The sequence below is a fragment of the Meles meles genome, chromosome 4 (genome assembly GCF_922984935.1).
Source record: "Meles meles chromosome 4, mMelMel3.1 paternal haplotype, whole genome shotgun sequence".
Lineage (NCBI taxonomy): Eukaryota > Metazoa > Chordata > Mammalia > Carnivora > Mustelidae > Meles > Meles meles.
In genome coordinates this window covers 106,692,937-106,936,729 of record NC_060069.1, presented here as the reverse complement: position 1 = coordinate 106,936,729, position 243,793 = coordinate 106,692,937, and the positions used below count along the sequence as shown (strand labels likewise).

General features: G+C 36.9%; 4 protein-coding genes and 1 pseudogene across 14 annotated transcripts; 3 read left to right on the top strand and 2 right to left on the bottom strand.

Moving 5' to 3' along the window:
• Positions 1-420: 420 nt before the first annotated feature.
• On the bottom strand, positions 421-39,331 carry CIP2A (cellular inhibitor of PP2A). 2 transcript variants are annotated; one of them, XM_046001414.1, is made up of 21 exons: positions 39,178-39,331; positions 34,693-34,840; positions 31,876-31,988; positions 30,951-31,045; positions 30,346-30,442; positions 29,513-29,635; positions 29,217-29,362; positions 25,295-25,370; positions 21,895-22,113; positions 20,699-20,858; positions 19,050-19,191; positions 17,882-17,981; positions 15,829-15,947; positions 12,811-13,003; positions 12,038-12,112; positions 11,832-11,942; positions 9,079-9,275; positions 6,741-6,854; positions 6,410-6,492; positions 5,568-5,707; positions 421-4,548 (listed from the first exon to the last, which is right to left on the bottom strand). In XM_046001414.1, the coding sequence occupies exons 1-21, from the start codon at positions 39,283-39,285 to the stop codon at positions 4,378-4,380; spliced, it is 2,730 nt and encodes a 909-aa protein (XP_045857370.1). In that variant the 5' UTR covers positions 39,286-39,331; the 3' UTR covers positions 421-4,377. The 2 variants fall into 2 exon arrangements, with proteins under 2 accessions (XP_045857370.1, XP_045857369.1); XM_046001413.1 differs by having other exon boundaries at positions 422-4,548; positions 12,808-13,003.
• Positions 39,332-39,461: 130 nt separating this feature from the next.
• DZIP3 (DAZ interacting zinc finger protein 3) lies at positions 39,462-151,009 on the top strand. 10 transcript variants are annotated; one of them, XM_046002448.1, is made up of 35 exons: positions 39,462-40,041; positions 42,740-42,786; positions 43,107-43,129; positions 46,533-46,623; positions 54,721-54,820; positions 63,217-63,289; positions 66,350-66,505; positions 72,241-72,357; positions 75,319-75,399; positions 75,728-75,852; positions 78,632-78,746; positions 83,866-83,985; positions 86,944-87,045; positions 89,245-89,337; positions 90,125-90,177; positions 106,460-106,536; positions 108,203-108,820; positions 110,589-110,621; positions 111,535-111,704; positions 112,485-112,529; positions 116,490-116,515; positions 118,900-119,065; positions 120,473-120,568; positions 120,733-120,860; positions 131,341-131,409; positions 133,900-133,996; positions 135,465-135,568; positions 137,113-137,200; positions 139,097-139,198; positions 142,989-143,114; positions 145,631-145,770; positions 147,051-147,171; positions 147,633-147,776; positions 147,863-147,964; positions 149,679-151,009. In XM_046002448.1, exons 5-35 carry the CDS (start codon positions 54,789-54,791, stop codon positions 149,787-149,789), a joined length of 3,630 nt encoding a protein of 1,209 aa, XP_045858404.1. In that variant the 5' UTR covers positions 39,462-40,041; positions 42,740-42,786; positions 43,107-43,129; positions 46,533-46,623; positions 54,721-54,788; the 3' UTR covers positions 149,790-151,009. The 10 variants fall into 10 exon arrangements, with proteins under 10 accessions (XP_045858404.1, XP_045858405.1, XP_045858406.1 ...); XM_046002449.1 differs by lacking the exon at positions 43,107-43,129; XM_046002450.1 differs by lacking the exons at positions 42,740-42,786; positions 43,107-43,129 and having other exon boundaries at positions 39,462-39,780.
• Positions 151,010-153,979: 2,970 nt separating this feature from the next.
• On the top strand, positions 153,980-173,580 carry LOC123940742 (annotated as a pseudogene).
• Positions 173,581-174,464: 884 nt separating this feature from the next.
• LOC123940741 (peroxynitrite isomerase THAP4-like) lies at positions 174,465-174,913 on the top strand. Its single transcript, XM_046003680.1, has 2 exons — positions 174,465-174,476; positions 174,599-174,913. The coding sequence occupies exons 1-2, from the start codon at positions 174,465-174,467 to the stop codon at positions 174,911-174,913; spliced, it is 327 nt and encodes a 108-aa protein (XP_045859636.1).
• Positions 174,914-200,972: 26,059 nt separating this feature from the next.
• Positions 200,973-202,507, bottom strand: RETNLB (resistin like beta). The gene is made up of 3 exons (XM_046002668.1): positions 202,359-202,507; positions 201,829-201,906; positions 200,973-201,238 (listed from the first exon to the last, which is right to left on the bottom strand). Exons 1-3 carry the CDS (start codon positions 202,480-202,482, stop codon positions 201,111-201,113), a joined length of 330 nt encoding a protein of 109 aa, XP_045858624.1. The 5' UTR covers positions 202,483-202,507; the 3' UTR covers positions 200,973-201,110.
• Between the last annotated feature and the right edge of the window lie 41,286 nt (positions 202,508-243,793).

The following is a 243,793-nucleotide window of genomic DNA, read 5'->3' as shown; positions in this document are numbered from 1 at the left end:
GCCTAATTGAACATGAACAGTGTTGTCTTTTCCTAGGGCTAATCATAAGCCTTTTTATTTGAAGTTTGAGGAAAGCATAAGGTTACTCTAATACCTTTATCTTTTGGCTCTTTGAGATTAATGAGATGAAATATAATTCTTGGAGTAGTGTAGATAATATAATGGAAAGGGAGAATCATATTCACTACTAAATCCCTGCCAAATGCCCAGCTACTTAGTGGAAAATTAGTTTTTAATAACATAATGAAACTGTAACCCAACCTACTCTATTGACGTTGAAAATGTCACTTTCTTATGCAGCACTGGCTAGATCTTACAGAAAAAGCCCTTTGCTGTATATCCTAAGATTATCTTTTTTTTTTTTTTTTTTTTTGAGATACGAAGAGCATATAAACATTAGGTCCTTAGGGAATTAAGATAACTAAAACTATGTATTTAGTTGGGAGGAAAGTTACTTCTCACATCTAATGATGTTTATGATAGGCTATTTGTAGTTCAATGTGAGGAAAAGCTGGTTTCTGATAATTATGGTACCTCTCATTCATGGTAATAATTAAGTTTTTCTAGGGTATTTTTGAAATGTTTAGATGAACACAAACATAAACAAAACCAGCCTTAGTCTTTGCATGACAGAAAGAAAGTCAATTAACTACAAAATGCTGAACAGCGTAAGACTAAGATTTCAAAGTGATTTGCAGATTCAAAGAAATCTATGATTTTTTAAAATTTTTGTTTCATCTCAAAGCATGGATTACAGAAGCATACAATTTCAAGTACTTAAGCACATTCATTATCCATATTATAAAGAATAAACCATCTACCTTTTAAAGGCATAGGTCATATTTTTATTTGCTCATTAATTATCTTGAATGTAAACTCAATGAACTCTGAAACTATACAATCTGTTTCTTAATCCAAAACACTTATTTATCATTATGGGTAGTATGTTCCATTTTCTTCCATCAAAAGTTCATAAAACAAAAGTGGCAACCATCAGAGTAATAACTGATTCAAGCAAGAATTATCAATGGAGGTTGAAACTCGTGGGTGAAAGTTAGAAGAAACAGGGTATTTGCAGTATCTCCCTACAAGTTAACACTATTTTTTTTTCTTTTGAAATAGTAAGTTAAAATGAAGATACTACTTATGTGTATTTTTGTGTATAAATAGGTAAATATATTATGATGTTGAAAGCCAGGGTATTTCCAAATAATTATTTAGAGCAAAAATTATAACATTGTTTTCAGGTTCAATAATATATACAGATATATATGTCAGCTATAACATGAAGGATGAGGAGATCATAAAAGGACCAACACAGTTACAGGGCTTCTACATTTTATACTAAGTAGTATAATATTAACTCTAAGTGGATTTTGAATTGATTGTCAAGATAGATTTAAAAAAAAAAAAGCAAGACCGAACTATATATTATCCACAATTGTAAATTTATATATAACGACACAGGTTAAAAGTAAATGGATAGAAAAATATATACGAGGACAAGAGAAAACATAAAAAGGCTGGAGTGGCTATATTCATATATCAATTTAAAAAGACCTCAGACATCAAGATAAAGTTTACTGAGATAAAGAGACATATTTCTTAATGATAAAAGGGCCAATTAATCAGTAAGATATAACACCCAATAACAAAGCCTTGACTGATTCTGTAAATAAAGTTTTATTAGAACAGAGCGATGCCTATTTACGTACTGTCTAGGGCTGCTTTCTTGCTACCACTGCAAAACTAAGTAGTTGTAAGAGAGACACGATGACTCACAAAGCCTGAAATATTTACTATCTGGCCCTTTATAGAAAATGTTTGCTGACTCCTATAAAGTAATTAAGTCACAAACAGGGCATGTGTTTGGTTCATCAGTAGGTAAATCAGAAGTAAGGCCGTAAACACAATTTGTAACTATTTGAAAAGAGGAAACAGATCAAATTAAAGGTTATGAGTTTTAGGGAATATAACTTGATTAGAAGTACCTTAACATATGTGAAGTTGAAAGTCAAACATTCTCATTTAATTAAGAGTCCTAACTCAAGAGCGTCTTATGTTATATCCTTAACATAACTAGACTTTATAACAAATAAATACAAATAAAAGGATACTAATCTGACAATTTCCCCCCAAAACACAGCATTAAGTTTTAATGATTATTTGTTTTTGCCCTGACATTAAAAAGAGAGTTTAGTATAAACTTCAATCAGCACAATTTTAAGAGAAGTCTGTGTCTAGTCAAGTGGCAAAGTTAATGGCAAAAGGAACTGTGCTAATGCACACTTGAACAAACTCTTCATAACAAGGATTTTTGGAGAACTTGAACAATTCTAATATAGTTATACATTTACTTAGTTCTACTTTCTCCATTAGGAAATGGTCATACACACATAGATACACAGAAATCATTTGTAAAACTCTATGGTGTAGCTCAAACTTAAAGTTTTTATATAAAAAAAGAAAATACACACACACACACACACACACTCTCTCTCTCTCTCTCTGTTATTTTAATCTGAGGTACACAAGCCTAAAAGGGACAATATGAAAGATGCTATAAGAGACAGACTAGGATAAACAGAAAAAAATGAAGAGGATGTTGATTAGTACTCACCTTTAAAGCTAAAGTACATTTTTTTCTCTTTGAGAGATCAAGAATGACACATTAAAACTGTTGTATTTAAAAAAAGGTTGCTAACAAATATATGGAGTCTCTGCCTACATAGATCTTCAAGAATAGGCAAATTGAGTGTTTTATATAAATGCATACTTACAAGAATGGACTAGATCTGCACTGTCCAGCAGGATGGCAGTTAAAATCTAAGTTCTTCAGTTGTAGTAACCATATTTTAAGTGCTCAAAAATCACCTATGGCTAAAGGCTATGATACTGGACAGTGTATCATAGAACATTTCCAACATTACAAGAAGTTCTTCTGGGCAGCAGTGGGCTAGGCTCAGTATCTTCTTAAAAGTGTCTACATTGTACAGATAGTTTGATTTTCCCTACAGGTTTTGGATCATTTCTTTATTTTTCAGAACTTCTTGATTTATTTTACAAAGCCTTTTGTTCTTCAGTCATATCTACTCATTTATATATTTTTTCATATAAAATTGAAAATGACTGCAATTTCAAAAAACCCCTTATAGAACAAGTAGCAATCTAAAACGTGATACTCTGTACAATGCTTTTCAAAAAAATTTGCAGAACTATACAAAATGTATTCAAGTATATAAAACTATGACAGTTTGATACTTAACATAATTAGCAAATTCTGAAAATATGTCTAATTTCTAAACACAAGTTCAGATACACTATAGTTGAAAAACAGAAGTAAATCTAAGTTCACTTAAGTCACATAAAGATACAAATAGGGAAGAAAACACCAAGCAAAATTAATGGTTGGAAACTAGCAATAAAATCAACTAAAATATTAATATAAAAACTCTTCTTAAACACTACTTACACCATTTGATTCAAATGAAAAGTACTGAAAAATTCCCTTGTATTAAAAAAATACATGAACAAGGATATTCAACCTCTGCTTTAAAATTAAATGGCCAAATTAAAAACTATTTAAACAAAAGACAATATATTAAATGCAATTCACATTTGAATTAACAAATAATAAATGTCTGAATATGTAGCAATTGTGGAATCCAAGTTATCCTGGTGCAAATAAAAAAAAATTCTTAATTGATTAGAAATGATATGGGCAGACCAACATGGTACATTTTAAAAAGAATAAAAAACTAAGGCTATCTCAAATAATTCTACAAATTATCACTCTTTAAATGTGACAATGTATTTAACACATCTGATATTTTCTAAATTTTTTCACATTATTTCTCTAACTACTCATTGCATTTTTTCAAATTTAGAACATATACCATATATCTTACTGCATTTTTAAATTGCATTTTAAAATAAAACAATTTTAAAGTTACTGAATTATCTTTTGTGCTATTTAGAGAAAAACTTTTCAGGCAATGTCATGCTTTCCCTTTTTATACTAATAACTATTTTCAATTTCTTAATCTTTAGGATTGTTACATCAAGAAAGTTTGATTTTGAAATTTAATCACAAATGAGAATAAATTAAAAAGCAGAAGGGAGTGGAAAGCAACTAAGGAAAAGGGAAAAACCTTAGAAAAACAATAATGGAGGTCAAGAAGAATATTCTAATATAAGAACCAAAGAAAGCTTTAAGCAATGAAAGCCAGAAACCAAAAGTAAAACTTTTAAGACCAAATAAAAATATTTATCAGATCAGATTCTTTACTAAATTAATAATCAGATAATTTGCTATTGTTCCGGAGTCACAAATTACCTTCCCTACCACACCTCCCCCGGAAGATAAATACGTAACATCTATATACTGAGATTCACAGTTTCTGGACTTATTTTTCCACCACTTAAACTGTGGATCATTGCTATCATATGAGAGTGTTTGTTCAACTCCTCTTGCTGAAGTTTCACCAGTGACTCTTTCTCTTCCAAACGACCTTCTAATTGGGCCTTTTGAACCTCTAAGGAGGAAGCCTAGGAATTGGGGGTAGGGGAAGGAAGGAAACAAGGAAAACAAACTTAGCATGTCTTCCTTTCACAGATATTTTAAGATGTCTTATTTTTCATTTGTAAAACAACCATGCCAAAAGACACATTACAAATATGTATTATATCTTAGTCAATTAAATTTTACGGTAAGTTTAAGATAAATAATTATTAAACAATATAATACAAATTGGAAAGACACATTCAATTTGTCTTTTTAAGTCAATATTAGCAGCTGAAATTTTGCAGAAAACACTCCACATCACAATTTAGAATCACTATTAAGATGACCACATTAAAGGAGAACCAGGAAATCAGTAAACGTGGCATTAGATTTTATGCCTCTTCTGTCACTTGTGCTCTGTAGCGGTTCAAGTGGTCGTTTAATCCTGGCGTGTTCTCATCTTTCTAGTAGCGGCTGGGCCAGAAAGTACTATTCATAGCTAACACACACAAACAACCGTGATAAAGTGGAATGAACAAAGGACTTAGATTCAGAACACTTAATACTTAGCTTTGTGACAGACCCTCAGTAACTCAAAACTCAGTTTCATTTGTAGGTTGAAAACATTTGATACTTATATATTAATATATTTGTTAAAGAGAAGAGGATTAAGAAAAATGTTTCAGAGTTCTTGGCAATTTATAAAGTTTTTAACAAATATGAACTACTATTATTATTCCTTTCCCTAAAAGCTGGGAGAGACAGCCAAACACAGCCACCTGTATGTGACATTCAGATCTGGGAACCCCTTCATGTATTCTTTGCCCACTAAAAAGCAGTAAGTGCTGGTACACAATATATATTTAATAGGTTTTTCATGATTTTAGAAAATCAGGTTTTCACATTGCGAGAGAACCTTTACTAAAAAACTGTCATTTCTGAGACTGTAATATTTTCTAAATAAAATTACTAAAGAACCAGAACTTTAATTTACCCAAATTCACCTTTTCTACAAAATCAGACTTATTCATCTACTACCAATGAGAACTCAACAGATTCTTACCTTAATGCTCAGTTCTTTTCTTATTTGTTCTGTTCTATTTAATTCCTTTCTAAGGATATCAATGGTTTCTTCCTTATCTTCCCTTTCTTTTTGCAAGATTTTAATTTTTTCTTCTTGTACTTTTGTTTTTTGTTGCAAATCTTAAAACAAACAAACAGTCAGTTATAGGGTTAGAGGTTGCATACTGATGTTACCCTGAAAAGGTTATTTAGCCACTATGTAATTAGAGTAAAAGAACGACAACTGGGAAGATGAAGAAATGTCTTGTTGAAAATAAAAGTTCTACAGTTTTGATGAATAGAAAAATACCATGAAACTCTTCCTGTAGGCCAGTATTCTACAGAAAATGCCAAATCTCCATGTCTTTCCCTCTTCCTCTGTCCCTGATATTGTATGTATAGTTATGAGGGGAAAGACAATCCTCATAGATCAAGGGTTAGAAAGATATAAAAAAGCATAAAAAATTATATAGGCAAATGTCTAAGGCAAGTGAGAACAAAAATGTTTTTGTGGATCATTTCAGAGCTACTGCCATTAGAAGCTGGTAACTAAAAGTTACCTAGCACTGCCACCTGCTGTTATGTTCTTTTAAAACTCTTTCTTTTGAAAAGAATCCTTTTCTCTAATTCCCAGATTAAAAAAAATATACATTGCTTTTTCAATTTAATCAATCTAACTAAACTGTTCCGTAAAATGTTATGGCAAGAAAAGGAAGCTATTTAAAATGTGATTTAAGCTTTAAAGAAGGGAGAGAAGTAGAAAATAAATCATGCTTTGATTTTTCTACCAACATAAGATACGTTACAAAATATAGACAACATATTAAATAAGAAGTTACTTACTTGCTAGCTTACATTCTCTGTCTACTAGTTGGTTCTGTACTTCTTTTCTCTGTTCTTCTTTCTCTATTAACTGGGCAATAGTTCTGAAGTTATAAAAACATATAGAAGAACACATCAAGGACGTATTTCATTTCTTTTTCTTTCCAACAAGTATTTTAAGAGCAAATTAATAAGAAGAGTAATTACCTTACATTTTGTCAAATATGTATTTTATATTTAAAATAAGTGGTAATTCTATTAACTTTATCTGTAAAAAACAATGCTCTGTATAAAGAGAATCACTGTTTTTAAAAAATCCAAAATAATTAGAATTAAGAACTAGAGCTTTTACTTTTCATTTTGTTGCTTGAATGACTCATTCAACTTTTTCACTGTCTCAATTTGTTTATTCAGAGAATCACATGTCATCTGCAAATCTTTATTCTTCTTTTCATTGGTTTCATTCCTGAAAAGACAAAATGAGTTGATATTTTTAGGGAGGCAAACATTTAATGGAAAAAAGAAACAGTGTCCTTTATTATCTCATCAAACCAAACTGCATACAACTGAAGAAGAGGAATGTCATGAACAAGCAGGACATAAAGAAAGATTAAAAGACATTAAAGATGTACTTTGGCTGACTTAGGAGGTAATATTTACTATAAAAAGGAAAAGTGCAGGGCATTTACCTCATATTTATGGATATAGAGCTTTTTTTTTTTTTTTTTAGATTTTATTTATTTATTTGACAGATAGAGATCACAAGTAGGGAGAGAGGCAGGCAGAGAGAGAGAGAGAGAGAGAGAGGAGGAAGCAGGCTCCCCGCCAAGCAGAGAGCCCGACGCGGGACTCGATCCCAGGACCCCGAGATCATGACCTGAGCTGAAGGCAGCAGCTTAAACCACTGAGCCACCCAGGTGCCCCTGGATATAGAGCTTTATGGATAATATTGCTCTACATAATTTGCTATATATATTATAGTTATTTTCATAGTTAGATCCAGAAAAATTTTAAAAACTTCTGTAAAAGGATGTAGTTTATTAAAAAATAAAACTTAAATCTGCTATTGTTAGCCTCTTTGGCATAATATATGTTTAATTAAAAATGTCAAGATTAATGATGTAGTTGAGGATACTAAACTTCACTTGCCTCCTCAGAGCTCTGCATCTAACAGTCCTGCTTAGTTTACTAGCAAAGTAAACACAGAAATACTTTCTAAAGTGATACTTTGACGCCCAAGTATTTTAGGCATAAAATGTTCTTTTCACTTCACAAAGTACAAACTGGTAGCACTGGCCAAATTTGCCTAGAAGTGTTTTATCTGTCCCACGTGGTTTTTGTAATTCTGAATCTGAATGCCTTTAGATAGTCCCTACCATTAGCGATGACCTTTCTTCCCCCAGGCAACTTCATTATTTGTCAGTCTGGCCCCAGAAGGCAGGAGTTTTACCTCTTGGCCCCTCACTCACTATGTGGAACATCAATGGGATGTTCCCATGGTTCCTGGAAACCCCGTATTTCTGTGGGACTAATGCTTATTACTTTTTCTCACATCCTGACTTAACACCAATAGTCCACTCTACCAGGGCTGCCTAAAACAGATTTTGGAGAAAGTTACTGCTGGGAGAAAATATCCTGTTTAGGAAATTTTAATGTCACAAATTTTCTAGATGCTATACGTTTTCCACCCTTCATTATTATTGATTGGCAAAAAAGCACATGGATCTTACAGAGTTAAAATTTTCTAGATCTCTATATTAAGAGCGTAGATAGATTTTTTTCAAATCTTAATGTTAAATTATAAATTAAAAAAAGAACAAGTTAACGAGAATGTTTTAATTTTTATTGTTTGGTAGAAAATCTGTAATTGTTCCGGGTCTTCTTTATATCTCAGTTTTAAAATTGACCTAAAAGATTAAAAGGAGGAAAGCATGACAAAGGAGGAAAGCATGATCAATCTCGTATTTTGTTAGTAGGCATGTAAGTTAGTGTAGCCTTTTTGAAAGGAAACTCGTCAATCCATCAAAAACCTGAGAGCACATATCCTTTAATCCAACAATTCGCCTGTTAAGAATTTATTCCACAGATAAAGTCACATATATAAGTAAACCATATTCAGTGACATTAAGGAGAAATAATGAGTACAAACTGAGAGATGTTTTTAACACTAACACCTGAATTCCCATGCTATGAGACTGGAAATTGAGTATGTTCAATTGAATATGAAGTTGTTCATATTCAACACATTTGATGTACAGAAATGGCCAATTCATATGGCTCAACTTAACACAAATTATGACAACTAAGGTCCTTCAACATTTATGGAATGCCTTACTGTGTACTGAGTACTGCTGCAGGCCCTAGGGGTTTGTCAGTGAACAAAGCAGATCAACTTGTTCTTGTGGTGCTAAAACCCCAGATGACTGAGGACTGCATGAATACGTGAAAGAAGCAGTGTCAATTGGAGAGAAACAAAGAAACCTGTATTTTATTTCTGACTTTGATCCTAAGTTTGAGTAAGCAATACTTCATTTACCTGTGATGTAAGTTTCTTGTCAACTACTTAACTATGGAATTATCAGAATATGTGAATGTTTACAAAAGGATTATTTAGCACCACAGAAAAGAAATGCTGTCTGTTCATTCTAGACTCCCAACTTCACACAGAAAATTTTACTTTATTAATTTACCTCTGAACAAGTTCCATGTAGGATTTTGTCAGTATTTCATGTTCTTCAGCCACAGACTCTAATTTCCTATTATGTTGGAAGAGATGCTCAATATCACTCTGGGCTCTTTCTGATTCAACCTGCTGTGCCTTTAGCAACACACCAAGCTCTTCATTTTTTCTCTCAACTTCTCTCAACATACCAGCAAGTGTCCGCGCCTAAAACAAAACCAAACAGAACACAGACTTTCTTACTTCCATGTGTATAATTTGCTCAGTTTCTACAATTTAAAAGATTTACCAAATATCTAATAGGCTAGCATCTATTCAGTTATATAAAGTTTTATTAGTCACCTATACTTATTAATTAACTACTTCTAATAAATCTATCAATGTTAACTTTTTTTTACTTAAGAGATTGTCCTGACTAGAATAATCTCGGTATGACCAGACTCACGGAAATTAGCACAATTACAACAACAAGAAGGTAGGTCTACATTCTGTACTTAATTAAAAGGGTATGTGTGGTCCCTGGGGCTAGCCATCAACACTAAACCATAAAGTTTACACAAATCAGCTTTCTCATTTCAGGTAGATATTAAAACTAAGATCTTAACTGTATCACAGATGTTTAAGCAAACACTTAAAATTAAGCTAGCACAATCAGGGAATATAACCTAAATTAATATGAAAGTATTTGTGACATGAAACATTAAAGAAACAGAACACTAGAATGAGAAGTGAACTCCCCCCAACACCCTTTAGCTTGAAAAATACTCTTATTTTGAAATGCCAGATAAAAACCTAAGCCCTTCTCTTTTTTTGACAGTCTATAAAGCAGTAATACCCCATTATTTAGCGTTATTTTTATAAGAAACCTTTCCAGTAAAACAGATTAAACATTAAATTCTCCAGTAAAATGCAAGACATGTCCAACAGACATAGAATATAAGAATATGCTATAGCAAGGGAGAGGATAAAATGATTTTAATATCACTAATTTTCTTTGTTGAAATTTATGATAAATCAACACATTAAGACAAATGAATCCACATCAAAAGAAGAAAAGGAAAACATATGGTTATATTTATTCATATTTTTCAAATATGAGTACTCTCAGAAAACTCTAAAGGTATTTTATGTGTCACTGACTTTAATACCTCTCAAAAATCAAATGACTTTATTACAGTTCATCATAAATGATATCAAACTGTTGAGACTCCGTTTATATTTGCTAGGAATTTCATATTACTGCAGTAAGCTCTCACTCCTACTGTACACATTGTGTGTGTATGTGCGCACAGCACAATGTCAGACTTTCTGAGCACCTACCATGTGCCAAGTCCTGTGCTTGCTGGGGCCTGGAGATACCGAAACTGTCTTGGACATCAAGGGTGGGGAGCAGGGTTGTATAATTTTCACATGTATGGGAAGGAGAAGACAAGAGACAGCTTCCTAAGAAATGGAAGTATTGGGGCACCTGGGTGGCTCAGTGGTTTAAGCCTCTGCCTTCGGCTCAGGTCATGATCTCAGGGTGCTGGGATCGAGCCCCACATTGGGCTCTCAGCTCAGTGAGGAGCCTGCTTCTCCCTCTCTCTCTGCCTGCCTCTCTGACTACTTGTGACCTCTCTCTCTCTGTCAAATAAATAAATAAAATATTAAAAAAAAAAGAAAGAAATGGAAGTATTTAAACTAAAATATGAAGGATTATTAGGAGTTAGGCAGAGAAAGAGGAAAAGATGTTCTAGACATGGAAGAGCAAATACAAGGACAGGGAAACCTGAGTATGTCAAGTAACTGCAAAGTAATCTGATATAGGTGATTGCAGAGAATGCACAGAAATGCAAGGAGATGCGGAATGAAAGTAGGTTTAGAATCCTGCGTGCCAAACTAAGGAATTTAAAATCATCTGCTGAGTGAAATGGTAAGCCACTGCAGGGTATATACCACAGAAGCAATAAAATCAGATTACAGTCCTCAGAAATCACTGTAGGGGAACAAGAGAGGGTGGAATCAAATACAGAAAGACAGATGACTTGGGATGCACATAAAGGGTGGGTGAGAAGAAGACTCCAGACTGAAGGTAAAAAGACTAACTGGAGGCTCTGCTATGATTCATATAAAAAATGAAAAGAATTTGACCTGTAGCAAACAGTAGCAAGAAGAAACAAGGCAGAAAAAAGTAATATTTAGAAGGTAGAATCAACTGGATTTGGTGAATGACTAACTGTAGGAAGTAAACTGTATGATTTCCAGGATTTTTGTCTGGAACTCTTCAGAACAAGATGGAATATATAAAAAAGAGTAAATTTTTGAATCGGGTGATGCATTCAGGACTGGCCATACTGAATTGGAAGTATTTGCTATATATTTAGAAAGAGCTATACAGGAAGCATTAATGCTTAGTGGAAAGTATCTGGGCTCAGCATATAAAACTGGTGGCATTAACATTCTGGTAATGACTGAATCCTTGGACTATTTAAGGAAGGGCAAAGGACTTAGAACATAACTTAGGAAAACCCAACATTTAAGGGTTGAATGGAGGAAGAGAAGTCCCTAAAGGATATAGGAAAAGAATATCCATTAGCGTAGAAAGAAAATCAGAAGATATTGGGGTGACCGAAATTAAAGGGGGAAGGGTTTAAAGATGGAGGGAGTAGTCAAATGCTGAGAACAGTTTACTTCAAACACTAACAAAAATAAAACTAAAATTTTGTACATGTTCTGCTTCATTTATTTTTCTACATATCAGATAAGTCTTTGTATTGCACACACCTCTGTCTCAGCTTGAGTTCTTTGACAGCGATATTGAGCAATCAGTCTATCAGCCTGTGCAAGGGCTAGAGCTTTTGCTTCCAAAAGATCTTGTAGCCTGCTTTCTTTGGACTGTAAGAAAACAAACCATTAATCTTTATCACTTACCAGAAAAACATCTATTAAAGCTCAACTGTTACGTATAGTTAAAATAAGCTTGTACTCACAGCTAATGTGGACAGTTTCATCTCATATACATCCATTATGTCAGATATTCTCACATCATTAATCTGTTCCTTTACCTAAGTTTTAATACAACAGTCAAAAATCAGAAAATTTTAACTCAATATAATAAAAAAATAAATGCCTAGTGTGAAACCAAATCATTAAAACTTAATGAGTAACAAAGTAAAAAAAATTAATCCTAGGGGCACCTGGGTGGCTCAGTGGGTTAAGCCGCTGCCTTCGGCTCAGGTCATGATCTCAGGGTCCTGGGATCGAGCCCCACATTGGGTTCTCTGCTCAGCAGGGAGCCTGCATCCCCCTCTCTTTCTGCCTGCCTCTCTACTTGTGATCTCTCTCTCTCTCTCTCTCTCTGTCAAATAAATAAATAAAAAAACCTTTAAAAAAAAAATTAATCCTATATTAGGCAGTTCACAAACATTTCGCTAACCTGGCTATTGCAGAAGAGTATCTGGGTGGGACTTGATATGCTTGTGGGATATATTTCTTAAACAGAGGGACAGAGAGGATGAGGGTAGACTAACTGGGGAAGACTGGGGGAAAAATTATTGGTGTTAAAATGTGGGAATTTTATGGCTAATTTTTTTCTTTCTTTCCAAACTTTCTAGAATATTGTTATTTTCATATTAAAAGATAAAGTTTCATTGATCAAAGTGGCATCTTAAGTTATTTAAATAAATGTTATAATCAGGAGTGATACTTAGTTGGTATGTACCAGGCAGAATCCCATTTATAATGGCTATTTACCACTCACCACCATTCCAGCCTGAAGTTTCTCTATTAATTCCTCAATGTTCAATCCTGGAACTCTAGCTTTCAAAAGTGGAGGAGTGAAACATTTTACTGATGTTGGAAGACTGTGATTTAGTGATTGCAAGGGCATTCTCCTGGGCATATGTTCTGTTTCCTGTTGTCTATAGGCATTGTTTGCTGCTATACTTTCTCCAAGTCTGAATAGGAAGAAAGAATGAATGAATGAATGAATGAATGAATGGATGGATGGATGAATTACAAAAAAAATAGTGGAAGGAGAGCCTGGGTGGCTCAATCAGTTGAGGGTTCAACTCTTGATTTCAGCCTAGATCATGATCTCAGGGTCGTGAGATAGAGCCCTGCCACCGGCTTCGCACTAGCTTGAGATTGTCTCTCTCCCTCTCTGTCTGCTCCCCCCACCCCACTTGTACCACACTCTCTCTGTCAATAAATAAAATCTTAAAAAAAAAAAAAATAGAGGAGGGTGGCCAGGTGGCTCAGTGGGTTAAGCTTCTGCCTTCAGCTGAGGTCAGAATCTCAGGGACCTGGGATTGAGCCCCGCATCGGGCTCTCTGCTTGGCAGGGAATCTGCTTCCCCCTCTCTCTCTGCCTACTTGTGCACTCTCTCTGTCAAATAAATAAATAAAATCTTAAAAAAAAAAAAAAGAGGAAAGGGTAGTTAGTATAGAATTAGAGAATATTTAGAATGGATCTTTTTTGGGAATATAAGCCTTCAAATATTTTTGAAATAATCTTGGAGTCTATGATAAAGCCACATTTTGGAAAATACCCTAAATATTGTCAAGTAAATGCTTTTCTACTTACAATCCTTTATAATGACAATCTCATCTCTTTTCTGGAGACATTAGAACTAGTCTATAAGTATGGATTATTTGTTAAACTTAAGTACAATGTTATTGCTGTTGGTAAGAACATCCTTCTTACCATGGGTAACATCACCTGTCCTTCACCTATGTCCTTCATTCTTACCCTTTCTCACTCAGAATCTTCTCACTAACCTGACTCCCATTCTGCCCCTTCCATTTAGCATGTCTTGTTCCTGCCACAGGGTCTCTGAATGAGCTGTTCCTTTACTAGAATATTCTTCCCACCAGATCTGTATAGAGTTGGCTCCATCTTATCATCAGGTCTCAGTACAAATTCACTTTCTCAGAAAGCCCCCTACACCCATACTGACATGCACATAATGAAACTTAATTTTTTTTAACTTGTCTCCCAACTAGAATGTAAACCATATGACAGAGGTCCCAGTCTAATTTACTGCAATATCTAAAATGACTAGAAGAGGGCCTGGCACATACTTGGCCCTCACCAGATGGAAACGTATACCAAAAAAACCTACTTAAGTACACACCCACCCATCCATCCAACATATAAATTTACCTTATTAAACTAAGATGATATAAACAAAGGCATAAAAAGACATAAATAAAATAAATGAATACCTGACATAGTTTCTAAAGAGAAAATTATGTAATTTATGTAAGATAGGGGCAGCCAAGATACAAAGAAATGATAGGAAGATCTCATATACAGGGACAGAGGATGAGACTTCCACTTTCAGTGAAGCTGAAGCATTCCATTCTGAAACACAGGGCCTTTCCTTTATGTCAGATTACCACAACTGGAGCAACCAAGCCACCACAAAATGAAGCAGCTTCACAGATCATTTCCAGATCTTAACTTGAGAAACTCCCTAACTGTCCATTTGTTTAAAAATATTTACAATGAAGAGAATTTTGATTATGTAGTCTCTAGGTCTTGTTCTCCACAGTTCTTAATCTCTTAATTTATGACTAAATTATTAATTCTGAAAAATAAGTTTTGAAGTCAGTTAAAAGAAATAGCAGAGGGACTCCTGGCTCAGTCAGTTAAGCATCTGCTTTTGGTTCAGGTCGTGATCCCAGTGTCCTGGGATGGAGCCCCATGTTTCCCCATGTCAGGGGCTCCTAGCTCAGTAGGGAGCCTGCTTCTTCCTGCCCCTCCCCCCACTTCTGTGCATGCTCTCTCTCACTCTCTCAAATAAATAAAATCTTTAACAACAGAAAAATAGCAAATATTCTCCTAATGATTGAAATCAATGAGAATAGTGGACAATTCTGCCTGGCCACTATTTATTCTACTTTCTGATGAAAGCACAAAAATTTTTTTTTTTTAAATACTCCCACTGCCTGCAAATTAACTTTCACTTCATGTAGTTCTCATAGTTGAACCCTTGTTATCTGCCAAGGTCCTTCATTGGCAAATGACCCAGATTCGGCAATGAAAGTGATGCTTAGGCTTATTTAAACAGGGCACTTGGGTCAGGTCAGCTCAGGTCATGATACTGCAGTCCCAGGATTGAGTCCCACATTCAGCTTCCTGCTCAGCAGGGTGTCTGCTTGTCCCCCGAAACTCTCTCCTCTCATGCTCTCTCATTCTCTCAGATAAATAAATAAAATCTTAAAAAAAAAAAAAAAAAAAGACTTATTTAAACAACTGGGAAGAGAAGCTGTTTTCTTTCCTGTTTTGTTTTTGTTGTTTTTTAGTCCCAAAAGCCATGTTGTTTATTAAGTGCTTAATCTTTTAGGGCAGATTCCCATCTTATCCTCTGGCAAACCCTTAAGCTGAAGTAGTTCTTCCTCACATCTACGTCTTTTTTTTTTTTTTAGTATAGCTGACACGGGGAAAGCTCATTCTATGTAAGAACTAAACTGGTAAGAAATAAGCATAGTCCAGAAGCTATTATGTCAAATAGAGGAAGTGAGAGAGAGAGAGGCATAGTGCCTGGAAAACATTTAACCCACCTGACGCTAGCTTTTCCCTGAGTATACACCCGGTCTTTTCAGTTACTGAAATCAAATTTTTCAGTTACTGAAATCACTTGAAAAATTACCAACTGTTATATAATGAAGTCTCTGATTCACAAATTTTCTAATCTATCTATATTGAGGACTATTAAAGAAACACAGCAGGATATTCCAGGACCACAAGAGATACATTGCAAATGACTATAACTCACACTAAAGCAGGGAAATCTGGCAGTGGAGCAGCTTCCAATAATATTCCCAGTCCAGATTGTACTTGTTCCCTATTATCTGATGTTAAAGCAAAAGCCAAGGGAGTAATCAGGCGTGGATCCTAAGCAAATCAAGAAACCAAAAAACAACAGGCACAAAGAATAAATAATGTCAGGATTTTTAAAGCAAGGTGAGTAAACAGAGCTAAACCATAAAATAATTCCAGGCAAATTCTGAAAGGTTTCTACCTGCTGTTTGAATGTATTCATTAGCCTTTACTTTGTTATAATTATCTATGCAGTCAATATGAACACTAGCTTTAAAAAAATCTGGCAAAAGTTTTGTTGTGCCTATGAAAATCACATCTTACATATTATGATGAATTTAAAATATGATCCACAGGGGCACCTGGGTGGCTCAGTGGGTTAAAGCCTCTGCCTTCGGTTCAGGTTGTGATCCCAGGGTCCTGGGATCCAGCCCCTGCATCGGGCTCTCTGCTCAGCAGGGAGCCTGCTTCCCTTCCTCTCTCTCTGCCTGCCTCTCTGCCTACTTGTGATCTCTGTGTCAGGTAAGTGAATAAAATCTTTAAAAAAAAAAAAAATGATCCACAACTGACTGATGTTTTGAATTATTGTTTTATTTTTCCAGCTACCTTTAAAAGAAAATCTGACTGTAAGAAAAAATAATCATTTCCAGTTAAAGTAAAAAAAAGTAAAATTCAAATTAACTAAAAAAATTCTAATTTTGTTGCTGAAACAATTATACTTAACACATAAGTCCTTCATGTCAGTAAATATTTTACATTAGTACTGTAAGCTCCAAATCATTTATTCTGAAAAACATCTAATTGACACAAAATCAGTTTGACCCAATTTTTAAGTTGTTAACAGAGAAAAAATATTAAAATATGAATCCTTTATAGTTATCTACATTTTACAATGTTGAGGGTCTTGTAAGTACTCAAGTATAATCTTATGCCACAAAACCATGTTAAAAGCTGGGCTTTAGGGGCACCTGTGTGGCTCAGTGGGTTAAAGCCTCTGCTTTCAGCTCAGGTCATGAGCTGATCCTCAGCGTCCAAGGATCGAGTCCAAGGATCGAGCCCCTCATCGGTCTATCTGCTCGGCGGGGAGCCTACTTCCCTTCCTTTCTGTCTGCCTCTCTGCCTACTGTGATCTCTCTCTGCCAAATAAATAAAATCTTAAAAAAAAAAAAAAAGAAAGAAAAGCTGGGCTTTATCTCCATAACTGTCACTGTAACCCTTCATAACTGCTCCCGTGGAGGGGAATTCATTATTTTCATTCTGTAGTTAAGGAAGCTAGAGCTCAGACAAGTGAAATAGCTTGCTCAAGTCTGCACTGACTTGACTGACGGGTGGAGTCAACATCTGAAGCCCATCTCTTCAGCATTATGCTCTCCAAAGTGTACAAGGGGCTCCTGTATAAGGTTTCAGTTTCGGCTTCTACCCTGTCTATACAGACCAGAACCATCTTTGTTTATTATAGTAACTCAATTCACACATGTTTGCTAAGTATCTATTTTAAGTCAGGTTTTGTGGCTATCAAGGTAAACATTAGAGCTCTTATTCAGCTACCATCATCAAAATTTGTGAGTCGGCTATTCTCTGCATACCCTCTCTGGTCTTACTATCACTCACAATCATGTCCTTTTCTTCCAAATGTGTCCCTTATCCCCTTAACACTCTACATCATCAATCCCAACCAAAAACAAAAACCCTAAAACAAATACCACTCCCCCTTAGAAATAAACGAAGAAACCTAAAGTATGGCACAAGAAAGGAAAAAGGCTGAAGAAGCTCTACTATCATGAACATCCTGTACATTATAGTCACAAGCATTTAAGTTCAATTCCTGCAAAACTATGTAAAATTACCATGTACTGGGAATATAATAGCTACTTAAGGCAATTAACTCTCTTCTGATAGCCGATTCTAAGAGAAACACTTTCTAAACCTCAAAATATTAAAACAGAAACTCATACTTAGGAAGCATTTATGTATGAATAAACTTCAATATTTGAAGAGTTTACACTCACCTGAAGGATTTTATAGAAGCTTACTTCCATACCAGGAACCAACTGCTTAAGTCTATTCATCAAATCAAGAGTTTTCAAAACTACATCAGCAGCAAGTTTGCTTAAAAATAAATATTTAAATTAGATAACCAAAAAGTTTCTTAGAACTTTATTTCTGTCCATAATTTTACAGAAATTCTGAAAAAACCAACACTTTTGTTTGTTTTTAAACCTCAGGAAGATATTGTTTCTTTTGAGAAGTAAAAATATAACAGAGACCAGCATCCTTATAACCCCCCAAAAGAACAAATTGGCATTAACAGTCTAAATTCAGACAGTATTTTCTTTTTCGAATTTCAAATACCACTGAGCTTCCACTTTCTGAGCCAAATTACCAGCAGCATCAGCAAAATGACCTACTTAATTTTTAGCTTTTTCACTGGAATATCAATAAAGGGCAATCTTAAGCAATACAGAATACCTTACATTTATCAAATAAATTATACTAAGCCATGTTCTTAGCCTCATACCACAAAAGGAGTATAAAAAAGTAAAAAAAAAAAGTAATCCTTGTTCTTGAGGAGCACAATTATTGACAATTATGTCATTTATGGAAATTGGAACAAATCAATGTCTAGCATTCAGGTCCTCAATAAAGATTTGTTAATAGACTTAATTCATGTGGAAAAGAAGCGACAAAATAATCTATCTCTCTCATCACTATCAGTGAAAATTCACCTTTAAACCATAAGTCTTTACATGCTTAGGAAAAGAACGGTCTTTGTTAGTAGGAAACCTTCAGTAGTAACTGATTTCCTGGTAATTAAAAAAATGACTTGTTTTTTAATGCCTTTTTGTTTAAAACATAAAAATTACTGAGACAATGTCAGAAAGAACCTCCAGAAAAGAACTATGAAAGACACTTCAGGATAATCAAAAATTAAAACACAAAACAAACCTAAACAATGAAAAACAAATCACAGATGTTAAGATTATCCTTTCTTCAAGGCATGTAATCTATGAATTGAATGAATTTTTAAAAAATTATGAAAAAACTTAATTCCCTGCCACACCTTGAGTTAATAGTGCATACCCAAGGATTACCCTCCAAGAGGAGAGAATCACTAGATCTTTTGATTTTTATTATGTTTGGTATTACCATTTTGCCATTTGGATTTTATATACTCACCACAATTCAGAATCTGCTACCTTTGTTCCAAACCCCAGATCAATCTTGCCGTATGTAAATTGTTGTTCTATCAAAGTGGTACATTTGATAGTAGTCAGAGTTTTTGCAACATGCATTTTTAGAGAATCATCTCCACACAGAGGTAAGTTTTGTTAAGGAATACAAACAAAAAATTCTCAAAAAAACCCTTATATTTGCATAGCACTTTACAGTATTTAGAGTGATTCCATACAAATTATCTTGTCACTGCACTTCCATATAATCAGTTACATTAGCTCAATGACAGATTAGGAAACTAGAGCTTAGAGCATTTAAGTGATTGGTAAGTGGCAAGAGATGGGACTGACACCACGTCTGTTACCCTGCTGGATGTTAGTATTTTCTTAGAAGCTTATTACAGTAGTTCAATATTTGCTGAACTAAGGAAAGTTATTTTTTCCTATTTTGTAATATTAAAAGTTAACTTGAGTATCATTTAAAAAGTGTCAAATTTGGCTTAAAATGGTACCAATATTATATATATTACAGATAGATATCAACGATCAAGCAAAATAATCATGTGTCTCTACAGCAGTGGTTTTCAATTTTAGCTGCATGTTAGAATTATGTGGGTAGTTTGATCAATCAATCACAATCTCCCCACTGCCCACATACCATGGCTCTAGATTACTCCAATCAAGTTAGAATTGCTGGAAGTAAGGTTCAGGTGTCAGGATTTTTAAAATGTTCTTCAGGTAATTCTAATACATAATCAGGATTGAGAATCACCTGCTGTAGGGAAGAGGAAAATTAAGGAGCAGTAACTCTGAGAGTAAATAGATGTGGAATTTGCTCTAGAGCAGGACGAAGTTGAGCAAATTCTTACTGCTGAGATATAAGGAAACTTGACCAGGTAAAGATAAAAGATCTGATTGAGATATAAAGGCTCCTTGTTGATAATAATAAAAACGAATTAATGAAATATTTTAAAAAAAATGGGACTTGGGCTTCAAGAGACTTAGAATTAACTGATCTAAAAGAAAAGAGCAAACACAAGAAAAGACCTGAGAAAACCTGAATACAGAAGTTAGGCGGTGACACTAATTGAACTCAAGGTTTTCTTTTTTTGTAATGAATGAAATTGTCTTGATAATATGTGTCTTTTTTTATGACCTAGTATATCATCTTTATTAAAATATTTCTAGAGGCTTTAACTTTCAGTAAAAATTAGAATATAAGCTAAAATACTAACAACTCTACCAATGTTTGTTTATTCTCTGATATATTGAACCAGTGATGGCCCCACAAATCATCCAGAGAAAGCAATTAGCATTAGAAAGTAATAAAGCAGTTACTTTAGAATGTATCTCTTAATCTCAAATTGCAGTAAAAATGTCCAAATCAAGTTTAAAAAGTTTAAAAATTTAAAAATTATGAAATATTCTTTAGTTTAAAAGTTTTACTAGAAAAATAAGGGAAAAAATTCTGGACAACTTCTTCATAGCTCCTCATTGAGAATTAGTTCTATACTTTAAACTCCAATTCAATAATCCTGAATTGATATACAAGTATGAGAAGTGACACATTTACAAACAAAGACAAAATTGCAGTAAAAGTAATGCTAGAAAAAAATGAATGGCTAGTTCCCATGTTTTAACAGTAAAGGATATTTAACAAAACTTCAGTGGCCTTGACCATCCTTTCACATTTTTTTTTTAATAAGGCTTCATCTAGATTTTGTTCTGTGAACTGAAGTTGATCAAGGATTGTAGGCAGCAGAAGGGTCACAAAACGGTCAGCTGAGGAACAGTTAGCAGTATCTACAACGTCCTGGAGAATTAACCACCACCAGTGATGAAAAATAAAGATGGAATACAGAACGCAGAGTCATCACCAAGCAGCAACGTTCTCATCAAATCTCTTATAAATTACTTCAATATTTAATTGACCTGTGTCTCCTATTTAAAATCTACCCTTTTATCCCATTTAGATGGCTATGGTGACCTTTTTCTTAAGTGAAACAATAAGGCTTTAAGCTACTTAACTGCAAACAAGACTTTCCCAGGGATTGTGCCCATGATTTGAAAACAAAAATCTTGAATTTGCTAAGTGCAATTACAATAATTAAATAACTATCACTGGTCTTAATACTTTACAATCATGAATAATTTCCATCAGAATCTTGAAGACTTTTTTAAATGCTAAAACTGATTAACAGTTAAGACCAACATAAAACAGAGTAATTTGTGCATCATCTTTGACGAATATATTTAATCATTCATACACATTTTTGTTTGTGCATAGGATCCAGTCATGAGAGAAATACTCTAAGAAGATAGTGTGGTAGGCAGAATGAGTACAAAAACAGGTACAATAGTACAGAATGCTAAGTGAGCTAGACAGTATAATAAATCAGAATGTAATGGCCTCTAGGGAAAGAATTTTTGTCTATATCCCAAGTGCCTAGCAGTGTCTGACATGTTCCACTGCATCTTAGTGACTGAATCCAATGTTCCTATATTAGTCCACTCAATAGGCTAATAAAGACAGCAGACAGTATCTAGATGGAGGAACAGAATGTGACTACTCCAAGAAGTGTAGGCAGACAACAAGCTGTAAAATCTCAGCAAATACTTTTACTTATTACACTGAAAGGAGTATATATAAGCTATTCAGTGCAAAAAAAGAAAACACAACATTCCTGACTTTGCCCAAAAAAAGGAAATTCAGTGGCTGAAAGAAAGGGAGTTAGTTAAATGTTTTCCTAAAGTGTATAAACAATTAGTTTATTGTGGATGTTTTTGAAAGTAAACTGTTCACTGAGAATCATTAAATGGTAAAGTCAATTTGTCTATTATTATATTACCTCAAATATTTCCTTGAACAAATCCAAGGCTAAAATAGAACAGTTTTCCGACCCATCCAAAGGTTGGCTTGACCACCGAAGTAGAGCCACTGTAGGTTCTAAACATTTAGAACGGCTTCCCAGAATGGTGTTGCCAGATGGAGACTGTTCAAATATCATCTGAGTGAGGACGTGGCGCAGCTGAGTCACTGAACAGAAGGCAAGAAGTAATTCTAAAACCTGTGCAATATAAAGTCTTCGTTAAATGTCAATTTCATTGGCCTTTAATGTACAAAACAACCAAGTGATCAAGCTGAAAAATGACACATTTTTAAAGAAGATACTTTAAAACAAAAATTAAAGACAGCTTCCAATTTTTCTTTAAGTAATATTTTTCAAAATGTGGGATTAGGTACCACAAGGTTACAAAGAAATTTGTTAATGGTAGTTACTCCTAGGAAGCAGAGCTGTGAGAGCCAAAGAAAGGAGGACAACTTCAACTAATATCATATGTTTTCTATAGTTCTTAGTTGTTTTGTTTTTGTTTTTCAAAGCACAGATACATTTTGTTTTTATACTGAAAAAAAAAATAGAAATACTTGCAATCATGCTGAGATTTGAGAATTCCTATAAAGCATACTTTAAGATAATACTGAAAAGTGGTATTCCTAAGCTTTAAAACTTAAGTATGGCTATTTCTACATTGTGTGCACGCTTTTGACATTGTAACTTTTAGCTCCTCTATTCTACACCTCAGTTCTTTACATCATAAATTGGGCCTTTATAACATCACACAACATCCCACACCAACCTATTTATTAGCTAAGTTAAATTCTACCTAATTTCATATACTACCAACCTATCATTTAAAATAAATCACTGGCATCTCTTTGCCTATCCACATATTTTCTACCTTTACTTGTATTTTTATAAATGACATATAATTGGGATTTGTGTTTTGACCAACTTGACAGCATCTGATTTTAATAGAATTCAGCCCATTAACATTTACTATGTAACAATGATAATCCTTGATTTATTCATTTTCAAATATAAATTATAGTACTTGTTTTTGAATAGGTAATACATTTACTTGGTTCCATGGCCAAACAAAACAGCCTGATCTCTAGCTACACTCCCTGAAGGCAAGCAATGTCATCAGTTTCTCTTTCCCTTACCAGAGACATAGTACACCCATGTAAGAAAATACCTTCTCATATACACTTCTTAAGTATAATGTACAGAAGTAATAAATCACTAGTACAAAGGTGGATGGTTTTACCAAAGTGAACATATCTGTGTAAGTAGCAACCAGATCAAGAGAATTCTACTAAAACTCCTGAAGTCCCTTGTGTCCCTCCCAGACAATGCCTCAGTCACTACTCTTCATCAGATTTCTGACACTGTAGATTAATTTTATCTTAGCTATTCTTGCATCTTTGCATTTCTACACTTTTTTTTTTTTAAAGATTTTATTTATTTATTTGATACAGAGAGAGATCACAAGTAGGCAGAGAGGCAGGTAGAGGGGGGCGGGAGCAGGCTCCCTGCTGAGCAGAGAGCCCGATGTGGGGCTCGATCCCAGGACCCTGGGATCATGACCTGAGCCGAAGGCAGAGGCTTAACCCACTGAGCCACCCAGGCACCCCTATTTCTACACTTTCTAATGAGCTTGCCAGTTTATATAAAACAAGTCACATGGAACTTTATATATAAACAGAATCTTACAGTGCATACCCTTCCTTCTGACTTCTTGAGCTCAGCAGTAGGTTACTGACATTCATCCATATTATTGCACACAGTTGCACTTTAGTCATCCTAATTGCTGTGTAGTACTCTAATATACAGATGCACCACAATTTATCTGCCCATTCCACTATTAATAGCATTTGGATTGTTTCTAATTCCTGCCTTATAGGAGTAGTACAGTACACACGGCCTTTGGTGAATGTATGTATTTATTTGGGTGAGTGAAATTGCTGGCTCATGCTCTATGCATGTGTCCAAAATTTCTAGATAATACCTATTTTCATAAGTGGTTGGGCCAATTTTCAGCCCATGAATACTACAACCTTATGGGATTTTTATATTCTCATCTATATTCGATGCTATTCATATTTTTAATTTTAACCACCTGGTGGGCACATAGTAGCATCACATTATCATTTAAATTTGCATTTCCCTGTAGATTAATAAAGTTGAACAGCAATTTCATATTTATTGACCATTTCTTTTTGTTGTTCAGATTATCTGTTGAGTTCAGTGTTTCTTTGAATTATAAATGCACGTTTTTAAATATATATAAAATAATAAATACATATATTTTAGATCAGAGTACTTTGTTGTATACATGTATCAGAGATCTCTTTTCCCATGCTGTGGGTTGCCTTCCGCTGTGTTACTGGCAGTCTTTATCAACTTTTTCCTTACAGCTTGTGCTTTTGCTTCCTATTTAAAAAGATCTTTGCCTTTCTCAAGGCTGTAAAGATATTCTGCTAGGCATTTCTTATCTAAGTTCACTGTTTACCTTTCAGATGTAAATCTACAGTCTTTCTGGAACTGATTTTCACATTTGATGTGAGGTAGGAAAAAAAATTCAGTTTTTTCCCATATTGATATTTAGTTGACCCAGTATCATTTACTGAAATGACCATACTTTCAGAAATGCACTGTTATCATTCAGGAGACCATATGTTATGGTTTGGTTTTAAACTGTACTCTGTTTAGGGGGCTAGCTGTCTATCCTTATGACAGTACTGCACTGTTTTAATTATTGCAGCTTTACAGTAAGTCTTGGTATTCTGGTAGTATTTAGAATTCCTCCAACATTGTTCATTTTTTTCAGGATAGCACTAGTTATTTTTAGACTTTCCCAATGTCCACATATACCAAAATCAAAACAAATACAAACACACAAAACACTAAAACCTGGTATGAATTTGAAACTCTTCTAATCTATGAACTTGGTATATCTGTATTATTTAGGTCTTTTATATCTCTCAATGTTTTATAATTTCATAGTAGAGAACTTGTATGTGTTTTGTTGGATTTATTCCTAAGCATCTGACATTTTAAAAAATCTGAAAATAATATCATTTTTAAAATTGCATTTTCTATTTAACATTTTCTACATGTCTTTTGATGAGCTTATGCACATGTTTGTCTTGGCTACGTGGTTTGGGAGTGGAATTGCTGTGTCACGGTACACATATATTCATTAGGCACTGTGAAACAATTTTTAGTACCATGAATGAAGACTTGAGAAGGGCTCTAGAGTATTGGTAATGCTATATTTTCTGATCTAGATAATGGTTGTATGACTGTGTTCAATTTGTAAAAATTCAGACAGCTGCAAACTTAAGATTTTTTCTGCACATTGCAGTTTTCAAAAGCTTAAAACAAAAGTCATATTTTTACATACCTTTGAAGAAGAATCAGGATCCTTTCCATTAAGAAGACCTAGTACTTGATTAAGACATGAAGAAAAATGCTCATACCTAAGTTTAAAATAAAAATATACATCAAATGATAATTATAAAATTGATACATCAAAAGGATTTATATACAAAATAAATATAAAACTTAAGTATATTTTCTTTCATCTATTTATTTTGAGCTTCTAATATAGAACAGTCGTTGAAAAATTTATATTTAAAACTTAAAACATTCCACCACTATGATAAACATAAATTGGCTGTTATTTATTGAACAGTGAAAGAACAATGATTCATGTGGCAATAAATAAATCATTGAAACTTTCAGTACTTTGATCTTTTAAAAAGATTTTATTTATTTATTTATTTGAGAGAGAGGGAGAGAGAGAATGAGAGAAAGACAGCCCGAGAAGGGCGAGGGTCAGAGGAAGAAGCAGACTCCCTGCGGAGCAGGGAGCCCGATGTGGGACTCAATCCCAGGACTCCAGGGTCATGAGCTGAGCAGAAGGCAGTTGCTTAACCAACTGAGCCACCCAGGCGCCCTGATTGCTTTTTTTTTTTAAAAGCTACTTTCAGTTTGTAAAAATTCAAGAATTGTTCTAATAAATTAGGCAGCTATTTATTTATAAAGCACTTAAAACAGCTAGACATTATATCAGGTTCTGCAGATACAGAGGTAAGGAGCAGGGCCTTGTGTTACAGAACTCTAAGAGCTACTAGAGGTACCACCCACATTATTGTCTATGTGACTAGTGCATCCTGTGTTTGGGAGAACGATGCTCTGTGAGAGAGCTAATAGGCTATGAATGAAGGCGGAAACATAGAATATTATATAATGTAAAATATAACACTATCATAGAGAAATATATAGAATGCTAAGAGGATGAATACTGAATCCAGACTCAGTGTGACAGGCCTGATCAGATGAGGTTTCCCACACTTGAATCTTAAAAAATAAACGGGAATTAGACATATAAAGCAAAAATTATTCCAGCTCTCCAGCAGAAGTACTTCAGAGGAAATAGCACATGAATACACAAAAGGCATTTCTAGCAAGTTGGAGATTCTATTTACTGTCTGAAGTGATGAGGGAAAAGTAGATAAGAAAATGTAAAGAAACAAGGCTGAGCGGTTCCCAGAGATCAGATTTTAGAGGGCTATACTGAGAATTTTGTTTACCTTGCATGCAATGGAAAGATCATAGATTGTAGAAGGGACATATGGTTGGGGGAAATGTTGAAAGTCAAATATAAGTGAAGGGAGTCAATGGGATAGGAGACATTGAAGAGACAAAAGATACTGTTAAAAAAGTAGGACAGAATGAGATTTAATGTATAGAATAAAGGGATGTGTTTTTTAAAGATGTATTTATTTATTTACTTATTTATTTATTTGACAGAGAGATAGAGACTACAAGTAGGCAGAGCAGCAGGCAGAGGGAAAAGGAGAAGCAGGTTCAATGCTGAGCAGGAAGCCCAATGCCGGGCTCGATCCCAGGACCCTGAGATCACAACTTGAGCTGAAGATAGCTGCTTCACTGACTGCGCCACCTAGGCGCCCCAAGGTATGTCTTTATAAGCAAAACAAGATGACACTAACAAGAGCAAAAATTTGAAAGAATTTCAATCAGATGGGATTCAGTTTGTTTTTTTTTCCCCATGAAACAAAGATAAGGTCATCTTCTGAGTGAAAAGTGGCAAGAGCCAAGTATTAAATATTTGAAAAGGCCACTGTAGGAAATGTGAGAAAAAGCTGGGAATAAATATGAGATGCGCTATCCAGATAAAGTTAGAGACAGTGAATACGTAGAATACGTAGAATATGAATTCATGAAGTGTGATTTTCTCAGGTTTTGATTAGGGACCTAGACATTACATTAGACTTTGGAACAGATTTAGGAATATTTTGCTAAATAGTACAGCAAATAAAAAGAAGATAACACTATTTAACATTTCCTTTCTAGAGGTGATTCTGGAGTTCCAAGCTAGATAAAAAAAGAAAACAGATAATGGAAATGAGATTTACAGAAGGGATTAAGCATCCCTTACTAATGCTAAATCAGATTATATTTTGGTCCTCCTGCAGAGGTATACCCTGTTTACTTAGAAGTTGTTAAATAAGCACTATTTGGTGGCCAGACAGGTGTTACATAGAGTATACTGGGAGGACTCTTAGAACAGATAAAGGGAGGACAAGTAAAGGAAGGGCACTTTGGAAGAACATTTTCTTATCCACCAATGTTGTAGGATCCCTTTTCCTTTAGTGCCCATAGTTCTTGGTCCCCGCTGCTTCAGAGAATGAAGAGGTAGACTAGATGAAGAGTTGTGGACAGCAAAGCAAAGTGTACTGAGTGACAGTGCAAAGCTCTGGAAGAGGGAGGGGACCCAAGAGGTTGCCACCAGATTTTTTAAGTCTAATGGTTTTTATGGGCTTGTTGGCAGGCTATTTTAATCTGATTAATCCTCTATGAGCCTGTCACCCAATCAGGACTTTTGTCATCTACCTATCACGGTGGAAACCATGGAGAGCCTTCTTTCAGGATGGTGTAAAATCCTTTCCTCTTAGGGCTGGGCCCCTTGTCCCTGCCTGCCTTTTTTCTAACTATCCATTACTAATGTGAATGCTTCTCGGTTCTGTAAAACAATTAACCATATGGGTAGTTGTCAACCTTGTCCTAGTGGTTAGCTTTTGCTTTTTTTTTTTTTAAGATTTTATTTTATTTATTTACTTGACAGAGAGACACAGAGAGAGAGGGAACACAAGTACGGGAGAGGGAGAAGCAGGTTCCCTACTGAGCAGGGAGTCCAATGTGGGGCTTGATCCCAGAATGCTGGGATTGTGACCTGAGCTGAAGGCAGAGGCTTAACAACTGAGCCAACCAGGCGCCCCTAGCTTTTGCTTTTTTAATGTTTAGATTCTATGTTCTTTAAAATCTAGGACTATGTCTTTGTACAGTTCCTGGATTCCATGTTCCTCAAAGATTAGGGGCTATGTGTTCAAATTCCTGTCTCTGCTAACACTCCCACCTCCCCCAATACTTGACCACAGCAGGGGCTCCATAATTATCTTCTCATTTGTGAATGATTAATTGAACTCTTTGAAGCAATTTCTACAATTTCCTAACCCATGACTACAAAGCAGCGGAAGCATTGGGAAAATTTAACTTAAGATATAAAAGGGCAACGGGTTTCTGGGGGGCTCAGTCAGTTAAGTGTCCAAGTCTTGACTTCGGCTCAGCTCCTGATCTCAGAGTTGTGATATCTAGCCCTGACTTGGGCTCTGCACTGGGTGTGCAGACTGCTTAGTATTCTCTCTCTCCACTCCCTCTGCCCTTTCCCTAGCCCTAAAAAATAAGAGCTATTAAATGGGCATGAGCTCTCCGGAAAACAGGTGATAACTGATCTCAAAAGATAAATGATCACATGAAATGCCACTGAGATAGAATGGGCATATAAACATATGTTCTCATTTTACCTTATGACAGAAGAGAGGCACGTGATGAAGAAAATGCTATTCATTTTTATGCAAAAAAGACAAATATACTGACATGAATGTCCCTATAATAACAATGTCTTTCCAAAAACTGTAATGTTCAAGATTTAAATCTGATGCTGGAAAAGATTAATTAAGATGTATACTCTTTAGAGAGTGATACAACATTATTTATCTAAGACAAAGACTGAAACACACCCCTCCCCCATGTTCTTATACTCATACATTTCAGGCCAGAAAAGCAAAAAGAATGGGAATAAAGCACATCAAAACATTTCAATTGAGTCCCTTGTTCATTAGTTGAATCCCAGTTTACTAAATCTGAAAAGGCAGTTTTATTCATCACAAACATATCTTGGTTCACTGAAAAGAAAAACAAAACAAAGCAAGTCTTAAAATTTGTTCAGAGAGCCATACCTGGTAAGATAATCAGCAATTTTAGGATTCTTAAGGAGATCCATCAATAGATCAACTGAATACTTCCTAGTTAATGTGCCATCACCGTTTATGAGTATATTAAATATTAGCTGAAAAGTCTGATGAATGTTTCGAGCATGGAACAGCTTAAAAGCAAATTAAGGAAAGTATATCATATAAAAAAATTTAAGTTGACACCATTCTAAAGCTTAACAAAGTTTCAGTAACTTTAAAAATACCAGAGAATATAAATTTCAAAACTATTTTCAAAAATAATAAAAATAAATCATATTTACCTTTTCCCCAACCTCTTCATTTAATGTCAAACTGGATAATATTGAAAGTGCAAACACAACCACAGTTAAACTACTATGGGCCAGGAAACTTATAAGAGTTCGATAAAAAGATTTCACATTACTCTGAGAAAGAAAAAAATTTTTAAATAAATTAGAATAAAAAATAATTAGTTTTATATTTTGGTGTAGAAAGTGTATCTTGCACAGAGTAGGTAAACTTTTAATTAAACATCCTTATCAATTTAAGATATTACTCAAACACTTCTATGGCTCAAGACAACTTCCACCTCCAAAGTACCTCCAATACATAAACAAATGAGATACTGTTTAATTTGAAATAAACAGGTAATATTGGATATTGCACAGCAGGGGAATTGTTCACAAAGTAACTTAGAGAATCAATGAACTTTCTTGATTTGACATATTTCTAACAGTGGTTCGGCTAACCTAACTCGTGTGCCTTCACTCATTACAAGTGCTGGTAGTTGTAGTCATTTATTCATGGATCTTTATGGTGGAGTTGCCATTGATGTGTATCCTTTCTATTAGTACAAAATACTTTAGCATATCTTGAATTATTCAGCGTAAGAAATAATGGGATGCTGTAGAGAAGGAAAACTTCTAGTACTCAACATTTTTATTAATACTTACCATCTTAAATACAACATGTGCAAAGGTTGGAACACATCAAGTTAATTGTGTGTCAATCTATTCCTTAAGTTTGATGAGTCAGATGGATGAGACATGAGAATTCTTGTTAATTTTTTTTTAAAGAAAAATATGGACATAATTTTCTTTAAGCATAGAACCCACTACGAATATGCAAAACTTACCAAAGTCTTTATGTATGTTTGAACAGAAAGATTGTGTCGACAAAGATTTGCCAGTAATCCTAGACAAGGCATTGTTAACTCATCTTCAGAAGACTGACTGTTGTTTTAAGGAAGATAATAAAAGATAAAAGCATTAAGTTCATTCTAAATTACTCTATTTTATAGTAATTTCGACTCCTTTCTTTTGCAAAAATGATTAACATGTGAAGACAGTCAAGCTTTGAATATTGACCATTCATTTCATATTCTGAAACTAAGTGATCTTATTCGATTATAGCACAGAAATATGGAAATAATTGTCAGGATGACCATGTTCTATCTCATTCATATATTCTCCTATCAAGATTAAACATAAGCATAAAATTTTCAGTTGCAACAGTTTTTTTTCTGTTCAAATCAATTCATTTCATAAATTATTGTCATGAAAATTAAAGCTGGTTAATACCATTTGATCCCTGAAATCATCTAAAAGGAGTAAAGAAGAATTGGAGTTCCACTCAATTAAAAAAGTTGGAAAATATTATCTAAGAAAAACCAAATTATTATAGTTTTACTTTAAAAATAAATCAACAGATTATTTGGTTACTGCTTGGTTGCATACTCACATATGGTCTATCAGGAAGGTAATTAATTCATCTATATTGGCACCAGAATGGAAAATTTTGATGTTGTATGTTAATCTCTGCAGAAGCTGAATGCACTAAGAATAAGAAAATACTAGTGAATATAAATATAAAAACATACTGTATGCTTGTAAGCATGGACTTCTGAGAACATTCTGAGCATGTCACCATTTTAGGAAGCAGTTTAGAGCAAGAATTTTTCTATTTCTCAAAATGGTTCTGTTTTTTAAACATAAAGTAATGAGACTACTAAGAATTTTAGGGCTCATCTCCTGATTCCACACATTTCTATATAATCTATCTCAAACAGAGCATCTTGTCATCAACCTGGTTCACTTAACCATATTAAACATATACACACGCTAAAACATATACATATATATATATTTTTCATATTTTGCCATCTTTAAAACTGCATGTCAGATTAATCGGTGATGTTTTCCTTTCTTGCAACTCATGGCATTTTAGGTTCAACAAAATATCTGTATGAGACCTTTGAGTCTATACAAAAGGAGACTAAATCTATAGCTTTAATTTTTTGTAGAATGTTTCCTCAACAGACTGGGACTAGATGCCAACTCAATTTGCAATTTTAATACGAATACCTTATATCTCAAAATGTTGACATCTGTGTTTTTAAGTCTGTCAAAGTGATTAGATTTGCTTTTCTTCAAAACTAATTCTAGATGTAGATAAACATCCCTTCTCTAGAAACTTTTAAATAGTAGTATATGTGTGATTAACCAGCTCTTAAATTTATTAATGGTAAGAACTGTCCTATTCATGCAGGATTATGTCAGTATATACATCATAGATTAGCAATTTACAATACATACTGTCAATTTTGATCTGCAAATAAAGAAAGAAAAACAAGTATAAGTGAAGAGTACTGTGTAGGTGTGTGTACCTGCAAAAACACCGAATCACTATGGCAAGTGCTGCTCCGACAAACCACTCCTGCCAGTACACTATTCAGGTTATATGTATTCTGAAGACAGTCTCTGGTTTCATTGTCTACAGCTGTAAATTAAGATAAAATGGCACCGAATATCATTTTTCTATATGATCTTTATGGATAAAAGATAAATAATTTCAAGTTTATTTCATATTAAATTTACTGTGCATAAGAATACCAAGTATGATATGGCTATTTTATTTATAATTACCTTCCAATTCAGAAGTTTAATCACAGAAATAGTATGAGCTGGAAAAGGAAAGGGAATATGAGCTTTTCCATTTTTGTCAGTAAACAAATGATTTTTCTATGTGGATTAAGTTATTTAAAGGAAAAACTTGCTTTACATATTTGGAAAAGTTTCGCAATTTAAAGATAATCATCTCAATTTTTTCGTAATTTAAAACTGCTCTAGAGAATAAGTCTATTGGGCGCCTGAGTGGCTCAGTCCTTAAGTGTCTGACTTCGGCTCAGGTCATGATCCCAGGGTCCTGGGATTGAGCCCCACATCAGGCTCCCTGCTCAGCGGGAAACTTGCTTCTCCATCTCTCACTCCCGTGGCTTATGTTCCCTTTCTCCCTGTCTCTAGTAAATAAAATCGTTTTAAAAAAAAAAGAGTAAGTCTATTAACTAAAAAATAAAACTTTCTAGTATCGGCCATCAAACTGAAAAATGACCTGAAAAGTCTGAGAATTAATTCAACACAAATACACTAATATTTGAGCAAAAATACATAAAAATATATGATTCTGATAGCAAAAACTTGAAAAAGAGCATACATGAGTACCCACCATTAGGAGAGTACTTAAATAAATTATAGTACTCTACAATATGGTACAAGGCAGCTATTAAAAAGACACCAGTATGGAAAGATAGCTAACATATGTTGAGTGGAAAAGAAAAATCTGATGCTTTGCAACACCATTTCTTTAAAAACAACCAAAATTATCTGTCAATTGGTCACCTGGGTGGCTCAGTTGCTTAAGTGTCTGTCTTGGGCTTACGTCTAGTCTGGGGGTCCTGGGATCAAGCCTAGGATTTGGGCTCCTTGCTTGGTGGAGAGCCTGCTTCTCCCTCTCTTTCTGCACTCCCCCTCCCACCATGCACTCTCTCTCTCTCAAATAAATAAAATCTTTAAAAAAGTATGCTAGTTTATTTGAGCTAAAATAATTTGTTATAGCATTGAAAAAGATCTAGAAAGACACCTATCAAACCATTAAGAAACATAATCTACCAAAGTGGAAATGATAAGAAGAGTTGGTGGTGATGAGTAAAGACATTCTATTTTAGGCCAAAATTAGCAAGACAGGAAACAATGTGTGTTGGAGAGGTTGTGGAGAAAGGGAAACCCTCTTACACTGTTGGTGGGAATGCAAGTTGGTGCAGCCACTCTGGAGAACAGTGTGGAGATTCCTCAAAAAATTAAAAATAGAGCTTCCCTATGACCCTGCAATTGCACTGCTGGGTATTTACCCCAAAGATACAGATGTAGCGAAAAGAAGAGCCATCTGTACCCCAATGTTTATAGCAGCAATGGCCACGGTCGCCAAACTGTGGAAAGAACCAAGATGCCCTTCAACGGACGAATGGATAAGGAAGATGTGGTACATATACACGATGGAGTATTACGCCTCCATCAGAAAGGATGAATACCCAACTTTTGTAGCAACATGGACGGGACTGGAAGAGATTATGCTGAGTGAAATAAGTCAAGCAGAGAGAGTCAAGTATCATACGGTCTCACTTATTTGTGGAGCATAACAAAGAACATGGAGGACATGGGGAGATGGAGATGTGGAAAATTGGAAGGGGAGATGAACCATGAGAGACTGGGTTGGGAGGTTGGGGAACCAGGTGGAGGGTAATAGAGAGGGCACCTATTGCATGGAGCACTGGGTGTGGTGCAAAAACAATGAGTACTGTTACACTGAAAATAAATAAATAAATTAAAAAAAAAAAGACATTCTATTTTACTCTGTATCTGTGCTAAATTGTTAGACACTAAGCCAGAGACTATTTAAATTTAGATCAATTAGATCAATTAAAAATTAAAGATTTAGTTCTTTAGTCTACTACTTACAGTACAAATGCTCAATAGTTCTATGTGGCTAATGACTACTATAATGGAAAATACACATATAGAACATTTCCATCATCACAGAACGTTCCACTGGACATGATGATCTACATTAATATTCCTGGATCACTGGGATTTTTTTATAACAAGCGTTTATTAATTTTATCATACACAGAATTATCTCCCCTCTATTCCCAAGCACACATCAAGGAAAAAGGTACCCATGAAATGAAAATTTAAAAACTAAAGATAGAAAAAAGTAGAAAAAGCAACACTTGCATTTTTACCCTTAGCTCTGAGTTTGGTGTAGTCTATCAAAAAAGGACTTTTTTTTTTTTTTTTATCACTAGCTATGACTTTTCTGACTGATATATTTAATACAGGCATTAGGTGCATGTACTTTCTTTTAATTCAAAAGTAGGCCAGCATTTCCCAAGACACATTCTTTTCTGTAGACCCCTGAACCTTTGTTATGCTTTAGATTCTTTGTTCCAATAATTTCAAGAAAGGATGTGAACAATATTCTTTTTATAAGGGATCCACAATGCAAAAAGTTCTGAAAGATCAGGCAATGAAAAAATCTTTTGAATGCGAATCATTCTCCAAAAGATACTATAACTCAACACACCCTTTACAAATATATTAAACTCAACATCTTCTAAAAAATGTGAAAGAGAAAGGAAATATGTTACCTAGTTGAGATAGCAAGTTGATGATACTTAAGACCAGCGGTGCACTTATGCTTGGGTCTTCAAGTAGCTCCACAAGGCAACTCAAGCATTCACTTGGTAATATCTGATTTGGTGTAAACAATCGTGTGAGTTTCTGCCCAGAAATTACCTACAAAACAGTAATTAAAATGTGTTAGTTAAGAATTGGCAATTCCCATCCCTTCTCTAAGCAAATAAGAACTGTTTTCCAAGGTGCCCCTGCCATGTTTTTTCCAATTTAGAAAAGTCAAATGCCATTCCTTCTGCCGGGAAGATTACCTATACCTTTTCTCCCTAGCTAATGTAATCATTCAGATCCAAGTTTTAATTTGTTTCCTCCTGACCCTCTTTCACCAACTAGGTTAGGTTTGCCTATTACACTATCCTATAGCATATTATACTTATTTTATGAGCTGACAAACTTTGACAACATAGCAATATTTATCCTCTTTAGTACACTGAACACCCTATGAAGGCATAGGGTATAAATCAACACTTTATTGCAATATATTTATCGAGTAATTATTGAGTAAATAAGTTTCAGTATGTGCACTCCACCTATTTTGAGGGAGGCAATGCAAAGTAAAAAGTAGCTAAATCCAAAGGTTTAGCTTTGGGACCAACTATGTGGTTACTCTTTTTGCTCCCTCTAAAGACAGTAGCTGAGGGGCGCCTGGGTGGCTCAGTGGGTTAAAGCCTCTGCTTTCGGCTCAGGTCATGATCCCAGGGTCCTGGGATCAAGCCCCACATGGGGCTCTCTGCTCAGCAGGGAGCCTGCTTCCTCCTCTCTCTCTCTGCCTGCTTCTCTGCCTACTTGTGTTCGCTGTCTGTCAAATAAATAAATAAATAAAAATCTTTAAAGACAGTAGCTGAGCCCAGAAGTTAGAGATTACAAAAACAGAAGTTTTTTTAAAAAAAAAGTTTTTAAGTAGCCAGGTCATGCATACACAAATTTTATTTTTGGTTATTTCACTTTTACTCCTTTCTTATAACTCTATAAACCACCCTTCCCTTTCGCACGTGAAAAGGTAAAGCTGAGATTGAAAACCAAAAACAGTAGTCAGAGAGCCAGGTACTTTCTTTTCTTTTCTTTTTTAAGATTTTTTTTTATTATATACTTTAGAGAGAAAGAGAGAGCAAGAAGTGGGAGGGGAAGAGGAAGACGGAAGACGGAGAAAAGCAGACTTCCAGCTGAGTGGGGAGCTCGATTGGGGGGCTTGATTCTAGGACCCTGAGATCATGACCTGAGCAGAAATCAAGAGTCAGATGCTTAACTGACTGAGCCACACAGGCACCTTGACAGCCAGGTATTTTCAAAAGGCTTTTTGAATTTTATTAAAAACCTAACTTTTCTATAAAACAAAGTATCTTTTCTATAAGGATGGAAAAACAATTAGTTACCTTAGAACTAGATAAAATCTGATTCAAACACTTTTATTTTTTAAAAAATAAGGTCTAAACAGGCTGTTTTAATATCCCTCTAAACTTTTCTTTCCGTATCTCTCTTTTATTCCCTCCCCCAGATATCAGTTTTTCTTCTAAAGCTTTGCTGATGTCTGGGGTGCCTGAGTGGCACAGTGAGTTGAGTGTCTGACTCTTGGTTTCAGCTCATGTCATGATCTCAGGGTCCTGGGATCCATCCCTGTTTCAGGCTCCGAGCTCAGTTTAGAGTCTGCTTGAGACTCTCTCTCTCCCCTTCTTGGCTGCCCACTCATTTCATGTTCACTCTCCCTCTCTTTCTCTAAAATAAATAAATCTTAAAAAAAAAAAAAGAAAAGAAAAGAAAAAGAGTTTCAAAGTATCTGTTCCCAAGGAGCATGTATTTTAACATTAAAATCTAAAAAGAAAAAACAGGTCCAATGGTGAAATTACACATTGACAGTAGATATTTGAGGAGTAAGGAATAATCTGATTGCCCTTTTGCCTACTTATGAAGTTACACCTCCAAAATTAAGACATTTTTTTGCTTTAAATACAATTTCCCTCAGGAAGAGACCTGTATTTCAACAGTGTAAGTACTCTGCCATGTAATATTTACTTATTACAAGGTAAAATATAAAAATCGCTTTAAAAATTTTCTTCTTTACTTAGATGTTTCCATGCAAATAGAATTTATTTTAGCAATAAGTAATATTTTAGCACTTACTTTGGTCTAAGAATTGTTCTATATATGTTCTTTTCATCTTCACAATACCTATATGCTAGGTGCTGTTTTGCTGATGAGTAAACTGAGGCATACACCAAGACAGCAGCGTAACTGAAAGTAATTGTTCCTGAATCTGTGCTCATATCATTATGTAACATTAGTGCTATAAAAAAACCATTAAGAATGAGACCAGCTCAGCTCTGCCAATCATAAAAAAATTCAAAACTCAGGTTCTGCATGGGGCTATAAAGAAAAAATATTGCAGAAGTGCAGCATAATAGCAAAATCAATCTTCTCCTTTTACATGGTAACCATTTCTTTGTATGCTCAGATATTGCTCTCATGAAGTATGCACAAAGATATTTACCATTAACATCACCCACCAAAATGGTTAAAATTTAAAAATCTGAAAACACCAAGAATCTATGAGGATGAGTGACAGCAAATTTCATGTATTGGTGATAGGAAGGTAAAAAAGGTGTAGCCTGTGGAAAACTGCTTGGCAGTTTCTACTAAAACTGAACATCAACCTACCCTAATCAATCCCACTCCTAGGTACATAAATGAGAGCCTATATCCAAAAAAAGTGAGAAAATGTTTACAACAGATTTATTCAAAATTCCACCCAGACCTAGAAACCCAAATGCCCATCAACGGGAGAATGTCTATAAGCCTATAAACTATGGCACATTTATACAGTGGAATCCTACACAGAAATAAAAAAGAATAAATACTACCACATGTGCAAAATGAATAAATTTCACAGATTTATAGAATCGAAGAAACCAGACACCGAAGTACATATCTTATGAATCCACTTATCTGAATGTTATGAGAAGGGACAATTGAAAAAACCTTGTAGGGGACTGGAAATATTCTGATACTGTGAAACAGGTGGCAGCTACTTGTACTGTACATGTATGTTAAAAACTCAAACTCTTCACTTAAGATTAATGCACATTATGCACTGTATGTACATTTCCTCTCTAAATGGCAGAAAAGTTTTCAGTAAATCCCTTAAAAGTTCTGGAGTGCAGTATCAAGAAGTCAGTCTCTATGCCTCAAATTTCTCTGAGTCTCCTTCAGTTTACTATAACATGGCTCTCAGATTGAAGGCATACCCATTTTTTTCTCAAAGAGAAGGAATGTTTCAGATTATTATTCAAAATGCTGTACTACTACTTAAATAAAACTGCTCATTCTGTGGCTTCTGGAGCCCCCTAGGACATTGTTCTATTCTAACTGAGAAGCAAATTCTTAGCATTTAATTACTAGGTTTGCAGGGATTTGTGAAATAATGAATGAAAAAAGAAAATGTACTCAGAAAGGGTGGGCACCAAAGTCATGAGGAGGAGCATCAGTGAAGCCAGAGAAAATGAAGGCATATTTAATGCTATAATTGTCTTCTCTCTGTAGTACGTATTTTGCTAATCTTTGGTAATTTAGCTCTATATCCTATATCATATATCATTAATACAACAAATAGAATATATTTTAAAATTATCTTCAATTTTACGTTAACAGAAGCTGTGAGAGAATTAAAATAAGCTTCGATTGAGCTAAATTGTTTATTAAACTGAGGTCATTGTTTGTTGGAATTCCATGAATATGTGATAAATGACAGATTAAAAGCCTAAAAACAAACAGGAACACAGAAAGCTGTGAATAAGTGACCTAGACACAAATCAGTGGAAATAAGAGAAAGTAAAAGCTATTTAGCAATTTAGGCTTGAAAAACTGTGAGCAATATATTTCAGTAAAAAAAAAGGATTGTGGTTACTGGTGAGATTGCTTCTTAACTCAAAAAAGTTAAATTTTTTTTCAAATTTTAGTTCAACATGAGTTATAAGAAAAGCAGTAAGCAACTGGCTCATATTGTAAACTGAGGAACAAAGAATAAAACAAGTTTAATCGTCACTTCCCATCACCTCCGCCACCGAGAATTTCTGTGTATTCTATTCTGTAAGGGCTCTGTTGCGATGGAACGAAGGAAAACATACAGCTCGGAACTTTCTCCTCTACCAATCCAAACACAGCTTAAATTCCCCTTTTGTCACACCTTCCCTTCTTCCTAGGACTTTGAGTAGTCACTCTTCACTCTAGCTGCAGTCAGCTGAACGTGGAGGGACATGGGGCGGAGCAAGAAGATGGGTAGGAATTCAAGGCTGACCCTCGCCTTCCTTACTAATTCAAAATTACACCTGAAGGAGCGAGGAGCAGTCCTTCCTTTCCTGGGCAGGGGCCCCTACACTCCAGCCACACCGTGAACTAAGAACTTCTACAGGGAAGCCCGTCTAGTCCCTCACCCCAGAGCCCCTCACCTCCAAGTGCCGCAAAAGTTGGGTGGCATTCGCCTCCGACTTAACGGCTTTATACTGACTGATGGTCAGGAGCAAGGACTTCAAGCAGGCAGTGGAGTCCATTGGCATCCTCCACAACCCCTCCTGGGAGCCGCCACCAGTCAGCCCAGGCCTCCAGCTCTCGCCGCGCTTTTTTTGATTTTTCAGCTCCACCCCCCTCACTCCCGATGCTTCCGGTTCCGGTAGAGCTCCGGAAGTCCCTTCCTCCCTGGGGAAAGGCTTTCAGTGAAGAAAGGGGAGAAGTGGGGAGGAGGGTCGAGGAAATCTTTGGGTTCACCAAGGGGGTTGGGAGCTGTCCTTCCAGAACCCCCTTCTCACTACCCACCGTGTCTTCGCTTAGCTATAAAGCCGCGAGGTTTCAGCTTCAAGATCGCGCGGAGACGATAAATCTCGCGAGAACTCTGCGGCTCAACTTGCGAAGGGGCGGTTAGGCGCCTGGGGGTCCTTGTTTGTCAGAGTTCTCGGTTTGTGTTTGCTTCTTCGGCCTTCAAGCTGCATGGCCGGTGTTTTTTTGTGCGTGAACCGCTACTTGAGAAATGGTCGCTTCCCCCTAGTCTAGACACGGTGAGGAGCTCTGAGGAGAATCTTGGGCTCTAGATTTTGAGGCGGCCTGGGAGGGTCCTCTTTTTAAAATCTCTCCTGTGTCCACCCTTTCCACCCAGGAATTTTTGTTTTTCAGAGTAAGCCTGTGACTGTCGGGATTCTGTGGCAAGGTAGTCATGCCCTTAATTAAGGTAGTCATCAAACTTACTCCAGAAAGCTAGGTCCTGGTGACTTCTGGGGCAGGTATTGCTGCGGAGGGTATTCTCATTAGCGTCAGTTTTTGTAAGTGAAGGTATCTATTTTTATCTGGCATGATCAAATGTTTTCTGAATCTCGGTGTCTATGAATATGGCACTGTCGCTTGCGGTTTTTTGATAAGATAATTATTGTGCATGTGTGTAAAATGAACTGAGTAGCTGGTTCTGGAGGTTTTTGTTTTGTTTTGCTTTATATATGCTAATGGTGAATTTAGCTTTAAAAACGAGTTTGGAGAAATTTGTAAGAGTAGAGTTCATGTCCTTTTAATTAAATCATTCGCCATTAATTATGTTTTGTCAATGAAAAAATACTTTTTTACATCACTACATTTCTAAAGGGAGGATTTCTTTTTATATTAAAAAATTTTAGTTAAATCTGAAAGCTTACAATAATCTAGCCAGCTGAGACATACGTGTAGAAGTAACTGGGTAATTAATATATTTATGCTTTCGTTCATTCTGTAAACAATTATTGATTGTAAAACGGGTTAGAAGTCATGAGAGAACAAAGATGATGAAATATCCCCTGCTGGGAAGCAACTAATTAGAGAAACATACTAAATAGGTAGTACATATGGAATTCATATAAGTTAGAGGCACCATGCAGTTATTTAAAGAGTGAAGGCAGACTGTGCTTACAAACTAGTTCCACCTTTTACTATGTGACCATAAGGCAGATTCTCACTGCTTCAGTTTCTTCATTAGATAAAATTGGGCTAACATTAGTACCTGTTTAATAAAGTCAATAAGTAATTCAGCAGATCGTTGAGAGCCTGCAGTTGTAGTAGGTACTTGTCTAGGCACTAGAGATTTAGTGAATAAAAAATTCTATGTTATGGAAGTTACATTCTGGTAGGGGAAAAAACCAGTAAGTTTTTAAGGAGAATGAGATGGAGAAAGAAAAATTAGCAGAATTCCTTTTGAGAGTAATGATGATTGGGAAGAAGAGAATTGGGAGGTCGGAATAAAGAAAGCAGTATTTGAGGAAGTGCTTCAAAGAATTGGAGAAAGCCATACTGTCTAGGGGGAAAGGTCCTGAAGTGGGACCATGAAGTTTTTCAGGAAAAGCAAGGATTGCCGCTATGACGAGTAGAGAGCAAAGGTGAGAGTAGCAGTAAAAATGAAGTCAGGTCAGGTGGTGTAAACCATGGTGAAATGAGTTAATCAACTTAAAGAAATTTAGAGTAGTTGCCTGGCATGATTACGTTTTCAGCAGGTTTTATTTACATCTTGGTTCACTGGCAAATGCAGTGATAGCAGTTCGGTTAGTGTTAGACTTTTCACTAATAATAGCAAATGCGACATCTTCATACTCATTCTGAGCCAAGGGAGAAGTTCAAAGCTGCTAGTCGTAAATGCCGTCTTTCCTTAAAATCCTGCATTTTAACTTAAGCAGTTATATAAATTTTGTTTTCTCCTCTGTAAAATATTCATTTTAATATAAAATAATGTCTTTCTCAAAAAATCTTTAAAAATTGATGTTGGAAGTTTAGAAGGATGTACAGTGATAGCTGTGAGAAGCCCTCCATGTATTTAGGCAGAAATACATTTCCTAATGTGAGAAACACAGAGCCTTATTTTAGGCACCAAAAAAGGGGGAAGGAGGAAGAGGAGATAAAGCTTGGTCCAGATGGCTAAAGGCCTTATTGTTCTTGATCCTGAATTCAGTGGTGATTCTTAGTTTTTTGTTTGTTTGGTTTTTATTTCTAGTTTTTAAATGGGGCCTGATCTAGTTAGGTTTGTGCTTTAGGTTGATTACTCTTGCAGCTGGGTGTGCTATGATTTTGAGATGGATAAGGTTAGAAGTAAGGAGAATGTTTAATTTGCTGCAGTGTTTCCAAAGGATTACCAGGGTAATTGAAGTGGAAATAACAAAGAGGTAACAAATTTGAAAAATATATATGAGGTGAAATTGGCAGGACTTAGTGACTCTTACTTCAGATGTGAAGGGTGGGATTGCAAGTTTCTAGTGTGGGTGATTGAGAAGATACGGATATTGCTGAGGTAGTTAATAGTATTCATGTTGTGGTTTATGTTCAGTGAAATTTTATATAATTTATCATATAGTCTTGTATTAAGTTTCTTCCAGGGCATTATATAATTTTTGTTAATGTGACTGGGCTCTCTTTTTCTCCTTTAAAATTTTAATTTATTACTACCTTTAAAAAAAAAGCTGATTTTTGATACATCTTTTATCCAGACCCTGACTAAAATCTCTTATTAATTTTAATAGAGTTTTGCTTATTTTCTTAGACTTTCTAGCTACATATCATCTGCAAATAATAATTTCATCTCTTCCAGTATTTGCTGTCTTTATTTCGTTAATGTACACCAAAAAATGGAATAATTATGGTGATATTGAACATCTTAGTCCTTATTAATTGAGCGGGAATGACCAGTATTTTAACACTTAGTATAATTTGTGCTATTGGCTTGTAGTAAATAGACTTTCAAATGTTTAGGAGATTGCCTTTTATACCTGTTTTATTTAAAGATTTTCCAAAATGTCTACTTAAAAAGAATTGTCAAATATTTATTTATAGATCTCATTTTCCACTTTAACATGATAATGCAATGTATTGTGTTGCTGTTTTGTTCTTGGGATAAGCTAACACTTATTGAGCATTTATTATATGCCAAGTGGTATTCTAAGAATTTTATACTTATTAATTTTCATAACAACTTCATGCATTAGGTACTATTACGATCTCCATTTTTTACAGATGAAAAAGCTAAAGACAGGTGAAATAATTTGCCCGAGGTCATACAGGTAATAGTAAGAAACCTTGTATTTGCTCTGTTGCAAATATGTTATTTAGGATTTTATATTTGAAATTTTTTAATTAATTTTTTAATTCTTTTGGAATTTGTTACTTTTGAAAAATGAATCAGAAGCTTTTCTATTTTCTATGCTATAGAATGAGTATCACATTGGAATCATCTGATCCTTGTAGACTGTATACAACTGGCCTATAAAAATCAAGCTTGATACCTTATTTAATGTTAGATCTTTAGAAAATTTGGATTTAGGCTTAGAGTATTTACATACTATATGTATATTTATAAAGAACATTTATTTCATGCCCACAGATTTTAAGACGACAGTAGCTAAGGTGAGCATCTGTATTTCATTTAAAAAGAAAAGTTAAATTAGTTTAACCAATCGGATACAATTTTTTAAAAATACTAATATTCCTTCATATTCAAAGAGCTAGCTAGATTCTGTTAGACAAACCTGAATAAGTGCTGTTGGGAGAAATAGGTTAGTTTTAGGAACACATGGTATTTTTTAGGGCAAATATCAATCAATATCTTAAAGTTTGGCCTAAAATTCCTTTTCTCCATAAATTTTTATTGCTGTCTTTTATATTTGCATAGATATTTTCCTTAATTTGTAGTTCTAGAAACACATTAAAGGAATTTAAAAAATAACTTGGTTAGGATCTTACAACTCAATATTAGGGCTGTCTAGCTCCTTTATTTCTTTTGGAAAAACTTAACATGTCTTCAGTACTGAAGAGTAAAATGGAAATTTTTATTGTATCATGACCAGGGCTTAAGTTCTGTTAGATAAATCAGATTGAATGAAGATACAAATTTTTGACAGAAGTGCAGAGTCTATAGAATACTAAATGTTGTAATATGAGAATTATACCAGAGGTGTGAACACAGGGCTGATTGTTGGTTCACCCACATACATTTAATGGGTGCTTGAGTGGTAAGTACATTTCTGTGTGCTGGGGTTATGACAGTGAATCAAATAGACAAAACTTTCTACCCAACTAGACCTTTTATTTTAATGTGAGATATAGACAACAAATAAGAACTATTAAGTAAAATATATGAAAATAGTAAGTGCTGTGGAGGGAAAAAAAGAGGGATCGGAGGTATCAATCAGGATAGAGTGTTGGAATTTTAGATCATATAGCATACTGTTCAGTATTTGCTGCATAGCAAATCAGCTCAGACTTAGTGGTGAAAACCATAAGCATTTATTTCTGTGGGTTTGACTACAGTTGTCTGATCTAGACCTCACTTGGCTGAGAGGCTGCTTCAGCCATTTTGTAGGTAGAGGGTACTATTTAGAGCTCAGTTTCAGTTATGTTGCAGTGTCTACTAGACATCTGGGAGATGCTGAATGGGCTGTTGAATATGTTATTTAATGTTAACAGAGAGGATAAGACTGAAGATAAAAATTTAAAGCCTTGAACCTAAATTATCAAGGGTGAGTATGGATGAAAAACACTGAACCACAGGATACATAAATATTTAGAGGAACCAACAAAGAACATGGAGAAGTAATTGCCGGAAGATAGAGGTCATGTCTTTATTGTCGTTATCTGCAGTGATCAGTCTTAAAGTCATATATGGGCTACTTTTGACCTCTAAAGGAGAACTCTAGATTGGCAGAGTCCTTCAGAGGACTTGCAGTGTGCAGAAGGATGGATAGTTTCATTCTCTAAGTCGGTAATGAGTGCTTAAAATTTGCCAGATGCTGTTGTAGGCAGTGGGGATAAAACAGAAGGATTCAAAAAAAAGAAGAAGAAAAAGAAAATTCCTGATTTTGGGGGGCTTCTATTCAGTGGGACATGAGGCCAGATGTAAAGTAGGGGATTGTAGGAATAAACAGCAGGTAGAACAAAAGTTCCATTGGCCCAGTTCTCAAGATTCAAGGCAAAGAAATCTAGTGGTAGAAAATTGGCAGAGGTCTAGGCATGAAGTTATTTAGATCCCTTGTCTTACTGTGATTAAAACAATTCAAATATTAATATTAAATCAATTTTGCCCTTTATGCCGAGCCAGAAAACAAAGTCTATAGAATTTCAGCTCTCATTTTTCAGAAATGTTTCGTTCAACACAAAGGTGAAGACTTATTAAATAAGCCCAAATTATTCTCTTTTCATTTATTCTGTTTCTTTTCCCAACCAACTATTAAAATTCAGCTGAATCTCTAAATGATTTGCCAAACCATAAAATTAACTTTTTCACTTTTCAAACAATCCCTGATTTTTTTTTTTTCTGTACATTTTATAGAATTCAGTTTTAGTCTGAATACATGGTTTGGATAATTTGGGTTAGTATTTTTTTGCCCCATTTTTACATCTTTCATATTCTAGTAGCAGAAGGTTGCCTTTTTTTTTTAACACAAGTATTATCGATTGTTTCTGAATCCAGTTTTGTAAAGATAATTGATATAATTTTATTTTAAAATAAGGTACAGTAACCATTTTTAATTATAACTAGTATTTATTGAAGACCTACTTTGAACAGAGGAAAATCCTTTACATATACCATTTTTAAATTTCTAGTCTTTCAGAAAGTAGATACTATTAAGTTCATGGAAGAGGTAGATAACTGTTTCTTGAAGTAAAATGTGAAGTCGTTCTCCACTTTCCAAAGTGAAATATGCACGCCTTGGGGTATGTGAAGCTGTCAGAGTATGGGAGCAAATATTAAAATATTTTACTTTTTAAAATCTCATTCTTTGTTTTATATTATAGTAATACCTGCATATAATTCATAAATGAGCTGCTATTCATATATTTTCAGTGTATTCCTAGATTTATTGCTTTAGATACATGTGATCAAAAAAATATAGAGACTTTTCCAAATTATTAACCTTAACAGAGCGTTTAGACATTCAATAATTATTATTCCTTTCAGTGCCACATGTAGTACCTGGCATTTTTCCGAATTGTTTTGTTGAACAAATGGATTCTCTTAGCAAAAACTGATGAGAGTAGTGTTTTATGAAATATTATTATGTTTTATCTTTGCAGCATCATTTACTAACCAGCAAGACCATGTAAATAGTTTTGAGTATTAGTCTTTATGCACATTATTTAGTTCAGCTCATAATTGAACACCACGCTTATATAAAGTTACATACTGCACTTAATGTGACATAGTGGAAAGAACATGGAATTTGTAGTTGGTGAATTTAGGCCTGAGTTTCTGCTCTTATTAATTTATTAGCAATATGAACTCTCTAACCCTCAGTTTCTTTCTTTTAAGAATGGATTACAGTAATGTTTATATTTCAGAGTTGTGTATTCACACAAATGTGAGTACATAGGTACTCAGCTTAGGGCTAGACACATCGAAGCTGATGAAAATTAATCTTATTTTTGATGAAATAAAAGCTTATATACCCAATTAATTTTATTACATAAAACTCCTCATAACCAAAAGTTTGATCTACCTTCTCAACTAAATCTTTCTTACAAACATATTTCTTTCTAAGATAATGGGAGCCCATCAGTGTTCTTACATTGGTAGAGCAGTTTGGATTTGGGTATTGTAGGCTTTGTCATTGGTGGTGAGAGTCAAGTGCATATTGTGTCCTCTACTTCCTTCTTGATTATCATCTCTACCTGTGTCATTTCTCAACATTATGTCTTGTTTCCTTTTCTTTTTTTCATTATTGTCTAACAGCAGTAATGACAATATTACTGAAAATATTCCACTTTGAAAATTTGCTTACTGGTAACATGTACTTCTTTGAATGGTTTCTAGCTACATTTCGGAACAGCGTGGTTTTGCCAATGCTACCTATAAATAAACTGAAACTGATGGGTATTTAATACCTGGATTTTTTTTTTTCCAGGTAAGTCTTAACCTGTGCATATTCATTGTACCATTCTAAATATTGAAAACAAATTAAGAGATACTCTATAGGTTTGTTATAGAAGTAACTGACTGGATAGATCTGAAGAGAATTAAAAACCCACTTCTGAAAAGCTAATTTTGGCAATGATATGTCCTATTTTGGCAGATTTATAAGGGGTACTGTGTATACATTGCAGGGTTCTTGCTTTCTGACAAGCAGCCAGACAGGGTTAATAATGATTTTTGCAAAATGACAAGAGCTGAGATAGTGAATGTCCTGATCTTTTGGGGCAGGAATAATCTTCAGTTTCTCCTAACTTTTACAAAGATTTTCCAGCCATCATCCATCATTCCTGAAGTTTGCCTAAGAAAACCATTTTTCCTTTGGGGTAAAATAATGTTTGGCTACCTGTGTCTAGGTACATTGTTGAACAGATGTAAAAATGGAAGAAATTAATGGAAAATTAGAAAACCAAATAATCCATATATTTTGTTCACTCTAAACACAGTTAGTTACAAAATAATCGTATAATTTGATTCTAACTTGAATGAATGGTCCTAGCCATTCTAGTCTACTTAGAGCTCACATTTGATAAATTAAGACTTTCGGAGTGTTAAAGCCACAGAGTACTTACTTTACGACTTTAAAAGCCACAGGAGGGGTGCCTGAGTGGCTCAGTGGGTTGGGACTCTGCCTTCGGCTCAGGGGCTCAGGTCATGATCTTGGGGTCCTGGGATCCAGCCCTGCATCAGGCTCTCTGCTCAGCGGGGAGCCTGCCCCTCCATCCCCCGCCTGCTGCTCTACATACTTGTGATCTCTCTCTCTCTCTCTCTGTCAAATGAATGAATAAAATCTTAAAAAAAAAAAGCCACAGGAATGGCTGTTGCTACTTGCCTAGCAGACATAATCAGATCAATAATAGATAAAATGTTGGTTTTAAGGCACTCCCATTCCAAATGTCTTGGTTTACTGCTAAAAAGTGTCCTTTTCATATTTTTTAAAAGCCTTGAAAAATTACTGCCCATACAGATAAAAACTTCTCACATCTCAGCTTCAAGGAATTTAGAATTCTTTTGATAAAATTTAGCAGAAGTGCTGACGCCTGGGTGGCTCAGTGGGTTAAGCTGCTGCCCTCGGCTCAGGTCATGATCCTAGGGTTCTGGGATCGAGTTCCGCATCCGGCTCCTTGCTTGGCAGGGAGCCTGCTTCTCTCTCCACCTCTGCCTGCCTCTGCTTGCTTGTGTGCTCTCTCTCTCTCTTTCTGACAAATAAATAAGTAAAATCTTTAAAAAAAAAATCTAGCAGAAGTGTTAAGAAGCATTATCAGAGTCTATTTTGCTAATAGACCCATGAACTTCTATTAAGTGTACTTAATTCAGTGCTGATAGAGTAAATCTAGCTTTTGAAAATGGCTATAAAAATTTTACCAAGTTGCATGTTCAAGGTTGTTTATTACAGCATTGTTAGTAATAACAAAAGGAAAAAAGGTGAAATTAAGAGGAATGTTTATCAATAGTTGTCTGGTAAAATGGCATATCATGCAGTTTAAGGAATATTGGAGATAGATATGTGTCCTGATGTGAAAAATGCAAGGTGCCAAGTGTGCATAGTAGCTGCCATTTGTGCCATGTGGGATATATTTGATAAATGTGGTTTTTTGTCCCAATTCTTAAGCTCATTATTATCATTCCTCTCCATAATAGCAATTCTCCATTGAAGTAGAGAATTGGAAGAAAAGTGAACTGATTGTGCTATAGATTTAAACAAGATTTGATGATGGTGATAATGATAGTAACATTTATATAGTGCTTCCTGTGTCCTAGGTACTGTTATATTACATGTTTTAAACATTTAATCTTGATAGCCTGTGAAGCTGGGACCACCTTTATCCCTGTTTTTCAGATGAGGAAACTGAAGCACAGATATTGATTAGTTTCAAACAAAGTTGCACAGCCAAGGTGTGTCAGAGCAGTTCTATATATCCTTGCAGACTGACTCCAGTGTTTCTGTACCCTTAACTACCAGTGCTATGCAATCTCTCAACTTTTGACCTTGATGAAATCTAAATAAGATATTTTATGTCATTTCTTTCTTGTAGCCAAAGATTTGCTTGTATTCGTACATGCTGCATAAATCCCAGATAGTCTTACTATTCTTCCTCAGAACAATCTGTTATGTATTTACTTAATCTTTTCACTTTTAATCGGTTAGGTGGTTTTCAGCTGGGGCGTTTTGTCCCCAGGACACATTTTGGCAGAGTTTGGAGACGTTTTTTGCCTTTCACAATGGAGCCGAGAGGTAGGATAGGTTTGCTACTGGCATCTATTAGGTAGAAGGCAGAGGTACTCCTACTAAATATCCTAAAAATGCATAGTACATCTTCCCATAACAAATAACCATTGAACCTAAAATGTAAATAGTGCCAAGATTGAGGAACCTTGATTTAGTGGGCATAAGAAAAGCTCTCATAACTGAATTTCTTTTCTGAAAAATGCCAAGTATATTATTTTGTTTTCAAGTTAATGGCATTGAGAAAAGTGAGTTTTATTTTTACTGTTTTTGCACGCTTGATACTCCCTTTTTCTACCTGGCATTGTGTGATCTGTAAGGGCCAGAACTGACAAGGGTAGCAAATTCATCAGATATCTCCTCACACATTGAAACATGAATTTGTTTGGCCCCTAACTTGATCACTTGATTGGGTGACTTAAGATGAGCACTTAAGTGGATTTAAAAAACAATGTGTTCATACACTGTTTGGGGAGATGACAAGAGGGCTACCAGGTAAACGTTTGAACAAATGATTAAACAATTGTAAGCAAAAGCTGTGTCCTCTCTGATGTGAATAAGCACTTTAAAAATGGGGAAATCCTTTGCCATTAAAAAAAAAAAGTTTGCTCTAATTTCAGGAGATAAGAGGGAAAGTGGGAGCTAGGAGCTCAGAGGGAACAATAAGAAAGGCATCTTACTGTTGTAAAGATACAGATGGTAATACCTTATTTTTCAACCAGTAGAATAATCCATGGATAAAATCATTTTGCTTGGTGGATAAAGGTGTGCTATAAACTGGGGTGCCTGGGTGACTCAGTTGAGTGTCTGTCTGCCTTGGGCTCAGGTCATGATCCCAGGCTTCTAGAATCAAGCCCCACAATGGGCTCCCTACTCAGTGGGGAGTCTTTTTCTACCACTGTTACTCTCTCTCTCTGTCAAATAAATAAATAATATCTTTATAAAAATTTAATACCCCACGGGAAACCAGATCCATCCTTTCTCCTATGTTAACTCTTATTTTAAAGGTTTCCTTTAGCCTTTTCTAGAGTGATGATTACTCTGGATTATTTTAGAAGCACAATGTTATCCTTTCAGGCTGGCTACTTCCTTTTCGTTGCTAGGCACTGACACCTTCCTTCCCCACAGAGGCTGTAAAGTGCTGCCGCTGCCCCTGCTGCTCTTTGCAGTGGGCTGTGCCACACATGATCTGCTTAGCTCTTGGGAAGTGATGGGATTGATGATACTCTCCTGAAAAACCTTTCATCACAGAGATTCAGCTCAGGTTGTATTTCTAAGCCGATTGAAAAAGCCATTAGCTTTTCTTAACTCTTAATTCGGGATCCAAATATCTTCTGATTTTTTAATATGCCCTTTTCTTTTTCAAGCTGAACACTGAATAGCTTAGCAGAGGCCTTCTCTACCTTATTGCCTGAGAATTTTCCTCCCTTTTCAGGCTCCCTTTGACCTGTGTAAAGAACTGGCTGAAGGAGAGCTTATCAGAGTGAGAGGTATCTTTGTCTGGGCTTTTAAATTCTGGAAATGGGAGAATTACTTTGTTTAGAAAAAGCATGTGTGTTTAGAAAAAATTCTGTGTGTGAGATACTGCCTGACTTACTTTTTATTAAAACAAGCTGGGAGGTTATAGAAAACATAAAAGAAAAACAGTGTAATCACAATCCTAGAATTCTCAAAGCTATATACTTTTCTATACAGCTTTATTGACGAGATGAAGTAGAGCTGATTTAATGTGAAAGAATAACGTCGCTCTGCTTCATTATTAGGGTTAGATTGTATCATTCACTGGTATTGAACAGGGAATGCAAATTTAAATAGTTATATGATTCTGCTTATTGAGTTTTTGAAAATAAGAGAAACTATAAAATAATTTACCTGGAGGACTGGATTCTGCATGGGTGAGTTATCCTGATAGCAAGACATAACTTTGTTAGGGATGGAGGAGAAGCTAAGAGGTGTTTAAATGAAGAAATTTATTTTTTTTAAACTTTTTTAAAGTGTTGACATACAATGTTACATTAGTTTCCGGTGTACAACATAGTGATTCATCGTTTCTACAGGTTATGCTATGCTCACTACAAAGTGTAGCTACCATCTGTCACTATACATTATTATAGTATTATTGACTGTGTTCCTATATTGTGCCTTTTATTCCCATGACTTACTCATTTCATAACTGGAAGCCTGTATCTCCTACTCCTCTTCACTCATTTTGCCTATGCCCCAACCTTTTCCTCTGGCAACCATTACTTCTCTGTATTTATAGGTCTGACACTGCTTTATGTTTGTTTATTCATTTGTTTTGTTTTTAGGTATTTGTCTTGCTCAGTCTGCCTTATTTCATTTTGCAGAATACTTCTAGATCCACATATGTTGTTAACAAATGGCAGGATCTCATCCTTTTTTATTATGAAGTAATATTTCATTGTATTATGTGTATGTATGTATACTATATCTTCCTCATCCATTCATCTATTGACAGACACTTGAGTTGCTTCCATATCTTGGCTATTGTAAATAATGCTTCAATAAATAGGGGTGCTTACATATTTTCAAATTAGTGTTTTCATTTTCTTTGGGTACTTAATAGAATTTTTGGATTATATGGTATTTCTGCTTTTAATATTTTGAGGAACCTCCATACTTTTTTCCACAGGGGCTGTACCAATTTCTGTTTCCACCAACAGTGTATGAGGGTTCTTTTTTTTCCACAACCTTGTCAACACTTGTTAGTAGATGAGGAAATTTAGATAGAAGTCTGTGTGTGTGTGTGTGTGTGTGTAAATGTTTGTGATTTGTTTGTTTATTTATTAACATATAATGTATTATTTGCTTCAGGGGTATAGGTCTGTGAATCATCAGTCTTATACAATTCACAGCACTCACCATAGTACATATCCACCCCAATGTCCATAATCCAGCCACACTATCCCTCCCCACCCCAGCAACCCTCAGTTTGTTTCCTGAGATTAATTAAGAGTCTCTTATGGCTTGCCTCCCTCCCTGGTCCCATCTCATTTATTTTTTTCCCTTCTTGCCCCCCAGGGCCACCCACCCTGCCTCTCAAATTCTTCATATCAGAGAGATCATATGATAATTGTCTTTCTCTGATTGACTTATTTTGCTTGTTTGTGTTTTTTTTTTTTAAAGATTTTATTTTATTTATTTGACAGAGAGAGATCACAATTAGATAGAGAGGCAGGCAGAGAGAGAGAGAGAGAGGGAGGCAGGCTCCCTGCTGAGCAGAGAGCCCGATGCGGGACTCGATCCCAGGACCCCGAGATCATGACCTGAGCCGAAGGCAGCGGCATAACCCACTGAGCCACCCAGGCGCCCCGCTTGTTTGTGTTTTGATTAAGAAGTATCCATTGAATTGTTGGAGAGTTACCCTTGTCTCTCAAGACTTATCTGTGTAATTTAGAGCTGGTGTAACTCAAACATAGAATATAGGTACAGGCACTTACTTCTTTTAGCCAGGCACCGAGTTGCCAGTTCACTAATGACAGGATACTCAAACCTCAAGGCTTATGAGGGGTCAGGTCCTGCTGATACTTCTTTTCTATGTGTTGTCTTTTTCTGGCATTTAGGGAGTCAGTATCGGGTAAAATAGTGTTTCTTTGAGTAAGCAATCTGAATTCTTAATAAGTGATTTGGGAATGATCTTGTGGAACATGTTTTCTTGATTTAGGAATTACCTATGCTGAATTGCATTTTTAATAATGGGCCTCCGAAAACTCTACGATCTAACTTATGGCTATGCTATTAGAGAAACTGGCTATCCAGTTATTAGGATAAATAAGTGGTTTAGAGGCAAGAAATGAGAAATTTTTTCTAGTCTTGGGCTTGGCAGCAAGGCACTCTAGGTTTGGTTTCTTTGTGGGGTTGCAATCACTTTCTTTTCTTGTTCTTCATCATTTCTTTCTCTGTCCCAAAGTACTGAACAGTAGTTTCACATGTTTGCTCTAATCCTTCCTGATGTTCAGACAAAGGGATTAGAAAGGGAAATCAGCCTAGCAGGAAACAATGGAGTCTGGAGGCTTGAACTATCAAAAAATACAGAACAAATGTGATTTATTTTATTTTATTATTTTTTTGAGATATAAATATTTATAAGCTTATGTGTAGAAACAAATGAGTTTTAACCTTAACTCTTGAAATTACACTGTAATATATACCTTTTAAGTAACATCTTCTTTCATTATATGTTTGTAAACTTATGTGTTGAAGCATATGAGAATAGTGTGTTCAACTTATTGAAACTACACTTCTTCTTAACCTTCTTAAAAAAAAAATCCTTCATTAAGATACAAGAATATACGAAGTTATATATAGAAGCATATGGGAGAAGCCAATACTACACTGTGTATATACCTTCTTTCCAGTAACATCTTACATTAAGATATGTTTCTTTTTTGTTGTTTTTATTTTAATTCCAGTTAGTTAGCATACAGTGTTACATCCCTGTCAGGTGTACAGTACAGTGACTCAACAATTCGATATATCGCGTGGTGCTCATCACCACAAGTGCACTTCTTAATCTCCATCACTTATTTAACCCATCCTCCACCCCTCTCCCCCTTCTGGTAACCATCAGTTATCTATATTTAAGAGTCTGTTCCTTGGTTTGTCTCTTTTTTCCTTCACTCATTTGTTTCTTAAATTCCACATATAGTATTTGCTTTTCCCTGGTCATTTTTCTTAGCTTTACATTCTGTAGCTCCATCCATGTCATTGCAAATGGCAAGATTCATTCTCTTTTATGGCTGAATAATACTCCACTGCATACATATATACCACATCTTCTTTGTCCATTCACCTATGGATGCACATTCAGGCTGCTTCCATAATTTGGCTCTTGTATATTGTGCAACTATAAACGTCAGGGAGTAAATGTGACTAATTTTAGAAGAATTGTTTTTGGGATAGTTAGGTAGAGACCTATATAAATAGATATTCTAATGGAAACTCTCTTCTTTTTGTTCTCATTTGTGTTGCTGCAGGCTTTTTTTCTTTTTGAGGAAACATCCACAGCATTCATTGATATTTGAACCAGAAAGTATACATTCTACCTTTCCTATTTTATGAAGATACAGAATCATATCTATTGGGGGAAAGTGACTAAAATGTTAACCTTTAGACTAAAAAAAAGCAAAACAATTAGTGTTATTGAAGATTATGTTAAATAGGAACTCATACACTCTGGAAAATAAATCAGTATGAACCTTTTGGGAAGCTGTTTAGCAATATGCACTGAGACTTAAAATATTGTGTCTTTTGATTGAGAAATTCTACTTCTAAGAATTTCATGTAGAAATTATAGAAATTCTGCTTCTGAGAATTGCTTGTAAGCAAATAATCATAAATACAGAATAGGCTTATGGATGGTGAAGTTTATCATAAAATTAATTATAATGGAAAAATAGGAAACAGACTAAATGTCCATCTATAAAGTAATGATCTAGGAAACCTCAGTCAACCAGTTGTTGTGTTGATACACTGTTGTGTTGATGCGGTGAGAATACATAGTAGGGGTATAAAATAACAAAATGCTTTTGATACAGTGTTCAGTGGTGAAAACTATAGAACATTGTTTATTCATGTGATTACAAATTTGTAAAATATACTTAGGCTTGGACAGAGCATATTGAAGTGTAGACAGTGACTTACCTTTGGGTGGTGAAACCATGTAATTTTCATTTTCTTTTATACCCCTTTCAAAATTTTCTTCAATTATCATATATATTTTTATAGTGGGGAAAAAGAATGTAATCCTTCTACCTTCCCACTAAAAATATACCTTTCTTACAGCTTTAAGCATCAGTAGTAAAAGTCTGCAAGCATTGGAATAAGACTTTTGCAAAACAACATTGTGGAGCATGGATTCTCTATCAGAAGAGTTTTTTATAAGGTAAGTGATAGGGTGACAAAACCAACCACATTTGTTGCATTTTGAAGACACAATATTTGTTCTTTCCACATAACTTTGGGAAGCTAGTGTGATTGAGATACCCTTATGCTTGGAGATAATTTACCGACTTCGATTGGGGGGGATATAGACTATGTGAAATCTAATTACAGAAAATTTCTCTTAAGGGCCACACTCTGGCTAAAGAGTTAAGAATTGAGAAATGTACTACAGCTTGCTACATGTGGACATTCTCACCAAATAGATTAATGTGATCTATTAATTTATTTTATGAGGATTTACTGTAATGCCTGTAAAGTACCTCCTTGGTACTTAGAGAATAAAGACTAACAAAATTTTGGGTACTTAGAATTAAAATGTAGTAGGAAAATATATAAAAAGTTATCTTTTTAGGCAAAGTGCATGCATGATGCCATGGTTATATGTAGAAAGGAGCAATAATGATTGACTAGGGTTGAGTAGGTTTCCACCAGATGGCACTTGAACTGAACATTAAAGGATAGGAAGCATTTTGATGTATGTAGAAATGGAAGGAAACAACAAGAAAAAGTACTTAAGATAAATGATTGGGAGGATTTCAACTGTCTTCTAAGGAGTTTAGCTTTATTTGTGCAGAACCAATGACATTTTAAAAGAAAAAGGAAATCTTACACTGTATTTTGGAAAGAATATTTCTTGGTGATGAGAAGGAAGAGACAACAAAATACAATACCAGTAATAGCTCAGGAGGAAGCTGATGAAGCCTTGCGGTGGTAGGAGTAGAAAACAGAAGGAATTTGTAGAACTAAAATCAGCAGAATTCCATGACTGCTTAAAATATGAAAAAAAGGGGGCGCCTGGGTGGCTCAGTGGATTAAGCCGCTGCCTTCGGCTCGGGTCATGATCTCAGGGTCCTGGGATCGAGCCCCGCATCGGGCTCTCTGCTCCGCAGGGAGCCTGCTTCCTCCTCTCTCTCTGTCTGCCTCTCTGCCTACTTGTGATCTCTCTCTCTGTCAAATAGATAAATAAAATCTTTAAAAAAAAAATATGAAAAAAGGGGCAAAAGAGAAAGATGACTCAAAGGTTTCTAAGGACCAGAAGAAGTTATGTACCATTAACTAATATGGGGCTCAAAAATGGAGACAGGTTTAATGTGTGCATGAGAAAGAGGACAGATGATGAATCAGTTTTGGACATGAGGAAATTGAGGTGTTGGTAAAATATCTTAAGTTGTAAGTTGTTCAGTAGATGGTTAGAAATTTGTAGTAGTGTCAAAAAGCAAGGCTGAAAGTATACATTCAGGGGTCATTAGAATGGATGCTATTCGGAGGAGGGGCAAGATGGTGGAGAAGTAGGAGACCCTGTTTCAACCTGTCCCCTAAAGTGAGCTAATTATCTACCAGAACACTCTGAACCCCCATGAGATCAGCCTGAGATGCAGACTTACACACTTTTGGATTTCTGGGCGGGGGGCGGGGGGTGCAGAAGACACCAGGAGAGAGGTAAAAGCAAAGTGGGAGCAATCGGACTGATATCAGAGGATAAACAGAAGGGGGAAGGAGCACCGGAAGTGACCCTTTGGAAAGTGATGCCCCAATATGAAAGTGCCCTATGACTGGGGACCATCATTAACTTGGAGTCTTATTAAAAGCACTCAAAAAGAGCAGAAGATCTTAAGGGGCAACTGATGGAATTGGGCAGTCATGGGCACAGGCCTAAGCGCATGGTCCCAGGACGGACACTGCCAGTGACCACCCGTGCCAGACAGAGTGTAGAGGCAGAGCCTCTAGTTCCTGGTCCTGGAGCCCCCAGTTGCAAGGCTTGCACCACTGCTCGGGCTTCGGGCTGGGGCGCCCTCCCACCCCCTCATGAGGGAGTCTGGTGGGCATTTTCTAGAACCACAGCCTTTTGCACTTCACGCTCACTGTGCGACCGTGGTTGGAACCCAGATCCCCACCCACACCTGAGTGTTCTCTGCCTGCACTAGCCGGGTGATCTCTAGGCCCCGCTGAGAGTCTGGAAACTCCCAGGAACTCAGCGAAATCTCCGGTCGGGAGCTCTCTGCGGGCAGCAACCTGTGAAACCCTGAGGTCTGAACCCCAGACAGCAGTCCTGGCAAAGGCAGCCACTGGAAGCGGGTCCCTGGACCAGTATCGCTTGCGGTTTTACGAGCACGGGGGTGCAGAGAAAAGTGGGTACTTCTGGCACCCCCTGAGATGGTGGCTGGGGACATGCACTGCCTGCGGGAAGTTGCATGGTTCAGTGGAGTTTACAGAGGGGGAAGTCTGTGTGTTCTGGACCACCCAGAGGGGAGGAGACTGAGGCTTCTCTCTGAGACAGAGGTCTGTGTACAGTTTGCTTTCCATGAAACCTCCGAAAAAACCCCAAAAGCTGCCAAAGAAAAAAAGTGTCTCCAGAGAGCAAAATCCTGAAAAACCAGGTTCCACAGAGCCCAGCCCCTTGATAAGGGGCAGGAGGATTCAACTCAAGCAAGCCTGACTGAAAAACAATGTGGCAGCCCCCCCCCCCCAAAAGCCAGCCAAAATAATGAGAGGATGACCACTACAGGGTCCCCATAAAACTGTAAAACTCCAATATTAGGGTAAAACAATACATTAAGCTCCCGGTGTTGCCCTAAAACCTGGTTCTATTTCATAGATACACTTTTATTTTTAATTTGTTCTCACTATTCTTGTTCTTCTTAATTTTTTTAAAACAACTTACCACTACAACTAGAGGTTTAATACAATGTATTCCATAATAACCTTTTCTTTTTTAAAGATTTTATTTATTTGACAGACAGAGATCTCAAGTAGGCAGAGAAGCAGGTAGAAAGAGAGGAAGGGAAGCAGGCTCCCTGCAGAGCAGGGAGCCCGATGTGGGCCTCGATCCCAGGACCCTGGGATCATGACCTGAGCCGAAAGCAGAGGCTTTAACCCACTGAGCCACCCAGGCACCCCCCATAATAACCTTTTAACTTGAACTTTTTTCATACATATACCTGTATTTTCCTTTTTCTTTTCTATTTTTTAAATATGCATATAGATAAAAGCTTCAAGGTAATCCTCTTTCCCTAATCAATACTACTATAAACCAGTTTTAATTTTCCTTTGTCTCTGGAAAGTTAAGTCCTTTAACAAAGATACCAAGATACATCCACGAAGAATCAAAATAACCTTCCTCACCCACATTGAAGATTTATAACCACCCTCCTATCTTTCTTCTGTCAGTGTTTGTGTGTATTTATTTTTGTTCTAGTATTGTATAAATCCTGTCCTTGGGGTTCATTTTGGCTCTTTTGCCCATCCATTTTTGTTTCTACACCTTATAAATCTTACCTTTGGGGGGGGGGCTTTTCTTTCTTCCTTTTTTTTTTTTTTTGTCTCTCTCTTTCTTTTTTCTTTCCTTTTGGTGGTGATAGAATTGCTCAGAAGCCTTCCAGGGTACACCTTGCCTAGATCACAGCTGATATATTTAGCTACACATCCCCTCAACCTCCTCTCACCAAAAGGACTAGGAGAAGGACCACCCAACAAAAATTCAGAGGAAAAATTCAGAGACTGTGCCCTCTCCATCAGAGCTATTGGATATGGACATAAACAGTATTTCAGAAAGGGAATTCAGGGTAACAATTAACCAGGCAATGGCTAGGTTGGAGAAAACCATTAGTGACAACATGGAATCAATTAGGGCAGAAGTGAAAGCTGACGGGAAGAAGTTAAAAATGGTATCATGAGATCCAATCTAATCTAAATACTCTAACAGCTAGGGTAACCAATGCAGAAGATAGAATTAGTGATCTAGAGGACAAACTGATAGAGAAAAAGGATCAGGATTAGGCCTGAAACAAACAGCTTAGAAGCCATGAAAACAGAATTAGGGAAATAAATGATGCCGTGAAACATTCCAATGTCATAATTACTGGGATCCCTGAGGGGAAGAGAAAGAAAGAAAAGACTAGAAGATATAGTTGATTAAATTCTCCGGGAAAATTTTCCCAATCTGGGGAATGGAACCAGTGTTCATGCCCTAGAGGTAGAAAACACCCCAAGATCAATGAATCTAGAAAGACCTCGAGGCACTTGATTGTAAACTAAAGAATCATAATTTTAGACAAGAGCTTTTGAGAGCAGCTAGGGGGAAGAGAACCTTATGTACAGAGGAAGGTCCATCAGAATGTTATTAGACCTGTCCACAGAAACCTGGCAAGCCAGAAGGGGCTGCAAGACATATTCAGGACACTAAATGACAAGAGCATGCAGCCAAGAATACTTTATCCAGCAAGGTCGACATTCAGAATGGGTGGAGAGATAAAGAGCTTCCAAGACTGGCAAGGTTTAAAAGAGTATGTGACCACCAAGCTGGCACTACAAGAAATATTAAGGGGGGGGGTCTATAAAAAAGGAAAGAACCCAAGAGTGTCAAAGAACAGTAATTTATAGAGACAATCTATAGAAACAAGGACTTCATAGGCAATATGTTGTCACTAAAAACATATCTTTCGACAATCATTCTCAATGTGAACGGCCTAAATGCTTCCATAAAATGACACAGGGTTGCAGATTGGATAAAACGACAGGACCCGTCCATATGTTGTCTACAAGAGACCCATTTGGAACCTAACGATACATCCAGACTGAAAGTGAAGGGATGGAGAAGCATCCTTCATGCTAATGGGCCTCAAAGAAAGCTGAGTAGTGATTCTCATATCAGATAAATTAGATTTTAAACTAAAGACTCTAGTCAAGATAAAGAAGGATACTACATCATTCTTAAAGGGTCTATCTGCCATGAAGATCTAACAATTATAAATATTTATACCCCCAGTACAGGAGCAGCCAACTACATAAGACAACTGTTAATCAAGATAAAGAGTCATATTGATACGAATACATTAATAGTAGAGGATCTTAACACATCACTCCCATTAACAGACAGATCATCCAGGCAGCAAACCAATAAATACACAAGAGCACTGAATGACACATTGGACCAGTTGGACCTCATAGATATATACAGAACATTCCACCCTAAAACAACAGACTACCCATTCTTCTCAAGTTTACATGGAAGTTTCTCCAGAATAGACCACATACGGTCACAAATCAGGGCTCAACTGATACCAAAAGATTGAGATTAGTCCCTACATATTTTCAGACCACAATGATTTGAAACTGGAACTCTACTGCAAGAAAAAGGTTGGAAAGAATTCAAACACTTGGAAGCTAAAGACTACCCTGCTTAAGAATGTTTGGATCAACCAGGAAATTAAAGACAAACAATTCATGGAAACCAATGAGAATGAAGTCCAAAACCTATGGGATATGGCAAAGGTGGTCCTAAGAGGGAAATACATAGCCATCAAAGCCTCCCTCAAAAAAATTGAAAAATCCAGAATACACCAGATCTCTTTACACCATAAAGAACTGGAGAATCATCAACAAGTTAAGCCAACCCCACACACAAGAAGGGAAATAATCATGATTAGAGGAGAGATCAATGAGATAGAAACTAGAGATACAGTAGAACACATCAATGAAACTAGAAGCTGGTTTTCTGAAAGAATAAGATCGATAAACCATTGACCTAACTAATACAAAAGAAAAGAGAGAGGACACAAGTTAATAAAATTATTAACGAAAGGGGAGAGATCATGACTAACACCAAGAAAATAGAAGCAATCATCAGAAATTATTATCAACAGTTAATATGCCAATAAGTTAAGCAGCCTAGATGAAATGGATACATTCCTGGAAACCTATAAACTTCCAAAACTGAATCAGGAAGAAATTGACAACCTGAATATCTAGTAACTAGATTGAAGCAGTGATCAAAAACCTCCCCCAAAACAAGAGCCCAGGACCTGATGGATTCCCTGAGAATTCTGCCAAACATTCAAAGAAGAAATAATACCTATTCTCCTGAACCTGTTTCAAAAAATAGAAACAGAAGGAAAACTTCCAGATTCTTTTTATGAAGCTGGCATTACCCTGATCCCCAAACCAGGCAAAGACCCCACCAAAAAGGAGAATTTCAGACCAGTATCCCTGATGAATTTCAATGCCAAGATTCTCAACAAGATCCTAGCTAATAGGCTCCAACAGTACATTGAAAAGATCATCCACCGTGACCAGGTAGGATTTATCCATGGGGTGCAAGGGTGGTTCAACATTCACAAATCAATCAATGTGATAGAATAAATTAATAACAGAAGAGAGAAGAACCACATGGTCCTCTCAATTGATGCAGAAAAGGCATTGACAAAATCCAGCATCTGTTCCTGATTAAAACGCTTCAAAGTATAGGGATAGAGGGAACATTCCTCAACTTCATAAAATCTATGAAAAACCCACAGCAGATATCATCCTCGATGGGGAAAAGCTGATAGTCTTCTCTTTGAGATCAGGAATACGACAAGGATGTCCACTCTCACCATTGTTCAACATAGTACTAGAAGTCCTATATATATTATGTATATTTCAGGATATATTGTTATAGCAAAACTTCCACTCCTGGTAGCAGAACAAAGCATATAGGTGGTAAAAGCAACAAAAGAGCAAAAGAAAAATAATAGTCTTGTGTCTAGTTCTATCTTTGCTGCTTTCTAGGTGTATAACTTAAAAACTTGATATATAACCTCTGTGGACATCAATTTAATCATTTTAATATATAAAATGACTGCCATAGATGACTGCTTGTATATCTTCCTATACTAGTATACCAGGAGCATGGTTTGATACCATTAATGTACATAGTTTGTTTTAAATATTATTAAAATAATGAATGAATATGACAAATGAGGAAGAGGTGTAACCAGTAGTAGAAACAGAAGTGGAGGGCTAGGAGGAGAACCAGCAGCAGTGAAGATGGCAGAGGTTTTCAAGGATGGTTGGAAGGTATTATGGGCAATGTTAAATGATGCAGAAGGATAGGTAGAATGAAGAACAAAGACAAAGCTGTTGAAATAAATGGTAGGATTTCATTAGTAACCTTCAGTAGAGCAATTTTAATGTTGGGGAGGGAATGAGGATTAATTAAGTGTACATATCAAAAATTGTTAGAGAAACTATGGTGAATATAGCAGCCCTCGTTCCACACTAAAGAAGTGCTAAAGTAGGGTTTGGACACCTGGATGGTTCAGAAGTTTCACAGGTGATTTTAATGTGCATCTGGGACTGAGAACTGTTGGGTCAAGGAGTGAATGATCATGAAATAGAGTTAGCCAGAAAGGTATACATGTGACAATTTTTTATACTCAATTTTTTACACAACCTGGAGAGGCTTCAGCATATTGCTGTAGTATTTTTCATTCCTTGACAACACAAGACTGTTCCTTGTGTTACTTTTTGGAGTGGAGCTTTGAAGTGGATGAGAAGACAATTAAGAGGCTTTTTTTGTGGTGTGTGTGTGGTTTTGTTTGTTTGTTTGTTTGTTTGTTTTTGCCATGACACTTTAAAGAGCACCGAGAACCATCTTGTGAAATAATGTTTTTGTGTATAAATCCTCTTCTGTTCAAACTTTCACTATGTGAAATACTGTACTATTTATCGGTCCCACTTTCCCCTGACAAAATCAGTGGGCACGTGGTGGATGGTAAATGATTATCTAAGAAATAAATACATATATGTGAAGTAAGATAGGAGGATTTTTATAAAGCACAACGTGAGTAGTTCCATTGCTGTTTCTCACTCAGTTTTTTCTCTGCTAGTGTATAGAATTAAGATCATATAAATTCTATGTGGTCTTATGTTATGGTTCTTATATTATGGGCCCTATATCATGGTTCTGTATGTAGACAAAAGCAATTTTAAAAATAGTTTTTTCAGTTCTGTATATAACACTGCATATGTTCACATTTTGAACCAATGTTAGAAGCAAAATTTAACAATTTACAAATTAACTATTTTACAAAAATAGTTAATTTTTAAATATGATATTCTCTCTCAATTTTAAAAAATCATTTTGGAAAAATAGATAACTATAAGGCCAGAAACCTGGAACAACAACAACAAAAAAAGCATCTGCATAAGATAGATCCCTTCCAAACCTTTATTATCTTCACAAACCTCAGCCTTTTTAAGACCCATTTTTCTTTATATTGAAACAGTGCTATAAAGTTAATTTTTCCCATGATTTTGGTATATTCTGTGTCCAAGAAAATTTTTTATACCTGCTTTCATTTCTGCTTAGCGCTATCCAGTAAAGGCAGAGCATACTTTTTTTTCCTTTAACTTGCATCCCTAAAGAAAAGACAGCTACCACTATTATCAGTCTTGCTATATATTGTTTACACTTTCGAACTTTCAAATTCACTTGTTAGATTCTTTCCTACTACAATTTAATTGTGTTCTTTATAAAGAGGTACTCTGAATACACATTTCTTTCTTTTTCATTTAAAGTAGGGCTCCAACTGTGGAGGAGCAGACTAAGGAGGAAATCAAGAATAAGGTAGAAAAATCTACTGACCAACTGGTAAGGGTTAATTTTCATTAATTACAAATGAATTAATAAGTAATTATGACAGTGTAATTTTAAATCTAGTCAGTTTACTTATCTCTTCAGAATTTAGGAGTGACTCTACTTTCTTTCCTTCATAAGTAAAATTATGGTCATAATTAAATCTCTCTGATAACTGATACTTCTGTCTCAATGTTATTTTAAGCGCCAATTCTCACTGTAAGTTATAACTTGTAGGTGATTGAATTGACTTGTCCAGAAACATAAAACGATCAATTTTAAGAAATCCTTTACTTGTCCTTTAAAGCAAAATCCAAACAAAATGAAAACTACGCACATGCAAAGAAAATTATTTATTAAGAAATTTTCAGAGTTGTTTTGAAACAACTTTTGTTCTCTTTACTGTTTTTATCATCTTTACTGTTAGAAATTCCAGTTCAAAATGAAGGAGAATCAAGTATACATTACTGTAAGGTTTATATTGCCAGTGACAATATATTTTATGGTAGCTTAAAAAATATGTATATGTATATATATGTAACATATATATCACATGTACTTATAGTTAATGAAGGGTGGATGAAGAGCTATTTGGGTTTTTTTTAGTTCAGTTTTAACTTAAACATAGTTTTATGTGATTATTGATATCCATTGTTAATAAATTTTGTAAAGGTTATCTAGTAACAGAAAATATATAAACATAAAGTAATCATATTATTTAACTGCATGAGGTTATCACTGTAAAAAATGTTGCAGAGAAAAATACAATGTATACAGATGTACATAGGGATGTACACTTGAGCCAGCAGGGATTAGATCTAGAAAGTGAATTTCTAAATACAGAATTGGAAATAACAAACGTTAAAGGAGGTGAAAACTTTGACCTGAGTTTGGTTTAGAGGCTAAATTAATTTTGTGAAATGGATTGAGCATCAAATAATTTAATAACTGGCTTAAAAATTGTATTTATATAATTTATGACCACTAGCATAAAAAATTATATTTACAATAAGAAAAATATTTAATAAGCATGAATATTTTGTCCTATTAAAAAGCATATGTCCTATTAAAATTTTTATTCATGCCATAATCTTGCTTGTGTATCAATTTGGTAATTAATATTAGATGATTTTGTGGTGACTTTTGACTGCAGAACTGACCTTTAGTTTGAAATGTATGCCTTACTGACAGTGGTCATTCTTTTGAAGGGTTTGTCTAGTTACATCATGGAAGCTTTTTGTTTTTATAAACTTTTTGGAAAATTTCAAACCTACAGAAAAGTTGCAAGAATAATGCAATGAATACTTACTTACATACCCTTCACTGAGGTTTAGTGAACTATTAACACTTTCCTACATTTTTGGATATAATTTTCATATAATGAAATAAAGTGTAAGGTTATTTGGTGGATATTGATGGGGTTGGAGGAATCTTAATTTAAGACTCAAACCCATGGAACACTGGTGTGGTGCATAAACAATGAATTTTTGAACACTGGAAAAAAAAAAAAAAGATTAAAAAAAGAAAAAGACTCAATCCCAGAAGGGGAGAGTAGGCAGGTAGTCCTACCATACTGAGTCCTGGTTACTTTCCTGGGTAATTGCAGTCTGAAAGACCTGACTGATGGTCAGAGAATTAACTCCTTCCCACCCCAAGGCATTTTCAGTGACTTAAGCTTTACATGGCCTCCATAATAAGAAGCTGTCTTTTCTGATTTTCAGAGGTCAGCATCAACATACTCATATTCCCAAAGTTTAAACATGGTATAGGAACTGTGGTATCTTGTTAAGGTTTGAAGGAAGTCCATCATCCATGTGTTCCAGGTGCTGCTTCATTTCTGTTGCCCACCTGTTCCTCACAACTAATGTTAATATACAGTCCAGCAGGACTTGACTATATATAGCTATTGGTTAGACATTAATGATGGCTTATTAAGTTCGTAAGAATGAGTTCCTATAGACCCAAGATTAGTATGACTTAGCTCTGACTGAATTAAGTCATTCTGTTTTACTACTTTGTTTATAATTTAAACTATTACAATTCTATTTTCAATATACTGTGTGTTTAGTCACTAAAGCATCAGTCACATATGTAAAAAGTACTCTTAGATCTAGCTTTCATATTACTCTGTAGAATAATCTATGTAATACTTTAAACTTAGCATTTTTATGCCTTTAAGTGGATCAATTCAATGCAATCTGTGTATTTCTGTAGGGCAGCCATTTTTTGAGGCCTAATTCACATTTAAGCCACAAATTGTAGATATTTTCCATTCCACTACCCTGTTAAAAGTGGTATAATTATTCCTATTTTAGAATATTTATAACTTCCAAATGAATTTATGTATTTATTTCTGTATATTAAGGCTTCTGTATATTAAAGCTTCCTGAATTTTGGTCTTAAATTTCCTGCTATATTTTTAAGTCCTTGAAAGCAGAGGGAATGTCTTATTCTTTTTTTTTTTTTTAAAGATTTTATTTATTTATTTGGCAGAGAGAGATCACAAGTTGGCAGAGAGGCAGGCAGAGAGAGAGAGAGAGAGAGAGGGAAGCAGGTGGAAGGCAGACACCTGAGTATCTGAGCTACACAGGTGCCCGAGAATGTCTTATTCTTATTTGGATTTTCTATCACTTTGTCATAGTTATCTACATATAGTATATACAAGCACTTTGTTCATGGAGCCCAATGTGGGACTTTAAACTTATGACCTTGAGATCAAGACCCAAGCTGAGATCAAGAATTGGACACTTGGGGTGCCTGTGTGGCTCAGTGGGTTAAAGCCTCTGCCTTCGGCTCAGGTCATGATCCCAGGGTCCTGATATGGAGCCCCACATCAGGCTCTCTGCCCAGCAGGGAGCCTGCTTCCTCCTCTCTCTCTCTGCCTACTTGTGATATCTCTCTCTGTTAAATAAATAAATAAAATCTTAAAAAAAAAAAAAAGAATTGGATACTTAACCAACTGACCCACCTAGATGCCCTAGTCTTTGCTCTTTCTTTTAATGTTTTGTCTTGTTTTAATATTTAGAGTAATAATATGTATAATTGTGTAAATTTTTAATAATCATTTTCTTCTAGGGTAAACAGGAAAAGGACACACCTACTGATCTTGTCCTTGTTAACTTACTATTAGAAGTGAAGAAATTATTGACTGCAATTAATACTCTACCAAAAGGTGTGGTCCCTCACATTAAGAAGTTCTTACAAGAAAATTTTTCCTTCCAAATCATGCAGGTAAGATTATAATTTGTTCTTTGGGGCAGAAGTACAGCTCTTTGTTTATGGCTGTCCAGAGAAAACACATTATGTTCCTTTACTCTCATACTACTACTATACTGACAGCACTTCTGACACTGGAGATGTGGACTTATTCCCATATCAACCAGTTCTACACTAACTGGGTAGCCAACAAATCAATTAAATTCTGATACTATCTGCCTAGAGTTAGTATCAGATCCCACAAGTTAGGGGCTTAGTTCCACAAATCTGCTCTGACTTCAGACACCAGTCACAAGTCCTAGGTTGTCCCTGGTACTTCTGACCAACTGGCTATGGATTGGAGTTCCCGTGACCCTTTCCTGGGTTCAGTAATTTGCTAGTATAGCTCACAGAACTCCAGGAAACACTTACTTGATATTTACCAATTTATTAGATAATAAAGGCTATGATAAAGGATTTTAAAAAACAGCCAAATGAAGAGATACATAGGGCAAGGTCTGGAAGGGTCCCAAGTATTGGAGCACCTGTCTCTGTGGAGTTGGGGTGTGCCACTCCCCTGGCATGTGGATGTGTTCACTAAATTGGAAGTTCTCTGAACCCCGTATTTGAAGGATTTTTATGGAGGCTTCCTCATATAAGCATGATCAATTATTAATTCAAATGCCCAGCCCCTCCCCATCTGGGAATGGGCGATAGTGCTAAAAGCTCCAAGCTTCTAATCACGGCTTGTTGTTTCTGTTGACCAGCCCCTATCTAGGGGCCAACTAAGAGTTAGCTCATTAGAACAAAAGGTACTCCTATCACCCAAGAAATTCCAGGAGTTTTAGGAACTCTGTGTCAGGAACCAGGATCAAAGACCAAATATAACCAGGAACTAGGAACAGATATTATTGTATCTATTTCTTATTATTTCACAGTGACTTCTTCCCTCTTTTCCTCCCTCCCTCCCTTCTTTCCCACAATAGTGTAGCTAAAGTCTTGAAATCTCCATCTTTTCGTGAAGGTCTCTGGTGTCAGCTTTGACTGTAGACTTTTATTAAATAGAGTTAGTTGGTGCGGGTCTTTCAAGAATAATGGTGGGAATGTGGGTTAGTAGCTAATAAGCCATTGTTGACTATAAGGTCTAGTGTTTATTCTTATTCTACTAATAACCCATAGCATGCCACTCTGGGATAGGGGATTGCTTTTGGTTTTTCTGATTTGTAAAATGTTGACAAATTTTTTAAAAATGTAAGATAAAAACAATGTCCAAAATTTTTTTATTTATGAGTAAAATAAATACTCTTAAAAAATATGGAAGATTTCTATCTTGGAAGTAGTTTTTTAAAATAATTTATGAAAGTTTCAGCACAAGATGGGTATCCGTTCTTAAATGAATGGAGTTTTTCAGAGTTAAAGAAAATGTTCTACTCATTTCTTTGTAGCCTTTAATTGGGGACAAAACACCATAGGATATGATTAAAAATTCAAACAAACTCTAAAACTATCCAAAGACTTTACATACAATTAATAACCTTAACTGAGCTAATTGAGCAGTATGAATTCTGGTTTGAAACTGTGGAATAATGCCACTGTTTCTCTCCTTTATCTTTTGGAAATTACCCAGAAACAACAAGAAACGGAAATCAGTAGCCTTTCTATATGGAAACAATAGCCAATTAGAAGGTGAAAATGAAAGAATATTAGGAACCAAAAAAGTAAAATACCTAGGAAAACACATAAGAAATATACAAGATATAGACTAGTAATTCTCATAGTTTTCCTTGGCCACCTACTTGAGACTACCTGAACTCCACACTAGTCTTAAGCAATCAATATCTCTGGAGGTAAGGGTGGGACTCTGCATTTTAGCAAGTATCTCATGCTGATTTTCTTCACATTAAGTTTCAAAATCAATACTCCATATTGAAATTATAAATGAAGATTTTTAGGGGCGCCTGGGTGGCTCAGTGGGTTAAAGCCTCTGCCTTCGGCTCAGGTCATGATCTCAGGGTCCTGGGATCGAGCCCCGCTTCGGGCTCTCTGCTCCGCAGGGAGCCTGCTTCCTTCTCTCTCTGCCTGCCTCTCTGCCTGCTTGTGATTTCTCTCTGTCAAATAAATAAATAAAAATAAAATAAAATTTATAAATACCACATATCAAATAGTGACAGGAGGGTATTTTTTGGTTGTAATTACTGAAAGCTAATCCTGAAGTTTAGGTGGGAAATGAAAGGAAGAAAGAGAAGTGTAGGGGAGAAGAGCTGGGAATTTGCCCACTCAGATATTAAAACTTACTGTGAAGCTCTCATAACTACAAGATTGTATTACTTGCTCTTGACTCTATGGACGTCTAGAAAATAGAGGAATTTCAGAAGTTGACCAAATGCATACAGAACTGTTAGTATATGATGACAAAATTGATATACTAAAGGGAATTGGACAAATTAACAATCCCAGTAGGAGATTCTAACATGATCCCATAAGTGACACAACATTGCCATAAAATTAGCGGAACCATAGCAAAGTTGGTATAATTCACATACACACACATAACAAATACAGAACACTACACCCAACAGTGGCAGAAGATTCTTTTTAAGTGCACACAGAACCTTTCCAAAAATTTACTATGTACTAGTCACAAAGCAAGTATCATCAAATTTCAAAGAATCATAACATATAGAACATGTTCTCTAACCACTGTACAATTAATTTAGAAATCAATACAGAAAGATAAACTTAATAAATCATTGTTCGTAAGATAGACTTCTAGGTATACCTATGGGTAAGAAAAGAAATCACAATGGAAATTAGGTAAATTTATCAACTGAATAAAAAATATATATCAAAGTCTGTGTTATTGGTAAAATATGTGCTTCAAAAAATATTTATAGCTTGAAATGCAAATATTAGAAAAAGAAGAAATTTGAATATCAGTCATCTAAACATAAAGTTCAGGAGATTAATGGAAGAACAAATTAAAAACAAAGTCAAAAGAAGGAAGTAATAAAGATATCCAAGTCCATTGAAACAGAATAAGAAAGTAGGGAGTCAATAAAGCCGAAACTAATTTAAGGCTCAGTAAAATTGAGAAATTCCTGGTAAGAATCTTCAAAAAGCAAAAATAATCCAAATTATGAGTGAACATGAAAACATCAAAATAATTCCATAGTCATCTAAAGGATAATAGAGAATTCTGCTACTTGCAGTAGCTGCCTGAGTTGGTTTAGAGCAACCTTCCTTACCTAGAATGTGCTTTCCTGGCTTAGTAATATGCTTTTCTGGCAGATCACTTAATTCATCTGGGGATTGAGATGGTTCTAAGCTTCTGTTCTGTGACAAAGGGTCTATTTATGGCTTACCTTTTATGGTAGGTACTGTCAGTGCCCTGCACATAACCCTTGGCCCCTTGGCCTCTTATTTCAGTATGCTCTGGACACTTTCCAATATTCAGTGTCTTTATCTCTATGCCTTAAGACTTCCCCTGGAACTACAGAAGGCTGTACTTCTCATGGCAGTTCAGAAGTCCCAAGGAATTAATACTCTTATATCACCACTCAAGCCTTGGGAGTTGTTCTGCAAATATCCCAGTTTTCTCTCCCTTGAGTTGAATAATACTGTGTTTTTCACTGTTTTACTGAGTTTCTCTGTTGTATTAACCCCAGCTGTCCATTGTGAATAACTAAATAACACATCCTTTGGGGCACCTGGATTACTCAGTCAGTTAAGTGTCTGTCTCTTGATTTCTGCTCAGGTCATGATCTCAGGGTTGTGAAATTGAGCCCTGTATCAGGTTCCACAATGGGCATGGAGCCTGCTTAAGATTCTCTTTCTCCCTCTCCCCGCCACCTCCCTCTTTTTAAAAAGGAACAAACAAACAAATAAAAACCATACCCATTAATTTACAATTAATTTAAACCCTGCTTTCCCTTCCCTGTATCACATCTGTATTTCCCTACCATTGTTCTCTGCACCTCCCAAATAAACTACTTGCATGCAAGCTGGAACCAAAACTGACACTTTAACTCTAGGGGTATATTTCCTCAAGGTCCTGACCAAAGGATGTAGTGTTTTCCAGGGTCCCTCATCCTTGATAGGTAATGCATTCTGTTTTTCCCCCAGCTTTGTAAGTTGACTGAAAACTCTGCCTAGCATCTCAGCCTCATAGCCACAACTGAAAATGGCAATTACCTTAACGAAAAAAGTGACTGCAAAAGTCAGTCTTGTGTCTCTAGGCTTTCCTTCTCTCTGAATGTTAACCCCAGAGATTTTCAGTGCCTTTATAGCTTTCTGTTGCTTTCAAAAAATGGTTTTTATATTTTGTCCAGCTTTTCTAGTTCTAAAGTAGGTAGACTATTAGTGTTAGGTTTTATATGCTTACTCAAATCCATCCATAAATGAGTCTGGAATGTAAGTGATAGTTCTGAGCTGGAAAACAAATTTGGAAACTGTCCATATGTAGACATTTAAAAACATGACAGTGGATTACTTCAGGGAATGTATGTGTTGATGGAGAAGAGGTTCAGTAAATGAGTGCTGGGGAGAAAAAGTACCTAGCTATTTAGGAGAAAAATAAAAAAATATTGTATATTAGAAACCATTTTAAGAAAGTATAGGTTAGGAGTGCCTGGGTGGCTTAGTGGTTTAAAGCCTCTGCCTTTAGCTCGGGTCATGATCCCAGGATTCTGGGATCGAGCCCCACATCGGGCTCTTTGCCCAGTGGGGAGCCTGCTTCCTCCTCTCTCTCTCTGCCTACTTGTGATCTCTGTCTGTCAAATAAATAAATAAAATCTTAAAAAAAAGAAAGTATAGGTTAAACTTTTCATACAGATAATACATTTTTTTTTAAAGATTTATTTATTTATTTGACAGACAGAGATCACAAGCAGGTAGAGAGGCAGGCAGAGAGAGAGCAGGAAGCAGGCCTCTCTCCTGCAGAGAGCCCGATGTGGGGCTCGATCCCAGGATCCTGGGATCATGACCTGAGCCGAAGGCAGAGGCCTTAACCCACTGAGCCACATAATGGAATTTAAGTGAAGCACTTGTAGGTACAAGGTATTGAGAAATGGACATAAAGATAAGACATAGTCCTTTTCATTTCATCCATATAATATCACAAGTATGGTATATAATAAATCCTGTATTAGTTTGGTTCCAATCAGATTATAGCTTAAGATTCCTTGACCTAGTGTTGGAATTAAGCCAGCATTCTTGCAGGGTCAGGGCTGGAAAGATTTTAGCCATGCTTAGAGAATAGAAGGTATGATAATGAACTGGGATAACCACTTTCCTCTGAAGTAGGAGTGGATGTGGCCAATTCTTGGCAGACATAAGAATGCTTTTTAAGTGTTTTGAGGAAATAGTTAACAAAGATTTGTCAGACTACTTAAAAACAAATAAATGAGAGAACATTTGTATCTGGGTGATGTAGACTTCTTTCTTTTTTTTTCCTCTCTCTTTCTCTTTCTTTCTTTCTTTCATTTAGAGAGAGAGAAAGTGAGGAGAGGGAAAGGAAGAGAAAGAGAAGCAGACTCCCCACTGAGTAGGAAGCACGATTTGGAGCTGGATCCCACAACCCTGAGAGATCATGAGCTGAGCTGAACTCAAAAGTTGGATGCTCAACTGACAGAGCACCCAGATGCCCCAGTGGTGTGGATTTTTAAAAAATCATTTCCAGATTTTCTACAACTAGCATGTATTACTTGTATAGTAAAAATGTATATAGATATTTACTTTAACTTAAAGAAATTTTTGACCAATTATTTCCACAGAGAGAAGTTGCAACTAACAGCCAGAATGGGGAGGAAATTGTTCCTGTTTTGACTTTACGTTTCTTGATAACACAACTGGAAGCAGCTCTTAGGAACATTCAGGCTACTAATTATACTGTAAGTGTTTCCTTTTGAGAGTTTGAAATAATGGACTTGGACAACATTTTCCAATGAGAGGGTAGCCAGTACAATTTGTATTTTCCTTTTACCTCTTGAGAAAAGGTATGCATAAACTGATTACCTTCCTATTTCTTGTACTTTATAACTGCATCTCTGTAATGAGCCTAGTCTAAGAGTCCTCTTCCCTACCATAAAATTGTTCATCTTAAATGAAGAAAAACTTGAACTAGTAAACACGGGCTTTCTTATTAGAAATGGAGAAATATAAACTTTAGAAATTACTCCTTCCTTTCCTCCTAGTTATTAATCAACTCCTGATATTTCTATATTTGTAAAAATTGGAACTTCTGTCATCTGCTAATGTGTAGTCATGCAAGATAAAACTGACAAGATACATTTAGATGTTCAGTATCAAATGATACTTTAAAAATAAATAGAAAATCTGAGGAAAAATAAACCTGGCATCAAAAATCAGAATCAATAGTACAGGACAGTAAAAGGAAAAAAAATTAGTTCTTTGAATACTTTGGGTTCATAACGTAAGCTAAATTTCACACACATGTAGAAGATGGATTAGAGTTAATCTTCAAGAAAGGACTACCTGGGTACCAACTAAGGTAGCCAAAGACACCGAATCTCTGAGATTTATAAGAAAGTGGAGAAATCATCTTTGTTCAGTACTCTCAGGATGAGGTTCTAAGTGGTGATAGGTACCACCCTAAAGGAGTTCTACGTGGAGCCAAAATAGGTAACAAAAGGGAGTGTGCATTAACAAGTATTCCCCAGAATTTCTGGGATGCTAAAGATCTGCTCTTTCTCCCACTGACCAGGTTGCCAAGCAGTAAAATAAATGAGTATAAAATCAACATTAACAGATGCTGATTGCTTAGCCTACTGTGCTTAGACATTACTTCAAAGATGAGTCTTACGTAAAGAAATGGAGGAGATCCTTCTCTTGGTAGCATTGTTGAGCAGAATTGGAATTGTCATGATCAGAGCAGCCTACTGTTGTATCCAGATGGCTCTCCCTGTTCCTTAAGGCTACTGAGGATAAGTGGAGCAACTTTGTTCTAGGAGGTGGCATGAGGGCAGGGGGCATTTGCCAATATCTCAGTATCCATTTAGTACCAATATTTAGAATGATCCCTACTATTTGGGGAGCAGGTAAGGAGGAAAAGCCAGAGCATATTGGTTAGCAATGTAATGCTTATATCTCTAAATTCCTGAGTTCTTTACCTTGTACTTGTAATTGTAGCATTACCACAGTTCCACATTTTATCCTGTTCTCAAAGTGTTCTGTTTAGAGTTGTATGAGCCAAAGGCTCAGTCATATTATTTATGAAGCCAGTTTTTTTTTAAGTTACAAAATAATAGCTTACATTTACTTAATGTTTGCTATATGACAGATAATTTTTGTAAGGATTAGCTCATTTACTTTTCTGAAGCACCCCACTTCATTATTCCTATTTTATAGATTTAAAACTGAAGCATAGAGGTTAAATAACTTTCTTAATTCATCAGGTGGTAAGTAGTGAAATCAGTATATAAACCCATGTAATCTTGGCTTTAGTGTCTATTCTGTGAACTGCATTTTACCACCTCTGCAAAGATGGGAATTTTTAGATAGAAACCAGTTAGATGTTATACAGGTTCATTGAGAGCAGGGACACATATCTATTTCCACTGAGATCAGTTTGAAGCCAAACTTCCAACTCCAGGCAGTTACTTCATAAATATATACTGTTGGCCATGAGAAGTATTCTGGGTAAGAGAACACAGTTAGATCACTAAAAAATAAGACATATCCTGTAGATGCTTATCATCCCTCTGTACCTGAAAAAAATCTTGTTTATATTATGGACCAGTCTCATTGTAAAAAGTTAATGTGACAAAAGATATGGTTATGATTTTCAGTTAGTAGAGAGCTTATGAACAGAATGTATAATATTTTTATCCATGGACAATTTTTAAACTTTTTATTTGAGGTTATTTTAGATGCACAGAAGTTGCAAAAATATAGCTGTATAATACAAAAGTGCAGAGAGATCTTGGCATACCCTTCATTCAGTTTCCCTCAATAGTTATTTGTTACATAACAATTTATGTTATTAAAACCAGGAAGTTGGCATTCCTACAGTGAGTGTTGTATCTTAAGTCTCCAAGACTTACTCCCATGTTCAGAAGGGCTCATGGGACTCAGAATATAGTTGTACTCATTACTACATCTGTCTGGAGATCTTAGCCATTTGTAGCATATGGGGGTAGGAGGGGGAAAGAGACAATAAATCCTGATGGCTTTCATTTTCTTTAATCAAACTGTAATGTTTTATTTTGAGATTACTGACTATCCTTTCTCTTTAGGGTCAAATACATCTAAAATGTATTTGCTGTTGTTCTTACCAGATGGTTAAAAATATAATGCTGATAATTTTTACTATTTTTTTAATAATTGCTAGGTAGGCCTAGGATATTTATTTTTTTAAATTCAATTAATTAACATATAGTGTATTATTAGTTTCAGAGGTAGAGGTCAGTGATTAATCAGTTGTATATAACACCCAGTGCTCATTACATCAAGTGCCTTCCTTAATGGCCGCCACCCAGTTACACCACTCCCCACCTACCTTCCCCCCTCCAACAACTCTTAGTCTGTTTCCTATAGTTAAGAGTCTCTTATAGTTTGTCTCCCTGATTTTGTCTTTTCTTTTTCCCTCCCTTCCCCTATGATCCTCTCTCTTGTTTCTTAAATTCCACATATGAGTGAAATCATATGATTATTATTATCTTTCTCTGATTGACTTATTTCACTTAGCATAAGATCTTTTAGTTACATCCATGTTGTTGCAAATGGTGAGTTCTTTTTTTTTTTTTTTTTGATAGGCCTAGGATATTTAATTAAACTTGGTATACTGAAAATTAACTTAGTCTAAATAACCAATTGATTTTTTTTTCTTTTAGGCACATCAGATTAATGTTGGTTATTATTTGACATTACTGTTTTTGTATGGAGTGGCACTTACTGAAAGAGGAAAGAAAGAGGTATGTAGCGTGTGTTATTTGCCCATCGTAAATCTTCGCACACTCACTGACTACTTTTTGACAAAAGGTTGATTTTAGAAATTCTCTAAATGTTCATTTTGAAACGTTGGCTAAAGAAGATGTTAAGTTCTTTTGTAAATAAGTATTTTAATCATTGAGTATATTATCTGTGTGATCACAAACAGATGCTAGGATTAGAGATGTGAATAAATGACTACATGACTGTATCAATATGAAAGCTGCTCCGACTTCTCCAGTTTGGAAAATAATTATTGTAAAAAGAACAAATGCTTTTATATCAGCCAAATCTAGTTTTATGTTCCTACAGGATTACACAGAAGCAGAGAATAAATTTCTAGTGATGAAGATGGTGATCCAAGAGAATGAAATTTGTGAGAACTTTATGTCTTTAGTTTATTTTGGACGTGGTTTGCTTCGATGTGCTCAGAAGAGGTAAGGAGTCTAATAGATGGACAGATCTTGCCTTTCACCTTTTAGCATTGTGAAATGGGATAGTTTTTGTAGTATACCAGGTATCATGACATTTGTGCTCTACTGGTTCTTCTTCACCTGTTCCTATAGATAATAAATTCTTTTTTTGAGGCTATTAAACATCAAACTTAACAGGTCATTGCAATAAAAGACAGTGTAGCAAAGACACGAGTAACATAGGCCTTGCAGTCTGACAGACCTGGGTTTAAATACGTTTTTTGCCTTGTACCCAATCTATGACCCTGAGAAATGTTATGTTACTCAGCCTTATCTTTTCCTATCTGTAAAATGGAAATAACAATAGTCCCTACCTGCAACAAGGATGTTGCAGATGATTAAATAAGCTCTCAGAACACAGAAATGCTAGGTTTAATAAATAAATGATTGTTATTGTTATTAATACTATCACCAGTGGGAATAGATGTTTAAGGTATAAATGAGCTTCTAAAGCACTAAAAGGGTCCAGATGCTGGGTTTGGGAAATATTGGGGATTACACAGTTAGTGAAATTGTGTGGGGGTACCTTTATGGACTGTTTACTTCCTATATGGAGATCCTTAGCCATTTATAGCATAATTTATTAATATTATTTGCTCAGAATTTAGCGTATTCTAAAGACTGTGTGTGCTGAGTGTTGGGGATATGATAGTTTGCAAAATAGATCGTTCCTGTCTTCATGTAACTGACCTTACAGTGAAGGTTATGGACCTTAATCAAATAATCAGCTATACAAATAATCAATTATGAAATATGATAAAGAGCTATGAAGGAAAATGTAGTGAAAAACTAAATAGCCTTCACTAGACACCCAGTCCAGTTCTGGGAATCAGAAGTCTTCCTGAGGAAATCATGTTTGGCTGAGACTTGAAAGATGAAATTGGCAGCTGTACCAATCCTTATGCAGGATTACTGCTGGACCCAACCATGGGATTCCTAAAAGAGTCACCTCTGTGAGAGTTACCTGATTCTTTTGTAAGATTTTATCTTCAATCCTCTGGCATGCTTGTTTTTTACTAGGGTACCCAGAAGACTTCCTACTTCCCATTTAGTAGCATGATACCATCAATATAAATGGGCTTTTGTGATGTTTTACAGAATTTCAGGATGGTCGGAATCTCTTTAGTCTATACTGTAGAGAGAACTCACATAGCTGTGAGACAAGACAAAGAATGTATACTGCTGTCCTTCCCTCAGATGTGTGAACTACTCTTTAGTCTCTTTACCAGTGGGCATTGGAGAGAATCTGTTTTCCATTATCATTGATAGGAGAAAGCCCAGTCACAGGACAGTATCATTTACTTTCATCCCTGCCCTACAGAGGACAGTGACTACCACTGAGCTGATCAAAGACACTGGTGCCTTTCTCGCTGTGTCCTCTGGAGTGTCCTCTGGGCCTTTCCAGGGAACTTGTCTAGTGGTGGCTCCTTTGGTCTTGTGTAGGAAGTCCATTCTAACATCCTTAGCTCCCTGGGCTTTCTTCAGTACCCTGCCAAAAAACTTCCAGCATCTCCACCTCAATTACTATAGGCCATTGTTGGATCCAAGCTTGAAGTAACCTTCTCAGCAACATGTTGGCTCAGGTGGCTCAGGTGTCCTTGCTAGGAAAGTAAATCTTGAACTATGGAGGAGTCATCCCAAATCAGCATACACTTCCCTATCCAGCTGTGTCTCTGTGTTGGTTCAGCAGATCCACTCCCACATATGTTTCTGTACACACTAGTACACACTAGTCAAATTCCACAGTTCTTATAGTGAATCAGCTTTTCCTTTAGGGGCGGGGACTCTAGTTTCCCACTTGGACTCTGCTTATACCCAATTCCAGAGTTATTGGTCCATGAGCAACAAGCAGAGATAGGAGAGGATCTTGAGAAGGGAGGGCATCATCTTTTGATATACGCACCTTAGATGATATTTTGGCTTGGTCGGAAAATAGATTCTGCACTCCTCTAGCAAGAAAGAGGTCGTTATCAGCCAGAGGGGTTCAGGATAATTTAGGGGTTTCATTTAAATGTCCCCATTTCAGATCTTAGAGTCTACTTGTTCCCTATCAAAGCCCTCATTTTAGCATAACAGTCCTGCTGAGGCAGTGCGTTTAGTCTTTTCTGCTGTTCTGCCCTTGTGATTAAATACAGGGCCCCATTTCCAGCACAGTATGCCCTTATAAGGTTAGACTTGGTGAAAGTTTTTTTAAATGTTACCATAGAGACCTTTTAGCTTTCACAGAGTGTCCTGAGTTGTTAATAGTCCTGTCAAGGAGGTGCATTTGGTCTTTCTTGCAGTTTGTTTCACCTTGTGATTAAATCTGGCCTGATTTTCAGTACAGATTATTGTTATGGATGTAGGAGATGAGAGCCTTTTTAAATGCTGCCATAGAGTCCTCTGTCTTTCACAGTGTGCCATGAGTCAACAGTTGGCTGACCTGTGCCTGTCATTCTCTTTCTTCAAGGCTTCCAAGACAGTAGACAAAAGCCAACCAACTCTACAGTCCCTTTAATTACCATGGCCCCTATTCTGTTCAAGCTTGAGCTACTACATAATCTATTGCCTCCCCTTCCACCTGTATTTCATCCCAATCTACCACAGGTGAGAGTCCTAGCATTTGTATTTCTATAGCATGCCAGAGGTTTTCACCACCCTACTTACCACAAAAAAAAAAAAAAAGGTTGCTTATTGTCTCATTGGTAAACTATCTAGTTACAGAGTTCCATTCAAACTGACCTTATTTTAAAATGCCTTGCAGATATAATGGAGGACTGCTAGAATTTCATAGAAGTTTACAAGAAATAGGAGATACAAATGATCATTGGTTTGATATAGATCGTACAGAAGATGAAGATTTACCTGCAACTTTTAAAGTAAGAAACTGCTTAAGAACATTTCATCTGTGACTAATCAGAATCATTTTTGATGAAGTGTGGCCTATGCTAACTTTGTCATATCCATTTTTTTAAAGATTTTATTTATTTATTTGAGAGAGAGAGAGAGCATTAGAGGGGAGAGGTCAGAAGGAGAAGCAGACTCCCTGCTGAGCCGGGAGCCTGATGTGGGATGCGATCCCAGGACTCCAGGATCATGACCTGAGCTGAAGGCAGTTGCTTAACCAACTGAGCCACCCAGGTGCCCCTAACTTTGTCATATTCTATAGCAAGCACATTCTTTTGTTGGAAATTGGGTTTTTGTATAAGAAAAGAAACAACATTGATTCCATTACCTAGTGCAGAATGTAAGATTCAGCACATAGAGAGAAGTGAGGTGGGTGGGTTAGTAAATAACAAGATTTGTTAGTATTTAAAAACAAGATTAAATGCTATACTAGGCCAGTACTTCACATAGCTGGAGCTAAGTGTAATAGTTAATTCTTTTTTTCCTAATTATATTTACCATTATTTTGTTCTTGATTTAAATTTAAAATTTGAAAAGCTTATTTTAGAAAACTTGAAAGATATAAAAGTGCTCAAAGATAAAATTCATCCATATTTCTTCAAATGGAGAAACTATTGTTAGTATTTTCATTTATGTCTTTCCAGAGACACATGTATAAGCACTTGAACCCTTTATTTTGAGTAAATTGAAATGATGTTATACACATTGATGTGTAGTTTAGAAACACATACTGTGAGTGTCCCAGTAGTTAGATTATTCTACAGTATGATTTTTTTTTTATTTTGAGAAACTATGAAATTTAATTTTCTTAGAAGCTATAGCAGCTCAAATTGTATAAACCTAATAATATAGTTTCAAAACATATAGGACGAAAACTGGTAACACTAGAAGGAGAGATAGAAAACTCTTCAATCACAGAGTACTATTTTACTATAGCTCTCTCAGTAATCGGTAGAATAAACAGACAGTTTTTGTCACTTGTCAGGAAAATCACACAACTTCAAACCTAAGACTTAAAAATCATTTTATATATTTTAACATTAAACTTTTGAGCTTGCGTGAAGTAGTCCCTACTTGGTCTTAGTTTTCTCTTTTTCCTCCTTCTTTTAAAATATTTTTCTTTGTTATCCAAACATTTTTAGTGAGTTTTTTCAAGCAAAATAATACACATATACTGTATGTAAAATAATATTAAAAGAAAAAAAAAAGACTTAAAATTAACAGTCCGTGGTCCATCATCTCTAATTGTAGTTCCTAACTAGAGACACCTTCTTTCAGCTCTCTAGGCATATTTCTTTGATATATCTGTATCTTTTGAAAAGATACATTGTTTTTTATCATATTTCTCCATTGTAGATAATATCTTTTGACTTCCCTCTATGGTAGATGAAGAGGGTTTATTAAGCTCTCTTATACATCCCCTTTACACATACACTTCTCTTTCCCCATTCTACCAGTAGTTACACATCTTTATTTAATCTGCTTTAGGCTTTTCTTTTATTCCTTGGATTATCCTTCTATGTAGAATACTCTGTTTCTTGGATCTCAGGCTTTCCTCTTTTTAGGTTTACTCCCTTGTTTTGGTGTTACAAGTCATGCAGCAGCTTCTTAGAAAAGGGTAAGCCTGGGAGGTAAATTTTTTGAGACCTTTCATGTCTTCAAAATAATTTATTTTTTCTATACTTTATATTTTGCCTGGTCATAGAATTGTAGGTTGCAAATTATTTTCGTTCATATTTTCTGAGTGTTTCAGTTATTTCCTTGCTTCCAATATTACTTTGAGAAATCTAATCATCTGATTCTTGATCTTTTGCTTATAAGCTGTTTTAATTTTTTTCTTTCTGGGAGTTTTTAGGATATTCTGTGTTACCTAGTGTTCTGAGCTTATATTTTGAAAATGTTCTGGGACATTTAAAAAAATCATTAGATGACTTTTTTCATTTTATTTATGGAATGTTTGTTATTCAGATACTTGATATCTTGGACTAAATCTATGATTTTCTTATTTTTTTTCCCTATTTGTTACATTTTATCTTTTTGTTTTACTTTCTGGGAGATTTTTCTCAACCTTAGCTTTCTGCATAGGGCAGATACTCAGCCAGTACACACTAGTGCTATCATGTTAGTTGTTATAATGTTAAAATGTTTATATAGTTTTTCAAAAATAGTTGCTGCCAGGGGTTTCTTGGGCACCCAGTCACCATTCCAGCTGTTTTGGACTTTCCACTCGCCTTCCCTCCCTATGCTGCTTTAAAGTCCAATAAAGGTTTAACGTCTAGTAGGGTAGAATGGTTCAGTGATCCTGGCTGTAGGCCAGCATGTTCTTAATCTGTAATGATTGGTGCCCAGCACCCCAATCAAAGTCTTGCTTCGCAGACATTTTGACTAGATTTTTTTTTTTTTTTTTAGGGTATTTAGAGGACTGACCTATATCCGTTTATCCTAAGTAAGTTCTACCAAAGACCTACCCTACCCCATTTGCTCCTACCTTCATATATCCCCTTAGATAAACTTATCCTGATGGGGGAATATAGCACCCCTAGAGATGCTGGCACCCTATGAGCGTAGTGTCCTTTCATATGGTTATTTTTAACATTACCCTTGTTCTTATCCTACTAAATTTTTAATTTTAATGATTATTTCAGCTATTATCTACTAAGAGTTTCTGTTGTTACGAATGTTCTCTTTTTTCTTTTTAAATGACAGTCTGTTTTTGTATCATGAATGCGTAATGTGTCAGAGGTAAATGTCAGCCAGATCATGGAGGACCTTATATAAGCCAAGTATGGGGGTTCAGACCCTTTCTTGAAGTTAATGTGAAACCCCTGAAGACTTTTAAACACTGGAATGATATAATCAAATTATAATAAAAGAGAACAGACAGATACACACTTATATACCTGTATACATCTCTGTGTATATATATGCACATAAGGATGTGTGCCTCTCTGGGAGGTGATAGTTCTTATGGGAACCAGAAGGTTGAGAATAGAACTAGCTCTGTAAAGACTGAGGGAAGAGAATTCTAGGTAATGGAAAAGAGTGTAGGAAAGCCCTTAGGCCTTGACACACAAGTTTGAAGAACTGAAAAAGTAAAACCATATGAATTTTATAATGAACAAGGCTAGAGACGAATTCAAAGAGATGGCTAGATATACTGAATTTAGGTTCTGCAGGACCTTGCAGTCCATGCTTGGTAAGGGTTAAGACTTTATTTTAGGTAGGTACAGTGGGAAGCCACTGAGGATTTTAAGCAAGGAACTGACATCTTTTGCTTTTGTATAGAGAGTACCTTGGAGCAGAGTAGGTGGGGAAGAGGTAGACCAGTTAGGCACCTGGTTATTACAGCTAATAATCTACATAAGATGGAGTTTTAGCAATGGAGATAGAAATGGAAGAATTTACAGTGTATTTTGGGAAAAGACACAATGACTTGATGATGTGTTGCATACAAAAGGTGATGGAATCCATTATGCAGTGGATGACTTCAAGATTTCTGGCTTGAAGCTGAAAGATGGTGGTAGATGAGCAGGTCCCATGGCCCTGCTAAGTTTACTTCTGTCTCTTTAACATCCATAACATCCCTTAACTTCCATGACAACCTGGCTTATAACAGGTACTCAGTAAATATATTGAATGAATGAATGCCAAAGACAAGAGGCAAGAGATAGGGAGTAAAGAAGAAGGAACAAAAGGATTAAAAAGGGGAAAAAAAAAAACCCCTAATAAAGTAGTTACAAATTGTAGTTAGTGTTCTGAAGGAGACAGAGGTGGGGTAGAGAAAATGAGGAACACAGATGTATACTCATGTAGCTGCATATAGGCTTATGTATATATGTGGCATATATTTGGTGGGAGTGTCAGTAGGTCAGTATTGAAATAGTAAGTTTGAGATCTGTGAAACTGCAGTACTTAAATACATTCTGTGAGCCTATTTGTTTTTCCCCCATTTCCACTTGGCTATTTGCTATGCTGACAGGATATATATATACTACCTTTATACTGACAGGTCCTTAAATGCCTCTCATTTCTTTCTCTCTTATCTTGATATTTAAAACATTTTCGTTGACTTGGTCAAATATCTTTATTCTTCAATATCAGCCACCAATTTAAAATTCTGAATGCTATCAAAAGAATGTTATGAATGGTAACTAGATTTATCAGTCTATAGCAACTTATTTGTCATGTTGTATATTCTCGGTATATTAAAAATACTACTATTTGAGGAACCTGGGTGGCTCAGTGGGTTAAGCCTCTGACTTAAGCTTCAGCTTAAGCTTCAGCTCAGGTCATGATCTCAGGGTCCTGGAATCGAGCCCCACCTTGGGCTCTCAGCTCAGCAGGAAGCCTCCTTCCCCCTCTCTCTCTCTGCCTGCCTCTCTGCCTGCTTGTGATCTCTCTCTGTCAAATAAATAAATAAATCTTTTAAAAAAAATTCTACTATTTGAAATCTTATAATACTCTCTCTAAGGGATAAGTGTTAAGGACTTGGTCTAAAGACCTGTTTAACATAGACTTCATAATGTGTTTCACCTACATTCAATCAGCATTTGAAAATCAAGTTATAACTCTGAATATTGGAAGCATATTTCTATATGCTACTTCTGCCCATAATGGCAGCAAGTGGCATATTGCTCCACTCTAGGAGTCCCACTGCCAACATGGTTGTCTGGGGATCTAGCAGACCCTCCTGGGCTCCCAGTGATTTGTTGTTTGCACGCGCGCGCGCGCGTGTGTGTGTGTGTGTGTGTGTGTGTTTATCAGAGCAAGTAGTTTTCAGTAGGAACATGTCAGGTATTATGCTGTGAGTTGGGATGGTGAAGAGAGGTACAGCTTCAAACATAGACTTTTTTCTTTTCTCCTATGTTTATGTTCAGTATTCTTACTGAACCAGTATTTCTAATTTAGGGCCTTTCCATATGTTGTTTACTTTGAATGAGGGAAAAATGTTCTATTGCTGTTTTTTAAAAAAACATATAATACCTTTAAAAAGGGAGATAATAAAATGGACACATTATTTAAGGTAAAATATTGAAAGTATTTCAGTCTTATTACTAATAATTCATAATTTTTTTAATTTTTAAAATCTAGGATCTTCTTAATGATTTTATCAAGACAACAGAAAGTAATATAATGAAGCAGACCATTTGCAGTTATCTAGATTGTGAACGATCTTGTGAAGCTGACATTTTAAAGAACACCAATTACAAGGTAATATAATTATTAACTGTTTTTAAAAATGAAATTATAAAGTTAAATGTACATACAAATTATTGTTATGCATCAAAATATTGTTTAAAAAGAGTACTTAGTTTAATTATAGTAGTAATCCAGTTAAGAAGTTGAATATCTTGGGGTGCCTGTGTGGCTCAGTTGGTTAAGCATCCAATTCTTGCTTTCAACTCAGATCATGATCTCAGGGTTGTGAGATCAAGCCCTGAGTCAGACTTTGCACTCAGCGGGGAGTGTGCCAGAGATTCTCTCTCCCTCTCTGTCCCTCTGCCCCTCCCCCTGCTCGAGTGTGTACCTACACTCTTTCCACCTGTCTCAAATAAATAAATCTTTAAAAAAAATTTGACTATTCTAAAAACTTATATTCATAGTGAACAGGAATTATATATATCCTGTGAGTCAATAAAAAGTAAATCAATTTTGTTAGGGATTTTGTAATACTCAAATGTCTCTGTAATTATAGTTAATATCTCTGCAATCATAGCAGTAAAAATTATGTGGAATATTCTTTACAGTTAGAAATGTTGTAGGTTTAGAATATCAGCATTTTACTAAGGAGAAAAGTTGTTACTCTTCAAGAATTCTGTTACTATCGAAATGGATAAAAGACGTCAACGTGAGACAGGAATCCATCAGAATCCTAGAGGAGAACATAGGCAGTAACCTCTTCGATATCAGCCACAGCAACTTCGTTCAAGATATGTTTCCAAAGGCAAAGGAAACAAAAGCGAAAATGAACTTTTGGGACTTGATCAAGATCAAAAGCTTCTGCACAGCAAAGGAAACAGTCAACAAAACAAAAAGGCAATCCACAGAATGGGAGAAGATATTTGCAAATGACAGTACAGACAAAAGGTTGATATCCAGGATCTACAAAGAACTCCTCAAACTCAACACACACAAAACAGATAATCATATCAAAAAATGGGCAGAAGATATGAACAGACTCTTCTCCAATGAAGACATACAAATGGCTATCAGATACATGAAAAAATGTTCATCATCACTAGCCATCAGGGAGATTCAAATTAAAACCACATTGAGATATCACCTTACATCAATCAGTTAGAATGGCCCAAATTAGCAAGACAGGAAACAACGTGTGTTGGAGAGGATGTGGAGAAAGGGGAACCCTCTTACACTGTTGGTGGGAATGCAAGTTGGTGCAGCCACTTTGGAGAACAGTGTAGAGATTCCTCAAGAAATTAAAAATAGAGCTTCCCTATGACCCTGCAATTGCACTGCTGGGTATTTACCCCAAAGATACAGATGTAGTGAAAAGAAGAGCCATCTGTACCCTAATGTTTATAGCAGCAATGGCCACAGACGCCAAACTGTGGAAAGAACCAAGATGCCCTTCAGCAGACGAATGGATAAGGAAGAAGTGGTACACAATGGAGTATTATGCCTCCATTATGCCTCCGTCAGAAAGGATGAATACCCAACTTTTGTAGCAACATGTACGGGACTGGAGGGGATTATGCTAAGTGAAATAAGTCAAGCAGAGAGAGTCAAGTATCATATGGTTTCACTTATTTGTGGAGCATAACAAAGAACATGGAGGACATGGGAGATGGAGAGGAGACGGGAGTTGAGGGAAGTGGAAGGGGAAATGAACCATGAGAGACTATGGACTCTGAAAAACAACCTGAGGGTCTTGAAGGGGCGGGGGGTGGGAGGTTGGGGAACCAGGTGGTGGGTAATAGGGAGGGCACGTATTGCATGGAGCACTGGGTGTGGTGCAAAAACAATGAATACTGTTACGCTGAAAATAAATATAAACAAAAAAAAAAACAAAAAAAAAGATTATCAAATGTTGGTAATTGGTTTAAAAAACGATCAAATAAAGATGTTCAAATATGTTACCAAAAGAAAAAAAAAAAAGAATTCTGTTACTAAGTAAGTGATGATTATCTGTTGAATGGTTCTTGGGCAAGCAAAATGAAACCAGCCTGGATCTGAAGAAATTCAACAAAGTACATCAAATCTAGTTCTCTGAATATATCAAAATAAGGCTGTGGGAAATCACAAGATAGGATGAGATGTAACCATCAGTGCCAGTCTGATACCATTTCTATCATATAATGGAAATCCAGTTGCAAAACATGATGCGTATACAGTGAGTGTTGGGGAAAGAAATCCAAAATGTATTCATTAGATTAATATAGGTACTGGAAAGTAGGCCTGGTGAAGTGGGCTGCTCAGGGTTGGTGGCAAGTTGGGTCTGGTTTAGGTGATATGGTCCTAAGGTTTCCCAGGGAGGCTTCCAGGGTTCTAGTCACATGGACAGTATGTAGCCTCAGAAGGTCCTGGCCACAAAATTTAGATCTTTGTCATCCAAGCAGTTTACCTATTTAAAGGAAGCAGGACTATAGTTCCCAGGGAGTACATACCGGGAAGGCCTAGAAATTTATACCTTGAGATAATGCAGTAACTATCTGTCATTAACATTGCAAATCAGGTCTAGTGATTGTTAACAGAGATTCCAGGGGAATATGGTATGGAATTGGGGCGGGAGGAAAAGAGAAATGTAAAAATGGAGGTGAAGAGGGGTAGAAAACACGTTCCTCTGAAAAGGTCACTCACCAAATTTCTCATATTTTGTTGTATCAGAACAACAGTATATGTATCAGTATATGGAAAATATTACATTGGCTTACTCCAATAATTACCTTTTCTTTTTGTCCTTATACTTCTGTCTTTAGTGATGTGAAAAATGGACCTATAAAAAATGACTTAGAAAGTTGATTACCAGTGATCTGTTGATAAATTTTGAATGCCATGTAAAACTCGTCTAGTTATAGCATAATTTTGAAAGTCACTTAAGGTGTTCATGTCCAAATAAGTGAATGGATGAATGAGACTTACAGTAGTATTTTTTACACCTATATGAATTATTATTTCCATATCAACAGCTTACTTTTTTGTCTTTTCCAGGGATTTTTTCAGTTAATGTGTAGTAAAAGCTGCTGTGTTTATTTCCATAAAATTTGTTGGAAAAAGTTCAAGAATTTAAAATATCCAGGTGAAAATGATCAGGTATTTGTTTTTTCCTTCAAAACTTTACAGCATTTCTTCCTTTATCCATCCCATTACTTCCTGCTCACATCCTTCTCTGCTTTTTTTCTAGCTCTATTTTTCTTTTGCTCTTATCTCTGATGCTTTTCTCCTCATTATTCTTTGTTCATCATCACCATTTATTAATAAACACATCTTTTCAGGGGATACTCTGCTAGTTGCTTTGGTTAGTGATTTCTATCAACTTTTTCCTTCCTTTTAAAAGTTTATGCTCCTAGGGGCGCCTGGGTGGCTCAGTGGGTTAAAGCCTCTGCCTTCAGCTCAGGTCATGGTCCCGGGGTCCTGGGATCGAGCCCTGCATCGGGCTCTCTGCTTGGCAGGGAGCCTGCTTCCTCCTCTCTCTCTGCCTGCCTCTCTGCCTAGTTGTGATTTCTCTCTGTCAAAGAAATAAAAATTAAAAAAATAATAATAATAAAAAAAATAAAATAAATAAAAGTTTATGCTCCTAAAAATAGAAATATTATGGGACACCTGAGTGGCTCAGCCAGTTAAGTGGCTGTCTTTGGCTCAGGTCATGACCCTAAGGTCCTGGAATCAAGTCCCACATCAGACTCCTTGCTCCATGGGGGGTCTGCTTCTCCCTCTGCCTGCCACTCCGTCTGCTTGTGCTCACACTTTCTCTCTTTCTGATTAAAAAAACATAGATTGCTTGTGTATTCACATAAAGGACATAGAATCAAGGAATATAATTGCTACACACAAAAAAAGGGAAAGGACACATACAATTTTGAGGATAGTTTCTATTTTAAGGGATAGAGAAAAATAATAAATTTTATAGTCTTATTTATATTTACCTAAAGTAATATAACTAAATTAAATTCCAAAGCCCAATTCTATATTGATTGATTACTCTTTAGTGAGCTAATGGCCATATGTTGGGTTTATACCGTTTGGTTCTAGAGTGTTTATATTGTGCAGACAACAGAAAACTTTTATAAAGCAATTGTGGCATAGTAGAAAGAGCACTGTATATAGAGTTGGGTGATCTGGGTTCAAGTCCAGATTAAACCACTTACTGTTTTTTTTTTACATTAGCCTGGTGATTTAACCATTCAGAAACTCAGTTTTCTAAACCATAAAGTGAGAATAATAATACCTACTTAAGATCGTGAAGATTAATAGATAAAACATGAACTTGCATTGTACACTAAAAATCATTGTGTGAAGTGTACTCATTTTTTTTAAGCAGCAAGTGAATACTTTTCACTTTCTTTGATTGTAGGGCGATCAGTATAGTTCAACCTCAGAAAAAGAAGTACAAGAAAACTAAGTAACTTAACCAGGGGAAATAGCAAGTTTAGAGCCAGAGAAAGGAATCAACATTTTTGTTCTTTTCCCCAGAACCCTCATATATCTGATAGAATTCAGTATTCTTTTTTATATTTGCTTAATCAGTACATTTCACTTGACGTTGATTTACCTAGGGATGGTGAATACATTTTAGGCTTTTTTTGGTACTTGAAGACTTTGAAGTAGAAATGATGAGAGAGAAAAGTGTGATCATGCATTTTAAATAGGAAATCCGTTGATACATGAAATGGACTGCCTTTTTAATTTTTGTTTTTTATTTTTTATTAACGTATAATGTATTATTAGCCCCAGGGGTACAGGTCTGTGAATCGTCAGGCTTACACACTTCATAGCACTCACCATAGCACATACCATCCCCCATGTCCATAACCCCACCACCCTCTCCCTACTCCTCTCCCCCCGGCAACCCTCATTTTGTTTTGTGAGATTAAGAGTGTCTTTTGGTTTGTCTCCCTCCCGATCCCATCTTGTTTCATTTTTTTCCTTCCCTACCCCCCAAAACCCCCACGTTGCCTCTCAAATTCCTCATATCAGGGAGATCGTATGATAATTGTCTTTCTCTGATTGACTTATTTCGCTCAGCATAATACCCTCTAGTTGCATCCACGTCATTGTAAATGGCAAGATTCCATTTCTTTTGATGGCTGCATAGTATTCCATTGTATATGTATACCACATCTTCTTTAGAAATGGACTATCTTTGAACAGCTAACTCTCAAATGTTTATTCACATCTTTTGTTTTACCATCTAGCAACATCTGCTTTTAACTTTAACCAGATTTGCAGATTAATGATTTTTTCTATTGTTTATATTTTTTTCTATATTATTTTTTCTATTGATAATTTTAGGCCTTTAGTGGGAAAAAATGTTTGAAGGAAGGATGTACAGGTGACGTGGTAAGGATGCTACAATGTGATGTACCTGGAATTGTTAAAATTTTGGTGAGTATCTTTATCTTTTTCTTATTTTTTTGCTTTTTTTCACTGGAATGGCATTTTTTACTTCAAACATATTTGAGAATCATAATAATGGCATTCTAGTCATATTTTTTCTCTTTGATGATGACTAAACTCTCTGACCTTCCTATTACTTTGATTTCTCCAAAGTACTATTTATGTGGTCCTTAAGAATAGAAAAAAAAAAATTAAAAATAAAGACACAGAGTGGGAGGGAGGGAGAGAGACAAAGCTGGCAATGGCTGTACCAATTGAAGAAAGTCTGTCCTAAACCAAGAATGATAATCTAATTTTGTTCCATCAAAAGTTAAAAATAATTTTAGACTTTCTGAACTTCTTAGAGTCTGGGAGCATCTTCCCATGAATTTATCTGTAGAACATCACATACTATACCTGTTACATACTCAAATGGTATCCACTTAATTTTTTCTATTCAATGAAATATCTTGTTTAATTTTCAGTATGTATATAAATAGACTAAAATTAGAAATATGTATTATTTCTTTCCCTGCATATGTATATTTTTGTATTTCAGATTCAGCATTTAAGTCCTCTACTGATATATAGTAGAACTGCTTTTTAAGATCAACTCTAGTTTTTTGCTTGATTAGGATTGCTTATGGCTCACCTTGTTACTTCTGTTTTACTTGTTTTAAAGTCTCTATAGCTTCATTCTTATTATCTTTTTTCAAATATTAAGGCTAAGAAGTAACACTAAAGAATTTTGAAAATTGAACTACTTTAGGGCTATTTTTTTTTCCATCACTTGCAGTTTGAAGTTGTGAGAAAGGATGAATATATAACCATTGAAAATTTAGGAGCAAGGTAAGCTTGAAATAAAATATTCTTTTTCCTGAGCATGTATATATTTTTTACTTGCTGCTTTTTTCTGTTTCTGTTCACTTGTTGGAGCTCCATTAAGTTTAAAGTAGTATTAGTTGTATGAAAAAATTGTATTTGGTTGACATTTATTTCCCACTCTCTCCCCACTTTGTAGATTTTTAAATTCTAAAGTAAAAAATAAATTATATGGATACTTTTCCCTTAAGTATGAATATAATCCTTTCCTAAAAACAAAATGTTTTTCTTAAAGTTATTTAAATTAGGTTTTTTTGATATGAAAACTTTCTCCTAGCTTTCAAAACTCATCCAAGCTTGTCTGACAATTAGAATTCTCCTATTTCTTGGATGAGAAAATTATATTGCAGAGGAAGATACAGTATAAGCTGGGAACTCAAAAGAGGTAAAGAGCATTATTGCTACTGAAATTAGAGATTTCAATATAAAATGTTTACCTAATTCATTGGTTCTCTTTTCTTCTACTGCAAGTGTAAATTTCAACCATTCTTAAGTCTACCAGGAATATGGCATTGATATCTAAGGTATCAGTTTTCCTTCATGTGATAATGAAAACCCAAGTCTTTCTATCACAGGGCCCATTCCTAAAACCTAGATCTATCTACTGGTATACTAAATAGCTCCACTTTTGCTTTCCAAAAATATCCATTGTACAACATTCCCACAAACAGAGTTGCAGTCTTTCTTCCCAACACTGCTCTGTAACTTTTTTTAAGTCCAGTCAATTCAGCTTCTTAAAAATACTGTAAATGCCTCCCTTACTTCTGCCCCAACATTTGCATTAAACTAAATGAAGTTATTCTTTCTCAATTGGAATTCTTAAACAGCTTCTAAACTGACCTTTTTGTCCCTAGCCTTACCTTTCTTCACTTCTGTTCTTCACATAGACATCAAGAACAGTTCTCAAAAATGAAAATTGAACTATATCACTTCGTTTAAAAATCTTTTCAGAAGCTTCTCATTGCTCTTAATTTAGTTCAGCTTCTTAGGTTGGCTCTTCAGATGCCTTTGTCACTGCCGTACTCACTAGAGTCATCTCTCATCATTCTTTTCTTACTATATGTGCACCAACTATACTGGGCTTCTTTTACTCCTTAGGTATGCCATCTATTTGACCTCCAGGCCTTGCTTGGATACTCTATTCCTTTAGCTTTGCGAATTAAAATTTTTGGAAACCCTTACTTTCATTAGATTAGGTGTTTGTATCACGTGTTCCCTTTACTTCTCCTACCAAAAAATTTACCATTGGGGCACCTGGGTGGCTCAATGGGTTAAGCCTCTGCCTTCAGCTCAGGTTGTGATCCCAGAGTCCTGGGATCGAGCCCTGCATCAGGCTCTCTGCTCAGCAGGGAGCCTGCTTCCCTTCCTCTCTCTGCCTATTTGTGATTTCTGTCTGTCAAATAAATAAATAAAATCTTTGAAAAAAAAGAAGGAAAAAAAAAAACTTACCATTGACCCTGGAACAGCATGGGGGTTAGGGGTGCTGACCCTGCCTGCCCCCAACAGTCAAAAATTTGCATGTAATTTTTGACTCCCCCAAAACCTAATAGGTTACTAACAGCATATTGCTGACTGGAAGCCTTACCGATGGCATAAACAGCCAATTACACATATTTTGTGTAACAGTATATACATTATATACTGTATTATTAAAGTAAGCTAGAGAAAAATGTTAAGAAAATCGTAAGAGAAAAATATTTATAGTACTATATTGAGTTTACAAAAAAAAATCCATGTGTAAGTTCAAACCCATGTTCAGTTCAAAGGTCAGCTATACTAAGTTTTTGGTTTTTTTTTTTTAAGATTTTATTTATTTATTTGACAGACAGAGATCACAAGTAGGCAGAGAGGCAGGCAGAGAGAGAGAAGGAAGCAGGGTCCCCGCAGAGCAGAGAGCCTAATGTGGGGCTCGATCCCTGGACCCTGGGATCATGACCCGAGCCGAAGGCAGAGGCTTTAACCCACTGAGCCACCCAGGTGCCCCTCAGCTATACTAAGTTTTATTGTACTTTCTTGGCTGTCTTCTCCATTTGACTGTAATCTCCTTGACGGCAAGCACTTTATCTTGCTTACTATTATATTCTTAGTACATAGCATAATGCCATGTGGGTGCCTGACATAGCTGGCACCCAATGAATACATGACAGATGTAGAGGTTCTGCATTCCATTATTCTGCAATGGGTGTGTTACTTTTATTTTGATAGTCAATTAACTTGGATATGAACTGTGAACTCCTGGGGGTGGGCGGTGGTTCTAGTCTCAGTTGGGATCTTTACCTTCATCTGAGCTGCTTTGAGTCTGTTCCATACGTAGGTGATTTGGCAGTCAGAGGTCTGACTAGAAACTATTGGAGATCTCTTCTCTGACTCTTTCCCTTTAGGGATTCCCCCCACTCTCTTCAGTAGCCACAGTTCCCTGGCTTCAATTTTCTTGTTCCTGTAGTCTGGGAGTCTTGTTTTCCACCAGACTATACCTAACTCCAGGTTAAAAGCTCTAAGATAGGTGAACTACTAACATTTCATCCAGTTCTCTCCTCCTCTCCCCTGAGCATGTACCCTCTCAGCAAAGATGGTCTTTTCTTTCTATTCTCAAAGCCTCAGGGAGCCGCTTTTTGTAATTTTCCCATGTTTTAAGTTGTTTACTGTGGGAGAATCCTCTGGTAACTGGATCTCAGTTGCCAAATTGGAGGAGGTACTTCATGGGGTTTTATGCATGAATAATAGGATGGCTAATTTTTTTTAACTTTAAGATGCTTTATTGTTATTAAAATATATTTAAGGAAAAGCTCACAAAAAATGCAGTATTTAACACTTATTATACAGCAAACACTCTTGTGTCCCCACCCAAGTTAGTAGGATTTTGCCAGCACTCCAGAAGCACTCCCTGTGGCTGTTCCCCGTTCCTCAACTCCTCATCTTCTCTCTAGGTAACTGTTATTCTGACCATCACAGTCATCCCTTTCTTGGTCTTTTTTATAAAAATGTCATCTATAAATGCATTTCTAAATACTGAAGTTCTTTTTTTTTTTTTTTAAGATTTTATTTATTTATTTGAGAGAGAGAGAACATGAGATGGGAGAAGGTCAGAGGGAGAAGCAGACTCCCCACAGAGGTGGGAGCCTGATGCGGGACTCTATCCTGGGACTCCAGGATCGTTACCTGAGCTGAAGGCAGTTGCTTAACCTATTACTAACCAACTGAGCCACCCAGGGGCCCTAAACACTGAAGTTCTTTTTAAAGGTCAGATTTTTCAAGCTACAGTTTATATACAGTAAAATTAGCTCTTTAGAAATAAACATTTCTAAAGAAGTATTTTTATCTGCCCAAAGTTTCCCCCAAATCTCTTTTTTAGTCATTCCCTTCTCCCAACCTCTAAACTCGGGTAACCATTTATATGCTCTGTTCTGATAATACTGTTTTTACTGACTGTTCTTTAGTAGGAAAACCTTTTGCATCTGAACTTTTTCACTTAGCATAATGCTTTTGAGATTCATCCATGTTATTGCATGTATCACTATAGTTTATTTTTGTCTATTGCTGAGTAGTCTTCCATTGTATAGATGTACCACAACTACTACAACTTATTTATGCATTCAACAGCTGATAACATTTGAGTTGTCTCTGGTCTGGGCTATTGTGAATAAAGTTGCTATAAATATTCACATATATGCTTTTTGTATAGACATATACTTTCATTTCCTTTGTGCAAATTCCTAGGAGCAGGAGCACTGAGTCATATGGTATATGTTTTTTAAGGTTGAAGAAACTAAGCCAAATGGTTTTCAAAGCAGCTGTACATTTTATCATTCTCACCAGCAATATAGGAGAGTTCTAGTTTCCCTGCAGGTGTGTAATAGTATATTATTGTGCTCTTAATTTGCATTTGCCTAATGACTAATGAAGATGAATATCTTTTCATCTGTTTATTTGCCACCCATATATTTTCTTTGATGAATATCTATTCTAACTTTTTGCCCATTCTTTTCATTGGATTGTTTGTCTTATTTTGATTTGTAAGATTTCTTTATATATTCCAGATAAAAGTTCTTTATCTAAAACATATTTTAAAAATATTTTATCCCAGTCTGTGGCATGTCTTTTTATTTTCTAAGAGGTATCTTTCAAAAAGCACAAATTAATAATTTCATTGAAGTATTATGTTTCTTTTATACATAATGCTTTCTGTGTTTTAAGAAAAATTTTTCCAAATTTTCCAAAAATTTTTCCAAATTTTCCAAAAATTTTCTCCTAATTTTTTCTAAGTTTTAAGTTTTTAAGTTTTACAGATTTATAATCCATTTTCAATTTAAGTTTTGCAGATGGTGTGACGTAAGGGTCAAGTTTCATTCTGTCACACTTATATATATATATATATGTAATCTGTGGATTATGTATATTATCCTTCTGAACTCATTTTTTTGTTCCATTCATTGTTTATCTGTCCATTTACCAATAACACACTTTGTTACTATGGCCTTGTGTTATCTTATGAAATTAGGTGGTATGAGTTCAACTTTGTTCTTATTTCTCAAAACCATTTTTTTTTCTGTTCTAGATCTTTTGCTCTTTTATAATAAACCTAAGAAATACCTTATAAAATTTTCCAACTTTTTGCTGGGATTTTGATTGGGATTATGTTGAATCTGTAGATCAGGTTGGAAGTGATTTGCATCTTAACAATATTGAGGCTTCCCATCCATGAACATGGATTATAATTTCATTTAATTGTATCTTCTTTGATGTCTCACAGGAATGTTGTATAGTTTTCTGTGTACAGTCTTGTAAATATTTTGTCAGATTGTTCCATGTATTTGTTTTTTTATGCTATTGCAATTGATATTTTTAAAATTTTAATTTCTAGTTATTATATAGAATTATATACTGAACATGTGTCCTGTGATTTGGTACTTAGTGATTCTAATATCATTTTGTAGATTCTTTGAGGTTTTCTACAGATTATCTGTTTTTCTGTATTTCTGTATTTCTACAGATTCTCATATCATCTGTAGCTAAGGACAACCTTATTTCTTTTTTCCAGTTTATATGATTTGTGTTTCTTTTTCTTTACTGCACTGGTTAGGTCCTCTGGTACAATGTTAAATATAGATGGTGAGAGCAGACCTCATGATCTTAGGGAGAAGACCACTTTTCTTCATTTAATATGTTGTTAGCTGTAGATTATAGTTGACCTTTTTTTAAGTTGAAGAAACTCTTTTGTTTTCCTAGTTTTCTGAAAATTTTGATCATGAATTGGTATTGAATTAATGCTTTTCTGAATGCATTGAGATGATCATATGTTTTTTTCTTATTCTTTAATTTGTTAATGTGCTGAATTACATACACTTATTTTTTTTCTATGTATCTCTTTGTGGGTGTGTGTGTTCCAGGATTTATTGTTTATGCACCATACCCAGTGCTGCACGCAATACCTATTCTCCTTAATACCCACCACCAGGCTCACCTATCTCCCCCTCCCTCCCCTCCAAAACCCTAAGTTTGTTTCTCAGAGTCCACAGTCTCTCATGCTTCGTCTCCCCCTCTGATTCCCCCCAATTCACTTTTCCTTTCCTTCTCCTAATGTCCTCCATGTTATTCCTTATGCTCCACAAGTAAGTGAAACCATATGATAATTGACTCTCTCTGCTTGACTTATTTCACTCTGTATAATCTCCTCCAGACCTGTCTGTGTTGATACAAAAGTTGGATATTCATCCTTTCTGATGGAGGCATAATACTCCATTGTATATATGGACCATATCTTCTTTATCCATTCATCTATTGAAGGGCATCTTGGCTCTTTACACAGTTTGGTGATTGTGGCCATTGCTGCTATGAACATTGGGGTACAAATGGCCCTTCTTTGGGCCATTTACTACATCTTTGGGGTAAATAGCCAGTATTTTGGGGTAAATACCCAGTAATGCAATTTCAGGGTCATAGGGTAGCTCTATTTTTAGTTTCTTAAGGAATCTCCACACTGTTTTCCAAAGTGGCTCCACCAACTTGCATTTCCACCAACAGTGTAAGAAGGTCTCCTTTCTCCACATCCTCTCCAACATTTGTTGTTTCTTGCCTTGTTAATTTTGGCCATTCTAACTGGTGTAAAGTGGTATCTCCATGTGGTTTTGATTTGAGTCTGCCTGATGGCTTATGATGATGAAGATTTTTTAATGTGTCTGTGAGCCATTGGTATGTCTTTTTTGGAGAATTGTCTGTTCCTGTCTTCTGCCCATTTTTTGACCTATCTGTTTTTTGAGTGTTGAGTTTGAGGAGTTCTTTATAGATCTTGGATATTAGCCTTTTATAGTGTCATTTAAGAATATCTTCTCCCATTCTATGGGTTGCCTCTTGGTTTTGTTGACTGTTTCCTTTGCTGGGCAAAAGCTTTTCGTCTTGATGAAGTTCCAAAAGTTCATTTTTGCTTTTGTTTCCTTTGTCTTTGGAGATGTGTCTTGAAAGAAGTTGCTATGGCCGATGTCAAAGAGTTACTGCCTATGTTCTTCTCTAGGATTTTGATAGATTCCTGCCTCATGTTAAAGTCTTTTATCTATTTTGAGTTTATCTTTGTGTATGGTGTAAGAGAATGGTTGAGTTTCATTCTTCTGTACATAATTGTCCAATTTTCCCAGCACCATTTATTGAAGAGACTGTCTTTTTTCCACTGGATAATTTTTCCTGCTTTGTCGAAGATTATTTGACCATAGAATACTTGTATGGAACCAGAAAAGACCCTGAATTGCTAAGAAAATGTTGAAAAAGAAAAACAAAACTGGGGGCATCACATTGCCTGATTTCAAGCTTTACTACAAAGCTGTGATCACCAAGACACATGGTACATGCACTTATTTTGAAATGCTTTATCAACTTTGCTTTCCTGGGATAAATAACAATTGCTCACGATCTATTTACCTTTTACATATTGCTGCTTTTTTTTCTATAATAAATCTTAAAAATAAAGAAGTTTATATTTATTTATTTATTAGAGCATACATGGGGCAGTTGGTGGGCAGAGAGGCAGTGGAAGAGGGACAGAATCTCAAACAGATGACCTGTTGAATGTGAAGCCCCACACAGTACTTGATCCCAGGACCCTGAGATTATGACCTGAGCCGAAAACAAGAAACAAACGTTTAACCAACTGAGCCACCCAGGTGCCCCTTTCCTAGCTTTTTAAAGATAAAACATTATGTAAATTTAAGGTGTACAAAGTGTTGATTTGATATACATGTATATTGTGAAATGATTCCCACAGTAAGGTTAGTTAACTGTGTGAGGTGATGGATGCATTAACATTTTGTGTGTGTGTGTGTATGTGATGATCGACTTTCTGGGGCTCCTGGGTGGCTCTAGTTAGTTGAGCATCAGACTCTTGGTTTCAGCCAGGGTTGTGATCTGGGGGTCATGAAATCAAGCCCCATGTTGGGCTCTGTGGAATCTGCTGGAGAATATCTTTCTCTCTCTCTCTCCCTCTGCTTCTCCCCTGTTCACATGCATGCTCTCTCTCTCCCTAGAATAAATCAATAAAATCTTAAAAAAAAAAAAAGACAACTACTTTCTTAACTTTGGAGTATACAAACAGTATTGTTAACTATGGTAACTGTGCTACACACTGGAATTGGATCCCCAGTTTGTACCGTTTGACCCCCTTACTCATTTTCCCCACATCCTCATCCTTGGCAACCATTATTCCACTTTTTTTTTTTTGTGAGTTTGGGGGATTTTTAGCTCCCACATATATGTGAGATCATATAGTATTTGGCTTTCTCTGTCTGGCTTATTTCACTGAGCATAATGCTCTCCAGATTCATCCATGTGGTCACAAATGGCTGCTTTTCCTTTTTTTTAATAGCTGAATAGTACTCCTGTGTGTGTGTGTGTGTGTGTGTGTGTGTGTGTGTGTACATATGCTGTGTGTATAAATCATATTTTGTTTATCCATTCATCCATGATAGACATTCAGTTTCATGTCTTGGCTATTGTAAATAATACTGCAGTGAACATGGGGATATAAATATCTCTTCAAGCTAGAGATTTCATTTCCTTTCGGTGTATAATATATACCCAACAGTGAGATTGCTGGCTCAATTCTGTTTTTAATCTTTATTTTTTTAATTTTTTATTTATTTCTTATTTTTTTATAAACATATAATGTATTTTTATCCCCAGGGGTACAGGTCTGTGAATCGCCAGGTTTACACACTTCACAGCACTCACCATAGCACATACCCTCCCCAATGTCCATAACCCCCCTCCCCCTCTCCCAACACCCCTCCCCCCAGCAACCCTCAGTTTGTTTTGTGAAATTAAGAGTCACTTATGGTTTGTCTCCCTCCCAATCCCATCTTGTTTCATTTATTCTTCTCCTATCCCCCTAACCCCATGTTGCATCTCCATGTCCTCATATCAGGGCGATCATATGATAGTTGTCTTTCTCCGATTAACTTATTTCACTAAGCATGATACCCTCTAGTTCCATCCACGTTGTCGCAAATGGCAAGATTTCATTTCTTTTGATGGCTGCATAGTATTCCATAGTATTCCATTGTGTATCCATTCATCTGTTGATGGACATCTAGGTTCTTTCCATAGTTTGGCTATTGTAGACATTGCTGCTATAAACATTCGGGTGCACGTGCCCCTTCAGATCACTACGTTTGTATCTTTAGGGTAAATACCCAGTAGTGCAATTGCTGGGTCATAGGGTAGTTCTACTTTCAACATTTTGAGGAACCTCCATGCTGTTTTCCAGAGTGGTTGCACAGCTTGCATTCCCAGCAACAGTGTAGGAGGGTTCCCTTTCTCCGCATCCTCGCCAGCATCTGTATTTCCTGACTTGTTAATTTTAGCCATTCTGACTGGTGTGAAGTGATAGCTCATTGTGGTTTTGATTTGTATTTCCCTGATGCCCAGTGATGTGGAGCATTTTTTCATGTGTCTGTTGGCCATCTGGATGTCTTCTTTGCAGAAATGTCTGTTCATGTCCTCTGCCCATTTCTTGATTGGATTCTTTGTTCTTTGGGTATTGAGTTTGCTAAGTTCCTTATAGATTTTGGACACTAGCCCTTTATCTGATACGTCGTTTGCAAATATCTTCTCCCATTCTGTCAGTTGTCTTTTGGTTTTGTTAACTGTTTCCTTTGCTGTGCAAAAGCTTTTGATCCTGATGAAGTCCCAATAGTTCATTTTGCCCTTGCTTCTCTTGCCTTTGCATGTTCCTAGAAAGGTGTTGCTGCGGCTGAGATCGAAGAGGTTGCTGCCTGTGTTCTCCTCAAGGATTTTGATGGATTCCTTTCTCACATTGACGTCCTTCATCCATTTTGAGTCTATTTTCGTGTGTGGTGTAAGGAAGTGGTCCAATTTCATTTTTCTGCATGTGGCTGTCCAGTTTTCCCAGCACCATTTATTGAAGAGGCTGTCTTTTTTCCATTGGACATTCTTTCCTGCTTTGTCAAAGATTAGTTGACCATAGAATTGAGGGTCCATTTCTGGGCTCTCTATTCTGTTCCATTGATCTATGTGTCTGTTTTTGTGCCAGTATCATGCTGTCTTGATGATGACAGCTTTGTAATAGAGCTTGAAGTCCGGAATTGTGATGCCACCAACTTTGGCTTTCTTTTTCAATATTCCTTAAGCTATTCGAGGTCTTTTCTGGTTCCCTATAAATTTTAGGATTATTTGTTCCATTTCTTTGAAAAAATGGGTGGGATTTTGATAGGGATTGCATTAAATGTGTAGATTGCTTTAGGAAGCATAGACATTTTCACAATATTTGTTCTTCCAATCCATGAGCGTGGAACATTTTTCCATTTCTTTGTGTCTTCCTCAATTTCTTTCATGAGTATTTTATAGTTTTCTGCATATAGATTCTTAGCCTCTTTGGTTAGGTTTATTCCTAGTTATCTTATAGTTTTGGGTGCAATTGTAAATGGGATGGACTCCTTAATTTTGATTTCTTCTGTCTTGTTGTTGGTGTACAGAAATGCAACTGATTTCTGTGCATTGATTTTATATCCTGACACTTTACTGAATTCCTGTACAAGTTCTAGCAGTTTTGGAGTGGAGTCTTTTGGGTTTTCCACATATAGTATCATATCATCTGCGAAGAGTGATAGTTTGCCTTCTTCTTTGCTGATTTCGATGCCTTTAATTTCCTTTTGTTGTCTGATTGCTGAGGCTAGGACTTCTAGTACTATGTTGAATAGCAGTGGTGATAATGCACATCCCTGCCGCGTTCCTGACCTTAGCGGAAAAGCTTTCAGTTTTTCTCCATTGAGAATGATATTTGCGGTGGGTTTTTCATAGATGGCTTTGATAATATTGAGGTGTGTGCCCTCTATCCCTACACTTTGAAGAGTTTTGATCAGGAAGGGATGCTGTACTTTGTCAAATGCTTTTTTCAGCATCTATTGAGAGTATCATATGGTTCTTGTTCTTTCTTTTATTAATTTGTTGTATCACATTGATTGATTTGCGGATGTTGAACCAGTCTTGCAGCCCTGGAATAAATCCCACTTGGTCGTGGTGAATAATCCTTTTAATGTACTGTTGAATCCTATTGACTAGTATTTTGGTGAGAATTTTGCATCTGTGTTCATCAAGGATATTGGTCTGTAGTTCTCTTGGTTTTGGTATCAAGGTGATGCTGGCCTCATAAAATGAGTTTGGAAGTTTTCCTTCCATTTCTATTTTTTGGAACAGTTTCAGGAGAATAGGAAGTAGTTCTTCTTTAAATGTTTGGTAGAATTCCCCTGGGAAGCTGTCTGGCCCTGGCCTTTTGTTTGTTTGGAGATTTTTGATGACTGTTTCAATCTCCTTACTAGTTATGGGCCTGTTCAGGTTTTCTATTTCTTCCTGGTTCAGTTGTGGTAGTTTATATGTCTCTAGGAATGCATCTATTTCTTCCAGATTGTCAAATTTGTTGGCGTATCGTTGCTCATAGTATGTTCTTATAATTGTCTGTATTTCCTTGGTGTTAGTTGTGATCTCTCCTCTTTCATTCATGATTTTATTTATTTGGGTCCTTTCTCTTTTCTTTTTGATGAGTCTGGCCAGGGGTTTATCAATCTTATTAATTCTTTCAAAGAACCAGCTCCTAGTTTCGTTGATTTGTTCCATTGTTTTTTTGGTTTGTATTTCATTGATTTCTGCTCTGATCTTTATGATTTCTCTTCTCCTGCTGGGTTGAGGGTTTCTTTCTTGTTCTTTCTCCAGCTCCTTTAGGTGTAGGGTTAGGTTGTGTACTTGAGCCCTTTCTTGTTTCTTGAGAAAGACTTGTACCACTATATATTTTCCTCTCAGGACTGCCTTTGTTGTGTCCCACAGATTTTGAACCGTTGTGTTTTCATTATCATTTGCTTCCATGAATTTTTTCAATTCTTCTTTAATTTTCTGGATGACCCACTCATTCTTTAGAAGGATGCTGTTTAGTCTCCATGTATTTGGGTTCTTTCCAAATTTCCTCTTGTGATTGAGTTCTAGCTTCAGAGCATTGTGGTCTGAAAATATGCAGGGAATGATCCCAATCTTTTGATACCGGTTGAGACCTGATTTGTGACCCAGGATTTGATCTATTCTGGAGAATGTTCCATGTGCACTAGAGAATAATGTGTATTCTGTTGCTTTGGGATGAAATGTTCTGAATATATCTGTGATGTCCATCTGGTCCAGGGTGTCATTTAAGGCCTTTATTTCCTTGTTGATCTTTGGCTTGGATGATCTGTCCATTTCCGTGAGGGGAGTGTTAAAGTCCCCTACTATTATTGTATTATTATTGATGTGTTTCTTTGATTTTGTTATTAGTTGGTTGATATAGTTGGCTGCTCCCACGTTAGTGGCATAGATATTTAAAAATCTTCTTGTTGGACAGACCCTTTGAGTATGATATAGTGTCCTTCCTCATCTCTTATTATAGTCTTTGGCTGAAAATCTAATTGATCTGATATAAGGATTGCCACCCCCGCTTTCTTCTGATGCCCATTAGCATGGTAAATTGTTTTCCACCCCCTCACTTTAAATCTGGAGGTGTCTTTCCGTCTAAAATGAGTTTCTTGTAGGCAACATATAGATGGGTTTTGTTTTTTTATCCATTCTGATATCCTGTGTCTTTTGATTGGGGCATTTAGCCCATTAACATTCAGGGTAACTATTGAAAGATATGAAATTAGCGCCATTATATTGCCTGTAAGGTGACTGTTACTGTATACTGTCTCTGTACCTTTCTGATCTACTACTTTTAGGCTCTCTCTTTGCTTAGAGGACCCCTTTCAATATTTCCTGTAGAGCTGGTTTGGTGTTTGCAAATTCTTTCAGTTTTTGTTGGTCCTGAAAGCTTTTTATCTCTCCTTCTATTTTCAATGATAGCCTAGCTGCATATAGTATTCTTGGCTGCATGTTTTTCTTGTTTAGTACTCTGAATATATCATGCCAGCTCTTTCTGGCCTGCCAGGTCTCTGGATAAGTCTGCTGCCAATCTAATATTGTTACCATTGTATGTTACAGACTTCTTTTCCTGGGCTGCTTTCAGGATTTTCTCTTTGTCACTAAGACTTGTCAATTTTACTATTAGGTGACGGGGTGTGGACCTATTCTTGTTGATTTTGAGGGGGGTTCTCTGCACCTCCTGGATTTTGATGCTTGTTCCCTTTGCCATATTAGGGAAATTCTCTCCAATAATTCTCTCCAATAGACCTTCTGCTCCCCTCTCTGTTTCTTCTTCTTCTGGAATCCCAGTTATTCTAATGTTGTTTCGTCTTATGGTGTCACTTATCTCTCGAATTCTCCCCTCGTGGTCCAGTAGCTGTTTGTCCCTCTTTTGCTCGGCTTCTTTATTCTCTGTCATTTGGTCTTCTATATCCCTAATTCTTTCTTCTGCCTCATTGATCCTAGCAGTGAGAGCCTCCATTTTTGATTACAGCTCATTAATAGCTTTTTTGAATTCAACTTGGTTAGATTTTAGTTCTTTAATTTCTCCAGAAAGGGCTTTTATATCTCCAGAGAGGGTTTCTCTAATATCGTCCATGCCTTTTTCGAGCCCGGCTAGAACCTTCAGAATCGTCATTCTGAACTCTAGATCTGACATATTACCAATGTCTATGTTGATTAGGTCCCTAGCCTTTGGTGCTGCCTCTTGTTCTTTTTTTTTGTGGTGAATTTTTCTGCTTTGTCATTTTGTCCAGATAAGAGGATATGAGGGAGCAAATAAAATACTAAAAGGGTGGCAAAGACCCGAGAAAAATACAGTTTAACCAAATCAGAAGAGACCCCAAATCGTGGGTGGGAGAAAGGGGATAAAAAGAGGTTCAGAAAAAAAAAAAATTTAAAAAAGAAATCAAAGAAAAATATAAAAAAGAAAAAAATATATATATATTAGATAAACTAGTCAAAAAACGTTAAAAAGAAAAGGCTAAAAGTTTAAAAACATTTAGCAGAAGAAGAAAAAAGAAAGAAAAAAATTGAAAAAAAAATTAAATTAACTGCAAGACTAAAGAATCATGGGGAGAAAGCCATGAGTTCCGTGCTTTGCTTTTTCTTCCTCTGGAATTCCACTGCTGTCCTTGGTATTGAACCTGCTCTCCTTGCTAGGTGAACTTGGTCCTGGCTGGATTTCTTATTGATCTTCTGGGGGAGGGGCCTGCTGTAGTGATTCTCAAGTGTCTTTGCCCCAGGCGGAATTGCACCGCCCTTACCAGGGGCTGGGCTAAGTAATCCGCTCGGGTTCACTTTCGGGAGCTTTTGTTCCCTGAACACTTTTCGTAGAGGTGCGGAGGACAGGAATGAAAATGGCGGCCTCTCAGTCTCTGGCCCGGAGGAGCCGAGAGCCTGGGGCCCCGGGGCCCCACTCCTCAGTGCGCCCCCAGAGAATAGTGCCCAATCACTCCTGTATCCCCGACCTCCAGCCGCATTCCGCGCTCCCCCAGCCTGCGACCGGTTCAAGGTAACCCCGAGCTGAGAGCTCAGTCCTCAGCTCTGTCTCTGTAGCTGGCTTCCCCGTTCTAATACCTGCAAGCTCTGCGACACTCCGACACCCCGAATCCTTCTGTGACCCTGCGGGACATGGGGCCACGCTGACCCCGTGTGGGCTTCACCCCAGTTTAGCCTCTGGAGCAATGTCCCTCAGTGGAACAGACTCTTAAAAGTCCTGATTTTGTGCGCTGTTGCTCCACCACCTGCTGGGAGCCAGCCCCTCCCCCCGGGGTCTATCTTCCTGTCGCTTTGGATTCACTTCTCCGCCAGTCCTACCTTTTTGAAAGTGGTTGATTTTCTGTTTCTAGAATTGCTGTTCTTCTTCTCTTCAGTCTCCCGTTGGATTTGTATGTGTTTGCAATGTTTAGATAAGCTATCTAGCTGATCTCTTGCTACCTGATGTAGTCTCAGCCTGCTACTTCTCCGCCATCTTGACTCCTCCCGACTGCCCTGTTAGTCATTTTATATCTTCTTTGGATTAATATATGCATAGTGTATCTGTTTGCATTTATTTACCTCAACCTACATATATCTGTATTTATAGACAGCATAGGTCTTGCTTCTTTATATCCAACTTGACAATGTCTGTCTGTTAAATTGGAATATGTATTCCATATAAATTTGCTATAGTTATTGATATGGTTGGATTCAAATCTGTCATCTTCCTGGTTGTTTTCAGTTTTCCCCATCAGTTTTATTTCCTGGGTTTTTTTCTTTTCTTGCTTGCTTTCTTGTGATCTAAGACTTTTGATACACATTTTTAACTTTTCTTTAAATTGTGTTAGTCACCATAAAATACATCATTAGTTTTTGATGCAGTGTTCCAAGATTCATTGTTTATGTACAACATCCAGTGCTCCATGCAATACTTGCCCTCCTTAATACCTACCACCACATTCACCCATCCTCCTACCCCTCTTCCCCTCTAAAACCCTCAGTTTGTTTCTTGGAGTCCACAGTCTCTTATGGTTCATCCCCCTCTCTGATTTCCCCCAATTCACTTCCATTTTTAACTTTTCAAAGTCCATTTTCAAAAACTGTATCACAGAGCATGTATGAACCTTATCATATGTTTCCATTTCTTCCCATCTTTTGTGCTATTATTGTCATGTTTTATTTCTAGATATAAATTCCATAATATATTATTACTTATAGTTTAATTTTTTTCTGTTTTAAATTTTATGTACATTTAAGCACTTATGTTTTTTATCCTTACCTATACATTATTTGTGTGATGCATTCTTATTATAGTTTTTCCATTTTATTGCTATAATTTTATTATATGGCTGTACTACTTTAATTACACTGGTAGATATATGGGTTATTTCTGAATTCCAGTAGCAACAAGGCTATGATGAAGATGCTTGGACATGTCTCCAAATGTATATGTACAGAAAGTTTTCCAGAATTTATACCTAGGAGTAGAACTGGTTAGGCCCTCTGTCCTTATCTTCAACTTTAGTAGGTTTTGCTGTACTGTTTGCTACAGTGGTTTTACCAATTGAACTCCAACCTCCAAAATTCCTTTTACTCAGTATCTTCACCAGTAATTCGTACTGTTAGAGTTAAAAATGTTTCCAGCATAGTGGATGGTTGGCAGTGTTACGGTACTGGAGATAAAGTAGTTAACAACAAGCACCATGAAAATCTCTGTCCTCATTAAACATTCTGTGGTGGTATTGTCCCATTTTTGTTTTGTTTTCTGTGGGAAAGTTCATCTCAGTGCCAAGTCTCAAGTTTCTCATCTGTTTTATGGCAACATTTACCTAGTGTTTCATTTATTTAATAAATTTTGCTACTTTTAACCTCATTTTTTTTCTAGTTATTTATATTGCCATTATGCTGGTTTCTTCGTTGCTGCCTTCTTTTCTTCTTTTTATATCACTAGTCATTGAATGAGTTGAATTTCCTTGGAATAATGATTGGTAGAAAGATCTTATGTTGGAGGGGGGTCCCAACCAAGCTATAGATTTGCTGTTTGTTTTTTTTTTAACAATGTTTCTGCTGCCATACAGCCCTTTTACAAATAAGCTAGTCACATGATTTTTTTTTTTCTTTTTTGGTGTGAAATCTAGCAGATCTATTTTTCTCATAATTCCAATGAAAATGACAATGTGGGGTTGTCATTGTTGGTGCATTTTGTTTGTTCATCACATTTTCTCCTTTGTTTTTAAGTTTTTCCAGGAGAAGGAGGAAAAGAAAGTGCCCACTTAACTTAGCCATGCTGATGCCAGAAATCTTGACTGACTTTGTTATTAACTATAACTTAATTTTTTTCTACTTGCAGTTATAAAAAGTTAATGTCTCTGAAAATCACTGATACTGATATACGACCGAAGATCAGTTTAAAATTTAGTACAAAAGGTACTGTTTTATTGTTCTATGCCTCCTCTTAAAAACTGTATTAAAAGTTTTGACTTGTTCTATACAGTATCGTGCCATTAACAGCCATGTGTTTATGTTTGTCATTCACTGGGCTTGGGTTTACACTAAGTAAGCATCACTTGGCATAGGCTGGAATTCATGGATAGAAATCACCAGGTGTGTGGGTTTTATATTACGTTGGCATCCTGTAGAGATGTTTGTTAGGTCTAGTATATAAAACTGTCTCTACCCAGTAAGATTGGACTCCAGCAGGTGTTACCTACCAACATCTATTCTTGTTGCATTCCCTATTAATAGAGCTAAAATTTGGGGCTCAAAGCCAAGTAGTCTAAACTTAGGTGCCAGCTGTTCAGCAGTATGCTAAGAAATGCCAGCCACTTAGCACATGGATACTTCTGGGCTCCTACTCCCATGAAAGAATAGTTTGGTGCCAGTCCTTCCTGCTAGGGGGAAATGAATGTTCTTGATCCCAGTTATCGTCTTATTTGGCCACTGAGAGAAAGCTCCTTGGGCCATTTGGTTTGTAACCTTGCTGGCCTCCACAGTGTGTCAAGTACATCAAACAAGAATATTAGTTTTAAAATGTCTCAAAACATAGAATCATGAAGGATAAAATAAAGCTTCATTTTACAATAAATACATATTTGGATACTTACATAAAAATATACCATCATATATCAAGTTCTTATTACTTTCTAATTCATCTCAGTCTACTTTCTTTCTTTGGAAGTGCTGTTAAACCAGAAAAATACGAAGTAGTTCATTCTCATGTTTTATTCCATTTCATTGATGAAATATCTTAATAATAAATTTAATAAACTTAGTCGTTAATTTGTTTTTTGAGAGGGTAAGAACATCATCATCAGGTCAGTGTGTCTGAAACTTTAACATATATATTTAAATCATCTGGTGATTTTGTTAAGACGTAGGTGCCATTTCAGTAGCTCTGGGTTGGGGGTGGTGGTGGGAGGGATGCTAAGATTCTGAATTTCTAAGAGGCTCCCTTACGGATGCCACTGCTGGCCTGTGGACTACACTTCCAGTGGTAAGGCATTAAGTCACTTTATGTTTTTTGATAAAGCTCTGTACTGTCTAATGTGGTAGCCACTAGCCATATGTAGCTATTTAAATTAATAAAAATTAAATATTCAGATTCAGTTCCTTTGTCAAAAAAGCAGCATTTCTGGTGTTCAGTGGCTAGTAGACCAAATCTTAAGACATTTTTATCTTTAAGAAAGTTTTACTGGACAGTGCTGATTAAGATAAAATGTAGTTGCTTAAATAAAGTATAATTAAACACTGGCAGTTACCATTCTTGAGAGTCTTCAGAATTTTCAAAGGCTTAATACTTTTTATGCCATTTGGTTGCTCACTTACTTGAACAAAACCCTGGATGGTTGAAAGGCTTCTGTGTGATTAGTCTTTGTGATTACTTTTGCTTTGGAATATATTGTTTTTGTTGGGATTTTTTGATAGCTAGACAGCAGCATGCTTATTGAGCACTGGCTATGGCAAAGCACTGTATTGTACTTCATTCTTTTGGAATAGTCCCTGTCCTACAGGAGCTTAGGATTGTAATACAAGAGACCACATGGAAAAAGAACGTTAATGTGAAATGTTTTGACTTCTCAAAATTCATTTTCAGATGAAATGCCTATCTTCAAACTTGATTATAATTATTTCTATCACCTGCTTCATATAATTATCATTTCTGGTACTGACATTGTCCGGCAAATATTTGATGAGGCTATGCCACCCCCTCTTTTGCAAAAAGAGCTTCTTATACACAAGAATGTGCTGGAACCCTACTACAACCATCTTTGGACCAATCACCCTTTGGGTGGAGCATGGCATCTGCTTTATCCCCCAAACAAGGAGCTACCACAGTCCAAACAGTTTGACTTGTACCTCCTCTTAGCTCTCATAAAGCATTTGAATGTATTCCCTGCACCTAAAAAAGGCTGGAATATGGAACCAACATCTTCTGATCTCTCTAAGTCTGCAGACATCTTGAGGCTGTGCAAATACAGGGATATCCTCCTTAGTGAGATTTTGATGAATGGTCTCACTGAGTCACAATTCAATTCAATTTGGAAAAAAGTTTCAGATATTCTTCTGCGCCTCGGGATGAAGCAAGAGGATATTGAGAAAGTGAAGGAGAATCCCATTGAAAATATCTCCCTCGATTACCATCAACTGTCCATCTACCTAGGCATACCAGTACCAGAAATCATCCAGAGGATGTTATCCTGCTATCAACAAGGTACAAAATAATTACTTACTTCACCCGGTAAATCTTCACTGAGTATCTGCCATGTGCCAGACACAAGGCTAAGGGCAGGAGATTCAGTGAATTCACATTCTTGGGAGGATAGACTCATCAAGAAACTCACAAAAATCATAGTGCTAGAAATGTTCCAGAATACCATGGGAAATCCTACCCTAAGAGAGTCCAAGAAAACCTTTCTGGAGAGTGTAATATTTAAGGAATTTTTAAATGACATGTAAAAATTAGCCCAGTGAAGAAGATGGAGAAGGACATTTCAGAAGGAAACAAGAATAAAGGTATAGAAACATAAAAATGTATTATAATGCAGGAACTAAAAAGTTTTGCCTTATTGAGATCAAAGTAGGGGAAAGTTAACAATTCAAGAGGATTTCTCTTGACTTGTTGAGTTTTTGTTTTCAGAAAGGAATTGTTGAAGGTTATCACTACTATAAAATTAAGGAAACCATGGAAAACAGGTTCCATGTGTTTCAAGGATACCCTTTTAGATACCAGGGGTATATGTTTTCTCCTCCTTTACAGCAGAACCATGTTATTTAGTTTAAAAGTTTGATAGTTGTCCATTGGCCATGCCCATGTGTAATTTAAAACAAACAAACAAACAAACAAATAATGTTTATTCAAGTATTCAAGGCCAGCAGTAGCCCTTCCCGGACATTGTCTCTTGATATAGGAATGACTTTTTATCTCCTCTTCAACAGCTTCTCATTTGCTATCACGGAGAGTTGAGTTCAAGGCATCTCAGCATCACTGAAACCCATACTGTGCTATTATGGATGACTTTACCTAGTCCCAGGTTATTAGTTGTATTACCTAGTGAGCAGCTGATGACCACACTAATACTATGTAACCATGACTTACTAGGTTTCTAGTAATTGCTGAACTGGTCCAGATTTTCTTCAGAGATAATTGCTAGGGCCCCAGTAACAATCCTTTTACACAGGTTCTGGGATACCATTATGTTTTCCTGCTGAAACTTTAAGAGCTTTCTTTGAGCATAAAAGAAGAAAATGCTGACTTTCATGACATGAGAAAGTCATGCAAGAACCCTTGACTTAAAATAAGAGACTTTTTTTTACATTTACTTTATTGAGATTTTTAATAACAAATGAGAATAAAGGTAAATATTTGGGAAATATTTGAGCACTAAATAAGTTCAAAGCATTTCAGGCAGTCTGTTCTCACTTTGGTAGACTGAAAAACTTCCAAAAGTCTTTTTAATAGAGACTATCCTAGTATCTTCTGTCTCTTTCCTAGTAGTTATTACAATTGTTATTTTCATTTGTTTGGTTAATATCCTCTGTTCCCACTAAATCACCGTAAAGGTTGTTTTATTTCTTTATCATTCAATATCTTGAGCCAAATAGGGCCTGATGCATTGTAGGTGCTTAATAAATATTAATGGGCAAGAAAGAGAGAAGACCAATCAGGATAATTCATATTGCTAAAAAAAAAAAAAATGCTCAAACTTTCAACAGAGGTCTACTTCATAATTGACTATTATTACTTCATTACCTTAGACGTCTTAAATTATAAGAATGTGCATTATCTATTATGAACTATAAAAATTTTGTTTTCTTTTTCTAAACATGAGTTTATAACCTCATGTTATAATTAGCTACCAGTTAGTTATAAAAGTAATTGGTGCAGTGTAAAAATCTTCTGACTTTTCTTAGTCCCAGTCAGATATTTTTTGGTTGCATTTGCAGTTGTACATCTTAATTTTTTTCTTTATGTATCATAGGAATTGCTCTACAGTCAATAACAGGCAGTCAACGTAAGTATGTTTAAAAACAAAGTGCCTGGGTGACCTTTCAACTTGGGACAGCTAGGGGATACTTATAGACATTTTACTTGGTCAGATAAACTGTATGATAAACTATAATTGTTTGTTGTTATAAGCTTGGAAAATCATGTGGTCATATTACTGCTGGTCAGCTGAATGTAGTATGAGCCTTTTTACTTTGCTTTGGTCTTAGTGCATGTGCTGCAGGATTTACCCAATATAGTTTGTTAACTTTTTAACACATTGGACACTTAGACAGGCAGAAATGTCGACCTGCTTGCTCTACCTGCTCATATATGCTACTCTTTAGCTTATATAGCTTTTATGTGGTTAATTATCCATTGTCAAACTATATACTCTTTTTGCCAAGTGGTGAATTGCTGATTTTTTTAATTTCCATTTTTGTACTCTTTGTGCGTGTGTGTTTTTTTAATGCAATTCATATTGTGCAAGTAAAATTATACATGAGGAAACAACACCATGGGTTTTGTTTGGAGTAAAATTATAATTAATCAATAAAAATGTTTAAGTTAGAAATAAAGACTGTTCATTATCCTAAAATTATACTTGTTGCAGTATTAAGGTCAATGTCAGGATCCTCTAAAACTTAGTATTTAGGGTCGACTTAAGTTCTAGATTATCTAATATTTAGAGTCTACTTAAGATAATAGTAAAGTATCTTAGCATTTGGGTTTGTACTGATTGGTTCTAGGCTAGTATCTGTGCCTATCTGGTTATTGATAAATGGGCATTTCATTTTCATCTAGTAATGGAACAGAGTAAGATGTCTTCTATTTCTGTTCCTGGGATGGTATTTTATTGGGGGGAGAGATAAGTTTATAATAGTGATGAGGCAAAAACTGTATGCAGCCTGATTTTGAGTGTTTTTATTTTTAACATTTAGGTATTGAAATAGAAGAGTTACAGAATGAGGAAGAAGAACTAAGTCCACCCCTCATGGAGTACAATATAAATGTGAAATCAAACCCTGAAATACAGTTAGCAGAAGTGAATAAAGATGGAGCATCAATACCCAGTGAATCTTCAACAGAATCTGTTAAAGATCTCCAGGAAGTATAAGCTCTCATTAATATTTAAATTAGAACTTAATCAGGGCCTTTAGTTTGTTGCATGTGCTATATTTACAGCATCCCAGATGATCTTAGTTTATGTTTATCATAGTGTTTACATAGAGTTTGAATTGGAATGCTGCTTTCCCTGGTACTTCTTCCAAAACCTTTCCTGCCTTAACCTTTTATTTTGCCAGCATTTACTGAACACTTGTTAAGTGCCAGGCACTATGCTAGATTTATGAACATGTTTCTTTATCCTGAGTAATTGGGAGTTAATAGAAAGTAGAAGAAAGCATACTGGGGAATAGAAAAAGAGAGGAAGAAGCAAACAGGGATTTTCAGTGCCATTTGCACAAGGGTCGAATTAAAATCATGCAGGTTGGAATCTCTGTATTTCTTCAACAGTTATTATATGGTCACTAAATTACTCCTAGACTTAATTTTTCCTCTTATGGACTTGAATATGTTGATTTTTTAAAAGTCCTTTTCTCCTTTGTTCCTCATGCATGCACATATGCAAATGAGGACCTCTGAGCTTTTTTCCTATAGCCTATTCATTGATATGTTATCCCTTTATAGATAAATGAATTCTCAAGAGCAGGAGACTGAGCTTAAAATCAAAGTGGAAATGAAAATAACTTTCTGTAGAATCTAGGAAGAGAATGTGATATTTAATATTAGAAGATAAAAGACTTCAGTGGTTAGAGGAAATATATTTTGCAAAATAACTTATTGTGTAGTTTGAATTGCATATTAATTGATTTTTTTTTTTTTTGGTCAGGTTAAGAGTAAACCAAAGAAAAAGAAAAAGACAAAGAATAAAAAGGTAAGTGACTGTATTAGCATTATAATAGAGGTATGTCTAATTATGAACACTTAGATTTAATACATGGATTCACTGTTAGAACTTAAAATTAATTCAAGTAGACATATAGCATAAATGACTTAGAAATGTCAATAGTTTATTGAATATGTGGCTATAGAGAAGTCTATATATATTAGATCCTGATTGATTTAAACTCACAGTGTATCCTATTTCACTTGCCTAAATCATAATTACACATTTAAATATACAAATTAGAAACTGAAGTAGTTATTTGGAAATTTCACTAATTTCTGCATACCACTCTCATTTAAAAAATGCCTACTCAGTGTTTGAAAAAACTGCTTCTTATCATATTTTTAGTGATATATTCAGATGCATTTTTCAAAACCTTAATAAATGTTGATTTTCTTTTTTGTGTCCAAGACTCTCAACAATGCAATAATGTACAAAAATGGTACAAATTCAGGAAGCTTTATTCATTCCTTTTCTTTATTTTGCCAGTTACAAAATAAAACAACTTCTTGTTACTGTCTATAGCAGTTTTAGCAAAAAACTCTTAATTGCTTGGAAAATTACAAAGGAAAGTTGAGTCTTGGTTTTGGCTTAATTTTTTATTTAGCTATGACTATATTTCTGGGGCAATTTTGTTGTTGTTGTTCAGAGCAAAATTGAAGGGAAGGTATGGAGGTTTTCCATATATCTCTGGCCCTCACATATGAATAACTTTCCTCATATCAACATCCCCCAGCACAGTGGTATATTTGTTACAGTTTGTTAACGTACATTGACGTATCATGATCACCAAAGTTCATTTACAGTTTGGTTCACTCTTTATGTTTGTAGATTCCTATGAATTTGGACTCAAGAGGGTTTTTTTGTTTGTTTTTATCAAGTATAGAGCTAACCATTATGCTTTGCAAACTTTATAGTGAAAAAAAAAAAGTGTTATTTTCTGGCCTGAAACATCTACTTAAAATCTAGATGTACTCTGTAGATTACATAATAAATTCAGTGAGAATATTTGCCCAACTACAATCTGGTAAACCCCTATTATCTAGTCTTTTGGGAGTATATACAGATTTTAATCATAAATGAAATTTAACACAATGAAGGGAAAGTTATAAAACACTTTGGTGAAGGATAAAATAAAGTTATTTATGCTCTGATCAATAAAATATCATTATCATTTCCATATTTGTAACCAGCATTTATTATGACTTAGCATTTCATTCAAAAGTTATTTTGAAAATTAAGTTATATTTTTAAAAGATGAATAAGAAGACTTACTTTTCAAACAATGAATGTTGGAACACTACATCAAAAACTAATGATATACTATATGGTGACTAATCACATAATTAAAAAAAATTTTTAATGAATAAAAAAATGAAATAAATTTAAAAAAGAAGGCTTCTTTTTAGGCAATTCTTGTATGACAAAACACAATCTGGCCTGTTATTTTAGCTGATATTTTAAAATTTTTACCAAACATTAATAAATCCCAGGTCTAATACTACATAAAGATGGCCAAGTAAATCCACAGCTGTCAGACCAAAGGTACATAGTTTGTTTCTTCCAAAAAATTAAAATGTGGTTACTCAGATTCTCAATTTTAGTTAAATGTAGAAAGTCCCACTTTTATGTCAAATTGAAATTAAACAGGGAGTAAACACAAATGGAAATAAATGTAAACACAGCCCAAAACTTCACAAGCTAGTAATATTGAAAATACCTTATTAAATGTCAGGATTCTTTTTATTGTTTATAACAACCTAAGCTTTTTTCTCCAATTTATTTTGTTAGAAGAAGTTGAGACACTTTGAAGATAATTTTATCAAGATAAGATTTGGACATTGAGAGATCTTATGTCTTTTTTATCTAAATTTTAAAGTATATGACCTAAAAATGCTGAAATTTTTACATAGAACTGTTTTACAGAAATTGTCCTATTAGTATACTTTGTTATTGTAGGTACAAAGAATTGTCTAGTTACAGTGTAAGCAACCTGTTGTAAAAAGCTAACTCAATCACATTTTCTAATCGGGAGTTTTCCTCATGAAAAATTCTGGCAGAAATTAGCTTGTGTTAAGCAGAATAAGAACAAAGTCCCTATGAATGAAGATGTGTCCTCTGTTAATGATTTGTTTTGATTTGTTTTGCAATATCTCTACCTAACATTGGTTGAAGTCCTACAAAGATCTATTAGAGATTCTGGAAGAATATGATAAAAAGTAAAATTTGTATGGCAAATAGAGGGGACAGTACAGATAACTTGTAACTAGTAGATAGACTTTGTAGTTACTCTTTCTTCATTTAGGAATTTCGTATTCAGTTTCTAATATATTCAAATTATAAATAACTCTTTTGGGAGTCAAGTAGGTCCTCCTTCCTATTCCCACCTCCCATCCAGGGGAATTAAGGGTTAAGGATAGAAAAGGGAAGTAAAGCAGATGGCAGAAGAATAGAAGCCTTTGGGAAAAAAAGAAACCTGGCAGGAAATAAATCTAGCCCTTCAAATTGGGTGTACTCTCTACAGGAGGGAATTTGCTGAGATGAGTGTCGAACAGACTAATGAATGTGTTGACAAAAAGTTGTCATGGGAAGACCTAAAAAGTTGCAGAAATTAATCAGCTATACTAGGTGTTCATTATGAACAACCAGATGTCTTTCCATTCAGTTATTCAGGTACACTGGAACCAAGGTAGGAGTTGATAATTCTAAATCATAGAATCAGATTGGCACTGGACATTGATCAGTAACTGAAATGCAAAAATTCTCTTAGTATATAGAAATAAAGCAAAACAAATCATGAAATTTGTGAGGAAGAAGACCCTGAAGTTTCTTGTAAATAAGAGGTAGTAGTAGCAGTTAATGCTCTAATTTATATAAAAGTAATTAAACTCTTAATAGAAGGGTAATGTATAAAAGTAATTAATACTATTAATTAGTATGTGTTGTCATTGATACTACCTTTATATAGTATGTTGCCTTTATAATTTTACTTTAATGAACTTAAAATTCAGGGTTTTTTAACATTGTGATCTCCCTAACACTTCTTTTTCTGTAAGATTTCTTAATATAACAGTCTGCTTTTACCTTATATGTAGATTTTTCAAGAACTCTTGTAGTTAGTATAGTAATCCATAAAGGAGAATTACACATACTCTGTCCCAATATTACCAGTAGGTGCAAACACAGCTCCAGTACTTATTTCCAATATCTGAATCAATAATTTTTAAGTTGTCTCATGACTCAGTGGTAGATTACAAAATCAACTTAGTGGGTCACAACTACCATTGTATAAAATAGATAAAATTAGTAGGAATAAAAAAAGCTTCAGAGAATTCATCTCGTAGTGTCTTAGTTCAGGCAGCTGTAACAAACTGCCATGGACTAGGTGGTTTAAGCGACAAATAATTACTTATTTTTCACAGTTTTAGAGTCTGGGAAGTCCAAGATCAAGGTACCAGCAGACTTGGTCTCTGCTGAGGTCCCTCTTAGTCTGCAGATGGCTAACTTTTTGCTGTATCATTACATTGTGGAGAGAAAGAGAGCATACACAAGAGCAAGAGATCTAGCTCTGGGTCTCTTCTTATAAGGGCACTAATTCCATCATGAGGACTTCATAGCATCATCTAAACCTAATTACTTTCCAGTAGTCCTACCTTCAGTTACCATCACACTGGGGAATTAGGGTTTCAGTGTATGAATTAGGGCACAAACATGCACTCCATAACACATATACTATGGTAAAGTTTATTTGGTGGAACTTAAATTTCAGTTTTATACTTATGTATAAAGTTCTGTATATAAGTGCATTTACATTATGATGTGAAATGTATTTTTTATTTTAATTGTGGTCAAAAGAGTTTGAGAAACACTGATCTAAATGCGGTTCACATCACTATGCTGTACAGACATAGTTTATATAGATTACTAATTCCTGATGCTGTTTTTCAGAATAAGGAATCAAAAGAAGAGCAAGGGTAAGTATTTATTTAATCTTTAAATTTTTCTTACTATTTTCAAAGTGTGCTTTGCCAGTATGACACAGCCTTGCCTTGGAAAGTATTTTAAAATAAGAAAGTATAATCCCTTGTCTTAATAACTTAACACTTTTTAACAGAATGATAAAAAGTTCAATTATCATTTACTTTGGGAGAATAGAATCTCTCACCCTTTTTATAAAGGCTACTCAAGAGTCACCCAGTACTAACTGCCTTTTTATTCAAAGACTAATTTGGATCCAGCATAGAAATCTTTTAAAATATAGTCTAGATTGTGGTTAGCCAAATCTAAATTTAGGTAAGATTTAACCTTAAAGAACAGATCATTATTTGCCCTAATGGCCTCTTTTACAGAAGAATTTGTTTTGATTTGGTTTGTTTAATTAACCCACAGCTTGTTGTTTTTAATCCCAACTGTTAACCATAAATTTTGAACCTTTACACTGGCAATCTTTTAGTGTCTGAAGATCATTGTTATTATACAACTATGTGATTCATAACAGTGCATTAGAGGATGGAAGTAGGGGAGACAGTAGTGAAGAAATTCATTATAACCACCAAAAAGTTTGTTAATTGAAATCGATAACTTTAGAAAATTCACTGTGAGGACATAAATTATTAAGATATCTTTAAAATGGTAGCAAGAACACATTTTAACTTTAAGGTCCTCACTTGTAGTTGATATTTCCTCGCTGATAATGGAGTGATCTGGTTGGTAAGTAAATGGTTCATCATCTAAGATGGGTTTTCATGCTCTGTGTCAAGTCAACAAATTGAGCAAAACAATACTAGAACAATAGTTTTTTGATTTTTGGTTTTTTCCAGTCAGGTCTAGGTGCCATAAAAATAACTTACGAAAGAGTGAAACAGTGCTGTCAGTCATTCTGCTTATTTTACCTAGTGGACCCAAACCTGAATTATTATCAAATTACCCAGGGACCTTTGTTTTCGTATGAGAATTTTCAAATATGTATAAAAGTAAAGAGAATAATATACAACTGCATTAATATATGTAACTGTTATCCTGATTCAACAATGACACTGTTTTTCCACTTTTGCTTCATATTTCCCTTAACATTTTCTTCTTCTTTTTTTTTTTATTAACATATAATGTATTATTTGCCCCAGGGGTAGAGGTCTGTGATTAACAATTTTCTTTGTTGAAGTGTTTTCAGTCCTAAATTTCACGTAATTTTACCTCTACATGGTTCAGTTTGCATCTTACAGATATGAACATTTTCCTATATTATCACAATCCTATTAGTAAACTTTAAAAATTTAGGAATAATCTTGTGGAGCTTTTAAAAAATACAGATTTTTCTATGTATTTACAGTTGCTGGGGTACCTGCAAAAATAATAATTTTAAAAAAGCTCTTCAGGTAATTTGAAAAATTAATTGGGTTTGGGAACCAGTGGTCTACACAAGCAATTGATTTCACTGAACTTTCCAAAATGTTTGAATCATTCTAGAATACCTTAGTGATACCTAATGACTATTTTATAGTGTTTCACAAGTTACTGTGCAAGCATTAGTTGCCTGTGCTTTCCAGGTCTCAGTACCTAAAAGAAGTAGTAATGCATCCTAGAGTTATCTGTTTTCTTTCTATTCACTAATCAAGTCATTTATTTTACAAGTAAAAGTACTATTTCTTGTTATCATTTAATGAGATTAAGAAGGAAATTTATAAATAGTAGGCCAGTTTGAAAGTAGAGTAGCATGCATTTAAACTTTTAGACATGGTTATAGAACTGAGTTAATTGTCATTGCATTTATAGTATTTTCATTCTTTTTTTAGTGGTTTTCTAGTTACTGAACTCCATATTGCTGCAGTTTCTTTCTTTCTTTTTTTTTTTTTTGTTAAGTCCTATTCTCAAAGAAACCTCCATTTTTAAATCCACTTTATGTTGCTATTTGCAATCCTCTATCTAAATGTACACTGGACCTAAACAATGAAATTAATCAAATTAACCAACCTACTTGTCAAGAATGCTAGGATGATAAAATAATACAGCAGAGGTGGAAAGGCTTGTCAGTATTTCCCAAAGTGTTGTTTCCCTAAAAGTGACTGGTGTTAACAATTATTATTTGAAAAATGAACTCCATGGTGTCCTAATTCTTGAAAACACTAGGATGAACAGAATAAGTACCTCAATTGAGTGCTATCTCATATATGCTTAATAAATTCATTATGAATCATCAAGAGAAATACAGAATATGAGCATGGTTTAAACTTTCTTTAGCCATGAACCCTTCTAATGCTGAACATTTCATGAGACCAATACAATATTTGGGAAGCAATGGCTTAGAGGAAAAACACTCAATCATGATAAAAAGATTACATTGATTATGTCACCACTGTAGCCCAAATATGATAGGAAAGGAAGAGCAGTTGAAGAAAGAGCAAGTAAATCTACACCCAGTCAGTGGATTTATGAAAGATGATGCAAGTGATATTCAAGAGGATTCTGCAACTGAAGACAAGTTCTATAGCCTGGATGAACTGCATATTCTGGACATGATAGAGCAGGTAAGTCTGACTGAAAGAGGTGCAGCTCTCCCTTCCTTCTTCCAGAAACAGTTGTTAACCTTTGTTTTTCCCATTACTCTGAACAGCGTGTCAGCCTGTGGTCTGTGTGGTGTTTTTGAGGAGCAAATAAAAACAGGAAGGACCAGGGACAGGAGTAGATAGAGGGAAAAAGAACCTTAGGAGCTGAAACTTTTCTCTTTAGCCCTCAAACCATTTCCTAGTTTTAACTATTAAACAGTGCAAAATACAAATGCGTTCCTTGTGAAAGGTTTTCAAGTACCACAAGGGAAAAAAAACTTGGCTTAATCCCATTGACTTAATTTGTAAAACTAAGGTGCTTTCATTTTTAAAAAATTAAACTGGTTGTAGACGTGACATGTCTACAGAAATATTAATGTACAACAGTGGTTTGTTTTGTTTTGTTTTGTTTTTTCCCCTCTTTGGTTCCTTTCCTAGTAGTAGTCACTGTTGGTAATGATGTACATAGGTATGTAAGTACTCATGAAAGTGATTAAATCAGATAAAGCACATGACTTAAAAAAATCACTTCATTTAAATGAGAATTCTGTACTAAGGTAATTTAATGATCATTTTATGATAAGGTAATTTAATGATAACCTGTTCCATAATATGTAGGAATATTGATTGTCTAAGGGTACATTTAGTAAAAATCATTCCCTGGCTGATAATTGCCATATCTCATTTCCTCTTTCCAATTATAATAATAGGATACATATATTTTAACTGAAATGACATGTTCTTAGCTTTGGATGTCAGACTAAAGTTTAAATATAGGACCTTTGGTTTTCATTCAATAGCTATGAGGGCTCCAAAATACAATAAAAGTATGACACACATTTTGGAAAATGTTTATACCTTCATTTATTCAAAAAATATTTAGCACTTTATATCAAGAACTCTGCTAAGACATGGTCCCTGTGATCATAGTGTTTACAATCCAGTGGAGAAGTTGAATATTAAGCTAAGGTGGTACTGAGTAATAATTAAGTGTTTGGGCACTTATTGCTGCCTGAGTTAGAATTCAGGCTTCTCCACTTTCTTTGTAACCTTGGGTAAGTTACTTAACTCAGTTTTATCTCTAAAGTGGGAATAATAAGTGCCTATCTTGGAAAGTTTTTACAACAACAAAGGCATTACCAAAAAAAGCTTAAAAATATGGTAACTGTGCAGGTAATATTATCCAGTGGTAGTAGCAGTAGACCAGTAACTGTGGGATTATTTAGTGAATGCTGTAATTGGGGAGAAGTGGGTTTATCAGAGAAGTGATGTTTGCATAGAGACATAAAGCATGAATAGGAGTTAGATGGCAACTTTAAATCCCCTTTAACTAAAGAATTAGTGGTTTTTTAGAGAAAATAAGGCATTCATATTCCATTTGCTCATTAGGGCTCAACCAGCAAAGTAACTGCAGAATATGGAGAAACAGAGAAGGAAAAGCTTGCTCGGCAGAGGCAACTTTATAAATTGCACTATCAATGTGAAGTAAGTCCTTTTGCCATTCTATCTGAAGCCAGTCAGAAGTAGCTGAAATGTTCAATTTAATGGTAGTTTCTTTTTTTTTTTTTTTGAAGATCCTATTTTTTTTTCTTTTAATATGTGGTGACTTGAACAGAATTAACTATGAAGTAACATTTTTCATTGATCAGGATTTCAAAAGACAGTTGAAAACAGTGACTTTTCGGTGGCAAGAAAACCAAATGCAGATTAAGAAGAAAGACAAAATCATTGCATCTCTGAACCAACAAGTGGCTTTCGGAATCAATAAGGTTTCTAAGTAAGTGCAAATCTGTTGATAACAGGAAATTCTGGATTTGCTCCATAATGAACACGATCTTTAAAAGATAATCCCTGTGTAGCCACTAGGTGGCATTATAACTACACATTAAGAACTGCCAACTATAGGCCTGCACTTGCTTAAAAACCAACTGTATTTTTGCCTTGGCAGCTGGATTGAGAAATAAGCAAGTGCTCACTCTATAAATCAAGCTTTACATGTATTAGCTGAACAAGTGTGATTAGAATAGAATTACATGAGAAAGATAATTAACTTTCAGGTCATGATTCTAATTTACAAAAATATGACCAATGATTTGGTGTTTCTTTATAGCATGTGAGGAATACGTTTCTCAAAGACACCCATGAAATCATTTGAATGCTTTTTTATGTTGGTCTCTCAGAGTTTCTGTGTTAAGACCAAGAGATTAAAAATGAATCAAATTTCTGAAGACTCTTCCCTTCCAACATTTTCTTAATACTCTTAAATAGTAAATACATAAGACTAAAAATTCTGACTTAATAAGGGAAAATGAGTGTCTCATTTTATTCTTTTTGTACTAATCACTGTCTCCAATCATATCAGTTGAGATAATAACATGATTTGTAACATATTATTTTTTATATTTTTATTTTTTTTTTATTTTTTTAAAGATTTTATTTATTTATTTGACAGAGATCACAAGTAGGCAGAGAGGCAGGCAGAGAGAGAGAGGGTGGGAAGCAGGCTCGCTGCTGAGCAGAGAGCCTGATGCAAGGCTCGACCCCAGGACCCTGAGATCATGACCTGAGCTGAAGGCAGAGGCTTAACCCTCTGAGCCACCCAGGCGCCCCTGTAACATATTATTTTAATAAATAGTAATAAATAGCTACAGGATACCAGTTGTCCATGAAGTCTAATTTGAAATCCATGAGTTCTTAGACTGCTAATAGGGAGAATAGATAAGTTCTAGGGAATATCTTAGAGTAAGGAGTCCATAATATTAATTATGAAATTGGAGAAATATTTGGCAGAGACAGGTCTTAAATTTTCTTCCATATATGATGTCCTCCAACCTTGAAGAAATTTGGGGGAAAAACTGGGTGCCGTAGTGCTGGCAACATAATCTCAGTTAAAAACACTTTGGTTTATCCCTGGTGGAGTCAGAGAGATCCATCAAGTTCAAGGAGGTGAGGACCTAAGATGGTTTTGGCAAATCTAAGCTGGCTACAGTCACTTAAAAATCCATACTTTGGGGTTCAAAACTTTGTCTTTTGGCTTGGATGGCAATGACCAATCCAAGTATATGTTATATAATATCAGTGATCAGAAAAGTAATGTCATCCATGCAGATGAGCTGCTGCTTCTCTCCTTTACCATCTGAGGATATCCTTCCTCAACTCCGATAGCTGACCCAGGCACTCTTTGTATGCATGAGACTACAAACATACTATTTTAGGGGACACATATGTCTTCATTTAAGGAGCATTCACCAAACATTTATCAGGGGCTCATTATGTGAGAAGAATTATGTAAGGCACATGTAGAAGATACCAAGACATGTCAGACATTGTAAGCTAATGGAGAATACAGATTAATTTGTTAAAATTACTTAAAACAGAGGAACTTCTAGTTCTACCAAGAAATAGTATTTTTCCTTGCAAATCCTCTTGCTTAAAATTAAAACACCTTGACTATAACACAACAAACAAGCAGAGAAAGACTCTAAATGGCAGATGGAAACAAACTGTCTAGAGACCTTGGTACATGAGGAATGATACGACAGTGACTTTTTGTTGTTGCCTCCCATATATCCTAGACAGGGTACCGAAGAAATCACCAACCTGAAACAGCCAACTGGTAGGGATAAAGCTTTGAGAAAAGCTTATTGTCTCTATCCAAAGGATCAGGAAAAGAGAGAAGTAACAACAGAAAGCCTTTTTGGCAGTATCCACCTATTCTAGCCAAGCACCAATGGTCCCATACTACCTAATGTGTTCCTACAATGGCAGATAGCAGCAACCAGGTTTCCTTGCTGGGGTAGTATCAGCAGTACTGAGCATCCAGCTGGTCTTGCATTCCCCACCAGACAAAAGCAGATAGTGTTCCGGTTACCAGGACAGTATCGGTGTGATCCAGTAGCAAGCCAAGCCTGTACCTCTGCCTAGCATCAGAGAGACTTAGGGTAATCTGAGGTGGGACTGGTCAATACTAGGTTTCACCTCTACCTCCTCATGGGGAGCTGAGTTCCTACCCCTGGGGCTGGTTGGCACTATGTTTTCTCCCCTCTTCCCAGCTGATGCCAGAGAGGCCCAACATGGATCTTTTGCTCTCCACCCTGTAGCAACAAAGCAGTGTGAGTCAGCCCTCTGCTTTCTGCTTCCCTGGTATCAGTAGGGCCCAACAGGAAGCTGATCTTATACAGAGGCAAAAAGCTGAGTGAGTTGGTGTCCCAATTTCTTGGGAAATGTCAGTGGGACCAGAGAGAGACTGAACTTCTACACCATTCATCTGCCTTGAGGCAGAATGTCAGTGTCCAGTTTTGGTGGGATGTTGTTAGCAGGGCTGAGTGGGAAGCTAAACATATACACCCACTTAGCCCTCACACTACACAGGGGGGGCTTCCCGCTAAAATAAAATAAAATAAATCCAGAGTCTCATAATATCCAAAATACCTAGGTATACAAAGAACTAGGACAGTCACAACATGAAATAGAAAAGACAGTCAACAAAAGACAACTTTAAGATGATTCAGATTTGAGAATTGTCTAACAAAGATTTTAAAGCAACTACCATAACAGTGTTTCAGCAAGAAAATTGAATTCTCGATAAACAAATGAGAACCTAGGAAATTTTAGCAAAAAACATTTTATAATAAAGGATGGAAATTCTTTTTTTTTAAATTTTTTAATAAACATAAAATGTATTATTAGCCCCAGGGGTACAGGTCTGTGAATCTCCAGGTTTACACACTTCACAGCACTCACCATAGCACATACCCTCCCCAATGTCCATAACCCCACCACCCTCTCCCAAGCCCCTCCCCCTGGCCACCCTCAGCTTGTTTTGTGAGCTTAAGAGTCTCTTATGGTTTGTCTCCCTCCCGATCCCATCTTGTTTCATTTATTCTTCTCCTACCCCCCTAAGCCCCCACGTTGCATCTCCACTTCCTTACATTAGGGAGATCATATGATAGTTGTCTTTCTCTGACTATTTTGTTAAGCATAATACCCTCTAGTTCCATCCACGTTGTCACAAATAGCAAGATTTCATTTCTTTGATGGCTGCAATATTCCATTGTATATATATACCACTTCTTTATCCATTCATCTGTTGATGGACATCTAGGTTCTTTCCATAGTTTGGCGATTGTAGACATTGCTGCTATAAACATTTGGGGGCATGTGCCCCTTCGGTTCACTATGTTTGTATCTTTAGGGTAAATACCCAGTAATGCAATTGCTGGGTTGTAAGGTAGCTCTATTTTTAACTTTTGGAGGGACCTCCCTGCTGTTTTCCAGAGTGGTTGCACCAGCTTGCATTCCCACCAACAGTGTAGGAGGGTTCCCCTTTCTCTGCATTCTCGCCAGCATCTATCATTTCCTGACTTGTTAATTTTAGCCATTCTGATTGAAATGCAGTGGTATCCCATTGTGGTTTTGATTTGTATTTCCCTGATGCTGAGTGATGTGGAACACTTCTTCATGTGTCTGTTGCCCACCTGGATGTCTTTTTGGCAGAAATGTCTGTTCATGTCCTCTGCCCATTTCTTGATTGGATTATTTGTTCTTTGGGTGTTGAGTTTCCTAAGTTCTTTATAGATTTTGGACACTAGCCCTTTATCTGATATGTCATTTGCAAATATCTTCTCCCATTCTGTCAGTTGTCTTTTAGTTTTGTTTACTGTTTCCTTTGCTGTGCAAAAGCTTTTGATCTTGATGAAGTCCCAATAGTTCATTTTTGCCCTTGCTTCCCTTGCCCTTGGCGATGTTCCTAGGAAGGTGTTGCTGTGGCAGAGATCGAAGAGGTTGCTGCCTGTGTTCTCCTCAAGGATTTTGATGGATTCCTTTCTCACATTGACGTCCTTCATCAATTTGAGTCTATTTTTGTGTGTGGTGTAAGGAAATGGTCCAATTTCATTTTTCTGCATGTGGCTGTCCAATTTTCCCAGCACCATTTATTTGAAAAGGCTGTCTTTATTCCACTGGGCATTCTTTCCTGCTTTGTCAAAGATCAGTTGGCCATAGAGTTGAGGGTCTATTTCTGGGCTCTCTATTCTGTTCCATTGATCTATGTGTCTGTTTTTGTGCCGTACCATGCTGTCTTGATGATGACAGCTTTGTAATAGAGCTTGAAGTCCAGAATTGTGATGCCACCAACTTTGGCTTTCTTTTTCAATATTCCTTTGGCTATTCGAGTTCTTTTTTGCTCCCTATAAATTTTAGGATTATTTGTTCCATTTCTTTGAAAAAAATGGATGGGATTTTGACAGGGATTGCTTTAAATGTGTAGATTGCTTTAGGTAGCATAGACATTTTCACAATATTTGTTCTTCCAATCCATGAGCGTGGAACATTTTTCCATTTCTTTGTGTCTTCTTTAACTTCTTTCATGAGTACTTTATAGTTTTCTAAGTACAGATTCTTAGCCTCTTTGGTTAGGTTTATTCCTAGTTATCTTATGGCTTTGGGTGCAAATGTAAATGGGATCGACTCCTTAATTTCTCTTTCTTCTGTCTTGTTGTTGGTGTAAAGAAATGCAACTGATTTCTGTGCATTGATTTTGTATCCTGACACTTTACTGAATTCCTGTACAAGTTCTAGCAGATTTGGAGTGGAGTCTTTTGGGTTTCCCACATATAATATCATATCATCTGCAAAGAGTGATAGTTTGACTACTTCTTTGCCGATTTGGATGCCTTTAATTTCTTTTTGTTGTCTGATTGCTGAGGCTAGGACTTCTAGTACTATGTTGACTAGCAGTGGTGCTAATGGACAAAGGATGGAAATTCTAACACTAAAAAATACAATAACTGAAAATCTTGCTGGACATAATTACTAATAAGTTAAAGTTGACAGAGGATTGAACCAGTGAACTTGAAGACAGATCAAAAAACATTACCTAATCTGAAGAGCAGAGAGGAGATAAACCAGGGAAAAGATTATTTAAAAAAAAAAAAAAAGTTTCAGTGACCTGTGGGACAATAAAAGAGTTAAAGTTCTTACCAGAATCTCAGAAGGAGAGAAGAGAGATGGGGGGAGGGGGCGGTAATTGAAAGAAATGAAGTAAAATACATAAATTTTCAAATTCAAGAAGTTGAGTGAACCCCAAATAGTATAAACCCAAAGAAGTCCATGCTAAGTCACATAACTAAACAGAAAACTAAAGACAGAAAATCTTGAAAGAACCAGAGAACACATGTGGGAATACTAATTCAAATGACATCAAATTTCTCATCTGAGACTATGGAGGCCAGAAGGAAGTGGCACATTATGTAAGTACTAGAGGAAAAAAACCTAACAGAAAACAAGAATCTTGAATATTATATCCAGCAAAAGCATCCTTTAGGAAGAAGGGAAATAAAGACAAGTCTCAGGAGAACTATAAGAATCTGTTGCTACTAAAGGTACCATTAAATAATGGCTAAAAGGAAGGTCTGTAACCATAAAGGAAATGATAATAGAATGTTGGAGCTTCAGAAAGAACATCAGAATGAGTAAAGAGGGGGGTAAACAGTAAGAGTCCATCCTATTTCTCGTTAATTTCTTAAATCATACTTGATGCTTGAATCAAAAATTATAATACCATCTCTTGTGGAGTTTAATGTATATAGGAAATATTTACAATAATTATATTTTAAAAGTGTAGAGAGTAAAAGGACCTATGTGAAAGTAGGGAAAATATCAATACCAGTAGACTATGCATATTGTAATACACAGTGCAACCACTAAGCTACAGAGAGAGAGAGAGACATTCAAATGCATTGTCAATAAGTCAAGATGGAATCCTAAAAAATGTTCAAACAACCCACAAGAAGGTAAGAAAGGAAAAACAAAAAAATAATTGCAGACTTAAGCCCTAACATCAATAATCTCCTTACATGTAAATGATTTAAATACATCAGCTAAAAGACACTGGCAGAGCAGATTTCAAAAACAAAACAAAACTGTAATCCAACAATATGTTTTTTACAAGAAACTTCAGTTTCATCTACATAGGTTGAAAATAAAAGGATGGTAAAATGTATAATGTAAAATGTATACAATGTAAATGTTAATCAAAAAAGCAGGAATGGCTATATAAAATGGACTTAAGAGCAAAAAACTACTGGAGACGAAGAAGGACATTACACAATGATGACAGGACCAATTCACCAGGAAGACATAGCAACCTAAAAGTGTATGTAACCAACAACAGAGCCTCAATATATGTGAAGCAAAACTTGATAGAACTATAAGGAGAAATAGAAAAACTTGCAGTTTATAGATGGTGATTTCAGCCCATATTCTCAGTAATTTATAGAACTACTAGATAGAAAGATACAGAATTTCTATAGCATCAAATATAGAAATTCTGTATTAGCAAAGATGTAGAATTTCTACAACCCCATCAACCAACAGGATTTAATCAATATTTATAAGACACATCACCAAACAACAGCAGAATACATTTCCTTTCAAGTGGCCATAGGAAGTATATTATGATAGAACATATCCTGGCCCATAAAACAAACCAAAAATTTTAAAAGCATTGAAATCATACAAAACATATACTCAGAACAAAATGGAGTCAAACAAGAAATCAATACCAGAAAGATAACAGGAAAATCTCCAAGCACTTGGAAACTACACAGCACACATCTAATTAATCCATGGGTCCAAAAACATTTAAAGGAAAATAAAAATCTGTTCAACTGAATTAACATTAAAATACAATATATCAGAATTTGAGGGACACAGCTAAAGTAGTTCTTTGAAGATTTATTGCACTAACTGTACACATTTGTAAGAATTGAAAAAAATCTCTAATCTAATCTCCTTCCTCAAGAATCCAGAGGGAAAAAAGGCAAAATAACTGAAAGCAAGCAGATGGAATTAATAAAGAGTAGAAGTAATGAAGTTACAAACAGAAAAACAATAAAGAAAATTTTTGAAACAGATGTTTCTTTGGAAATACCAGTAAAATTGACAGACCTCTAGCAAAACAAACAAACAAAAAGGAGATACATATACCACCATCAGGAATGAAAGAGTGATAATACTGTAGACCTTGCAGACAGAGAATTATGTTGAGTGAAAAAAGTCAGTCCCCAAAGCTTATATACTGTATGATTTCATTCCTATAACATTCTTGAAATGACAAAGTTTCAAAACTTTTAACATGACAAAATCATAAAAATGAAAATCAGATTAGTGATCCAAGGTTAGGAGGATGAAATGGGGATGGGAGCAAAATAAGATATTGTGATAAAACTGTTCAGTGTTTTGACTGTATCATTATCAACATCCTGGTTATTATACTATAGTTCTGTAAGATGTTAACATTGAGGGAACATGATTAAAGAGTACATGGGATCTCTCTGTATTATTTCTTACACCTTCATATTAATCTATGATTAGATATCTCAAAAGTTTAATGTGTTTTGTTTTTTTTTAAGTACAGTTAACCCTTCAGCAAGGGTTTGAACTATGGGTCTGCTTATATGCAGATTTTTTTGATAAATACAGTACAGTACTATAAATGTATTTTTCTCTTCTTTATGGTTTTCATAGTAATATTTTATTTCAGTTCGAGGTAAGAATATAGTATGTAATACATATAACATACAAAACATGTATTAATTGACTATATTATCAGCAAGGCTTCTGGTAAACAGTAAGCTATTAGTAGTTAAGCTTTTGGGGAGTCAAAATTTATATACAGATTTTCAATTGCATTTACTGGAGGTAGGCATCAGTGTCCCTAACCCCTACGTTGTTCAAGGCCAACTGTACAATAAATAACTGTCAAATAGCACCATAATTAATAGGGACTTTGTAGGGCAAGAAGAGCACTTGTGATTGTTGTGGTAAGGAAGAACATCATTGAAGACAGTATTGAACCTCGGCTATATAGGATGAGATTGGAGAAAACACAGCATCTAGGCTGAGAGGGCATTGTATGTGTTCTCATATAGCTTTTAAGCCTTTGTTCAATTCACTTGAACAGGTCTCAAGAGTATATGATAAAAATGTAAATGTTTTTAAATTGTAAAATGCTGATTTTTTAAATTTATGGGTTTTATTAGGAAGCAAAAAAATCTTTTTTTCTTTGTCCTAGTTCAATGTCAGTCCTACAGTTATGTTTGGTAAATGTTTGCTGTTGATAATTGAAGAATTAACAAAGATTTTTATAATAGCAACATATTTTGAACAAATAACAATAAGCACTTAATAAATCTAAAGTAACTACTGTCAGTAAAATCCGCATAATAAACTTGATAGCCAGCCAGAGTAAACTTGAGAACTGTAGATCTTTCAGAAGAGAATGTCTAATCCTACCCTCATGTTATTCAAGAGAAAAATAGGACTAAGAAGTTATGACTGCCTGAACATATATAGCTGTTTCCTGTCCAAGCTGGATGATAGGAACAATGCCTACCTTATCCTCTATTATTTAAGAATCCATGTCTTCTGAATTCCCCACTGCCTCTGTCAGCTCTATTCCCACTCTTAAACTGCAGCTAGGTAAAATATTCAAGTAATGGAAGCATTCAAAGGAAAGCAGAATGTCAATTTAAAAAATCTTACTACCTCCTTTCTGAATCTCTCTACATACTCCCACATACCATAGTAACAAAGCTCATCTTTCTTCTTCTTTACTTGAGAACATGATCTCTTTTGTGGAGGAACAGACATGGTTTCTTTTCATTCCATTTTCAGTTCAATAAACATTGATTGTACGTCTCAATAGCTTCTAAGAAGCTTGGAGTAAAGGTGAGTAGGTGATCTCTGAAATCTGATAGTAAGCAATCGAGCCACATTTAAAGTCATTTTTCTAAGGTTATCATTCCAAATTCCTGTTGACCCAAATACCTGTGTATGCCAAATGTCTGAACATATCAAAACTTAAAGAGTAATGTGCTTTTCCTGTGAACTTCTTCATATTATAGCAAATTAATGTGTCAGTGTAAAAACTTAGTTCTGAGGAGATATATAGCAGCACAAGGAAGGAACATCAGAAATGAGTTGTGAACATGTATCAATCAAAAAGTATTACTTTGGGGCACCTGGGTGGCTCAGTGGGTTAAGCCTCTGCCTTCGGCTCAGGTCATGATCTCAGGGTCCTGGGATCCAGCCCCACATCGGGCTCCCTGCTCAGCGGGGAGCCTGCTTCCTCCTCTCTCTCTGCCTGCCTCTCTGCCTACTTATGATCTCTGTCTGTCAAATAAATAAATAAATAATCTTAAAAAAAAAAGTATTACTTTGCACTCTCTCAGTAGCTTTTTGCATATTAATTTTTAAACCAATTGCAGGCTATGTTTTCTGATTTATATAAAATTTTTGCCTGGTCTTTCCATGATTAGGTCCTATCAGTGACTCCTTGGTGATAATTTACTATTTTAATTAAAATTCGTATGTGGGGGGCACCTGGGTGGCTCAGTGGGTTAAAGCCTCTGTCTTCGGCTCAGGTCATGATCCCAGGCTCCTGGGATCGAGCCCCGCATCGGCCTCTCTGCTCCGCAGTGAGCCAGCTTCCTCCTCTCTCTATGCCTGCCTCCCTGCCTACTTGTGGTCTCTGTCTGTCAAATAAATAAATAAAATCTTTAAAAAAAAAAAATAAAATAAAATTCCTATGTGGGGCACCTGGGTGGCTCAGTTGGTTAAGCGACTGCCTTCAGCTCAGGTCATGATCCTGGAGTCCTAGGATCAAGTCCCGCATCGGGCTCCCAACTCCACGAGGAGTCTGCTTCTCCCTCTCACCTTCTCCTCGCTCATGCTCTCTCTCACTGCCTCTCTCTCAAATAAATAAATAAAATCTTAAAAAAATAAAATTCCTGTGTGTATACAGCCTCATGGTGTCTATATTTAATACCTGATTTCTTTCAGACCTTAACCCTTAAATAGTTTGTATGACTTGATATAATAACTTGGTAAGAAAATTTTAAAGTTCTCAATCCTACCACAGGCCTAGGAAATCAGAGCATACCGTCTGTTTTCTAGCGGGTAAACTAGAGTAGAAAGGGATAAAGACATATTTCTGAGACTTTGAAGTGGGGATACAAGTTCTCTTTGGCTTCAAATTGATGGGGTTAGAACTTGGGAAGTTGGTAAATCAGACATCAGGAAAAAAAAGATAAATTCCAGAAGGTGTAAGTGTAAGAGACTAATTATTTTCAGACTTAATATTTGTGGCCCAAAATGGTCATACTTAGTCCTTCCTCTTCAGCTACAAGTGGAGCTGTTCTGACTGTATTAATGACAGATCATTTCTAACATTTATCCCTTTCATCTTTCCTTAGATTACAGCGTCAGAGCCATGCTAAAGATAATGAAATCAAGAATCTTAAAGAGCAACTTTCCATGAAAAGGTACAAATTTAGTTGTTGCTTTGGTTGAGTATACATCTCTGAAACTCTAAGTATATTCATTCAGCATGTTCTGACCAGGGTATCCATATAATTTATTATCCAAACTAGGGTACTTTTGAGCATGAAATTGAACATTATTAATATTTAGACTGGGACAACAGTTACAAATGGAAGTGACCTAGGCAGATTGGGGGCTATGTTCAGCTTAGCTCTGGTCCTAGAAAACTGCTAAGAGAGATTAGATCAGCAAGGTTACAGTCCCACAGCAAGCTAGGGAGGGACCAGACTTAATGTGTTCTCATCTCTTTACCCTAGTCAATACTGCTAAGTGTTATTGATTTATGAAACTGGTTGAATTTTATTCTGATTGACATATTTTTGCCTGTAGGTAATTTTTTAATAGCAACTTTTTAGAGATCTAATTCATATAGCATAAAACTCAGTGTGTTAAATTATACATTTCATTGGCTTTTAGGATATTTGCAGAGGTATATATCCTTCACCTCTGATTCCAGAACATTTTTATCACCCTAAAGAAATCCTGGATCCATTAGAAGGCATTCCTCATTCTCCCCTCCTCTAGCTTCTGGTGATCATTAATTTATTATTTGTCCTGGTGGCTTTGCTTTTTCCAGATATTTCATATAAATATAATCATATAAGTACCCTCTTGTGATTAACATCTTAAACCTACTATATTATATATCCATATCATAGCATATCTCAGTATACATTCCTTTTTATAGGTAAATAATATTCTACTGTATAAATAACACCACAGTTTGTTTATCTTTTTATCAATGGACATTTGATTTGTTTCCATTTTTTCGCTATTATGAATCATGCTATTATGAACATTTGTAAGCATATTTTTGTATGAGCATAAGGTTTTCAGTTCTTTTGGGTATATAAGAGTGGAATTGCTGAGACATGCAGTAAACTCTGTTTAACTTTTTAAGGAACTATCAAACTTTTCCAAGTGACTGCACATCTTACAATCCTACCAGCAATGGATTCTGCACATCCTCACAAATACTTGTTGGATCACCTGTCTTTATTTTACTCATTGTAGTGGTTGTGAAATGCAAGATCATTGTGGTTTTGATTTGCATTTTCCTAATTTAACATGTTGAACATCTTTTCAAGTACTTATTGGCTGTGCAAATCTTTGGCCACTTTTTAAATTGGGTTCTTTGTTTTTTGTTGAGTTTTCAGAGTTCTATGCATGTTCTGGATACAAGTCCTTTTTCAGATATATGATTTGCAAATATTATCTTCCATTCTGTTGGTTGTCTTTTTACTTTCTTGATGATGCCCTTTAAAGCAAAAAAGGTTTTAATTTTGGAGTCTAAGTTATTTTTTCTCTTGTTCTTATACACAGTTTTATACAATATTTACACAGTATTCAATATTTCACAGTTTTGTACAATATATACACAGTATTCAATATTTCAATATTCAATGTAATTCAATATTTACACAGTATTCAATAGCATAATAATTCCTCTTGGTTGAATTCATATATGTCCTTGAATATTTTTTCCCTCGAAACACTCTGGCCATAGTGGTATTAACAACATATTGTTTTATCAAGCTTCTCATCAATGTTTTTCAAGTGTGCAAGCATCCAAGTGTTTCTAATAAAAAATTGAGGATAGCTTTTGTAAAAGTCCCTATTGTAATATTATATTTCCAATCAGTTGTTTCCTTTAAAGATATAATTTGGTTTGTATGCCCTAAAGTTTGGGCCTCAGGTGTAGGAAGCTGAAATGAGATAGGAAAAAAGAGAGACCTCAGGTAGCCTTTCTCTATAATGTCCTTCATAAATAATGTCCTTATCATTTCCCTCTCTACTTTTCAAGCTGTAGGATTTGTTTTCATTCTAAGATGTTGATGTGATCTGAGATACTGAGATAACCAGTGCAATATTTTAATGTAGTAATTTAGCTTTAATGCAGTGAGGGCAGGGATGATAAAAAACCTTTGTAGTTGCTATTTTGGGAATACAGAAAGGCTTGTAGAAATTTTATGTGAAATTTAATGATAATAGCTAACATTTATTTAATGCTTAATATGTACTAAACACAGAATGCTTTTATATATATTATATGAATGTGTTTTTGCAACAGATCTTGAGATCTTTGAGTACAGTGTTCTCCATTTTCAGATGTGAAGAAACTGAGGTATAGAGAAGTTAAGGAACTTGCTCAAGGTTTCAGAACTCAGATTCATCCTCAGACAACTTTATTTCAGAGCCAAGTTTTAAATCCTAGCCCTCACATTGACGACTTTAAAACTTCTGCACTCTTGGTAGTAAAGGATAACTGTAAGGGTCAAGTAATGTCTTCTCTTGCTTTTGTATGCTGTAAACTTTTACAAGAAATCATTTCTTACTCACTAAATAGCTTGAATCTTTCTCTCTCCTGAATAATGTGGAAAAGTCTGTCCTTGCTGCAATGTTGTTGACTCTTTAATGATCATATATTTCAGATCTCAGTGGGAAATGGAGAAGCATAATCTGGAAAGCACAATTAAAACATACTTAAACAAACTGAATGCAGAAACTAGCAGAGCTTTAACAGCTGAGGTAAAAAAAAGAAAGAGAGAGAGAGAAAAATGGGGTTGGGGAGGGAAGTTCTGCTCATATATTAGTATACTAAAGAATTGAAAAAAGACTGTTCTAAATGAACAGAAATAAGTCATCTTAGGACCAGCCAGAAGAACATAGCTTCATCTCCTATGATTTTTTGACTCATTGTAATTTTGTACATGATTACTTCAATGTTGATGATCTTATGTTGTTTTTCCCCCAAATGACTTCAGGAAATTGGTCTGCTTCAGTCTGTATAGCAAATACATACATTTTTGGATAATTCTCATGAAGCCAGGTCACTAAGCCAAATTTCTGAGAATTCTAACATTTTACTGCTGCTGAAGATAATGTCTTCTTTCTTTGTTACTTTCTATATAGATCTTCCCAAAGCACATACACATCATACACTCCAATTTCAAAAACCAGCCTACCTTCTAGACTCCCAGAATGTCACCCAGTTTCTTCTAAGTTAACTTAGAATACTACGGCTAGGGTCTCTTCCAAAAGATACATGATTATCTATATGTATGTAATTTTTACTTACAGATAACCAAACGATATACAATAAGATTCAAATTTTTAGAGAGCTCACTAACATTAAAAGAATTATAAACCTTCCCACATCTGTCATGGGTAAACTGTATTCTTTAGCAGAATGCTTGGGAATCCAGAGGTCAATAATCAAGAAATGATACCTGAACCAAAAATCCCTGGAAATTAGTAGAATGCTAGCTATAACTGAAAAAACAAAACTCTCAGGTTACTTTAAGAGCTCAAGTTTGTATATTTTTGTTTCTCACTGCTTTTAGTCAGAACATTTCCTTCTACTTCCACTGTTAATTTTAGAAATGCCTAATGCTGTCCAAGAATATATTTTCAGCGAATATTGAATGACTAGTGAGAAAAAAACAGAGGTCAAGTGAGCATGCAACAGTAATGGGGCAGAAGGAATTCCTGTTATGGGGAGACAGACTCGATGACCTCGCAAGGCCCATTTGGACTGCATGGTCCTCCTGCATGGTCTGATTATTTTCTTATCCCTTCATCAATTAAAAAAAAAGCAAATAACAGGACTTCTGGGAATGTTCTTAAACTTTGCTGAATATTATAGTTACCTGAGAACTTTTAAAAATCCCACTACTCGGGCAGCACTTGGGATCAATTAAATTAGAATTTCTGGGACCAAGGCATAAATTTTTAAAGAGTCTGAGATGATACCAGGGTATGTTCAAGTTTGAAAACTAATGATCTGGAATGCTTACTAACCCAGTAACCATTGAGTAAAAAAGTTAGAATTGTAGAATTAATCAGAGTTTTTATAATGTATTATGGATGGTCAAGAAACTCAGGTGCTGGAAGAGATTGAAAAATAGCTCAACTTTACTTGAAATGATTGAGAAAAGGATGTGTTCATTTACAAGGGCACCTTCAACTTCTTTGTCTTTTTCTCAAAAATCTGTAGGTGTATTTCTTACAGTGTCGTAGAGATTTTGGTTTGCTTCATCTAGAGCAGACTGAAAAGGAATGCCTCAGTCAGCTTGCCAGGGTGACTCATATGGCAGCAAGGTAACATTTCCTTCTTCCTTAATGCATCTTCATCTCAGAGATACAAGATACAAGATAACATCCTTAAGCCTGAACAGAATCTGTGTTTTACATGTATGACATCAGAGTCTTTGAAATGAACAAACCCTTATTTTTTTTAAATCTCAGAAGTCATTTAGTCACTTCGCTGCTGTTCTCGGTTGCTTCTGCTGAAACACTGAAGTCTACTGAGCACAGTAATAGCTGCAGTCAGATTTTTCCCTTTCTCTAGTGAAATAGATAAAAAATCTCAGAAATATGCATGAAGCCCAGACATTTACAAAACAGGGTGGATTCTAAGTGGAAATCCTTTTTACAATTAATTTCTCTTCTAATGCTTGATTTTAACTACCTTTGGAGTGCACTGAGGGAAAAATCAGTATTAACACCTAAAATCATAGGTTAAAGGCAATTTCTTGCTGTGTTATAATAAGTGAATGATTTTCAAATATTGGGCAGATTGCATGAGATTATCTTTAAATTTATAATTTTATATCTTTGTAGTGAATTAATTAAATTAGAATTTCTGGGACCAAGGCATCATTATTTTTTAATGATTATCATTTTAATGATCATCATTATTCTTCAATTCTAAAGAATCAGAATCTCTGATGTTTAGCAAGATTCCCAGGATATACTGATGTGCATTCAGGTCCGGGAAGCACTGTTGTAAGTGATCAGTCTATCTTTGCTTGCTAGAGGGAGAAGGGGCATTCTATAAACTAAAACATTATCAAGCCTCTTCGTATAAGATAATCTCAGTGATAACTTGTTCTGCTCTTTCAAAGCTGGTGTGCTGGGTGATACCGGGGTGGGGTTGTTACAGCAGAGCCTTTTGAAAGGCCTCATGAAATCTCTCTTTAGAGACGGCAGACCTTAAACACCTTAGGCTGTTCCTACTTAAGTCATTTGGTGGGCATGTTTGGCAGAGCTGCTTGTGTTTATGCAATTTAGGTACTGCATAGAGGCAGCAATCTAACTGATCCTCTCAGAAAAGGTACTTCTTTTCTGATTTGCCCTCCCATAAGGAATATATTTTTCTAATTTGCAGAGAGCTGATGGGCCAACCATAGCCCTGTGATGTCAGGGTTATGGTGAAGATAGTCCAAAACCTGCTTCCAGGAGGATTCAGCATCTTTGAGAATGCCCTGCATTGGATGGCTAGGGCAGTTTCTCTCTTTGGCCTTCTCTGCCTCCATACTTCACTGGAGGGATTTCTGTGTAAAGGTTTTACATGTCCTAAAAAAAAATATTGCCAAGATAGAAGAACACTTGATGTTCTGGAAGCAGAAGTTATATTTGCTCTTGAAAAAATAAATTTTATACGTTCCCAGCCTTTGTTTTATTTTTAATAACAAACCCTTCCACACAACTTTGTGCCCATTTGAGGTTATCGTTGGTGACGAAGGTAATTTTGTTGTTTTATGTTATTTACATATATGCTAAAGAATATAATGGAAATTTGTGGAGACCTATGTGGTATATAAAAAGAAGAACTTTCTCTTGTGTCTCCTTTCCTATACCAGCAATCTGGAATCACTTCAATTAAAGGCTGCAGTAGAGAGTTGGAATGCCATCGTAACAGATGTTAGAAACAAGATTGCGTTCCTCAGGGTAAGTGGTGAAGTATCTCTGGAGTAAATTGACTGAATGTTGTAGGTGGTATATACTTAAAACATCTAACATTAAAAACAATTACCTGAGAAATTTAGGGAAGACCATGTTTTTTTTCAGTTACTAAAGTTTACGCCTTTTTAAGGTTTGAGGTCGATTACTTCCATGTAGTTAGTTGTAGACAAAATCCTAGACCTGGTCTTTTCAGGTCTGTCAGGTCCTTCATACAGTAAGTAATAAACTCAAAAATTGTGCTTTACACCTAATTTTCCTAGAATTCCAAAGCTGATGTTGCTCCAGTCAAAAATAAATGTTGAACTTGGTCTGAATAATTATGTGTTTATAAAATTAAAAGGAAGATCAAGCAGACCTGTATTAGTTTTCAATCTTAAATTTTTATGTAATTATTTCATAATGCAAAATAATGAATTATTCATTATTGGTTTAATAGAATTAGGACTATGCTTAAGGTAATCTAAAGATGTAACCCACTGATTATTTATTAATTTCTTCATTTGGCTTTAGGATATTTTTGTATTTATATCTTTTTTTTTTAATATTTTATTTATTTGACAGAGAGAAATCACAACTAGGCAGAGAGGCAGGCAGAGAGAGAGGAGGAAGCAGGCTCCCTGCGGAGTAGAGAGCCCGATGCGGGGCTCGATCCCAGGACCCTGGGATCATGACCTGAGCCGAAGGCAGAGGCTTTAACTCATTGAGCCACCCAGGCGCCCCTGTATTTATATCTTAAAGTAAATATATAGGGGCCCCCTGATGGCTCAGTTGGTTAAGAATCTGCGTTTGCCTCAGGTCATGATCTCAGGGTCCTGGGATCGAGCCCCACTTTAGGCTTCCTGCTCAGCTGGGAGCCTGCTTTTCCCTCACCCTCTTCCTCTGCTTCTTCCCCCTGCTCATGTGCATGCTGTCTCTTTCAAATCTCAAAAAAATAAATAATAAAACCTTTCCCCCCCAAAAGTGTATAATGTTCATTGTTTTATGATTTCACAACACTGCTAGCAAAATAATGACATTTAATTGTGACCACTGCTTCAAAGCATTACCTTATGTAGCTTTTCCTCTGGTGGTCTTGACTATTTCTCTCCCAGCCTCTTTCTTATTCAGTCTTTAGTGATGCTTAACATTTATGTTGGGTTTATTCACAGTCTGGCCTGCCCTTGGTTCTCCATCCTTGTTTTATTTTAAGGATATCTTCTGTGAAAAGTTTCTAAATGTTTTGTTTCTTACGCATTTCTTTTTCAGTCTCTGTGGGTTGTTTACAAAACAATACTGTAAAGTAAAATGGGGACAGTGCCAAAAATATTGAAAGCATATGCTGTTAAGCTTCAGTGATTGGGATCCTACTTTTGGCAAAATCCAAGAAAATAAAACAAAGGTATATGTGGTACTTGAGAAAGCTAGACGTATAACTTCAAAATAAACAAAATGTGGATATTTAGCGAGTATTGCCTGAAATTTCCCCTGCAGTGAACATTTGCAAATAGCTTAACTCCTCATTACAAATACTTTTTTTCCTATAATTATCAGCTTATATGTGATTTACAGCTTCTTGAATCTTTAGATGCTATTCACTTTTTATGATTGGTTCCCATTTTGGGGCTGAAAATTCCGGAAATATTGAGGAATTATCACAGGGTCTGTGAATTATGTCTCTTTATATCTTGCCAACCGACAGATACTTGGAAAGATACAACTATTTACATTTGAGGATACTGTGTTATAGAATTATTTTTATATCAAAAACTGTTTTTATATTATTCCTGACTTCAGTGGAGAAAAACTATTATATGTTTTATTATTAAAAACTATACCAAATGTTCCCATATGCAGTTTCTTTGAAGTTGGTTTTGCTCTAAAATGTTGTTTCTCTTCTTCTAGACACAGTACAATGAACAAATTAACAAGGTGAAGCAAGGGTTTGCCTTGAGTACTCTGCCTCCCATCCAGCTTCCTCCACCACCACCTAGTCCTGAGATACTGGTAAGAAATATGACATTTTGAAAAATTGCCATCTTTATCTTGATGAAATGGTAAGGGCTATAAAGCAGTGAATATTCAGTATGCTTCATGTGTGATCAAAATAGAACAGGCACATGTAGTGCATATTGTTTGTAATTACATCCATTCTTGCTATATTATCTCCAGATGCTATAACTAGCTGACTGGCTTAGCTGAGGCCAGTGCCTAGGTGTATCACTGGATTTCAGTGATGTCTTTGGTATGTAAGAGGTAATGTATCCTCATTTCATCCTGTCAATCTGACCTGCAGTGTGGGAGAAAACTGACGAATGTGCAGAATTCCCAATGCACTTAGGTTACCCAAGTGACTAAAACATCTTGGCATTGTACCCTAGACAACTAGCTACCCTTCTACTTCTACTTTTGACATTCTTTTCCTTAACTTTTATCTTCTATTTTAACTTTAACAGCTTCCATTGATGCCCCTCTCCTGCTTATTGCAGTGAGCCTCAATGAGATATCTCTCTGTTACACTATTTATGTTTTCCTTCTGGGAAACCTAGTACCCTAATCCAGGAAATTCAGACGGCTTTCCAAAAAAACTTTTAGGACAGAACCATTAGGTGATGATTTTTATTATCAGAACGGATCTGGGAATAGGAAAAGGAGAAAAGTATGAGCTATTTAGCGGCAGATCACTTTTTGCCATCAGTACTCCTACTTGTAGTAGAATTTTGAAAATGTTATTTCTGTAAATAGTTATCAGAGAACTTAAGAATTATGTGAATTGTGGGGAGTTACACTATGTTTCAAAAGCAGAATCCCAAACTAAAAGCATTATAGGTATAGACCATGGTCTTTAGAATGCAGTATTGCCTATTACATTTTTGATCAGTTCAGTTTTTATAAGAGCACTATGTTATGGACATTATTATTCCAAGCTTGGAACTTTATCATATCCAACTACCCTGATAAGGAATGTATTCCGTCAATAACAGAGAAGTCTAAAGAGTCCCCGTAGTTCTACAAGAAGTAACACATATTCTGTATGATTTTTAGAAGCGCTATACCTTTAGAAGCCCATGTTTAAACTACTGTCTGTAGGTTGTAGTTAAACTCTCCCATGACTCTAAATATAAAATAGCACGGGAGACTCAGAAGCCAAACACAGAGATGTTTTTCGGAGTTTCTTAAAACCAGACCAGCACAAGCTGTCTGATACCAGTGATAACTCCATAGCCGACATAGGTGGTTAAACCTTGACCTCTGGATCCTCATCACTTTGGAGGCTTTCTTATGTATGATGGGGCTTACAGGGATTTAGTAAAGGGCAAAATGCCCTGGCAGTTAGGCTCTGTGCATCCTTCTGCAAACATCTGAGAGGTACATGTGTATCTTTCCTGCTTCCTAACCAGAGTCACTGCTGTGCTTGATCAAAGCTAACAATTGTGTTAACAGTAACCATTGAACATTAGTGAATTAGTTTGAGAACGCAAATGCTAGAAATGTAACAATGATATTCACCATAAATTGAAGTGGTTGTTACAATAGAAACAAATTAGAGATCTGGTTTTAAGTCCTAAATCTGTGAATAACTTGTTGGTCTTTAGAAAATCAACTATTCTGGACTTTTGTTTTTCCCATGTATAAACTAGGAAATTATACTATATTAAAGTCCATCTATGGGTGTTGTATTTAATGCTGAATTACTGGATTCTACTCCTGGAACTAATATCACACTATGTTCACTAACTAGAATTAAAATAAAAACTTGAAACATACATAAAGAAAGAAAGAAAATCCATCCGTCTCTGAGATCCTAGTATTCTAAGGAGTAGTCACCAGGCTTTAAATGTAGTCTAATCTCAGAAGTCTGAAATAATGGCTACTCTTCCCAGTTTAACCCAGTATTTGTATGTGTCTTACTATATCTTGGTTTTTGTACCCCAGCTGTCTAATCCTCAAAGAAATGTTAGGTAATAGTTGTCTGCAGAGAGAGTGGGAATACTGACTTATACCTATCATCCATTCATTCTTTAAAAATTTTACATTCTGAATTTTACATACTGAAATTTACAGTTTTACATACTGAAATTTTACATACTGAAATATACATAAAAATAGAATAGTATAATGAATCTCTGTGAACCAAGAGAGCCAGCTTCAGTATTACCAACATTTTATTAAACTTGTTTCATGTCATCCTCTTCTTCCTATTGGAATATTTTAAAGTATATATCATATAATCTCATTCATATATACATCAGTATATATTCCTAAAGGATGAAGACTTATTATTAAAATTATTATACCAGTTTTTTACTTAAGAAAATTTAAAATTTTAATATCTAATATCCAGTTAAAATTTATGTTTCCCAATTGTCTGAAAAATGTCTTTCTTACCTAGTTTGCAATATTTCCAATTTGGTTATAATTACTTTTTTGCTGTTGTTGTTAAAGATTTTATTTATTTATTTGACAGAGAGAGAGAGATCACAAGTAGGCAGAGAGGCAGGCAGAGAGAGGAGGAAGCAGGCTCCCTGCTGAGCAGAGAGCCCGATGCGGGGCTCGATCTCAGGACCCTGAGATCATGACCTGAGCCAAAGGCAGAGGCTTAACCCACTGAGCCACCCAGGCGCCCCCCAATTACTCTTACTTTCAGAAAGTTATTTTTAAAAACAATCCACATTAGGTTTATACTTTGCATTTGGTTGATTGTTCTTTAAATCTGTAACAGCTACCTGACTCCCTTCTCCTTTATGTCATTTGTCAAAAAAAGTTATTTATCTGGTTCAGTTTCCCACATTATTGATTGTAACTTTATGATAGTTATTGTATGTCTTCTACTGTTTCTTAAAACTGTTCATTAGATCTGGAGTGTTGCTTAGAATCAGGTTCAGTATTTTTAGCAAGAGAACTTTATAAACAATGATGTATACAGTGTCTTTCTTTTGTAATGCTAAATAAGAAATGTCGACCTCATGTATCCATTTTAATGTTCCCCACTAACCTTTCAGCTACTGGTTTTAGTATCATTACTTAAAAAAAAAGAACATCAGCACAACCCTTTTATCTGTTCAAAAAGTAGTTGAACTTCTGCTTTATGCTAGTGCTAAATCTGACACATGCTAGAAACTTAATCTGTTCTCTTCTGTAGCCTAGTCAGTAAGGTATCCATCCCACTGGTAGATGCTAAGAAGGGCTAGCTTTCCACCAGCCCCTAGGAGGTGCAGTAACATCTATAAGCATGTGTCTACAAGTCACTGTAGGAGGGCTTATGCCCCAGGCCCACTCACTTCAACTTTCTCCTCTCATTGGAGCTAACCAAAGTCAAAACTCCATCAGGTAGTACAAGTTCCCTCCAATACATAATCAGGAAAAGTAATGTTTTCTAAAGGCAACTTTGGTTCCTTTATTCATCAATATGGCCAGTACTCAATGAGGTGTGCCTTTGCATAACCCTGTATTATTATAGTTGGAAGGGAACCTTAAAGAAATCACCTAACTTAACCCTCTGTTTTATAGATTAGTAACCTGGCATCATCCACGGTTACCCAGCTAGGAGGAAAGAATGTGAGACTGGAACTCACTTTTCTTCTCTGTGGTCTTTCGTATATTTGACAGCCCTTTGCTTTCCCAAATATTCATACATTTAATTGTTATGACAACACCGTTTCTGCTGCTAGGGTTTTGTATCTAGATTTCAAATTGAGTTTTTTCCCCTCAACATCCATTGTTCTGAGTTTAGATTTTTGCCTACATAAGTCTATAAATGTGTGAAGTTTTTGTTTTTTTAACCTTTCTGTTTTAGATGCAGCAGTTCTTGGGAAGACCCCTTGTGAAAGAATCTTTCTTTAGACCCGTACTCACTGTTCCTCAGATGCCTGCTGTTTGCCCTGGAGCCATCTCTGCGCCTGGCCAGCCCAGAGCCCCTCTGGTACTCTCCTTTTGGTTTTTTATCTCCATAGTAGACTTCCTGAATGAATGTCTTCTATTTATTTGATAAGTGGTGATGGTGGTGGTAATAGTGGAGGGAGGAAAACTGAATGATAATTGAATGAATAGTTCCTTTTAAGGCACTGTGCTAGGAGCATTACATACATCATTTCATTAACTGATAATCAGTTTTGGGATATAAAGATACATACATTTTTATAGTAGACAATCCTTACAGGATTTTATGGGTTTGCTTCTATAATAGGCAACAATACAAGGTAAATGACATTTTTTAATAGATCACATATTTAGCATGTTTGATGGGTAGATTAAAAAGCAAAGAAAATTATGCCACAAATCTAAAGAAAAATTTATTTACACAAACATAGACACACATAGGTATAATAGGACGGTGTTTCAACTTTGTAAACACAATATAAATAGCATCATCTTGGAATAAATTATACTATAAAATTACAAATCTTCCTAGCTACAACTAGGCACATAAACCTTATCCAAACCTGAAGAGGTAATAGAGAAATTTTAAATGACTAGGATTATTAGTTGTAATCTTGGCAAAGGTGGTAAACATTTATTTAAAAAAAAATCTTCTCCTCGAAGACTGATGTTAAATATAATTAATGAAAAATTCTCTAACTTGACTTTTCTATAATATATTCTCATCAGTTTTTTTTTGTACCTATAAACACTCTCCCTTTGAAATATAGTCAGATAGACTCATTTTTGTAGAGGCTGCCTCTGCAAACAAATATGTATAAGGCCTTACCGTGTTAACTGATAACCACATCTTCTTATCCCCATGATCTCAGTGTTGCTCATGTGGTTTACACCTGCACTATTATATAAGGAGCTACATATATAAAATTTTATTGAAAACTTTAAAGTATCTTAGCCTCCTAGTACTACTTTCTGATTCCTTGGGAAAAGCTTGATACTGAGACAAACCCAGGTTTCTGGGCAGTATTCTCCTCTGACTTAGTAGACTTTGAATGAGTTATTTCAGTAGCTATTAGTCATAGCTAATTTTTCATTAGTAATCTTATATTTGAAAATAACCTGTAGAATGTTAGGTAAAAGTTGTCATGTTTATAATTATCCTAGTAATCAGGTGAAAATATTCACTTGCTGATATTAATTAGAATCTTAAAGCTTCTAAGAAGAAACTGCCCTAAGATAGGACAAAACTTTGATGGTTTCATGGATTGGAGGTGTCACTACAACTTCCACACCACTTTTGTCTGTAACATTCATGAGACATTGGGCAGACATTCTAGTAGTAGTCTCATCCTTGGAAAATTCAAACTTAGCATTAACTACTTTCATATTTAGAAAAATTATAAAAAAGCAGGGATGCCTGGGTGGCTCAATAGGTTAAAGCCTCTGCCTTCGGCTCAGGTCATGATCTCAGGGTCCTGGGATTGAGCCCCACATCAGGCTCCCTGCTCAGTGGGGAGACTGCTAACCCCCTTCTCTGCATGCCTCTCTGTCTACTTGTGATCTCTGTCAAATAAATAAAATCTTTTTAAAAAAAAAGCAAATAACATAGAAATATATAAAGTAGAAAGTAAAATTACTCTGCAACTGAATCCTAGGAAATAATCACTGTTTACAGATTGTTTATAACTTGAGACCTTTTTCTATGCACATATATTCGGGTTAAGCCTCTGCCTTCAGCTCAGGTCATGATCTCAGGGTCCTGGGATCGAGCCCTGCATGGGGCTCTCTGCTCATCAAGGAGCCTGCTTCCTCTCCCTCTCTCTCTCAATCTCGGCCTGCCTCTCTGCCTACTTGTGATCTCTCTTTCTGTCAAATAAGTAAATAAAATCTTTTTAAAAAATTTTAATATAAAAATGAGTCATACCATAAATACTATACCACAGACTTTTTAAAATTAAACATTTCATGGACATCTCATACTCCAATATATAGGTCTGTTCTTAAGGATTGATTGGTTATGCTATAATTCACTCATTCCCCTATTGGCAGACTAGGTTGTTTCTAGTTTCTTAAAATAACAATAATAAACACTCTTTTTTTTCCATTTTATTTTATTTCTTTTCAGTGCTCCAAAATTCATTGTTTATGCACCACACCCAGTGCTCCATGCAATTCCCACCACCAGGCTCACCCAACCCCCCCCCCAAAACCCTCAGTTTGTTTCTGAGTCCACAGTCTCTCATGGTTTGTCTCCCCCTCCAATTTCCCCCAACTCCCTTCTCCTCTGCATCTCCCAGTGTCCTCCATGTTATTCCTTATGCTCTATATTTCTATAGATTTGCAATTATTAAAACTCACATGTCCCCTTTTTAAAAATAAGGTAATTATAAAAAGTAAGAAATATTATTGTGCTAGTTAAATAAAACTCCAAAAGGGGAATGTATAGGTCAGTATTCCTCTTCATTCTACCCATTTTCTGAAGTATGGAAATACGGTGTTGTCATGGAATGTTACTTCCTAATAACTGAAGCTGATGGGTTATAACTGTGCTCCTTACAGATGACTGGTATAGCCTGGACTGTGCCGGCGCCTGTGGGAGAGGCTGTGTCTCCCAATGCAGGTCTGGGAAGTGATCCCCCCATGATGAATTGGGAGAGGATTACAGACAGGCTGAAAACTGCTTTTCCACAACAAACCAGGTATCTTAATTTTTATTTAGTTGTGAGTACAGATCATAATCTACAGTTTCCATAACCATAATTAGGACAGTGAAACAAATACAAACACACAAATATATTTTCTTACCATGGCCTTGATAAGGAAAATGAAATTTAAATGAATAGTGTTCAATATAAATGCCAAACCTCTTCACTAAATTTATTAGTCTCAGGTTATGAGAGAATAGGTTTTTAAATTTAGGTTTGCTCCTTTATTAAAAATACAAGTCATAAACCTATCCAATTTTAATGCCACAAGCCATAATAATTATCTTAATAACCTCTTTCCAAAGTGAATTTTAAATTGATTATATGCTCTACAAGCCCAAACATCAGATTTTACCCTCCTATTTCCTTAATGTTATTGAGGGCTCTTAGTTTTTGTTAGCGAACACAGTTAAGTGCAAGAAACAATGATTTTACTGTGCTTTTCACAGTGCTGATTTTAGCAGAAAGATATTTAATGTTTCTTTTAATCTTTACTTTTGTATTCAAGGAAATCTAGTTTTTAACCAATATTTTCACATGAAGCCTAATACTTTTATTTAATGGACATATTGTTTTGCTTCAGGATTAGATTATGGTTTTATAAATATAGTGAATAGCTAATGAAAATAGAAAAGTAATACAGTTGTTATATATATGTATGAAATGAATAGTAAATCAAAGGTAGTTTTACAAGGCTGATGACCTGACACTTCATTTGGGAAAGAAACTATTTCACTCTGTTCTCTCCTAGCAAAAAACACATTCAGAGGCTTTGGGTCAAGGTACTTTGAGTACTGAAAGAAAAGAAAAAGAACATATTAATGAATTGTATGATAAAGAAACCTAGAAATATTTTAATGTGTCTTTTAGCTTTTCTGTTGTGTAATCTTTGTTTTGTTTGAGTTTTACAAAAGTACAATTATTAACATAGAAAAAAGACAGACCTATAGTGACATAGTTAAAAAGGAATATTTTAATCCTAATTAAAAGCAGAGGCACAATGAAAGAGCTCAGTACATAAGTAAGTAGGTAACAAACTCATTTTCATACAAGCTTTCAAAAACAGTTAAACTTTTTCTTTTTGGAAAGAATGTTAAACTTTAGGACTTTTGTTTTGGTATGATATAAATTTAGATAGATGTTAGCTCAGCTCTGAAGGGCCACATCTATATGCTGCTACATATCGTAGAATGGGATTTTGTACTTTGTGTAGGGGCACACCCTCAAAGCAGTAGGAAAAAAATCACCACTGATCTTTCCTTGATCTCTCCTAGAAAGGAGCTCACGGATTTCTTACGGAAATTGAAGGACATTCAGGGGAAGTCCTTATCTGGACTGACATTTGATGAAATTGTGTACAAGATTTCCCAATTTATTGATCCCAAGAGATCACAGGTAAAAACAAAAAACCTATACCTCCCTGCCCTTCTGGGTAGTAGTGAGTGGTCTTAATTATGTTTATAACATGTCTATAAATCAAGAACCTGTAATCATATTAAGTTGTCTATTAACAGTTCAACTTCAACTTAACAAATGGCAGAGGAAGTCTTTTTGAAATACTACCTGATTATTCTATTAACACTGACCCTCTTGAAATTTCTTCCAGGTTGCTTTCACTCTAAAGGAAGACCTCTTTTCTAATTTTAAAGAGTATATAATTTTTTTTCTTTACCTGGCTCTGAGTATACAAGTAATATTGCTAACATTTTGTTTTCAAGATTTCTTGTGCATTTAATTGACTTTATGCCCTTTTGCTAATTCTCACTGTACCCCTGTAACCCATTTTCTGTGCTATTCTATTAGTTTTCCCTGTTTTAAAACACTTCTGAAAAAAAGTGTAATGTTCTTGTTTTCAGAGTCAAGGAAAATCTGTGCCAAATGGTAACTGTGTTTCACCCAGCCACACACCTCCACAGTCTAATACTGCCCAGCCCCCAAAACCAGCCTGGAGGCCCCTCAGTTCACAAGGGCCTGCCTCATGGGAAGGAGCCAATAATTTGGTGAGATTGAAACTGTTGATTCTAAGTACATTTAAATTTCAGGGAAAAAAATGAGCTAAGTTGAGCCTTATGTCTATTTTCCCTAGAATGATGAGGAGGAAGAAGAGGAGCCTTGTGTGATCTGTCATGAGAATCTCTCTCCAGAAAACCTCTCTGTATTGCCTTGTGCTCACAAATTCCATTCTCAGGTAACTCTTTAAACTTCTCTTTTTTTATTTTCTTACTTTTAAATTTTACTGATTTTTTTCAATTAAAAAATTAAGTGTCATTTCAATGTCAGTTTAATATAGAGAAGTATATGAAATAGTAGAAAAATGACCTGTACAACTATCCTGAAACTTCAAAATTCAAAGTAAGGTTAATATAGTTAGACAATTGAAAATTCAAACAGTACTAATAGATATGTAATGAAAGTCTAGCTTTTTTCTTCTTTTTTTAAAGAAATCTACCTTTTTAAATATCTTGCCGTTAAATCAGTTAAGCAAGATTCATGCTGCCTTACTTGAAATCATATGCATGTATCATCAGATATTGCTGGAGCATGAGTTCCACAGACTATGACTTGGGGCATTGGAGTACCACACAGAAATATTTGCACCTGTTTTCACCATACCTAGCCTCAGTTTGTACTGTGCTTTCTCAGATCTCCATATACCTTACAGGAAAAGAGGAGACAGTGATGAGATTGAAATAGTACGGAGTAATTCCCTTGACTAGACATGGAAGGAATGTTAATTGACAGAGCAATTCAGTGGCGGTTTAGCAACAGTGTCACTTCATCCTGATTTGCTGTAAATAATGGATAGTGTCCTTTGTCTCCATGTACTGATGGCACCCTACCATTATAAAGCGTAAGATTTACCTTCACAGGCTGTCTGGGCTCTTGTATTTGCTCTTTAGATGCTCAGGTTTCAGTTTTGATGTTAGAAAAATAGGAGACTGGCATATCTTTTGTTGATTCTTGGCATTTTTAAGTCCTGGTGTTGTTGCTGTGCAAATGCTATTGATATACAATTTATGATCCAAGTCTTCTGGTGCAAAGAGGTAATTTGACCCAGAAAAAGATAATCTTACATAAGAAAGTCTCGGGAAATGAATAGTAGCCAGCTCATTCAAACCATATCTGTAAAATGCGATTTCAAAGATATGTGATACCTACTACAGAATTATATTTTCTATCTATTCTGATATGAAGAAATAGACACAGAATGGCTAATCCCAAAAGATCAAGAAAGATACTTAGTCATTTGAAGTTGGTTCATGAAACTTACTATTTTTGCCATTGCCCATAGAATAGAAAGCAGGTAACTGATTCAGGTTACCTTTTAGGGTTACAGTTAGCGGCCCTAATATATAGGCCTATTCTCAATCCTCTCTCATCTGATCTCGCTCTCATTATTTATACAGGTAAAATGGATTTGTTTTGGGAGAGTTAGTATTCAAGCAAATGACATAACAGCTCATAGCCCAAGAGTCCCATCATTATTATCAAAGAGCCATCTGAAAGTGTATTTATTATCTAGGGATTTTAACTTCAAAACACCATAGGCACTTAATATAGGGCATTGGTGACTTTTGTATGTTATTTTTTTCTAGATTATAGATGAGAACAATATATAATAAAGTAGAGGGAAAATATGTAGCAGATTTCCTCAGCCTTCTTGTTAGAAAGAATTGCTAAGTCATTCTGAAAATTAGGGCTGGGGAAAGGATCCTAATCCAATAAACTTGCTGAAAGGTGTTCTGCTGTTACCAGCTATATTATTCAGTGAATCACAGAGAAGGTGCCATTACTGAGTAGTTGGCTTGGCAATTTACTAGAAAGTAACTGATTATATAGAGTAAAAGTTGCCTCTTCTAGGCTAAATCAGAGAGACTAACATGAATATTTTTGCTCCTTAGTGCATTAGACCTTGGCTGATGCAACAGGGGACATGCCCAACCTGCAGACTCCATGTTTTATTACCAGAAGAATTTCCGGGTCACCCCAGCCGGCACTTGCCAAAGATCTGATCCAAGGGGATGATTATGCAAAGGAAGTTCAGTTATCAGATTCCAGAATTTAGTTTTGCCTTTTATTATGAGCTGATAGCTGAGTGGTGTGAAGCAGTGTGGCTTTGTACAAAAAAGAAGCTAGCTAATCTCATCAAAGCTGCAGCCAAAGAAGACAGGACCCATCTTCAGGACTGAGAGCTGAACTGAAAGGGATAAAATTTTAAAAGTTACATTACATTTTCCCTTATATTAGTAAGCATTTTCTTCCAATGTAAACATCATTGTTAGCACATATCTTATATGATGTTTTTGTCTTTTTCCCTCTTATTCCACTTATGTTTTATTGTCTCTCAGTATATGCTACATCATAACTTCCTGAAATCAATTTAAGAGGAAAAGTAGAATAGCAAATAGGAACGTTCCAGATTTTATTTTTTCTTTTAACTTTTTAAACTGCTTACAAAGTACACAGCTGAATTATTTAAACTTTATCCCTATCTTCCCTTCTAAATATGGCCTCTAAATATATGCCCATGAAGAGATTATGAGCTACTTGAGGGTGTTGGATCATACAGTGGTGTGTTGGAGCTTAGCTAATAATAGTTTGTGAGAAGTGACTGTTGAAGTTTCAGGAATTTTGTGAGCCAGTGATCAGATTGTTCATAGCTTGAAATCTGCATAGTGGGAGTATTTACACCATAGAAGTTTATAAATGTTATAAGTCATGGTTTCTCTTCCCAAGAACTTAAACATTTACCAGTATGCCACTGGGACCGTGTCTGATCCTCCTATGTGTTCTCAATGCCTTGCACAGTAGGTGTAGCATAAATATTCCCAGAATCAAATCAGGAAATAGAAATGAGTTAATGTGTAAAGTCACTTGCTCAGTTGAATAATTGAGATACTGTGTTCATTTGTGAACATTGTCATTGGATCTTACACTTGAAGGATTTTTTTTTTCTGCCTTAAAAGTTTCTTAATTTCACTTTTCATGCTGCAGGGTGTGGGGTACTGTTTGTATGTAGATACTTCTTATGACAAAGTTAACATTTACTGGGCTAAGCTGCTATCTAAAGCTTGTCAGTAGGAACTTAGAGGTCAAAAACCTATTTTGAAAATAGTATTGTGTAAATGCTGCAAGTGTTGTACATGTCTCTAAAAAAATTTAATTCAGTTACATGTAAGATGTTATTTGGTTCACATGTGTTTCCATAAATTAATGAAAATGAGACTGTGAATAAGTGTTTTGACTCTATTTTATCTGTATATTTAAGTGTAAATGTATCTTGAAGTTACTTTAAATCTCTTATTTAAAACTGCTATTTCTGTAATTGTATGCTAAATGTTTTCTTCTGTAATGACAATAGACTGGAAAATGTGGAGGAAAATATCCAAAAAAGAAAAAGAAAAAGGGAAGGCAGTCTTCTAGACACTTAAAATGGCATGAATGTCTCAGAATTGAAAAATTCAGAAATTATAAGGCCTTCAATAATTATCTTGTCTAACACTTTGAGGTCATGGTCTTATAGCAAACTATCTTGTAAAACAGTTGTTTCTTTCTTTACATCTATGATTTCACTTCCACGTGGGAAAGATTTTATCTGTATATCAGTTTAAATGTATCCTGAAACTATTTTAAATCTGTTTAAAGCATCTATATCTGTGGGGTTTTTTTTCTGTTATGACAAAGAGTAGGAAAATACCCAAAAAGGCAGTCATGGAGACTTGTAGAATCATAGAATGTCAGAACTTATGGGGTCTTTAATGATCCACTGGACTGTCCCTCATAAGTACATCGTGCCTAAGTTCACATGGTCAATTAGTGGCTGGGCCAGTCCTAATTCTTTAAGGTCCTGGCACTTGGTCACATGCTTTCTTCACAAAATCAGGCTGTAAGGTTTTATCGGTAGTGATCCTGCTGTTTTTGGATCTAAGGATAGGGCCTGAGGACTCAACACAGTAGCTGATATGTAGTGAGAAGGTAGTAGGATTGTACTTTCGAAAGTGATGTCCAATTCTGCAGCTACTAAAGATAATGGGATTGTTTTATTTCTTATTGATGTGCAAATAATACTCACTGTCAATCCTGTGGCTGCTGACAAATCTAGAACCCCGTCCTTCCCAGAAATGCAGTGAGGCAATATTTATATCAAAAACAATGATATCATTGCAGCTATTATAAACACATTTGAAATTATCTTATAATAGCTGGTAAGTATTATACATATATATGGACAAAATAAATTCGAGGGAAAACATTACAAGATAAGATAATTTCAAATGTGTTTGTTTCCTCATTTGATCCACTGATAATTCTAAAGTGCATGTTTAGTAGACGTTCCTTAAAGGATGATAAAATAAAGGCCCAAGTAAGAAAAATAATTTATCCAAGGTGATAACCACAGAGTGGCATTTTGGGATTTTAATGCGGATCTTCTGTCCCTTAGCTAGTGTTCTCTTCTAGTACCTAAGCGCCATATCCCCATTTTGGATTGACTTTCTGCACAAGAAAAGTAGTTTTTTTCTTCCTTGTAAATACTTGTCAAAATAAAATGAAACAGGTTTTTTTTTTTTTAAGATTATATTTATTTATTTGACAGACAAATCACAAGTAGGCAGAGAGGCAGGCAGAGAGGAAGGGAAGCAGGCTCCCCGCTGAGCAGAGAGCCCAATGCGGGGCTCGATCCCAGGACCCTGAGATCATGCCCTGAGCCAAAGGCAAAGGCTTTAACCCACTGAGCCACCCAGGCGCCCCAAAAAAGAAACAGGTTCTAAACCTAATTTTTTTGGACTAGGAACATGGTATTGAGTATATAAAAAATACATAATAGTCTGACTTTTCCTTCAGATTCTTGGTTTGTTTGGGATGGTTCCAATTAATGCCTATTGTTTTGACATAATAGCACCCCCTCTCACAGCAGTGCCCCAGTCTTAATGATGAATTATATCTTATAGTTAATTCAGGGAAGATGAGCTTAATATTTTTACCAGATTCAAATTTAGTAAGAATTCTCTACATTTGTAAAAGGTTCCTGAGATGCCTTACCAATCATATGGCCTCTTGGGTAAGACTTCTAGAACTAGTAGCTAAGGAATATGATGTATAGCCAGATGAAAATAACAAATAGTTATTAATAGTAGGCAGGTTTTCGGTTAATGGACTGCTGTTAAGTATGGATCTTGGACCACATCACATTTACCCGCTCTGTTTATAAACAATACATATTCCAAGAAGCCATTTGGGAATCTACATTTGGAATGAGCATGCCAGGTTTTCTGAAGCATGCTAAAATTTGAAACTGTTGGTGTAGAAGAAAGTGGCTTTCTCGGGCAGATGTATGTTTGAATTGTTGAACCCCCATCTTTGGAATGTTGTGAAATCATGAACTACTTTTACCAACCAAAACTTTTGTAAAATGGGGAAAAAGACTACTTGTCTGACAGAGTTAGTGTTTTTTTTTTTTTAAGATTTTTATTTATTTATTTGACAGATATAAATATTGCCTCATTGCATTTCTGGGAAGGATGGGGTTCTAGATTTGTCAGCAGCCACAGGATTGACAGTGAGTATTATTTGCATATCAATAAGAAATAAAACAATCCCATTATCTTTAGTAGCTGCAGAATTGGACATCACTTTCGAAAGTACAATCCTACTACCTTCTCACTACATATCAGCTACTGTGTTGAGTCCTCAGGCCCTATCCTTAGATCCTAAAACAGCAGGATCACCAGAGAGGCAGGCAGAGAGAGAGGAGGAAGCAGGCTCCCCGCGGAACAGAGAGCCCGATGCGGGGCTCGATCCCAGGACCCTGAGATCATGACCTGAGCCGAAGGCAGCGGCTTAATCCACTGAGCCACCCAGGTGCCCCCAGAGTTAGTGTTCTTAAATGAATGTTTATTAGTCTTCATTTCCAAAGTAGCAAACCTTCCATTAGTCATTCAACATGTTGGAATTTACTCCTTGATAAAATCCTAAAAGTTCTTTTATCTTCAACTACCCTTATGAAAATGAATGGAGGAGAGAAAATTAAGGAAAGATGGCAGAGTAGGAGGAGCCTGAGCTCACCTCATCCCACAGACCACTAAGATAATGGCTGCACCTATGCAACTACCTCTGAAAATGACTTGATGACTGGCAGAACAGACCTTTCATAGTCAATTGTAAAGAGGCCACATCAAAAAGGGTAGGTGGGAGGAGTGGGAAAATGGTTGGGAACCAAAACCCCTGTGAAACTAACCACAAATGGGAGGGACACCACAAGCATGGAGAAGAAAAAAGGATGAGTTCACACCATGCACCCCTGGAACAGGGGACCCACATTGGGAAGGCAAGTGCCCATGACCTATGGTCTTGAAAACCAGTGGGGTTTAACTCTAGGAGCTTTTAAAATCAGCAGGGCTTAGCATACTTTAAAAATTAGCCACCTTAACTCTCCGAGAGCAGAAGGGCAAGGAAACTGCCCATAAAGAACCAGCTTAATAACTCACCCAAGACAGCAGAAAAGCTGCATTTGAAAAGAGCCTTGGGTATATGTAAAGGAGATTAATTTACTAATTTCAGAATGTGCACTGGAAAGACAGGGATCCTCATGAGATTTTGCCAGGAAAAAACAACAACAACAACAAAACCTGGCAGGCACCTTTCTCTTCTCCAGCGAGGAAACTCACACTTGTGTGAGCCAGTGTTAACACTCTCCACCTCTCTCCACCACACTGCCCACCCTGCCACTGGGTTTCCCCACAGATTCACCTCATCTAATCCACCCACCTCAGTAGGCATCCCACACCCTGTAAGCCCCACTGACCAGGATCAGCAATACTCCAAAGTGACTCCTGCCTTGAGGAGTTGGGGAGATAACCCCACAAACCAGTGTGCCCAGTTTCACCAAATGATCCTCTTAGCTGGCTGCACAGAAAGCAAACTCACCACTTTTACACCTATAGCTGTGGCAGAGAGGCTAACTGCAGCTGCTTAATCTGACCACAGCCCACCAATGAAAGCCTCTCAGTTGGCCTTGCATGGAGCAAGCTCTGCCTTTTGGTGTGCCTGCAACTGGCAGAGAGGCTAACTGCAGCCAGCTACCCTGACTGCCAACCCTATCCAACACGGTGGCCTTAAGAGGCCTCTCATCAGTACAGGGACCAAACCCTGCCCAGTGTGCCCACAGCAGTCACTGGCTAATTGCAGCAGGCTGAGATAAAGTGGATTAGCCACAAAGCAGGGCAAAAGCAGCCCACATAAGAGATACCACTGCTTTGCCGGTTCTAATGATTGGTGGTGATTAGGACCACAGGACCTCTTCTACACAAGGACACTACCTTCAAGACAAGGAGATGGAGATGACCTAATACATAGAAACAAAGTTAAGCAAAATGAGACAGAGGAATATGTGCCAGCTGAAAAAATAAGACAATAGAGAAAAGAACAAAATGTTACTGAGATAAGCAATATGGGTATTAGAGAGGGCACATATTGCCCAGAGCACTGGGTGTTATATGTAAATAATGAATCTTGGAACACTACATCAAAAACTAATGACAATACAGTATGGTGACTAAAATAATAAAAAATAAATAAAATAGAGCTATAATTTCACAAAATTGAGGGGGGAAAAAAGAATAGCACAGAGGACTTTAGGGGAAGGAGAGAAAATTGAAGCAGGGGGTGGGAGGGGATCAAAGGGGGAGATGAACCATGTGAAACTCTGGACTCCAGGAAGCAAACTGAGGGTTGTGGAGGGGGGCGGGCGATGATGTGATGGGGTAACATGGGGATGGGTATTAAGGAGGCCACGTGATGAGCACTGGGTGTTATACCCAACTAATGAATCACTGAACACTACATCAAAAACTAATGATGTACTATATGTTGGTAACTGAACATAATAAAAAAAATTTTTAAAGCAATATGCCTGATAAAGAATGCAAAGTAATGGTCATAAATGGTCATAGTCAGTGGACTTAAAAATGTTTATACTCAGTAAGAACTTCAGCAAATAGAAAAAATGAGAAAGTAAGAGATGAATTCAACAACAAATTAAAACTGCACAAGAGGGAATAACAGCAGATTAGAGTATGCAGAGGAATGAATCAGGATTCTGGAAGACAGGAAAATCAAAAGCAACCAAGCTGAACAGCATAAAGGAAAAAAATTAAAACTGAGAATAAGTTGATTCAGTAAATTTGCAGAATACAAAATTAACATAGAATCATAGCAGAAAAAGAAATTAAGAAAATAATCCCATTTGTAATTATATCAAAAAGAATAAAATACCTAGGAATAAACTTAACCAAGGAGGTGAAAGACCTGTACTCTCAAAACCATAAAACATTGATGAAAAAAAATTGAAGATGGCACAAATGGAAATATATCCTATAACAATGGATTAAAAGAATCCGTATTGCTAAAATATCAATAATACCCAAAGCAATCGCAACCTTGAGTAAGAAACCAACAGGATTTTCCACAGAACCAAAATACTACTAAAATTTGTTTGAAGCCAAAAAAAGACCCCCAAAGAGCCAAAGCAATCTTGAGAGAGAAGAATAATGCTAGAGATATCACAATCCTAGATTTCAAGATAAATGCTACAAAGCTATAATAATTAAAGTAGTATGGCACCAAAAAAAAAAAAAAAAAAAAAAGACACATAGATCAGTAGAACAGAGAGCCCAGAAATAAACCCACATTTACATGGTCAATCTACAACAAGGAGGCAAGAATATACATTGGGGAAAAGTCTCTTCAATAAATGGTGTTGGGAAAACTGGACAACTATATACCAAAAAAAAAAAACCAAAAAACAAAAAAAAAAAAACTGGACCACTTCTTTATACCCTACACAAAAATAAACTCAAAGTAGATTAAAGACCTAAGTGTGAGACCTGAAATCATAAAACTTCTAGAAGAAAATGTATGCATTTTCTCTTTGATATCAGCCTCAGCAACATTTTCTAGACATCTCTCTAAGGCAAAGGAAACAAAAGCAACAATGAACTATTGGGACTAACAACAAAATTTGCCTGATTTCAAGCTTTACTACAAAGCTGTGATCACCAGGACAGCATGGTACTGGCACAAAAACAGATACCTAAACCAGTAGAACAGAGTAGAGAGCCCAAATATGGACCCTCAACTCTATGGTCAAATAATCTTCAATAAAGCAGGAGAAAATATCCAGTGGAAAAAAGATAGTCTCTTCAGTAAATGATGCTGGGAAAATTGGACAGCTATGTACAGAAGAATGAAACTCGACCATTCTCTTACACCATACACAAAGATAAACTTGAAATGGATATAAGACCTCAAGGTAATGCAGGAATCAATCAGAATCCTAGAGGAGAACATAGGCAGTAACCTCTTCGACATCTGCCACAGCAACTTCTTTAAGACATGTCTCCAAAGGCAAAGGAAACAAAAGCGAAAATGAACTTTTGGGACTTCATCAAGATCAAAAGCTTCTGCACAGCAAAGGAAACAGTCAACAAAACAAAGAGGCAACCCACGGAATGGAAGAAGATATTCTCAAATGACACTACAGACAAAGGGCTGATATCAAGATCTATAAAGAACTCCTCAAACTCAACACACACAAAACAGATAATCATGTCAAAAAATGGGCAGAAGACATGAACAGACAATTCTCCAAAGAAAGCATACAATGGCTAATAGACACATGAAAAAAATGTTCATCATCATTGGCCATCAGGCAGATTCAAATCAAAACCACATGGAGATACCACTTTACACCAGTTAGAATGGCCAAAATTAACAAGACAGTAAACTACACGTGTAATATTGTAATAACATTGTATGGTGACAGTGACTGCAATGATCACAGTGGGTATCATGTATAGCATTCTTGAATCAATGTTGTACACCTGAAACTAAATACAACATTGTATGTTAATTACACCTCAAAAATTAATAAGACAAATAAAACTAATATAACTATTAGTCCTAATTCCAGGCCCAGGTGGTGACCACAGAATTCCAGAAGAGCTTTCTCATGCCTGACTGGCTATATATCAGACTGGCCGGACTCACCATCAATGTCCAGACTATTGCCCAGTGCCTCAAGTTCTGGATGAACCTGTATGAGCTAAGGTATGGTTGGCAGATCAAGCCTTATATCCTCATGAGTATAGTGGTTAACCTCCTCTGAGAAACAGTTGGCCAACACTACACTTTGGGTTGGTCCCAAAGATCTTTAAGCTCTTCATTGCTCTCTACATCTCATCAGCTGTCCCATGGTGACTGACAACTTTGTGGTCAACAGCATGTGTAGTAAACGAACGGAGTCAAACATGAATCCAGGGCACTTGCTTGAAACCATATCGCAAGACATGCTGAATGTGTGAACCAGGATACAATGTGAGGCATGGGAGTCATTATTCACATTTACCGTTTTGAAAAGGACAAAATCACCACCAAGAGACTGAAAGCCCAAAGGGACTTATTTTCAATCGCCAGACCCCACTCAAAAAAAAAAAAAAATTTTTTTTCTTACACATATGCACACACACACACACACACACACACACACACATACCCCTTACATCACACAAAAATTAACTCAAAATGATTAAAGGCTTGAAGACCTGAAACCAAAACACTCTAAGAAAACAAAGGCAGTAATCTCCTTGACACTGATTTTGCCAATGAACTTTTTTATCTGACACCAAATGCAAAGGCAACAAAAGTAAAAACAAGTAGGAGTACATCAAACCAGAAATCTTCTGCAGAGCAAGGGAAACCATCAACATAATGAAAAGGCAACAAACTGAATGGGAGAAGATATTTGCAAATCACATATCTGCTAAGGAACTACTATGCAAAACATATAAAGAACTTATACAACTCAAAAACAACAAAAACTAAATAATTAAAAATGGGCAGAGAATCTGAACAGACACTTTTCTAAACAAGACATATAGATATCCAACAGGTACATGAAGATATGGTCAATCAGCAGGGAAATGCAAATCAGAATCACAGTGAGATAATTCACAAATGTAGGAATGGCTAGTTTCAAAAAGACAAGAAATAACAAGTGCTGGCATTCATGTAGAGATTAAGAGAACTCTTGTACATCATTGGTAGAAATATAAGTTGGTACAACCACTATGGAAAACAGTGTGAAAGTTCTTCAAAAAACTCAAAGTAGAACTACCATATGATCCAGCAATTCCACTCTGGGTATTTATCTTAAGAAAATGAAAACACTGATTCAAAAAGATAAATGCATCCCATATTCATTGAAGTGTTTTCACTTCAATATTCATTGAAGGTATTTATAATACCCAAGACATGGAAACAACCTAAGTGTCCACCAATGGATGAAGGAATAAAGATGAGGGGATACACACACACACAAAATGAAATACTGAGCTATTAAAAAGAATGAAGTTTTGACACATGTAGCAAAATAAATGGACCTTGAAGGTATCATGCTATGAAATTAGAGAAAGACAAATACTGTATATCTCTCTTCTATGTGGAATCTTAAACAAACAAACAAACAAACTCATAGCTACAGAGAACAGACTGGTACTAGCATGTGTGTATGGTGTGGGGGGTGTCAAAATGGGTGAAGTTTGTCAAAAGGTATGAATTTCATTACAAAAAAAGTCATGGGGATGTAATGTACAGCATGATGACTATAGTTAAACTGCATTACATATTAGTAAGTTGCTAAGAGAGTAGAACTCACAAGTAAAAATTCATAGCTATGAATTATGACATGTTAATTAGCCTTATTGTGATGACCATTTCATAAAATGTACAAATATCAAATCATTACATTGTATGACTGAAACTAATGTTATGTCAATTATATTTCAATAGAAAAAAATGTTTAAATTCTCTTAAAAGATATGAAAGGAGAAGAGAATGTAACCATTACTTCTACTTCCAGTTTCACATAGCAATAGAATGTTAAAAAGTAATTTTGTTACATAAAATATTACACCCTATAACATTTGATTGATTCATTTGAACTACATGAACTTTTATACTTTTTAATACTGTCTAGCAAAGTTGAGAAACAGACAATGATCTAGGAAACTAAAAATTTTAAGGGTATATAGGAAAGATGCCATTTCCACTTAGGAGACCAGAATACTGAGAAAGTGTTTTACCCAAGTTGCACAACTATTAAGTAGTAGGGCCATGATCCTAATCTAGATTCCTGACATCAAACTGCCCTACCTCTTTTTTAATGCTAGGCATGGAGCCTAATGCAGGGCTTGAACTCAAGACCCTGAGATCAGGACTTGAGCTGAGATCAAGAGTTGAGCACTTGGGGAACCTGGGTGGCTCAGTTGCTAAGCCTCTACCTTTAGCTCAGGTCATGAACCCAGGGTCCTGGGATCAAGCCCCACATTGGGCTCGCTGCTCAGCAGGGGAGCCTGCTTCTCCCTCTCCCTGCTCGTACTCTCTCACTCTCTCTTTGAAATAAATAAATCTTTAAAAAAAAAAAAAGAGTTGAGTACTTAACCAATTGAGCCACGCAGGTGCCCCAAACTCCTTTTTATTTTTTTTTAATTTTTTAATATTTTTTAAAAGATTTTATTTATTTGACAGAGAGAAATCACAAGAGAGGCAGGCAGAGAGAGAGGAAGGGAAGCAGGCTCTCTGCTCAGCAGAGACCAGGACCCTGAGATCATGACCTGAGCCAAAGGCAGCGGCTTAACCCACTGAGCCACCCAGGCGCCCCTAATTTTTTAATATTTTATAAACATATCATGTACTATTAGCCCCAGGGGTAAGGTCTGTGACTTGCCAGGTTTACACACTTCACAGCACTCATCATAGCACATACCCTCCCCAATGTCCATAACCCTACCACCCTCTCCAAACTCTTTTTTAAAAAACAAAAGTCAGGGGGCACCTGGGTGGCTCAGTGGGTTAAAGCCTCTGCCTTCGGCTCGGGTCATAATCCCAGGGTCCTGGGATCGAGCCACACATTGGGCCCTCTGCTCCGCAGGGAGCCTGCTTCCTCCTCTCTCTCTGCCTGCCTCTCTGCCGAGTTGTGATTTCTCTCTGTCAAAGAAATAAAATATTTAAAAAAACAAAAACAAAAAAACAAAAGTCAGGGTCAGGGAGTTCCTGGGTGGCTCTGTCAGTTGCGTGTCTGTCTTTGACTCAGGTCATGATCGTGGGGTCCTGGGATTGAGTCCTGCATCAGTGGTCCCTGCTCATCAGGGAGTCTGCTTCTACCTCTTCCCTGCCTCCTCCAGTCATGTACACTCTTGCTTGAGCTCTCTCAAAGAAGAAGAAGAAAAGAAAAAAAGACCAGGATAAATCACATATCAGGCCACAAAAACAATTCAATAAATTTAAAATGAAAATCTTATTAAACATCTTTTCTGACCACAACAGTATAAAATTAGAAATCAACTATAAAATAATTTCAAAAAAAGAAAGGAAAACCACAAGCAGAAACTAAATAACATGCTACTAAACAATCATTGGGTCAAGGAAGAAATCAAAAAGGAAATAAAAGCATACCATGAGACAAATGAAAATGAAAACAATACTCCAAAATCTATGGGACACAGCAAAAACAATTCTAAGAGGGAAGTTTATAGTGATACAGGACCAGCTTAAATAACAAGAAAAATCTCAATCTACCCTTACACCTAAAGCAACTACAAAAAGACCAAAAAACAAACTTAGTAGAAGGAAATAAATATTAAAGCATAAATGAAAGAAATAGAGATTTTAAAAATAGAAAAGATTAATTAAACTAAGAACTGGTTCTTTGAAAAGATAAATGAAATTGATAAACCTTCAGCCAGACTTAAAAAGAAAAGAAAAAGAAAGAAAGAAAGAAAAGAAAAGGAGAGAGAAGGAGAGATGGTCCAAATAAAGTTAGAAATAAAAGAGAAGTTACAACTAATACCACAGAAATAATAAAGATCATTTAAAAACTACTATAGGGGCACCTGGGTGGCTCAGTGGGTTAAAGCCTCTGCCTTCAACTCAGGTCATGGTCTCAGGGTCCTGGGATCGAGCCCCACATTGGACTCTCTGATCAGTGGGGAGCCTGCTTCCTCCTCCCTCTCTGCCTGCCTCTCTGCCTACTTGTGATCTCTCTCTGTAAAATAAATAAATAAAATCTTAATAAAAAACTATAAACAATTATTTGCTAACAAATTGGAGAACCTAGAAGAAATGGATAGATTCTTAAAAACATAAAATCTTCCAAGACTAAATCAGGAAGAAACGGAAATTTTGATTAAGAGGAGGAACAACATGGCAGAAGAGTAGGAGACCTAAATATTATCCGGCCCCAGGAATTCAGCTAGACAGTTATCAAACCATTCTGAATACCTACAAATTCAACAGAGATCGAAGAAAAGAATAGCAGCAACTCCATGAAGAGAAAAGCAACCACTTTCTGGAAGGTAGGACATGTGGAGAAGTGAATCCAAGGCTATATATGGGAAGGTAGACTGCAGTGGGAGGGAGCTCCCATCAGCCAGCTCCCAGCAAGTGACAGAGCAGCAGAACACAAAATGGGAACTTTTAGAAGTCTGCTCTATGGAGGGACGTAGCGCCAGTGGCTAAAAGTGGGGTGGAATCCTCACTGGGACAGTGTGGTCTCAGGACCTGAGGGGACACAGAAAGACCAGGGGTGTCTGAGTGTGGCAGAGCTCCCAGGTATCAGAGCAGGGAAGCCAGCTGAAAAGAAGGAGCCAAAGAGTGGACTCTCAGCTCAGGGTTACCTTAAACTATGATCTGAGGCATAGCCGGGCCACTGCTTTTTGGGAAGGGACGTCAGGAGTGGTAGATATGGAGAGACACCCAACCCCTCACCCCCCCGCCTTCCTCCAGCAGGAGGAGCAGTGTGGGAGCAACCCACAGGAATCTGCTGGTTTAGAGACTCCACACGGGGCCATGTGCCAGAGATAGAAACACTCAGTCCCAGGCTGGGTGAGCACGAAGTACAGCTGGAGACCAAGGTCACAGAGTGATTGACTGCTTTTCTCTGAGGGTGTACTGAGAAGTGGGGCCCCAAGCTCTTGGGTACTCTGGGTTGGAGATTGGGAAGCTGCCAACTTTATTCCCATCCTCCAAAACTGTACGGAAATCACTCAGGGAACAAAAGCTCCCGAGAGCAAAACAGAACAGATTACATAGGCTAGCCCCTGGCAAGGGTGGTGCAATTCCACCTCAGGGCAAAGGCATTTAAGAATCACTGCAACAGGCCCTTCCCCCAGAAGATTAGAAAGAACATCGTGCCAAGACCAAGTTCACTGATCAATAAGAAATGAGGAACTCCAGAGCTAGGGGAATGCAATGCACATAATTCATGGATTTTTTTCCCCCATGATTCTTTAGTCTTTCAAAGTTAAATTTTTAAAATTTTTTCCTAGTTTTTGAAATTTTCCCTCTTTCCTATTTTAACCAACATCTTATCTTAAATTTTTTTAATTTTCATTTTTACAGTCATGTTCTATCCCTTCATTGTAAACTTTATTTTTTATATGCATATAAATTTTTCTTTCTTTAAAATTTTGGGATAGAGATCCTTCTAACAGACCAAAATACACCCAAAGTCAAGTGTGTGGCTCTGTTCTATTCATGAGCTTGATCACTTTTTTTTTTTCCTTTATTTTCCCCCTGGTTTTGGGTCTCTCCTGATTTATTTAGTGTCTATCTTTCTGGGGTCATTATCACACTTTTAGCATTTTGTTCTCTCATTCATTTATTCTTCTCTGGACAAAATGACAAAGCAGAAAAACTCACCTCAAAAAAAGGGCGGGGGGGATCCTGGGTGGCTCAGTGGGTTAAAGCCTCTGCCTTTAGCTCAGGTCATGAACCCAGGGTCCTGGGATTGAGCCCCGCATCGGGCTATTTGCTCAGCAGGGAGACTGGTTCCTCCTCTCTCTGCCTGCCTCTTTGCCTACTGTGATCTCTGTCTGTCAAATAAATAAATAAAATATAAAAAAAAAAAAGAGCAAGAAGCAGTACCAACTGCCAGGGACTAATCAATAGGGAAATTAGTAAGATGTGAGAACTAGAGTTCAGAATGATGATTATAAAGATATTAGCTAGGCTTGAAAAAAGCATAGAAGATACTAAAGAATCCCTTTCTGGAGAAATAAAAGAACTAATATCTAACCAAGTTGAAATCAAAAAAGCTATTAATGAGGTACAATTAAAAAAAATTGAGGCTTTTACTGCTAGGACAAATGAGGCAGAATAGATATAGATATAGAATATATCTATATATATATATCTATCTATATCTATATATATAAATCTTATATATCTATATCTATATATAGATAGATATATATCTATATCTATATATAGATATAGATAGATATATCTATATCTATATATAGATATATATATATCTATATAGATATATCTATATCTATATATAGATATAGATATAGAAGACCAGATGATAGAGAATAAAGAAGCTGAGAAAAAAAGAGATAAACAACTATTGGATCACAAAGGGAGAATTTGAGAGATAAGTGATAACATAAGATGAAAAAATATTAGAATAATTGAGATCCCAGAAGAAGAAGAAAGCTGGGGTTGGGGGAAGAAGGTATATTGGAGCAGATTACAGTGGAGAAATTCCCTAATTTGGGGAAGGAAATGGCATCAAAATCCAGGAGGCACAGAGATCCCACCCCAAAAATAGTCAACATCCTATCATTAACAGTAAAATTTACAAGTCTCTGAAAAAGAGAAAATCCTAAAATCAGCTTGGGACAAGAGGTCTGTAGCCTACAATGGTAGAAATATTAGATTGGCAAGAGACCTATCCACAAAGACCTGGTAGGCCAGAAAGGACTGGCATGACATAGTCAGAGTGCTAAACGAGAAAAACATGCAGCCAAGAATACTATATCCAGCTAGGCTGTCATTGAAAATAGAAGGAGAGATAAAAAGCTTCCAGGAAAAACAAAAACTAGAAGAATTTGCAGACACCAAACCAGCCCTACAGGAAATATTGAAAGGGGTTCTTTAAGCAAAGAGAGAGCCTAAAAATAACCGACCAGAAAGAAACAGACAATATACAATAACAGTCACCTTACAGGCAATACAATGGCACTAAATTCATATCTTTCAATAGTTACCCTGGATGTCAATGGGCTAAATGTCCCAATCAAAAGACACAGGATATCAGAATGGATAAAAAAACAAGACCCTATAGGCAAGAGACTCATTTTAGACAGAAGAACACCTCCAGATTTAAAGTGAGATGGTGGAAAACAATTTACCATTTTAATGGACATCAAAGAAAGCTGGGGTGGCAATCCTTATATCAGACAAACTAGATGTTAAACTGAGACTATGATAAGAGATGAGGAAGGACACTACATCATACTTAATGGGTCTGTACAACAAGAAGATCTATTGATTTCAAATATCTATGCCCCTAACATGGGAGCAGTCAACTATATAAACCAATTAATAACAAAATCAAAGAAATACACTGACAACAATACAATAATAGTAGGGGACTTTAACACCCCCCTCACTGAAATGGACAGATCATCCAAGCAAAATATCAACAAGGAAAAAAGGCTTTAAATGACACATGGGACAAGATGGACATCACAGATGTATTCAAACATTTTTTTTAAAGATTTTATTTTTCATTTGACAGACAGAGATCACAAGCAGGCAGAGAGGCAGGCAGAGAAAGAGGGGGGAAGCAGGCTCCCTGCACAGCAGAGAGCCCAATGTGGGGCTCGATCCCAGGACCCTGGGATCACGACCTGAGCCGAAAGCAGAGGCTTTAACCCACTGAGCCACCCAGGCGCCCCTCACAGATGTATTCAGAACATTCTATCCCAAAACAACAGAATAAATATTCTTCTCTAGTGCACATGGAACATTCTCCAGAATAGATCACATCCTGGGTCACAAATCAGGTCTCAACTGGTACTAAAAAACTGGGATTATTCTCTGCATATTTTCAGACCATAATACTTTGAAACTAGAACTCAACCACAAGAGGAAAGTTGGAAAGAACTCAAGTACATGGAGGCTAAAGAGCATCCTCCTTGGGTCACCTGGGTGGCTCAGTGGGTTGGGCCGCTGCCTTCGGCTCAGGTCATGATCTCAGGGTCCTGGGATCAAGCCCCGCATTGGGCTCTCTGCTCAGCGGGGAGCCTGCTTCCCTTTCTCTCTCTCTCTGCCTGCCTCTCTGCCTACTTGTGATCTCTGTCTGTCAAATAAATAAATAAAATCTTAAAAAAAAAAAGAGCATCCTCCTAAAGAATGAAAGGGTCAACAAGTAAATTAAAGAAGAATTTTAAAAATTCATGGAAACAAATGAAAATGAAAACACAACTGTTCAAAATCTTTGGGACACAGCAAAGGTGGTCCTGACAGGAAATTATGTAGCAATCCAAGTCTTTCTCAAGAATCAAGAAAAGTCTCAAATATACAGCCTAACCCTACACCTAAAGGAATGGAGAAAGAACAGCAAAAAGCCTAAATCCAACAGGAGAAGAGAAATAATAAAGATCAGAACAGAAATCAATGAAATAGAAACCAAAGGAACAATAGAAAAAAATCAACAAAACTAAGAGCTGGTTTTTGAAAGAATTAATAAGATTGATAAACTCCTGGCCAGACTTATCAAAGAGAAAAGAGAAAAAAACCCAAATTAATAAAATCATGAATGAAAGAGGAGAGATCACAACCAACACCAAAGAAATACAAACAATTATAAGAACATACTATGAGCAACTATATGTCAGCAAATTAGACAATCTGGAAGAAATGGATGCATTCCTAGAGATGTATAAACTACCAAAACTAAAGCAGGAAGAAATAGGAAACTAAATAGACCCATAACCAGTAAGGAAATTGAAGCCATCATCAAAAATCTCCCAACAAATAAGAGCCCAGAGCCAGATGGTTCCCAGGGAAATTCTACTAAACATTAAAGAAGAACTAATACCTATTCTCCTGAAACTTCTCCATAAAGCAGAAATAGAAGGAAAACTTCCAAACTAATTTTATGAGGTCAGCTTTACCTAATCCCAAAACCAGACAAGAACCCCATCAAAAAGGAGAATTACAGACCAATATCCTTGATGAACACAGATGTGAAAATTCTCACCAAAATACTAGCCAATAGGATCCAACAGTACATTAAAAGGATTATCACCATGACCAAGTGGGATTTAGTCCTGGGCTGCAAGGTTGGTTCAACATTTACAAGTCAATCAATGTGACACAATACATTAATAAAAGAAAGAATAAGAACCATATAATACTCTCAATAGATACTAAAAAAAATTTGACAAAGTACAGCATTCTTTCTTGATCAAAACTCTTCACAGTGTAAGAATAGAGGGTACATATCCCAATATCATCAAAGCCATCTATGAAAAACCCATAGCGAATATTATTCTGATGGGGAAAAACTGAGAGATTTTCCCCGAAGGTCAGTAACAAAGAAGGGATGTCCACTATCACCCCTGCTGTTCAACATTGTACTAGAAGTCTTAGCCTCAGCAATCAGACAACAAAAAGAAATAAAAAGTATCCCCATTGGCAAAAAAAGAAGTCAAATTCTCACTCTTTGCAGATGATATGATACTTTATGTGGAAAACCCAAAAGACTCCACTCAAAAACTGCTAGAACTCACACAGGAATTCAGTAAAGTGTCAGGAAATAAAATCAATGCATCGAAATCAGTTGCATTTCTACACACCAACAGCAAAACAGAAGAAAGAGAAATTAAGGAGTCAATTCCATTTATAATTGCACCCAAAACCATACGATACCTAGGAATAAACCTAACCAAAGAGGCAAAGAATCCGTACTCAGAAAACTATAAAGTACTCATGAAAGAAATTGAGGAAGGCACAAAGAAATGGAAAAATGTTCCATGCTCATGGATTGGAAGAACAAATATTGTGAAAATGTCTATGCTACCTAGAGCAACCTACACATTTCATGTGATCCCTATCAAAATACCATCAAATTTTTTCAAAGAAATGGAACAAATAATCCAAAAATTTATATGGAAGCAGAAGAGACCCTGAATAGTCAGAGGCCTGTTAAAAAGAAAACCAAAGCTGACAGCATCACAATTCAAGCTCTATTACAAAGCTGTCATCATCAAGACAGTATGGAGCTGGCACAAAAACAGACACATAGATCAATGGAACAGAATAGAGAGCCCAGAAATGGACCCTCAACTCTATGGTGAGTTAATCTTCGACAAAGCAGGAAAGAATGTCCAATGGAAAAAAGACAGCCTTTTCAAATAAATGGTGCTGGGAAAATTGGACAGCCATATGCAGAAGAATGAAACTGGACCATTTCCTTACACCACACATGAAAATAGACTCAAATTGATGAAGGACCTCAATGTGAGAAAGGAATCCATCAAAATCCTTGAGGAAAACACAGGCAGCAACCTTTTCCACCTCAGCCACAGCAACTTCTTCCTAGAAACATCACCAAAAGCACGGGAAGCAAGTGCAGAAATGAACTACTAGGACTTCATCAAGATCAAAAGCTTTTGCACAGCAAAGGAAACAGTAAACAAAACCAAAAGACAACTGACAGAATGAGAGAAGATATTTGCAAACAACATATCAGATATAGGGCTAGTATCCAAAATCTATAATGAACATATCAAACTCCACACCCAAAGAACAAATAATCCAATCAAGAAATGGGCAGAGGACATGAACAGACATTTCTGCAAAGAAGACATCCAGATGGCCAAAGACACATGAAAAAGTGCTCCACATCACTTAGCATCAGGGAAATACAAATCAAAACCACAATGAGATATCACCTCACACCAGTCAGAATGGCTAAAATTAACAAGTCAGGAAATGACAGATGCTGGCGAGGATGCGGAGAAAGGGGAACGCTCCTACACTCTTGGTGGGAATGCAAGCTGGTGCAGCTACTCGGGAAAATAGTATGGAGGTTCCTCAAAAAGTTGAACATAGAGCTACCCCATGACCAGCAAATGCACTACCGGGTATTTACCCTAAAGATACAAATGTAGTGATCTGAAGGGAAATGTGCACCCGCATGTTTATAACAGCAATGTCAAACTATGGAAAGCCAAACTATGGAAAGAACCTAGATGTCCACCAACAGATGAATTGATAAAGAAGATGTGGAGATTATATATATATATACACATATGTGTGTGTGTGTGATGGAATATTATGCAACCATCAAAAAATGAAATCTTGCTATTTGCAATGATGTGGATGGAACTAGAGGGTATTATGCTAAGCAAAATAAGTCAATCAGAGAAAGACAATTATCATATGATCTCACTGATATGAGGAATTTGAGAAACAAGACAGAGGATCATAGGGGAAGGAAGGGAAAAATGAAACAAGATGAAACCAGAGAGGGAGACAAACTGTAAGAGACTCTTAATCAGGAAACAAACTAAAGGTTACTATATGGGGGTGAGGTGGGGGGGATGGGGTGATGGACACTGGGGAGGATATGTGCTACGGTGAGTACACATTGTGTAAGACTGGTGAATCACAGACCTGTATCCCTGAAACAAATAATACCATTATATATTAATTTATATATATATAATATATAATAATACATTATGTTAATTTAAAAAAAAAAGACTCTTTCTCCCTCTCTCTCTGCCCCTCCTGCACTCCACATATATGTGCTCTCTCTAAGATAAATAAAATCTTTAAAAAAAGATAAGCCATAGATTGGAAGAAAATATTTTTAAATCACATAAATTGCATTTATCCAGTATGTATAGAGAACTCTCAAAATGCAATAATAGGGAAATAACTCCATAAAAAGGGAAAAAGGGACAAAAAATTAAAATCGATCACACACATATTCCAATAAATATATGAAAAGATGCTCATTCATTAGGGAAAGCTAATTAAAACCACAAGGAGATTTATTAGAATGTCTAAAATTTAAAAGATTGAATATATCAAATGTAGGTAAATATATGGAACATATGAACTCGCATGTACTGCTTTTGGGAATATAACATACCACTTTGGAAAATTGTTTGGCATTTTCTTATAAAGTTAAACATACACCTACTATATCACTCAACATTCCACTTCTAGATATTTATCAAAGAGAAATGAAAATATATGACTGTACAAAGGCTCATTCTTAATGTTCTAGAAACTTCATTTGGGTTTTCCAGTTTTGGGGTAATACAAACACTGCAGTCTGAGCTGGTTTTACTCACAATACTTTTGACATCAAATGAATGGGCTTTTTTCCACACCAACCATGAGTTTTCCAACTCTCTGTAAACCTGCTGGGTGTCCTCCAATTTAGTTCAACTTTAAGTTAACTACCTGGGGTTAACACAGATCTCTCAGGTTAGGGCTTAGAACTTCACCAACTTCAAATTCCACTCAAAAGTCCCCAGAAGTCGGAGTGCCTGGGTGGCTCAGTGGGTTAAATCCTCTGCCTTTGGCTCAGGTCATGATCCCAGAGTCCTGGGATCGAGTCCCGCTTCTGGCTCTCTGCTTGGAGCGGAGCCTGCTTCGTCCTCTCTCTCTGCCTGCCTCTCTAACTACTTGTGATCTCTGTCTGCCAAATCAATAAATACATAATCTTTAAAAAGTCCCCAGAAGTATTTCTGACTGACTAGACTAAAGGGGTTCTTATGACCCTCTCCTCAGGATTGAGAATTAGCTAGAATTGCTCATAAAACTCAGAAAAGCACTTTACCTACTATTATCAGTTTATTATAAACAGTATAACTCACAAACAGATAGATGGAAGAAATGAATAAGGCAAGGTATGGGGGAAGGGACAGGAGGCTTCTGTTCCTTCTCTAAGTATATAACCCTTCCAGGACCTTGATGTGCTCACCAACTTGGAGGCTTTCTGAACCTCATCGTTTAGGAGGTTTTATGGGAGTTCCCTTACACAGGCATGAATGATTAAATCATTGGTGATTGGTAATTAATTCAATCTCTAGGTCGTCTCCCCTCCCTGGAGATGGAGGGGCATGTAGGACTGAATGTTCCAAAATGCCTTGGTCTCTCTGGAACCATCTTCCATCCTGAAGCTATCCAAGGTCTTTTTAGCCAAGAGTCATCTCATTAGCATCCCAAACACACTCATCCCGAAGAAGGTTTTAAGATTTCTGTGTCAGGAACCAGGGACAAAAACCAAATATGTATTTCTTACTGTATCACAGCCCCTCATCAGGTAAATGCGTAAATGATAAAAAGAACAAACACTTGATACATGCAACAATTTGGATGAATCTCAACATAATTATTGAAAGTAGCCAGACTAATAAAGGAGTAAACATTGTATGATTCCATTTGCATAAAATTCCAGAAAAGGCCAACTTATCTCTACTGACTGCAGATAAGGGGTAACCTAGAAGTGGGGAGGGACAGGAAGGAGTTATTACAAAGAAGCACAAAGAAAAATTCAGAGGGGCACCTGGGAGTCTCAGTCAGTTAAATGGCCAACTCTGGATTTTGGCTCAGATCACGATCTCAGGTTTGCAGTATCTAGCCCCACTTTGGGCTCAGCTCTCAGTACAGTCTCCTTGTCCCTCTCCCTCTGTTCCTTCCCCCCAATCTCACTCTCTCTCATGCATGCTCTCTCTCAAATAAATAAATAAATAAATAAATAAGATCTTAAGAAAAGTTTGAGATATGCTCATTACCTTGTATATTTCATTATAAATGTATATATACATCCATACTTATCAAATTATATGCTTCAAATATGTGCAGCTTATTGTATGCCAATTATATCTCAAGCTAAATTTCACACAGCAGTATAGTCATTACACTCTAAGGAGATTGCATTAGTCAGTTGAAGTAAAGACACTTAGATAAGGTCCCACCTGGCACCACCACCCAGCTGGGTGTATCTGGGCTCCTTCAGGTTTCTACCGATCTTAGCCCTGAAGCTTTGAGTTTGAATATTTCTCTACATTCCATTCTGATGATAGTTAAAAAAAAGTAATGATCCTAGAAAGAGCAATCATCATATTTCTACCTATCACTTCTGAAATTGTGCTCCCATTAAAACAAACAACAAACAAAAACCTAATATATCCTGGGAGGAACAGAGAGAGAAGAGCAATGGAACCCTGAGAAGGGAGGGTAACATAGTGAGCAGGACTTTTAGCGTGGGATGCACACCGTTCATTAGCTATACAGCCTTGGGCAAATCACTTCACCTCTCGGAGCCACAGTTTTCTCATTTTAAAAATATTTAACAATTCCTACCGTAGAGTGTTTTCCTGAAGGTATTTATAAAAGAATGAAACAATACCCGGCTGAAGGAGAAACTTAGTAAAAAAAAGTACCTCTCTCCTTTCTGCTGCTACCTGGAGCTGCCTCCTTAAATCAGCGATTCTTCGTAGTGACCTCATGGTCATACGATCAGGACCAACTGAAGTCTCAGGTGTAAACTGTAAATGAGGTTGTAAGGTAGTAGTTCTCAAGCACGGCTTCACATTAGACTCACCTGGGGAGTTCAGCTCTGATGCCTGGTTCCACTCCTAGAGGTTTGTTTTTTTTTTTAAAGATTTTATTTATTTACTTGACAGATCACAAGCAGGCAGAGAGAGAGAGAAGGAAGCAGGCTCCCTGCTGAGCAGAGTCCGATGTGGGGCTTGATCCCAGGACCCTGGGATCATGACCTGAGTTGAAGGCAGAGGCTTTAACCCACTGAGCCACCCAGGAGCCCCATAGTCCTAGAGGTTTTGATCAGAGTCTATGACACAGCTGGGCATTGGGATTTTTAAAAGCTTCCCAAGAGATATTAATATGGGGCCAAGGTTGTGAAACACTTTTCTAATGCTTCTCAAATTTTAATGGACATTGAGTCGCTGGCAATTTGTTAAAATTCAGATTCTGATTTTGTAGGCCCGAGAGTCTACATTTCTAATAAGCTCCCAGTATATGCTGATACTGTTAGCGCTATAATGACACTGAGCAAAAATCTAAACCCAGGGACACCTGGGTGGCTCAGTCAGTTAAGTGCCTGCCTTTGGCTCAGGTCATGATCTCAGGGTCCTGGTATCAAGCCCTATGTTGGGCTATCCACTCAGTGCTTCTCTCTCTATGTTCTCCCTCTCTCTCTCTAATAAGTAAACAAAATCTTAAAAAAAAAAAAAAAAAGACTAAACCCAGAGGGCCACCTGGGTGGCTCAGTCAAAGTACTGGACTCTTGATTTGGCTCATATTATGATCTCAGGACCCTGGGATCAAGCTCTGCATCGGGCTCCACTCAGCGGGGAGTCTGCTTAATGATTCTCCCCTCCCCTCTCTTCGCCCCCCCCACTCATGGTAATAAATAGATTTTTTTAAAGATTTTATTTATTTATTTGACAGACTGAGATCACAAGTAGGCAGAGAGAGGCAGAGAGAGAGGAGGAAGCAGGCTCCCTGCTGAGCAGAGACCCCCCCCCCCCATGTGGCGCTCGATCCCAGGACCCTGGGATCATGACCCAAGCTGAAGGCAGAGGCTTTAACCCACTGAGCCACCCAGGCGCCCCGATTTTTTTTTAAAGGCTAAACCCAGGGTGATCATTGGAATCACTGAGAGATCTTTTCAAAGCTGGGGATGTCCAGCTGCTGCCAGATGAGTCTGATGCACTTCTCTTACTGAGAACCATGGCTCTAGTCTCACCCTTTACATGTGAAGACACTATCCCCAAGAAGCTGTGTGACCTCTGTCCTGATACAACTTTCTCCCAGGGAAGTTCACTAGTGAGCAAAACATTTTCAATGGTAACATTTTCTGGTGTATAGGTCCCCAGTGCTGACTGGGGCCTGCAATCTGCAGCTTGAGCAGAGCGTGACGGTTTCATTAACACACAGCTCAGAACCTAGCCAATAAGCAGACTCTATGATGAATGGGGTCCCGGGTTCTACTTGAAGCATTATCACATAATATATCAGTTTTATGTCAAATGAACTGATGGTTTTATGGCCTTTCCATTCAATTTGATACGCCCCTTGTCATGGGCTCTTTTTAATATGGCTAGAGGGCATTTTTTGGTGGTGATGACATAGTGATTTATAAAACCCACTTCATGCATCAGCCACATATATGTAAATCAGAAACATTTCTTTCTGAGAAAAATTGTCATTGCTATCCTACAATAAATACGTGCATATTCAATGAGCAGGCATTCATCAGACACAGATCTGAATTCACTTATATTCCATATGAACAACCAATTAGCACCCTACCTAGGAAATAGTCTTGTACAGTGTTGGGGTCCATTATCAAAGGAACGAGACTGAGACAAAGTGAAAGTTATGCAAAGCCTTATTCTATGCCAAGCATTAGAAGTCAGACTGACCGGCCAGGGCCGCCTCCAAAGAGAGCGACCCCCTCCCGATCTCACAGGCTGGTTTTATAGGGCACAATCGCAGACCCAATGTACGTGACTTCTATTGTTAAGGCATTTACTCCCGGAATCGATACCCGGAACCATACCAGGAACTACTGGGACGTTTATTCCCAGAATGAAGTCCACGGATGTAAACAACAATATGGCTACCGAGGCAATATGGAGTCGCTCTGGCTAAGCAGGCCCTGATAGTTAAACAGGTTTTAACATTAAATTGGCCCTAACATACAGCAGAATACTTCCAAATGGAGGACCTGAGGCAACTGGGTTCAATGCTAACCTGACCCTCACTTTGCTCAAGGAAAGTGGCTGGGGATGCTGCTGAAGGTACAGAGAATCAATTTAGAGGTGGAGGAAAAAGAAAGGAAGCATTTTTTTAAAAATCTCTAAATTCCAGGTTTGTTACTTAAACACTCCTCACCTTCTTTAGTCCTCAAACATGCTATAAGGTAGGACTATCTACGGCTGAAAGGGAGTGCAGCTTCATCTGCCTCAAGCCGGACACCAACAAGGTGACCTTCGTCAGCGCCCAGAACACAGGCATCGTGGAGGTGGAAGAGGGCAAGGTGAACGGGCAGGAGCTGTGCATCACGTCCCACTCCATTGCCAGGATCTCCTTCACCAAAGAGCCCCACGTGGAGCAGACCACCCGAAAATTCAGGCTCAATTCTGAAGGCAAACTTGAACAGATGGTCTCCATGGCAACCATTACCCAGCCCATGACTCAGTATCTTCACATCACCTACAAGAAGGTGACCCTGTGACCCTTCGGCTTCTCCGTAGATGCTCACAGACCATGCGGGTGTGGCCGCAGGCCTCGTGGGCCCCAGAGTGCTGCCACGGGTTCCTGTAACAGCGTAGAAAAACCAAATAAAAGGCCTTTATTTTTATGACTGAGCATTTTGAATATTAAAAATTATTATTATTAAAAAAATAATAATAAAACGGAAAAAAGTGTAAAAATGCGGAAGGAAAATAACTTAAGTGAAAAGACCCAGCTAAAACTTGAAGCCAGGTCAGTCTGTCTCAAAAGGTATGCCCATTCTGCTCCCCCAGAAGGTTGTCACAGTGAGACTGGCAGGTCAGTGGAAGCAAATTATGTCACCACAATACCAGCTTTGCTGAAACCAAACATCAGATCTCAGCAATTGTACCTGCCATCTGCTTCTGTGTCCAGCCTTGCATCTGTAGAGAAAAAATATCAGAGGTACTAATGTTATAGCATGAAAGATTAAAAATATGAAACACACACAAAAACTCTCTTCAATTGATGGATGAGATTAAGTCTGTTAAATATTCTTAGGTGTTTTGTGAAATTTCACAACCAAATTTGAAACATCCTAGAGATACCTGGCAACAGAAATACATGAAATAGAGGGCGCCTGGGTCCCAGTTAGTTAAATGACTGCCTTTGGTTCAGGTCATGATCCTGGAGTCCCATATCAGGCTCCCAGCTCCATGGGGAGTCTGCTTCTCCCTCTGACTCTCTCCCCTCTCATTCTCTCTCTCTCTCTCTCTCTCTTAAAAAAAAGAAAAAGAAAAAGAAATACATGAAATAAATCTGGAAGGACTATATCTTATTTCTTAAATACCTGTGAAATTTGTTAGAGGGTAATTTACAACATCTCCTCCATGGACTTCTTAAGATACTATACTCAGAGCCAGCTCATTTAAAAATAATTAACTTTTACAAAACTTTCGACATTTGAAAGTCACTTTTACAAATACAGTGTGAGGCTCATGACATTTCTGTGATGTAGGCAGGTCCTATTCGATCCATTTTTAGATGAGGACATTAAGGCTCTGAGACCCTTAAGTTAAAATCCTACCCCTCAAAAACAGTCACAAAGCAGTAAACTACTCCTCTTCTTTCCCACGTCTCCATATCAAAGCAGAAGACCTTTTACTCCAGTGATTAGAGTTATAAATATATCCTTTTTCTCTTGAGAAGTAAAAAATTTGTCGACCTAAATATTTGACTGGGGACTTCCTGCATAATTTGAAGTCCTGAACGCTATCCTGAGTTGCATATTTCAAATATCTGTTTCCTCATTCTGTCTTTTCTCTCTAAATATAAAATTAAAGGTAGATATTTACTATACAGAAAAAAACAGGGGCACCTGAACAAATTTAGTCAGAGAAAATATATAATGTAAATAAGATGTCCCACAAAAACACAGCAGAAATGGAGAAGTGAGATCATGGGTCTGGATTCTTCCAGCAGAAGAGGGAGGGACCAAATAGGGCATATAACAGAGGACTGGTTTAGGGAAGAGATTCTGGAACTTCTTTGATATCAAAAGTATTTGGTGCTTTTATCCCAAGAGGTCCTACTCAGAGTATTTCTTAAAGGGAGTGAATTCCAGCTGTATAGAGAGTAGGGACAATCTGAAGATAGGATGCAGAGTAGACAAGAAAGAAGGAAAACACTTCAGGCAATGAAGTAAGTGATCGGGAGCATAGCAGGAGAGTGATGCTGGTGAGGTACTCCATTCCAGAAGTGCTAGGGGCAATCTGGAAACCACTTTTGTGACTGAAAACCACTAGTCATTGGGGGAAATGCAGTTGTATGAGACATCAGGCTTCCATTTCTCTCCCTTCCTGCCACTGTCAGCCAAATGGGTAAGTTGATACTGCTACTACTGATAATATCAATAATAATAATAATGCTAACTTTAAGCCAGATAATCACATAAATCTTCTAACTTGATCTCCATGACAGATGAATGAATTGGGATAATTGCCCTCATTTTACAGATGAGAAGAGAAGCTCAGAAAGGTTAGAGAGAAGCTTTCCCCAATGTCTTTTGTCTGGAGTTTGAATCCAGGTCATGTACCTGCAGTGCTCAGCAGGCAGTTCTGAGGTTCAGGCCAGACTAGAGAAATACTCAGTTACTGTTTTCCCTCTATAAACCTGTTTTTTTTTTTTTTTTTTAAAGATTTTATTTATTTATTTGACAGAGAGAGAGATCACAAGTAGGCAGAGAGGCAGGCAGAGAGAGAGGAGGAAGCAGGCTCCCTGCAGAGCAGAGAGCCCGATGCGGGGCTCGATCCCAGAACCCTGAGATCATGACCTGAGCCGAAGGCAGCGGCTTAATCCACTGAGCCACCCAGGCGCCCCTATAAACCTGTTTTAATCGAAGGCCTGGGAGACACCTGTTAGATAGCAAATACAGTCTTGATTGGCAAAGCCAAAGAAACAAGCCTATCTACACACAGATGGCTCATAGGAGTTATGAAACAGAATATTAAAATGTAAAGGAACACCTGGTAGACCCAACTAGGTGAGAAAGCCTCCGATAGGAGCAGAGATACACCAGAATACCTGCACTGTCCTTACAAGGTGGAATCACTCCCTCAGGAGGTCTTTCTTAGCTCTGGTCAAGGTTTAATCTCCTGGGTATTTACTTTTACAACATGTCTACCCACTTTCGAACACCTGACTTGTATTTGTTTTATATCTGCAAATAGAGCTGTGTTTGTCTTGCTCTTCTTTGGTTTGCATCGCGTAGCAGTGTTGTATATTGTAGCTCTAAAGAAATGTCTGTTAAATTGAAATGGGAAAAAATGTTAAAGAATTTTGGATAACATGGAAAATTTGTATACTGATTAAGTGAAAAGGTAATATGTTTGAAAATTAGAGAGATTATGATCTAGTTTTTGAAAAAAATGTTTTGTATACGTAGCAACACACAGGAAATATACATTCTAAATATAGCAGTGGTTTTCTGGGTGGTAGATTACAGATTCTTACATTTTCTTTTCTTTTTTTTTTTGCTTGACTGCAGTTCTTTTTTTAGTTATTACCATGTTTTACTTATGTAGAAAGAAAATGTCAATGATAGGCTATTTTTAGACTCTACAGAGAAGGACTGAGTCTGCTTCAAATGTGAAGACAGACTGACAGGTAACCGATGTAGCATTGCTGATCTGACCCCTGTTCACATGACTCTCAGAGAAGGCAGCAGGTTCAAGCACAGGGCAGATAAGGAGGAGATTAGAAAGGAATGAGGAGAAACAAAAGGAGGTAACAGAATGGAAGGAGGGAAAGAGTCAGTGAGGGAGGAAAGAATCCAATTCTTCAAGAACATAAATAATCAAGAGACAAAGTCAAGCTGTTTTAGGAATTCTTAATGGTGACAGAGATAATATTCCTGTTTAATTTGTCTTCAGATTATTTAAATCAGCCCAAGGCAGGGAGATGGTGTCCTGTGACCTATTGGCCTTGTTAAGAATCAGTGGTGTTAATTTTTTATCAAAAGATCCTGCACTTCTAGATGTGATTCACACATCATATAGAAACTTGTGGTTTTTCAGTTTTCTTAATTCAAATTCTGAAACTACGGGAAATAACTTTCAAATACCTTGCTTTTCCCTAATGTTTAGGTGTTTGCTATTTAATCCTCTCATTGGCTGTAGAGGATGTTTTGGCAGTGATTCTGAACAGAGACATGAGAAAAAACACTAAAGCAAATGGTGGCTCTTCTCATTTGCTTGCCTATAAACCCATTGCAAGAAAGAAAAAAAAAGTCCAAGAAGAGGCTAAGGCACTCATTTTCTTTGAAACAACAGTCATACAGGCCACTTGGGTTTTCATTAATAAATGGAAAATCTTTTATGAATATTTTGAAAAATGTTTCAAACAAATAATAGAGGCACTGAGAGTGGAAGTATGAATCTCACTTGCCTTCATGACACCTGGGCCCATGTGCCCACAAGTCCACCTAACTGATGAGAGAACAGTAAGAGCTCCTGCTAATTGAGAACTTACTATATGAGAGACTTTACTAGTCACCTTGTCTCAACTGTTTCTCATTCTTTCAGCATTTTTCAGGTGGCTGAATCACTGTAGAAAATTTCAAAAATGCATAAGGAAAAAACAAATCTAGAATCGCCACAAATTTTATCATCCACATACCCAGGATGGTTTATAAATGATTTAATGTTGATCTTTATTTTTAATGGGTGTGTGTTATTCCATGTTATGTATGTTTTAAACTTATTTAAGCAATTTATTAATGGCTATTTAGCTTATATATTTGTCACTATTTTTTAAATTTTTACAAACACTTTAAAAACCAGGAGTAGGAGAATATTGGTTAACATAATAAGAATACTTATCTTAAAACAACAATAGAATGTATGTATGGGAACACAATAGATTCTTGTACAATCAAGAGCAAAACAAGCATGACTACTTCCATTTTTTTCTACATTGTTCTGCTTAATGCAATAAAATATATAAAAAGATAAATGGTCTATTAAAAAGGAGAAGATGAGATTATCATTATTTACAAATTATACAACTGCATACCTAGAATACAAATGAATCAACTAATCATTTTTCTTTTTTTTTTTTTTTTTAAGATTTTATTTATTCATTTGACAGACAGAGATCACAAGTAGGCAGAGAGGCAGGCAGAGAGAGAGGAGGAAGCAGGCTCCCCGCGGAGCAGAGAGCCCGATGCGGGGCTCGATCCCAGGACCCTGAGATCACGACCCCAGCCGAAGGCAGTGGCTTAATCCACTGAGCCACCCAGGTGCCCCCAACTAATAATTTTTCTATATGCTACCCATAACCAGTTTTACAATATAAGAGAAAATAAACAATAGCAATAAAAACATAAAATATTTAGCAGTGAGGTACCTGCGTGGCTCAGTGGATTAAAGCCTCTGCCTTCTGCTCCGGTCATGGTCTCAGGGTCCTGGGATCGAGCCCCACATCGGGCTCTCTGCTTGGCAGGGAGCCTGCTTCCTCCTCTCTCTCTCTGCCTGCCTCTCTGCCTACTTGTGATCTGTCTGTCAAATAAATAAATAAAAATCTTTAAAAAAATGTTTAGCAGTAACCACAGAAAGAATTGTGCAGAAATTATATATAAAGAATGATACAAACCTTTATTCAGAGATATAGAGACTTGGAAAAAATGGAAAGGTATACCATGCTCAAGATGAAAAGATGAAATGTCAAGATAGGAATTCTTTCCAAATTACTTTATAGGTTTAATACAGTTACATTCAAAAGATAAAATGAGTTGGACCAACTTGAGAAGTAATTCTAAAGTTCATCAGAGAGAATTAATGAGATAAGACGTTTTGAAAAAAGTGAGGTAATAAGGGGGCACTAGCTCCATCCAATAATGAAACTTACTGCATGGTGCAATGATTTTATGAGTGTCACTGTTACTGTACTTGACAAGACAACTCAACAGAACATGATAAACAAGTTGGAAATAGACTTTATGAGGACCTATGTGTAAGACGGCACATTAACATATAAGTTCCATTAACATGTAAGATGAGTTTCATATAACAGAAACCTGACTCTTCGGTTTAACCACTCACTGCACGAGGGCATTGTTTCTCTAACTAAAACAAGCTGACCATGGGTGAACAACTCAAGGATGACGCGGTTACTTCAGGGGTAGAGCTTTTCCTTCCTCCTCCACCGTGCTTGGAGGGTGTCTTTCAGCCCGAGGTTGCAAACATGGCGGCTCCATCTCCCCTGTGAAGCCCACAGGCTTCTGCGGTCACCACAGATGCCCATGATGCCTCACAAAGATCCCTCCTCAGACACCGCTGCAGTATCCCAATGTGGCATGATTACAGAGGCTGACAATCCCCAAAAGCTGCTGTTGCTGAGCTGGAGATCTGGGAGAACCAATGATGTAATTCCGATTGGAAAGCTGGCAGGTTTGACGCGGGCCTTGCCGCACCGCTAGATCCAACGTGGAGCTGGAAACGGACTCACCCCATGGGAGACTCACCCAGGATGGGAGGTAGGCGCGTCTGCTTCCTACTATTTAAATAGTGTTACAGGAACAATCTTGTATATATTTTGGGACTCTTGTTTCCTCAGGACAAAGTCCTAGAAATGAGAATGCTGGTTTTAAACTATTCTCTTTTTAAAGGACTTTTGAAAATTGTATTGTCCAATTGTCATTCTGGAAAGAACAATCAGTTCTACTCCCAAGAGCAATATGTGGAAGTGCCCATTCCCTTATATGTTCACGCAAACACTGGATAATTCTATTCTTTTAATCTCTGCCAGTCTGATAAATGAAAATGTTATCTTACTTTAATTTGCATTTAATTACCAGTGACGCTGAAAGCTATTGTCAAGGCAGGTATTTTTCCATTTTATAGGAAATAAATGCAGCATCCTTGCATGTCCCTCTATGATAAGGAATCATGGCGAATGAACTAGCATGAATCACAATAAACTGTTCACTTCGACATTTATTATGTGCCTTTTATGTGCTTAAGTGGTAAAAGTTTTTCTTCTCCATAAGTCAGTGAAAGCCCAGACAGGAGAGATTTTACTTTGCTCATCACCTCCAGAAAGTCCCATTTTCTTTGGATTCTAAGACAGATATAGTCTCTTAGAGATATCTTGCAATGCATCAAAAGAGGGCTGCCTGGCACCCAGCAGGACAACTAAATTTGCTTTCCTGTGGTGAGCTCATGCTTCATCCCTACCTTTTACCTCTCGACAACAGGGACCAGAAGTCCAGGAGTTTCAGTAACTTGTTCAAAGCCAGGAATGAATTAGTGGCAGAGCCAGGACCAGCTCTTCTCCTCCTTGTCTTCTTTCTTCTTGTTGCTACATCATGATCTCCTGTGACTTAGGTCACCTCAGATCTGGACTGAAGTTGCCTTTTGTTTCTGAACTTGCTCTTAAGTTTCCACTTTAATTTCTGCCTTTCGGTTGATTATAGCTGTCGAAGTTTTCAGCACTCCTGGAGAAGAAGACAGGCGATCCTCTGTTGATCTTTGCATCATTGTTGTGTCTAAGATGGCATTTCCAGGACTAGTAACCTTGAAGAAATACCTGTCAATGCTCTGGCTACAGTTCTTATCTTTCCCAGACTGAAACCCCTCCCAAATCTCCCAGCAGGTTGCTTTTTAGAACATCGAAAATCAAGGCACATTTCCAGTTATCTCGTCTCAGAAATGGTGTGCCTTTGTTGACTGTATAAAACACTTTTTAAAGCAGAACATTAGGAAATTACTTGTTATATGCTGTTAGTTTATTTTGAAGTCAAAAGAAATGGGTTTTCCTCCTTCCTTCTTCTGGAGCATTCCTTTAATAGTCCCTAGGTGATTTGGAGTGTGCTCAATTTGGTCTGAGCTTCATTTGGTGATTTAAAAAAAAAATTTTAAACATCATTAAAGTCTATAGTATTTGTCCTTAGAGAGCAGGCAATTTTTAAAAAATCCTTTGTTCTCTTCTAGTCACTAACTAGACAGTTTAATCTAAAATGAAAAAAAAATTTCTTCTGCCATAACCAACACTAATGAGCAATTAATACTGTTATGCTGAAAAAAATAAATAAAATGGGAAAAAAATCAGCATATTCAGACCATCAAAAAAAAAAAAAAAGAAAATCCAATTTTCTTCTAAAATGTAAACCCTACATTTAAACCACTGTGGGATGTTAAATTCTTGAAGAAGGAGGAAAGTGAAGGTTAAAACCACAAGTGAGGAGTTAAAAAAAAAAAAGTCCTGTTAATTACAATTGCTTCTCATGACAGGAGAAAAAGAAATAGCACCCCTTTTAAACCCACCCAAAGCCAGCAATTCAAACTATGACCAGAGAATTTCCTGCTGATGGCACTCTGGTTTCCCGAGAATTCTATGACAATTTTAATTGTCTGAATTCTATGACAGAGTCTGTTGCCAGATTAAATAAATGGGCTGAGTGAGAGTGGTCAGCCCTTCTTCAGCAGTCCTGATTATCAGTGTCAATTCTGGGACCTCTGCCATCCACGCGGCCCCAGCAGATAAATAACACCATTATTCTTCAGCTCTCAGTTCAGGTGTAAGTCTCACTCAGGGGGAGCTTAGATTTATGGGTGATGTAATTTAGAATTCTAGGCTCATAAGTTAATGCTTCAGAAATGTCTTCTTTATCTTTCCTGGAATGATAAATGGATGGATCCTTGGCACAGCTCCCCATTCTCTTTGCTTGATCTCCTTGCTTTTGATGAAGGCCTATTCTGCCAGATTCACTACTGTTTGCAGTAGTAAAAGCGATGATTTGGTGAAGAAAGATTAATGTCAATGGCAGATAGTAATGTTTCTGAAATTGTACCTTTGGCAAGACAAATAATACTCTAGAGCACTTACTATGTACTAGGCTCTGAAATGGTACTTTGGAAAAGTCATTTTAAAGATATTTTCATTGCATAAACAATTAAAGCAAATATTTATGTAATGTTTTATGTATGATATCTAGTCAATCTTTCAACATCCTTATGAGGTGTGTATTATTACTATCCTCATTTTATGCATGAGGAGACAGAGGCATAGAGAGATTATACAACTATTTCAAGTTCATGCTTTTTCTTAACTTTAGGTATTTGCTTTTTAATCCTCACATTGACTATAGCTTTTTGGTAGTGGTTCTGAACAGAGAAACATGAGAAAAAACATAAAGTAAAAAATGGTTAGTTCCAGGTCACTAAGGCAAATAGGGTTTCTTCTCATTTGCTTGCCTGTTTCCAGTTCCATTGCAAACAAAACAAAACAAAACAAAAACCAAAATGTCCAAGAACAGGCAAAAGCTCTCATTTCCTTTGGGACAGGAGACTTGCAGACCATTTAGGTTTTCTTTAATAAATGGAAAATCTTTTACAAGTATTTTGAAAAATGTTTCAAGCGAGTAATAGAGGCACTGAGAGTGGAAGTATGAATCTCACTTGCCTTCATCACAGGACACCTGGGCCCATGTGCCCACAAGTCCACCTAACTGATGAGAGAACAGTAAGAGCTCCTGCTAATTTGAGAACTTACTATGGGAGAGGCTTTACCAGTGACCTCACCTCAACTCTTTCTCAGCTTCTCAGCATCTTTCAGGTAGTTAAATAAGTGCTTCTTTTGTATCGGGGTTGATGGGGTCTGTGATCAATGGAGCGAGACTAATGCAAAGTGAAGGTCAAGCAAAGCTTTATTTCGCACCCGCACCAAGAATCAAACTGACCGGCAGGGGGCCATCTCTTACGGAAAGAGCGCCCAACCCCAGCTTCACAGACTAGCTTTTATAGAGCAAAGGCCATGTGGTTGAGCCTGGCCAATGAGATTGTCTCCACCTGGCCTGACTCATCCTTGCACTCTGGGTTCTGTTATCTCCACCTGACCTGACCCGTCCTTGTATTTGGGCTCTGTTATCTCCACCTGACCTAACCTGTCCTTGTATTTGGGCTCTGTTCAGGGACTGGTCCGCCATATTTTACTGGTTTCCCAGACTTGCTTTTAAGTAAGTTCTTTGGGGGGGGGAGGTGGGGGAGGGCAGGGTCAGTTTAAGTTTTACTGCACAAACAACAAAATGGTTGTTTAACCGAGATGGAGTCGCTCTGGCTAAATAGGCCCCTACAGGGGTCACCCCTTCCACCCAGCACTTACTGCATTATTTTGGAATTATATTTTTATCATCCTGACTACTCTATGAATACTCAAGAGCACCAGCCATATCTTTATCTTATTGTCATATACTTAATACTTGCCAAAATGTCTAGTACAACATGGACACTAAATACATGTTGGTTAAAAAAATTTTTAAGGTTTTATTTATTTATTTTGAGATAGAGGGAGAATATGTGTAAGCAGGAGGAAGGAATGAGGCGTGGGTGGGGGAGGGGAAGGAATCTTCCAACCAGGTACTAATCAGGCCAGACCCTGATTAGCTTCCGAGATCAGACGAGATCGGGCACGTTCAGGGTGGTATGGCTGTAGACAAGGGGAAGGAATCCCAAGCAGACTCTGTGCTAAGCACAAAGCCCAATGCAGGACTTGGTCCCATAACCCTGAGTCATGACCTGAGCTGAAACCAAGAGCTGGACGCTTAACTGACTGAGCCACCCAGGTGCCCCTAAAAAATATTAGTTTTTAATCAGCAAGTATTTTAAAAATTCATGATAGCTTTTTTGATTTGAACTTTCAGTTACTCCCTACAAAAGAAAAAGTGAAGTTAAGGAAATAATCTCTATTTTGGACCCACCTTTTCCTTGTCTAAGATATAGAAATCCTACCAATCCTTTTCTACGTGTTCCCTCTTAGCTCTGATGGGATGGGTTCTGATTCCTGGGACTGAAAGAGCTGATTTCCTGCAGTTTGCTTAGCTCTGTATTGTTTGCACTTTCAAATCCTGATAATGTGAGAAGATGGCCCTGCCAAAGGTCTGCCTAACTGGTGAGGGCTAATGAGTTACCCCAAGGAATATGGGTGGGGCTGTGGCCAGGTTACTGTTTGATAAGGAGAAACACCCTATTTACCTCAGGTAGTGGTGAGGCAGCAGGTGTGACCAGCAACACACAAAAAACCAGGATGTGAGCTGTGATAAAACCACCCCTGGTGCCCTGAACCTCACTGATCTTGTGGCCACTGCTGGTTCATATTACTCTTTGTGACCCTGAAGCCTAGATAGTACTCGAACAAAGCTCAGTAAAGGCTTTTGGAATACTGAGGGGGCTGGTTTTATGGGGTTTTTATCTTGGCTCCCAGAGCACAATCCCCCCTGAGATGAGTTGAGAACACTTGGGATCTAAGAGATGTGGCTGGGGGCATCCTCCATGATCACAAATGGGAGTGTGCAAGAAGTTCCATAATTCTTTATGTTCTCTAAGTCAGCTTAACTTTGACTTATAGTCCTCTTTCTTTCAGGCCTGTAGGAAATTCAACTTCACTCTTTATTGGGGCTACCCACTTTACAGTGGAGTAAACATCTTCTATAAAGCCAAAAAATGGGGAGATCTCCTTTGATCATCAATTGTTTACCAAAGACCAGAGTTGTCCCAACTCTTCTGCCCCTTTAGGGACACCAATTCCACGGGGCTTCCTCACCATGTTCAGAGTAGAAATCTCCCTGGATGCTAGCTAGTCTCCTTGATAAATATGGGATCCCTTTTTTTAGGTGTTTTCACCTCATCCTGGTGGAGTGAAGAAGGGGAAGTAAGGACATTCCTCCAACTAGGGAGACTTAGGCCTCTTTCTAATTGCTAAGTGTATTGTCCTTGTCAGTATGAGAAAATGTCCTTCTCTTCCTGCCGAGTAAATAATGTCCTGGAACTGAACAGGAAAAGAAGAGAAAACTACAAAGATGCCGGGAGATTGGGGATGTGGATACTCCTGGAAAAACAGGGACTGAGAAAGCTTGCAGCCAGGTTATAGCAGGTTGAGGTCCCAGGATACAGCTGGAAGGAGAAAAAATAATGGGAAGAAAACACAATGTCACCAGGTCTTGTTAAAAGAGGCTCAAGATAGAGGCACCTGGGTGACTCAGTTGGTTAAGCATCTGCCTTCAGCTCAGGTCATGGTACCAAGGTCCTGGGATTGAACCTGGCATCACGGCTCCTTGTGCAGTGTGGAGTCTGCTTCTCCCTCTCCCTTTGCCCCTCCTCCTCACTTGTGTTCTCTCTCTCTCAAATAAATAAATAAAATATTTTTTTAAAAAAGCAGGATTTGGGTGGTCTGGACTCTATATATGGCTTCAGATGAACACTCAAAGACTCTTCTCCTTTGTACCTTCCAACCAGTGCAATAGTCTCTGCAAAGAGTAGCTTCAGAGGGGGCTGCCACAGAAAATGCAGGAAGCCTTGCTATCTGTCTCTTGGAGGGACTCTCACTCTGATGTACTGGTGGAAGCCACCTTTTCAGAATATACAAAACATGAACGCTGGCTCTAAATCTTCCCTTCAGGCAGAGAAGTTCCCTTTTCTCCTGAGTTTATTCTTAATGTTTGCAGAAATTCCTATTCAAGCCAGCCCCATCTTGCCACACAGCTGCACAAAACCCTCAAGACTCTTCTGTAATTCAAGGCAAGAACAATTGTCCATTGGTCTCCTTATGGTCTGGGTCATCAAGCTAAACTAACACTCCATGTGGAGTAAGGTCATCTTCTTGGATCACTGCCTCAGATAGCATTTGACTTGCATGTATGCCATGGGCAGCTCACTGTCCTCTGCCTTGACTTGGTCCTCTTTCATGACATAAATGTGAATCTACGTGGGACCTAAACTGGTAACTTGCTAGGCAGATTCTATTGTTTAGTCTGTTCAAATTTTACTTACTTAAGAGTTTGTCATATCTAACTGTGAAGCACAGAACATCCCCTGTCTTGAGCATTAAGTATATGATTGCAGTTCCTTTTGGTTGTCTTTAATATATTTCCTTCAAGTCTGTAACATTCCAGCTATCTCTAGCTTATAATCTTGCTTATATTTTATTTCAGAGTGGTCAATGGAAAACGATCCCTTCGTCATTCTTCAGGAAAATATGGTACAGCAATAGCAATAATATTATTATTAATAATATTAATAATAGCAATATTATTGAAATAATTGCAATAGGGCATAAAGCCAAAGACCTGCAGCACCACAAATAATTAAATCATATGATAAAACATAACAAAACATGAAGCAAAAAATATCAGTCTAAGCCTGTGTACTCTAGGACATTTTGCCAAGGCTTCTCCCAAACTCAGTGTTTTTTGTTCATTGACATTCTTTGTAATTGCCAGATGGTTCTAATTATGTCCTATGGTCATTCTTGTTGCTGTGATCTAAACCATGGTCTGGTCATAGAACTGAGAATTACCCAAGGGATGGAGGTTTAATGTTCGTTTTCACAGTGGTAATGTTTTTATTGGTCACAGACCTTTTTAGGTGTGACATGTATCCCAGACTGACAAATTTTTGCACCAGAGCCCAGTTTCATCTGAAGGGCTAGACATGTTTATGATTTACAACCAGGTGGTGATTTCAGCTGCCCAGGTACTGGGAACATTACAGAACTTATTACTGCTCAGTTACCTCATAGCCAACCATTATTCTGAAGTAATTAAGCTGGAATCCAATCAAAATTTTACCTGTGACAAACAAGTTCATGATAGAGAAAGAGATCTAAACACTTATTCTACCTAAACACCCTTATCAGTGGGGTTGGTACTATTTTATGTTCTATGGCACTTATTACTCCATGTACAAAGGAACATTATATTAACGTTTTCATAGCCTTAAAGATAAGCATTCAGGCAATTAGATAAGAGGTACTTTGTTAAATTTTGTTTTAATTTTTTGTCATGGCAACCTAGCCAGTCTAATTCTTGATTAGTCAGGGTACATAAGACATTAGGTCAATACTCAGTAAGTAGAAACATTTCCAAGCTCAAGAATATGATTTAAACATATTTGAGCCCAGGTGACCTTTCAAGCTCACTTGCTCAGGTGCACTTTCCTTTGCTGTGTCTGGAAGATGGTACCACCCCAGCCCTATACACCAGTCACTCTTCGTCTGAGCTGGAAGGGCTAATGGATATGGTGAACAGTGGTATAGATTGTAAAACAGTCTGTCAGTGGATATGCTAAATGCAATATATATTGGGCCCTCATAAATCTGTTATTTATTAGGTCTGGGTAATGGTTCATGTTCATTCTAACCAGGCCCAATCCACTATAACATTCTAACAGTCTGCATTTCTCTCAGTCAAGATGACTTGGCATTTGTTGGGACCCAAGTTATAAATTTATTTAGAAGACACTCATAACCTCAATGAACATGGTGTTCATCAGCCTACATTGCAGGATAGAGGGGAGGGCTGAAGAAGAGCAACAAGGCAGGATAAAACTTTCCAACTGTGCTGGTTCCAGACAGCTCTGTCATCACGTGACCATCTTCCAGTTATGCCCTTTAAACATAAATGATGAGATTTTAAATGATCACAGGGATCTACCCTACTAAAGAACCAGCCTTACTTGAGGCCAAGATACAGGAGGTCCTTCCAAGTTCCTGTGAAGGTAAGGGCAAGATCCTTCAAAGAGATCACATCTACCTTAGATGTGCTCTAATGCCTTTGGTGTTTTAGGTTATAAAAAGAGAAAGATTTTGGTCAGATTTTTACCACCTGCCCCCCCACTACCCACATATTCCCTAACTCATGGCTGAAAAGCTGTACTATTTTATATCTGGATCTCTCCCCATCAAAGTTCTTATTCAACTCATTATCTTTTAAAATACAGTTTATTTCTTCCCCCACCCTGGAAGTCTATATGACTATTTGTCTTGCTGCTGCCAGTCAGACTCCAGCCTTAATCAGGAACAACTCTATGGGAGATATTTGGCAGAAATATCCAAGCATGGCCTGAGTCACAGTTGCTTGCATTATTTGTAACAATGGGAAAGCTAAAGCCTTTACTCACTGAGATTCTTTAAGATGATTATTTTGAATTCTTTGTCAGGCTTTTCACAGATCTCTATTTATTTAGGACTAGTTGCCACAGAGTTATTTGCAGTTCCTTTGATTTCATGTTTCTGAGTGTTCATGTTCTTTGTAGCTTTGTGTTGGTGCTTAAGCATTGGAAGAAATAGTCACCTCTCCCAGTCTTTATGGACTGGCTTTGACAGGTTCAGAAAACCTTCACTAATCTGCCCTAATAGAGATTCTGAGAGCCTCTCAAACCTTCTCTCTCTATGAATATGTCCTCCCTGGACTTTTGCATGTAAATTGCAAATTTCAGGGATTTTTTGGTTTCTTCTCAGGAGCCCATAATCTCTTACTTCTGGTATCTGACTGCTGTATTAAGAGTTGGGACATTGGAGCCACACTCCACTCCTTTCTTTTTCCCTATGGAAAAGCCTCAAGTTCTTGTGAGTTTTTTTCTCCCCAGATTTGTGGAGCCAGGATGGGCACAGCAAACCATCCTTCTCTTTTCTTTGTTTTTAGGTGCTGGGTTCATCAGTGCTCTGGGTGAGCTGAGACAGAAACCAGCCCTTTGGGCAGCATGCTAAAAATTGTATACACACTTCCCTCCCCCTGCTGCAGGGAGAAATTGCAGACTAAAACCATCTCTCTTGGGGCTGAGGCTGTGCTGGCTTGGGAGGGTGCTGATGTGCATAAAGAGGAACTGCTCTTCTTACCCATTTCAGTCACAGGTTCTCTGGTCATCTGGAGTGTTACAACTTCTTAACTGGATTTTAGACGTCTCATAAAGGTATTGTAGTATGTACATCATTGTCAAGTTGGTGTTTCTGTGGAGAAATGAGGGCCGAGAGACTTCCAAGTCCACCATCCTGCTAACTACTCCTTACATTTAAATTTTTATGGGGACTATAGTCTTAACTTACAAATCCTCTCTCCCCTCTCTCACTGGGCATGAAAAAGCAAGACAATCAACCCTTTATATAGCTTTCTTTGATTTAGTTACATAGATTAGCTCTAGTGGAATATCCAGGGCCAAGATCAATATTTGTATAAGCATCTTGAAAATTTGGTATTTTATTCTTTAGTTTATCTGACTAGGACATTAACATACTTGAATATATTTGTATTCTGTCTAAATAAGAAGTAACCCATTCATAAGTGGTCTGACTGATTTTCATCCCAGCAGGAGAAAAAAAGGAGATGGCCATCTGACTTCAGGGTCCATTCTGGGCTTCTCCTTTTTGTCCATCTAAAATGAAATTCTGATGCCTGATATTTCACAATTACTTTGTTTCTTCCTGAAGCAGACAGACTGAAAACAGACTGCTTATAGATGTTAGTAGAAATATATGTAGATGCCTGAATCAGAAATATGTAAGTTTAGGTGGAAAGTGAAAAAAAAAAAAAAAAGAAAAGGGAAAGTGAACTAAATAACACTGAAATAGCCCTTTCAATTTTGAGAATCTATGACTGTCATAACTTACATGTGTAAAAAAATCTTTTATTTTGAAATATCTTGGACTTATAGAAAAGCTACAAAAATAATAATGCTCTCCTACACCCTCACTCAGGTTCCTCAAAAGTTAACTTCTTGTATAATCAGAATTATGAAAACTATGAAATAAACATCAATGTAATAAATAAACTGTAGACTATTTTCCCTCTGATTTCTCTGCTTTTTATTGTTGTTGTTGTTGTTGTTAAAATTCTATTTTTCCCAGAATCTGGTATTGAACCCCATACTACATTTCTTTGTCATGTCACCTTAGTATACTTCAGTTTGTGATAATTCCTCAGCCTTTTTTTACTTTGACACTACTAAGACTATTGGCCAATTCCTTTGAAGACTGTACCTCCATTTGGGGTTGTCTGATGCTCTCTCATGATCCGATTGAGGTTTTGCATTTTGGGTGAGAATACCACAGAAGAGAGGTACAAGCTTCAGTATATCATATGAGGGTAACTGGTGGTGTTTACTTTGTTCATGGACTTAAGGTGATGTCTTCTGGGCTTATCTACTGTACAGTTACTATTTTTCCCTCTGTAATTAATAAGTACTTGAGGGGGAAAAGCCTTGAGACTACAAAAATGATTCAACTTCTTACTGGCCGTACCTGCCCCAGTTAAACAGCTTATATCCCATTTCTCCCTCAGAAGCTGTTATTCCTCAGATTTGGGTTACCCTCTGATAGACTCCAAAAAAGTCATAAACTTGCTATTTATCTTCCCTTTTTCTTGTAGGTATAAGAGTAATGCTCATTCCAGCTTTCTATATCCCTAAGCCAATACTACAATGCTATATCCTTTCTTGTTTGTTTTTTAATTTTTATTTATTAATTTGTTTTCAGTGTTCCAAAATTCATTGTTTATGTACCACATCCAGTGTTCCTTTCTTGTTTTAAAGATTAGCCTCTAGGGTTTAATTTTCAACTGATACGAAAGTTTAGAAATAAAATTTTCAGGAGAACCAATGTTTATTTGGAAAAAATTAAATGAGTTTTAAGTACTTACTAAATACTACATGCTTTGGTCATGAGAAACAGGGTATAAAGTAGAAGGATCCCAGGATTGGGAAATCAAAGATCTGACTGCTGGTGTTTGCTGTCTTCCTAACGATTTCTTTGACCTTGATTAAGCCCCTCACCCTACAATTATCACCTGAAGAAAGTAGAGGACAGACTGGACTGGACAGTGGCTGGGAGGCTTCCTGGATACACAATTTTTTTATTCTATGATAATATCTCACATGTTTCTGATGGTTCCAGAGTAATTAATAACACTTACTGAGTGTTTTCTATGTGTGAATCACTCTTCTAGGCATTTAGCACAGTAACCTCCCTTAATCATTAAGACAACTCTATGAGGAAGGTAATATTAACCCCATTTTACAAAAAAGGGAGCTGAGATTCCAAGATATTAACAGAATCAACCAAGTTCATGCAGGTTGTGAAAGAGATGAGGTGTGAAGGTCCACCTGTCCAATTAAAGTCAATGCTCTGTACACAGCATGTACTTCCTATCTCTGAAATAAAACACTATAACAGAGTAATCAGTCTAGGATCTAGTTTGTTCTACATTTAAATTCCAGAGCATGCTATGACATATAAGAAACAGATATTAAACTCCCACACTATGCAAAATTCTGTCCTAAGCACTCTGGAGGATGGATATGACATTGTACTTGCTATACAGATAACTTGCAATATAGCAGGAGAAATGAGACATAACACAGGAAGAGATAATCAACAGTACAGGAAGCAATCTGCAAGTGCAAAATGAAGGTGTAGACAGATATTGGAAGCAAGAGGAAGTTGTGGTCACTGTGGGGTGGGGTTGGTCATAAACAGCTTCAGTGGGGTTGAGGTCTGCTCCTAGCCTTCAAGGACAGGCAGGCTTTCTATAGAGCAGTGTTGGGGATGGGGAATGGGGAACTGGGCCTGGGCAGTGGGGTGGTAGTTGGGGTCAAAGAAGAGGACTGTACAAAGGCATAGAGGAAGAAGTGTGGGGAGTGGATTATGGCTACCAGGAATAGACACATTTGAATAAAGTGAAGATCTTCTGGGGAGGAGCAGCAAACAAGGTAGGAAGAGTAGACTGGAGCAAAGCTGCAGATGGTAAACTTGGTACACCAGGCAGTGGCAGGGGAGCCGTGAATTTTTTTGCGTGATTTGAAGAGGGATGATTTCAGGAGAGAACCTTACACAGATGGGCACAGTAGGTTGCAGCAGGTGGGGCAGGATCAGAAAGAGCAGACACAGGCTAATGTGGAGGTCCATATTGGGCACAGCCTGGTCGAGGGGAAAGCTGGCTTCAGAATCACACAGAACAGGTTAGAATCTCCCAGCTCTGACTTCTTAGCTGTGTCACTTTAAGCAGGTTTCTCAATGGCCCTCAGCCTCAGTTTCTACTGCAAAATATAGGTAACACCTTTACCACAGAAGTGTTTATTGATTCATTCAAAACATTTGTTGAGTACCTACCATGTGGTAGGTAAGGAAAAGAGAGGAATCCAGGAGGACTCCAATATAGTTGACCTGCACAATGAGTAGAGTGGGTTTGCCATTCTTGTGACATTTAAATGATACAGTGTGTGTAAAACTCATGCCACAGCTCTTGATAAATAGTGGCTTGTCAGTATGTGCTAATGCTTCTCAAAGGATCAGGAGCCTGGGCTTAGTTTGTGGCACTGCAATAGAAATGAGGCCAATAGTATGAGCTTTTATCAACAGAGCAGTCAGGGCAAAAATATATGATTATCTAGAATATATAAGTTCTGTGAAAGTTCTAAACCCCTGTACTCCTTGAAGTACAAAGGCATGGAGGAAGGACAGGCTTGTTACTGGTGATTATATCTGTCAGAATTGGAGCAGGAGATAGATGCACACTCAAGGTAAGGTGTAACTAAGGAGAATCCAACAAAAGTTCAGAAGAAGGAGCAGATCCTGAAGCCAGGAGAGAAAACAAATATTTGTTAAGACAGGAACTCCGGGTTTGGTAGAACATAGTGACTCAATGTGGAAGGAGCCTGGCTATATATTCTCCTCCTCCCTGAAAACTAAAACCCAAAACATTAGCTACCACCCAGTGCTCTCCATAAAAGTTAATGGAGAGAAAAAAAGGGAAGATAAGAAACAATTAAATAACATAAACATAGCTTCTAATGTCTCTGACTCTGTAGCTGGTCACAGTCTGTGGTTGGTAGCTACAGTGTCTTTCTTCCACCACCAATTTTATGCTCTCTGCCCTCTCCTAGCAACTCAGTAGGGTACAGTAACACCAAAAACACAAGTAGAGAGGTGAAAGGACTATCTTTACTACTGGTAAGGCAGGAATGTCACAGGCAGAGGGTACTTGAGAAGTCATGGTTTGAAGGAGAGGGGGTAGAGGTTTCCTGGTTGGGGTCATGGTTTTATTGCCTTCATCATCCCCAGACTGAGATCTCGCCTCCTTCCACTATGTGGAAGTAGCAGCAGGCCATGCACCCTACAGTACTGTACTGCAGGGGCACATGGTCCCCCTGAACATCCCAAGAGCCACAGGCACAGGCACACGAGAAAGCCCTCCCTCATTATCCTTTGTGTCCTCCCTTCAGAGGCAGCAGAAATAGCACAGGATTAGATTGGGAGGGGAAGAGGGAGGACACAGAAGAGGAAGGAGGTGATATGGCAGAACATTGAGGAGAGGAAAGATTGGTGTAGGGAAGGTTAAGGAAGAGTGAAGGGAGTAGAAAGAAACCTTAGGTCCCTAATTAGTCCCTTGGGAGGGAAGGATGGAAATTATGGGTATTGGAGTTGTGACCCAACCCATTGACATTACAATCCTGAGTTTGGAAAAAACTTGTTGGCATGGTAAAGTGTTGAAAGCCTGAGTCCAGGTGCATGAGAAAGGGCAAGGGGTGAGAAAACACCTCCATCTTCATATAATAGCTTATTTGAGGAAGGAGGGCAGGTTATTTTCATTAGTGACACTACTAGAACAGAGCTGAGGGTTTGCATGCTTTGGGAGAGATCAAGAGCTAAGACAGGACCTATACTGACCAACCCCCTCCCCTAAATTCTACATCACCCTTCTGCAAAAGAGTCAAGGTATCCAGGATTGAGCCACTGAATAGATAGTTGTGTGCTGTGTGCTGTCTGATAAATTATGTAACTTGTCTAGGCCTCAATTTTCTCTTCTGCACAATGGGAATAACAGTGCTTAGCTCAGAGTTGTAGTGAGTAGTTAATAAAATAATAATAGAATGCCTAACAGTGCCTAACACATGGTAAGTGCTTGAGAATGTTAGGTGTAGAGTTCATCACTGAGCCACCAGCTGCTTTATGAGCCCATAAGGCACAGAGAAGGCAGGGAATTTCGGGATGAATCTTCTAGTTAGAGGTTGCCATCTGAAGATGGATTAGAAAATGGGGTGGAGTCTAATAGCAGGGTTGAGAATCTGGGATATGACAGCCCCTGCTTCCATTTACCCTTCCAGTGTAAGTCAGTCAACTCACCAAGAGCTGCTCTTACCTTTTCATCTATAGCGAAGTGTAAGTAGCACAAAGAATCTTCTGAGCTCATGAGGTGGAAGGGGTAATGAGGAGGAGGTGAGACAATGATTTCATCTTGTTGGAAGACAGCATCCTGCCATGAGGAAAATGTAGAGAGAAGATGAAACAATTTTTGGGTCCAGAGGGGAGAGGTGGGAAAGGACAGTAGGGAAGAACTGGACTGGGGAGGCTGGCTCCCTTTGCAGCACTCCTGATAGAGATGTAAGGGAACATAGCTCTGCTTCAGACTCACACAGCTAGGTTTAGGAAAAGTCTGCTAAGGCTGGGAGGGCGGGGATGATTTCACCCTGGCAGCATGTGTCAAGGGCATTTGCCCATCTCCATCAACAAACACAGAGAGTACTTGGGATCTCAGGCAGCTGGGGAGAGTCCAGCCTTCAGAAAGAGGCTGAAAGGACTAGCTGCCTTTGCTCTGGTTCTCTGCTGGGTAAGTCTTTCCACCCTTCTCCCCCCCCCCCCCCCCACTTTTGGCAGCTTCACAAACTTACAGCTAGCTTGCCAAGAGTTGCCAAGTCTTTGCTGACGTCTCACATTACAGACCTTTTGTTTATTCTTTCAACAGGAATAGGCAGAAATGTGTGGTCTTAGGACTCTGGTTGTTATCTGCTTGGTTATTATTACATTGTCCTTGACTAATTCTGTCCTTAGGACAGTAACAAAAATCCCAGCTGGTGGAAGTCTAGAATTAGAATGGAAGCTCCAATGGGGTGCCTGGGTGGCTCTGTCAGTTAAGCATCAGACTCTTGATTTCAGCTCAGGTCATGATCTCAGGGTTGTGAGACCTGGCCCTCACATGTTGGGCTCTGCACTGAGCAGACAATCTGTTTAAGATTCTCTCTCCCTTTGCCCCTTACCCTGCTTATATGCTTACTTTCTCTCTATATAAATAAATGTTTAAAAAATCTTTTAAAAAAGAGGGTTCCCCTTTCTCCACATCCTCTCCAACACACGTTGTTTCCTGTCTTGCTAGTTTTGGCCATTCTAACTGGTGTCAGGTGGTATCTCAATGTCGTTTTAATTTGAATCTCCCTGATGGCTAGTGATGATGAGCATTTTTTCATGTGTCTGATAGCCATTTGTATGTCTTCATTGGAGAAGAGTCTGTTCATATCTTCTGCCCATTTTTTGATATGATTATCTGTTTTGTGTGTGTTGAGTTTGAGGAGTTCTTTGTAGATCCTGGATATCAACCTTTTGTCTGTACTGTCATTTGCAAATATCTTCTCCCATTCTGTGGATTGCCTTTTTGTTTTGTTGACTGTTTCCTTTGCTGTGCAGAAGCTTTTGATCTTGATGAAGTCTCAAAAGTTCATTTTCGCTTTTGTTTCCTTTGCCTTTGGAGACATATCTTGAAAGAAGTTGCTGTGGCTGATATCGAAGAGGTTACTGCCTATGTTCTCCTCTAGGATTCTGATGGATTCCTGTCTTGCATTGAGGCCTTTTATCCATTTCAAGTTTATCTTTGTGTACGGTGTAAGAGAATGGTCGAGTTTCATTCTTCTACATATAGCTGTCCAGTTTTCCCAGCACCATTTATTGAAGAGACTGTCTTTTTTCCACTGTATATTTTTTCCTGTTTTTTCGAAGATTATTTGACCATATTGTTGAGGGTCCATATCTGGACTCTCCACTCTGTTCCACTGGTCTATGCGTCTGTTTTTATGCCAGTACCACGCTGTCTTGGTGATCACAGCTTTGTAGTAAAGCTTGAAATCAGTTAACATGATGCCGCCAGTTTTGTTTTTGTTTTTCAACATTTCCTTAGCAATTCGGGGTCTCTTCTGATTCCATACAAATTTTAGGATTATTTGCTCCAGTTCTTTGAAAAATACTGGTGGAATTTTGATCGGAATGGCATTAAAAGTATAGATTGCTCTAGGCAGTATAGACATTTTAATAATGTTTATTCTTCTGATCCAAGACCATGGAATGGTCTTCCATCTTTTTGTGTCTTCTTCAATTTCTTTCATGAGTGTTCTGTAGTTCCTCAAGTACAGATCCTTTATCTCTTTGGTTAGGTTTATTCCCAGGTATCTTATGGTTCTTGGTGCTACAGTAAATGGAATCGATTCTCTAATTTGCCTTTCTGTATTTTCATTGTTAGTGTATAAGAAAGCCACTGATTTCTGTACCTTGACTTTGTATCCTGCCACGTTACTGAATTGCTGTATGAGTTCTAGTAGTTTGGGGGTGGAGACTTTGGGGTTTTCCATATAAAGAATCATGTCATCTGCGAAGAGAGAGAGTTTGACTTCTTCATTGCCAATTTGGATACCTTTTACACTGTTGATGGGAATGCAAGTTGGTGCAGCCACTTTGGAGAACAGTGTGGAGATTCCTCAAGAAATTAAAAATAGAGCTTCCCTATGACCCTGCAACTGCACTGCTGGGTATTTACCCCAAAGATACAGATGTGATGAAAAGAAGAGCCATCTGTACCCCAATGTTTATAGCAGCAATGGCCACGGTCGCCAAACTGTGGAAAGAACCAAGATGCCTTTCAACGGACGAATGGATAATGAAGACGTGGTACATATACACGATGGAGTATTATGCCTCTATCAGAAAGGATGAATACCCAACTTTTGTAGCAACATGGACAGGACTGGAAGAGATTATGCTGAGTGAAATAAGTCAAGCAGAGAGAGTCAAGTATCATATGGTTTCACTTATTTGTGGAGCATAACAGATAACATGGAGGACATGGGGAGATGGAGAGGAGAAGGGAGTTGATAGAAATTGGAAGGGGAGATGAACTATAAGAGACTATGGACTCTGAAAAACAACCTGAGGGTCTTGAAGGGGCGGGGGGTGGGAGGTTGGGGAACCAGGTGGTGGGTAATAGGGAGGGCACATATTGCATGGAGCACTGGGTGTGGTGCAAAAACAATGAATACTCTTACGCTGAAAATAAATAAATAAATTTAAAAAGAAAAGAAAAGAAAAAAATCTTAAAAAAAAAAAAGAATGGAAGCTCATGAATGTAGTGATTTTTGCCCATTTCAGTCACCACTGTATCCCACTGCCTGTCACACAGCAGAACTCAATAAATACTTGTAAAAATGAATGAATACAAACACTGATTACTTATGAAGAAATGAGGTTTCAATGATTCTAGACTTTAAAAAAATTCTGTGTTCTGACAGCTTCAGATTCTTTCCCTCCTTCTTCACCATCCTTACAGTTTTTCCTCAACTATCACAAGATAGTTGACTAAGTCCATGGTCACAGCTCCAGACCTCACATTCTCAAACCCAAACCCAAAGCAACAAAATTGTTATGGACAGTCTTGAGTCTCTGCTCTTCATCCAGGAAGCAAACTCTTTCTCAGAAGACCCAGACAGAGTCCTCTTCTGTCTTCCTGGCCTGATTTGGGTCATATGTTCGAACTCCACCCCATGCAAGGTGTCTAGGAAAGAGACTATTTGGCCAAGAGGAGCAGAGGCTCCACTATTGACTTCAACAGTGATTTATCCCTCAGGATGGGGAACATTACTATTCTGAGTGAAACCAGGATGCTGTTCACACTGAGAAAGGGGAAATTGGCCACTCAGTGGGCAACAATATCAGCCAGAGCTACAATATCCAATTTCTGCTTCTGCTATTGCTAACCTCTTTGGCTTCCACCTCCAACCTGACTTTTTCTTTAAAAGATGTGCCCTCTGGGGTGCCTGGGTGGCTCAGTGGGTTAAAGCCTCTACCTTCGGCTCAGGTCATGATCTCAGGGCCCTGGGATCAAGCCCTTGATGGGCTCTCTGCTCAGCAGGGAGCCTGCTTCCCCCTCTCTCTCTGCCTACTTGTGATTTCTCTCTCTGTGTCAAATAAACAAATAAAATATTTTAAAAAAAGATGTGCCCTCTGATGTACAGTTATTTCTTCCACAGTCACCTTTGAGTGTGGGTCCCAGGGACCATTAAAACAATGCTTGTCCCTCACCAACTACAGGAAGTGGGATAGAAGGCATGAGAGGGAGCTGACTCAGACTTGATAGTAGACTAATTCATTTGTTCATTGCAGTTCTTCCATGGGCCAGGTGCCATTCTAAGCACTGGGGATTCAATGACATGCGAGTTAGACAAAGTTTCATCTTTCATTGGTTACAATGTCAGATAAATATATATTTTGAAATCAAGGCTAAAAAGCATTAAGAAGAAGAAGGAGGAGGAGGAGGAAGAGAGGGATGAGGAGGAGGAGAGGGAGGAGAAAAGGACAAGAAGAGATAGAGCATGTCAGAAAAGTTTCTCTGAATTAAAGGTGATTGACCTTGTGTGTGAAAAACTGTGTAACTACCTGGAGGATGTGAATTAGAAAGGCTCTGATGTGGGAGGGTACCGATTGCTTATAGAACACCAAGAATTCAGATGTGGCCAGGGTGAAGGATCAGAAATGAGGTTGGATGTATTTCCAGTGGCGAGATGCAGATCATGTCGGCCATGATAAATATTGGGATTTTATTTTCTGTGTAATAAGAAACCACTGGAATGTGTAATTTGGACAGGACAGAAGTATGACATGATTTTGTTTTTTATTTTAAGAGACTCACTCTACTTGTCATAGTGGGGTATTGAGTTATTATTGTACCAACTAATAGTACACAATTGAACAAAACATTTATAACTAATTTTGATAAGTAATAAACACAAAAAGTATATTTTGGAAATGTATTTCTTAATGAGAGAGATGGAGCTGCTTTTTTTTTAAGTAGTTTATATATCCACAAACAAATAATCCTAGAGAAAGACGAGATTTAGAGCCAAGAGTATTTTTCTTTTTTCTTTTCATAGTTATAAGCTTTGAGATGACAACTTCATAATTAAGTTTGTAGGGAGGGAAAATTTTTATTGTAGTAATATTCGCTTCATTTGAATTCCTTTTGAGTTATTTGTTAAAAATCATACTGCAACTTATTATTAAAAATATTTTTGGTGGTCTACCAATTGATAACTAGATGATATCCTTCTTCAATATTGTGTTAAACACTGGAAGTCTCACAACTTATAAAAGGACTTGTTACCCAGTCACCAGATCACTCAACCTTCATGCCAGTAATTCAATCATTCCTTTTCATCCTGCAGATATTTGTACCCTAAGCTGATGAATCATGGTAAGTTTCTATGGTAGGTAAAGGCTGTATTTTTCATTGTTATGGGGGAGAAAGACAATGGGAAATTCATCACTTTGACCAAAATAGTTCTCTGACATAAAGTTTAGGAAACAGTATATACACAAAGCAGAAATCTAGAAATTCATTCTTTTAAAACTGTCGTTACCTGCCCCCACCTCGGAAAGTCTGCCTGCACTTAGTCTGGAACCCACTGTTCTACTCAGTGAGATCCACGAGAGCATGCATGTTATTTACTTTCTCTGTACTTCAAATGCCAAGAAAAATGCCTGGCACAGTCATCATCCTTTTGTTAAAAACTGAGGGAACTAGGAGACTGGAGTATCAATCTCACTTTTCCCCATTCCCCCCCATATTTTTCCTCATCCTTGCTGAAATGGAGTAAATAGGATGCTGGAGAAATTTTCTGGCGAGAGCAATTCTAGGCCGGGGCAGTAACATCAAAAATACAACCACGAGAGATGCAAAAATCATCTTTACTATCCAAGAAGCCGGTTGTAACAAATGAAAGGGACAGTTTGAGTCAGTTTTCCTATTTGGCATATGGTTTCATTGCCGTCATGGTCACACAGCTGGGTTCTCACCCTCTGCCGCCTCAGGTCAGGTGACAGCAACGAGCAGTGGTCCAGTCGATCGTGCTGCACTGGCAGTGGCATGTGGTTTCTCCCCGGATATCCCAGGAACCGCAGCCATAGCCACAGGCACAGCCAGTGACAACCATCCCTGCATGGGTACATGAGACACAGAAATTAGAATGCTTGGATTTTGAGACGAGGAAGGTGTACTCCTACCATTTTTCATTTCTGTGCAGCCCAATGATAGATATAAGTTTTGCAGGGCTGAACGGTAATTCAGTTTTAAGAGCCCTCGTTAAGGGGGAAAAAAGGCAAAAATTACTAAAACAAATTTAGGTATAGGGCCATGGAAGAGACCTGTGAAAGTGAGGGGCCTGGGCATTTCTTTCCTTAGATTTATGATATATTTACCTCTATGCTAGCCCTACCCACCCAATCAAGGGAATAGATTGAGAGATGAATGACAGGGGGAAATGGTAGGTGACAGATCATAATAGGACAACTGAGGGAAGGGAGGCTGGTGTGTGAAGCCATGAAAGGGAGGTGGGAAGGGAAGAGGCAGAAACTCAACAGCCCTTGGTAGCATTGTTAAGGGAAATGAGAATGGGCAAGAGATCACTGGGAACCAAGAGTTATGACTCAGCCCCAGGATAATACAAACATGAGACAGGGGAAAGGGATGGTCAGGGGAGGGCATAGGGCATCTTACCCACCATTCCTCCTCATGGAGTTATTTACCTGCAGGGCACGAGGACAGTCTGCCTGAGCTTGTGATACTGACACATGACATCTTTTTTGTTGGAGAAGTACTTATCTCTGAATAGGAGAGAAGAAGGGATATTGCCCATGATATCTATCTCCCATAATCCCCTTCCAAATCTCCTTTTACCGCAGAGGTATCAATGTCCATAATCATGCTACTCACCAGCTTTTAAAGTTTAGTTTCCTCATTTGTAAAATGAAAGTAACAGTTGTACTTACTTCCTAATGTGAAAATTAAGTAACATTTGTATTATACTCCATTCATAATGAGTATTCATAAGTTATAACTATCTTCCTCTTCACCACCAACATCATCATCATCAGGGAAACCTGCAGTTTTAACCAGGAGTCCAAAAATGATATGGGAGTAGAGCTCTGGGCAGGAAGATTAAGCTTGAATGGACTTAATAGAAGTTGGGTATTTGAGGATGGAATAAACAAGTTAGCTTTAGGGATAGGAGGCATAATCAGGGGTTCTATCCCACTCCCTGCCCCCAGTCAATTACCCAAGCCATTGAGAACTTCTTTTATCTTTGTATCCACAATGGAGTCTAAGGAACACGGAGCAGTCTCTGGGATCATCAGCTGGATGAGGATGAGAAGGAGAAAAACACAAGAGGTAGACTTCATCCTGTTGAACGGCAGTGTCCTGGGGCTGGGAGGAAAAATAGAATGCTGACATCTCTGAGCTCACTATGGCTGGGAAAGAAGAGAAAAAAGCACATTGAGAGTTTCAAGAGAGAACAGACAGAGGAATAGCAGTATCAGTATGAAAGAGCCCGGATCTCTCCCAAGTAGCTTGAAGAATTAGAGGGTATCTGCAGAGCAAATTCACTCACCGAGAAGTTCAGAAATGGTCTATAAAGACTGACCGGGAAAGGTGGTTTTATATATCCTGTGGTATTGACCTGGAACCCCTCAATACACAAACAAGAACAACATAAAAACATACTCCCCAGTACATCTTCAAAGAAATGCCTGCTAGGGTGTGACACACAACTGTGATATCTATGATAAGCAACAGCTGCTTTTGCTCTGGTTCTCAGCCAGAGCTTTCTGTTCTTCCTCCTTTCTGTTCTTCCCTTTCCTTTCTTCTTGGCAACTCCAAAAGGCCAGCACCTAAGCCTTCTGTTAACATCCGCATATTAAAGGCCTTTTGTTTGCTCCTTCATCAGGAAGGGGTGACTTTAGGGTCTCAGTAGAGCCCTGTCACCTGTGTAAACATCATTTTATTGTCCCTGGCTAATCCCATCTGTGATAAAGTAACAGAAAACCTGATTAGCACTGGTTTATAAACAGGGAAGTTTATTGTTTAATTAACCATAAGCATAGCCTTTGATTGCAAGGTTCTTGTTGGAGGTTCAATAGGGTCATTACCAGCCTGTACTTTACCCCTTTTTTCCTACAATCCTCAGTTCACTGGGATTTTTATCCTTGATCACTCTCTTGATAGTCCCAAGCTGGCAGGCATCATGACAGCCTCAGCCAAGATCCTGAGCAAGAAGGAAGGAAGGACTGGGGTAAGGCCATTTTCTTTGGAGGCTTTGCCTTTTCATTTTCGAAGCAAGATTTCTCCCTAGAAACTCAAGCAGATTTCCCCTTACATTTCATTGTTCCATTCTGGGTCACATGATCTCCCTTTCTAGTGTGGCTGAGAAATTGAGTAGATTTCTACAATCCCTTATATAAGACCCCTGGGCTCATAGGTGATTTATTCTCTAGGATGGGGCACATGGTCACCAGAATTGAATCCCATGATTCAAAAGCAAGATGAAGCAGAGAATGGCTGTTGGATCACCATTGTTGGAGGCAGTCAAGTGGGGAAACCCAGCCCTGCTGCTGCCGTGGCAGTCCTCACTGTCTCTTTCCCTAAAGGTGCTATTTCTTCAACATATCTCTCTCAGGAAACTTTGAGAATGGGGCTCCATGAAACTAGAAAAAGTCAAGGATGTTCCTTAATGCCCAGGTAGGAGCTGAGGAGACAAAAGAGTGATTAAGAGCAAGAAAGAGCACAGACTTGTATTTACTATAAAAGTTGGGTACATTTGTCCCATTTGTTAATTCAATGACTATAAATCTTCTCTATATAAATTATAGCTCTGGTGACGCAGCAGTGGAGAATTTTTTGCCCCCCTTGAGACTACACTCTAAGGTGGAAGATAAATATATAATAATATGTCAGATATTGAAAAATGCCCTGAAAAAAAGGAATGAAGTTAAGGCAATTGGATATACTTCTGCATTGTTGTATATAATGCAGTGTGTTCAGGGAAGACATCTCAGAAAAGATAACTTGTAAACAATGACCTGTAGTTGTGTGGGGTAAACCATAGAAAAAGCTGGACAAATGTTTTAGGCTAAGGGGCAAGCAAATATAAAGAACCCAAGGCAGGGAGATGGTTGGTGTGTTGAAGGAATAGCAACAAAGGCAGTATGGCCAAAGAGAGTAAAATGAGTAAAGCAAAGAGAAGTGACGGAAGTGGTAAAAAACACAACTGGGGCCAGGTTAGTTATAAGCACTTATAAACCAACATAAGGGCTCTGGGTTTTATTGTAAATTTGATGGGAAATTATTGGAGCATTTTGTTCAAGGGAGTGATGATGTGGCTTATTTATATAAGATCATTTATGTTTTATAAAGCTATGAAAGAGACAGAGGAAAACTGGGTACCAGATGGTAGTGAGAACTGGGTAAATTTTCATTATATATAGAAGGTTGAGCCTCTTAAGTTTTACTGATGCACGGGGTATGACATATAGGCAAAAGAGAGTAATGAAAGATTGAGGTTATATTCTAAATAATTTGTTGAAGAATGATGCCATTTGCTGAAAGGCGGACCCCTTGGGACAGCATAGATATGGCAAGAACATTAAATCGTATTTGATCATAGTCAATATAATATGCCTATTAGACATCCAACTTCAAGCTGTAGCATAGGATTTGAATATATAAGTCTGGGGTTTGAGGGAAAGGTGAGAGTCAGAGATATAAATTTGAGAAAAAGCAATCCACAGATGAATATAATAGCATAGATAATTTAATTAAAAAAGTGAAAACTTTTTTAAGGGAGTCAAGAAAGTGATGGACTGGGAGGCGGATGACCGAAAGAACATTGATTTAATATTTGAATTGAACTGCATTGACTAATGGGTTTGTTGAGAATGGCAGGGAAAGAGAAGAAAACAGGATAACAAAAGAGTATGTTTGGGTTACAATGAGCGTGGGCATCAGGGAGAGTGACCATAACCTCTGGGCAACACTTGTAGTCAGCAGCATGCCTAGCATATTTGACAAACAGAGGGGATCACTCTAACACTCCTCTCCCTTACATAACAAAATTATTTCCAGTAATAATTATACAATGATAATTATTTCTTAATTCATTCTCTAGTTTTAAAACAAATAAAAAACATTAAAAGAACAAATGTCAATTTTAAAGCTTATGTTTAAATTCAGCATAATATTTTTTTTTTACTTAAATTTAATTTATTTATTTTTTCAGCGTAACAGTATTCATTGTTTTTGCACAACACCTAGTGCTCCATGCAAAACGTGCCCTTCCTATTACCCACCACCTGTTCCCCCAACCTCCCACCCCTGACCCTTCAAAACCCTCAGGTTGTTTTTCAGAGTCCATAGTCTCTTATGGTTCGCCTCCCCTTCCAATTTTTTTTTTTTTATAAACATATAATGTATTTTTATCCCCAGGGGTACAGGTCTGTGAATTGCCAGGTTTACACACTTCACAGCACTCACGATAGCACATACCCTACCCAATGTCCATAACCCCCTCCCCCTCTCCCAATCCCACCTTCCCCCAGCAACCCCCAGTTTGTTTTGTGAGATTAAGGGTCATTTATGGTTTGTCTCCCTCCCAATCCCATCTTGTTTCATTTATTCTTCTCCTATCCCCCTAACCCCCCATGTTGCTTCTCCATGTCCTCATAATATTTTTGTGTGAATTAAAACTTTCACTTACTGAACAAAAAAATATTATACCACTCAGTTTGCATACTCTCTGGGTTTAAAATTTTAAACACAATTAAATTCCATGTAATTATATAGAGTGACCAAATTCATGTAATTTAAATACCATTAATTATTCTTTACAGTCACGGTCTATCATTACTTATTTAGATTAAACTATTTAACTGCAGGAATACATAGCAGGATAGAAGTTGTATACACAAAGGCAAACGTGAAAGTTTCTGAAGTGTTATGAACTTACCATAAAAATTGAAATGAAGGCATATCACAAACCCCAAGGTTGGTAGATAAAAGGAAATAATAATGATTAGAATAGAAATAAATGAAATCAAAACTGAAAAAAATAGAAAAAAAAATAACATTATAAACTGGTTCTTTATTCAGCACCTGGGTGGCTCAGTTGGTTAAGTCTCTGACTCGTTTTTGGTTCAGGTTGTGATCTCATGACATAGGAGATCAAGCCCCTGTCAGGCTCCCTGCTCAGCAGGGTGTCTGCTTCTCCCTCTCCCTCTGACTCTCTCTCTCTCTCTCAAATAAATAAATAAATCTTTTAAAAAAATTATTGGTTCTTTGAAAAAATAAACAAAATTGCTAAGCTTTTGGTCAGAGTCATTAAAAAAAAAACGGTTAGGGGGATAGGAGAAGAATAAATGAAACAAGATGGGATTGGGAGGGAGACAAACCATAAATGACTCTTAATCTCACAAAACAAACTGGGGGTTGCTGGGGGGAGGTGGGATTGGGAGAGGGGGAGGGGGCTATGGACATTGGGGAGGGTATGTGCTATCGTGAGTGCTGTGCAGTGTGTAAACCTGGCGATTCACAGACCTGTACCCCTGGAGATAAAAATACATTATATGTTTATAAAAAAAAAAATTGGAAGGGGAGGCGAACCATAAGAGACTATGGACTCTGAAAAACAACCTGAGGGTTTTGAAGGGTCAGGGGTGGGAGGTTGGGGGAACAGGTGGTGGGTAATAGGGAGGGCACGTTTTGCATGGAGCACTGGGTGTTGTGCAAAAACAATGAATACTGTTACGCTGAAAAAATAAATAAAATGAAAAAAAAAAGAGGGGACCTAAATAAATAAAATCAGAAATGAAAGAGGAAAGTAACAACTGACACCACAGAAATACAAAGGATAATAAGAGACTACTAAGACAAATTATTTGTCGACAAATTGGACTACCTTGAAAAAACTGATAGATTCCTAGAAACATATAATATTTCAAAGCTGAGTCAGGATGAAATAGAAAAGTTGAATACATTGATAACTAGTAATGAAATTGAATCATTAATCACAACAAACAAAAGTCTAGGACCAAATGGCTTCACAGGTGAATTCTACCAAGTAGTCAAAGAAGAGTCAATACCTACTCTCAAATGATTCCAAACGATAGAAGAGGGAGGAAACCTTCAAATATACTCTATGAAGCCAGCATAACTCTCATACTAAAACAGATAAAGATACTACAGAAAAAAGAAAACTACCAGGCAACATCCTGATAAACACAGATGCAAAAAAATCTTCAATAAAATATTAGCAAACCACATTCAGCAATACATTAAAAAATAATTCATCATAATCAAGTGGGACTTATTCCAGGGATACAAGGTTGGTTCAATATTCACAAATCAATCAACATGATACACCACACTAACAAGAGAAAGGATAAAAACCATATGATCATTTCCATAGATGCAGAAAAAGAATCTGACAAAGTATAACATCCATTCATGATAAGAATTCTCAACAAATTAAATTTAGAGGGAACATAGCTCAATATAATAAAAGCCATATATGATAAACCCATAGCTAATATCATACTTAATGTTGAAAAGCTGAGAGTTCCTCTAAGATCAGAAAGAAGACAAGGATGTCCACTCCCACTTTTATTAAACATAATGCTAAAAGTCCTAGCCATAGCAATCATACACACACACGAAATAAAAGGCATCCAAATTGTTAAGAAATAAGTTAAACTGTCACTATTAGCAGTTGACATGACACAATACATAGAAAACTCTGAAGACTCCACCAGAAAACTTAGAAGTAGTAAATAAATTTAGTTAAGTTGCAGGATATAAAATTAACACACAGAAATCAATTGCATTTCTGTACACTAGTAACATGGTAGCAGAAAGAGAAATCCAGAAAACAATCTATTTATAACTGCATCTAAAAGAATAAAGTACCTAGCATTCATTTAAACAAGGAGGTGAAAAACCTATAGTTCAAAAAGTATAAAACATTGATGAAGTAAGATGAAGACAATAAAAATGGAAAAATATTACATGCTCGTGAATTAACATTGTCAAAATGTCCATACTACCCAAAGCAATCTACAGATTCAATGCAATCCTCATCAAAATACCAACAGCATTTTTCAAACTGCATAATACTAAAATTTGCATAGAACCACAAAGGACCCTGAATAGCCAAAGCGATCTTGAGAAAGAAGAACAGAAATGGAGGTAACACAATCCCAGATGTCAAATATACTACAGAGCTATAATAATCAAAACAATGTAGTACTGACTCAAAAATCAGATCAATAGAAGACAGATCAAAAAACAAAAGAACAGATCAATAGAAGACAATAGAAAGCCCAGAAATAAACCCATGCTTAACTGGTCAATTATCCTATGACCCAGGAGGCAATAATATACAATGGGAAAAGATAGTCTCTTCAATAAATGATGTTGGGAAAACTGGACAGCTACATGCAAAAGAATGAAATTGAACCACTTTCTAACAACATACATAAAAATAAACTCAAGTGATTTAGAGAGCTAAATATGAGGCCTGAAATCATAAAACTTGTAGAAGAAAACATAGGCAGTAATCTCTTTGACATTGGCTTTAGCAACGTTTTTCTAAATATGTTTCTTCAGGCAAGAGAAATGAAGGCAAAAATAAACTATTGGGAGTACACCAAAATAAAAAGATTTTACACAGTGAAGGAAACCAAAAGCAAAAAGGCAACCTACTGAATAGGAGATCTTTGCAATTGATACATATGATAAAGGGCTAATATCCAAAATGTATGAAGAACTCATACAATTCAATATTATAAAAATGAGTAATTCAACCAAAACATGGACAGAGAATTTGAATAGACATTTTTCCACAGACATGCAAATGGCCAACAGACCCATGAAAAGATGCTTAACATCAGTAATTACTAAGTAAATGCAAGTCAAAACAACAATGAGATATCATCTCACACCTGTCAGAATGGCTAGATTCAAAAACACAAGAAATAACAATGCTGACAAGGAGGTGGAGAAAAGGGAACTCTTGTGCACTCTTGGTGGAAATGTAAATCAGTAGAGCCACTGTGGAAAACAGTATGGAAGTTCCTCAAAAAATTAAAAATAGATATACTATACAACCCAGTAATTCCCCTATTGGATATTTACCCAAAGGCAATAAAATACTAATTTGAAAAGATATATGCATCTGTATGTTTATTATAGCATTATTTACAGGAGACAAGATATGGAAGTAGCCCAAAAGTCCATCAATAGATGAATGGATAAAGCTGATGTGGGGTGTATGTGTATATGTATTATAAATATGTGTGTGTGTGTGTGTGTGTGTGTAATATTAGTCATAAAAAAGAATGAGCTCTTGCTACTTGTGACAACATGGTTGGATCTAGAGGACATAATGCTAACTGAAACAAGTCAGTCAGAAAAAGACAAATACCATGTGATTTCACGTAAATGTAGAATCTTAAAAAAAAATGAATCAACCAATAAACCAACAAACAAAAAGTGGAAATAAACCCATAAATAGGAAAAAACTAACTGTTGTCAGAGGAGAGGAGAGGGTGAGCAAAATGGTGAAGGATAAAGGGAGATACAGGTTTCCAGTTACAGGATGAATAAGTCATGGGGATATAAAGTACAGCATAGGGAATATAGTCAACGGTATTATAATAGTATTGCATGGTGACAGATGGTAGCTACACTTGTGGTGAGCATAGCATAATGTATAGACTTGTTGAATCACTATGTTGTTCACCTGAAACTAATGTAACATTGTGTGAACTATATTTTGATTAAAAAAAAATGAAGGTTGAGCTCTGAAACCCGGAACCCTTTCTCTGTCTTCTGGCAACACTTTGTCTCTTCTATCTCCCTTTCCCCTGTTTCTACACCAGAGTGGGTGTGGCCTGCATGACTGGCCTCTAGACCATCCTTGGTACCTCCTGCAAAGACCTTGGCACCTCGGCTCCTCCTCTCTTCAGGGAGCAAGACGCACCCCCTGGACCTCACACGTCCCACTCCAGAACACCCCACCCGTGTCTCAGGTTGGATCCACTGTTTGCTTATTACTTCTTGGCTTACCTTTTGAATTTTTCAGAGCACAACTTGAAGCAACCTCCCTAAGAAAGGAGTGTAAAAGAGATAGAGGAGTCAAGATGGTGGAGGAGTAGCAGACCACGAGGACATCATGTCCCAGGAGTTCAGCTAGATAGTTATCAAACCATTCCAAACACCTACAAACCCAACAGGAGATCAAAAAGAAGAAGAGCAGCAATTCTAGAAGCAGAAAACCCAACACTTTCTGAAAGGTAGGATGTGCAGAGAAGTGAATCCAAAGCGATGGGAAGATAGACCACAGGGGGAGGGGCCGGCTCCTGACAAGTGGCAGAGCGACAGAGCACAAAATCTGAACTTTTAAAAGTCTGCTCCATTGAGGGACATTGCTCCAGAGGCTAAGCAGGGGTCCAGCCCTCGTGGGGACAGTGTGGTGTCAGGTACCACGTGGTTATAGAAGGATCGGGGGTGTCTGAGTGTAGCAGAGCTCACAGGTATCAGAGCAGGGAAGCTGACTACAGAGATGAAGCTGAGGAGTGAGCTCTCAGCTCGGGGTACCTTAAACTGTGATCTGCGGCACAGTCAGACCACTGCTGTTTGAGCAGGGACTCCACATGTGGCAGATCTGGGGAGAGTCACCTTCCTTCTCTGGAGGCAGGAACCTGCTGGGTTTGGAGACTCCAAACAGGATTGTATGCCAGAGACAGAAATGCTCAGTCACAGACCGGGTGAGCTCAGAGCATGGCCAGAGACCAGGGAGACAGGAGTGATTGAGCACTTTTCTCTGAGGGCACACTGGGAAGTGGGGCCCTGAGCTCTTGGCACCTCTTGGCTGGAGACTGGGAGGCTGCCATTTTCATTCCTGTCCTCCAGAGCTCTACGGAAAACGTTCAGGGGACAAAAGCTCCTGAGAGTGAACACGAGCAGATTACTTAGCCTGGCCCCTGGTAAGAGTGGTGCAATTCCTCCTCAGGCAAAGATATTTGAGAATCACTGCAACAGGCCCCTCCCGCAGAAGATCAGCAAGAACATCCAGCCAAGACCAAACTCACCAATCGAGGAGAACAGCTGAACTCCAGAGCTAGGGGAAAGAAACACCTAGAATTCATGACTTTTTCCCCATGATCCTTTAATCTTGCAAAGTTAATTAAATTTTTTAAAATTTATTTTCTTATTTTATTTTTTTAACTTTTCCTCTTTCCTCTTTTTTTTTTTAAAGATTTTATTTATTTACTTGACAGAACGAGATCACAAGTAGACAGAGAGGCAGGAGAGAGAGAGAGGAGGAAGCAGGCTCGCTGCCGAGCAGAGAGCCCGATGCGGGACTCGATCCCAGGACTCTGAGATCATGACCTGAGCCGAAGGCAGCGGCTTAACCCAGTGAGCCACCCAAGCACCCTCCTCTTTCCTCTTTTAACATTTTTTAACAATAGCTTTCTAAAAAAAATCTTTTTAAACCTTCTTTATTATAGTCTATTTTATCCTTCATTGTATCTATCTTTATTTTTTGTATAACATATAGGGATTTTTCTTCTAAAAATTTTTTGGGATACAATTTCTTCTAATAGATCAAAATATACCCTAAATCTAGCACAGGGCTTTGTTCTAGTCTCCAGCCTGAGAAAATTCTGTCCACTTTCTTTTCTTTCTTTTTCCAACCAACTTATCCTATCAATTCCTTTTTTTTTTTTTTAGAATTTTTTAACAGTTTTCATCCTTACAGTCATATTCCATCCCTTCATCATGTTTACCCTTATTTGTGTGTGTGTGTGTGTGTGTGTGTGTGTGTGTGTGTGTGTGTGTAAGTTTTTCTTTCTTTAAAATTTTGGGAAGTAGTTTCTTCTAAGGGACCAAAATATACCCAAAATCAAGTAGGTGGCTCTGTTATATTCACCAGGCTAAAATATATATATTATATATATATATATATAATATATATATTTTAATTAAAAATTTTTTTAATTTTTTATAATTTATATTTTATTATTTTATTATTTATATTAATTTTATAATTTATATTTTATATTTATATTTTATATTTTATTTTATATTTATATTTATATAAATATATATTTATAATTTATATTAATTTATAATTTAATATATATATATATATATATATATAATATATATATTTTAATTAAAAAAATTTTTTAAACTTCTTTTTACCCCCTTTCTTCTCCCCCCGATTTGGGGTCTCTTCTGATTTGTTTAGCATACATTTTTCTGGGGTCTTTGCCACCCTTTTAGTATTTTATTCTATTGTTCATATATTCTCATCTAGGTAAAATGACAAGGCAGAAAAACTCACCACAAAAAAAAAAGAACAAGAGGCAGTACCGAAGGCCAGGGACCTAATCAATATGGACATTGGTAATATGTCAGATCTAGAGTTCAGAATGACAATTCTCAAGGTGCTAGCTGGGCTTGAAAAAGAAGATATTAGAGAAACACTGTGTGGAGAAATAAAAGCCCTTTCTGGAGAAATAAAAGAACTAAAATCTAACCAAGCTGAAATAAAAAAAGCTATTAATGAGGTGTAATCAAAAATGAAGGCTCTGACTGCTAGGATAAATGAGGCAGAAGGGAGAATAGTGATATAGAAGACCAAATGATGGAGAATAAAGAAGCTGAGCAAAAGAATAAATAACTACTGGATCACAAAGGGAGAATTCGAGAGATAAGTGATACCATAAGACAAAACAAAAATAGTAGGAGATCAGAAAAACCAATAGCTACGGGAAGTTTGCAGGTCTTTCAAACACAAGTTTCTAGCTTTTTTTTTTTTTTGAGGTGGAAAGTTCTTTGATGAGGTATGGAAGTGCTACTATTTCATCTTGTGGATTCATATACTTTAGACACTATGTGAAAAATCAATCAGGTTGATATTAAATGTAAAAACTGAAATGCAGGGGTGCCTGGGTGGCTAAGTCAGCTGGTCATCCAACATTTAATCTCAGCTCAGGTCTTTATCTCAGAGTTGTGAGTTCAAGCCCAGCATTGGGCTCCATGCTGGGCATGGAACCCATTAAACAAACAAAACTGAAATGCAGATAAAAATTGAGATGCTGACTCTGGAAAACAGTATGGTGATTCCTCAAAAAGTTAAAAATAGAACTTCAATCCAGCAATTGTACTACTAGGTAAATACCTAAAAAATACAAAAATACTAATTCAAAGTGATACATACACCCCAATGTTTATAGCAACATTATCTATAATAGTCAAATTATGGAAGTAGCCCAAGTGATCATAGACAGATCAATGGATAAAGATGTGGCACACACACACACAGGTATATTATTCAGCCATAAAAAAGAATAAAATCTTGCCATTTGCAACAACATGGATGGAGCCAGAAAGTATAATACTAAGTGAATAAGTCAGCCAGAGAAAGAAAAGTACCATATGATTTCACTTATATGTGGAATTCGAGAAACAAAACAAATGAGCATAGAGGGGGGAAAAAAAGAGAGAGAGAGAGGCAAACCAAGAAACAGACTCCTAACTATAGAGAACAAAGTGATGGTTACCAGAGGGAAGGTGTGGAGGGGATGGGTTAAACAGGTGATGGGGATTAAGAAGGGCACTTGTCATGAGAAGCACTGGGTATTATAAGTAAGTGTTGAATCACTAAATTGTACACTTAAAACTAATATTTCACTGTGTGTTAACTACCTGGAATTTAAGTAACAACTTTTTAAAAAATTGAGAGTTTGACCCACCCTGAGCAGAGATTTGTCACAGATTTACTTGGAGACAGGGCAATACATTTCTCAAAAACGATCTTGGAATCTGCTCAAGGGTTACAGAGGTACCTCATTAACACTGCAGAGTTCTGCATCATCAAACAGAAGGGGAAAAATTGTTCTATAAAACTTGATGTGTTGATGCCTTCAATTAGCTGTGAAACCATAAAATCTGTTCACTCATCAAGATTCTACTCAAGTGCAAGTTGGTTGTAAGAAGAAAATTTACATTCCAGTGTCCAAAAAGAGTATCCCTGAGTGGCTCAGCGAATTTATCTGTCCAAAGGATCAGTAACTGGAACATCCAGGTCCTTTGGATGGTAGGAATGTCTACTAGATAACAGTATGTTCTTGGCATTTGTTGTTAAGTTAGTTGTGTTAATGCTAGGCTAACAGACTTAACTGATGGGTGTGCACAAAAGCAGAGGTGACAGACAGAGATGCTGGGTGGAGATGATTGCCAAAAGGGACACTGGAGGGAATAATGAAAGAAGAGAGTCTGGAGAAGAGAATAGAGAAAGGAGGTGAAAAGAAAGAGGTTGTGAGCATGGTGGGGGCTAAAGGAGGCATAGGCCTGTGGATTTTCCTGAAAGTGGATAGCATTTGGTGGAATGCTTTAAAGGTGACATAGGTCAAGTCTGCACTATTAGATTCACCCTGGGATCACCTGTCATTGCAGCCATCCTAGCTCAGTGCTCTCTTCTATACTTGTTATTTTGTCTCTCTGTGTCTGTGAGAAAGAGTCTTAATGGAAAGACCTTTCCTTGATTATCATTATATTAGTCTCTTTATCTTACAGACAAGTAGTTGCTATCAATGTGAGCACTTAAAAGTGATAAAATAATTATGTCTCACAAGTCAAAGAGACCAAGTCTGGTGGGGAAGAAGAAATGGGAGGGAAGGGCAGGGAAGGGAGAGAATGAAGGAAAGGAAAGGAAAAAGGAAAAAAAATGGAAGGGAAAGGGAAAGGAAAGGACAAGAAGAAAGAAAAAAAAAGTTATATGCTCAAGAGAAGGTAGAGGAGAGGTGGGGAAAGAAAACTAGAATTAATTTTATGGCAGAAATTGATCAGAAAGGCTTAGAAAAATTAATATTTTCTGGATGTTGGTGTAGAGCTAAATGAGGAGAACATGAGGTATAAGAGCCAGGGACATTAGGCAACCCACTACTTTAAATAATGCACTACTGCATTTGGAGTATGCCAGGATTGAAAATTTGACACCAAAACTCAGTGCTTGTCCTTATAAAGTTAACAGAAATATCCTCATGGCATATTTCAGTAACATGATATATTTCAACAGCATGAGAAACTGTAGCTTGGCTCTCATGTTGAAGCAAGACAGAACCAGATAGAAAGGTAAACTAAATTCTTAGGCCAACATTCATCCACTCATTTATCCAACCAGTCAACCAAAACCCACTGACATCTGCCATGTGCCAGATACTATGTAAGGGCTGGAGATATAGAGAAGAATTAAGAAATGATTCTTGCCCCCAAACTATTTAAAATCTACTAAGGTATCAGATGTCAAGGAAAAGAAGCAACTGGACCAGGCAGAGATACTTACCGATGCCTAATTATTAGACTATGAACTTACAATGTATCTACAGTGAGGTCCTTACACTTTAAGTCATTTATGGCACCACTACTAAGAATAAGCAAGGAATATGACTTCTTCTCCATTTTCTTCTTGATATTTTCAGAGAGACAAACAGTAGACTGGGTTGGTGAGAGAATATAAATGGCTGATAAAAGTGGGAAAAACGTTCAATGTTGTTGACAATGATACACAAATTGAGATATTTACGAATGTCAGTTTTACCTCTCAGATTCACCAGGGTTATGAAAAAGGAGAAAACAGGAATTCCTTATATTCTTCTCTTTTTTCAAAAACTTTATTTTATTTTTTCAGTGTTCCAAGATTCATTGTTTATGCATCACACCCAGTGTTCCATGCAATATGTGCCCTCCTTAATACCCACCACCAGGCTCAAGCCCAAGCCCCCCATCCTTGTATTCTGTTGGGAACATACAATTATTTTAAATTTTTTATGGGAGGTCATTTGGCAAAATATCTCAAAGTTGTCTTTTTTTCTTTTTAGTTTGTTGAAATTTTAAAATTTACTTTTATTTTTATTTTTTTAATTGTTTATTTTTTATTGTGTTATGTTAGTCACCACACATTAGTTTTTGATGTAGTGTTCCAAGATTCATTGTTTATGTACCACACCCAGTGCTCCATGTAATACGTGCCATCCTTAATACCCACCACCAGGCTCACCCATCTCCCCACCTTGTTCCGCTTTAAAGCCCTCAGTTTGTTTCTCAGAGTCCACAGTCTCTCATGGTTCAAAGTTTTAAAATATATTTCTTCTGACCCAGCAATTCTACTTTATGAACTTAACCTTAAAGAAATAATCAGAGATGTGCACAAAGATTTATATGAAGAAGTTCACTATATGAGTATGTATAAGTAGCAAAAGCACACAAAATATATAAATTATGAACATTAAATATGAGATATAGGTACACTACGAGAAAATCTTTAGGATTAAAATCAGGGAATAAAACAGTATGTATTTTTTTACCTGATGTAAAGATGTATAGAAAAATGCTGGATGTACATACATTGATGATAATAACAGTCATTTTCTTGGGGTGGTGAGAGTAAGGGTGAATTTTATTTCCTTATTTATAATTATTGCTACATTTCCCACTGTTTCCAGTTATAATGTTTTAGTTTTTAAAATCATTTTAAAAGTTATCTACAGTAGGTGGAGGTAAGGAGAATAGCAAACAGCCCTTTAATTCCTGCACACATGTCTCTGACTTTGCTGTGCCTCCCATCAAGAGATAGTCTATTTCCTCACCTCCTAACTCTGCTCTGGACTTGTGACTTACTTCGCCCAATGGATGTGGCAGAAATAATGGAGACCTTCTGTGGTTAGGCTCTAAGAAGCCTGTGGCTTCCACTTTGTTCCCTTGAAGTGTTTCTCTGAAACCACCATGTAAGGAAACCAGTATAGCCTACTAGAAGATAAGAGGCCTTTTGGAGGAGAACCAAGGTCCTCTAGTCAACAGCCAGGGCCAATTGCCAGATATCAGTGAAGGAGTCAGGGACTCTCTCCAGCTGAATGCGGTAAAATGAGTGAGGCCATATGAGCCTAGCAGAAAAACCTTCCCATTAACACACAGAACCATGAGAAACAATAAATCATTGTTTCAAGCACTAAGTTTTGGGGTGAATTGCTACCCAGAAATAAATATGAAATAGGCACATAACCATTAGTTTAAAAAAAAGAAGAAGAAGAGGAAGAAGTCTTAGTCTGGTGGTTGCCAATCTAGCGTCCAAGAATCTTGAAAATATTGCCTCAGAATTTGAAATGGAAATATTATGGCTGCCATTGCACAGTTTCCTCTTTGGAAGAATGACTGGTGAGAAGAGACTGGTGTTCTGCAATGGGTCAGGAAATAGGTAGTGAATATGTTTTTGTATATGTGCAGTTTTTCCTCACTCAAAGAGCACAATTTCTCTAAAGTATCTGCAGATGGCTCAAAATGGACCCCCAGCTGGCTGTCAGCAGATTCCTGAATCCTCCTTCCTGTGAGTGCTGCTAAAGGCAGTGCTTGGCCAGATTCCTACATCTCTTTCAGAAGTTTGTTACCCAGTGAAAACTCCAGAGGTAGAGAAGAAGGAGAGTGCTATACTATTTTTGAAGTTATTCTCAAAACCTTTATTTCTTGTCCAGAGAAATAAGGAATACTCAGCAGAAACAGTACAAAAAGACTCTGAACTCTTTGCTCTTAATGTCTATATGGGGAAATTTCCAAGATTTCTTCCAAACAGTTCAACCCCCAGTCATCCACATATCATTATAGGCATGAAAACTTGATGATAAGTCCTATGAGTCTGTCTCAGATGTCAGCTTGAGTTCAGCAGTAGAGTGATAGAGCAAACAGGCCATTAGAGATGATCTAATTCTACCCCATCATTCAAAAGACAACTCCGTCTAAGACCAAGACAACAGTTGTGGCTGACTTTAGGTCATAAATAAGCAATTATGCAGGCACAAAGTTGGGAGCAAACCCAGGTCTCTCTGTTTCTCTGCTTTGTACTCTGTATGATAATGTGTCACTTCTTCAAGCCTAAGTGAGATCAGAGAGGTGGGATGAGACATTGCCTTTGTTAACTGTAGGTACATTTCATATTTCAGCGGGATTCTTGGTTTAAAAGAGGAAAGTCCAGAAAGTCATACAGCCAAAATGTTTTTATGCAACAATATAATGAAACCATAAAATAAAAAGTCAGTGATTCCTTTCTCTGGGTGCAAGGATGTTCGAAACCACCGAGAACAAAGACTGTTCAGATCCAGTTGCATAGGTTGTGTTCTCTTCAGCAAAGGTGCTTCCAAAGTCAGATGTCTGGGGATGGCTATTGACTCACTCCTCTCCTTCTGGGTAATTGTTATTTATTATAAAACTTTGCAGGAACATGTGGGGATTGGGGGAAAGAATTCTGACAACTGCTAGTTTCAATATTTAATTTTTTGCAGTTCATCTCCCCCAAATATAATCCTCATGAATGTCACACTCACTGACATATTCCTCCACAATCAGTCCCCATTATTATTTTGTCTCTTCAAAGCTGAGCCCTGGCCAGGAGCCCAGAGTTGGGGATGAGGGTTTCAAAACTGTGTCAGCAAATACAAGAATGGTGCACTATTGTCACATGCCCAAATCTGACAGTCATGACCATAAATCAGAGTCCAGGAGTTAGTTCTGCTCTGAGGTCCTTTCCTTCTTTCTGCTATACTTCCTCCTTGGAATTAAGAACTTCTGGCCCAGAATGAAGGGAAGAATTTACACCACTGGCTCTTTCTGGAGCTTTCTGATGCCAACCAAGACATCTGGGGTGTGACCTCAGCACTCTCTTTTTGGCATCAAGTTTGGACCAAAGCTCCATGATGTCTGAGCTTGCTTTAGTCCCGACAGCCTTCAGTTTTTGTTGGTCCTCTGAGTTCTCATTTATCTCACTCTACTGCCCCAAGATAAGTTATGCTTGTACAAATCTGGCAAGGCTGTTTTGGGGGCTGTCACTTTCTTTGGCATGAAGTCCTGTCTACTTGCTCTTGGGGCCCGGCCTGGAGGTCTGGTGGTAGGATTAGAGGTCTGGACAATATGTAGATCAAGAGCTGGAAAACCTGTAACCTCATTCACCCCTTGTTTTTGGGGAAACTTTTCATTAAGGTCAAAGGCATACATGCCGTTTACAGCAGGAGTCAGAACCCAAGAAGTCAGGAGTTGAGCAGGCCCTGAGACAAAATGAGGGGTAAAAGCGTAACTGGGAGCAAAGGAAGAAGGTGTAATGACACAAAGGATGCAAATTTTGGCTGAAGAGCTTGGCCTGAACACTATTTTTTTTAAAAAACCAAATTAGTTGTCCACACAAAACTGTAGGATATTTCACATTCAAATCCAAATTTCCATTTCTTTTTGAGGCACCATGTGGGCCCTCAGCTCAGGTAGGGGAGCTGTCCCATCTGGAGCTTTCTTCCAAGCACTTCTACCAGAGGAAAGTGCTCATTTCGGGTTTGCATTTCTCGGTCTTCAATTTCCATTTTCTTCACAAAGCCTTGGCTAGAGTACAAAAGACACATACTTCCCTTTCCTCTGAGATTTTGTTTTAAGGAATGCTTATTGTTTAAGTCAAGGACTAGTATTTGAGAAAATGGAATTCTGACATTCCTGATGCTGTTTCTATTTCATATTGTGAATTTCTTGTTCCCCAAATCTTTCATCCAAATCACATACTTGAGCCTGTTCTTTGGGGAGAAATAATGTGTAAAAGCCCATGCTTGGCCTTAGTGTCACAATTTTAAGGAGCTAAAAACGGGTTTTCCAAGCCATTTCTTTCTTTAAAGGACCCTTTTTGTGTGTTGGTCCAAAATGGAAACATAAGAAGATCTTAAACTCACCTCCTTCACAGACACATAAAATCTATACCTACTTATACCTATTCTATAATTCTGTATAGATTTATACAAAACTGCTGGAACTCTCTCCTTCACCCCTGGGGTCAGACTTGCACTCCAGGTCACAGCTCCCCCCAGGTGCTTGGCCCTTATTTCTTCTCCTTGGGCCTTCCCCCTAATAAAACTCCAGGGGTGCCGAATCCCATCTTGGCAGCAGCAGCTCAGACTATTCAAAATACACAAAGTGTTTTACTATTTTTCTATTGTGTAAGGATGCTGACATAATAAACACAAACACTTAAAAGTGTCACCAAATTCATAAGAAGTTTTTGGTTTTTATGTGTTTATATTTACACCTCGCATATTTGCACTTCTTTTCAACCCTCCTGCTGTCAACCCTCCTCCAGATTTCTGTCATCTTTCCCCAGGCTTATTGATCCCCCAAGGTCTCCTTGAATGTGTCTCTGCTTCCTCTCACTCATTCCCCACATGGTACTCAGGGAATGCTTCCTAAATGCAAATCTGTAGCAAACAAAATCTTTCCTAGTTCTTTTACTGAATTAGCAGGATTTGGTAGGATAAAATTATTATGCGATTCTCTTTTTTCCCCTGGCCCTTCAAACCTAATTGTCTGTGCTTAGTCATTCTCCATTTTGGATGAAATCTTGGGCAGATTCTGCAGCTTGTTTGAGTACTCCAGAAATAACCAAAGAGGCCCTTTGCTTTGACATGTAAATCCAGTTCCATCTAATTATTTCCTAATTAGTTGAGTTATAGCTCAATGAAGTGTGCGCTGCTGGCCTCCCTGATACCAACTAGGGACCATATCAGTCTGGAAGGCTCCCGTGGGAGGGGCCTTTGCACTTACCTTCCCAACCAGGCTCAGTTCCACTCATCTTCAAGTCACATAAATGTCACTTCCACAAGGGAGATTTCTCTCTATGATTTCATCTTAAACTTTAACTAATGGTAAATATGTAGTTATTTCTATGAATCATTGTTTTATGTTTCTCTCCCCCACTCAACTATAATCCCAGTGAAGGCAGAGGTTATGTTTATCTTGGTGGTGGTCAAGGTTCTTAATAATATTCTCTCAAGAAATATGCATTTGATAAATGAATATGAAAAATGTTTCTTTGTGAATACTGGAAAGTATGACGTCTATCATGGAAGTGTAAAGGATGTTTAAAAGGGGTCTTTTTTTACTGTAGTATAGTTGACACACAATGTTACATTAATTTCAAGGGTACAACATAGTGATTCAGCAATTCTATATGTTGTGCTCACCACAAGTATAGCTACCACCTGTCACCATATAATCCTACTACAATACCATTGACTATATTCCCCGTGCTATACCTTTCATCTCTGTGACTTACTTATCTTATAACTGGAAACCTCTATCTCTCACTCGTTTTCACCCATAAGCCCCTTCCCCCTCACAAACCACCAATTTGTTCTCTGTACTTACAGATCTGTTGCTGCTTTTTGTTTATTTGTTTTGTTTTTGAGATTCCACATAGAAGTTAAAGTCCTTCTCTGACTTGATTCGCTTAGCATATTATCCTCTAGGTCCATCGATGTTCTTACAAGTGACATGATCTCATCCTTTTTTATGGCTGAGTAATATGCCATTCCATTCCAAATATATATATACACCTACACAAAACTTGTTTATATAACTGCCCCCCTTTTAAATCTATTCTTCTAAAATCCGTGGACACCAAGGTTGCTTCCAGTACCTTGGTTATAATACATGATGCTGTAATAAACACAGGGGTCATATGTTTTTTCAAATAAGTATTTTTGTTTTCTTGGGTAGATACCCAAAGTTCTATTTTTTATTTTTAATTAAACTCCGTACTCTTCTTGACAGTGACCAATCCATTTTACATTCCCACCAACTGTAAACAAATTTGCTTTTTTCTATATATCCTTTTCAACACCTGTTTTTTATTGTTCTTTTGATACTATCTATTCTCACTGGTGTGAGAATGTATCGTCTTGTGGTTTTGATTTGCATTTCCTTGATGATTAGTGGTGTTGAGAATCTTTTCATGTATGTCTTCTTTGGAAAAATGTTTAGATTCTCTGATGATTTTTAAATAGGATTATTTGTTTTGGTATTAACTTCTATAAGTTCTTTATATATTTTGGATAATAATTCCTTTTTAGATATGTTAATATTTTTGACCAATTTCTACCTTTATGTTGTCAATTTAAGATTTGCTTTATGTATTTAAGTACTGCTATGTTGGATGCATAGATATTTACAATTATATCTTTTTTTTTTAATTATCCCTTTATTATAGAATGCCTTTCTTTGTCTCTTATTACGTCTTTGTTTTATAGTCAGTTTTGTCTGATATAAGCATTGCTATTGTGAGGTTTTTTTTTTTGCTTTAATTTGCATGAAATATCTTTTTATACCATTTTACTTTAGTCTATATGTGTCTTTAGGTCTGAAGCAAGTCTCTTGTAGGCAATATATAGATGGGTCTTTGTTTTTAATCCATTCAATAATTCTATCTTTTTTGATTGGAACATTTAGTCCATTTACATCTAAAATAATTGTTGATAAGCATGTACTTATTGCCACTTTATTGTTTTATGGTGATTTTTGTAGGGCTTCTCTCTTCCTTTCTTCTTCACTTACTCTCTTTCCCTGTCATTTGATGGCTTTCTTCAAAGTGTTATACTTGGATTTCTTTCTCTATTTTTGTGTATCTAGTTTTTTGATTTGTGGTTACCATTGGGGTTATCGATAACATCCTATGTATATTACAGTCTCTATTAAGCTGATAGTGGCCTAAGTTTGAACACTTTCTAAAAGCACTGAATTTTTACTCCCTTTTCCATGTTTTATGTCTATGATGAAATATTTTGCATATTTTATTCTGTGTATTTCTTGACTGATTTTGCAGATATGATTGATTTTATTACTTTTGAATTCTAACCTCTATACTGGCTTTATCAATAATTAATCTGCTACCTTTACTATGTGTTTACTTTTACCTGTGAAATTTTTTCCTTTTCTAATTTTCTTTTATGGCCTTTTCTTTTCACTTAAAGAATTCACTCTAACATTCTTTGTAAGGCTGGTTAGTGGTAATATATTCCTTTAACTTTTGTTTGTCTGAAAAACTCTTTATCTCTCCTTTAATTTTGAATGATAACCTTGCTGAATAGAGTTAATTGTAGGTTTTTACTGTTTTTTTCTTTTCACCACTTTGAATATACCTTGTCACTCTCTTGCCTGCAAACTTTTTCCTGAAAAATCAGCAAACAACCTTATGGGGTTTCCCTTGTATGTAACTCTTTACTTTCAGTGATTTTAAAACTCTTTGTCATTACATTTTGCCATTTTGATTATAATGTGTCTTGGTATGGACCTCCTTGTGTTAACCTGTTGGGTTCTCTGTGATTCCTAGGTCTGTGTTTCTGTTTCCTTCCCCAGATTAGGAAATGTTCAGTATTATTTAAGTAATTTTCTGGCCCCTTCTCTCTCTTCTCCTTCTGGGATCCCTATAAAGTGAATGTGATTATGCCTGATGATGTTACATAGTTCCTTTGTTATTATTCTTTTTTTCCTTTTTCTCTTCAGCTCAGTTGCTTTCCATTACCCTGCCTTCCAGATTTCTGATCCATTCTTCTGCATTCTCTAATCTGCTGTTCATTCATTCTAAGCACATTTTTTCATTTATTAAATTCTTCACCTCTGCCTGATCTTTTTTATATTTTCTATGTCTTTGCTGAGGTACTTCCTGAGTCCATCTACTCTTTCCTCAAGTCCAGTGAGTATTTTTAATGATCATTACTTTGAACTCTTTATCAGGCATATAGCTTATCTCTGTTTCATTTAGCTTTTTTTACTCTGATTTTTTTTTCTTTCACTTGAAACATATTCCTCTGTTTCCTCATTTCTTTTCTAACTCTCTGTTTTTATGTATTAGGTAGCTCAACAATGTCTCCTGACTTTGAAAGTAATGGTCTTATGTAGAAGTCTTGTGGTGTCCTACAGTGCCATCTCCCTGATCACCACAACCACATACTACAGGGGTGTTCCCGAGTAAACTGTGTGTCTTCCTGTTGTGGCTGAGCTGTGACTGCTTTGCTGGTTATGGGTACACTGGGCAGGGTTTCTGTCCTGTCTATTGACAGGACTGTTGCAGTTGTCATGGCTGGTTGGTGGGCAGGGCTGGCAGTCAGCCCAGCTGTCTGATATTACCCTGTGTGTCACAGTTTTAGATGTGCTAAAGGGCAGGGCTTACTCCCTTCCCAACTACATCCCCAACCCTCCTACCCTTTTGGATGTGGAATTCTCTCTATGAATAGCCATGGAGGTTTGCTCTGCCAGTCTTTGGGTCATTTTCAGAGTAAGTTGTATAGGTGTAGTTGTTACCTTGCTGTGTCCGTGGGATGAGGTGAGGTCAGGATCCTTGTACCCCACCATAGTCCTGGTTCTCTCCTTTAATAAAATTATACAAAAGTTCGTTTTGACTGGAGAAGCAGAACAGTGAAAATAGCAGACAAGCTGGGTGTCAAAAGGTAAAGAGTATTGTTTGGGACAGGAAAATCAATTGGAAGAATGTTTTATTTGCTGACATACACTTTCTTTCCTTGCTAGTTCAAGTCTTAGAAAATAAAATAATGACCTATTGAACCATTTATGTTGAATTAGTATTGTCTTCTAGACTTTAACCAGGGCAGGACTTGTGTGGAGATACAGGTACTGAATAAGAGCTGGAGAGGGGGGTGGGGTGGGGAGTGGTTAGAGAGCCCACTCCTGGAAGCAATGTCCTCAGAAACTGCAAGAGATTCCAGATTAGTGTCAAATGATCTCACGTTCTTTCATCTGTGTGAGAACATTTTCTCAGCGCTTAAAAGGAATGAACATTAGCATGACATTTGAATCAAGTTCAATATCTGCCTCTTCTATTAGAAAAACACTTGGGAATCTGTTTCCATAACTGGGATATCACCAGCATTGTATCTCTCACTTAGCTGAATATCACACGTCCTCCCTGAGGATTGTTATTAAAGCATTTAACTATTTATAAAATCACAGAATCTTGGTGGGGGGGAAGGACTACAAAGCTTTAGGCTAACTTTCTTCTTGATTTAAAATTATTCACAAATAGATTAGCTGAATCTCTCTCAGCACTTACTCACATTTACCATTGTGTTTGTACTACCAGTCAACTTGTTCTAGAGGAACTTGGTTTGGTCACATTACCCTTTACAAACATAAAAGGCTTCTCTAACATTCACCATGAAGATGATTTATTGTTACTTATAATAAAAAGGTAAGCTGGCATACTGTGAAGTATTTAAGTCACCACGTCCTGAAAAATCCAACTCTCCTAAGTCACATCTCCTGAGAATGTGCACATTCAATCCTTTTTTTAAATTATAAACTACTTTTTATTCATTTGTTCATGGAATGATTATAGAGAATCCCTTACTCTTGCTAACATCATCTTTAGTGTGTATTGTATTATTTTTTAAAAATTTTTTATTTATTATTTTTTTATAAACATATAATGTATTTTTATCCCCAGGTGTACAGGTCTGTGAATTGCCAGGTTTACACACTTCACAGCACTCACCATAGCACATACCCTCCCCAATGTCCATAACCCCCCTCCCCCTCTCCCAACCCCCCTTCCCCCAGCAACCCTCAGTTTGTTTTGTGAGATTAAGAGTCACTTATGGTTTGTCTCCCTACCAATCCCATCTTGTTTCATTTATTCTTCTCCTACCCCCCAACCCCCCGCATGTTGCATCTCCACGTCCTCATATCAGGGAGATCATATGATAGTTGTCTTTCTCCGATTGACTTATTTCACTAAGCATGATACACTCTAGTTCCATTCACGTTGTCGCAAATGGCAAGATTTCATTTCTTTTGATGGCTTCATAGTATTCCATTGTGTATATATACCACCTCTTCTTTATCCATTCATCTGGACATCTAGGTTCTTTCCATAGTTTGGCTATTGTAGACATTGCTGCTATAAACATTCGGGTACACGTGCCCCTTCAGATCACTACGTTTGTATCTTTAGGGTAAATACCCAGTAGTGCAATTGCTGGGTCATAGGGTAGTTCTATTTTCAACATTTTGAGGAACCTCCATGCTGTTGTCCAGAGTGGTTGCACCAGCTTGCATTCCCACCAACAGTGTAGGAGGGTTCCCCTTTCTCTGCATCCTCGCCAGCATCTGTCATTTCCTGACTTGTTAATTTTAGCCATTCTGACTGGTGTGAGGTGATATCTCATTGTGGTTTTGATTTGTATTTCCCTGGTGCCGAGTGATGTGGTGCACTTTTTCATGTGTGTGTTGGCCATCTGGATGTCTTCTTTGCCAAAATGTCTGTTCATGTCTTCTGCCCATTTCTTGATTGGATTATTTGTTCTTTGGGTGTTGAGTTTGCTAAGTTCTTTATAGATTTTGGACACTAGCCCTTTATCTGATATGTCATTTGCAAATATCTTCTCCCATTCTGTCAGTTGTCTTTTGGTTTTGTTAACTGTTTCCTTTGCTGAGCAAAAGCTTTTGATCTTGATGAAATCCCAAGAGTTCATTTTTGCCCTTGCTTCCCTTGCCTTTGTCGATGTTCCTAGGAAGATGTTGCTGTGGCTGAGGCTGAAGAGGTTGCTGCCTGTGTTTTCCTCAAGGATTTTGATGGATTCCTTTCTCACATTGACGTCCTACATCCATTTTGAGTCTATTTTTGTGTGTGGTGTAAGGAATGGTCCAATTTCATTTTTCTGCATGTGGCTGTCCAATTTTCCCAGCACCATTTATTGAAGAGGCTGTCTTTTTTCCATTGGACATTCTTTCCAGCTTTGTCGAAGATCAGTTGACCATAGAGTTGAGGGTCTATTTCTGGGCTCTATTCTGTTCCATTGATCTATGTGTCTGTTTTTGTGCCAGTACCATGCTGTCTTGATGATGACAGCTTTGTAATAGAGCTTGAAGTCCAGAATTGTGATGCCACCAACTTTGGCTTTCTTTTTCAATATTCCTTTGGCTATTCGAGGTCTTTTCTGGTTCCATATAAATTTTAGAATTATTTGTTCCATTTCTTTGAAAAAAATGGGTGAGATTTTGATAGGGATTGCATTAAATATGTAGATTGCTTTAGGAAGCATAGACATTTTCACAATATTTATTCTTCCAATCCATGAGCGTGGAACATTTTTCCATTTCTTTGTGTCTTCCTCAACTTCTTTCACAAGTACTTTATAGTTTTCTGAGTATAGATTCTTAGCCTCTTTGGTTAGGTTTATTCCTAGGTATCTTATAGTTTTGTGTGCAATTGTAAATGGGATTGACTCCTTAATTTCTCTTTCTTCTGTCTTGTTGTTGGTGTACAGAAATGCAACTGATTTCTGTGCATTGATTTTATATCCTGACACTTTATAGAATTCCTGTACAAGTTCTGGCAGTTTTGGAGTGGAGTCTTTTGGGTTTTCCACATAGAGTATCATATCATCTGTGAAGAGTGATAGTTTGACTTCTTCTTTGCTGATTTGGATGCCTTTGATTTCCTTTTGTTGTCTGATTGCTGAGGTAGAACTTCTAGTACTATGTTGAATAGCAGTGGTGATAATGGACATCCCTGACTGCACATTCAATCTTATTTACACAAACAGAGCATGTAATTCTTGCACCTTTCCTGTAAAAAACAAAACAAAACAAAAAACAGAACATCTTTTCTTCATCCAAAACTAGATCAGGTTACATTTATTATTATATCTAGTGTATCACTGTTTATTATTTATCTAGTTTATTTTCATCTAATTTATTATTGTTTATTGCATCTAGTGTAGCACTGTCCAATAAAACTTTCTGTGATGATGGGGATGTTCTGTAATATCTGTACTGTTCAATATACAATATATAAGTTCAAACAAAAGTATACCACCTTAAATGTCTTTCTCATTCATTCACTGAGAGCCTAGTTTGGTTCAGGTATTGTGCATAGGCACTGGGTACACAATGTCAGGGGAGACACTGCCCCTACCCATAAGGAGAATGTGAGATAATAACTCATCAGACAGATGGAATATTATACAGTGAGTTGGTTTTAAGGTGGTGAAAAAGGGCACAGAGAGACACCTAACCCAGATGGGTGAAATATGTTGGAGATTTACAACTTGGAGCATGTTATGTACTTTGATAATTTTTCATGATAGATGAGGTCTCTTTATCATTTTTAAAATAAAGGAACTCAGTCTCAAAAAGCTGTGATTTACCCTCATTCACATGAAATCTACCCAACCCGATAGGTTTTGTTGCAAAATTCATGTATTTTCTACTGTCCAAAAATGCCAAGCATCAGTTCTTCAAGAAGGTTTGCAAAATCACCCAATTTCTTCTACATTTTGCTACTGAGTATTTACCCCAAAGACACAGTGAAAAGTAGGGGCATATGTACCCCAATGTTCATAGTAGCAATGTCCACAATAGCCAAACTGTGGAAAGAGCTGAGATGCCCTTCAACAGATGAATGGATAAAGAAGATGTGATTCATATATACAATGGAATATTACTCAGCCATCAGAAAGGATGAATACCCAACTTTTGCATCAACATGGATGGGACTGGAGGATATTATGTTGAGTGAAATAAGTCAAGCAGAGAAAGTCAATTATCATATGGTTTCACTTACTTGTGAAACATAAGGAATAACATGGAGAACATTAGGAGAAGGAAAGGAAAAGTGAATTGGGGGAAATTGGAGGGAGAGATGAACCATGAGAGACTGTGGACTCTGAGAAACAAACTGAGGGTTTTAAAGGGGGAGGGGATGGGGAGATGGGTGAGCCTAGTGGTGGGTATTAAGGAGGGCATGTATTGCATGGATCACTGGCTATGGTGCATAAACAATGAATTTTGGATCACTGAAAAAAATTAAATTAAATTAAATTTTAAAAAACTAAAGATGTATTTTATGGTGATTAACATAACATGATAAAAAAATTAAAAGAGTGGAGTTTTGAGTAAGATAAGGGTGAGGCAACTACTACAGTATTCTTTATTAAATTAAATCTATGAATGATTAGTTAATAGCATACACATAGGTATATTTATAATTGATTAAATTTTATGTTTGCAGTTATTCTATCAAAGAAATAGTGGACATTATGAACTTGAACTTGATTAGTAGGCAATACTTCAACTTACATAATTTCTACTCACAGAAAACTACCCGAGAAGTTGAAAGTACCAAGGTTTTTTATGTTCTTGTGAGAACACTTCAGTATAGTTTTTCTACATTTCATCATGAAAGCACTTACTCTGACATTATATCTTAGTCTCTGGTGGCATTCCCTAAATCAGTTGTTTTTTTTTTTTTTTTTTTTCAATTTTTCCATCTGTTGTTTAAAACTCATCCTACATTTGGGAAACTGTACATAACTTGTTCATCACATAACTCACTAAATGAGACTGAACAGTGTGTCAAGATTATTTTTTTAAGAAGTAAGAGAAATGTTCAATTGATCAATTCATTCCAGTTTTGCCAGGAAAGCACCCTTTCTCATCAAGCTAGGCTGGTATGTTGTTCATTATAAAATGTCATCAGAAATCATGTGAATGGACTGAATCCTTACCAAGCAGCCATGACTGATTATAGTTTGAATAGAAATCTAATACAGAATGGAAAAATACCTTTATAAATATCTGCTGAATGAAAACTTTTAATCTCTATACTACTTCTCTCAGTATTTTTTAGTAAAACCAATGCTGATATCCAATAATTATATATATTTTTATATAAGTATGTATATAATTTTGAATTTTTTTCTTGATTGTAGTACTTTTCTAAGTTCTTGATATTCAGGACATAGAATATAAGGACAAATTCACTCGGCTTTCACCTAATTTCTCTCCCTTCACACTTGTGCTACTGAGAAGTGAGTTTGTGGGGCTCACTTCTTGAGTACTGCAAAGCGATATGATGGAAGAGTTTACAAAAAAAAAAAAGGATATCTTTCTTCAGTGAATTCTTAGAAACAGAGGAATTAAGCAAGAATCTAAAGGTAAATAGAAACCACAGATAGTGAAAACAATCTTTGAATGGTAGAAATCACATTTCTAAGAAAGGAAGGTGGGAGGAAAAGGGATAGAAAAAGAACAAACATTTTTATTTTTGGCACCTGTAATGTTCAGAAAAGGAAGAGGAAAAAGCAGATTAAGTTTGTGACAGCTTCATTGTCTACAGAGCCACAGAGTCAGTTCTATGTCCATCTACGACTACCAGCCATCTTTAGTATTATCTTCCATGGCTCACTACACTCTGTGAGTTCATTCTCACATGGAGTTTGCTCATGCAATTGCAGCCAAATGTTGACATTAAAGACTGAACTAGGCAAGGTTCTTAGGAGGGTCCACTTGCATTGTTGGCCATTGGATGAGAGCTCAGATGGAGCTGTTAATTGCAACACTCATGTTCTTCTTCATGAGCTTGCACTTTTCTTAGCATAGTGCTAGGTTTTAGAAATAAAGTTTCACAGTGTGCCTGGATGGCTCAGTCAGTTAAGTGTCTAACTTTTGATTTCAGCGCAGGTAGTGATCTCAGGGTTATGAGGCTAAGGCCCGCATCAGGCTCTGTGCTCAGTGAGGAATCTGCTTAAGATTCTCTCTCCCTCTCCCACTTCTTCTTAGTCCACATGATTCAACCAAAAATGATAAGGAGACATATTTATTTATGAACAAAGATAAAGTGTAACCAACTACCTTTCCTCCCATTTTCCCATTCCGGTCCCATAGCAGAATGGTTTCACTGAAGAATACTGTTTCTTTTGGGAGAACATATAGCTTATGGGGTGTCCAGAAAGCATCAGTGGTTTATCCTGGCCCTCAACTCAACTTTACAAGCTCTAAAACTTCCTAACTTTAGAATAGGTAGAAAAGTGAGTTTGGGTTTCAAAGAAGTATGAAAAGGAAGTGAATGTCATTAGTTTTGTTGGCTCTGGTGTATGTCAAGGACTCAGGACTTTTACGGATTTCCCTTCTTCTACTATTTCACTAATTCCTATATACCAAAATCATGTCTTCACTGATTACTATTCTCAAAGCTGAGATCAGAGATTGGGTTCATCTCTTGTTGCTTTATTCCTTCTTAAAGCCCAGGCAGAAGACTGGGATCCAATTATTATAGATTCAGCTACTTCATTTAATGAAAGTAATTTAATAAGCTAGACCAAGGGGAGTTTAAGCCAAAAATTGTAAACCAGACAAAGAAGGCTAATTTAATTTATATCCCTAAAATTTAATCCATCAAGAACACAAAAGTGATAAAAGTTTATATACTGATTAACATAGCATAAAAATACATAATTAGGGGCGCCTGGGTGGCTCAGTGAGTTAAGTCTCTGCCTTCAGCTCAGATCATGATCTCAGGGTCCTGGGGTCGAGTGCTCTCTGCTCAGCAGGGAGCCTGCTTCCCCCTCTCTCTCTGCCTGCCTCTCTGCCTACTTGTGATCTCTCTCTGTCAAATAAATAAATAAAATCTTTAAAAAAAATACATAATTAAAAATGAATAGACATAAAAGGAAAATAGGAGAAAACATCATATTTCAAGTCAGACACACTCCTCCATCAGATGCTATTTCAAATGATAGATAATGGTGATGATGATAAGGATTTAAAATGATAAAAGACTTAAAAATAATTAATCTGGTTGATTTAATAGCCACATTGACGGTACTTAGATGCTCTTTGATGCCTCTTTGCTTCAAATTATATTGCTCCATTAGTTTAGAAAGTCCTTTCCTGCTTCTCCATCTACTCATTTTTAAATTCTTCCTCTGATATGAGTTTCTCAGTGGTACCTTCTTGTCATGAGGATTAAGCATAGCATCTTACATATGTCTTTGTCCTAGACTTATTTCATTGTGCTTTCTGGTATGAATGATTATTTTCATGTCTGGTTTGTGATAGATAATAAAGGCGGGAGCAATTTCATCTTTGTATCCCCAGTATTTGGCCTAATACATGGTGGCTGTGTGTACTCTGAGAATAACTGCTGAAGGAAAGGATAGTATGTCAGTGAAGGTATAACCCTCCTTATCAGTATAGAGCAGGGACAACAATAAAAACACTCTCTCATTTCTGGAGGTTCATCTGTGAAGATGAGGCATAACTGGGTAGAAGCCAGTCTGCTCAGGGGCTACCACTTTGAGCCCAAAGCAGACCCATTATACGGAGAATTTAATTTTCCTTAAAATAGTATACTTGGGGTGCCTGGCTGTCTCAGTGAGTAAAGCATCAATTCTTGATCTCAGGGTTGTAAGTTTGAGCTCCAAGTTGGGTATAGAGATTACTTAAAAATAAAATCTTTTTAAAAAATAAAACAAAACCGTCCACTTACCTGAAGTACTTGATCATGTCCCATCTATGAAGGAAATGGCACCAGAGAGCAAAGTTAAAAGCAATGTAGGGAGAATTTAAGGGGTTCAACATATGTTAAGACTGGAATAGACAAGGAGTAGGTAAATACAGGCCCAGCTACAAAACATAGTGCTATTCCCCTACTGACCAAACTACAGCATCCAGACAAGCCACTCAGGTGCAGAGGCACAAACAGCCTCTGCCTCACATGCCAGTGTGGTTGAGGTGTTCCCACCTACATTCATTTTCACTCGCTTTCTGGGAGCTGTTCTGTGCAACTGAGATTCAGCTGGCCCAGTAGCACTGTTGCCTCTGAGAAAATGGAGCAGAGTAGTCTATCTATCAATGCATGTGCTAGGCTCAGATTCTATCCTTTCACTAGGGCACTGTGACTGGAACAGGGTTGGGGGAATGTCTCCTGAAGACTTACTAGCCAAAATTGGCACACTGATTTTGGAAAGGCTTTTGAGAAGCAGTTTGTCATTGGGGGCCAGAAAGGAGACACTTGTTTGCTTAAGCTGCTTCATGTCTAACTCAGTCCCTAGGTGGGAGCACCCCATTTACCTACAGACCTCTCTATTCTATCATGGTAGTGACAGATGGGAATTCTCATGAAGAATTCTAGAAGAAACCCCCATAAAAAAAGGTAAATGAACAGAGTAGAACAAAAAGCAGATGCACACCAATTCAAATTAATTGATTTGGAGGTCATGATCCTGGCCAGGGTCCTGGGATTGAGTCCCTCATTGGGGTCCTTGCTCACTGGAGAGCCTGCTTCTCCCTGTCCCTCTGTTTGCCACTCCCCCTGCTTGTGCTCTCTCTCTCTGTCAAATAAATAAATAAAATCTTTTTAAAAAATTTAAAAATCAAAAAAATTAATGAATTGATTCATCTAAGAAATATTTGGGGGGGCACCTGGGTGGCTCAGTTGCTTAAGCATCTGCCTTCAGCTAAGGTCATGATCCTGGGATCCTGTGATGACGTGGATTTAGTCCCAGATCAGGCTCCCTGCTGAGCAGGGAACCTGCTTCTCCCTCTCCTCCCTGCTCTTGTGCTCTCTGTCACTATCTCTGTCTCTCTCTCAATTAAATAATAATAAAAAAAACTTAAAAAATAAAAGGAGGGCTCACTTGTGATGAATTTTTCCTAAGATTCTCTAGGAAGGCTTTTCAGAAAAAAAAGCTTAACGGAACCACAAATGCAATGGCAAGGAGTTGGTAGTTTGATGTAGTCAAAGGGAAACAAGCTGGCGAAGAAACACCCATAGCCAAACCATGTCCTTGGGAAGAGTTTATCTCCTGTCATTTTCTATTCTTTTGATTCTTGTGTGGAAGAAGCCCTGAGAAGTAATAACATGAAGCAGTCCTTTTGGAGGTGACATTTAAAAATCAATCCAGTATAAATCGATCCAATCCTAGAGTCCACACTGTCTGTTTTTGACAGCTAAAAGGTAATTTAAAAGATTTAATAATTTAATCAGTCTCTCAATGGATCATGTAAGAGGAAATTCTATTTGAAAGCAAAGCAAAATCTTTAAAAATCTTCCCTCATCACCCTCCACTCTACATCTTCCACCCCAAAAGTATCTTCTCCCTTCAATTCTGTTTTCCACCTTTAACTCTCCCAAACTTCTCCCTTCCCCAACGCTTGATGCTTTCCTCAAATAAACACAACCTTTAGTTCCACTTAATATCCCTATATTAATACCATTAATATCATCCATTTCTTTAGAGCCAAAGAGTTCTCAGGAGGTAACTCAAAACACAAAATCCTTAGAATCCTTCAGGAAGGATTAAAATTGTGAATGCTCAGGAATTAATCATTTGTTCACCAGTAAAATGTCTACATTTTGAAACAAACAAACCAAAAAAAAAAAAAAAAAAAGAAAGAGAAAGAGAGAAGAAAAGGAACCTTGACAAGGAGTCATATCATGAAATGCACAATCAAACAAGAGAATAAAATTGCCTGATATTTTCCCTTAAACTCAGTTTTGGGATTTCTTTGGAAGGTGGGCCTCCTATAAGAAAACAAAATCTGATAAAGCACTGTGCTGTAGATAAAACTGGATTCAAACATGTAGCTGAGAGATAAAGTTTAACTTGAGCCCTCACCATGAGGCTGGATGAAAATACAGACATTTGTGGTATGGTCACTTCACTGTTTTTATTCACTACATTTATACCAGTAACATCTGAACTCAGGTTAATTTATAATGTGTTTGGTGGTAAAATGATGGGTGAAATTTTCAGCAAGAGTTTTATTGAGCTTGTTTTTTGAATGGAACATATGTACAGATGTGAGGAAAGTTGGGAGTCAAATCTACAAAAACAAAACTCCCTGAGTGGATGCTCACTTGGCCACTAGACATCCTGAATGTAGAGTCAAGATACTTTGCCTCAGAGTCTGCCTTTCTACAGTCCACAGAGAGATATAAAGTATAGATTTAAAGGACTTGCACATGACTTATTTTTAAAAAAGTATTTTTTCACAAAGATACACATGTTCGTAACCAGGAAAAGTTGCTGGTCACAGTTTTTAAGCTTATGGATGAATTGTTACTTTTTCTTCATTAATAAAATAAAAAGTCACCATGGCAAAGTGTAAAATTGGGAAAGATATATGAATTTATTTCTCAATTTTAGGATAAACAGTCACGCAAATTTAGCTTATTCAGCAGATAATTTTTAAAAGCTGAACCTTCAATACATAACTTCAATGCACAGTGACTATGCAGCAGCATAGACAAAACAAATTTAAACCAGGAAACTAACAGTTGGGTAAGAGTTTTGATAAGAGGGAAAATGGATTATTTAAGACTCTTACTTCATTTACAGGGTTGGATTAAAAAACAGTACTCTCATTAGTCACATCTGTCTTGACCGAAAAATACTGCTCTGATGGAATGCTCGATGGAACAAAAATGGGCAACTCTGTTAGCCTGTCACGTGACATAGGAAAATGACTTCTCAGGAAAAAGGTACATATCCAGATTTCTGTTAACAGTTGCCTGAAATCCTTGTGCGTCACAATCTGAGTCATCACACCATAGTGATTTCCTGACTGTGTTTATAAGCACTGAAGTAAATACTGTCATGTACCAGTTGCTAGGGCTCTCATAACAAAGTAGCACAGTCTGGGTGGCTTAAACAACAGAAATTTACTTCATCACAGTTTTGGAGCTAGAAGTCAAGGTGTTGGCACAGTTGATTTCTTCTGAGGCCTCTCTCCTTAGTTTGCAAAAACTGTCTTCTTCCTGCATCTTTACATAGTGTCCCTTCAGTGTATGTCTGTGTCCTAATTAATCTCTTCTCATAAGAACACCAGTCATGGGGCGTCTGGGTGGCTCAGTGGATTGAGCTGCTGCCTTCGGCTCGGGTCATGATCTCGGGGTCCTGGGATCTAGCCCCACATCGGGCTCTCTGCTCTGTGGGGAGCCTGCTTCCTCCTCTCTCTCTGCCTGCCTCTCTGCCTACTTGTGATCTCTCTCTGTCAAATAAATAAAATAAAATCTTTAAAAAAAATAAAAGAACACCAGTCATATTGGATTAGGACTCATATGGCCTCATTATCCCTTACAATTAACTGAATATATCAGCGTACATAAAAAAAAAAAAGACAAAATGACCAAGAATGATTTATCTCCAGAATACGAGGATCATTCAATAATAGACAATTTGTTAATTTAAATCACCTATTAATAGATCAAAGGGGAAAAATCATTTCAGTATCTCTGTAAATATTGAAAGATCTTTGGGAAAAAAAAGATGGACATTCATTCTTTTAATAAAAACACTCATTAAAATAGTAAAAATGATAAAGAGCATATACTTTGGTACTTAAAGTAATCATTTTATTTAATGGAGAAATTCTAGAGGGTTAGGATGCTCATTATTTCTATTACTATTTAGCATTATACTGGAGACTTTTAACTAGCAATATTGTATTTCTTAATGTGGGTAGCTACAAGGGTAATGATTTTATAATTATTCTCTAAATTGTCCATGTGTACTTTGTACCCTTTACAAATATGCATTTTACAATAAAAAGGTAAAAAATGTAACATAAGAAAACCATATATACATACATTTGAAAAGGCTTCTTGATGTAATTCATGTCCACTTGTACATTTAAGATTTGTGGCCGAAGGACATGAAGCCAGGGATTTTCAGCAAAATTAAGGGAATCACTGTAGATGCAAGACATGCAGCATGAGATACAAAATGTCTCTGTGGCCTTTTATTGCTGGTGATAAAAATCTAAATCAGTGGCCACTGATGTCTTGTCAAGAAGAAAGGCACAAATACTTTAAGATTTAAGTATGAAACTTTCATTTGCCAAAGATAGCCAATGAAAGCTAATGCAGGTTTCAGCTCTAACATTTAAAGAGTTTGGAGGCCATCACACTAAGACACCAAGAAAATCAACACCTTTTCTTGGAGCCATCAGAGAACAAGTTTGCAGCACAAAACCGTGTCCTGACATTTGGAGAGACAGGAAAATCCAGCGTCACAGTAAGATTTGCTTACCTAGACAGCACTAATGGCATAAACTGATAGAAATACTTAAATGGCAACTTTAATGGATTGTTTTAAAAAAATTATCTGCTGAATATGCTAAACTTGTGAGTGACTGTTCATCCTAAAAGTGAGAAATAAATTCATGTACCTTTCCCAGTTTTACTCTTTGCCATGGTGACTCTTTTATTTTATTAATGAAGAAAAAGTAACAATTCATCCCTCAAGTTTAAAATGGATACTTAACTGGCAATTTTAATGGTCATCATCCTTGACTATGGACTAATGTGAGAGTAACTCTTGGGGGTCAAAGTTTCAGAGAGCATTCCACACTTTTATGGAAACCCAACAATTTCTTATGGTAATGATCTAAAAAAGATAGCCATTTTGACCTTGGCAAGGACTGGACGAATAATTACTGTGGAATGCACCTGCCTGGAGCCCCCCTCCTAATAAGGACCTACTTCTCATGGGAAAACAAAACAAAACTGTTCAGCCTGTTCCAGAACTGTGGCAGAAGGACATTCCTCTCACTCCAGCCTCATTTAGCCCTCCTGCATCACCTAAGAAAGGTGGTAGCATTAGGGAGAGCTACATAAGAAGAATCACTTGTGAGAGCCATAAGCCAGAGATGCAGTTCACTGAAGGGCTGAGACTAAATTGGGAGATTATAGAATGCCCTCTCCACCAACATCTTACCCCCACACAAACTGGATTCCAGTGTAACTACAGTGGATTACAGCTGAAAGACCTATGAGACACAAATTCCATTTGAGGTGGAGTACTTAGGCAAGCCCAGAGTCAATGTGGGATACAGAACATGAAGACAGTAGAAAAATTTGATGCCTCTGACAGCTACAGAAAATATTAAACAAAGCCCAACTCCCAGCTGAATTAACAAAAATCCTCACACTGGGGACCTATCTTGTGGAGTTCCTATTTCTCAATACAACATATCTGGCTTTCAAAAAGGCATGACAAAAAACAAGAAAAAGCAGTCTTAAAAAAGACAAGTCTTCAGAACCAGACTCAAATACGACACAGATGTTGGAATGATCAGAACATCATAAAATAAATATGGTTATGTTGAAGGCTCTAATGAAAAATGTAGGCAACATCAATAGCACTTGGATAATATAAGTAGAGAAATGGAAATTCTAAGAGTCACCAGGAAATACAAGAAAGACTAGAGATGACTGAATAAAGAGCTGGTGTGTCTAAAGACAGATTACTAGAAAATCCCCAAGATTAAATTTAAAGAGAATAAAAGATGAAGAAAATGGAAGAGAATGTTGAAGAACTGTAAGACAAGAAGAAAGAAAAGGGAATCAACTATTTGAAATAATATCATGGATAACTTTCCAAAATTCATGACAGACATCAAGCCACAAATTCAGGAAGCCCAGAGAACACAAAGCATGATAAATATCAAAAAATACACCTAGCTATATCACAGTCAGACTTCAGAGCACCAAAGACAACTTGAAAATCTTCAAAGGAGCCAGTAGGAAAAAAGCAAACAAAGGAACACCTTACCTATGGAAGAACAAGGATGAGAATGACAGCAGTTTGTGAGAAAAGAGGAAAACCAGGGGAAAACCAAAGGTGATGAAAGAAAAAAAAATCCATCAATTTAGAATTCTATATGTGGTGAAATTATACTTAACAAGTGAAAGAGAAATGAAGACTTTCTCAGACCAATTAAAATGGGATAAATTCATCAACAGCACACTACTGTGCAAGAAATGTTTAGAGAATTTTCCCAGGAAGAAGGAAAACCATATAAATCAGAAACTTGGATTTACATCAAGAAAGGAAGAGTTTTAGAGAAAGAATAAATGTGGGTAAAATATTTTTTATTCTTAATTGACCCAAGACATAACTATTTAGAGCAATAATAGTAACAGCATATTGGGTAATTATTACATCACAGATAAATAAATGGTTGACAGCAATGTCACAAGGGGTGAGGAGGAGGAACTGGGAACTCTGTCAGAAGGTTCCTGCACTACACATGAAGTAGAATAGTTTTATTGAAGGCAGATTTAGTTAAAAATGTATATTATAAACTCTAGGACAAATGGTACATTATGTTTTTTAAAAGTATGATTGACATGCTAAGAGAGGAGTGAAATAGAAAATAATTATAAAATACATGTTTTGAAGCATAGAAGGCAAACACAGAAATCTCTGGCAATCAATAGAAAATTGTTCCAGAGGGAGGAGTCAAGATGGCAGAGAAGTAGCAGGCTGAGACTACATCAGGTAGCAGGAGATCAGCTAGATAGTTTATCTAAACATTGCAAACACCTACAAATCCAATGGGAGATCTAAGAGAAGAAAAACAGCAATTCTAGAAATAGAAAATCAACCACTTTCAAAAAGGTAGGACTGGCGGAGAAGTGAATCCAAAACGACGGGAAGATAGACCGCGGGGGGAGGGGCCGGCTCCCGGCAAGCGGCGGAGCAACAGAGCACAAAATCAGGACTTTTAAAAGTCTGTTCCACTGAGGGACATTGCTCCAGAGGCTAAACCAGGGTGAAGCCCATGCGGGGTCAGTGTGGCCCCATGTCCCACAGGGTCACAGAAGGATCGGGAGTGTCGGAGTGTCGCAGAGCTTGCAGGTATTAGAACGGGAAAGCCGGCTACAGAGACAGAGCCGAGGACTGAGTTCTCAGCTCGGGCTTACCTTGAGCTGGTTGCAGGCTGGGTGAGCGCAGAGCGCGACTGGCAGTCGAGGATACGGGAGTGATTGGGTGCTATTCTCTGGGGGCACACTGAGGAGTGGGGCCCCGGGCTCTCGGCTCCTCCGGGCCAGAGACTGGGAGGCCACCATTTTCATTCCCGTCCTCTGGAACTCTACAGAAAGCATTCAGGGAACAAAAGCTCCGGAAAGCGAACCCGAGCGGATTACTTAGTCCGGCCCCCGGTAAGGGCAGTGCAATTCCGCCTCGGGCAAAGACACTTGAGAGTCACTACAGGCCCCTCCCCCAGAAGATCAACAAAAAATCCAGCCAGGACGAAGTTCATCTACCAAGGAAAGCAGGTTCAATACCTAGGACAGCAGCGGAATTCAGAGGAGGAGAAAGCAAAGCATGGAACTCATGGCTTTCTCCCCATGATTCTTTAGTCGTTCGGTTAATTTAATTTTTTTTTCAAATTTTTTTTCTTTCTTTTTTCTTCCTCTGCTGAATTTTTTTAAACTTTTACCCTTTTCTTTTTTAACGTTTTTAAACTAGTTTATCTAATATATATATATTTTTTCCTACTTTTAAATATTTTTTATTTGTTTTCTTTTTTTACTTTTTTCCTTTTGTTTTCTGAACCTCTTTTTATCCCCTTTCTCCCCGCCATGACTTGGGGTCTCTTCTGATTTGGTTAAAGCGCATTTTTCTGGGGTCTTTGCCACCCTTTTAGTATTTTACTTGCTCCTTCATATACTCTTATCTGGACAAAATGACAAGGTGGAAAAATTCACCACAAAAAAAAAATAACAAGAGGCAGTACCAAAGGCTAGGGACCTAATCAATACAGACATTGGTAATATGTCAGATGTAGAGTATAGAATGACAATTCTGAAGGTTCTAGCCAGGCTCAAAAAAGGCATGGAAGATATTAGAGAAACACTCTCTGGAGATATTAAAGCCCTTTGTGGAGAAATAAAAGAACTAAAATCTAACCAAGTTGAAATAAAAAAAGCTACTAATGAGGTGCGATCAAAAATGGAGGCTCTCACTGCTAGGATAAATGAGGCAGAAGAAAGAATTAGTGATATAGAAGACCAAATGACAGAGAATAAAGAAGCCGAGCAAAAGAGAGACAAACAGCTACTGGACCACGAGGGGAGAATTCGAGAGATAAGTGACACCATAAGACGAAACAACATTAGAATAATTAGGATTCCAGAAGAAGAAGAAACAGAGAGGGGAGCAGAAGGTCTATTGGAGAGAATCATTGGAGAGAATTTCCCTAAAATGACAAAGGGAACAAGCATCAAAATCCAGAATGTGCAGAGAACCCCCCTCAAAATCAAAAAGAATAGGTTCACACCCCATCACCTAATAGTAAAATTTACAAGTCTTCGTGACAAAGAGAAAATCCTGAAAGCAGCCCGGGAAAAGAAGTCTGTAACATACAATGGTAAAAATATTAGATTGGCAGCAGACTTATCCACAGAGACCTGGCAGGCCAGAAAGAGCTGGCATGATATATTCAGAGCACTAAACAAGAAAAACATGCAGCCAAGAATACTATATGCAGCTAGGCTATCATTGAAAATAGAAGGGGAGGGCGCCTGGGTGGCTCAGTGGGTTAAGCCGCTGCCTTCGGCTCAGGTCATGATCTCAGGGTCCTGGGATCGAGTCCCACATCGGGCTCTCTGCTCGGCGGGGAGCCTGCTTCCCTCTCTCTCTCTCTGCCTGCCTCTCTGCCTACTTGTGATCTCCTGTCTCTCGCTGTCAAATAAATAAATAAAAATAAAAAAAAATCTTTAAAAAAAAAATAAAAAAAAAAAGAAAATAGAAGGGGAGAAAAAAGCTTTCAGGACAAACAAAAACTGAAAGAATTTGCAAACACCAAACCATCTCTACAGGAAATATAGAAAGGGGTCCTCTAAGCAAAGAGAGAGCCTGAAAGTAGTAGATCAGAAAGGAACAGAGACAATATACAGTAACAGTCACCTTACAGGCAATATAATGGCACTAAATTCCTATCTCTCAATAGTTACCCTGAATGTTAATGGGCTAAATGCCCCAATCAAAAGACACAGGATATCAGAATGGATAAAAAACCAAAACCCATCTATATGTTGCCTACAAGAAACTCATTTTAGATGTGAAGACACCTCCAGATTTAAAGTGAGGGGGTGGAAAACAATTTACCATGCTAATGGGCATCAGAAGAAAGCTGGGGTGGCAATCCTTATATCAGATCAATTAGATTCTCAGCCAAAGAGTGTAAGAGATGAGGAAGGACACTATATCATACTCAAAGGGTCTGTCCAACAAGAAGATCTAACAATTTTAAATATCTATGCCCCTAACGTGGGAGCAGCCAACAATATCAACCAATTAATAACAAAATCAAAGAAACACATCAATATTAATACAATAATAGTAGGGGACTTGAACACTCCCCTCACTGAAATGGACAGATCATCCAAGCAAAAGCTCAACAAGGAAATAAAGGCCTTAAATGACACACTGGACGAGATGGACATCACAGATATATTCAGAAAATTTCATCCCAACGGAACAGAATACACATTCTTCTCAAGTGCACATGGAACATTCTCCAGAATAGATCACATCCTCTATTCTCAAATCAGGTCTCAACTGGTATCAAAAGATTGGGATCATTCCCTGCATATTTTCAGACCGCAATGCTCTGAAGCTAGAACTCAATCAAAAGAGGAAATTTGGAAAGAACCCAAATACATGGAGACTAAACATTAATCTTCTAAAGAATGAATGGGTCACCCAGGAAATTAAAGAGGAATTGAAAAAATTCATGGAAACAAATGATAATGAAAACACAATGGTTCAAAATCTGTGGGATGCAACAAAGGCAGTCCTGAGAGGAAAATATATAGTGGTACAAGCCTTTCTCAAGAAACAAGAAAGGGCTCAAGTACACAACCTAACCCTACACTTAAAGGAGCTGGAGAAAGAACAACAAAGAAACCCTAAACCCAGCAGGAGAAGAGAAATCATAAAGATCAGAGCAGAAATCAATGAAATACAAACCAAAAAAACAATAGAACAAATCAACGAAACTAGGAGCTGGTTCTTTGAAAGAATTAATAAGATTGATAAACCCCTGGCCAGACTTATCAAAAAGAAAAGAGAAAGGACCCAAATAAATAAAATCCTGAATGAAAGAGGAGAGATCACAACTAACACCAAGGAAATACAGACAATTATAAGAACATACTATGAGCAACTCTACGCCAACAAATTTGACAATCTGGAAGAAATGGATGCATTCCTAGAGACATATAAACTACCACAACTGAACCAGGAAGAAACAGAAAACCTGAACAGGCCCATAACTAGTAAGGAGATTGAAAGAGTCATCAAAAATCTCCAAACAAGCAAAAGCCCAGGGCCAGACAGCTTCCCAGGGGAATTCTATAAACATTTAAAGAAGAACTAATTCCTATTCTCCTGAAACTGTTCCAGAAAATAGAAATGGAAGGAAAACTTCCAAACTCATTTTATGAGGCCAGCATCACCTTGATCCCAAAACCAGACAAGGATCCCACCAAAAAAGAGACCAATATCCTTGATGAACACAGATGCAAAAATTCTCACCAAAATACTAGCCCATAGGATTCAACAGTACATTAAAAGGATTATTCACCACGACCAAGTGGGATTTATTCCAGGGCTGCAAGGTTGGTTCAACATCCGCAAATCAATCAACACATTAATAAAAGAAAGAACAAGAACCATATGATACTCTCAATAGATGCTGAAAAAAGCATTTGACAAAGTACAGCATCCCTTCCTGATCAAAACTCTTCAAAGTGTAGGGATAGAGGGCACACACCTCAATATTATCAAAGCCATCTATGAAAAACCCACCGCAAATATCATTCTCAATGGAGAAAAACTGAAAGCTTTTCTGCTGAGGTCAGGAACACAGCAGGGATGTCCATTATCACCACTGCTATTCAACATAGTACTAGAAGTCCTAGCCTCAGCAATCAGACAACAAAAAGAAATTAAAGGCATCGAAATCAGCAAAGAAGAAGGCAAACTATCACTCTTCACAGATGATATGATACTATATGTGGAAAACCCAAGACTCCACTCCAAAACTGCTAGAACTTGTACAGGAATTCAGTAAAGTGTCAGGATATAAAATCAATGCACAGAAATCAGTTGCATTTCTCTACACCAACAACAAGACAGAAGAAAGAGAAATTAAGGAGTCAATCCCATTTGCAATTGCACACAAAACTATAAGATACCTAGGAAT

Excerpts from the sequence above, each read along its gene's own strand:
- DZIP3 (XM_046002447.1), top strand. The coding sequence starts at position 54,789 with ATGGATTCTCTATCAGAAGAGTTTTTTATAAG. Across the intron at positions 75,853-78,631 it reads CTTCGATGTGCTCAGAAGAG|ATATAATGGAGGACTGCTAG; the intron begins GTAAGGAGTCTA and ends AATGCCTTGCAG. Across the intron at positions 143,115-145,630 it reads GCCAGCCCAGAGCCCCTCTG|ATGACTGGTATAGCCTGGAC; the intron begins GTACTCTCCTTT and ends TGCTCCTTACAG.
- CIP2A (XM_046001413.1), bottom strand. The coding sequence starts at position 39,285 with ATGCCAATGGACTCCACTGCCTGCTTGAAGTCCTTGCTCCTGACCATC. Across the intron at positions 34,841-39,177 it reads AACTTTTGCGGCACTTGGAG|GTAATTTCTGGGCAGAAACT; the intron begins GTGAGGGGCTCT and ends ACTGTTTTGTAG. Across the intron at positions 9,276-11,831 it reads GAACTCAAGCTGAGACAGAG|GCGCGGACACTTGCTGGTAT; the intron begins GTGTGTGCAATA and ends GTTTTGTTTTAG.
- RETNLB (XM_046002668.1), bottom strand. The coding sequence starts at position 202,482 with ATGAAGTCTACCTCTTGTGTTTTTCTCCTTCTCATCCTCATCCAGCTG. Across the intron at positions 201,907-202,358 it reads AGAAGTTCTCAATGGCTTGG|AGATAAGTACTTCTCCAACA; the intron begins GTAATTGACTGG and ends TCTCCTATTCAG. Across the intron at positions 201,239-201,828 it reads ACTGTCCTCGTGCCCTGCAG|GGATGGTTGTCACTGGCTGT; the intron begins GTAAATAACTCC and ends GTACCCATGCAG.